Source organism: Equus przewalskii, chromosome 15, assembly GCF_037783145.1.
Source record: "Equus przewalskii isolate Varuska chromosome 15, EquPr2, whole genome shotgun sequence".
In the NCBI taxonomy this organism is placed as follows: domain Eukaryota; kingdom Metazoa; phylum Chordata; class Mammalia; order Perissodactyla; family Equidae; genus Equus; species Equus przewalskii.
In genome coordinates, this window is record NC_091845.1 from 1,573,462 (window position 1) to 1,857,320 (window position 283,859).

Below are 283,859 nucleotides of genomic sequence, written 5' to 3' on the forward strand. Positions count from 1 at the left end.
GCTCAGCCGATCCTGCAGAAAGAGATGTCCTGTTCTCAAGGTCCAGAAACTGCTCAGTGATTCTGATTGGCTTGGCCCAAGGGTCACGTGCATCTCTGAGCCAATCTCCACAGCCTCTCACGGGCGAGGCCTGAGCACGTGCCCGCCTGTGAGCTGAGGGAGGCCCAGTTCTTGAAAGGGCAAGGGTGCAGGTCCCATCGACAGACTGAGCTGGCACAAAAGACCACCACAACACGAGGCTGCACTGTTTCCTCGTCCGCCTTCTGTGTCCAGACGGCCCCACGCAGAGCTGGCCTATGGCTGGCGCTCAGGGAAGCTCTGCAGCATGCCACGAGGAGGAGGCACAAGATGCAGCCTGGAGGTGTCGCTGCCATGCCACAGCTTTAGAATTCCCCGGATGTTTCAGACTCCGAAGGAGGGGCCAGGCAGGAGTCCCAAATCGCTGGTGCGGTTGGCGGGGCGCCTGTTGGCACTCGGGGAAATGCCCAGTCTGGGATTGTTGCCTCTTGTGCATTTCTTTTTTTTTTTTTTTTTTGAGAAGCTGAAAATCTGGAAGTGTATGTAGAATCTAATATTTAAATTTTGACAACTAACTTTCAAAATTTTTTTAAGTACTGTGCACGCCCACGATCCACCTCTGTTTGTGAAAGCAGTGAAACACCAGAGGGCTCCCTGACTACGGCTTTGAGGACCACACGCGAGTGTGGGCACCCACGCCGCTCTGGGAGTACCCTGCGGCAGGCCCACGTCTCGCCCCAGTGTGAGGGTGTGTGCCCAGCCAGCCCCGGGCCCAGCTCCTGCCCAGCAGCCAGGCCCACGGGGAGGGCTGTCTCCTCTCAGTGGCTCTCAAAGTTTCTGCCTTGAATCAGACCCCTTCACCAGAACGCCATTCAGCCCCTGGCAAGCGGAACTGATTTTGCGTCCCGGGGCCTCCCGGAGCCTCCCGGAGCACCTGATGAGATCTGGACCAGAGCTGGCTTTAAAGTCTTCACAGCGGGTGGCGGGGTCTTGATTTGCCAGATGCAGTCAGCTGAGTCACTGTCTCCAAACGATATGAGAAATAAACACCAGCCACGCTCGAGTGGCCAGCAGGCGCCTCCTGATCCACGGAGCCAGCTACGAGGCTGCTCCCTGCAAGAGGCTCCTGCACCCCCGAGAAAGGTCCTGCTTAGAAATGAAGGGTGGACAGCCCCCTAGAAGGAGAAGCTGCTCGGTGCCAGGCCCTGCACAGGATGCGAGGTGGAGGGCTCCATAGAGGACAAGGAGGCATGATCAGTGCCACATGACAAGTGGGGAAACCACGGCACAGAGAGCCAGAGGCCCTGCCCGTGTCACGCATGTGAAAAAGGCAGAGCTGCGACTGGGAAGCCAGCTGTCTGCTCCATGCTCCCACAGTGTGCATTCCGGCCCCAGCTGTGCCGGCAGTGCCCCTGGGCTCTGTGGCCCCTCCCGGGCAATCCTTTGGGAGTTCTCTCTGTACCGCCAGAGCAGCTATGGAGGGGCTGCAGCCTCCCCACCTTGGTCCAGTGGCCCCCGAGACAAGGCGTGGAGCTCTTCCTATGCGGGAGATGTTTCCACAAGTCTTGGCACTGGAGTCAGTGGTTGGAGGCCTGGGGTCAAAGCCCGCCCTCTCTCCTGTTTGGCCATGCGACCTCTCTGTCCCTCAACTTCCTCATCTGTAAAGTGGGGGCCTTAATGTGTGAGACTGTGCAACCCACATGGAGTGTTTAGAAGGCTGCCTGAATGTAGACAGTATTAGGAACCGCCATGGTCACAGCCCCCTGGGTGACAGACAACTGTCATGATCCCCCAGGAGAGCCAGCCCACGTCACGGGCTTCCTGTCTCAGAATTGGGTTTCGGGAGGGGTGAGGGGTCTGAGACTAAGCCCCAGTGAAGAGAGTGGTGTGAGTGGCTGGAGCCTTTGCCACCCCAGACATCAGCCCCTCTGGGATCACACAGGCCTCCTCCCCAGAGCGGAGGTGAGGTTGCTGGAACCTGAAGGGAGAGGCACTGGGTTGGGAGCCTGGCCCCGGTGTCTCTAAGGAAGGGAAGCTATGAAGAGGAGGGGGCAACTTCTGTGTGAAGCTGACAGAAAGATCCACAAAGTCCACAAACGAGGTCCATGGACACAGAAGATGAGGGGATGACCCTGTGGGCCCCAGAGCTGTCAGTTGCCCCCAGTCCAGATCTTGCCTTCCCTGGTTGTTGGAAACCAAATTAACTGAGCATCTCCTATGTACTAAGAGGTCTGTCTCACTTAACCCTGTATCGGTCAGGATGTGCTAGGATGTGCTGCAGTATAAACAACCCCAAAGCTTAGAGGCTGCAAGGACAAGGTTTCTTTCTTGTTCTGGCTACGTGTTCAGTGCAGCTTAGCAGAGGAACTCTTCTCGTGGGGGCCCCTCGGGACAAGGCTGACAGAGGCTCTGTCTTGACACGTGCCTCCGCCATTATAGTGGCAGCACAGAGCAGTGTCCTGGCAGCTAAACGCTTTGACCTGCAAGTGACATGTGCCACTTCTACGCACATGTCATTAGCCAAAGGAGGTCACAGGGCTTTACCTCTCTTCCTAAGGGGCAGGGAAGGCAATCAGCCCGTCTGCGTGTGCAGGAGGAGAAGCAGAATGCGTGGGCGACCCCCAAGAGAGCCCCATTACACAAGAGCTTGACTCCCAGTCCACAAACCCATGAGAGAGCTTCTAGAACGCTGCTCAGTTTCCCACTTGGCCTGTTCTGCTAAGTGGGTGGAAGATCTAACCTCCTCCTTGGGGTTGTCTGCCTGGTCTGTGGATCTAGTCGAGGACCTGCTTGCACAGTGTCAGGATCAGGGGAGTGATTTGTTATGGGCTGAATTGCGTCCCCCCAAATTCTTCTGTTGAAGCACTAACCCAGTACCGCAGAATGTGACTGTATTTGGAGATGGCGCCTTTAAGAAAAGTGATTTAGTTAAAGTGAGGCCATTAGGGTGGCCCTAATCCAATCTCACTGGTGTCCCTACAAGGAGAGGAGATTTGGACACAGAGAGACCCCAGGGATGTGCACGCACAGAAGAAAGACCACGTGAGGACACAGGAAGGCGACGGCCGTCTGCAAGCCGAGGAGAGAGGCCTCGGAAGAAACCAGCCCTGCTGACAGCTTGATCTTAGACTTTTAGCCTCCAAAACTGTGAGAAAATAAATGTCTGTCGTGTAAGCCCGGTCTGTGGTATGTTGTTCTGGCAGCCTGAGCAGACTCACACACCACCAGTCGTGTGTTCACACTATTAGCACTGACAGCCCAGCGCTCCTGGCCACAGGGACCTTCAGGTCTCAGAGCTCCGTGGTGTCGGCACCACACCTGGGCTGGGAGACCCTTTGCAGTGTGAGAACCCTGGACCCAGAGTCTTCCTCCTCAAACTCACAAGAGTGCCATTTTACCTGGAGCCTGGCCTCACGGGTGCCTGGGTCCCCAGTGCTCAAGGCCACACAGACCTCATTCCTAAGGGAACCCCCACTTGTTTCTTTCCACAGCCCTTTCTGTGCTCTGTAGTCTGAGGCATTTGAGAACAAAGGCAGGAAGAGCTCCACCAGCTGCAGGCTGCCCTGGGCAAGGACAGGACGAAACTCCCACTGTCGAGGGAGGGAGGAGAAGGGTGAAGTTTAGGAAGGAAAGGACAAAAATAGGTATCTGGAAATATTGTCCCGTCTCCCTCAAATGACCCCTTCAGGGTATATTATGATCCCTACAATTCAGTTAGGATTGAGTTTGCTGTAAACAAGACGGCTTATCTCTCATGTAAAGGAAGCTGTCGAGAGCAGTCCCACGCTGGTACAGCGGTGCCATCATCATCAGGGACAGCAATTGCTTTGTCTTTATATTTGACCATCATTGCTGAATAGCTTCCCAAACTCACCTCCTCATCCAAGGCTGCTGGGGAGTCAGCTATCACACCTGCATTCCAGGAAGCAGGAAACAGAAAGGCAGGAGGACAGAAGAGCACATCTCCTAGCTGAGTCAGCTCCCTTTCAGCAGCCTCTGCTGAAAAAGTCTCTCCTGTGTCTGCTAACATCCCACTGGCCAGAACTTAGTCACATGAGTGGCTATGCTGGAGACTGGGAAATACCGCCTTTTATCTGGGTGCTTCACTGACCCATGAAACATCAGGGTGCAGTTGCTAAGGGAGGAAAGAGTGGATATCTGCTACCGCATGTCCCCGATGAAGAAACTCAGGGTCAGAGAGGAGGTGACCTTGCCCAAGGTCCACGGCCCACAAGCAGCAGTTGTGGGGAGTTAGACTAGAACCTGGCCACACGCTTCCAGAACGCCCCACATCCCGGCCTCTCTTTTGCATGGCATCTGTTCCCACCCAGCCACAGCACACAGAAGTCATCCTAGCAGAAGAGATGCGAGCAGGGCCTTTCAGGAAGATGCAAACGTGAACAGTACCCCGCGTCGGCGGGGCCGTGCTGCTAGGAGCTAACACAGACACAGCCTCTTTGAAGGGTGCGTTGGTTCAGATTAGCTTCAGCTATAAGAGAAAACGCCAAAGTTGTTCAAACAAGATAGTGTCTCTTTCTTTCCCACATTCAAACAGTCTGAAGGCAGGCAGTCCAGGGCCATTGTGGAGGCACCAGGGTCAGGGATGGGTTCCTGCCAACTTGCTGCACTGCCACGAGAACCTTCCATTCCCAAGATTACCTGTGATTCAAGATTGCTGCTACAACTCCAGCCACTATAACCACATCCAATTAGCAGCACAGAACAGAGCCTACCCTCTCTCTGTAAGGGAGTTGCATGCACGCTTACACCCCATTGGCCAGAACTTAGTCACATGGCCAGAGCCACCTGCAAGAAAGGCTGGGAAGTGTAGCCTTACATTAGCTGTATCCAGCTGAAACCCCGGGATTCTCTGACAATGGAGGGAAAGAGAGCATATATTGGAGGACAGCTATTAGTCTCTGCCCACAGACCAGGGGACTAATTAAGACTAATTAAGACTGTGTGCTCCAGCAATTCCACTTGCGTGAGTTACCAAAAGCATATGTGTAAGGATTTTTGTCGCTGCATTGTTTGTTGCAAAATATATTGAACACAAAAGTCCCTCCCAAGGGGACCAGTTAGATAAGTTGCCACGTATCCATAACGTGTGCAGCTGGCAGGGAGGCGGCTCCCCCACCCAACGTGGACCGTCCCCAGATCACCCGTCACGTGGAGAACACAAGCCATGGAGCGTGCATGCTCCCAAACAGGGATGTGACGCGTGCGCGGGTCCTCACGGTGCTTGTGGCACTGCTGCAGGCCGGGAAACTGCACGTCGAAGTAGCTAAGGCTTGCCTTCCGCTGGACATGCCCTGCACTTCATGAACTTCTTTTTTTGCCATTTACACCTAACACCTGTTTTAAAAACACTTTAAAATCCGAAGAGAAAGCAGCAGGCTCTCACCTCACTCTGCTACCGCCCTGCCCGCCCTGGGTGCGCAGCGACCGCCCGGGCCAGCAGTGGTGCCAAGGTCAGGCTGCACTCGTCCGCCAGCTTGGGGGCAGACATCGAGTCTGGCCCTCTACACTCGCCCTGCGCGATGCCCTGCGGGCTTTCCTTCCATCTAACAGGCGTCTACCAATACCGTGAGTCATGGCAAAGCGCACCACTTGGGAGAAGCTTGCCATGACCCCCAGCATGCTGCAGTCCCCTCGAGCGAGTCCAGCTCGCTGGCAGTGTCTTTGCCCTCGACAGCTGTGCCTGCAGACAGCCCTCTGGGCCCGGGTCCCAGGGAGCCTGGCACGTTGGCCCCACAGCCACAAGCTGTTGGTGCTGGTGCCTTGGTGCCCTCCGAGAAAGAGGGCTGGAGGGGAGGCGGCACCAGCCCTGACCGCGGCACCCCCCTTTCCTTGTCCTTACAGATCCCTGCGAGACAGGCCTTCTCATCCCCACTTGACAGATGGCGACTCTGGAGCTTCGGGAGGGGAAGCGGCTGCCCACGATGACAGGATCAGGAGCGGAGAAGGGAAGGGACCCGCAGGTGAGGAGACCACGCTTCTCCTTCCATGTCCATCTCCTCCACTCCAACAGGGGCCCCGGGGCAGCGATGGCTTCCCCAGCAGCCAGGCAGGGCCTGCGCACTGGCCCACGTCCCTCAGTTGAGCAGTGTAAGTGCCCTGAGCTCCCAGGCTGCAGGCCACAGAGGGACCCACCAGCCCTCTGCATGTCACAGCTCCTCACCCCGGTCCTCGGGCTCCTGAGAGGAACCTGCCCCAGTATTCCTGCAGAACCTCCACACTGACACCTTCTGCTTCTTTTCCTTTTTATTAAAAAATAGATCACGAAAATATACACACTTCAGCCCACCCGCCAGAGAGGGCTTTGCAGAGGCCATTGCACCAAGGGGAGGGGGCAGAAGGCTGAGGAGGGCCAGACCTGTCCTGGGTGGCCAGGTTTTCAAGAAAGGAAGTGGCCTCGGCCAGCCAGGCATGGCCCTGAGCAATCGAGTCTGGGCCATGCCGCTGAGCAGGGCAGAAGGGGTAGGCTGCCCCCAGCCGGGGCAGAGGTGGCAGAGGGCAGCTGGGGGCCTGGAGAGCAGGACAGGCCTGCTGCCCACACAAGTCCTGTCACTCATTCTCCTCCCCTGGGCACTCTGTGTTCCCTGGCCTTCTCTCTGTCTGCCCTCCACAGGGCCGGCAGGCCTTCCAGCCAGGGTGGCCGCACTCAGGCACTGATGGCCTTCCAACGCTTGCTGTCCGTACTGTTGATGCTGCCGGTGTGGCAGGGCATGGAGGCAATGTCGTCCAGGTAGGCCACCCCACTGGCCGAATCGAACTGTGTGCTGGCAGCCCCTGCTGCCTCCAGGCCCTCCCGCCGGGCCACAGCATAGGGCTGGGGCAGGTGCATGTCCGGCTCCTCTGTCTCGTCCACTTGGCATTTGTAGGAGAAGAGGATCTTGGGCTCCGAGCTAGTTGGGAGAACAGAGGGCCAGGGGAGCCGCACTGAGTAAGTCACGAAAGCCTTCCCTCCTGGGCAGCACGTGGTCAGACGCGGGAGGAAACGCGCCAACGGCTGCCTAACACCGCCCGTAAGGTCCCCAGTGCTGGACTCTAGAGCGCCTGCTCTCTCAGAGCACAGCGCAGCGCTCCCAGCTCAGCCGGCTCCCTGAGCAAGGCGAACAGAGGTCACTTCTGAGGCTCAGCGAGGACCTGGCCCAAGGTGCTCAGCAAACGTGGGCCGTGACCTCCGCCCCACTTACTACTACCCGCTGTGTGCCTACCCAGCCCCTGCGTCCTCAGGAGAACTCTCTGAGAGGGAAGCATTGCACCCAGTTGACAAAAAGAAGCCTGAGGCCAGGGAGATAAATCAGATCAGGGCAGGGATCCAATGGAGCCCCTCCCACTCCACCTCTGCCCCTGTCCCAGCTCCCCCTGCAGGAGGCAGATCCCCACCCTCCCTCAGACCTGCAGGTGGGGCAGGAGGGCTGGGGTGGGGCAAAATGCCCGTGCTTCCGCCACGGCTGAGGCCGGGGACCAACCCCAGCCCCACATGTCCTTAGATCCCATCTCCCTGACACGCCTTCAACACACAGTTGCACAAGTGCCCCCCACCCAACGCTCAAATACACACTGGACCTCCCCCAAGCCTGCTCCTGCCCCAGGTACCCCCACCACAATACACACTCCCAATGCAAGGTTTGTGTCTACTCTGTGCCCTTTGGGTCTGTGGCTACACAGTGCCTGGCACACAGTAGGTGCTCAATAAATGCTTGCTGACTGAATGAACTAATCTATCCTTCAATGAAAAACAGAAAGTGCAGAGCAATGTGCACAGCCACTCTCTCTGGTGGGGAAAGCATGTATGTCTCTGTGTTATGTATATAGTGTATATATGTATGCATATGCTAAATGTGTGTGTTACACGTCTGTATATGCATGCATACGTGTAGATATGTGTATGTATATACTGTGCACATGTATGTTGTGTGTCTACAAATATGTATATGCGTGTGTATATGAGTATGATATGTATGCGTAAGCCGTCCCCTCTGTCCTGGCATCCAAGCCGGCACCAGGAGCGCCCAGGCGCCCCGGGGCACGCGAACGCGCATGCGCAGGAAGCAGAGGGCGCGGGGCTAACTGCATCACCGGCACCGAGGCATGAGGGGGGGCGGCCCAGAGCCCAGCTGCGACCCCCCTGCCATAAGTGCCCGGGGTGAGACTCACCCGAAGAAGCCCCGGAGGAAGGCCACGTAGATGAGGGGTGCGAAGAAGCTGAAGTAGAGGAACGTGGTGGCATCGACACAGCTGGAGAAGGGGAGGGAGGGCACGTTGGGGCGCGGTCTCGGCTTGGCCTCCCCCTCCCCGCCCCAACACGCCAGCCCCGCGCCTGCCCAGCAGGCGGCGACACCCAGTGCCCGGCCCGGCCCCACCCCGCGTACCAGAGCCCCTCGATGATGTTGGCGCAGAGCAGCGCGCTCCCCAGCCCCTGCAGCAGGTTGAGCAGCGCCAGGATGCCCGCATACACGTAGAAGCTCCTCCGCGCTGGGGGGTCAGGGGGGCGTGAGGTCCTCCCCGCGCGCCTCCACCCTTCATCCCCAGTGCGTCACCTGGACCCCTCTGGGGGGGCCCCTCCCTCCCACCCAGGGTTCTCCAGTTCCCGGCCACAGCAGCCCCAACAGACCCCACCCTGCACCCAGCCCTGTGCCCGAGCCCCTCACAAGGCAGGGAGATGCGCTCCTTCAGCGGGGTCTTGGGGAGGATGACCACCAGAGAGTAGACCTGCGGAGACAGGGCGGACTGAGGAGGATGCTGAGGAGCGCCGGGCCCAGAGCGAAGCCCGGGGCCAAGGTGCAGGTCCCTGCCTCGGAGGAGGCTCGCCGCCGCCGCCGCCGCCGCCCCCGCCCCCGCCCCCGCCCCCGCCCCCTCCCCCTCCCCCTCCCCCTCCGCCTCCGCCTCCGCCTCCGCCTCCGCCTCACCAGGAAGAAGAAGCAGGAGCTGACCAGCCAGAACTGGCGGCCCCCGTGCCCGTAGATGTTGAAGTCCTCTGCTGAGAGGTGGGCGTCAGGGTACAGGATCTCCAGCGTCCCCTGCAGGCACGGGCAGGGGAGGGTCTCACAGGCTCCTCCCCCCTGGAAAGTCCCCTCCCCAAGCTCTCCACCACACCAAGCCTGCCTCCTCGGTCGGCCCTCAGAGTTCCCTGCCCAGCCTGCTCTCCTGCCATGCCTGGCCCACTGAGCTCCAACACCCAGAAGGGCCCAGCGGAGCGCGGGGCAGAGCCGGGTGAGGGGCAGACCTGTCCATCTGAGAAAGGGGCCTCTGGATGCAGGCTCTGCAGACTGCGGATAGGCTCTCCCATCCTGGGCTGCGTGTGAAACCGCAGCTTCTGGGCCTTCCCCCTTCCCAGCCCCAGCCTATTGCATGAGAATCTGGGGACCCTGGACCCTGCCTTGTTAACAGGCACCCCGGGTGACTCATTAGGTGCATTTAAAATTTGGGAACGCTGCATGTGACAAACATTCAAACCCTAACCCAGGACCAGGAGGCAGAGGATGCCCAACCATCACTGGCCCCTGCCTCCTCCAGGGAGCCCCCAGGGCTGCCCTGCCTCACCCCCTCTTACCTGGGTGACAGAGTAAGCCAAGGACAGCACTGTGGTGATGGCCAGCACCCGCTTGATGCTTGACTTGCTCTCCAGGTGACCTGGAAGAAACGTGCTGGTCAGTCAGTGGGAGCCAGCCAGGTGACTGTGGTGGGGTCGGCCCCCGCCAAGGAGGGGCAGGGAGAGCGTTGGCCCCAGCAGCACACGCACCAAAGGCAAGGCCCAGGATGACCACGCTCAGCTCGATGGCCAACAGGAAGAAGCGGGTAATCTCCCACAGGATCTGGACACAGAGCGGGCACAGCGTCAGCCTAGGGCCCAGGCGCCCGTCTGCCCAGCACCCGGCACCCACCCCCTCGTCGGCTGGCCCAGCCACACCTTATCAGCAACAGTCGCAGCATCCGAGGTGCTGACCGTCATGGACACCACGGCCCGGGCGATGCCCACCAGCGCCACCACGAACACCTGGTGGGTGAGAGAGGGGTCGGGCGGTGGAGCTGGGGACAAGACCTCAGGGAACGGCAGGGACCGCAAACCCACACCCAGCGTTTACGGGAGCCTTTGATTCCTCGAGAATGGAGGGATTCAAACAAAGTGAGTCGGGCGGGATGCAGGGAGGTGGGGAGACCCTCCACTGCTGGTGACCTCGACCTGGCCCTCCCCTCTCGGGCCTCAGCCTCCTGGCTCCACTGACAGGCTCCAGATGGTTAGTAGGGTGACACAGTACAGCCAGACTGCCTGGGTTCGAATCCCAGCTCTGCTACTTCCTGCCTCTGTGACCTCAGGCAAGGAGCTGCACCTCCGTGCCTCAGTTTCCTCATCTGTGAAATGGGGTAAAAACAGCAGTGGATGTTGGGGAGATCAAAGGGGTAAATAAAGGTAGCAGAGCATGCCTGGCGCCTGGTCAGGGCTAGGTACACGTGTGCCCTTAGTGTCGTGTTCATGGTCTTCATCCCGAGACGAGGGGACCGGGAAGAGGCCGCAGGGAAGAGGCGCCGAAGGCCCCAGCACGGCTGCGGCACCGGCAGGTTTGCAAAGGTGCGGTGCTCACGCCTGCGGCTTTGGCAGCCCAGGTCCAGCCCCTTCGCTGGCACAGCCCCACTCCTCGCCCCGCTGTCTCCTCCCTCACGGGATTCAGGGGGCTGACCCACCCCTCCTGGCTTCAGGGGCTGGTCTGTGACCCAGGGCTGGCCATTTGGCGTACACCATTCCCCTGGTTTGGGGAGGGGGTGGGACCCAAAGGAGTCTACTGAAAGTCACACCCAGGACATCAGGTGCTCACGTTTGATGTCTCATTTGGTGCTCAGAGGAGCGCCACAAGCTAAAGCAGACCCAACACACATCACGTCGGAGGGCACTGGGGCACAGAAAGACCAGGCCACTGGCCCCAGGTCATTCAGCACAGCTGGGAAAGGAAGCTGAGGAGATGCAAGCCTGGAGCTGCTGGGGCCGCCTGGCTGCCATGAGGGCAGAGACTGCGAGAGACAGGGCCATCTGAGAGACGCTGATGAGGGAGGCAGAGACAGAGTCCCCATGGCATCACGGAGCCCCTGAATCCAGCTGTGCCTGAAGCCCTGGGACTTGTCAGTTTCTCACTCAGTACCTTCCCTTCAGCTTCTATGAGTGAGTTTCAGTTTGGTTTTCTGACGCATAAAAACAAAAGAGCCCAGATTCATATACACTCCATCCTTAGTGCCATGCAAACCATGTCCAAGCCTTGGGGAGGCTGACACCACTCAGCAGGGCAGGCTGCAGAAGCAGCACTGCCACGTGCCTACTGTATGCCAAGCCCCCACTGGACCAGAGCTATGCACACTGTCTCATTTGGTGCTCACAGGAGCACCACAAGCTAAAGCAGATCCAACACATCACGTAGGAGGGCACTGGGGCACAGAGAGGCCAAGCCACTAGCCCAAGGTCATTCAGCACAGCTGGGGTTCGGAGATGGTCTGCCCGAGTACACTCTTCCCACTGCCTCCTGAGCTCTAGAACAAAGTCTCCAGGAGTCAGAGGGCAACACAGTGCTGTCTCTGCCCTGCCTCCTGCTCTCAGGCATCAGCCCTGGGCCCCTTGTCCCTGCCCACTCCCCCGGAAAGGGCATCTGCCTGACATACAGCAGGTACTTAATATCTACTGAATAAATACACCAACAAGTAAATGGTCAGAGGAGCAGAGAGGGCAGAGAAGAAAGGCGGCCTCGATCCCCACCTCTGCCCATCTCCGCCTCACAGGGGAGCAGGCTCCAGTTGGCCGGCAGCCCCTGGGGCCTCCAATGGTCTCCGGGGTTCCCCATGGCCTCCCTTGCCTCTCTGCCTGCCCACTGCCCACTCCTCTAACAGGGAAGTGCTGAGCCAGGCCACAAGAGGGGGACCAGGGGGCCACTCAGCTCTCAGGTAGTTAAGAAGCAGAGAGGGGAGGACTCCAGTCAGTCAGGCCTGAGCCCTGAAGGAAGGAAGCCAGACAGCGTGCCCCTGGAGCCTGGCCCTGGGGCTGCCTTCTCACCCACAGCCCCACGACCTTTCCCCAGGCAACACCCACCAGGACCACTGCGTGACGAGAATGCAGGGGCTCCCAACAGACAAGAATGCTGCTCCAAAGAGGTCTGGCAGAATGTGTGGAAGGAAGGACAGATGGACAGATGGATGGATGGAGGCTACAGTGGGCACGCTTCCCCACCCAACATCCATTCCCTTTCCCTCTAGTAAAGGTGGCCCAATTTTCTTCCAGGGACCACCACCCTCCTCAGTCCATATAGTCTGGCTGCGCTGACTCCACCTTCCCAGCTCCAAACTGCCCCTTTCCCTGCTAGTCACAGTGACTAGCTCAGGAATGAACACAGGATCCAAGGTGGGCCAATCAGAGGGAATTCCAGGTCTACACTGGCACCATCAGGAAAGAGGGACTCTTTGGCTACAGTTGGCAGGGAGGCAGGATGTTAGCTCAAAGCTCTTCTTGGCTATCTGTGACACCATATGGGGCCACCTCATCTGAGATAAGGCCAGAGGGAACAGAGATGCAAAGAGAGACAGAGTCCTGATGACGCTGGTTAATTCCCTGGATCCAGCCATACCTCAAGCTGGTTTTTTTATTACAGACGTAGTTAATAATTCCCTTTTTTGCTTGGGTTTGGAGTTGGGTTTTCTATCACCAATTGGAGTGAACTCACCAGAATATAGAAGGTGATAAAAATGGGGCTGGAGGTGACACAGATCCTGGCCCGAGCAAATGGAAGTTTCCAGAGCAGGAAGATGAAGAAGAGCACATTGGGGATGAGCAGCAAGAGGTCCCAGTACCGGACCCTAGTAGACAAGTAAAGAAACCAGCTCACTGGTAAGGTTGTGTCTGCACCCCACCCCACCTGTCTCTCATACACACACACACCCACACACCGGGAAAACCTACTCACACACAGCCAGCCTGCCCAACAGGCTGCGGCTGCCTCACCGAGAGGTGCCGATGTCCTCATAGAGCAGCAGCAGACAGCGATGTGGCACGGTGATGTTGGGTGCCAGGGGCGGGGGCAGTGCTGTGCTCCCATTGGCCCAAATCACCTCCTCCAGGGTGTCCATTCCCCCAGCAGCCAGCCCTGGGGGAGAGAGAGCCATGTCAGCAGGGTCTCAGGCTCCCAGGGGAACACAAGAGGGCTGCCTGCTGTGGGCCACTCCCCCACCCGCCAGGCGGGAGGCGAGGGGTTGCCCTGCGACACGCGTTGTGACCCAGTCCCTGGGCAGGGGCCGTGCCTGTCTCAGGCTCTGTCTCATGACCCCCGAACAATAAAAGCCCCTGCACCCTGTGAGTGAGCCTGTCTGCACGCCACACAGCAGTGCAAGTTCCTCGGGGACCTGGGGGAGAGACGGAGCAGAGGGGCTAGGGGCCAGGGCTCACGTCCCAGACTGCCCCTTACTTCCCATTATTCTGTGCCTCAGTTTCCCCTACCCCTGGTATGGGGGTAACAATAGGGTCCACCCCATGAGGTCGTGGGGAGCGCTAAGTAAGTGGCGTCAAGCGCCGCTGACAGCCTGCACACGTAGTGTCCCTGGGAAGTGCGAGCTGTGGTCCATGCAACGTGTGTGGCCACACAGCTGCCAAGTGCCAGAGCTGGGCACCATGCACAACTGGGATGCACCTCAAGCCCTTCCTCCCACTGCTGCCATCCTGGAAAGGGAGACGCAAATGGAGGGGACAGTCCCCTCTGCCGGGAGGATGCTCGGGAGGATGCACAGGAGTTCTCCAAGTGGAGCCGGGCCAGGAAGAGGAGGTGCTGCAGAGGGAGGTAGGGGAGCTCTGTCTACAAGGGCTGGAGGAGCAGGAGTCGAGGGCTGGGGCCCCGCCGAGCGCCCACGTGCCGATCCGAGAACGAGAGGTCAGGAGTCCAGCCTGGAGGCCAGGAGAGCTGGTGGTCTGGGGTCCTGCAGCCACCCTGGACAACCACGGCGGGCTCCCGGTCACAGGACTCTCGGGGACAGCAGCAGGGACTTCTGCTGGGAGCTCAGGGCCCAGGGCAAGTGAGCCAGGTGCGGCCCAGGGAACCAGCATGTAACAGATGCCAGCGTTTAAAACTATGACTTGAACAGACTGGGTGCTGTAACCCATCTCCACTTCCTGGTACATTCATACCAGCCCCAGGCTGGGAGCAGCTCAAATGCCCACCAGCAGCAGAAGGCACACGGAATGGAAGCCTTCAGGTAAACGGTGGAGCCTCGTGCAGTAAGAAGCAGAATGGCCACCGCTACAGCGGCGATGACAGGACCTCATGGTCTGATGCAGACAGAGCCAGGCACCGGAGCGGACATGTGGTCTGACCCCGCAGAGAGATGCAGGCGAGGGTCATCTTTGCGGAGGACGGAGGGCACAGTGGTGGGGGAGGCACACCAGCTCTGGGTGCTTGATCTGGATGCTGGGTCCTAGGCACTCACTGTGTCAAATGCACGGGGCCATGGACCTAGGATTCTTGCACTTTTCCGTCTGCCTTACAGTTCAGTCAATGTACAAAAATTTAAAAGATGTTCTGTCTCCATGTCAGGGCACAGTCTCCCCTCAGCAGGCACAGACCCGGAGGCCCGTGCCCTGCTGGCAAAAGGATTTGCAGCAATGCCACAGGAACCCGCACTGTGCTGTCAGGAGCACCAGCCCTCAACAACAGCAGGCACAAGACGAGGACGGGACACGACGCAGGCACAGTCTCACTATGTGTCTGAGCCACGAAACACAGCCACCTCTGGCTGTAAGACGTCTCCAAAGGGGGTGGGCCAGGACCTGGGGCTCAGGCCGCTCACTGGCTCTGGTTTCTGTCCTCACTGCAACACGAGGACATGCCAACAACCTCCAGGGTGATGGGGAGTATTACAAAGAAACTCTGACACACAGTAGGTCCAAATAAAGAAGCTGGCTCTTCCTCTGTTCCCTTCGATGGGAGAGGCGGCCAGTCCCCCCTCCATTCCCGTGTTCCTCCGCCCGCACAGGCCTGGGAGGGCCCACTGGGAGCCAGGCACAGTCTAGGCACAGGGACACGCCTGTCCTCACAGGGCTGCATCCGAGGAGCGGGGGCCGACAGCCAGCACGAGCCTGGACGCACACAGCCAACCCCTCCTAGAGGTAAGGGCTGAAGCGAAGAAAACAGTGTGGGGCGAAACAACAGAAACGCAGCAGAGGCTGCTGGAGCCCCAACACTCAGCCTGCCCCTTAGCCCTGCAGCCCGTGGACTCTAGCTCGCACATGGCTTCCCAGAACAACGGCTACTTCCCCAGCTCCCCTGTCCCTGGCTGTGGCCATGACTGAGTTTTATTCAGTTGGACATGAACAGTGAGGTTTGCCAATTTCAGGTGGTGCCATCTCTGTTCCCATTGGCTGGAACATGGATGTGGTGGTGGGAGCAAGAGCACCCACCTTAGATCATGAGACAGAAGCCACTCTGTTATTGAGGAGGTCCTGCGATTGAGGATAACAGTAATAAGAAAGGTGTCTGGGTTCCAGGCACGAGGGGGCCCCCATGTGCGTCCCGGACATTTTGCACACTGTCATACAACAGACAGAAATAACCTTCTGTCTTGTTATTTTGGCCTTTGTTGCAACAGCTAAGCCTGAATTCCATGAATATAAAGGGGTGCTGCTTAGGACTGGGTTGTCAGACAAGGTGACATTTGAGCTGAGATCTAAATAACAGCCAGAGCTAGCCTTGGAAAAATCTGGACAGAGCATACCCAGGAAAGAATGGCAAATGCAAAGGCCCTGGGGTAGAGACAGGTTCAAGGGCAAAATGTAGGCAGGTGTGGCTGGAGGTGAGATCAGAAAGGTTGGTGTGCCGGGTCAGACGGGGCTGTATGGCCACATGCAATATGATTTCAGTCTGAATGCAATGAGAAGGTCTTACGAAGGCAGACAACGGGGTCCCATGTCTACGTGCAGAGGATTGCTCTGGCTGCCATGGAGAACAGACTGAAGTGGGGCAAGAGTGGGGCAGGGAGACAGAGGAGCTCCCGAGCCAGTCCAGACGAGAGGACAGCAGCGTGACTAGTGCCGGAGTGGGCTGGGGTGGAGGGATCTGGGGTGACTTTGGGAGGGGGCCAAGAAGACCTGCCGAGACACACGCACAGGGAGGGGAGAGAGCGAGGCAGGCTGACGTCGCGGTTTCTGGCCTGAGCACTGGATATTCCGCAGTGGTGAGGCTGGCACCAGTGGCGGCGTCCCCAGCAGACACTGCCCCCTTCTTCCCCACTAACGAGCTGCTATTTTGTTCCAGGACTCAGGCCCGGCTGTGGCAGGAGCATCCCTGTGGTGAGGGACGCTGCCCTCCGCGCTGCCCTGCCTTCAGGGCGGGCCCCTCCCCAGCGCCAGAAGCCTCGCATAAGCAGCAGTTTGGAGGGTTTGGAGCTGGGGCGGAGCAGGACCAGACCCCTCAGCAGGGCACCTGGTGCTCCACTGTGATAAGGGACTGCGGGGGCAGGTCCAGGGCTGCCAGCTGGCCTGTGACGCGCAGGACAGTTCCCCAATGACTGCTAGTCCTCCCTGTACCAGCAGGGCCCGCAGAGCAGCTCTGTGAGAGTCAGGGAGGGCAGCCCTTTCTCCTCGGGCAGACCTGCTTTAGGCCGGGTGCCCCGCGGCAGGGGCCTTCCCAGGAAAGCTGCCTCCCCGAGAAAGGCAGGAAGGCCCCTGTGGGCACCTGTGGTGGCGCTGAGGTGTGACGTCTGAACTGCGGCCATCCTGCAGCCATGTGGACCAGGCCACCTGCCAAGCACAGGCGAGCTTACGGCCAATGGGTGTGCCCCCTCAAGACTTCGGGGCCCTGAGATAATGACTTGGAAGTGACTGTGAGTTGGAGAGATATTCCACAGCCCCCTCTGCCCCGCTCCCCACTCCCCACGGAGCAAACTTCTGGTCCCAGCAACCCAACCCCAGCTCTGGCCTAGGACAGAGCATCAAGCAGCCCCGGTAGGGGCAGGCCAAGCACCCAGCAGCCACAGGAAGCTGAGAGGCCCCAGCGGCAAAGAGAAACCAATGAGGACGAACAGGGCAGGAGCCAGAGCAGCCGGACAGAGCGCCCAGAGTAGGGGGTGGTCAGAGGGACTTCTCTTGGCTTTCCCTGTCCAGTATCCCATTTTCTTCAGGGGAAACCCCAACTTCCCCAATCTCTGTCCATGAGGTTTAGGTATGGCTGACTTTACCCCTCCACAACGCCAGGTAATGTGCATGTGATCTAAGCCTGGCCAATCAGGATGCTTCGTTGTCCCGGCCAAGGAGAATCAGCCCTGAGCCTTCTGCTATAATTACTTTTACTGCTAAGGGGACTAAGCCAGAACTGTACCACTTTGACTCCACATATGGAGACCCACGTGAGAATAAGGCCAACATGGAGGAACACAGAGCTGGGAGGCAGATGAAAATACATTCTGGAGACAGATCCTCATGTGAGCCCCTGGATCCAGTCATACCTGAAGCCAGACTTACACTCCTGAATTTTTCAGTTATAAAATCTAACAAATTCCCCTTTCTGCTAAGGCATTTTGAGGCTGATTTCTCTAATTTACCACTGAAAAACTTCTGGCAAACATAGGTTATGGAGTTGGGCAGAACTAGGTTGTGCTTCTGGCTCTGCCAGACACTTGCTGTGTGACCTTGGGTGAGTCATTTCTCCTCTCTGCATGTCACAGGGAGAATAACACCCGTCTAACAAGGTTGCTGTCAAGACCAGAGAAGTAAATGTCTACAAAAGGTCACACACACCAAGGGCACTGCTGCTTTTCTTCCCAGAGGAGCTGGGCTGTGAGGGGGAGGGATTTGGTCCACAGGCCCACAGGCCCCTTTCGAAGACCCGCTTGCTATGGAGTCTGAGGGGAGATGGTCAGTTGCTCCCCCTCTCCCAGTTCCCCTGCTCATTCTGTGACCACAGCAGGGGACACTCTGAGCCCTCCTGCCCTGCGAGGGAAGACTTCTGTCCCCACCGTACCGAGCTCAGAGCCGGGCGGCCCCTGCTGAGCCTGTGCCCAGGCTGTGTCTCCAGAGCCCAGGCCCCTAGTCGGGGGCTTGTCAGGTGCCCCCTCTGGGTCTGGGCTCCTCCCTGGCGATGACTTGAGTGTTGTTAACATGAAGATTCCAATCCTGCAGGCCTGGGGAGCTGAGAGTCGCATTTTTAACACACTCCCAGGTGGTGCCACTGCTCTGCTGGTCCCAGAGCCACACTTGAGTTATGAGGCTGTCGACAGGCCAAAATTGCCACCATGTGTCAGAGCTTACAAAATAACTGAAGCAAGACACAGGGCCGAGCGCTTTACCCCATCACACCCGCCTCTCCCCACTGTACAAAGGACGGGAGAGCCACAGAGGGGTTAAGTCACTGGCTGCATGTTCTCCTCCCCGCAAGAATGAGCTCCTGGCCTTGGGGGCCGGAGCCCAGAGAGCAACAGAGAAGACAGGGGTCTTCAGGCTCAGGACACAGGATGGTGGGAAAGCTGGTCGATGGCAGGGGAGGAAGGGGTGGAGCCCAGACCAGAGGGAAGGGGACCCGCAGAGGAGTTCCCAGAAGGTGAGTGCCCTGGGCAACACCAAGCCTCTCGGGACCAGCGAAACTGGGACAGACTGTTTCTTCCACCCGGGAGGGGCTCTCCTGATCTCATTAACATTTCAGAGGCAATTTTCCCACCCACACCTTGGGCCTCCACCACCCACCCTCTCTGCATCTGTGGGACTGACCAACTCCACCCAGGGCTACTGGGCGGGAACCCTGGGAAGACAGCAGCCCTGAGCAGAAGAGAGGCCACACTTCTTCACGGTGCTTCCCAACCCTCGGGGCTGGCTGGGCTTTTAAAGCCTGGGATCACAACAGGAGGCTCCAGAAGACAGAGGCCGCCCGCCTTATCCTTCAGTCTCGGAAATCCCAGAGAGGCCACTCCTAGCAACCTGTCAGCAGCCCAGGTGGAAGCCCCAGGAGGAAGCCCCCTGGCCTTCAAGGCCCAACCTGATCTGACCCCTGCCTAGTGCTCCGCCTGCTGCCTTCCACTCTGCAGCCCCGGCCTTCTCCCTGTCCCGCAAGCTCCCTCAGGGCCTTGGTGCTTGCTCTTCCCCTAGCCTCGTCCTCGCGCCGGCCACCTCGCCGAAGAAGGCACAGCTCGTCCCCCCGGGCTTTCCCGGCAGCCCCGGCCTCCGTCCGCAGCGGCCCCGACCGCGCGTTGGCGTGCTTACTGGCTGTCCACGCACCCGCTCACGACCCAAGCCCCCAGGACAGCGGCCGGCCCACAGGCAGTCCCCCGCGGAACGTCCCGACGTGGGCACGGGGCAGCCAAGCCCTTCTGCGGAGTGGGGCAGGGGTCCGTGCCCGCCGCGGGGCCGGAGGTGCCGGCACTCCCCAGCCTCCGTGCGCTGGGCCCGTGGAAGCAGAGCCCCGGGCCACGGAGATGCGCTCACGCGCCGGGGAACCGGGGCCGCGGCGCCGCAGCCGCAGCACGTGCGCCGCCCCTCCCGCCCCTCCCGGCTGCCCAGGCGCCAGCGGCGGCGCGTCCGCGGTCCGGGGCGAGTGGGGGCCCGCGCCCCGCACAGCCCCGGGCGGCCCGGCCCCGCCTCCCCGCGCCCGGCCCTCCGCCGCCGACGCTTCCCCGGGGCTGCTCTGCGCGGAGGCCGGGGCGGGCCGTCAGCTCGGCGCGGCCCTGGCGCTCCCCTTACCTGAGGCCCGGACCGCCCATCCGCCGCGGCGCGGCCCGGCACAGGCGGCGGGGGCCCGGCACAGGCGGCGGGGAGCGTCGCGCAAGAACCGCGGGCGGCCGGCTCCGCGGAAATGGGGGTAGGAGGGCGGGCGAGACGCGGTCGGCGCGCCGGGCTCACTGCCCCCCAGGACACCCTGCGTCCTTCCTGGCAGCGGCGACCCGGAAGACAGGAGCGTCCTTTTCGTCCAGCAAAACTACAAAAACAGCCACAGTCCCTACTTGCCGCACTCAGGCCCGCCCCCCCAAGCCCCCGGTAGCCTATAGGAATGGAGTTACACCAAAAAGAGGGCTCAAGCAGCGGAAGGAGCCAATCAGGTCCCCAAGAGGCGGGGCGGCCAGCTGACCTCTTAAAGAGACGGCACGCAGGCACTGGGGGATGAGAAGCCGCTGCGGGGAAGGGAAGCAGCTGCGATTCTCACCCGGCAGGCGGCCCGGATCGCGGACCCACGAACTGAGGACGCGGCCACCTCTCGGCCCCCGCGCCTGCCAGCTGTCAGCAGCTGTCAACCGACCAGCTCGCCCCAGCCAGTGCTCCTCCTCCCAGCGGGGCTGCGGCCTGACCGTCCGGGGAGGAGCCTCCGCGGACTGCCGCCTCGCGTGCCGCCGCCTCGGGCGCCCCGCAGCGGCAGGCCGGCCGGGTGACCTCTGGTCACCTGGGTGAGGAAGGCAGGATCGGGACAACCCCTCCCCCGGAACGACGCGTTTCCACCAGCGTGCCGCGCGGCCTGGACGTCCATCATCAAAGCGCACCGTCCGGATGTCAGGCGCTAATTTTATAACAACCCCGCAGGGCGGTTATGATTAGTCGCATTTTACAGAGGAGGAGTCTGAGACTTAGAGAGGTTAGATCACTTGCCCAAAGCCACGCAACTAGGAAGTGACAAAGCCGAGACGGCCAGGGTTTGAATTGCCCCTCGCCAATCTCTAATGTCAACAATTCAGGCAACTTCCTCTGGGAAGCCTTCCCTGATTGCCCCTGTCCTTGCTCCTCCTGACAGCTATGCTGTCTTCACTCCTAGCCTTTCTCACGCTGGCCCTGCACGGTCTGGTCCCTCCTGCCTCTGGGTCCTCATCTCCCACCCACGCCCTCCTCATTCAGCAGGCTCGACCCACACTGGTTTCTGTTTCTCTTCCTTAAATAGACCAAGCTTGTTCTTGCCTGCGGGTCTCTGCGTCTGTCCCCTGCCTGGCTGCTTCTTGTCACATGACTCCTCCTTGACACCCTAGCTGAAGTAGCTGTTCAGTCTCTGTCACATGATGCCCTTTTATTTCCTCAGAGCACCGTCACTCTCTAACATGATCATGTTCATTTGCTTGCTTCCTAGTTGGTCATCAGCCTCGCCCCACTAGAATGTCAGTGTCATGAGGACAGAGCCTTGCTCGTAACATTCCCTGCAATGTCCTGAAGCTGACTCAGTGCCTGGCATAAATTGTAGACACCCCTTTACGGAAGTAACCCCAAGACACACACCCTGTGAGAATACAGTTGCGCCGGAATGAGACTGGACCCTGTTCTTTGCCTAGCTCCGGTTCTAGAAAGGCGAAGGTTAGGAAGCAACCACTTGTGACCAGTGGGTCTTGGTTTATCTGGGACTGTGCCAGCCTGGCCCGGGGTCAGGATGCACAATTTCTGTATTAGCCAGAAAAGGCTGGGTCTACCCCGACGTGTGCCTGCATGGATAGGCTGTGGGGAGTTGGGGTCACCCTAGAGTTTCTGCCGGAAGTTACCCGCATCGCTCCTGCTCACATTCAGTTGGTGAAAACAAGTCATAAGCCACTTCCTACCCTCAGGGGGCAGGAAACGTCCCTCCTACCACGTGCTGAGAAGGAGGAGAAAGGAAATATCTGTGACCAGGCTGAGTGATCACCCTTCATCTTTATTTTCATGTTTTTTGAGACAGTACAGACGTCCTGCAGGGAAGATGTTTGCTTTTCTACATTTTATACTCTCAGTTTGGGGCCGCACATGTAGGTTTTTGTGGGGTTTTGTTTGTGGAGTGACCGAGGGTACCTATTTCAGCCCTCCCTTCAGGGCAGGGCAGTGACTTCTTCACCACAGTATCCCCTGCACACAGGACAGAGTGTGGCATCCGCCAAGTTCAATGCATGGTGGTTGAATAAACACACATCTGACTCCCAAGTTCTGTGCTTCGCCCTACACCAGGCTGGGGGCGGTCATCCTTTCTAGGCCATGGCTGACAGCAGGAGATGCTGCGACAGAACTGGGGATCCAAAAATAATGCAGGTAAGATGATACTGCCCCACTGTGAGAAGCAAAGGGGTACAATCGTTTCCTAACCATCGAGGGCAAACTGGCAGCCAGGAAGGCTGAGCAGGCCACCAGGACAGACACGGTCAGTAGTCGGCAGAGTGCCCACTGTGGTTCCTCGGTCTGTGTGCTGAGAGTTCATAGAGGTGAAGGTGAAGCAGAAGCCCCTGAAACTTCCCACCACCCACCTGCCTCAGCCAAGATAGTAAATAAAAAACATCACATACCAGGGAAAATGGCAGGTTAGTGGCGCCCTCAAAGACCTAAAGCTTAGGGGAAGTGGACCCCACCATATCCCTATTTAATTCCTCAGTCTGCGCTTAAAAAAACACAGAAAATGGGAGTGGATTGCTGCAAACCCAACCAAGCAGGAGCCCAGTTGCAGCCGCTGTGCTGGTGTGACTGCTAGCCCAGATCAACAGGGCTCAGGCACCTGTGGGTGGCCTGCGATCTGACCAGCCCTATCAGGAGCTGGGAGCCTTTGCAGGGAGGGACAGCCGTTTACATTCATGGTCTTGCCCCAGGCTATGGTCACTTTCTCACCTGATGTCACAATATACATAGTCTGAAGGGCCCTGGCCATCTGGACGTTCTGCAGAACAGTGCATTGACTTATTATATTGATGACATCCTGCTAATCTGGCTGGATGAACAAGAAGTAACATGTAAATGAAAACCTTGATGAGACATATGTGCTCCAGAGAGTGGAAGATAAACTATGAAGATTTGGGAGCTTGCCACATCAGTGAAACCTGTGGAGGTCCAGTGGTCTGGGGCATACCAGGACATCCTCTCTAAAGTAAAGGACGAATGACTGTATCTTACACAACCCATCACAGGAAAGGGAGCAAAATGCTGGAATCCACCCTTTGGGTTCTGGAGGCAGCATATTCTACACCTGGAAATGGGGCTCTGACTGATATATCTCTGGGTGACATAAAAGGCTTCCAGCTTTGAGTGAGGCTCAAAGCGGGAAAGAGCTGTCCCAGAGGCGACAGGACCCTCAGACCCTACGATATTAAAAGCCCTCTAATGGTAGAGGGAAAAGATGCTGTATAAAATTTATGGCAAGCCCTAAGGGGAAAACCACAGTGTAGACCCCTAGGGTTCTAGAGAGGGGCCAGGCCTTCTACCGCAGAGAACTATACCCAAATTCAAAAGCAACTCCACCAGCTACCAGACCCTGGTAGAGAGGACCAGGGAGCATCACGTGACCAGGAGGCCAGAGCTGTTCCTCATGAACTGGGTTCTATCAGGCCCACTGAGTGGTAAATTCAGGTGGGCCCAGCAACCATGCATAGTGCGATGGCTGCTGGTCCGTTGCAGACCCATATCATCTACCACTGTCACACTAGTGCCTCTCCCTCATTCACACCAATGGCAGATTGGGAGGTCCCTGTGACCGCTGACAAAGGAGGGGAAAGGCTGAGTTTGCTCAGAGATGAGCTGGCTCATTATGTGGGTCAGATGCAAGGCCTGAGGGGGAGCAGCCACATGGAGACTTCGAGGATGAAAGCCACAGGCTGCCGACGGTGGAACCAGAAGTTCCAAAGCAGACATGTCCTTGATGATGTTCAGTGTTGGATGCCTACTGATGTGAGAAAAATAAAACCCCAAGATGACATGCACCCAGACTGGGTCCAACTTGACTGTTGGCTGGGGTCCTTGGTTCCTCACTCCATGGGCCCGTCACAGGTCTGCCTGCGTGTCCTTAGGACATGGCAGCTGGCTTCCCTCACAGTGAGTGACCTGACAGATCACTTAATCTCTGAAGTGACATCTAATCACTCTGTCATAGGCTATTGGTCACACAGACCAACTCTGTGCAATGGGGAGGAGATTATGCCAAGGTGTGAATGCCAGAAGGCAGAGGTCACTGGGGGCCACATGAGAGGCTGCACCCCACCGTCTTCCACCTTTCTATTTCTCCTACTCTCCCTCTCATTAGCATTTAAACATGCCCAAGTATCTCTCCTCTCAAGAAAAGTCCTTCCTCAGCTCCACATCCCACTCTGTTACTGCCCCATCTCCCACAGCCCAGCTTCGCCACAGAGCTGTCCATGTTCACCCTTTTCACCTCCCAGCAGCCTGCTCCTCAACACACTCCAACATGGTGTCCGACACCAAGCTGGCATAGCCAGGGACACCAATGGCTCCTAGTCCTTACCAAACTTGACCACTTGGCAGGTTGTCACCTACTGACCCCATCTACCCCCGGTAGGCAGACTCTGAGATGGCCCCCAATGATCCCCTCCCCTTGACAGTGGGCTAGACCTAGCAATTTGCTTCTAACAAACAGAATATGGCAACAGGGATGGAATGTCACTTCCAAGACATCACTTCTGCTTGTATGGCCTCTCTCACCCTCTCATTCACTTCCTCTGAGCAAAGCCACGTTTTGAGCTGCCCTATGGAGAGGCCCACATGACGAGGAACAGAGGAGGCCCCAACCAAGAGCCAGTGTGAAACCGTCCTCTCCAGCAGCCTAGGAGGAATTACATCCTGCCACATGAGGGGCCTGGAGGCAGATCCTCCCTTCAGGTGAGCCTGCAGCCCTCACCTGCCCCTTGAGTGCACCACTGTGGGAGACACTGAGGCAGAGGCAACCAGCTAAACCATGCCCAGGTCCTGGACCCACAGACACTGAGACAATACATGGAAATTGTTTTAAACTCTTAGGTTCCAGGATAATTTGTTATGCAGCACTGGCTAATTAATACAGTGCCACCCGCCATCTCTTCTGTGGCTTCTCAGGAGCTCCCTGCATCCCTGCTCCTGTCCAGCATCCTTTGTTGGTGCCACTTAACTGCTGGGGCTCCTGGGTCCCAGGCCTGGGCCTCCTTCTCTTCTCACTGCACTTGCCCTCTGGATTAGCCAACCCCCAGGCGATCTGCGGCTGCAACCCAAACTCCCTCTCAAGCCCCAGACCTGAACATCCAGTGGCCTCCTGGATATCTCCACTCAGGGCCCACGTTCAACACAGCCAGACCAAACTCATCCTCTTTTCCCCCAAACTTTGTCTTCCTCTGCGTTCCCCATCTCAGAGGTGGCGCCATCATACCCTAGTCTCCTAAACCAGAATCCTGGTGTTCTCCTGGATGCCTCCCTTTTGCCATCCTCAAACCCCAAGACCAAAAGACTCCATCCAGCCCTCATCACCGCTCCTGCCCCCATTCGGGGGCCCACCCAGAGACGCCTGTTTAGTACACTAAAGCGCCAGGCCAAGAGGGCGGAGATCCAGCCCCGCCCTGTTCACCGAGGGATCCCAAGCTACCTGTAACTAGGAAGAACCACAGTAATCACCTCCACCGCGGGCGGGCTGAGGGATTCTCCTAAAACCCACACTGGCTCCCCTCTCACCCTGCTCGAAACCTTTCCGTGGCTCTCCACTGTCCTCAGGGTAAAGCTCACACTCCCTAGAAAGACCTGGGAGATCTTTTGTGTCCTGGGCTCTCTGACCTCAAGCCTTGTCCCTTCTTCCGCATCACAAGCTCTTTAACCAGAACTACAGACGACCTTCTTTCTATCCGGAAGATCCTCCCCGCATCTCTGCTCCCCTCGGTGAGGATAACTCCCACTAGAACACCAGATGTGGCCTCCTACAATCCCAGAGCATTTGGGGCTTTAAGTGCCCAGCCTGAGTGCTTTCGGAGCAGTTGAAACGGGCTGTCCGTTCATAACACAGTAACAAGACCTCAGAAAACACGGCTCTGAGCCCCAGTTGCCTCGTCTGTAAGACGCCCATAGCCTGAGCAAGGAGGGGTCGCCAGCAGGCGGGGCTGGTCCTCACCGCCCGCCCCCGCAGCTCCGCCTCCCGCACCCGTGCCGGCCAGCGCAGCGCAGACCCGGGGCAGCCCCCCGCCTGGCACGCTCGGGGCCCGGGCGGCGTGGGCGGGGCCCCCTCTGGCCCGGCCCCCGCGCGCCGGCTTGACGCAAACGGACGCCGACGTCATGACGCCACGTTCCTTAAGATTCTTCCCGGGTTCGGGAGGGTCACGTGGGACAGTTTTCGCGCGAAAACTAGTTGTTGCTGGAGAAGCAGGGAGGCGCTGCGATGGCGGTGAGCGCGCGGGGCCCGCGGGCCTGTCCTGCGGTGGGCGCGGGAGGAGCGTGGGCGCGGCGGCCGGCGGGTGGTCTCTGCCAGGCACCGCCGGGGCGCGGGTGGTCCCCGCGGCCTGGACCTCCGCGCGACGGGGGCGCGGCGGGCGGGCGGTGTAGCGCGCGCGGGAGCAAGGGTGCGGGGGCTACCCGCTAAGAGTTCTCTCGCCCCCGCCCCGTCCGCGATCGGCTCTCCGGAGGAGGTTGGCCCCCTGGGCTCTGGCATGGAGCTGATTCTCTCCTTTCCTGCCGTCTTGCGGGGTCTGCCAAGCCGGCGGGCCCCGCGCGGCTTGAGTCCTCCGGGTGACGCCTCCTCCGCCGCAGTCACCTGGGAGCGCTGGGCTTCCTAAGCCGAGCCCTGCCCGCCCGGGTATTCTCTTTATTCGCTCCGCGCATACTTGTTGGATGCTCTCTTTATGCCCGGCGCTGGGTGAACGCAGGACAGACGAGTCCTGCATCTTCATGCATTTCTTACTGTAACATTTTTTTCGCCTTTGTCTTGTTTACTGTCTGTCCGCTCCACCAGTCTGTAAGTTCCAGACCTCTTACGTTTTGGTCGCTTTTGTATCCCGTGTCCTGTCACAGTGCCTGGCACACTGGGTGCTCAAACGGGTGGGAATGCGTGTTTACAGGGGAGGAATAGACGATAAGCAGGTAAAGAAACAAATGATGTACTCTTAGTGATTTCTCATGGACAAAACTGGGTAATGTGAGTGACAGAGCGTTTGAGGAAGTGTAATTTGGGCTGGTCCCCATGTGCTGAGAAGCCGCTGGCTCAGAGAGCTCAGAGGAGAGCATTCCAGGCAGAGGGGATAGCAAGTGCACTCTTGAGGCTGGAAGGGGTTCAGAGTGTTGGAGGACAGGGTCACTGTGGAGAGGGGGACCTTGTGGGTGGGGAGGGCCACAGGACAGGAAGCGAAGTCAGCCCTCACCTGTTCCATCTCTTGCAGGAATCGTCCGAGTCCTTCACCACGGCGTCCAGCCCGGCCCGCCGGCGGCGTAGCAATGATCCTCTCACCTCCAGCCCTGGGCGAAGCTCCCGCCGCACTGATGCCCTGACCTCCAGTCCTGGCCGTGACCTTCCTCCCTTTGAGGATGAGTCGGAGGGGCTGCTAGGCACAGAGGGGCCCCTGGAGGAAGAGGAAGAGGATGGAGAGGAGCTTATTGGAGATGGCATGGAGAGGTATTTTCGTTCAAGGCCCTGCACTCAACAGATAGTTTGCAGGGAGCCCGCTGTGTGTCTGGCAACGTTGTTTTGGGTGCTGAGGAAGCAAATGAATCAGAACATCCTTGTGTTGAGCATCTTGGTCCAGGTTCTGGGGGGAGACAGGTTCATGGAGCCACAACATAAGTTTGTGTAACTTGCTGTATCTAACTTAGACTAGACCTTGTGGCCTGGGTAAGGCCTAACTGCATGAGATGTGCACCCCAGGGGATAGCACAGGGTCCCTAATCTGGAGGAAAGGGGCACTTCAGAGATGCCAGCTGGAAAGGACAGGAAGCAGACAGCCAAGTGTTTTTCTGTAACTTCAAAGAAACAGTTGGGGGAGGGGTGATTAATCAAGATTTAGATTCAATCCAGCAAACATTTGTTGTGCCTAATCTGTAGCAGGCCCCGCGTTAGATGCTTTCATACGAACACATATTAGAGGTTATCGAGGCTTGATGCTAAGATAGTGGAGTCAGCTCTGCAAGGTAGCAAGGTTAGATTTCTACTGCGGCGTCACCCTGTATTTACTACCGGGATGTGGTAGCTACCTTCCTAGTGGAATTGTGAGAACGCCCAGGAGCATTTCTTTCCTCTGACTCGGGGTTCCAGACTTGGTGTGTATGAGAGGACATACAGGCTATCTTACAGACCAGGGGGTGTGCCCTTTGTGAGCCATCACAAGGACTTTCATCTGGACCCTCTGGGTCTTTGCTTTCAGCACAGCCACCCCAGGTGATGAGACTGGGCGCACAGTGCGTGCCGGACTGGAAGGAAGGAGGAGGCTGGAAAAACCAGCCCTGGCCGCAGGGTCCCCGTTGTGCGCTGTGGAGTTGTTGAGGCAGCGTGCCCCTCCCTGTCAGCCACCGTCTGTCTCCGCTCCTCTCTGCTTCTCTCCCCCCTTCAGAGGAGGAAGGCCCTTTGCAGGGGCCTCTGGACAGACGCGTCTGAGGGCTCGCTGGGCCCAGTTAGGTTTTGTTCTTTTTTTTTTTTTTTTTAAAGATTCGCACCTGAGCTAACAACTGTTGCCAATCTTTTCTTTTTTCTGCTTTATCTCCCCAAACCGTCGCCCCCCCCCCCCCCCCGTACACAGTTGTATGTTGTATATCTTAGTTGCAGGTCCTTCTAGTTGTGGAATATGGGATGCCGCCTCAATGTGGCCTGACGAGCGGTGCCATGTCCGTGCCCAGGATCCGAACCCTGGGCTGCCGCAGCGGAGCGCGCGAACTTAACCACTCGGCCAGGGAGCTGGCCCCGGTTTTGTTCTTTTTTAAGAACAACTTTATTAAGCTGAAATTTGTATATTATAAAACGCACATCGTGTAAGAATACAATTCAGTGCTTTCTAGTAAATTTCCTGAGTTGCACAACCATCATCACAGTCCAGTTTAGACATTTTTATCATCCCAATAAGATTTCTTGTGCTTGTTTGCAGTTGATTTCTATTCCCATCCCAGCCCCTAGGCATCCAATAATCTACTTTCTGTCATTTTAGATTTGCCCGTTCTGGCGATTTCATGTAGATGGAACCTATACAATGTGGCTGTTTTCGACAGGCTCCTTTCACTTAGTGTGGTTTTCACGGTCCTTCCGTGTTGTTACATGTATCATTACTTCGATCCTTTTTGTGGCTCAATAATATTCCATTGTATGGACAGACCATTTTTATCTATTCATAAGTTGGTGGACATTTTGTTCTTTGCACTTTTTGGCTGTTATGAGTGATGTTGCCATGCAGTTTTTGTGTGAACATATGTTTTCACTTCTCATGAACAGATCCCTGGGAATGGAATTGCTGGATCATATGGTAACTCTGTTTAATCTTTTGAGGAACTGCCAGAATGTTTTCCAAATCAGCTGCACCGTTTTACATTCCCACAAGTGGTGCATGAGGATTCCAGTTTCTCCACGTTCTTACCAACACCTGTTACTTTCTGGGTTTTGATAATAGCTGTCCTCACGGGTGTGGGATGGTGTCTCATTGGGTTTGATTTGCATTTCTCTACTGATTAATGGCGTGGAGCATCTTTTCACATGTGTATTGGCCATTTGTGTATCTTTTAGGATATGTCTATTCAGGTCCTTTCCCATTTTATAATTGGGTTGCTGACTTTTTATTATTGAGTTGTAAGAGTTTATTTATTGTAGATACAAGTCCTTTATCAGAGAGGTGATTTGCAAGTATTTTCTCAGTTTGTGGCTCATCTTTGTTTTAGTGGAGTTTCTCTTGAGGCACAGAAGTTTTTAATTTTGATGAAGTCAAATTTATCAATTTTTTTAAATAAACCCATTAGAATTTTGCTGAGGGCATTTCATGTGACTTAAAATTCTTTTCTTCCCCCAGTTTTATTGAAATAGAATTGACATACAGCACCGTATAAGTTTAAGGTGCACAGCAGAATGATTTGACTTACACATATTGTGACAGGATTGCCAGAGTAAGTTTAGTTAACATCCATTATCTCGTATAAATAGAAAAAAAAGAAAAAAATATGTTTTCCTTATGATGAGAACTCAGGATTACTCTCCTAACAGCTTTCTTGTATATCCGACAGCAGTGTTATTTATCTGTAGTCATCACGTACAGTACATCCCGAGTACGTATTTCTCTTATAGCTGGAACTTTGTACCTTTTGACCCCTTCATCCAGTGCCCCCTTCTCCGACCCCCTGCCTCTGGTAACCACAAATCTGATCTCTTTTTCTATGAGTTTGGTTTTTTTGTTCTTTAGATTCCACATATAATTGAGATCATACAGTGTTTGTCTTTCTCTGACTTACCTCACTTAGCATAATGCCCTCGAGGCCCTTCCATGTTGTACCAAATGGCAGGAGTTCCTTATTTTTTTTCGCTGAATAATATTCCATTGGATGTGTATCCACAACTTCTTTATCCATCCATCTGTCCGTCAGTGGAGAGTTAGGTAGTGTCCATGTCTTGGCTGTTGCGAATAATGCTGCTGTGATCGTGGGGTGTGGGTGTCTCTTCAACGTGGTGTTTTCATTTTCTTCAGATATATTCCCAGAAGTGGAATTGCTGGATCTGACTTAAAATTCTTGAACAGTCACATACCTTTTTCCTGAGAACATTGAGAATTCAGAACTGGATCCACCCAGAAATGTATTGCTTTAGGTTCTGTTTCTGGTATCAGCAGTGTAAGATTATTCGTTCTGAGAATATAGTTGGAAAGAGTTTACTGCAAAAAAAAAAAATCATACTAATAGTAGTAGTAGAGTTCCCATCATCACTGCTTACCCTGAACAAAGGGTGAGCTCGGGAGAATGGTCTAGGGAAGGCAGTGCGGCGTCAGGGAAAGGCCGTGTGGTTTGTGGGGGTCCGCACTTTGACACCTGGCTCTTCTGGGTGACCACTGGCAAAAATCCCATCCCCCCAACCCTCGGTTTCCTCGTCCTTCAGTCAGAGCACTGATGTCTGCCTCCCAGTTGCTCTCAGTGGGTCCCTTGTTAAGACGTCATTCCCCTTCAGATATCTGGTAGATGACGTTGTGGAAAAGAGTCCTTGGAGGTCTTGGAGGAGCTGAGAGGGTGGAGCCAGTGGGCGGGCATTTCAGAGAGGCTGTTGGGCTGATGTGTGCAGAGGACCTTCCCAGGGCCTCCGGGGGTTTGAGGCGGCGCTGTCTCCCGGAGAGGCTGCGGGGAGACGTCCTGCCCTGTCGGGGAGCTGGGCTTGGCTCTCTGAAGGCCATCCTGCCTGAAGGTTTCGTGGTTCCTCAATTCCTCCGTCTTCCTGGTTGTTCAGAGCTGTCTGGAGAGCCCCTCCCTGCTTTTTTTATTGTGGAAAAATACACATAATATAAAATTTGCCATCTTAACCATCTTTAAGTCACTTGTATTAAGTGCAGTCACACTGTTGGGTGACGATCCCCACCTTCCAGCTCCAGAACTTTTTGATCTGCCCAAACTGAGTCATGCGGTGTTTGTCCTCTTGTGACCGGTTTATTTAACTGAGCAGTGTCCTCAAGTTTCACCCGTGTTGTAGCATGAGTGAGACCCGCCTTCCTTTTGAGGACTGGGTAATATTCCATTGTCTATTGTGCGAATAGACCACCCTTGATTTATCCATTGGAGATCTATTTTGAGCCTTTTGTATTTCCTGCCTGGACACTGCAGGCCTGCCTAGGCTGGGGCTCCTGAGCCTTCTGGAGCAGGCCCAGTGCCTGGGTAGGGTTTTTTGGGTACTAACAGGGTTTGTTTGGGGGCTCTCTCAGGGACTACCGTGCCATCCCAGAGCTGGACACCTACGAGGCCGAGGGAATGGCCCTGGATGACGAGGACGTAGAGGAGCTGACAGCCAGTCAGAGAGAGGCGGCAGAGCGGGTGATGCGGCAGCGCGACCGGGAGGCTGGCCGGGGCCTAGGCCGCATGCGGCGGGGTCTCCTGTATGGTAGGTTGAGATGTCTGCGTCCTCAAGGCGCTGGTCCTGGCTTCCGGAGCCTTGGGGAGCTGGGAAGGAGGAGGGCTGGGGCAGGCGATAGAAGGTGCTGGCGAGACTTCACTCGAGGGCATCCCTTGACCCCCAGACAGCGATGAAGAGGACGAGGAGCGCCCCGCCCGGAAGCGCCGCCAGGTGGAGCGGGCCACGGAGGAAGGTGAGGAGGACGAGGAGATGATCGAGAGCATCGAGAACCTGGAGGACCTCAAGGGCCACTCTGTGCGTGAGTGGGTGAGCATGGCAGGACCCCGGCTGGAGATCCACCACCGCTTCAAGAACTTCCTGCGCACCCACGTGGACGGCCACGGCCACAACGTCTTCAAGGAGCGCATCAGCGACATGTGCAAAGGTGCAGCCTCTGCAGGCCCCCTGCCCCTCAGCCCACCTTGCATGGCCCCCTGCAGGTTGTTTGTTTTGGCCTTGTAACGGCACATTCAGCAGAAGCATGAGGTGCAGGGAATACCAAGTGAGTTGCCTATAGCCAGACAGGAGCTAGGACCTGAAGCCTGAGATGCCCGTCTTCCAGACAAATGCAAAAAGTATTGAGTGTGCTGGGATGCTTCAGCGCACTGTCCAGGGAGCACCTTGGGACCACAGAAGTGCTTTTTGTCAGATTTTGTATAAGAATCTGGATTACTACTTTGATCAGAAAGTAGCACAATTGCGTGTGACAGGAATGGATTTTAAAGGGGGCATGCAAATTGTGATTTCCTGCAGTCCCCTCCGTTCCCTTTGTCTTAGTTTTGACGCAGTTGACTTGTAGGTTTCCTTCTTGACCCTTGGGGAGTTGGCAGCCCTGCTCCCCAAGGCCCTCTACGTCATGTTCCTGCACTTGATTCCCCCAGTGTGCTTTGTGACATCCCTGTTTTACCGACTGGGAAGTCGAGGGTCGGTATGTCACTTACCTAAATCACGTAGCTAAAGCACATAGACCTAGAAGGGAGAGCTGGGCTTTCCGGCTCAAAGTCAAGGATTTGAGTGGGCAGGCTGCCTCCAACAGGGAGACAGAAATTGCCTCCTTTGGCCCCAGCCGGGCTTAATGCTTAGCGTCCCTGCCCACCTCACCTGCCTCTAGAGAACCGTGAGAGCCTGGTGGTGAACTATGAGGACCTGGCAGCCAGGGAGCACGTCCTGGCCTATTTCCTGCCAGAGGCGCCGGCAGAGCTGCTGCAGATCTTCGATGAGGCTGCCCTGGAGGTTGTGCTGGCCATGTACCCCAAGTATGACCGCATCGCCAGCCGCATCCACGTGCGCATCTCCCACCTGCCTCTGGTGGAGGAGCTGCGCTCGCTGAGGTGAGCTGAGGGCAGGGCAAGGGCCGAGCGTCTGGGTGCACAGCACCTCGTGGCTCAGGTGTCACCCTGGAGAGCTTCGACAGGGCAGTGGTGGTGTGGGGAGGCTGGCTGCAGCCAAGGAGCGCCCTCACCCCGTGAGCTCGGGCTTGCACAAGGCTGCCATGCAATGGATCTGGTTGTGGTTGGGCCGCAGATTTGGGGATCTCATGTTGGAACCCCCTCACGTGTACCCCTGGCCTCTCTGGAGGGCATGGGTTGAGCGTCCGGGCTCCAGGCCTCTGAGAAGCCCTCTTCTCTCCACAGGCAGCTGCACCTGAACCAGTTGATCCGCACCAGCGGGGTGGTGACCAGCTGCACAGGCGTCCTGCCCCAGCTCAGCATGGTCAAGTACAACTGCAACAAGTGTAGCTTTGTGCTGGGGCCTTTCTGTCAGTCCCAGAACCAGGAGGTGAAGCCGGGCTCCTGTCCCGAGTGCCAGTCAGCTGGCCCCTTTGAAGTCAACATGGAAGAGGTGAGAGGGCACGCGGCGCCTGCCGCCGGCTGTCCTTCCTGTCTCAGGGCCTCCCGGGCACACAGGGCCTCGGGCCTCTCAGGCTATTGGAAGACCAGCGTGGGCAGCCACAGGAAGCGTGATGGAGTTGCACGTTGGCCACACTTGGGGGTGACCGGGTCTGTGTGGCCAGCCTGTTTAGTTTGGCACACACCATGTTTTCAAGAATTCAAGCCAATATTTAAAAAATCAGATGATTTTGTTTAAAACATCAAAGTTTATGGCCTCTCTTGAAAAATGGCAAGATCTGGCAAAACTGGGTCTGCTTCTTGCCGAGTGACCCCTCTTTGCAAGGCACCTGCCCTGCAGTCCGTCCCTCCCACGGGTGCCAGCAGCCCCCTCGAGACTCCTGACATGTCTGCTCCCTGCCTCTCTGAGGGCCTTTTGCTGGGGCCCCTGGGTTGTCACCTCCCTAGGCACCGTTGTGCCCCATTCAGGAGACGCCGCCAAAGGCTCTGGGCCTTCAGACCTCAGGCTTGTCGCGTGTGCCTCATCTGTACAGTGCGGGCGTCCTGACCCCTGTGGGGGATGCCCAAACCCTCTTTTCTTTCTTGCTGCCGTGCGTGTCGGCTGCTAGCTTCTCGCTGCTCCGAGCTTCTGGGAAGTGCCTAGCTGTAGCCACCTTCCAGGAAATGCCTGTGAGGGCACGTTTGTAGCGGCCCACGGCCACAGATAGACGTGTTTAAAAGTTCCAGTGTGTCTTGCCTTGGAGAGGGACAGCCACAGGCTGGACGTCGCTGAGCCTGTGCCTTTTGCCCAGAGTCTTCCCTCCCTGCCCAGCGTCCCTCCTTCACAGATTCCGGCTGCACCAAAGTTCTCTTGCACGAGAGCAGAGGAGCAGGCTCTGCTTCTAGGGAACCATCTTCATCATGCCATGTAAGGCAGGTCCTATTATCGACCCCATTTGCCATTGAAGAAACTGGCTGGGTCAGTGAGCCAGGAAGTAGCCCAAATGATTAGAACAAAGGTATCTGACGCAGGGCGTGTGCTTAACTGCTGATTTATGTGGTTTCTTTTCTAGACAGTGAGTGAGATAAGCGACATTAAATTGCACAGCATGATGCTGGCACGTGATGGTTGACGAGAGCTTACACTTATTTTGCATTGCTGTTTTTTGCTCATTGGTTTAAATACTGTGTGTGTGTGGCTTGGTTTAAGCCTCCTGTGAGGTTGCATCTGCAGTATTAGCATCCCCATTCTGCAGAGAAGGCACAGAGGGAGTCACTTGCCTGAGACCACACAGCTTAAGCCACAGAGCCAGGCTTTGAACCCAGGCAGCCTTCCTCCAGCGTCTGTACACATGAGGGCTCAGTTATACGGCTGTCGAGCAGCAAGGAGGCATCCAGAAGGGTGGTGGCAGGAGCAGGGACCACCCACTGATGTGGTGGTCACAGTGGGCTCACTCCTGCTGTCATTGGCTCTCCATTTTCTAGTTAGTAGACAGGAATAATAATAATACTGCCTGCCCTCCTTCCTCACAGAGCCGAGGTCAAGGTCAGGTGGCGTAATAAGTCAGTGCTAGAGGAGAGCAAAGTCTTTGCCACGCAGGGATGGGCCCCTGTGACCGTCTGTTTGTCTCATAGACCATCTATCAGAACTACCAGCGCATCCGCATTCAGGAGAGTCCTGGGAAAGTGGCGGCCGGCCGGCTGCCCCGCTCCAAGGATGCCATCCTCCTTGCCGATCTGGTGGACAGCTGCAAGCCAGGAGATGAGATCGTGAGTGGGTCAGGAGCGGGCCGGGAGGGAGCTGAGCCACTAAGGAAGTGAGGGTGCACATTCGTGGTGGGAGAGGGCTGATGGTAGTGGGGGTCAGCAGAGATGGGTTCTTGAGTCACTGGGCGGAGAGCTTACTCTCCTGTCATGGGTTGGCCAATTGGAATGTTGGGTTTCGGAGCAGTTTTACTCAGTTTCTCATTTTGGTGTCTGTGGCTTGGAGGACTTGGAGGAGAAGAAATTGGCTGAAGTCAGTGTGGAGGTGGCCCCAGCTCCCACTTCTACTCCGAGGGCTGGCCCTTCTGACCACGTGGTCTGTCCACTCTCCCCAGGAGCTGACTGGCATCTATCACAACAACTACGACGGCTCCCTCAACACTGCCAATGGCTTCCCCGTCTTTGCCACTGTCATCTTAGCCAACCATGTGGCCAAGAAGGACAACAAGGTTGCCGTGGGGGAACTGACTGACGAAGACGTGAAGATGATCATCAGCCTTTCCAAGGACCAGCAGATCGGGGAGAAGGCAGGTGGAGCTGTGGGCGGGCTGCCCTGCTCTGTGAGGAGCAGGGGCTCGCTGGGGCTGGGGGCACCCAGGCTCACTGTCGTGCCGCGCCTCCTCCTTGCTGCCCCTGGAACCTCAGTTTTGATTCCTAGGTCTTGGAAACTGTGCTCCTTTCTTATTCTTTTAGTTCCCTGCGTGAGCTCAGTAAACTTGCCTTGATGCTCCAGGGGAAGAAGATAAACGTTGGCGTTGGGGGTCTGCCCCTCTGAGCCTTTGTCCGCACCTGGTCAGGATAGGACTGTGGTGCAGAGGCCTCAGATCACGTCAAGCCCGGGTTCAAAATTGAAAAGGAGGCAGAGCGGTGGGATAAGTGGTCTCTCGTGGGTGTTCCCTGGTGTCAGCCTCCTTCCTACCAAGAGTCATTTCTCCAGGGAGAACACAGCCTCAACGTGGTTTTGTTTTTTGTATGTAGATGTTTTTACTGAAGGTTGGGGAGATGTGGCTTGGCGTTGCAGACACAGAAATAACAACTAGCATGTTAAATTTCTATTATGAAAGTCCTCTGCCGTTTCTACTGCCAGGTACTGCCCAACCCCCAGGTCGCTGAGTGCCCTTCTCAAGGTCGCGGTTCTCCTCCTGTCCTTTTTCTTCCTGTCTCCTCAGCTCTCCCTTCTGTTCGGTTTTCAGTGCAGATCAGCACAGCGCTCTCTTCAGCCTCTGCTCTTCTCATTCGGAAGAGCTCGCCCTGGGCTCAGGTGAATCAGCTCAGGGTCCAGCTGGCCGCTCAGGGGGTGGGATCCTTTCCTTTGTGCTCTGTAAGCTCCCTGAGGGCAGGGCCCAGTCGGATGTGCTCACCTGTCACCTCTGTCACGGCTGTCTGCCTTCATCTGCCAAGATCTGGGGTTCCCACCCGAGAGGCGGGTGCCCCAGCCTCGGGAGGACGAGGACTTCGGTTCCGCCAGCACACGCTCAGTCCTTGAGTATCTTCTAGGGCCGCGTTCTGGGATCCTGGGGGAGTCAGACACAATCCTTCCCATCAGTGGCCTCATATTTTATTGGGGTTCCTGATAATAAGAAACAGGGTCTTCTCATGAAGCTAGTAATGGGAGGAAAGCTTTGATCGGTGACCTTTGCTGCCCCGCTCTTCGGTGCTTACCTCTCCCGGAGGAAAACCAGTGCTGATGTGAGGGACGCGTTTTCAGAATCAGCAGAGTGTTTGAGCCAGTGTCTCGGGACTCAGCTCTGCCTGTGTCCTGTGCTCGCGTCAGCTTGTCTGCACGTGCACCTGATGTACCAAAAGAACAGAGTCCTTCCAGAACTCTCCTAGTGCCCTCTTTCTCCTGCTGTGACTTCTAGCCCCTGACCTCCCACTCTGCCGATTGAGGAGACTAGAAAACCTAGAGGTGAGAGTGTAGTGGACACAGCACGTCTGGACTGTAAACAAGGCATTGGACGAGGCTGTCCTGTGTGTGCCTTGTGCCCCAGACTTCCAGGGCTACTCGTAGTTGCCCAGGCATGGAAGGCTCTGCCTCTCTGCCGTGCCTTGATACCTGCCATTCCTGTCTGCCCCGAGAGCCCTTCTCCCTTCTTGTATGCTAGCTGACTTCCCCAGGCACACGTGCCCATAGCCTGGTCCTGATGCTCACTTCAATTCGCCTTCTGCATGCGTACACAGTGACCCCCCTCGGGTTGGAGAGGATGACTTCTAAGGCAAAGTCCTTTAGAAGGATCTAGAGGAGATCCTTCCAGAGAGGCCGACATCTCTACATGACGCCTCCCTGAGCCCCATGGGGAAAGGGGGCTGGATGAGATCAGGTAGGGAGGGTTGATCTGTACCGCCTCATCTCTTCAGTCCACTGTTAGGGCGGATATTTTTGTCAGTAACTTGGACAGAGACAGAAGGAACACTCGGCAATTCTGGGGACAAACTGAAGGGATGACGGGCAAGATCCAAAAAGGATCAGGCTCACTTGAACTCTCTAGGCCAGGGTTTGCAGACAGGTGGCCCATGACTCCCTCCGGCCTGCTGACGAGTTTTGTTCAGTTGGTACGTGGTTCTGTTTTTTCTTTGTTGTTTCTTTTTATTTTTGTTGGTATTTATTTTTATCATCCTTTAGGAATCAGGAGATTTCACATAAAAACCAGCATGCCTGGGCTTTTGACAACCCAGGTGTCCGTCAGTGCTTGGTCTGTGTATCTGCAGCGACTCCTGACTGGGGCTGAGCGACGGCATCCCCTGCAGCTGGGACACGCTCCCTCCAGTTTGTCCATCTACCCACTGCCCACTGCTGTCTTCTCTCCAGCCTCATTAACTCAAGTTTGTGACCCTGCCTGCCTTTTGTGGGCATTTGATTTTGTGGGCCCGCCACTGACAGGGTGAAATATTCAAGGGATCAATGCCTTGCCTAACAGTTCGGTTTTCAAGAACTAACAGGAGAATCATGCAGTCTGAAGCCAGGCTTCCTGGGTTGAATTTGGGCCTAAATCCCCAATAGGATCAGATGACCTGCCCGCCTGCGAGGATGAGGTGATGATGGATAGTGTTGCTCTTGGAGTTGTCACAGAGGTTGAACACCTGATGCGTGGCGTGCGCGGCAGCCCGCTGTCGTCGTTACAGTTGTTAGAAAAGTCAGTCTGTGGAGAAATTGGGGGCAGGAGCTCCTCCATTGGGCGTTTCCCATCTGTTGTCTGCCTGCAGTAGCCATGCAGCTGGGGGATTGTAACGGGTGGGCGTTCTGAGGGTGGATGGGGTCAGTGCACATAGAAATTTTTTTTTTTTTTTTTGAGGAAGATTAGCCCTGAGCTAACTACTGCCAGTTCTCTTTTTTGCTGAGGAAGCCTGGCCCTGAGCTAACATCTGTGCCCATCTTCCTCTATTTTATGTGTGGGACGCCTACCACAGCATGGCGTGCCAAGCGGTGCCATGTCCGCACCCGGGATCCGAACCGGCGAACCCCCGGCCACCGAGAAGCTGAACGTGCGAACTTAACTGCTGTGCCACCGGACCGGCCCCAAGAGTTTTTTTTTTTATTGCAGTAACATTGGTTTATACTGTTGTCTAAATTTGAGGCGTACATTGTTATGTTTTGAATTCTGTGTAGATTACATCGTGCTGACCACCCAAAGACTAATTACAATCCATCAGCAAGCACACGTGCCTCATCACCCCTTTCGGCCTCCTGCCTCTCCCCTTCCCATCTGGTAACCACCAATCCAGTCTCTGTCTCTCTCTGCTTGTTTGTTCTTGTTTTTATCTTCTCTCTATGAGTGAGACTATACGGTATTTGACTTTCTCCCTCTGACTTATTTCGCTTAGCATAGTAGCCTCAAATTCCATCCATGCTGTCACAAATGGCTGGATTTCATCATTTGCTATGGCTGAGTAGTAGTCCGTTGTGTATATATACCGCATGTTCTTTATCCATTAATCCCTTGATGGGCCCTAGGTTGCTTCCAAGTCTTGGCTACTGTGAATAATGCTGTGATGAACATAGGGGTGCATGTATCTTTACACACTCATGTTTTCATATTCTTCAGATAAATACCCAGCAGTGGAATAGCTGGATCATATTGTAGTTCTGTTCTTAATTTTTTGAGGAATCTCCATACTGCTGTCCATAGTGGCTGCACCAGGTTGCACTCCCACCAGCAGTATATGAGGGTTCCCTTCTTGCCACGTCCTCTCCAACATTTGTTTCCTGTCTTGTTAATTGTAGCCGTTCTGACGGGAGTGAGGTGATACCTCGTAGTTTTGATTTGCATTTCCCTAATAGTGATGTTGAACATCTGTTCATGTGCCTCTTGGCCATCTGTATATCTTCTTTGGAAAAATGTTCAGCTCTTTTGCCCATTTTTTAATTGTGTTGTTAGTTTTGTTGTCGTTGACATCTATGAGTTCTTTGTATATTTTGGATATTAACTCCTTATGAGATACGTGGTTTGCAAATATCTTCTCCCAATTGTTAGGTTGTCTTTTTGTTTTGTTGATGGTTCCCTTTGCTGTGCAGAAGCTTTTTAGTTTGATATAGTCCCATTTGTTTATTTTTTTTCTATTGTTTCCCTTGCCCAGTCAGACATGGTACTTGAAAATATGCTGCTAAGACTGATGTTGAAGTGTGTGCTGCCTATGTTTTCTTCTAGAAGTTTCATGGTCTCAGGTCTTACATTGAATTCCTTGATCCATTTTGAGTTAATTTTTGTGTACAGTGTAAGATCATGGTCAATCTTCATTCTTTTGCATGTGGCTGTCCAGTTTTCCCAGCACCATTTATTGAAGAGACTTTCCTTTCTCCATTGTATGTTCTTAGCTCCTTTGTCACAGATTAGCTTTGCATAAATGTGTGGTTTTATTTCTGCGCTCTCAATTCCATTCAATTGATTTGTGTGTGTGCTTTTTGCCAGTACCGTGCTGTTTTCATCACTATGACTTTGTAGTATATTTTGAAATCAGGTTGTGATGCCTCCAGCTTGGTTCTTTTTTCTCAGGATTCCTTTGGTTATTCGGGGTCTTTTGTTGCTCCATGTGAATTTTAGAATTCTCTGTTCTATTTCTGTGAACAATGTCATTGGGACTTTGCTGGGGGTGGCGTTGAATCTGTAGATTGCTTTAGGGAGTGTGAACATTTTCACATAGAGAGTTAGAGTGTGAGCTTCTGCTTGTGAGGATGAGTGAGATCATTCATGGGAGCCCCGGGTCATGGCCTGACAGGTACCCTTCCTACTGGACGTTAAGCTGGCCATTACTCTTGGACTAACTGGGTCAGCGACAGCACAGTGAGCGCCAGGGCCTCACATGGTTGCTCCCTTGCCCCCCAGTCCCTTGGGGAGGCCGGCCTGGACGTCCTCCTGGACACAGTGCTTGGTTTGCAGGGGAGGAGCTGAGCCTGGGGAAGCTGCCTTACGTAGCAGGCAGGAAGCGGGCCTGCCGCTTTTGGTCCTAGGGAGACATTGCCTCATCCTGTAAGACTGCTCGCTACAAAAGCAGCCCTGAGAAACAGTCTGGGTGAAGAGGCCAGGGCCTGGCCAGCCTGCACACCCACAAGGTGTAGGGAGGGCGGGAGGTCCGTGGACGGTTGTCTCCCAGCACAGACAGGGTTTAATGAAAGAATCATGGGGCTGGCCCTGTGGCCGAGTGGTTAAGTTCTCGCGCTCTGCTCCCTCTCCGCAGTTACCCCAGTGGGGGATGCGTTTGTGAGTTGATTTGGTTGTTGTGAGTCCATGGGGCGCCCTAGCACAAGGCCTGGCCCACGTGTTAATACTTTTTATTACAGAATGTTTCAGACACCCACGTGGAATGGTGTGATGTGCCTACATATACCCTTCCCTGCTCCCACAGTGGCTGGGCTGTGGCCAGTCCAGTGTCCTCTGTGCTTCCACCCACTCCCCTCCACTGCTCTGAAGCACACTCCAGACTTGGTACCTCGTCTGTAACGATATCAGTGTGCATGTCTACAAGGCTCTCTGTACCAGCCTGCCCACAGTACCACAGCCACACTCGAAGTAATTCGCAATTCCTTACCATCAGCTGTTGGGTTTGTGCGCACGTTTCCCTGATCATCTTAGTATTTTTAAACAGTTTCTTGGAGTCAGTATCCAGATAAGGCCTCCACGCTGTGACTGGTTGATCTCTTTTTGTTTTTTTAAAGATTGGCACCTGAGCTAACGTCTGTTGCTAATCTTTTTTTTCTGCTTCCTCTCCTCCTCAAAGCCCCCTAGTACATAGTTGTATATTCTAGTTGTGGGTCCTTCTAGTTGTGGCATGTGGGACGCCACCTCAGCATGGCTTGATGAGCGGTGCCCTGTCCACGCCCAGGATCTGAACCAGCAAAACCCTGGGCCCCCAAAGCAGAGCACGCGAACTTAACCACTCGGCCCTGGGGTCGGCCCATATCTGTCTCTTGAGCCTCGTAATCTTTAGCTTTCCTCTCCTTTCCATCTCTTCTTTGTTGCTTGCAATTTTTTTTTATTGAGTTAAAGATAGGTTACAATCTTGTGAAATTTCAGTTGTACATTATTGTCTGTCAGTCGTGTTGTAGGTGCACCCCTTCACCCTTTGTGCCCACCCCCGACCCCACCTTTCCCCTGGTAGCCACTAATCTGTTCTCTTTGTCCACATGTTTAAATTCCTCATATGAGTGGAGTCATACAGAGATGTCCTTCTCTATCTGGCTTATTTCACTTAACATAATTCCCTCAAGGTCCATCCATGCTGCTTCAAATGGGACGATTTTGTTCTTTTTTTATGGCTGAGTAGTATTCCATTATATATATATATACCACATCTTCTTTATCCATTCGTCTGTTGCTGGGCACTTAGGTTGCTTCCATGTCTTGGCTATTGTAAATAATGCTGCAATGAACATTGGGGTGCATAGGACTTTTGGAATTGCTGACTTCAAGCTCTTTGGATAGATACCCAGTAGTGGAATGGCTGGATCGTATGATAGTTCTATTTTTAATTTTTTGAGGAATCTCCATTCTGTTTTCCAGAGTGGCTGTACCAGTTTGCATTCCCACCAGCAGTGTATGAGGGTTCCTTTTTCTCCACAATCTCTCCAACATTTGTTACTATTAGTTTTAGATATTTTTGTCATTCTAATGGGCGTAAGGTGATATCTTAGTGTAGTTTTGATTTGCATTTCCCTGATGATCAGCGATGATGAGCATCTTTTCATGTGCCTATTGGCCATCTGTATATCTTCTTTGGAGAAATGTCTGTTCATGTCTCCTGCCCATTTTTTCATCGGGTTGTTTGATTTTTTGCTGTTGAGTTGTGAGAGTTCTTTATATATTATGGATATTAAGCCTTTGTCAGATATATGACTTGCAAATATTTTTTCCCAGTTAGTGGGTTGTTTTTTGTTTCAATCCTGTTTTCATTTGCCTTGAAGAAGCTCTTTAGTCTGATAAAGTCCCATTTGTTTATTCTTTCTATTGTTTCCCTTCTCTGAGAAGACATGGTGTGGGAAAAGATCCTTTTAATACTGATGTCAAAGAGTGTACTGCCTACGTTTTCTTCTAGAAGCCTTATGGTTTCAGGTCTCAGCTTTAGGTCTTTGATCCATTTTGAGTTTATTTTGGTGAATGGTGAAAAAGAATGGTCAATTTTCATTCTTTTACATATGGCTTTCCAGTTTTCCCAGCACCACTTGTTGAAGAGACTTTCTTTTCTCCATTGTATGCCCTCAGCTCCTTTGTCGAAGATTAGCTGTCCATAGATATGTGGTTTTATTTCTGGGCTTTCAATTCTGTTCCATTGATCTGTCCACCTGTTTTTGTACCAGTACCATGCTGTTTTCATTACTGTAGCTTTGTAGTATGTTTTGAAGTCAGGGGTTGTGAGGCCTCCCGTTTTGTTCTTTTTTCTCAGGATTGCTTTAGCCATTTGGGGTCTTTTGTTGCCCCATATGAATTTTAGGATTCTTTGTTCTAATTCTGTAAAGAATGTCATTGGCATTCTGATTGGGATGGTGTTGAATCTGTAGATTGCTTAGGTAGAACGGACATTTTAACTATGTTTATTCTTCCAATCCATGTACATGGAATGTCTTTCCATCTCCTTATGTCGTCGTCCAATTCTCTCAGAAAGGCCTTGTAATTTTCATTATATAGGTCCTTCACTTCCTTAGTTAAATTCACCCCGAGGTATTTTATTCTTTTTGTTGCGATTGTGAATGGTATTGTGTTCTTGAGTTCTTTTTCTGTTAGTTCGTTATTAGAATATAGAAATGCTGCTGATTTATGCAAATTGATTTTATACCCTGCAACTTTGCTGTAGTTTGTTTCTTGCAATTTTTTGTGGAACAAACTGTCCTGTTGAGTTTCCCACAGTCTGGATGTTGCTGATTACGTCCTTGTTGAGTGTCTTCCTCTGGCACCTGTTTCTGTAAATTGGCATTCGGATAGGGAGGCTTAGGCAGACTTGGGTTTGATTTTTTTTTCTTTCTTTTTGGTGGGGGTCACGGCAGAGGTGGGCTGTAGCAGGAGACACGCCACGTCGCGTCGCGTCGCCTCTGTGATGTGAGCTGCCATTGACGATCCTGAGCTGAGTCTGTTCATTCACTAGGGGTTGCAAGATGACCATCTGACCATCTTCTAATGCCAAAGCCTTCATTTCTTCGGTGGAACACTGCTTTATAGAGAAGCTTCTCTTTGTTAACTGTTTGAGCACCCCTGAGTAGAGCTCCTATAGGAAATCCATGATAATGCTGCTTGATTATTTTCTTGTATTTACCAGTTTTCAAAATAATGAGCAGCTCACCTTCTGAGGTGACCACTGAATGTCATTACACTCGATGGACTTAGGCATCCCTGAGGTTTCAGCGCTGCGGTTACCATCTGGGTGGCCCCCAGAGTGCCCATTCTTTGCCAATGTGAAGCTGCTCATGTTGGCTCCTCTTCACATGACCAGCCATCTCTGAAAGCTTTCGCGCTGCTTTCTAGTACAAGGCATTGCAGGCTCCTCTTGCACATTTCCTGCCCCAGACCTGGAATTGGCTATTTCTTCAAAAAGCCCCATGGGAACTAGGATTTCCTTTCAGTGGGAGATAGTGTTTGATACATCGGCCTGTAGAGGCCATGGGCCAGGACCGCTGTTAGCCTTTCAGTGCTGCAGTGCCTCTTTTTGCCTGGGTTCGCAGTAAATTTTAGGGCCCAGGAAAGAACCAGCAAATGTGTAATGTGGAAACTGACCTCTGCTCCTAGCATATTACATAAGATAATGCCAGGAGGCATTTCTGGCACGGTGTCCTTGGTACCCGCATCATTTCCAGAAGCACCTGCTCGTCACACTGCCCTCTGGTGGCCGTGGAGAGTGGCCTTGCACAGGATAAACTGCCAGCTCCCAGCCCCCATTCTAAGAATTAGATTCCTCCTGTCTTCACGCTCCCAGGGAACCCAGAGGGAGCAACTCTGTCGCTGGCTGGTGGTGCAGGCAGAACAGCAGATCCAGCCCCATGCAGCTGTGCCTCCCTCATCACTTTCAGTCTTGATTTTCCTGATTCAGTGTCCCCTGCCCGCAGGGGCCTGGTGCTATCCAAGCCGCCTTGGCCAGACCTGTAAGCAGGGAAGTATGTGGGTGCAGAGGGCAGAGAGGCTGTGCAGAGTAGAAGCATGCCTGCCCCTGTGCGCCACGGGTGCGGGCTGCTTCCAGCCAGCAGGACATTCTTTGATGGCCCTGGTTTGATCTTTAAAATTCACGCACATTTTGGGAGATTCTCCCTCTTTCTCTCTCTGTCTCACTCACCCACAGAAACAGAGAAATGTTTCAGTGACTCACCAGTTGAAATGACTTCTTGGTGGACATATCTCCCAGACGATCCATATTTGTCATGCTTCTCTGTCACAGCTGGGCCAGGAGCCAGGCTTGTGTAAGCACCTCCCTTGGAGCTCACGCTCCCCTGAATTAGGTGGTGGTATCTCTCTTTTCCATTGGGGGAAACCAAGGCTCAGGAAGGCTGCAGAGCCCAAGTGAGGCGTCTTCCTGTGTTTGTGTTGTCGAAGCCCACGGTCTACCCACACGTGGCGCTGTCTCCTGGGCCCGCGTCTTGTCTCCTTTCTGCTCTTGGTCTGTGACCTTGGGGGAGTCCTTTGAAATATGACAAAATAAAAGGGTTCAGCGAAGGTTCTGTTAAGCTCTAACATGCTGTGATTCTCAGGAAGAGCCAACCAATTACAAGGCCCAGAGTCAGAGGGCAGGGCCTGTGGAGCTGTGTCAGTGTGGAGCGGGTGCTTTGGGGCTGAGATGTCCTGGGTCCCTGAGTTGGAGCATGTGGGTGACCTGCTGCGTGCACTCAGGTTGGTCCAGACTCGAGAGCAGAGGGCCCTGTTCCCATTGGCTCTTCTGCCTTCTTTCAGATCTTTGCCAGTATTGCTCCTTCCATCTATGGGCACGAAGACATCAAGAGAGGCCTGGCGCTGGCTCTGTTTGGAGGGGAGCCCAAAAACCCAGGTGAGCAGTGCGCCACCCACCTTTCCTCTGCAGCAGCCTCAGCAGGGGCCAGCGTTCCAGGTGTCAGACAAGGCAGGACCCTGCGTTTAAAGCCCAGACGCCTGGGGGGAAGAACGTGTTAGCACAGGGCCGGACTCCGTGTGGCTCGCTCATCGTGGGGAGAGCCCAGCTCACGGCCGTGGCGTCTTGGGTGGTGTTAACTATAAAAATAGTACACGAATATGTATTCATGTTACATTTTCTTCTTAAGTTGTTCAAAGTCACAGAAAGGCTAGAGTCCCCGTTGACCACCCTTTCTAATCCTAGTTGCCTCCCAGTCACCAGGTGATGGGTAGGCTAGCAGACTGTGTGGCCGTTCACAAAGACTTACTTGTGTACTTGTACAGAAAACTCAGGGATTCCTGTACCTCTGTATACGTGACCATACATAAAATGTCCAGCCTGTTTTTTATCACTTGTTAGCATGTCTCGGGCATGTTTTCTCATTGGCGCATACGAACAAGTCTGTTCTTTGAGTCACAGTATCAGGGTCCGTGTGGCGTAGTGTATCTTGCTCTCCTAGTTGGAGAACGTGTACATTGTTCCTAGTTTTTACGTTTACAAAGAACACCTTTATGCACACCACTGTGTATACCCGTCTCTCTGGGTTTAGTGCTCAGAAGTGGGATTGCTGGTCCTAGGGTATCACATCCCTTTCTAGAAAGAATATTCCTTTGCCCTTCGTAATAAGCAGGCTGAGAAATTGGGGATAATCCGGCTGCGTCCTGTATCCCTCACCTCCTTTTTGCCCCACTGCCTCTGCTCCCATCCCTGCCTCCTCCAGGTGGCAAGCACAAGGTGCGAGGTGACATCAACGTCCTCTTGTGTGGAGATCCTGGCACAGCCAAGTCTCAGTTCCTCAAGTATATTGAGAAAGTGTCCAGCCGAGCCATTTTCACCACTGGCCAGGGGGCTTCGGCTGTGGGCCTCACAGCATATGTCCAGCGGCACCCCGTCAGCAGGGAGTGGACCTTAGAGGCTGGAGCCCTGGTCCTGGCTGACCGAGGGGTGTGTCTCATCGATGAATTTGACAAGGTGGGTCCCTGGGCCGCGTAGCTGTTGGGATTCCGGGTGTGAAGGCTTAGCCCTCCGTGGGAGAACGAGTGGTAAGGGGAGCGCAGGGACCTCATCTCAGAGTGCTAGGGGCAGAGTCACGCATTTGAATCTCTTGCAGATGAACGACCAGGACAGAACGAGTATCCACGAGGCCATGGAGCAGCAGAGCATCTCTATCTCAAAGGCCGGCATCGTCACCTCCCTGCAGGCCCGCTGCACCGTCATTGCCGCAGCCAACCCCATAGGTACACTGGGCACGATGGCCAGCGAGGTTTCAGGGCCTGCCAAAAGGAGACAGACCCAGAGAGGCCCTGCCTTCAGGAATCAGGAGCCCACGGCGCCCCTCGCCAGGCACAGATCTGAAGAAGGAATTGAGCAACAGAAAGCGTTCCTGTCTTCTGCATTTCTTGCCAGAGGCGGGAGTGGAAGTGTGACTTGGGACACTTGGGTTTTTCGTTGAGCCGTTTTTGAGAACCACCCTTGGTGCTGTTCTCAGAGACATGGGAGAAGAATCTAGTGCACTAAGTTGAGGTGGCATTGGTGTTGGTCCCCCAGCAAGTGGTTAGAGAGCCCAGGCATTCTCGTCCATCCCATTCTTGGTTTTTCCCTGCTGGCGACAGTTCAGCCTTCTGCCAAAAGGTTGTTTCAGGCAATTCGTCAGAGGAAAGCCCTTGTCTTGTCCAGAATGCCTGACAGCGGGCACTGAGTTTCCGTCTGCTGCGTTCTCTTCCAAAGTCATCTTCCCCTTCTGTCACTGAAGCAACTTGGGGTTAGAAAGCACTTTCCATGGTTAGGAAGAAGAGGGGATCTGGGGGGAGCATGGGCCCTGATGACGAGGTGCCTTTGTGTTACAGGAGGCCGCTATGACCCCTCGCTGACCTTCTCAGAAAACGTAGACCTCACAGAGCCCATCATTTCTCGCTTCGATGTCCTGTGTGTGGTGAGGGACACGGTGGACCCAGTCCAGGTACACAACCCCGTGTCCTTGGTTCTATGTAGTAGGTTCCAGGGACCTTGAGTGAGGCTTGGGCCTGTGGTGTGCCAGGCATGGGGAACAGGGCTCTGCATGCACCATGGTGTGGTTTCCACTGTTCTTCTCTGTCTAGAAGTTGTCCTTGATTTCCTTTTCCTTCACTGGCCCCTCCGCAGCCGTGCACCCAGCATAGTCCACACTGAGTCCACTGCTCCTTGCCACCTGCTCTAACCGAGGTATTGCTGTGTTGGGTCACTGGTCTCCTGGCTTCCACTCTCTCCCGTTTAGACCTTCTCCAGTTAGAAGGCAGACCATCTTGAAGGAGTAAGTCAGGTCGTTCCTCTCCTTAAAAACCTGCTGGCAGCTTTCCACTGTAACTAGCAGAGAATCCACCATCCCAGCCGTGGCTGCCAGCCCCATGAGCTCGGTCCTCAGCCCGCCTCCTTCTTGCTCCCTTCACTCATCCACACTGCCTCTCTCTCAGATGCCAGGCCTCGGGCTTCAGTCGTGCTCTTTCCTTTTCCTGGCACGCTGTTCTCCAAGTTGTCACGTGTCTGAGGCACGCTGGCAGCCTCAGCTGGAAGAGTCTCCTTGGGCCCTCGACCCCACCGCCCTACACCTCTTCTTAGCATGTGTTACTTTTGACATTTCCTTTTAACCGCCGTCCCTCTCCTCTCCCCTCGCTGGGGGGCCTCTGTGAGGGCCGTCAGGATCACCAGTGTCTCTAGGCACACGGCAGGAGTGGGGTGTGTGTTGTTGAGACAAGGTCGACTTCTGGTGTGGACAGCTTTCACTTCCAGTGCGCTGACTTGCTCCCAGCCAGGTCACCAGACCCACCCTGCCCCCTGCCCTCTCCCTTCTTAGGATGAGATGCTGGCCCGTTTTGTGGTCGGCAGCCACGTCAGACACCACCCCAGCAACAAGGAGGAGGAGGGGCTGGGTGGTGGCACCCCGGAGCCTGCCATGCCCAACACATACGGCGTGGAGCCCCTGCCGCAGGAGGTCCTGAAGAAGTACATCATCTACGCCAAGGAGAAGGTGCACCCAAAGCTCAACCAGATGGACCAGGACAAGGTGGCCAAGATGTATAGTGACCTGAGGAAGGAGTCCATGGTGAGGGCGCAGCGTGGCGCACGGAGGGCAGGGCGGGGCGCCGAGGGGGAGGCATCTGCGTAGTCAGTTAATCCAGAAAGTGGGAGAGCAGGAAGGCCTTAGGAAAAATGAAACTCACGCACTGTTTTGTTTTAGATGGAATTGAAATGTGCGCGCACTTGCTTTTCTGGGTCTTGGGTCAGTGTCTTTTGATTGTTGGCCACTGATTAAGTTCCATGTTGACTTTGCATAAGTTTCACCCAAATGAACACGTGGTCTGAACTAGTTTTGGTTCTTTCATAGGAGAGCAAGACTTTAAAGGCAGCTTGCAAGCAGTTGGAATGCAGAATTCTTGTAGATTGGTCCATCTCTCCTGACATGAACACAGCAACTTTTTTTCTTCTACCTTTTAACTTTATCAAGTCTTTTCAGGGCATTCAACTTACTTTTCATAGAAACAGCTTTGTTTTCTCAGTTATGTTGCACTGGATTATGCGATGCTTAGTACTCGACAGTAACAAGCTCAGCTGGCCACAGATATAATGGATTCTGGGGTGCATATGAGTGAGCTGATGGGAGCAGAATGTGCAGGCATGATAGTGGCAGGCATATGCATTGGGCACCGTCACACTTTCAGAAGGAAGGGAAAGCGTGTGTTCGCTGGTGGCTCTGTTGAGCACTTCTGCTGTGGGACTGTTAGATGAGCCCTGGGGACGGGCCGCTGGCAGGGCCGCTTCTCCGTTTTTCTTGCATCTCTCCTGCCTGAGAAGACCTGACACTGTCCTCCTCCTCAGGCCACAGGCAGCATCCCCATCACCGTGCGGCACATCGAGTCCATGATCCGCATGGCAGAGGCCCACGCGCGCATCCACCTGCGGGACTACGTGATAGAAGATGACGTCAACATGGCCATCCGCGTCATGCTGGAGAGCTTCATCGACGCGCAGAAGTTCAGCGTCATGCGCAGCATGCGGAAGGTGGGTGTGAGCCGAGGCGCAGGGACCTGTTGGAGCACAGCCTGAAGGGCCAGCTCGGCACAGGAGGCCAAGGATGGGCATCTCGAGGCTCAGGCCTGGACCCTGGGCTTTGCCTGCTGCAGTGGCTCCCTGGTCGGGGGGAAGGGAGCGTGGTCGGAGTGGGGACTGGTCAGCCTGCACGCACTCTAAGGGGCCTGGTAGGGAGGGGTGTTGACCTTGGCTTTTCTCTCACGCAGACTTTCTCCCGCTACCTTTCATTTCGCCGTGACAACAATGAGCTGTTGCTCTTCATACTGAAGCAGTTAGTGGCAGAGCAGGTGACATATCAACGCAACCGCTTTGGGGCCCAGCAGGACACTATTGAAGTGCCTGAGAAGGACCTGGTGGACAAGGTATGGGCACCGAGGGGAAGGGAGAGCAGGATTTGCTTCCTGGGGGCTGTCAGTCATCTCTGGGGGGAAGAAGTCCTTGCTCTGTCATTAAGTGGATGGGCCTTGGATGAGAGTCACTTATTGGGTGTCTAACATACTGAGCACCGTTCCATGCACCTAAATCTTGGGAGCAGCCAAACAAGATAGTCCTGTTGTTGCCGTTCATACTACAGAGGAGATAGGCACAGGGTCACCCAGTAGCTTGTCCAAGTTCACAGGCAGCTGGCGAAGCGAAGATTTCAAGTCCTACATTTAGCTCCAGACCCTCTCTGAGTCAGCCTCTGACCCTTTACTCTTTCACCCTGTAAGGGAGATGTAACTCTCGCCCTGCCTGCGACGCGCGGCCTCAGGAAGCGCGCTGTGGGCCTGCCGGAGCTCCTTCTCACGGCTCACTCGATGTCCCTCCTCTTAGGCTCGTCAGATCAACATCCACAGCCTCTCCGCTTTCTATGACAGTGAGCTCTTTAGGATGAACAAGTTCAGCCATGACCTGAAACGCAAGATGATCCTGCAGCAGTTCTGAACATCCACAGTAGCGCCCTGGGGTGCTGGCTGGGAAGTCACACCAAGCGCTCGCTTCCCTCTGTGTTTCCTGGACTCGAAGCCGAAGCCCTGAGCAACCCAGGGTGGTGGGGCTGGGGCTTGCTGCTGCCCCGCTGACTTCCCCGCGGCTCTGCCTGGGACTGATGGTGCTGATTTCTTGCGCTTCACTTTCTGCTTCTCTCTCTGTCTGGGGTGGGCATGCTTTGCCAGTGTTTCTTTTTCAACAGCCCAGCAGCCCATCACATCCAGGAGATCTACCTGCACTTAGTTCCTTGGATTAGAGTCACTTGTGTTCAGGACGCCCATGGTCTGTTTCAGGTGACTGAGCACATAAGGGGCTTATAAGGACTGTTGCCCTCTTGGCGTGAGTTCTGTGTCCTGGCCGCTCCTGCCACATTGGCTGAAGAGCGAGTTCAGGTTATTTGTAGTGTTTTTCTGAACTGTGTCATGCACGTTTTCTCTACACTGTCGACAGAAGAGAGCACAGCCTGTCAGCATAGCCCCTTTGCACTCTGTCATGGCACAGCGGGCTTGGCTTCCCCTGGGTGGGAGGGGTCAGAGAGGTTGGTATGGTAATGATGTGGTAATGAGGACTGTCCCCTAGCCAGGACTGTAGCACCAATGCCGTGTTAATCTGTTCTCCTACCTAGCCGTTTCCCCATCCTCATTGTACATTCAATTTTTGTTTCTGTAGTTTTAATTTTTAATAAAATAAATTCTAAATACTGGCATCTGTGGGTCTCCATTCTGTTAATGTCATACTCAGGCTTTGCTGGACTTTCCTTGAAGGCGTCTTGTGTCTCTGCCTTTGGTGTTCTGTAGGAGGTACATCAGGCTAGAAGAGCTGTTTTATTTGTGGCTGTGGAGGAAGCAAAAACAGTGGCTCTCCCTAGGGAATTCAGTTGGCAGTTGCTGCCTGTATGATCCCTGTGTGGAATTCATGGGTACCATAGACAGATTTGTCCACCTGAAGGGACTGGAGGTAATCTGGCCCTGCCTCTCAATGGAGCAACGCTGTTCTCTCCAGCGGTGCCCTCGGCCTCTACCTGGAAATGCCAAGTTCTGATCAGCTGCCTTGGGGATAGGTGGACATCAATTCTTAGTGTTACCTGAGATTTAGTAGAAATGTCTCCTTGCATCTTCTCTCTTGTCCAGGTTTTCCCTTCTGGAACCTTCCAAGTTGAGTCCTTCCTATGAAAGCCTTGCAGATATCTCATGAAACTAGGATGTCTGAGTCCCTCATTCAGTTCCTTCTACAAATCCTTGAGAGTGTGATAAGCCACAGGCCCTGACAAAGGATCAGAAGTGGTCTCCCCCTGGTTGGGGTTGGGGTAGAGTCCAGTCAGCAAAGAGGAGGGCTAAGCGGAAGCAAGCAAGCACTGGGCCTGAACTGGGGCATTAAAGGTGAGCTCTTTACAAGGAGGAATGGGAAGGGGCTGGCCACAAGGAAGAAGTGGCTGTGGCTGAAGGCGGGGCAGCAAGAGTTGAGGGCAGAGGCGGGGGGGCGGGGGGGGGGGCGGAAACCAGACCAGGTAGGTTATGCTGGGAAAACTTACTGCTACACACAGAACACTTCTGCCGTCAGCCGTGTGGGTTTTCCACACCAAGCAGTCCCATTCTTTATGGACAGGAGATGCCCTGCGATCTCACTGAGCTCTGCCATGTTGGTTACCTGGAGTGAGCTCAGACCCTGCAGGTTAGGGGCTCAGTCACAGCACTGATCCTGCTTCAGACACCAGTCACAAGTAGAGGGTCCCCAGGGTCCCCAAACTTCCATCTGACTTGGCTACAAATCAGAGGTTCTTACGACCCCCCCTCAGCTTTGATAATTTGCTATCTGTCTCACACAACCCAGGGAAGCAGTTTACTGACTGTTACCGATTTGTTGCAGACAACATATTAACGGATCCAAAGGAACAGCCAGATAAAGAGAGACATGGGGTGTGGTCCAGAAGGGTCCCCAGCACAGGAGCTTCTGGCCCTAGGGAGTCACGCAGGCATGTGGAAGTGGCCTTGTTCACCAACCCGGAAGCTCTCCAAGCCCCTTTGGTTAGAGTTTTTATGGAGGCTTCGTTAGATGGGCACGATTGATTAAATCATTGACCATTGGTGATTAGCCCGACCTCTGACCCCCCTCCCCTCCCCAGAGGTCAGGGGCCAGGGCTGAAAGTTCCAACCCTCTAATCACATGGTTGGTTCTCCCTGCAAGCAACCCCCATCCTTAGGGGCTTTCCAAAGTCACCTCCTTAACCTCCCTCAAGTGTGGTTGAAAGGGGCTTGTTATGAATAACCATAGATGCTCTTGTCACCTTTGTTACTCCAGAGCTGTTTCAGGAGCTGGCGATAAAACCTAAATATTACAACAAAAGGTGCTCCTATGGCTCTTCCCACTTGGGAAAGTACAACGATTTTAGGATCTCTGGCCAGAAGCCAAGGATGGAGACCAAAGTATGTATTTATTATATCACCATATCACACAGGACAACTAGGGCCTTCACTCTGACTGTAGATGACCCGTGAGGGTCCTGAGCAGGAGAGTAACATGGTCTCCTGTATTTTGCAGGGAGGTCCTGTCTGGCCTCTGTGCTGGAGGGAGAAAGTGGAAGAGTTGAGTCGGAGGCTGTGGTGTGGTCTAGAGATGGTGGGAGTCTGGACGCGGGGGTTGGGGGAAAGTGGACATATTTTAGATGTACTCTGCAGGTAGATTAGACAAGATTTAGTGACAAGAAGTGGGAGAAAAAAGAATCACTGGATGATGACCAGGTTTCTGGCTTGAGAGACAGGTTGGTGTTTAGAGGGGAACCAGGAGCTTCATCTGAGTCATGTTGGCTAGAAATTCCCTTCTGACATCCAAGTAGAAACGGGAACTTTGCAGGCGGGGTTGAGTCTGGACAGCTGAGCAGAGGTTTGGGCGTGAGCGTATCATCTGACAGCTGTCACCGTGGGCTGGGTGTACTCACTCAGCAGAGTACACCGAGAGGAGTGGTGGCTGAAGGAGAAGAGTGCCCATCGTTTGAACCAGCAGAGGACAATTGGGTGTGGGCCAAAGGTGGGAGGAAAATTAGGGGAGGGGGCGTTTATGGAAGCCCCGAGAAGAAAAAGTTTCAGGAAGGTTGAGGACGGTTGGGGCCAATGCAGCTGACAGATCAGGTGAAATGACACACCTGTCCACAGTACCGTCTCTCACTGAATATAAGATGCCATCCATTATTACAATCACCATTATTTTATGTGCTGCTAAGACAAAAATGCTAAGACTTAGGATGACTAGATGCCATCAGCCATAAGACACCCCAGTTTAGAGATGTTGGAAAATTGTTTCAATAGTGCATGTTGAAATATGGTATTTGCGGTAACGGGGAGGTTAGTAGTGACCTTGATGAGCAGTGTCAGCGCAATGTGAGTGCAGTCAAGGGGAGGGAGGTACGGAAATAGACGCTGGGTATGTAGAAAAGTCTTGAGAAGTTTGGTTCTGAGAGAGAGCAGGGAAATGGGACAGCTGGCAAGGTGGGGAGGTTCCAGGGAAGGCTTTTCCTTTGGTATTAGGATTGGACAATTAAAGTTTTTACTCATGCAATAAGAGTTTATTTATGGACTAATCTGGAAGATAATTGTGAATGAAAAAATAAGTTCCCCAAAGATATGATATCATATACATAAAACTTTAAAATATACTGATACTACCTACTGTTTATGTGTATGTATGTTATAAAGATAGTATAAAATGTATGCCTGTATATTCTAGTGTTTTTTAATTTAAAAAGTGTTTATTGAGATATAATTTACATACCATATGATTTTAAATGTACAATTCAATGATTTTAGCATATTCTGAGTTGTGCAACCATCATCACAATCAATCCAGGAACATATTCATCACCCCCCCCAAAAAACCCATACCCCTTAACAGTCACTCCTCTTCCTTCCTCTGCCCTCAGAAACCACAAAGCTTCTCTCTATCTCTATAGATTCACCTAGTCTGGACATTTCAGATAAATGGGCTCGTACAATATGTGGTGTTTTGTGATGGCCTTCTTAGCATATTTTTGAAGCTTCATCTGTATTGTAGCATGTGTCAGTCCCTCGCTTCTTTTTATTGTTTAATAACATTCCATCGTGTGGATATGTAACATTTTATTTATCCACTCATCAGTTGATGAGCATTTAGGCTATTTCCACCTTTTGACTATTATGAATAACGCTGCTGTAAACATTATTGTAATGGGTCTTTGTGTGAACATGTTTTCTGTTCTCTTGGATAGGTACCTAGGAGTGGAATTGCTGGGTCATACGGCAACTTCTGTTGAATCGTTTGAGAAACCACCATTTTCCAAAGCAGCTGCTCCATGTTGCATTCCCCTTACGAGTGCATGAGGGTTCTGATTTCTCCACCTCCTATGGAACACGTTATCTTTCTTTTTTATTTTAACCATCTTAGTGCCTGTGAAGTGGTGTCTCCTTGTAATTTTGATTTGCATTTCCCTGATTGCTAATGAGGTTAAGCATCTTTTCATGTGCTTATTCTCCATTTGTATATCTTCTTTGGAGAAATGTCTATTCAGATTTTTGCCCATTTTTTTAAATTGGGTTGTCTTCTTATTATTGAGTTATAAGAGTTCTGTGTATATTCTAGACATGAGTCCTTTATCAGATTTATGATTTCCAAATATTTTTTCCATTCTGTGGGTTGTCTTCCCTTCCTTGATGGTATCTTCTGAAGCACAAAAGGTTTTAATTTTCTTGATCTCTAATTTATATATCTTTTGTTTTGTTGCTTGTGTTTTTGGTATCATCTCAGAAACCATTGCCTAATCCAAGATCATGAAGATATACTTTTATGTTTTTTTCTAACAGTTTTATAGTTTTAGCTCTTCCATTTAGGTCTTTGATCCATTTGTAGTTAATTTTTGTATATAGTGTGAGGTAGAGGTCCAAATTCCCTCTTTTGCATATGGCTATCTAGTTGTTCCAGCAGCATTTGTTGAAGTCTGTTCTTCCTCTGCTGAATTCCCTTGGCACTCTTGTCAAAAATCAATTGACCATAAATGTGAAGGTTTATTTCTGAACTCTTAATTTTACTCCAAGGATATGTCTATCTTTGTGCCAGTGCCAAATTTGCTTTTCTTTCTCAAGATTGTTTCAGCTATTCTGGATGCCTTGAATTTCCATCTGAATTTTAGAATCAGCTGGTCAGTTTCTGCAAAGAAGCCAGCAGGAATGATGATGAAGATTGTGTTGAATCTGTAGATCAGTTTGGGGACTACTGCTTTAACAATCTTAAGTCTTCTGCTCTGTGGAAATGGAATGTCTTTCCACTTATTGAGCTCTTCCTTAAGGTCTTTCAACAATGTTTGTAGTTTTCACAGTAAGCTTGATACTTTTTTTATTAGATTTATTCCTAAGTATTTTATACTTCTTGATGGTGTTGTAAATGGAATTGTTTTCTTAATTTCATTGCAATTTCTATCAGTTTCCTGTTACTGCCTTAACAAGTTACTACAAATTTAGTGACTTAAAATAACACAGATTTATTCTCTTACAGTTTTGGAGGTCCGAATTCTGAAATGGGTCTCACTGGGCTAAAATCAAGGTGTCATGAGGGCTGCCTTCCTCCTGGAGGCTCCAGGGGAAAGTTTATTGCCTCGCCTTTTCCAGTTTCTAGAGGTCACCTGCATTCCTTGGCTCATGGTTCCCTCCTCCATCTTCAGAGCCAGCAACTGCGTCACTCTGAGCTCTGCTTCCATAGTCACAGCTCCTTGCACTCTGACCCCACTTCCTCCCTCTTTCAGTTGTAAGGACCCTTGTGATCACATTGGGCCCACCTGGATCCAGGAGTCTCTCCCATCTCATATCCTTCACTTAATCACATTTGCAAAGTCCCTTTTGTCACATGAGGTAACGTATTCACAGGTTCTGGAGATTTGGGTAGCCATCTCTTTGGGAGGCCAAGATTCTGTCTACCACAGAAGTGCACAGAAATACATTTGATTTTTGTATATTGATCATGTATCCTGCAACCTTGGTGAACTCATTAATTAGTTCTAAAAGATTTTTAGTGGATGAAGCCTCAGGATTTTCTACATACAAGATCGTGTCATCTATGAATGGAGACAGTTTTACTTTCTCCTTTCCAATCTGAATGCCTTTTATTTCATTTTCTCACCTAATTGGCTAGGACCTCTAGTACAATATTAAATAGAAGTGGCAAGAGTGGACATCCTTATCTTGTTCCTAATCTTGGGAGAAAGCTTTCAGCGTTTCACCATTAAGCATGATGTTAGCTGTGGGGTTTTTGTAGATGCTCTTTATCAGATTGAGGAAGTTTCCCTTCTATTCCTAGAATAGTTTCTTAAGTGTTTTCATCACAAAGAGGTGTTGAATTGTGTCAAATGATTTTCTCTGCAACTATTAGGTGACCATGTGGGTTTTGGCCTTTATTCTATTGATATGAGGTATGACCTTGATTTTCAGATATTAAATTAATGTTACATTCCTGGGATAAATCTCACTTGGTCATGGTGTAAAATTCTGTTTATATGTTGCTGGATTTGGTTTGCTAGTACTTTGTTGAGCACTTTTGCATGTGTATTCACAAGAGATATTGGTCTCTAGTGTTTTTTTTTCCTTACAACATCTGTGTCTGGTTTTGGGATTAGGGTAACGTTGGCCTCATATAATGAGTTGGGAAGTGTTCCCTGCTCTTCTATTTTTTGAAAGAATTTGTGAAGAATTTGCTATTGGTTCTTCTTTAAATGTTTGGTGTTCATTTTTATATAGTTGTATATCTCAATCATTTTCTTTTTGACTTTTGTGTTTGGTTAATATATTTCCTATGTTACTTCCCATTATTTAAAATAGCTTTTTAAAATTATTACATTTAGGGGCCAGCCCCGTGGCCAAGTGGTTAAGTTCGCATACTCCACTTCGGCGGCCCAGGGTTTCGTCGGTTTGGATCCTGGGCACAGACATGGCACCGCTCATTAGGCCACGCTGAGGCACGTCCCACATGCCACAACTAGAAGGACCCACAACTAAAATATACAATTATGTACTGGGGGGCTTTGGGGAGAAAAAGCAGAAAAAATAAAAAGACTGGCAACAGTTGTTAGCTCAGGTGCCAATCTTAAAAAAATAAATAAAATAATTACATTTAGTTCTTCAGTCTAACTGGTATGATGATGTGAAGTATGGATCTCAATGTATATTTTCAAAAATAATTGACACAACACCATTTATTGAGTGAGGCTCCATTCCTAACTACTCTGAAAAGCTTCCTTTATAATCAATTTCATGTACACAGGGGTATGTTTCTGACCTCTCTTTTATTTCATTGATTTATGCATCTATTCCAGGTTCAATACCACATTATTTTAATTTCTACATTTTATAGTGTGTTTTGATAAAAATTTCCTTGGCTCTTCTCGAACATTTTCTCTTCTAGATGAATTTTTAAATCATCTTGTCAAATTCCATAAAACATTCTATTAGGAATTTTTGTTGGCATTGCCTTGAATTTATTGATTCAGTTTGGAAGAATCAACATTTTTACAGTATTGAATCTTTCTATCCAAGGATAAGATATATTTTCCCCCTTATTTTGGCGTCATATGAAACTTTAGAGTTTTCTTCATTTAGATCTTATACGTCTAGTTTGGTTTATTCCTGGCTTTAACAGTTTCTGTTGTGAATGGGATCTTTTCTAATTGGCTATTGATGATACATGGAAAAGTTATTGGTTTCTGTATGTTATCTTTCATCCAGCAATCTTGCTAAACTCAGTTTTTAGTTAGGCTGTCCATTGATTGTCTTGAATTTTCTAGGTACCCTTGCAAATAGTTTTACCAAATTTTCCCCAATATTTTAAATCCATTTCCTTTATCATGCCTCATTGCATTGTCTCTTAAAGAATATTCAACATGTGTGGGGTAATAATTATTCTTTTCATGGTCCTCACTTAGGTGGGAATGCTTCTGACGTTTCTTCATTAAGTACGATGATTGCTGTAGGTTTCTGGGAGATATTCTTTATTGAATGAAGGAAGTTTCCTTCTATTTCTTGTTTGCTTCTAATGTTTTTGTTACTTTTCATAGGAGTAGATGCTAAGTTTCATTGCATACCCTTTTTGGGGAGCATCTACTGAGAAAGATTTTTTTTATTAACTCTCTTAATGAAGAGAACTAAATAGTGGTTTTTTCTAATACTCAACCAATCTTGCATCCCTAGGATAAGCCCTCCTTTGTCACGATCTATTAATATTTTTACTGTATTGCTGCACTCAACCTGCTCAGATTTTCCTTTTTCTTTTTTTTAAATATGTTTTACTTTTCCTTTTTCTCCCCAAAGCCCCCTGGTACACAGCTGTATATTTTCAGTTGTGGATCCTTCTAGTTGTGGCATGTGGGACGCCACCTCAGCATGGCTTGATGCGCGGTGCCGTGTCTGCGCCCAGGATCGGAACCGGCAAAACCCTGGGCCGCCAAAGCGGAGCGTGTGAACTTAACCACTCGGCCACGGGGCGGCCCCTCATGTTTTCTTTGTGAAAGTTGCATCTGTGTTCAGTAAGATTGACTTAGGGTTGTTTCTATTTGTATTGTTCTTAGTCGTTTTGGTCTCAGGGTTATAATAGCTTATATGATGGATTGGGGAGCTTTCTAACGCTGCTCTGGAAGAGTGTTGATTTTGAAGGCTTGATAGAATACACTCCTTCCAAATGGACCTTATGTCTTCTTAAGGGTAGATGTCTGCTGTCTTTTTATTTCCCCCATTATGTGTTTGTTTAGCTGCTTTACTACTTGAATCAATTCCAGTAATTTGTGTTTTCCTTAAAAGTATTCATTTCAATTAGATTTTAATTTTCTTGATAAATTATATGCCAAGTTTTGCTTATAATTTAAAATTTTTCTTATTTGTAGTTTTGTTTCCTTTTTCATTCCTAATGGGATGTACTTAAGTCTTCTCTTTTTTATCTTGATACTAAAGTTCTGACTGCTTTATTCATCTTTTCAAATAACAGGCTTTCAGCAATGAGTTCTACTGGGTTTTGTTGTTAACAACTAGAAATGTATTGATTTGTGTGTGTGTGTGCGCGTTTGTGTGTGGTTTAAAGCTTCTTAAATTGAATGCTTCATTCATTTACTTTTAATCTGTCTTTTTTCCCTGAGAAATGGTTTTGCGGTTATAAAATCTCCTCTGTGCACTGTTGGCTGCGTCCCACAGATTTTGATATGCACTGTTTTCACATTGTCATTAATTTCTGAATAGGCTAAAATTTATATTGTGATTTACTCTTTAACCCAAGTGCTACTTAGAAGGGCATGCATTTGGGGCTGTGGTTTTATCCATCAATTAGATCTCATTTGCCTTTCATCTTTCAAGTGATTCTTCATCATTTTAGGCCCACCAATTGATCCCATCTTGTTTTCCAGGGCTGTTTTGGACTTACGTGTGTGTATGTATCTTTCCTATTATTTCCAGGAGTCAAGAGCAGGAGGGGAAAGCAGGCACATGGGTGCAGTGTACCAGCAGCAAGATCTCATCTCCCTCAGTTGTTTTTTTTTTTAAGGTGAGAGATTCTGGATCATGTTTGTATCTAATGAGAAGGATCCAGAAGAGAGAGAGACTGACACTGTCAGAAAACAGATACCCTAAAATGAAAGTCCTTGAAAAGGAGACAAATAATGCGATGATGAGCCTGAGTGGAGGCAAATGGCCCATGATAAAGAAGGGACGCCTCCTTCATGGTAAGAAAAGAAAGAAGGAAACTGATGGTGGGTCTACATGCACCCTCATTTTCTCTTTTCCAAACCAGACAGTCTCAGCTTTAACAGTTGTTTTTCATAACTTCTTCGTGGATTTTTCCTCTGTTACTTGGGCCTTCCTAAAAAAAAAGGTTACTCTAAAAACATAACGTTGATGAAGTTGAAACAGTTCAGAATAGCAGGACTATTAACTTCCTTGTTCTGGACACTGTGCTCATTTTCAGTCCAAAACTGCTTTACACTTAGTAGCCATTGCCTGTCTGTGGGCTTTGTGTGTGAACTGTTGTGAGCTAGGTCTCCTCTAATTTGTACTTTCACATAGAACAGCACGGGGAAACACAGTCAGCAAGACTCAGTTCAGTTATCCTCCGAGTCCTATTAGTTCTGTCTCTGGAGAGTTTTCTCAAATCAGCTCTGCCAGCCCTCGGTCCGACTTTCATCCCCTGCTGCCAGGGCTGCTGCTGTGACCTCCCTGCTGGCCGCTTTGCTCTTTCTCTCATTTCTGGTCCTTCCTCCCTGTTGCCCTCAGAACTGTCTGTCGACATATACAGACCTAATCATGCCATGATTCCTACACAAGAAATGAATTTCTTGAGGATGAAGTCCAAACTTCTCAACATTCAAGATCCTTTATGACCAGGTCCTCACCTCCATTTCTAGAACCCATCATGTCCATTGAATAAAATGGGCCATGGAGTTTAAATTGACCACAGGCTAAATGAAATGATGTAGTTCCGTGAATTAAATAAGGATATCTTTACCTAAAAAGTCTAATTCTATGGTACTGATTTCATTATGTTCTTAGACTAGTCACTTCTTCCTTGTGTTTCATTTCCTCATTTATAATATAAGGGCTTGTGACTTTGTGCAGATTAACCAATAATTCATTAAGGTATTTAGCTAGTAAGTCATCTCTCTTTCTAAACTTGTCTTCTGCCCCCATCCTAATCATGAAACTCATCATCCCCCTAAACATGCCATGCCATGTACAATCATACTGTGCTACATTTTGCTCATATTCTTTCCTTTGCCTGGGATCCATTTCTGCCCTATCCCCCTCACCCAGCTCCTATTTCTCCTAAGTAATTAGCCCTGGAGAGCCCTTTGAGATCATATACAATGTTTAATACTATACTCCTGGGCAGAGGGGTGAGGATATCATTTGAAAAAGCAGATTCAATATAATAATTCATTTTAAAGACGTGCTTTCCAAATATACTATATATAAAGTAAAATTCCACAAAATTATGACTGCTGGAGATGTTTAAATGGCAGTAATTCCAAAAAGGTCGGGACTTCTCTCTGTTCCTTAAAGAAGCTGAGCTCCTTTCTAATTCAGGGATTACTGTTGTGCCTTTCTCTCTGCAACTGGACGGTCTTTCCCCAATAACCTCCTCCCTAACACCCATTCTTCCTTCTAGATGCCAGGTTAAATGCTGCTTCTTCAGGAAGGCAAGTGTAAAGCTTCCCTTCTCTATGGTCTCATAGCCCCTTACACTTAGCCGACCTCTGACAATCGTAATTACGTGAGTATGTGCACATTGGGTTGGTTTTCTTTGAGTCGTTCTTCACTGGACTAGACTTTGAGGACGGAGGTTGTGCCTGTTTTGTTCACTACCATGGTGCTTGGCACATGGATGAACTTTAGTTGACAAAAGGGACAAACCACTTAACAAGAGTTAAGAACCATGGCCCTAATAACCCAAAGTGCTCGTTTAACTGACGAGGCAACCGGAGCCAAGAGGTGAAAAGACATTCGCTCAAAGTCTCAGAGGCAATCTGAAGTAGAGACGGGCACCGGACTGCCGGCCTCTGAGTCCGCTTCTTTGCTCCCTCATGGCCCAGGCCTTCGCCAAGTCCTCTAACCTTGCCCTTCAGGCTGCGCCGCTCAAGCGCCCCTACGGAGCCTCTCCCGACCCCACTCCTCCCGGAGGCCCGGTTCAGCCCCTTGATGGACGGCTAGCGACGCCCTTTTCGGCGTCCTCTGTCCTGTCATCAGCCTCACAGGATGCAGGTGACCACTCTCTGCCTTTTGGACACGCGGGCAATGCTTCCAGCGCATGGGTGACTGGGTGGCGCCGGCGCTCTCCTCTGTCGCCGTGCCCCGGGCAGGTGGCCACGGTCCGCAGGTGAGAGGTGCGAGGCGCGAGGCGCGACGCGCGAGGTACAAGGCGCGAGGCCCCGACCTGCACTGGTCTCGGCCGCGGCCCCGCCCCCTCCGGGCCCCCGCGGCGCTGATTGGCCGGCGGGGCGCGGGGGCTGTGGCGGAGGGGCGTTTGCCCGCGCGCCCGCCTCGACTCCGCGGGGGCGCGCCCGTGGCACGCGGCCGGGCGGGGCCGGGGCGAGTGACGGCCGCACGGGCCAATGGGGAGGCCGCGCGCCGCCGCCGCCGCCCGCGCGGCCCCTGACGCCGGCCAAGGCGCCGCGCGCTGCGGCTGCGGGCGGCGACGGCTGCACCATGGGCCGGCTGTTGCGGGCCGCCCTGCTGCCGCCGCTGCTGCCGCCGCTGCTGCTGCTGCTGCTGCTGCTGGCCGGGGGTGAGTGCGGCCGCGCGGGCGGCGGGGGGCCGCGGCGGGGGCGGGCCGCGGCGCTGGACAGCTCCCGGCGCCAACAAAGGGGTCGGCGCGCTGCGCGGGAGCGCGGTCGGGCTGGGCGGCCGCGCGCCCCCACGCGCGCGCTCACGGGGCCTGGGGGCGTGGGGCGCCGCTTGTGCCTCGGTGTGAGCGGTCCCCGGCGCGGGGGCGTGCGTGTGAGCGCGACACACACACCCTGGAGAGTGAGCCCGGAGCATGGCCGTGGCGCCTGCACAACGCTCCTGGGGCTCTGCACGGGGGGCATCGGGGAGGGCAGGAGCGCGGGTGGGAGAGGGACCGACCTGCCCGCCAGCCTCCGTGACAGCACGCAGGGCTGGGGACACAGCTTTTAAAGGTCCCGTGGGGCCACTACGTGAGCGTGGGGCGTCTGCGGCTGCCAGGGGCAAACTGCCAGGGAGCGTCTACACACGGCTGCGGCGGCAGTGGGGGTGTGTTTACGTGTGTGGGGTGCTGCTGGACAGGAGGGGGGTGTGTGTCATTGTGAGTGCGTGTACTAGACTGTGCTGGGCAACTTTATTAGGAGCTGACAAAAAAGAGGTTTGATGGCAACCAAAAGGTCTCTGTGACAGTGACACTGCTGGATAGCTCCTGCCCAGCCGACATGCAGGGATGTGTGTGAGAGACCCTCTGAGATGTGGTTTCCATTCTGCAGCGACACAAGGGCATTGCGATGTGTGTGGATGATGACAGGTTGTGGGGTGGGGAGCATTGTGAAATGGATATGCTTGTGAGAAGAAAGAGACAGACCTGCCGAACAGCTGCCGAGTGGCAGACACAGGATTTAGGTGTGTACGTGGGGGCTGGCGCGAGGTCTGTGACAGCCTGTGAGAGAGGCCACCACCGCAGAATGGGGGTAGGGAGAAGGGCCATTTGCAAGGGTCAAATGAGGACATGACTAAACAGCTTCTTCAGGCGGCCGACACAGTGGAGGAGAGAGGAAGACATGAGTACGTGTGTTAAGGTGTGATTAATGTTGGTGGAGAGGAGTACTGGGACGAGTGTGTGTGTGTGCATGTATACATGTGGGCACATCAGATAACCTTAAGTGACTCTATTTCCAGGGGACACCCAGGAGGATGACGTGTGTGCGTGTGTATGTAGGAGTGTGCATGGGACACTGGCTACCAGGCACTTCCCAGGTGGTTAACCCACAAAGACGTGGGCACATGGTATGCATATGTTTGTGAGTGAAGGAGAAACTTGTGAAGGGTCCCTACTTGAGGGGAGGAGCAATCTTTGCTTGATGGTGGCAATGAGATGGGCCGTTGCCATGGGGTGACAGTGACAGAATCCCAGGGAAAATGGCTGGGAGGGAAAAGGGGCCACTCACTTGCATGCATTCCCAAGAAGGCTCAGGTCAGTGAGGGTACGTTTTCTCCACCGTCACCAGGAATGGATAAGGACCTAAGTGGTATGCACAGAAAAAATGTCCCTCAGTGCTTATCTGAGACACTCACACACACCTGCCTCTATCCTTGCACACCTTAAACCATCTTTGGGAGAAGGTGGATTAAATTAAATATTGGTGGGGCTGGCCCCATGGCCCAGTGGTTGAGTTCGCGTGCTCCACTTTGGCGGCCCGGGATTTCGCCAGTTTGGATCCTGGGCACGGACATGGCACCACTCGTCGGGCCACGCTGAGGCGGCGTCCCACATGCCACAGCTAGAAGGACCCACAACTAAAATGTGCAACTATGTACTGGGGGGCTTTGGGGAGAAGAAAAAAAAAATTAAATATTGGTTAGTCTGCTATTTCTTTGTGTGACAGCCACACCAGAACTGGCCAGCAGAATCTGTCAGGACCCGTGCGTGGCTGTAACTGCCTATGCCCTTAGGTGGCTAGCAATGGATTACTGTCGGCAGCTTCGTTCCTTCCACTCTCTCCCCCTCCTCCTTCTCCCCACAGGCTCTTCACGGTGCACGTTATCACCCCTGAGCTTGGGTAACTTGTGTGTGTCTAGCACCGTGTCTCTTTTTCACACATCTTTGTATGGAACCTCTACAAGGACCCTTCAGCATTGTTTCTCAGGCAGGCACACAAGCGTAAGTGTGTGTGTGTGGTAGCATGACAGTGCTAGACAGTTTCTGTTGTATCTGACACTCAAGGGTGTGGGGGCTGTGTGACAGATGCTGCTGGCCAGCTCCCGGATTGGTGTCTGGCAAGGGCTTAGGGAGATCTGGACTTCAAAGCTGCTGATGAGGGGAAGGGTGGGGGTGTGGCTGATGGTGGAAATCAGAAAAAGATGTTTGGATCAGGAGCAGATTGCAGGGGAGATAAAACATGGGGATTACTAGGGCCTTGTTTTTTCCAAACCCCTCCCCTGAGATATAAGCCTGCTTCTTTTGCTTCTTTTTCTGAGTTTGTTTGTGTCAGATTTTCAATTCTTTCAGGCTGATCCCTGAATGCTTTTCACGTGGCTTCTTTTTCTCTCCCCTTCTCTGTTGGGAGTGATGAAGTAAATTAGAGGTGCTGGAGAAAAAAAAAGAAAATCAATCACAAAGAGTGTAATTCTGAAATTTTACATCAGGTGGGGTCTCAATTAAGGCAGATTAATTATTAAGTGCAAGAGTAATTATACACAGAATGGCTATGTCTCAGCTACTATTTTGGTGGGCAAGTTTGAAAATAAGTAACCTCTTGTAATTTCTAAATAATTACCCATTGCCAAGGCTTTTGAAAATATCAAGGTCTATATAAAGAAAAAATAATCATCATAGGGAAAAATAATTTCAATAAAATGGAACCGTTTACTGGAGAAGGAATGAAAACCAGGTTCCTTTTTTCACACACAGCTTTTCAGCAAGGTTATCAGGATCTCTGTTAATTCTTTTCAGACTGTTGGGAAAGGAAGACAAGGAGGGAGAGGAGGAGGAGGGAGAATGTGGCTTCTCCACTTGGCTGGTGGAGGAGAGAGGTTCAGAGGATGGAGGAACTCGCCTGAGTCATGGAAATGGCAGGGAATAGACCCTGCGACCTACTCAGACCATGGCGCTCTGCACAGAGAGCTTCACTGACTAACAGGTGTTTTATCCCCGGACGTGGGGCATCGATGGGACTGCTGGTCAGACTTTTCTCCCGAAGGCGGACGTGGTTTTCCCAAGATCCAGGCTGCTCCAGAGATGCTGGACCAAGGCATGGATGGCAGTGACTGCTCTCCCACTGCGCCACAGTTCAGCTCTGACAGGCAGCTCGCAGGTTTTGAAGAGGCAATGCATGTTTGACCGTCCAGTGTTTTTGTGGAGGGTAAAACTCCAAGAATTCTTAAAGAAAATCAGTTTGTACTTTTCTAACAAGGCTGAAGTAACGTCTTTCCCAGCCTACCTGCTGGACTGGAGTATGGAGATAAAGCGTGTCACCTCATGGCCCTCTCAAGGTCGGCTGCTCAGGTGCCCTGGGAAGCTGTAAAATTTTTGTTATTTAATTATTACAAACATTTCTCATCAATTGACTCTTCTTCTTCCTGGACTGCGAGAGTTTTTCCAGATTAGTTTCTCGTGTTTGGTTCCCCCAACCCTGGGGATGCCACTGCTGCAAAGTAGGGCTCTAGTATCGGCTGGTATCTTATTTAAAACTTAGATTACGTTTCCCGATCAAGGGTCGTTTCCTGGAGGGCAGAAGCTGTCTCCTGTTCGTCTTTGCATCTCCAGAGAGGGCCTGGCACAATACATGGCCCAGAACAGGAGCTCCGGGGGCCGTATTCTTGTGTGTGACTGAAAGCCTAATGCGGATTTTACCTCCACGAGGACGCTGCAGCCTGCCTAAAGCCCAAGCTCGATTCTAATTGGCGGCGTAGCTGCTTGGCAGTGCGTATGATATGATTCTGACTAACTTTTTAAAAATTAGGAAATAACTATTAAATGAGTGCAGTTTATAGGTGAAATATTTCTAAATATGGGGTCCATGCAGAAATATGAATAAAGGGGATTCTTGGTTAAAATGTAGGGAGCCACTTTACTGATTGAGGTCTTTTGCAAGAGGAGGAGTCATTTCTGCACTCGAGCTGCCATGTGGTTTGGGTTTGCCCTGGTGGCCCTGAGCAGGGTGCTAGAAGCGAAGGGGTGTCTCTTAGTCTTCAACTCTAGCTTCTTTCCTTGCTCCTTAAATCCCAGGAAGTATTAGGCTATCTTGGATATTCTCCTCCTTTATGTATCCTTTGGGGGAAGGGTACCCAGCCCAGCAAGTAATAGCTTTCCAGTCTTTCTTCACGAAGCATCTGCAAGACCTTTTCGTGGGGAGAAACCAGCTAATTATAGCTCTTCTATTAACGGTCTCTTTGACTGTCATCTCACGAAGCCTTAGTTATTTCATCTGTAAAACAAGAGGGTTATTTATTTGTTCATTAATTTATTCAAACATTTATTGAGCCCCTGTCATATTTCAGAGACTGTCTAGGCAGTGGAATGACAAGGTGGAATCAGACACACGGGACACACTGGCTTCGTGCTCACTGTCCAGTGAGGGAGGTAGTAAGATGGTCTGTTACAGTTCACCAAGAAGAAGGCAGTAATTTGTTCAGAGGCCACAGTCACAGGAGTGGTACCTCACCCAGACTAAGAGCAGCCTGGGGATACTTCTCAGAGGCTGAGGCTGGAAGCAGGAGTAGGGCTCAGGATGGTGGGTGCAGGTGACCGTGGGCATTACCAGCTTTTGGGTGAGGGCTTTTTGAGGCTCTGATGCCATCCCTTGTTTCCCCCTTTAGGCCTAGTTTTTTCTTTGAAGCCACGTGGAATAACTCTGATCTTTATTATTCATATCAACCTTTTATTTATTTTAATATATTTGAAGATACTGACCATGCTTTCTCTTAAATGTTCTCTTTTCCTGGCTAAGAACGTCCCAGTTCTCTGTTCTTTCTCCAGGACAATGGTACTTACATTTGTAGAACAGTCTGCTCTTCATAGTGTGGTTTACACGCACCACCTGGAGCTTACCTCACCTGATGTCCATGCCTCTGTGAGGGCTGTAGGAAGCATTGTCCTTGCTTAACAGACAAGGAAACCGGGGTCACTGGTGGTGAAGTGGCTTCCCCAGAACCACTCAGCTGCGGAAGCCAGAGCATAAGGCTACTTCCTGGGAGCTGGGTTCTGTCTGTTAGGGCATCCCTCTGGGTCTGATTTCAAGCCTCTTTCTCCCTCTCCTGCACACTTTTTACTTTGTTAGCGCCTTTCGCTCTGCCCCAGGGTACTTTCCTCACAACTAAATCTTTGTACTCATGTCCGACTGGTGCAGTGTGCAGAGACTCCACCACCCTCTGGATGCTCCCTCTGTTTCTGATAGAACTCATTTCTGAGTCTGGAATGCCCCTGTTTTCTTCAGGGGCCGGTCACTGTGCTGGCACTGCCAAGCTGATGGCCTGATACTTCACGAGGTGGTTGTAAGGATTAACATTCATATGATGCTGGCAAAGCATTTAGCACACTGCTCCAATACTGTTAGCTCTTACTTTTATTATAAGCATCACTCAAGGTTTTCATGAACTACTGTCATGCCAGGTCACAGTGCACAGCAGGGTAGAGCAGGAAATAACTCCTGAAATTCCATCTTTCCTGCCTCCCTGAATGTTTGTCTTGGAAAAGAAAATTTGGAGGTCATTTCGTCCACCTTCCTCGTGCTTCAGATGAGGAGACTGAGACCCAGAGGCAACTTTCCAGAGGACATACAGCAAGTTGATAATATTTGTAATTAAGTTAGTAACTAAGTTGTGAAACTGGCAAATAGGGCTGCATTCCTATTCTTAGTGAATGGGAGTGGGAGAGAGGACGAAAAGATGCCCTTTAGTTTATTGTTTTTTTGTTGTTCTTTTGTTTGTTTTGTAAATTAGGAGAGAGGGATCCAAGATTCTAAACAAACATGTTGTTACCAACTCTGGATGAGTTTGACCTGTAACCTCACCTGGTTTTTTAAAGACTGTGTTTAGGATACTGAATTGCTCAAATAGAAAATCACATTCAGCAGTTTGGGGAAATTTTCAGTGTAGGATAGAAGCCTGGGAAACAGTGTCCACACAAGGTCCTTAAAAACAGGGACCTTGTCTTCACTACATTTGTGCCCCCAGCACCTAACATAGTCGTGGGGAAGAAGAGGATACTCAGTAGACGTTACTGAGTGGACAAATGCCCAGCGGATGCTGAGTTAGTCAGTTCCTCCAAAGCTCCCACCCCACCCCTGGGTTCCTTGTTGTAGGAGATGTGTCTTTACTCCGTGCCATTCTGTCCTCTCCAGCTCTCCTAACTGTCTGGCTTTCGTGTCTGTGCAGGAGCATCCCTGGGCACGTGCACAGCTGGGTCTGATGAGCCTGGCCCAGAGGGCCTCACCTCCACCTCCCTGCTGGACCTCCTGCTGCCCACTGGGCTGGAGCCGCTGGACTCAGAGGAGCCCAGTGAGGCCATGGGGCTGGGAGCTGGCCTGGGAGCCCCTGGCTCGGGCTTCCCCAGTGAAGAGAGCGAAGAGTCTCGCATTCTCCAGCCACCACAGTACTTCTGGGAGGAGGAGGAGGAGCTGAATGACTCAAGTCTGGACCTGGGCCCCACTGCAGGTAGCTCTTCTTGCCTGGGAGTAGGTGCTGATCACAGCTGGGTGTCTCGAGTCACGTCTCTCCTCTCTCCCCACTGGCTTTGCCTGTGCCGCTGCCCACGCACAGCAGAGCCAGGTTGCTGGGATTCCCAGTGTCTTATTGGCCAAGGAGGCCCTTTTCTCTTTAGTATTCACTGCTGTTTACTGAGTATTCTGTGCTCATATAGTTCAATATAGTACTAATAGCCTGCGAGATAAATAATATTATCCCCCTCTTAAACATGAGAAAACAGAGCCATGGAAGGTTAAAGGACGCCTAAGGTCCCACAGCTGTTCAGATGTTCAGTCACGATTCAAGCCTGGATCATTCCGAGGCCTAGGGTTTTATTTGGTGGTTTTCCCCGCCTACTGGGCTGTATTGTCTCTGTTGAAGGTTCCCAGAAGTCAGCAGATCCTATGTCCCTCCGTAGGTCTCTCTGACACCCATCAAGGCATTCTAATTACCCTTCCCTCAGTCATACAGCAGAGCTGGTTTCTGGGTTTGCAGAGTGTGGCTCACGAACTTGTGGGGCCCAAAGCCAGCCTGAAGCTGAGGCTCAGCCAGAATGCGGCAGCCACGGGCTGATTACAGATGCGGCAGAGCGCGCTCGCAGCGTTTCTCGCTTCAGCAGCTGTGTCAGTGTTCTTGGCCGGCAGGAGCCCATTTTTAGATGTTGGGCTGTCACATTGTGTGCATGCACATGCACATGGGGAGGGCGTTACAGAATTTAGCCCTAATTTTTCTTTTTAAAATATAGAATGTTTTGTATTTATGTTCTCTGATTATAAAAATAGTACATGAAAATTGTAGAAAATATGAAAAATACAGAAACAATACAAAGAAGAAAATAGAATCCACCCATGATCTCACTACTGAGAGATAATTACTGCTAATAGCTTGGGATACGTCCCTCAGGTCACTTTTATATGCAAAATTGGAATCAGGGGACATAATGTTTTCACTTAAAACATTTCAGAAATATATTTCTGCATCATTAAATGTTCTTTTATAACCTGATTTTTAATGACTACATAGTATCAAACCAGTTCCCTATTGTTGCATATTTAGGTTGTTTCCAGTTTTAATGCTGCTACAAATATCCTTATATATTTTTTGCACTTTTCTGATTGTTTCCTTAGGATAAATTTCTAGAATAAAGTTGCTGGGTCTAAAGATGTGTCTGTCAATATCCCACTCAGAAACAGAAGACAATCAAATTAAGATAATCCAAGGAGGGTTTATTTGTAAAGCTATGGGCGGGGGACAGGCAAACCACAGAGGAATCCAGGGCCAGCGGCAGCAGAGCGTTCAGTGCCCCTACACCCAGAGGGACACAGGGTAGGGTCAGTGAAAGGAGCCTGCAGGGATGGAGTGGTGGAGGGCGGGCGGCCCTGACGAGAGCAGTGACCCCACAGGGAAGAAACCAGGAGCGTAAATCCTCGACCCCCTCTCCTCCCATCTCCTGTGGGAGTCCCTCCCATTCTCCTGCCCCTGCCTCTGCCAAGGAGTCCCGTCAGGAAGCAGGGACGTGACCTCTTGGTGTAATTCACAGGGTTAGTCTCCTGGGGAGGAGGGCAGGGTAGACAAGGGAGAGTGGATCTGGAGGGGTGGAGCATGTCTGAGGCAAAGGGTGTGAATCTTTGCAGAGGCTTTTGTTAAATGTTTCCAAATTAGCACCCGGAAAGGTTGTCCCAGTTTGCATACCCACCACAGGTGGGATAAATGCCAGTTTTTTTGTCACTTCCCACCAGTGAAGTGTGTCATTTAAAAATCTTTCTCGGTTTGATAGGCAAAATTATGATGATCTTTGATTATTAGTAAATTTTAAGTTATATATGTGCATATACGTGTGTATACTGAGTATATAGACTCTGACCGTTACAGTGCTGCTTTTCCATTTGCAGCAGAGTGTGACTGAGAGCAGTTGTATATGTGCATATACGTGTGTATACTGAGTATACAGACTCTGACCGTTACAGTGCTGCTTTTCCATTTGCAGAGTGTGATTAAGAGCAGGCTTTGGAGTTGGGCAGATTCCAAAGTTCCAGCGCTGCCGTTGAACAGCTGTGGGGTTTTTGGCGAGTGACAGGCTCAGTTTTCTCGTGTAGGAAATGGTATCCTAGGGTCGTGAGGTTTAAATGCAATAGTACATTTAAAGTGCTTAGCACGGTGTTGGTGCATCAGAAGGACTCTGTCAATATTAGCTGTTATTATTACTTTTCCATTTTTTTCTATTGAGGCTTTAATTATTTTTACCATTGCACAAGTCTTCATATAAAAAGGATACTAACCTTTTCTCTGCCATATAGAAAACATTTTTCCAGTTTATCAATTACTTTTATTTTTATAGTAATTTTTGACATAAATAAATTTTTTATGGGCTTGGACAGTCTTTCTTTTGAAATGTTTTTAAGTATTTCTATGTGTTTTTCTTGCTTTATATTTAGAAAAGCCTTCCTTCCCTGAGATATAGACATCTTTATTTTTTTCCACTGTTTTCTGCTTAAATTTTTATGTGTAACTGCTTATTCTCGCTTTGATTTATTTTGGTGTGTGGTGTGAGGTCAGGCTCTGATTCCCTTCCCCAATCCAGATAATCTGTTGCTGCAACAGCGTACATTGAGAAATCTGTCTTCTCATCATTGAAAAGAAATCCGTTTCTACCTTGTGCTGGACAGTTTGAAGTCCTGGGATCTGTCTCTGGGCTTTTCCTTTGCTCAGACTCGAGAGAGTCTAGTATGACAAGCGGGCACGCAGGGAGCCTTGGTCAGAAAGCATCAGGGTCACCTGGGACCCCCTCAGGCCCGGGGGGCATCCTTAGGCTTTGAGAAACTCAGATTTGCTCCCTGCCCACGCCAGTTGTTTCGTTTCCCTTCTCTCATTTCATCTCTTCTTTTCCCATTGGCTTCTCTAGGTCTCTTAATAATAAAAATAGCCATCATTTGTTGAATACAAGCTACATAATGGGCACTTGCATATGTTCTTTCTCCTCACCCAGCCCCACAACACGGCTGTTTCCTCATCTCTGCTTTACACACCTGATGGACTGAGGCGGGACCGAGTGTCCTACAAGGGGAATGGCAAGGGGTGCGGAGGGGGAGGTGGAGGGAGAGCTGCTTCTGTCCAGGCTCCCTCGTTGCTCCTCTTCGGACTGATCTGCTCGCCCACAGCCCTTACCTTCCCTCAGGCCAGTCTGTTCTCCAGCACCCCCACGGTGATTTGTGAAAAAGCAGTACCCACAGAATGAAGGCTAAAGGCCTTAGTATTGCAGAAAATGCTCTTGACAGTCTGGCCCCAGTGTCTCCTCTGGCCTCATCTCCTCCTCTTCTCCAACCTATGTCATTTAATTAGCCTGTCATCCTTCCTGCTTGGCACCCATGGAGCTGATGCACAGGGAAGTTAAGTGCTTTGCCCAAGGTCACACCTGGTGTGGGATGGAGCTGGGTGGAGAATCATGTCTTCTTGACAGTGGCATGGGCTGGTTCCCGAAGCTGTGATGCCCACACTTCTGTCCCGTCTGCTTGGGGTGCTCTTCTGCATCCCAACTGCCTACTCACTTGTAGTCATCCTTCAACACCCAGCTCAAAAGACATAGCCTGTGAGAGGCCCTTTCAGCTCTGCTTGGTGAGCAGGACCACTGCAGACGGTTGTGCTGGTGGTGCCCCGTCCAGGGGTGCCTCGCTGAGCGTGTGAGCTGGGGCTGAAGTCCAGCCTGGGCACCACTCACCAGGCAGTGGGCTGGATGGAAGGAGCACCTTTTTCTGATTCATCTGCCCAGAGGGGACGTCTCTGTGTGCTGACAGTGACCCTGAAGTTAAGCTAGTCGTTCCTGCTTCTGTTTTCTCACAGCATCTTGATAATACGCTCTTAGGACATGACAGAGACAGAAGGTGTTCAGGGTGTCAGGCTGATTTGTGTGGGGAGGCAGCCCAGAGAGGACGGTGTGTGCCGTTCCCCACTGCACTCTTCTGCTCCTGACCCTAAAGTCAGAGACCTCCTTCTAGGAGTTCTCTGGAAGGAAGGAGGGCATCGCCTCTTGGGGTTTTCTCCTCATGTCAGAGGGGACCGAAAGAACCTTCAGAGGGCTCGCCTGGGTGAGGAGTCTGTCCAGAGTTCAGGGTGACCATGCTAAGTGCCATGCTAACGTGGCCCTGGGGACCTGGATGACGCCCTGCAGCAGTGCAGTGACTGCTGAGAGCCATGCTGCAGAGGGGCTGGTCTCTGAGCAGGTGCCCTTTTGGTAACCGTGATATCTGCCCATGTATTGGACACTGGTGTATGCCAGGCGCTGTGTTGGGTGTTTTAGTTTACTGTCTCATTGAATCTTCACAGAAACCTTTAAGTATGTATTGTTATTCCCATTTGACCAGCTGACAAACTGAGGCTTAGAGAGTTTGGGTAGCAGCCCAGCTGATAAGTCTAAGAACCAGGATTCGAACCCAAGTTGTCAGCCTCCAAAGCCGGGGCTCTTTCTGTTCTGTTGCCTCTCAGCTCAGTGACTTTACTAGAGACTAGCAGTAGTGTCTAATGTTTTGTATAGTACTTATCACCATTTGTTATAGGATTTTCTCTTTGGTTAGCTCATTTGAGCTTTACAACCACTCTGTGAGGTCATCAAGGCAGCGGGTATTGTCTTTGCTTCACAAATGATGAAACTGAGGCCAAGAGAGGTTAAGAGCTTGACCCAAGGTCACATGGCTTGTGTGCAGAGAGCTGAGTGAGGAATCAGTGTTTCCTGAGCAGTGGTGCCCTGGGCTCTTGCCATGGGAGCACACAGGTGGACGTGTCAGAGAGGAAGCCAATGCGTTTTATTGTTATCAGTGCCTTGTAATACGTCTCATGTCTGGTTTGTTGGGCCCACAAAAACCAGAGCTGGTGCCTTCCTTCTCCTTCTGTAGCTGTGATCCTCAGGGGTCCGCTGGTAAGAACAGCTGGTGGGCTTTCTGCCTGGCCAGTGACAAGTAGTGTGGCTTGAGTAGATTCCTTTTCTAATCATGGCTTCAGTCTCTTCATCTGTAAGTGAGGCCTTGGGGATGATAGATTGAAGTCTTTTCCAGCTTTAAAATAATATGAGGGGCTGGCCCTGTGGCCAGGTGGTTAAGTTCACACACACTGCTTCGGCGGCCCAGGGTTCACCAGTTTAGATCCTGGGTGCAGACCTAGCACCACTCATCAGCCATGCTGTGGCAGTGTCCCACATTAGAAGAACTAGAAGGACCTGCAACTAGGATGTACAACTGTGTGCTGGGGCTTTGAGAAGGAAAAAAAGAAAAGAGGAAGATTCGCAACAGATGTTACCTCAGGGTGAATCTTTCCCAGCAAATGAAGAAAGAAAAATTTACTGAAAAATAAAAATAAAAAATAGTAATATGATTCTCTGACATTTCGGGTGAAAAGAGTGGTCTCAACAAAGTAGGGAGAAAGAAGTGGAATGTAAATCAATACTCCACCAGCTGGCATCAAGCCAACTTAAAGCCCGGTCAGTTAATTCACGCAAAATTGTTCCTGATTGGGGGCCAGCCCAGTGGTGTAGTGGTTAAGTTTGCAGACTCTGCTTTGGCGGCCTGGGGTTCGTGGGTTCAGATCCTGGGCGGGGACCTACGCACTGCTCATCAAAGCATGCTGTAGCGGCCTCCCACATACAAAACAGAGGAAGGTTGGCACAGATGTTAGCTCAGCAACAATCTTCCTCAAGTAAAAAGAGGAAGATTGGCAACAGATGTTAGCTCAGGGCCAGCCTTCCTAACACACAAAAAAATTGTTAATGGATAAGAATAGTTTCCTGGGTTACCTGTTCATCCCAAGACTGTCCCTGCTGTCACCCTCCTTCCCTTTCATTTTCCAATCTCCTTAATAAAAATCTCTGCATGCAGTTTTAATTTTCCTAGTGAACAAGCTAATTAGTGTTCTACAAGAAAAGGGATAAGTTTTGGGGGTTGGCAAATTGTAGAATCCCAACTCATACAGGCTCACAGGCCTGTGAGGAAAGGGGGCATTTATTGGTTGGTAACCGCAGGGTCCAGGGATAGGTTTCTGGCTCCCGGCAGGTGGGTCCAGGTGTTGAAACCGGGCATCAGAGCCTGCCTTGCTCCACTGTGCCTTGCCTTCCCTCGTTGGCTTCACTCCTGGGCAGGCTGTTCCTATGGGTATGCTTAGAGAGACCCCGGTAAGTCCAGTCTCATTCGTCTTTCACTTCACAACCCCAGCAGAGAGAGAACTCTGCTTCCCCAGCACTTCTGGAAAAGTCTCACGTGGTGGCTCATTAGTCTCGTCTGGGTCCTGAGCCCATCTCTGAATGAATCCTAAGGCCACGGGGATGGTATTCTCTGACTGGGCCAGAGTGGGTCTGGAGCCCCCCAAAGCCAGGGGGCAGGGCCCCACACTCCTGCACCAAGAAGAGGGGAGGAGTTCCCCCCAAAGGAGAATTGGGATGCCATTAACAGAAAGAGGGGATGAAATGATGGTTGGGCATTTGTACTTGAGTAAGGAATGTTCCTAAAGTGCTTGTATTTTATAAATTATTTTCACATGATTTTTTTTTTCTCAAAGCATCCAGTGAAATCTATAAAAGCAGGCATGATTAGTATCTCTGTTTTATAGCTAAGGAAGCTCACTTAGAGAGGTTTAGAAGTGGCACTAAATTACATAGGTAGTAAGTGGCAGAGCTGAATCTCGATTCTGAGTCTGCTTCCAGATCTGCTCCTTCCGTAGAGAGGAGATTTCTAATGAAATCATCCATTAGACTACTTTTATTACTGCGGCCTGTAATGAATTTGGAGAAACCACATCTTCAAAGCAGCTGCCTGCCGGGGCCTGACATGGTTTCCATGCAGTGAATCCTTGTGGAGCTTGCATCTGCTAGCATGATTGGACCTTGTGGGTCTGCTCACATGTTAGGCACGTTTCCTAAGAGGAGGGCCAGCTGACGGAAGCACTTTCACCTAGACACCAAGAAAAAAAAGCCCTGTATTTTTATTTTAAGCTAGTAATAAATGTCATCATAGGAAAATTAGAAAATGAAAACAAGTTAAAAGATGAATATAAAAACCATTTATAATCCCATAACCCAGAGTTAGCAAATGTTAACATTTTGGTGTATAATATCTTTCTGGACTTTTTTCCCATACGGGAAATACATAAAATATGCTTTTATAAAAATGTAATTACAGTATACAGATCTTGCTGTTTCACTCACCAACATCTTTCCAAGCCAGCAGATGCACCTCTTCACCCTCCATTAAGGCTGAAATAGCGTCCCAGGTATGGACCAGCTGCCATTCCTTCAGTCCCTGCTGTGTGAAAGCTGGGTCGTTCCCAGTCTTTCGTTATGTGAACTGTGCTGTGATGGGAATGCTTAAAACCAAATCTTTATGAGCATCCTTAATTGCTTCCTTAGGATGCATTTCCAGAAGTGAAATTGTAGATCCAGAACGTTTGTTTTCAAAGCTTTTCATTCATCCCCTCCCCCCACAATGTGGCCCAATTTCCATTCTCATCAGCACAGATTGAGTGCCTGTTTCCTGCACTGATCCAACACCAGGTTTTATCCTTAAATATAAACATATACTGTCAAGTCGGCAGTCCAAAAAATTTATCATTTTCTTTAATTTGCATTTCTTTGATGACTACTGAGGTTGACCATTAAAAAGTTATTTTAGGGGCTGGCCCAGTGGTGTAGTGGTTAAATTCATTACTCTGCTTCTGTGGCCGGGGGTTCACAGGTTTGGATCTCAGGGTCAGGCCACGCTGTGGGGGCATCCCACATAAAATGGAGGAAGATGGGCACAGATGTTAGCTTGGGGACAGTCTTCCTCACACACACACACACATACACATGTCGTTTTAAATTACACCAAAAGCTTGCCTTGCACCTCTGTTTCATACAGATGTATTATGAATTTAGTGAGTGTTTCGTATTCACTCGGCTGAGTAAGTGTCTGTAGGACAGCACTCAGGGGACAGCTTTCAGTGATTTGACATTAACCTAAAGGGACATTTACAGTGATCTTTCAAGGCCACTGGCCCTGATGCCTGTTTTAATTCCATATCTTAACAGAGGAATCAGTTCATTAATATTTCAGCTGAGGGGCTGGCCCCGTGGCCAAGCGGTTAAATTCACGTGTTCTGCTTCGGTGGCCCAGGGTTTTGCTGGTTCGGATCCTGGGCGCGGACACGGCACTGCTCATCAGGCCACGCTGAGGCAGCGTCCCACATAGCAGAACCAGAAGGACCTGCAACTAGAATATACAACTGTGTACTGTGGGGCTTCGGGGAGAAGGAGAATTAAAACGACGACAGCAGCAAAGATCGGCAACAGATGTTAGCTCAGGGCCAAGCTTAAAAAGAAAAGTTCAGCTGATGCTGAAGGTCATCCACGAGATTATGGCTACCTTGGAAGGCAGAAATAAAGTCCAGTGTGACCTTGATAAATTCGGGGAAGAGACCTAGAAAACTGTGATGAAATATAAGAGGGAAAAAAATGCAACATGATCTATTTAGGGAACAGAGGCCAGCACCACAGTGAGATTAAAAGGAAAAAAAAAGCTTGGCGAATCCAAGTTGTCCAGAGACCTGGGACTTCACAGTGACCCCCAGCTGCCTCTGAGCTGCCACCTCAGGTCACAGGGGCAGAACGCAGCTCAGTGCTGTGACCCATTGAAATGATGTGGCGTGAGTCGAGAAACCTGACTTTGCATTTTGCTTCAGTTAGCCTCTAGTTGGTGAATCTTGCTCAGCTTTCAGCAAATATTTATTGTGTACCTACTCTCTTGATTTTGTAACCACTCTTAAAACTGGCGATCTAGAGTTTTTGCAAGAGAAGAAGAAGAATGACAGTGGGGTTGAGAACAAGGAATAATTATGGTCATTTAGCCCAGAAGAAGAGGCTGAATTGGGACACCTAAGAGAACATGTAGGATTGTTTCCTGAGGGAGCTGCTTTCCAGTGTTCCTCATTTAGTAGATAAAGCAGAAACGGGCTTCAGTTGTAACCAAACCATCACAATTGGGTTTAAGGAAATTAGGGAGAAAAAAAGCCAACAACACAGAAATGCCTTTCTAAGGAGGCCAAGACATGCCCCTGAAGAGGATTGCCAGTCCATCTGTCCAAGACTCACCAGTCACCTGCCAGAGTGCAGAGGCCATCAGGTCACCTCCCAGGTCCCTTTGATCTCAGGACCCTCGACTCCTGGAGTCCTGTTACAGTAACACCTGCCCACAGGTGCTCCTGCTGGGAGCCAGGTTGTGTGGAAAGCTCAAAGGAGTGTGAGACATGTGGTGTGACTTTAAGAGGTTGCCCTGGGGAGAAGAGAGTGCCTCCCTTAGGCGACTGTTTTGCATTCATCTTAGTCTCAGTCTCAGAAGAGTGGGTTTGCCCAGCCTATAGGCCAGTGGCCCTTTGCCAAGGCAAGGGGCACCCAGAGTTCCTTCCCCTGCCTGCAGAACTCTGGAGCTTGGCCCTGGCTCTTTAGTGTCCGCCGGTCTGGTGATTCAAGGCCAGCTTTAAAGAGACTGGGCAGATGGATGGGAGAGGCGAAGCGCCTGCTGTCGGGGTGCTCCTCTCCGCGTCTGAAGCCAAGCCCGGGTGCTGGCCTGACACGTGAGCCTGAGTCTGACAGCTTTACAACTAGGACAAGCCTAGCTTCACAGAGCGAGCATCCTTCCCTCTCCAAGCTTTTGTTTCCTCATCTGTGAAAGGAGGGCAGTGGGCCCTTTGATCTCACAGGGCCCCTGTTTACCAATAAAATACCGCGTCTGGGATTTGGAGACTGGATTTTCCCCGAGGCTCTGAGGAAGGTGTAGTTTCCAATGACAGCCACCAGGGGGCACTGCAACTTCACAGCGCTGTTGCTGGGGGTTTCAGGGAGGAGGGTTGATGAGCCTAAGGGGCAAGGTGCTGGCCAAGGGTGGTCCTCTGGTGTCTCCCGGACAGTCAGGGGACAGCACTACCTGTCTTCTGAGTCCCATTGCACTTCAGCCTCTCCTTGACCTTCCATACTTTGAGACCAAGCTGGAGCCTCCCCCAGAGGGCCTGAGCTGTGGGGGACCCTTCTCATCTCTTTGGTGCCCCAGCTGTTGCTACCCTCCTGGGGACAGGGACGGGCCTGGACCGACTTTGATGCATCTCTAACATGTCTCCTGGGCATCTCTGCTGGTTCACACCTGTGTCCAGGTATGGGGCTTGTGGTAAGTGCTCTGTAGGCTCTTCTTTGCCCTAGACAGGCTTTTGGGCTTTGTGGGACTCTACTGTCGCGACTCCGGATGCCTGAAGTAGAGGAATAGGAGGGCAGGAGCTCGGCACTAAGCAGGACGGCTCCCCCTGTGTGGAGTCGCACCTCTCCGTGGCAGCAGCCTGGGAGCGGGCCTGCCTTACCTAGAGAGGCGACCGTCCCTCCTCCTGCCCCTCGTTGGTGCTGTCCTCTCCTCCCTTTCTTTAGTCTCTCATCTCCACCCGACTCCTTCTCCTGCTCTAGCTCACTTCTTATTTTCTCTTCCTCCGTTGCCAATTTACTCCTTTTTCCCCTCCAAAGTGTGCCGAGACTTCTCCTCCACTCTCCATGTCGCAAGTCCCTTGTGGCCTGGTCTTCCCTCCCAGGACCCCAGAGTGGGAGCAGCACTCTCCTCCCCGTCCACCAGGACTGTTCACTGTGTTCTGGAGCTCTTCGTCTGGGACGGCCTGCCCTGTCCCCGCCTCGACTCTCGGCTCTCCTGGTGGCTCAAGCATGTTCCCTAGGCAGCAGTTAAAGTGATTCTCTCTAACTGCTTGTTGAAAAATAATTCCAAATTGATGGAAAGAATAATTCCCATGTACTCTTCACTCAGTTTCCCCTATTGTTAACATTTTGCCACATTTGCTTTATTATTCTGTGTATGTGTTTCTGAACGTTTAGACATATAATTTTTTTCTAAACTATTTGACAGTAAGTTGCAGACATGATGCTCCTTTACCCATAAATACTTCAGTGTGTATTTCTTAAGAACAAAGACATTCTCTTACAAACCATAGTACAATGATCAAAATCAGGAAATTGACATTGATAGCGATACTATTATATAATTAATTTTTTTTTTTTTTGAGGAAGATTAGCCCTGAGCTAACTGCTGCCAATCCTCCTCTTTTTGCTGAGGGAGACTGGCCCTGAGCTAACATCCATGCCCATCTTCCTCTACTTTATGTGTGGGATGCCTGCCACAGCATGGCTTGCCAAGCAGTGCCATGTCTGCACCAGGAATCCGAACTGGTGAATCCCGGGCCGCCGAAGCGGAACGTGGGAGCTTAACTGCTATGCCACCGGGCCGGCCCCTATGATTAAAAATTTTATTCAAGCTTTGCCAGTTTCCCCAGTACTGTCCTCCATAGCAAAAGAGAAAACATTATTTTTTCCAGTCCAGGATCACGTACTGCATTTAGTTGTCATGTCTCTTTTGTCTTTTTTATTCTGGAAAATTCTCCGGTCTTTCTTTGCCTTTGATGACCTTGACATTTTTGAAGCAGGTGGGTCCGTTATTTTGTAGAGTACCTGTCAATTTCAGTTGTCTGGTGTGTCCCCATGATTAGATTCAGGTTCTGTGCTTTGGCAGGAAGCGTCATAGAAGTGCTGTTGTCTGTCTCAGTCCATCATAGCATGGTTCTGCTCTTGGATAAAACTTGGTTTCTTTACTCATTAGTCTACATTCGTATGTGAGTCCAGTCCCACTACCCACTGCCTGGGACCCCCATTTTCATCCCATTGACTCTGTCCCACAGGTGCTCATGGCCGGGTTCCTGTCACACCTCTGGTTCATAGTCTGTGCCCCCATTGGGTCTTGTTTCTGGCGTTTCTGATGTTCGGATCATGTCTAGACTCGTCAGTAGACGATCAGTGCTTTCCCACCCTGCCCTCTCCTGGATTCTCTCTGACTTATCACTCCTGTGCTTATCCTGCCCCTCGTCCTGGGGAGCCGTCTTCCAGAAGAGTGCTGCTTTTCCTCTTATGGTTTTACAATGTAAAAATTCCTTTAATGACAATAATGGGTGGAGGAGTTGGAGGAATATGCTCTGTACCATGGGCTGTGTCCAGGTTTAATCTCATTGCATCCTGACCACAGCCCTGTGTGCCAGGTGCTGTTACTATTTTATGTATAAGGAAAAGGAAACACACAGGGGTTAAGTAACGTGTCCAAGGCCATACGGTTGATAAACTGAGGTCACGCAGAAAAAGGAAAAGGAATAATTTTGGATGCTGAGAGGTGGTAAAGAAGTAGGAAAAACCCTGCTGATTCCAAGCACCAGTGAGCATTGTTTAGTGGCCTGTCCAGTCCCTGGAGATGGGAGGCTGGACAGGGGAGGCTCGGTGGGAGACGGGCGTTCGGGAGCTTTTAGCACGGAGATAGTAGATGGTCTTTGGAATCGGTGAGCTCGTGAAGAAAGAAGTGTCGAAAGGCTGCGTCAAGGGCCTACTCTGGCAGTGATCATACACAGGGGGGCGGGAGAGGCGCTGATGGAGATGATGCAGGAGTCTGCACTGTGATTGGGAGCTTTTCTTTCCCTAGGACAGAAGGAGACAGAAGATGGGAGGCAGGAGCTCAACACCACGCATTGCTCTCCTTTCTGCTCTGGACCAGGCACTGTGTCAGGTGCTGGGAATATAGACATGAAGAAAATCACCTTACTGTCAAAAGGAGCTTGTAATCTAGTGAATTACATTTAATTCCTATTTAGGACAGTAGAGGAATTGCCATTTTTAATGCCATTAGTGTATAAGATATATAAAGCCTTAGAATATCAGTGCTAGAAAGGACCTTAGAAATCATATGTACCAGCATCCTTTTTGTCATATGAAAAACTGAAGCCCAGGGAAGCCCAGGGACTGACCGTTGCTTAGACGAGTCAGAGGGTGACTAAGTCTTCTGGCTCCCAGATCATGTCACCAAGAGCATGGCTGCTGTTATTGGCCATCTTAGAGGAGGACATACACATTTTAGGGAATTCTGTTGGGAGCCAGGCTCTCTCTGGAGGTATAGAGACTCAGACTTGTGAGAAAACAGCATCGAACTGAGTGGAGGAATTGTCTTGGTCAGCTTGCCCTCTTGGGAACTCCCCGACCCCAGCGGGGTTCTGCCCGTGAGTGCATCACCATCCACCATATTGCTGCCACATTCAGGTCTGTTGGCTATTTCAAGTGCTTGTTGTGGGTTTCCGTGCACGTTTCCTCTAGACTTCACCATTTCTGTTACTGGCATGGCTTTTCTCACAGTCGGCCAGAGTGCTAACGTCTTCCTGTCAGCCAGCTAACTGATGCATTCTGTCAGCTCCCCCTCAGGCCGTCTCTTGAGTCTGCTCTTCTCTTATTGTCCCTAATGTCTTCGCCTTCGTTTCTCTCTCTTCCCCTTCAGCAGGCCCCTCACTGTTTTCTCTGCTTTGGTTCATCGTCTCCTTCATCCCATTCTTGCACATTGCTGTCAGGTTAATCTTCTCGTCCTGAAATCTTATGATTGTAAGAGATTTTATATGTTGTAATTCCCAAGCACCCATCTGACATTCTGTTATGTAGTATTCCTGTCAAGTGGTCATTTAGTCCATTTCAATTATGTTTGAATACATTGCATATTAATTTTAAACAGATCTATCTGTTGTAAAGTTCTGTTGAAGTAAAGTATTTTTATTCTTCTATATATTCTATTCTTCTGTACTTGTTTCATGGGTATAATTTCTTCTTGACTCTCTCTGAAGGTGTTAATAGGACTTTTTCTGAGTTCTCTTTTGTTTGCTAGAGGAACTCTTTTCTGAGGTGGCCCTCCCGCCTCCCCCTCGTGCTTCCTCCTGAGGCTGGCTCTCCTCAGATGTCCTGTGAGTCTTGCTCGTTATTTCACGTTTGTGAAGGTGGTGCTGGATTGCTCAGGGTGAGAGGCCGGTGCGGGTTCCTCACCTGTTCTGCGGTCGCTGTCCTGCCAGCAGGCGTCGCCAGAGCTCACAGGGCTGGCCAGCGTGGGGAACGGTGAGCTTCCCGCGGGCAGGCGTGTGCAGGGGCGGGCAGGCAGGAGCATCCGTTACTAAGTCTCTGCCCCTCAGCAGGAGTCTAGTTAACAACAGGGGGGCGGCTAGAATATTCTGATGGTTCATTCAGATATTAGAGTGGACTTTCAATTATCACTAAGATTATTCAGCTTCTAAAAATCATACTTTTTCTCCTAGGGAATCAGTTTTTCTCTTTGTAATAACTCTTCTCAGAGCCCTCTGCATCCTTGTTCTGATTTGAACTGATTGCTCTCGAGGCTGCTGCACAGCTTCCACCGAGATGTATTTTCATGATGTTGCTCTCATGTTTCTTGATTTCCCATGTCTTCTTTTTTTGGATTTCTTGGAGAACTTCTTTGAGTAATTCTCTCAGAATCTGCAGATAGTAAAACCTTTAAGTCCTTGCATATATGAAAATGTCTTTATCTTGTAATCATACTTGAATGATAGTTTAGTTGGATGTAAAATTCCAGGTTCAAAATAATCTTCCCTCAGAATTTTGAATACATTTTCAGTTTCCTCCCTGCAGTGTACTGTTATTGATTAGAAGCTTGGTGATAATTTGATATACTTTGCGGGTAACCTGCTCTTTCTCTGAGAGCTTTTAGGATCTTCTCTTGCTCCATAGCATGCTGAAATGTCACGGCAATGAGGCTGGGTGTGAGTTTTCTATCATCCGCCTCGATTGTGTACCCTTCCGATATGAAGCCTCGTGTTGCCAGGCCTTGGGGGTTTTCTTCTTTGTGCAGCGGTTTCCTCTCTCCATTTTGTTGGTTCTGTCTTTCTGGAAATCATATTAGCTAGATATGAGGCCTCCTCCTGCTTTGGTCATCTGTATCTTTTAACTTTTCTCTCTTGTCTTTTTGCTTTTGCTCTGGAGACTTTTCCTTGACTTTTTCTTCCCGCCGTTCTACTGAATTTTTACATTTCGACAACTGAATTTCAATTCCAAGAACTTTTTCTTTTTTAAAGATTACTTGATTTTCTTATAACCTGTTCTTATTTAGAGATGCAATAACTTTGAGTCTTTCTGAGGACACTAAGTGCAATTTCAAAAATCATCTTCTAACTAGAATGACTTACAACTAGGATATACAACTATGTACTGGGACTTTGGGGAGAAAAAAAATGAGGAAAATTGGCAATGGGTGTTAGCTCAGGGCCAGTCTTCTAAAAAAACAATTATCTTGTTTTCCCTGAATTTTCTGTTCTATGTCTTTGAACCCCATAGTCGCTCTCTCTCCTCCTCTCTCGGTAAGAGGGCGTCCCTCCTCCACTGCTGTCTTTTCCTATGCTTATATTGGCTGAGGGGTTATCTGCTCCTGTGTTCTCGTCTGCTTTCCATATTCCCAGAAATTTTATGTAAACTTTTAAACTTTCATTTGGCGGTTAAAAAGAAATCTGTCCTTTGAATGAGTTTCTAACAAAACAGGTCTATGATTTTCGTATGTCATTATCCTGAAGAGGCCTAGGGTTCACTGAAAAGCCAGAAAACATCCTGGTCTCCAGGAGTTCTCTAGGTTCTCTCCTTTCAAATGTAATTCCTCAGAATAGCAGGGAGAATAAAAATACCCTCTCCCACTGCCAGCAGGGACCTTGGAAATTCTGGAAGGCTCTGGAAACCTCTGGCCCCAGCCCCTGGCCTCTCTCTAGCTCTCCTTGCATCTTTTTCATTTCCCAGACAGGGTCTAAATTATAGCAAAAGAGCACAGTTTAGGAACAATGGTCATAATCTGTGGGTCTCCTCTGTTCCTGTTGTAAGAGGGTTTGCAGACCTCATCTGGGATTTCTGACCCCGTAACAACCCATTAGAAAAGGGACTAAAGGGTCTTCTTGGTCAAATCTCCAGATGAGGAAACACAATAGGGAAGATAGACATCAAACTAACCATGGCTGCCTTTGAGCGGGGCAGTCATACAGACTTTTACTTTCTACTGGGTGCATTCCTGTATTCATGGAATTTTAGTGGCAGACTTGTGTCATTTTTATTATCATGAAGGAAACGAGGACCAGCCTGACCCATGTTTCCCCCCAGTCTGCTCTCCCTTCTCCAGCCTGCTTCCCACTCCTTTCCAGCACGACCGCCTCACTGTCCCGAGGGTCTCCTGCTTCTGTTATATCATCTTCCCAGTGAATCCTGAGCTAGTAACGAATGAGCGGACTAGTGAACGAGCCTTCTGTCTCTGTCCTTAGATTATGTGTTTCCAGACTTGACTGAGAAGGCAGGTCCCGTCGAAGACACCAGCCAGGGTCAAGAGGTGCCTCGCCTCGCCTCTCCCTTGCCCAAGATGAACCTGGTGGAGCCACCCTGGCACATGGCTCCTGGAGAGGAGGAGGAAGAGGAGGAGGAGGAGGAGAGGGAGAAGGAGGAGGTAGAGAAGGAGGAGGAGGAGGAGGAAGAGGAGGAGCTGCTGCCTGTGAATGGATCCCAAGAAGAAGCCCGAACCCAGGTCCATGACTTTTCTCCCACCAGCAGGAGCCAGACCCCAGGGTCTGCCAAACACAGGCATGAAGATTCTGGGGACCAGGCCTCCTCGGATGTGGAGGTGGGGAACAGCATGGAGCCCAGCCTGCCACCACCCTCGGTCACCCCAAGTACAGTGACCCTGGGGGGTCAGGACTTCACCAGCCAGGAGGCAGGGAGCACAGTACTGCCAGCTGCAGGGCGTGGGGTAGAGTTTGAGGCCCCGCAGGAGGCAAGTGAGGAGGCCACTGTGGGAGCAGCTGGGTTGGCTGGCAGGCAAGGAGAGGTGCCGTCCTTGGCTTCATTCCCTCAAACAGAAGCTCCCAGCGGGGCTGAGACTGCAGATGAAGACCCCCTTTACCCTGGAGCCTCAGCCTCTTTCCCACTGGCCCCCCAAGATGTGGAACTGACACCTTCCTCTGCGACCTTGGGGCAGGAAGACCTCAGCCAGCAGCCCCAGGAAGGGCAGGCCCTCGAAGCTCAGTCCAGGATGCCCTGGGATTCGACTCAGGTAAAGTGAAGGTGCTCCATCCAGCCGTCCCCGGGCTGCGCGGCACGGTGCAGGGGTCCACCAGGCTGAAGATGGAGGCCCCTCTGTAGCAGTAGAACCCCAGCAGCACTTTTGGGGATGCAGACCTTGTGGCCCAGTAATGGGGTCCTCACCACACTGACATGCAAAACGAAAGCCTCGGAAAAGCTTGGTGCCCTGGCCTGGTTTCCACTTGTCCAGGTGCTACAGCTGCTGCCCTGGGCCTCCCCACGGCTTATGACACTGGCCCAGAGTGGGGACCTGACCTGTGCTCTCCCTGCGCCATCTCCACGCCCCCCACCATGTGTACAGTCGCCCTCTGCTCCCCTCATAAGCCCCTGCTCAGCACAGACACATACACACACACACGTCCAAGTCAGTGCCACACCCCCGACAGCAGGAGGAAAGGAAAGGGGCACCAGGTTATCAGCCTGTGCGTCTGGCCCACAGGCACGTTTCTGTTTAGCCTACAGAACATCACAGACAAGTTTGCCATTGAAAGCCTCCGGCTGGGGCAAGCCCTGTGCAGTCCCACCCCTTTGATACAAGCCCCCACTAGTCGTGTGTCACGCCTGGCTTCCTCCTCTCCCTGAAGACGTCTTCTGCTTGGCCCCTGAAGACATCTGGGTTTGTGAACCTTGGGCTGGATCATGGGCTGTCGTCTTGCCGAGGCTGTCAGCTCCCACCTAGCTCTCACAACCTACCCCTGGCCCTCACCTCCATCTGCTCAGAGGGTTTCCACCCACCGTCTCTCCCAGTGCCTTTCCCAATGCCTGTGTAACGGCTGCCCTTCTTTTTGTTTCATCCTCCAGGTGATCTGCAAAGACTGGAGCAACCTGGCCGGGAAGAACTACATCGTTCTGAACATGACGGAGAACGTAGACTGTGTGAGTGCCGCGGTAGGCTGGGCCGCGGGGGAGCATGAGGTGGGGGCAGCATGGGCGCCGAGGGAGTGGGTGGGCTGGAAAGCTTAGACGTTGAGTCAGAGGGGCCAGCCTAACCCAGGGCATGAACCAGCACCACCAATGTCCAAGAAAAGAGTGCTTTCGTATTTTTAAATTTCTAAAGGCTCTTTCATTCTTGGCCCCTCTGTTTTTAATTTAAAGGAATGGTTTTGTTCGTGTGTGCAATGTCTTCTCTCTCTGGGCTTTGAAATAGTTTTTATAGTTGTTTTCTCCCTGGATAGGTTGCTTGCCCCATTCGTTAGTTTCTGTCTCAGTTTTCTCACATGTGTACTTGCCTCACATGTCTGGTGGCATTTGTTCAGAGCTATTTAAGGAGAACCATCAAGAAGCTGGTTGGAAGCTTTGAGCTTTGTTAACGGTAGCTTCTTGGGAAGGTGGTCAGGCTGGGCCATTTCATTTGAAAATTTTTTTTTTTTAATTTTTATTTGTTTCGGATGTACATCATATTTCAAATTCTGGATACATTACATCATGTTCACCCCCCGAACACTAATTATAGTGCATCCCCTCACATGTCGTGACCCTAATCACCCCTTTTGCCCTCGCCTGTCCCCCCTTCCCCAGTGGTAACCACCAGTCCAATCTCCAATGCTATGTGTTTTTTTTTTTTTTTTTGTCGTTTTTGTCTTCTACTTATGAGTGAGATCATACGGTATTTGACTTTCTCCCTCTGACTTATTTCACTCAGCATAATACCCTCAAGGTCCAACCATGTTGTCACAAATGGCCGGATTTTGTCATTTCTTATGGCTGAGTAGTAGTCCATCGTGTATAAATACTACATCTTCTTTATCCATTCGTCCCTTGATGGGCACCTAGGTTGCTTCCATGTCTTGGCTATTGTGTATAATGCTGCAATGAACATAGGGGTGCAAGTATCTTTATGCCTTTGTGTTTTCAAGTTCTTTGGATAAATACCCAGTGGGATAGCTGGATCATATGGTAGACCTATCCTTAATTTTCTGAGGATACTCCAAACTGCTTTCCATAGTGGCTGCACCAGTTTGCACTGCCACCAGCAGTGAACAAGGGTTCCCTTCTCTCCACACCCTCTCCAACATTTGTTGTTTCCTGTCTTGTTAATTATAGCCATTCTGACTGGAGTGAGGTGATACCTCATTGTAGTTTTGATTTGCATTTCCCTGATAGCTAATGATGTTGAGCATCTTTTCATATACCTGTTTGGCCATCTGTATTTCTTCTTTGGAGAAATCTCTGTTCAGATCTTCTGCCCATTTTCTAATTGGATTGTTGGTTTTTTTGTTGTTGAGCTGTATGAGTTCTCTGTATATTTTGGATATTAACCCTTATCTGACATGTGGTTTGCAAATATCTTCTCCCAATTGTTAGGTTGTCTTTTCGTTTTGTTGATGGCTTTCTTTGCTGTGCAGAAACTTTTTAGTTTGATGTAGTCCCATTTGTTCATTTTTTCTTTTGTTTCCCTTGCCCGGTCAGACATGGGACTCGAAAATATGCTGCTCAGACCAATGTCATAGAGCGTACTGCCTGTGTTTTCTAGAAGAGACTTCTGGAAGAAAACATCATTTGAAAATTTTTAATGTCAGCATCTTTAGGTCCTTCCTCCTGGGTGATCAGATTCTTTGAAAAAGGAACTTCTGTCCTGCTGGGAGCATAAATGGCTGGTTGCCCCTGTTCTTGGGGCCAAGGTGTGGAGAGGGCTGGGCGTGTCAGTGTCAGAAATATGTGTGCATAGATCCATTCATTTTCACCCTTCCCCAGCTGTGTCTGGTGTCCAGTAGGTCAGAGACCCTCTATTTTACCCTTGTTAAAGAATAACCTTTCAGTCTTCAGCCAGGGACAAGGCACATTTGTCAGCTGTGCAGTGTTGGGGAGAGGAATGAGGGATCCAGCTGCTTCTTAAACAGACTTTCAAACAGTTTTCCTATTTTTAGCATCATTTCCATCCCCGCTTCCAAAGGTAGCCAGTGCTGTTTATTCCGGAGCATCTTGGGAGGTTGACAGCTTGAGTCTGCTTCTTCTCAACTCTCCCCATTTTGGCGTAGGATCTGGCTCTTTGGGGCTTGCTAAATCAGGAAGTTCTAACTCATCCATCTGCTTCCAGGGTCCAGATTTTCTTGCTTTTGTCTCCTCTTCTGTTTTGTTTTGTTTTTGTCTTTGTGGTTTTAGATCTTAAAAAATTCTTTGCTCTTGTTTCGTGTGTTTGAGGGAAAGTGAAAGTACGTGCATGTATTTAATCCAAAAGTGACCAAGGAGATTTTATGTTTCCCAGCATCATTATACACAGGTAGATTTTAACATGATTGATGTGTTTTCCTTTTTTTAATTGATGCTCATATACCCATCTTTGGCTGGTGAAAGCCTCTTGGAGTTGGCTTCTGAGTCCTTTTGGCCGACCTATTAGTGTTTGATGGTTTCCTCGCTTTCTGGTGCAGTGAGATGTTCCAGGCTCATCTTGTATGTTCCCTCCTCCAGAAACGGAATCAACATTTCTCAAATAAAAGGGTACCAGGGACCCCTCCATGTTTGGCGTGCACACTTGAACCATAAATCTAAAGTAATGTCTCTCTTCTCTTTCCAAACAACACATAGACCTTAAAATGCTGTTATTCTTCTCTCCCTGTTTTGTCTTGTATGTTATTCTCATTTAATATTTGATAGCCACCTAATTAATCATTATTATTTTTTATGGTAGATTTTCTTAGTGTGGAAAAAAACATTTGACATAAAATTTACGATCTTAACCTTTTTTTTTTGGTGAGGAAGATTGGCCCTGAGCTAACACCTATTGCCAGTCCTCCTCTATTTTGTATGTGGGATGCTGCCACAGCTTGGCTTGATGAGTAATATAGGTCTGTGCTCAGGATCCGAACCCACAAATCCCAGGCCGCAGAAGTGGAGCACGGGAACTTAACCACTATGCCACTGGGCTGGCCCCCTTAACCATCTTTAAGTGTATGGTTATGTTAAGTACATTTACATTGTTGTGAAATACCGCTTTAGAACTTTTCAACTTGTAAAACTGAAGCCCTGTCCCCATTAGACACTAACTCTCCATTCCCCTATCCTCCAGCCCCTGGCAGCCCCCATTCTGCTTTGTGTCTCTGTGAATTTGACTTCTCTAGGGACCTCATAGAAGTGGAATCATACAGTATTTGTCCTTTTATGCCTGGCTTTTTTCATTTAGCATAATGTTCTCAAAGTTCATCCATGTTGTAGCATATGGCTGAATAATTTCCTTTTAAGGCTGAATAATATTCCATTATATGTATAGACCACATTTTGTTTATCCATTCATCCGTCAGTGGACACTTGAGTTGCTTCCACCTTTTGGCTATTGTGAATAATGCAGCTATTAATGTGGGTGTATAAATATCTCTTTGAAACTCTGCTTTCAGTTCTTTTGGCTCTGTATCCAGAAGTGGAATTGTTGGATCATATGTTAGTTCTATTTTTAATTTTTTGAGGAACTGCCATACTGCTTTCCACAGTGGCTGCCCCATTTTACACTCCCACCAACAGTGGACAAGGGTTCCAGTTTCTGCATATCCTCACCAATGTTTGTTGTTTTCTGGTTTTTCGACAGTGGCCATCCCGATGTGTGTGAGGTGGAATCTCATTATCGATTTGATTTGCATTTCTCTAATGATTAGTGATGGTGAGCACTAGTCATTATTATTCACAGTCAGTGCTTATGTTGTTTTATCAATATTTTTATTAGTTACTTTGCTCACATCCCCACTCCTTTTTCTGCGTTTAACTTCCTCTTCCTGAAATAGATCCTTCAGTAGCTTTTTCTGCAAGGATATCTCAGTCTTTATATATGTAAAAATGTCTTCAATTTTCTCATGTTCTTTTTTGGTAACTTTTTGTTTTGATATAATTTCAAACTTACAGAAAGAATAGTCAAAGAAATCCCATGTATCCTTGATCTAGATTCACGACTTGTTAGCATCTTTTCACACCATTTGAGCGTAAGTTGTAGGCTCCTACCCGTGAATACATTAGTGTGTATCTCCTCAGAACAAGGACATTCTTTTGGATAACCAGAGTACGATGATCGAAATCAGGACATTAACGCTGATGCAAAACTGTAATCTATGGACCTTATTTAGATTTCACCAGTGGTCCAATCATGTCCTTTAGAGCTTTTTTCCTCCTGGTTCAGTATCTAATCCAGGATCATGCATTACATTTAGTTGTCATGTCTCTTTAGTCTCTAAATCTGGAACAGTTCCTCAGTCTTTCTTCGTCTTTAATGACCTTGATATTGTTGAAGAATAATAGGAGTAATGTCTGTAAAAAATGATGGGCTATACAGAGAATGCACCTTCAGAAAAAGGAGAAAGTGCTGACAGCCTCGCAGGGAAAGTCTTGCAAAGTAGATCCAGGAATTCAGTCCTCAAGACCTAGAAAAAGCATTGCAGACTCATTGCTTCTCCTGTTTTGCCCAAGATGTCATGGGTAATACAAGCAGAGGAAATGGGAAATAAGCCAAAGAAGATCCAGGAGAAGAAGCAGAAAGATAAATCAGTGGATCAAAGGTGTTGTCTTTGAGTTCCAGAAGGCAAAAGAAAGTCCTTGTAATAGAGATGCAAGGATCTGATCTCTGCTCGGCACAACAGGGAGAAGCACCACTGCACAAGGACGAGCAGGAGGAACAGGTTGACCTCCTGTAGTGAGGATCCTAGCAGAGTGTTCCAGCACAGAGGGCTGGATCACCAAGATCTAGAAACAGAGACAGAGCTGAACAAGCAGTCAGTCCTTCGTCTGAGCCTGCTGAGTTGTCCAGCGCACGTTACACACATACTTACAAGAAGATGTTCCAGGACATCTTGTGCTCTCCCAGCCCTATCCTGGAATTAGCCCTTTCTCCAAGGAGCCCTGGTTCTTTTCGATGTGGAAAGGTGTTTAGAAACCAAGATCTTGGCTCTGGGTGTGCTTGTGGCTGCTGGGGTGTCATTGCTTCCAGACTCTTTTAGAGGAAGAGCTGAGAGATAGGCATGTGTATTTCTTTCATCTATAGACACAGATATACGTGTATAATACATGTGTACCTGTACATATGTTTATATATGCACACACAATACACGTGCACTATACATATATGTACATACGCGTATAATACATATGCATTTATACACATATGTTTATGTATGTACACACATGTTTAAAATGGGGAGTTCAGTACTGCCAATTCCAGCCCATCACTGTTGGACTCTTCCTAGCCTCCTTCTGTACCATATTTGTGTCTTCCTTCACTGACAGAGACCTGACTCTCAACATCCTCAATATATTTACTCATTTCTTCAGTTCTAGAATATACAAGTAGTTGCAGAATTTTTAACCCATAACATTGCAGAAACAAACCTGTTAAATAAACTTCAGTATTTATTTGCAGTTTCTTTTATCTTCTTATCTTTAAATGACTCTGCAGTTACTTGAGTTAGTTCTCTTTTTCCCTTTTAGTGTAGTTGTACATTTGAATATAGTTTATTTGTTTCTGTCTGTGTTCAATTTTAGGGTCTTTTTCTCATCTGTGTTGATTTAATTATATTTTCTGAATGTGTAAGACATTAATGTGGTTCTAAATATATAAATGATGCAAAAATGTATACTTAGAGAAACACCACTCTCTCCACCATCTCTCTCACTCCATTCCCACCCTACTTCGTCTCGGTAGCCAATCTCATTAATTTCTGGGTATCCTTCCTGGGTTTCCTTTTATAGAAATAAGCAGATAGATGTATAATTTCTTCTTCACAAGTAGTGTGCTATTTGTATTTGTGTAGTTTCCTAGGGCTGTCGTAACAGAGTACCACAGGCCGGGCAGTTAGACGGACATTTACCTTCTCACAGTTCTGGAGGCTGGAAGTCCACAATAAGGGTGTGAGAAGGTTTGGCTTTTCTGAGGCCTCTCGTTGGCTGTGTAGACAGCCGTTTTCTCCCTGAGTCTTCACGTGATCTGCTCTGTGTGTGTGTCTGTGTCCTGATCGCCTCCTCTTGTAAGAACACCAGTCATATTGGAATAGGGCCCACCCTAAGGACCTCATTTTGACTTAATTACCTCTTTAAAAGTTCTGTCTCCAAGTACAGTCACATTCTGAGGTCCTGGGTGTTAGCACTTCAACATAGGAATTTTGGAGGGACATGACTCAGTCCAGAACAATACTTTTTTGCATTTTGCTTTTTTCCCTTAACAGTATATTCTGGAAATCACTTTATATCAGTTTGTGGACATCATTCTCAATCATTTTATTTTTACAACTGAATAATACTCCCTTATGTGTGTGTACCATCGTTATTCATCAGATTTCCTTTGTATGGGCATTTGGGTGGTTTCTCATGTTCTGCGGTTACTTACAGTGCTCCAGTGAAGAATGTTGTGCGTGCGTATTTTTGTGTTGTAGGGATGTACCTTCAGAGTAAGTTGCTACAAGTGGGATTGCATATACAGTTTGTTAGATATTGCCAAATTCCCATTTCTGTCTCATTCTTATCAGAGGTTTTTTGGGCCTTATTTTTCTGTCTACAGTGTCTCTTAACAATGCTTTTATGTTTTCTCTCTCTTTAAGATCTCTCTGACACATTCTGAGTGATTTCCTAGCCCTGTCTTCCAAATTAATAACTCTCTTTAGCTGTGTCTAATCTCCTGTTTGACCCTCTTGAGTCTTTAATATAGAGAATAACTGTTTTATATTTTTAGAATTTCTACTTGGTTACAAATCTCTCCCTTATTTTTTCATTTTGTTCTCTTCTTTCATTATTTCTATTTCTTTATCTTTTCAGTTATTTTAAACATACTTATTTTATGATCTCTTTCATATTGTTTTGGTAACACCACATCTTGGGATGTCAGTTCTTCGATTTGTTGCTTTTGTACCTTAGTTCCTCGTATGGCTTATAATTTATTATTGTGATCTCATCATAACTCCAGGTTGTGAGAGAATTCCACCAGAGTGGTTTCAGGGAGCCTTCAGGAGTTCCGAGTGAGCTAGATCAGCTTGAGTCTTAATTTCCTGGCTTAGATTTCTGTACGACAAAGGATTGCCCATTTGGACTCCACACCCAGGTGAAGTGCAAGCCTGGGTGTTTAGGTGATCTTAGGTAACTTTTGTTTTCTCCTGTCCGTGGACATGGGCAGATGGTGTACTGTACCCTGACAGCTCCTCCAGGGGAGGGGGAAGTTTCCTGAGTCCTCATTTCACTTAAAAGGCTGCTCTTCGAGGTTTCAGGCACTATCTTGGGTGCTGTACTTCAGTGCTCCACCTTGTGTGGGCTAAGAGCACGTTTTCTATCTCCATGTGAGCATTGAAAGCCACGTCTGCAGCTCCTGGATCCTGTATCTGGGTCTTGACCCCCAGGAATTGCTACGGCTTGTGCTTTGTCTTCTGGCTTTAGGTTTCCTCTGTTTCTGTCTCCTTTGAGCTTGAGCTTAGACATGCTTTTAGAACATGTTTATTGTTTTGCTGTATTTTATCCAGTATTTCTATGTGTTTGTAGCAAGGTGGGAACATGGGACTTTCATCAACTCCATCTGCTGTGTTGCCAAAAGTCAGAAGGATCTGCTGGGTAATGACATGTGTCCCTCCCTGTTCACCATAAGGACCACACCCGTAGAGCTGGAGCCCTTGCAGTGGGAGAACCAGGGATGTGCGAGGAGGACCACCTGCCCCGGCCTCAGAGGGGAGACAGTTTATACCCACGAGTGTACTGCACTTGAGGAAAGTCCTACTGACTTACAACATACGTCCAGAAAGGCACACAGATCATAAGTGTACAGCTTGATGGATTGTCACCAGGGACCACACCCACGTAATCAGCACCCACATCAAGATACAGAACATGGTCACGCTCGTTGAGCCCTTCTCATTCTCCCTGCCAGACACTGCTCCCACAAGGGGAACCATTTTGTTGACTTTTAACACCGTAAATTAATGTTGCATGCTTTTGAACATTATATAAGTAGAATCATTCAGTATGTGATATTTTGTGTCTGGCTTTGCACTCAACATTCTGTTTTGAGATTTCATCTATATTGTTAGGTGCAGTCGAAGTTCGTTCATTCTCATTCTGTATAGCATTTCATTTATTTCTCCATTCTACTGTTGGGGGCACTTGAGTAGTGTCCAGTTTCAGGCTGTTGTGAAGATGCTGCTCTGGAGATTCTTGGACATATATTTTGGTGAGCATATGGATGCGTTTCTAATGGGCACATGCCTTAGAGTGGCCTTGCGGGGTCACAGTATATGCAAATGTCCAACCTTAATAAATACTGTCCAACAGCTTTCCGAAGTGGTTGTATAGCAGGTTATACGTCCATCAGCAGTGCCTGAGAGTTCTGATTCTTCTTGTCTTTGCCAACTCTTGGTATTGTCTTTTTCATTTTAGCCATTTTGCCAGATGTATAGTATAGTAGTATTACCTTGTGGTTTTAATGTGCATTTCTCTGGTGATTAATGAAGCTGAGCAACTTCTCAGATGTGTTTTGGCCAATTGGATAGCCTCTTTTTTTGTGAGGGCCCATTTTACTATTGGGTTATCTGCCTTTTTAAATTGATTTCTATCAATTATTTATATATCCTGGATATGAGATCTCTGTCAAGTATATACATTGTAAATATCTTCTATGGAACTTCTTGATTTTTTTTAACTTGATCATAAAATGGTCCCACTTACCCGTTTTTTCCTTCATGGTTAGTGTTTACGGGTCCTACTTAGAAACGTTTGCCTACTCCAAGGTCATGAAGAGAGCCTTCTGTGCTTGCTTCTAAAAGCTTTAGATCTGAAATGCATCTGGAATTGATTTTGGTGTGTGGTGTGAAGTATGAGTCAAGGTATGTTTTTTCTTTTCCATTGGGGTATCCAATTGTCCAGCACCTGTGATTGAATAAGTCCTTTTCTTTTAATCCTCACAGTTAGCCCAGGGTGTTAGGACCAATGCCCACATTTTTAGATGGGGAAACTAAGGCTCAGAGGGGTGCAGTATTTTGCTAAAGATCACAGAGCTGATAAATGTCAGAACCCGGATTGAACCCAGATTTATTTGATTTCAAAGCCAGGGCTTTTCTCCCATGCCACTGACACTCAGTTCCCACCTATAAAATAACTAGTATAAAACATATGGTCATCAGACTCTCCCAGAACTGACATTGTAGGTCTGTGGGCTTAAGCCAGGCAGACATCTGGACCCAGGAAAACGTGGCACGCACACGTGGTGGAGCACAGGGCTGTGGCTTGCAGAGAGGTACTGCCTGAGGCAGGAGGGGTTTCTTTTGCAAGAAGTAGGGCTGCTGGGTCACAGTATATGCACCATGCTTAGGCAGGTGCAGGTGTGCACCCCTTCCCTACACACATGCACACACATACGCACGTGTGTATGCACGCATGCATGTGAAGACGGTAAGAACCATTTCAGGAAGCAGGGCTTTCCTAGCTGCATGTAGCTATCTCCCGGTCCCAGTCTTCCAGATTTAGAACTGAGTTGGCTTTCTGTTAGGCCAGTGAGTGCCAAGGCTTGAGCCTGTGCCTGGCACTTGCCATGGTAACCAGGAACAGAGACTCAGCACTTCAGTCACCCTGGTGGCCTTTAGCTTGGCATGACAACCAGGGAAAGCTCATTAGCTTGGGCTCTAGCAGAAAAGAGACTAGGAGTGTCAGGGATCCCCCTGGGGCAGCCTGGTGATCCTCTGCCTCGCCAGCAGCCCTGGCTTGCAACTCCACAGAGAGAGCTGAGCAGCTGGGAGGGCAGTGTCCAGCTGGGAGCTGTGGAGGCTGGGAGCAGGGCTTTGGTGATTTCCCCGGTACAGGAGGGAGAGGGCTGCTGCAGAGGAGCAGGGGATCAGAGGTGGATGGGATGGGGATCAGCGACAGGGCCAGGGGAGCATCTCTTCCCAGAAGGGGCTAGCTAGGGACAATGGTAGGCTGTGAGCCAGAGGCAGGGTCCTGGCCCCCACCTAGGCTCCTGCCACTCACTGAGCTCCTGTCCAGTGCTAGCTTCTTGTTTTTGTTTTTATATAATTACACATACACAAGGTCACGAAAATCTAACCAGTACAAGAGAGTGTCAGATGAGAAAGACGCCCCCTTCCACCCCTTCTCCTGCTCCCAGCCCTGCTTCCGGGGTCACCATTTTAACCTTCTGTGTTTTAATCTTTCTGGTCACCACTACCACCATTGGAGTATAGGATGTCTTTCTTGCCTCCCCAGCTTTGTGCCGTGTCTCTGCAATGACAGGCAAGAGAGGAGCACGGTTAGACTGCTTCCCACCCCTCCTCCTGGTTTCGCTGGCTATATGGCTGTGTACTTCTTTTGGTCCGTTACCCCCACACACACACGCATTCCTCCCGTGCACTATACACTTGAACACTCAGGCGTGAAGACCAGTCTTCAGTAGTCCTCCACACTCTACATACTCACTTCTTGGACTTGCCATTGTGTATGGGGAGATCCGTCCCCCGGCTCAACTGTGAGGACCCCTGGGCAGGCCCCATGCCCTCCTCATGGTGAGAGGCCAAGCGGGGAGGAGTGCCTGGATGCTCGCAGGGAACAAGTGCGCGTGTATCTTGGCATTCCCACAGCTGCCCAAGGCCACGCTGACAGCCTCTTGAGCGGTCCTCAGAGCTATCAGAGCAGCCCCCCTGGACTAACCAGATGGCCTCGCCCAGCGTTTGGCCGCTGGGCGGAGGTTGAAATGGGGGCTAGGTCTAGAGGCGGGGGTCAGCAGACCTCTCTCCTTCGCTGAGCATGAGGCTCTCTTTCTGCCTTGCAGGAGGTGTTCCGGCAGCACCGGGGGCTGCAGCTGCTAGCCCTGGTGGAGGAGGTGCTGCCCCGCCATGGCAGTGGCCGCCACGGGGACTGGCACATCTCCCTGAGCAAGCCCAGCGAGAAGGAGCAGCACCTTCTCATGACCTTAGTGGGCGAGCAGGGTGAGCAAGGACCACGCACCGGAGGGATAGTGTTGGCGTGTCTGGAGAGAGGGCCCAGGAGGGCAGCAAGTGGGAGGCAGTGCTGAACCAGCAGCTTTCCTGAAGGCCATGGGGAGGCTCCCTCGGAGCCATGGGCAAGGGCACAGACAGGGCTTCGGAACGTGGGGCTCTAGGATGGCAGGGTGAGGTATTGGTCGGAGGCCCTCGTCTAGGGTCAGGGGTTACAGGCAAGCTTGGGTTTTGGAGAAGGGGAGGAGGGTATGAACAGCGGGAACAGGAGGGGGAAGAGGTGTGGTTTCAGCGCAGGTTCACACTGTGTGGTGGGATGATGTGGGGGCATTCAGAATGCAGTGGTGTGGGGCTGAGGGAGTGACCACGGGTGTCACACCTGTCACATAGTGGGCATTCACTAAATCCTTTTTAAATAGTCAGTGGGAAGCAGGTCTAGGAGGGAGTGGGAGTTTTTGTAGCACGAGGTCCGTGTGTGGTCAGGAGATGGGGTGCAAGGCTCTGGAAGCTCAGGCGGAAGCTGTCTGAGGGGCTGGGGCCTGCAGAGGGAGTGCTTCAGTGGCCAAGGCTTTGCTGACATGGTTCTCCCCCCAGGGGTGGTGCCCACTCAAGATGTCCTTTCCATGCTGGGCGACATCCGCAGGAGTCTGGTGGAGGTAAGAGCACCGGGACATGCTCCCCTCCCGTGCCTTCAAGCTTTGGGAGCAGGGCTGCCTTCCCTGAGGGCAGGAGGCAGCCTGTACCCTGGGCTCATGGAGCAAAAGACAGACTGTTACTCTGGGCAGCTCTTCCTTTCGGGTCTCCTAAGACACAGTACCCGTGGGAGAGACCGAGTGTCTGAGCACCAAACTACCAACTGCACGGTGCACACCACGGCCGGGCCAGAAGGCCGCACAGGGGGCGGTGGTCAGGGGAGGACTTCGGGGAGGGATCTCTGAGGGGGATCTCCATGGGTAGGTGGGAATTTTCTGGGCAGATAATGGGAGAAACACCATGTCTGGCCAAGGAATTGTGCAGAAGCCTGGTGGAATGGGAGAGCGCGATGCAGTTCCAGAAGCCAGAGGAGGAAGCACGCGATGCGTGGGCATGCTTTGGGAACCAGCAGCTAGATGCTCCTGATGGGGGTGGGTCAGTGTTTGGCCAGCCAGCTGGGGGCCTGCTGCGGGGTGGAAGATGGGACTCAGGGAACAGGAGATAGCCCTGCCATCTTGAGAGGTACCCCTGACCCCGTGCAGTCAGCTGGCTGCCCCACTGGTCCTGGAGACCTGGGCTGAGGACACAGGCTGGCCAGCCTCTCTTCCTGCACAGCCTGCCGTACCTGTGCCCCTTGGTCCTCCCACTCCTCATTCCACCTTCCTGAAGAGGGGCCCCTAGAGTTCCTCACCTCCCTTCTTGAGGACAGCCACCAAAACCACTTTCACTCACTGTGAAACCCAGTGACCTGTCATCAGTCCTCTTCCCTCTCAAGGGCTCTGCGATATTTGACAGCAGAGATGAGCTGTGCATGACTGTGGGCCCTGCCTCCTTATCTACTACATGCAAGGTGGAGAGGTGGTTTTTGTTTTTGTTTTTTTTGATAAGCACATTGAGGGCCTACTGAGTGCCAGACTGTGCTGGGTTTTCTCCCTGGGCCCTCACTGACACCCGAGGGCTTGTGAGCATAAGAGAAGGCACTCTATTGAGTCCTGTCGGTACCCCATTTAAGATGAGCTGAAGCCTAGAGAAGGGAGGTGACTTGCCTGAGCTTGCACAGCTAGTAGCGGGGGAGCCAGGCTTCAGACTAGGCCTGAGGGGTTCAAGGGCCTGGGCCTTTCACCATGGTGTGGCCGTGACACTGCCCAGATGGCCAGAGGGCCGTTCCACTTGTGGAATTCTGGGTTCATGAACGCGGGGGGACTAGTGGAAACTTGGGCTGGCTATGACCTTTTTTTTAACACATCCTCCTGCCTCTTCTCCTGGCCCTGTGTTCTGATTTTACTGGACACTTCATTCAGACTGACTTGGTGAAAAGGCATGCTGGGCCTTTGGAAGTACATTAGTGGGCAAATTTAGCAAGTTCATTGATGGGTGAACCTAGCAAGAAAAACTGCTCCTTGATAACTTAAAAAGTCAATAGAGAAAGGTATTGGAAACATACAGGCAATATGAAGCCAAGAAGAGCTGTATACCTGGCCTTAGGAAGGGGCCCAAGCCAGGAAGGCGGCTGCCAGGTCTCTGCTCCGGGAGCCAGGAGACAGCACCTTCGCTCTGGCACCTGTCCTCTGATGAGGATGGCACCTCACCTTACTTACTGCCCTCTGCCTGAGATGCTGATTTGTGGGGAGAGCATCTGCCAGGCCCATTAGGGGCACAGCAGCCTCTTGGCCAGAGAAGGCAGACCCACAAGACAGCCTGCAGTGTGGAAGGGTGCTGGGCCGCGAAACACCATTGGTAACCACTCCAGTGGGAAAAGGGAAGAAGCTGGGAGGCTGGGGGTGGCCTATGATGTGGGCTTTCCCCAGCACCCCCTGCACTGTCTCCGGCCCACAATGGCCAGAATGATACCAGAATAATAGCCAGCCCCGGTGGCCTAGTGGTTAAGTTCAGCACACTCCACTTTGGTAGCCTGGGTTTGGATCATGGGCACGGACCTACACCACTACTGGCTGTGATGTGGTGGTGACCCACATACAAAATAGAGGAAGATTGGCAACAGATGTTAGCTCGGGGTGAATCTTCCTCAGCAAAAAAAAAAAAAAAAAAGAAAGGAAAAAAAAAAGAAAGTGATATCACAATAGCACCACCCCTGAAGTGGAAGCTGTGTTTCCAGAGCCTGATTCAGTGTGATGTGTGGGGGAAGATGTGTGGAGAGGGTATCACAGCTGTCCTTGTCTTCTTTTTTTAACGAGTAGGACTCTATATAGTTGGATTGTGACTGACAGCAGGGGGGCCAGCCTCACTGGGGAGTTAGGGCCACAACCAGGTATATTTAGAGCCAGACTTCTGCCCCAGTAGGGGCAGGGGCAGGGCAGAGCCACAGGAGGGATGTGAGGGGAGGCTGGGAATGGAGGCGTTGCGTGGAGAGGCTTGGAACTGCCCTCAGGTGAACAGGATGATGGTAGGGCAGAGAGAGTCCCTGATGAGCATGGGTCCAGGCCTCTGGGAGAGCTTCAGGTGCCAGGAGAGTGCCAGCTCCTTCTCAAAGCCTGTCCTTGTCCTTGAGCCCCAACCCCATAGGCTCTGTTGGGAGCCATGGCACCCCAGGACCTCAGCTGAGGAGCCTGGCCCCTCCCGCCCCCCTAGATCGGCATCCAGAACTACTCCACAACAAGCAGCTGCCAAGCACGAGCAAGCCAGGTGCGCAGCGACTATGGGACGCTCTTTGTGGTGCTAGTGGTCATCGGCGCCATCTGTGTCATCATCATTGTGCTGGGCCTGCTCTATAACTGCTGGCAGCGCCGGCTGCCCAAGCTCAAACACGTGGTGAGTGTGGGGTAGGCCAGGCAAGGGGTCCTGGGCTGGGGTGCTGCCAATGGAAAAGGCAGTGCCTAGCAAGCTTAGTCATCTGGAGACTCTGTCCTCATCTGCAGGTGGGGTGGCAGTAATTGTCCTGGGATGGGGTACTGCACAGGAAGCCACTTGTCCAGGTCTTGCACAGGATTGCCCATCTCTGCGGGGTGCTGGCCCCATGCTAGGTGCTGGAGGTGGGGGAGTGGGATGTGTGCCCCACCCACAGGGGCCCTCCATGACACTAGCTCCTCCTGGGGCAGGGTGGCCCTGCCATGCCTGGACTCATCTGGATGTCTCACCAGACAGGCCCTGGGTCCATGGTCCCCAGGGGTTAAGGAGAGGCTCCAGCAGCCTGGGGGCTCCTCCCGAAGGAGGGGACAGGGCACAACTCCCACTTTTCCTTGGAGTCTCCTGGAGTCTCTTTATAAGGGGCTGTTGGGAGGGGTCAGATGGTGTCAGCAAGGCCACAGGGTGGTTTAGTGCAAAAGAATCAACAGAAATATTTTAAGAAAGGAGTTGAGGTGTGGGACCAGAACAGAAGGGAACTGCCATCTGTCAAGGGTCCCCTGGGGATTCCCTGTGTAGGGTTTTACAGACTAGGGAAGGAACAATGAAGTGACTCGTTCAAGGTAAAGGTCTCAAGCCCGTCAAGCGGGCGCGTGCCTGCCGCTCTTGGGGCTGGCGGGGGCCGGGCCGGCGGCACTCGCCCAGCAGCCCTCTCCCACCGCTGCAGTCGCACGGCGAGGAGCTGCGCTTCGTGGAGAACGGCTGCCACGACAACCCCACGCTGGACGTGGCCAGCGACAGCCAGTCGGAGATGCAGGAGAAGCAGCCCAGCCTGAACGGAGGCGGGGCCGTCAACGGCCCTGGGGGCTGGAGCGCGCTCATGGGAGGCAAGCGGGACCCCGAGGACTCGGACGTGTTCGAGGAGGACACGCACCTGTGAGGGCGCCCGGCCGCCGCTGCGACCCCGCGGCCTCGCCCTGGCCCCCCGGGGCTGCGCCGGGAGGGGCAGGGCTGGCCCGGAGCGGACTGCCGCCTCCTTCCCGCGCGGCCCCGCCCGCTCCCCCGCAGTCCAGCCCTCGGTGCGGGGTACCCCCGCTTCTCACCGACTCACAGAGCAGTCTGGCACAGCCCTCCCCTGTCCCACCCGACGCCCCGAGGGGCCAGTGCTCCCGTGCCCCGGGATCCCCATTAAAGCCGCCCGGAGCCACGCCGGGCCCAGCCGGTCCGCCTGCCCGACTCGTTCTTGCTCCGGGGGCGCGGGGCGTGGGGGGTGGGGCGTTGGCCGGCGGGAGGCTGCGCGGCCGCTCGGTCCTCCGGGCGCCAGGCGCCGCTGCCGAGCGGGGCGGGGCCGCGCGTGTTTACATCCGGCACGGGCGCGCCGCCGCCGCCGCTGCCTGGGTCGTTCGGCCCGGGTCCGAGCTGTCCGCGCCATGGACACCAGCGATCTCTTCGCCAGCTGCAGGAAGGGGGATGTGGGCCGAGTGCGGTGAGGACCCCGCAGCTCCGGGAGGGCGCGGACGGGGGTCCCTGGGAGCGCTGCGGCCCCGGGGCGTGCAGTGGACGGCGGCGGGACGCGCGGGCGCCGCGGCCCCGGTGCAGCCCTCGGCCCGGCGCCCGACCCACCGCAGACGCCCGTCTGCAGGCGTCTGGGCGCCGAAGGGGGCGGCCACGACAGCCTTCCGAACGGGGGCGGCGGGGAAGGGATCCTGGCGATGATTTACTCCTGGGGTCCGGAGGGCTTTCTGGAGGAGAGGGCTGCTACGCGGAGGCCCCCAGGAGAATGGGGCGGAGGGAAGAGAAAGGTCTTCCTGAGGACTGAGTGCTCAGGGCCGAGAGGCCAGACTCGCGACCTGGCCTCTTTGTGATGCGCTCTAGGGCTAGCTTTGGGAACACTTAGAGCCCAGAATCGTCTCTGGTCCCTGGGGAGTCGCAAACTCCTAAATGCAGCTAAAGCAAACCTTGTGCTGAAATCGCCACCTCCGTGGGCCAGACGGGAAGGGAGGGGATGCCCTTTTGGGTTGTGGGGCGCCTTTCTTCCTTGGCCCTTCCTTCCCCATTGCCTGGTCTTGACCCGCCGCTTCGACCTCTCCTGGGCTGGTCCCGGGTTTCCTTACTCCCGCAGCTTCCCTGGTCGTGCCCCACGTCCCACCCCGCCTCCACATCAGGTGCCACCTAGGAGTTAGTTGATAACCGCGGAAGTGGAATGCAACTTAGCACTCCCGGGTCGGACCTGGATGTCTCCCGCAGGCTGCCTCCTCAGTGGTGGCTCCACCGCCATCCATGATGACCGCCCCCCCCCCACCTCGCTCATCAGCTACCGTCTCCTGACTTCCGCTTTCTAGAATCTGTCCACTTCTCTTCATGCTTCCACGCCACCAGGACGTCTGCAGCAGCCTCCTCCTTGGTCTCCCTGCCTCCAGTCTCCCTAGCCAACCTGCTGTCCCAAGCAGCCAGGGGACTCTGGCATAAGCAGAGTCGTTCCCGCCACCCCCCCCCCCCCGCCCCGCCCCAGTGCTGTCAGGCCAGAGTCTCAGCCTCCTCAGCTCAGCTCTGGGCCTGACCTCTGACGCTCACGCCTGCCTTAGGTGCCCCCCCCCCCCCACCACACCCTGTCTGTGCTGTGCCTCTGCGTGGATGCCTTTCCTGCTCTGGGCTGCCTGTCACCTGCCCGCACCTTCTTCAGCCAAAAGGGATGTCTTTTCTCCTTCCCCTTCCACGAGCCTGCTGTCCTAGACCATGACCCTCTCCTGACCCAGGCTCTGACCTCCTCCCTGCTCAGGTACCTGCTGGAGCAGCGAGACGTGGAGGTGAATGTACGGGACAAGTGGGACAGCACCCCCTTGTGAGTGCCAGGTGGGTGGGTGGTCAGGGGGGCTGGGCTGGACCATTCAGTCCTGACCACTGCCTCCCAGTACTCCTTTTCTCCCTCCCTCAGGTACTACGCCTGCCTTTGTGGGCACGAGGAGCTGGTGCTCTACCTTCTGGCCAATGGTGAGAGGAGGGGCGGGGTGTGTACACATGTGTGCAGGCAAAGGCGTGTCCACATTTGCAGATGCCCTTGAGCCCTCTCCTTCCCTCGCCCTGCACCCGATCAGCAGGTGCCGTTAGCTCTGCTTTCAGAACTGGCTCTAGGCTCTGCCCACTGCCCCATCTCCACTGTTGCCCCCCAGCCTAGCTGCAGCGTCTCTCTGGACGCAGTGCCAGGCTCTCCTCTGGGCCCGCAGCTGCCCCTGTGCCCACTGCAGTCTCTTCTCCAATTGCAGCCAGGTGGATCTCACAGCGAGTCTGATCTGCTGAAACTCCTCCACTGACTTCCCACTGCGGGGGGCGTAGAGCTGGAGTGCCTTGCCATGCCTGTGAGCTTCTGCATGACCTGCTCCTCCCCCTCTGGCCTCGCCTCCTTTGGCTGTCCCATGTGCTCAGCCACTCTGGGCTCTTCTCTGGCACTCCAGCACTCCAAGCTTGCTCCTGCCTCAGGGCCTTTGCACTCGCTGTTCTTCCTGCTTAGACTGGCCTCTCCCAGCTCTTTGCTTGGCAGACCCCCTCACTTCATTTAGGTCTTTGCACATTGTCACCGCCACACTGACTTCCTGTGGTCTCCCTGTGTGGCAGCCATGACCATTGTCACTCTGTCTGCTTTGTTCTCCTTCCTACCATCTGACATCATTTGTTAACCTGTTTATTGTTCCTCTGCCTCCCTGGAGTTTCAGTTCAGTGAGGATAGGGGCTTGTCTCTTTGTTTGTGGCTGTGTTCCCAATACACAGAACAGGGCCTGCCTCCGAGCCTGCTGTTTTGTGTAGTCGGGTCTGTGTGAGTGAGTGTGTGCGTGTGTGAGTGTACACAGATGGGCCTAGTCCCCGGCAGTGAGGACACTGGGGTCAGAGTAGGCACAGGGGCATTTGGGAAGGGGTCTCCAGGGCTTATGGGCCCCGTGTGTGGGGAGGGGGAGGGAGATTAGGGTTTCCACCAGGTCCCTCCTGAGCTGCAGCATCCAGCCCTGTGGCCCTGCTGCCCCCAGGAGCCCGCTGCGAAGCCAACACCTTCGATGGCGAGCGCTGCCTCTATGGGGCTCTGAGTGACGCCATCCGCCGGGCCTTGCGAGACTACAAGCAAGTGACAGCCTCCTGCAGGAGGCGGGACTACTATGATGACTTCCTGCAGCGGTGAGACAAAGCACAGGGTGCCAGGGTTGGGACAGCCTGGTGCCCAGTGGGTCTGTGGTGGGTGTGGTCTGCATGGGACCGAGGCTCTCCTGCGGGATGGGATGGGGGACCAGAGTGGTGAGACTGAGGGGAGGCGCTCTGCTGAGCACTCCCTCCACCTGCCCGTCGCCAGGCTTCTGGAGCAGGGCATCCATAGCGACGTGGTCTTCGTGGTGCACGGAAAGCCCTTCCGGGCACATCGCTGCATCCTAGGTGCACGAAGTGCCTACTTTGCTAACATGCTGGACACCAAGTGGAAGGGCAAGAGCGTCGTGGTCCTCAGGCACCCTCTGGTCTGTCGTTGCCTGGGGGTGGGGGTGGAGGAGCAGCAGGGGCTTGTGCTGGGCCTCTGCCTCTGATCTTCCCTCCCTGCTGTCTCTGCCCACAGATAAACCCCGTGGCCTTTGGGGCCTTGCTGCAGTACCTGTACACAGGTGACCCCCCCAGGCCCAGGTGGGGTGGACAGGGAGGGGCCTGCGGGTCTGTCCATCAGAAGACCTTGCTGTAGCCTTGGGCCTTTCACCTCCTGGTACTTTGTCCCCTGGGCGGTTCCAGCTGCCTCCTAGAGCAGGTTGTGAGACAGTGAACTGGTGTGTCTGCTGAGGAAGAGCTTTCCCCACCCACAGACTGAGGCCCTTCTCTTCTATCCTGGGGCCTGTAGAATTCAGGCGGTGGCTCCTGATGGGGAAACCAAGGCAGCAAGCAGGCCCAGGAGTCCCAGCCCTGCAGCCAAGTGGCTGGGTGGGAAGGACCACCTCCTAGGAAACTCAGCTGTAGAGGACAGCTGAGGTCCCCTCTCAGACCCTGGACCTCCCATGCTGTTCCCAGGCCGTCTGGACATTGGCGTGGAGCACGTTAGTGACTGTGAGCGCCTGGCCAAGCAGTGCCAGCTGGGGGACCTGCTCAGTGACTTGGAGGCCAAGTGTGAGAAGGTGTCCGAGTTCGGTGCGTCCAGGCTTCGGGGTTCAGGGCCTTGGATGGGAACTGGCAGGGCCCACCTGACTCCCTGAAGCTACGTTCTCTCGTTTGCAGTGGCGTCCAAGCCAGGCACATGTGTGAAGGTGCTGACCATCGAGCCCCTGCCGGCAGACCCTCGGCTCCGGGAGGACATGGCCCTGCTGGCCGACTGTGCCCTGCCCCCTGAGCTCCGTGTAAGTGCCCGGCTGCCTGGGGCTGGGCCAGGTGGGCAGGAGGGGTGTCTGGGGATGGACTGTGGTAGGCAAGCCCTGTGCACTTGCATTCAGTTCTTCGTGTGACCTTGAGCCCGTCACCTCTGTTTCCTGAGCTTGGTGGCTTTTGTTGTCTGTCTCGTATTGAAATCTGTAAATGGGGCAGTAGTCCATCCTCCAGGATCAAGCTAGAACTGACTTTTGGTGGGGCCAGCCCCTGTTCCTCTGCTTCCTGCCCTCATGGCCCCTCCTCTCCCATCCCCCAGGGTGACCTCGGGGAGCTGCCCTTCCCTTGCCCCGATGGCTTCAACAGCTGTCCTGACGTCTGCTTCCGGGTGGATGGCTGCAGCTTTCTCTGCCACAAGGTGCCGTCCCCTCCCCTGGTCCCCAGCTCCTCCCGTAAGTCCCAGGCCGGCTCCTCCAGGCACAAGCCCTGGACCTTGCCCTTCCTGAGCCCAGCCTCCCCCAGGCCTTCTTCTGCGGCCGCAGCGACTACTTCCGGGCCCTGCTGGATGACCACTTCCGGGAGAACGAGCAGCTGGAGGCCTCAGGTGGCCTCCCAGCCATCACCCTGCACGGCATCTCGCCCGATGTCTTCACCCACGTGCTCTACTACATATACAGTGACCACACGGAGGTGCGGGACTCAGGCGGGCTGCGTGCACTTGGGGGCGGTGTGGGCACGGCAGTCAGCACAGGTGCGCATGGGTGCTCCTGGAGGTTTAGGGGTGCCAGGTCATGATTGGCTCCGTACACAGGCTTTCCATGAGGCTGAGAGGGAGTATGGCACTCATCTGGATTTTTCTTTCAGGCAGAGGGGGCCTTGGTAGGTTCCAGAGCAGGAATGAGTGACTGATGTCATGAGCACATGACACAGGGACATAGTGTCAGCCACCCTAAGTTCTCCAGCCAGAGGGTGGTTGGGGACAGTAACCCTGAATCCCCACAACAGCGAAGAGCCCTGAGCCTCCCCTCTGGATTGCTGCGGATCGCTGGGGTTCTGGATTCTCTTGTCCCTGTCCTCCCTTTGCCTCCCTCTGTCTCCAGCTGCCCCGAGGCATCCCTAACACGGGGCGCTATGGGCAGCAGCAGGTAGGGCCAAAGGTGCGCTCTGTCGGCGGTGTGTGTGTGCGTAAAGGCCACACTGCTGTAATAGACCCCCAAAATGCAGGGGCTTGAAGAGAGAAGTTAGCTTCTCCTTTGTGTCTGAGGTGAGTGCCCAGGGCAGGTGGCTAGCTGGCACCCAGGTTCTCCTCTCTGTCTTGTCACCCTGGCATGCGCTAGGGTGGGGGTCGGCAAACCTGTTCTCTGAAGGGCTAGGTGGTAAACATTGCATGCCACAGGTTCTCTGTCACAGCTGCTCAGCTCTGCCATTGTGCAAAAGCAGCCATAGATAGTACAGAGATGATGGGTGTGGCTGTGTTCCAGTAAAACTTCATTTACGAAAACAGAGGCCAGATATGGGTCACAGCCCCAAGCTTACCCACCCTCCTTGGGCATTGTTCTCCTCTGCACAGGGAGGTTGGGGTACAGGCTGACTCATGCTTCAGGAGGAAGAGGAAGACAGGGCAAGCAGCTTCCTTTGCATTAGGCCAGGTGGAAATTGCACACACCAGTTCTCAGGTCACGCTGGAGAGAACTTAACGGCCATACTTGCCTAAAAGGCAGGCTGGGAACCATGGTTTCTGATTGGGCCCCTCTTCCTGTGAGAGAAGGCATGGGAGACAAGGGGGCTGGGACATCAGCTCCTTGCTTGCCTCCTGTAGCCCCCGTTCCTAGCAGTCTCCACTGGCCTGCCAGCCGCTCTGCGTGGGCTCCCTCCCCAGGCCTCGCCGCCTGCGGGCTCCTCAGGCCGCCATCCCTCCCGCCTCCTTTCTTCATTTCTCCTGCGACCAGTCCGGCTCTCTGGCCCCTGCCACCTAGTGTCCCCCTTGGCCCATCCTTACCCCTCAGGAAGGAGCTTTGCCACCCTAAGGGCTGTTTCTTAAGGCTCAGAGCGTGGACTTTGGCTCCAAACCTGGTTTTAGACTAGGTTAGCCCCTCTGTGTGATCTTGGGTTAGTTACACAATTGCTCCATGCCTCAGTTTCCTGCTCGAGAAAATGGGATCCATAGTCATTTCCTCGTAAGGTCTCGGGCCGATGACTGTGTGTCGCAGGTGGAGCGCCTGCTGCAAGTCAGTGTGGTGGGTGAACTGTGATGTGCTCCAAAGGTCCTGCCCACTCTGCCTCCAGCCTGTGCCCTGGGGCTGTCCCGAGTCTGGACGCGGCTGCTCATGTGGTCTCTCCCAGCACAGGCGACAGTGTGGGTGTGCCCTGGATCCCACAGCCTCTGTGGGCGGGGAGCAGTAAATAGTGAACTCCCCCTTTGTGGGGTCCCGGCCTTGGTTTTGGATGGCAACTTCAATTCTACTTTCCTGACAGCCTTTCAAGGCAGGTGTGGTTGTGTGCGCCTCACAGAGGGAGCTGGGCCCAGAGGTGGAGTGGCTGGGCAGAGTCCCCCAGCTGGAATTTCAAAGCCCAGGGCTGTGTGCTTAGAGCTCAGGCTCTTTCCTCTGCTGAGGCCCTGCCTGAGGCATGCGAACCCCAGTTTCCCCAGCCCCTCCCGGTCCCATGGACGCCTGCAGGGGCAGGGAGTTCCGCCTGGAGCCTCCACCCTCTCCCAGTGGATCCCAGCCTTGCTGCCAGGTCCCTGAGAGGCCTTGGTGACACACCCTCCCTCACCCCTTCTTTCACTGCAGCTGCCTCCTGAGGCGGCCTACGATGTGCTGAGTGTGGCTGACATGTACCTGCTGCCAGGCCTGAAACGGCTGTGCGGCCGCAGCCTGGCCCAGCTGCTGGACGAGGATAGCGTGGTGGGAGTGTGGCGTGTGGCCAAGCTGTTCCGCCTGGCGCGCCTCGAGGACCAGTGCACTGAGTACATGGCCAAGGTCATTGAGAAGGTGGGCGAGGGGAGCCTCGGTGGGCGGGGGCGAGCTGAGGGCCGGTGACAGGCATGCCCTGAGCCGGCCCGTCCACAGCTGGTGGAGCGAGAGGATTTCGCGGAGGCGGTGAAGGAGGAGGCAGCAGCCGTGGCGGCCCGACAGGAGACAGACTCCATCCCCCTGGTGGATGACATCCGCTTCCACGTGGCCAGCACGGTGCAGACCTACAGTGCCATCGAGGAGGCACAGCAGCGGCTCCGGGCCCTCGAGGACCTGCTGGTGTCCATCGGCCTGGACTGCTGACCACCGCCAGGCCAGGGGCTCCCTGTGGATGGCACATGTGGTCGACTGTGTGCCCAGCTGTTCTCTTTGCTCCTTGTACCCATGAGGAGGGGCTCATGGGGCTCCCCTCCCCTGGTGTGCCTGGGGGCCCTGGGGAGGGTTACCTTGGGGTGAGCCACCTTCCCCAGGGCACAAACCAGCCCCCAAGGCTCTGGGGCTGGGCACCACTCAGGGAAACCTGGGGCAGGGGTCTCTTAGGGCCTCCCTCCCCCAGCACCCCTCCCCACCCTGTCTCCTGGCCCCAGCTTGCCTTGCCTCCCGGAGCTGAGCCGACCAGGAGGGAGCAGGAGGGTCTGCATGTGGCAATAAAGCTTGAGTTTACTGTGGAGCCTGAGCCTGTGTCGGCACAGGAGCAGGAGCTGGGGAGGGGCGGGCAGGGCCTCTGGCCTGGGGCCCCTCGTCCAGGGCGGGGTTGGGTGCCCAGCAGGGCCTCCTTCGGGGTTGGGGAGCCCTGTGACTGTGGGTCTGAGTAGGCAGCTGCTCTCTGTAGGAGCCCTGAAACCTCCCAGCTGGGCTCAGCCCCTCTGATGGCGGTGGTGGGCCTCCCCTTGGGCACAGCTCCCTTCACGGGCTCCTCTGGGTGAAGCCAGACTAACCCACCTGCCCCCTTGGTGGCCCTGGGGGTGTCAGTGGGGTAGGGCTGACTGAGCAACCACAGAAGCTGCTCCCCTCTCACACCAGGGAAGGACTGGCTTCTGAGTCATAAATACTTCTGGCGCGCACTCACTGAGCACCCGCTGTATACCAAAGGCTGTTCATACAGTCGTGGTGTCTAATTCCACCGTCCTGCATTTTGCAGGTGCCAGGACAGGCTGGGCCGTGGGCAGCCTGGCAGCAGCTTGCCCTGCAGCCTCAGGACCAGGACCAGGCCCAGGGAGGAGTGGGTGCAGAGAAGTGGAAGGGCTGGAAAGGGGCCCAGTGACCCCAGCCCCACCCTGGCTCCCTCCACTCCCCACGCCACTGGCTGCTGGCTGTGGTGGGCCTCGTTCCAGGAGGGGACTGACAACTGAACCTCCATCTCCTCTCAGCCCAGGGTCAGCCTCCTCCTGGCCTCTCCTGCAGGGGCTGCGACATTATTAGGGGAGGTCAGAGGTGGCTTTCTCAGGATGCTCTTTAGGCCTGCCGCCACCCTTCTTGGGCACCGAGGCCCTCTTGGCTGCCCTCTGCCCTGGGAGCAGCACTGTTGCAATCAGAGGTGCACACAGCACCGGGGAGGGGGGCTCACTGCCCTTCACAGGCTTTCCTATGGGGGGCTGGGTCTCCCTGCAGCTGTTCCACAGCCCTCCATGCCTTTTTGCTCTTGTCATTTTCCAGAACTTTGGGGACCTACCCCCCACCCCTGTGTGTTTCATCTGCATTGGGCTAGCATGTTGGCCAGGACGGGTGATCTGTTGAGCAGTGGTCCTGCTCAGTGTTGGTCAGGACGAGTGGTCTGTTGAACAAGTTGGTGGCATGCAGGGAGGAGGGGTGGTCGGCATGGGGAGGGGCACAGGGAGAGCCTGCTGGGTGGGGAGCAGGGTCTGTGCAAGGGCCTGGGAGCCTGAAACAGCCTGAGATGAGACTGAAGGGGTCAGCACGCCCAGGGCCCAGGTCTGGGACCAGAGGCCACGGTTCCCACCCTGGCTCTGTGCCCCACTTTGCCCATCTGTAAATTGGGGATGGCTATGGCAGTTCCTCCCCGCCTGAGGTATTGAGGTGGCTCCTGCCTGTGAAGTGTTTTGCCCAGCACCTGTTGGAGGGAGCCTGGTGTCTTTGTGGCATGCTGGGCTCCACCGAGGGAGGGCAGCAGGGAGTGACAGCTGACAGCATCCTCAAGTTCACTCTGGTGGCCCTGGGACCCACAGGCGGGAAGGGCGGGGCTGTTCAGCGGCCTGAGAGCCCAGGTCCCACCTCAGACCTCACACTAAGCCTGCACGTGCTGACGTTTGCAGTGAGGTTTGAACGTTAAAAGAAAGTTTTCATTACCATGCGTTTCTTTTAGTAGGTATTAGGAAAAAATGAGCTGGTACATCAAACCCATCTTTTTACAGGTATTATTTGAAACCATATAAAGTTTGTTTTATATGTTTAACAGATTTTAAGTAAAAACATAGGGAGTTTAGGGAAAATACTCGGACGGATTTCTTAGTGGTCACTGATAGAGCACGCAGGTGAAGTGCGGCCTAGGAGGTGTGGGAGCCAGGAGAGTCACGGCCCCCAGGACAGTGGTTCCCCTGCTGCCAGGCCCTGGGGGCCCTTGTTTCCATGCTGCTTCCAGCCTGAGGTGGGGAAGCCTTGTGTGCAGAGGTGTTCAGTGCAGAGTTGCAGATGAACGGGAAACAGCACAGGCGGCGCAGAGGGTAGTTGGCGTGAAGGAAATTGTAGTAACTGGATGCAGCAGAGCTGCCTGTGGCCGTGAAGAGGGTCACTCAGCTTCTGTCTGCACAGGGGGATGCCGGGTCACTCAGGCTGCCTGCGCCACCCCGCAGGCTCGGCGTGCTCCCTGATGGCACAGAAGAGGGCTGCTGAGTGAGAGTTGGGGTCATCTGACTGTGTTTAGTTTTTGTAGTGTGGTTGTACTACTTTTAGAATTAAGAAAGCATCTCTCTGTCACTTACCAACTTTAATTCATTCCTGCCTTCAAGTGAGAAACCGTTGAATGAAAAAATATTTCCAGGGCCGGCACGGTGGCATAGTGGTTAAGTTCATGCACTCAGCTTCGGTGGCCTGGGATTTGCAGGTTCAGATCCCAGGTGGGGACCTACACGCCACTCGTCAAGCCGTGCTGTGGTGGCGACACAAGGACAAAACAGAGGAAGATTGGCACAGATGTTAGCTCAGAGCTAATCTCCCTCACCAAATATATATATAGAGAGAGTACATTAAAATATTGCTTATCTTGATTACTTAGATTTTTGGTGCCCTCTTAAAGTTTGCATCCTCACTTTCCTCACGCTAGTCCTGGCCACTGAGCCAGTCGTTACATGAAGTAAGTCTATAATGGAAAATACTTTTTCACCCATCCTATGCTATCCTCCCCACCTGCAAAAAAAAAAAAAAATGCCTTCACATCTGCTCTCTCCTCTACCTGAGGAGCTCCTGCGTGGCCTTCAGTGCCCTGTCTCACTGCAGCAGACTGAGTTGCCCAAGGGGGTGAGGCTGCCATCTGGCCACTGGCCTCACAGAGTTTGGAGAGCTCTCACCAGGGCTGGGAGTCCTGCTCTTAGTCCCTGGAGCAGACATTCTGAAGGCGGAACTTAAGCCAGGACGCTGCCCTCAGGTGACACTTGTCCCTTGCATTGGCACTCTGCCCCTGCTGCTTTGTCATCTGCCTTCCTTCTGTGGGAGGCAGCGGGTGTCCTGTGCCTGGGTCCCAGAGACCTGGGCTGGAGCTCAGCATGTCCTGCTGGCTTTGAGCAAATCACTGAGTCCCTCAGAGCCTCAGTTTACTTATCAGTCTAAATGGGAGGAACAATACCAACCCCCCCAAAGCTGGTGTGAAAATGAAATGGGGTGCCTATGAGGAAGCTGCCAGTGGGAGTAGGGACTCAACTAATGTGGATTTCAATTGCCTTTCCATTCTTTCCCTGGAAGGTGTAACTTGAGCAATTTTGGGCACACTTGGTAACTTTTCCTTATCTATGGAGTTTTGGAGATGCCCATGTGTTCATTCTGTTCTCTTCTGATTCCTTGGCCCTCAAACGTAGTTGGTCACCAAACCTCGTTGATTTTGCCTCTTCATTAGCTGCTGGTTCAGTCTCCCCTTGTTGGGCAGGGCCTGCTTACCTCTAGCTCATTCTCACCTGCTTCTTGGCATCTCCCAGGCAGATCCTGAGCCTGTGTCGCCCCTCCTTGCAAGCCTTGGCGTGCACACTTGGCTCCTGGGTGCAGCCTGGTATCTGAGCCACCCTCTAATGCGGGCACCTGGCGCGTTTCCCAGCCTCCCTTGCATTTAGCTTGGCCCAGTGGCCAGGTTCTAGATGTGAGCTGGAACACTAGCTGTGCTCTTTGGTTTATTCCTTGAAAGGTGCACGCCCGCCCCTTTCCTTTCTTTCTTCCCCTCCTGTGGGCTGGAACCAGGATGACACAGTGGCAAGAGCTGGAGCAGCCACCTTGGACCGGGCCCTAAAGACTGCAGGGCAGTGGCAGGGAGGTGGGAGGAGAAAGGGCCGTGGCTGTCCCTCCCTGCTAGCCCCCTTCTGGGTTGGTGTCCTGTGTCCTCTACCTGATGCCACAGCCTGCCAGGCAGCCCCTCCCACAAGGGCAGCTCTGCTCCCCTGACAGCCCTCCAGTCAGGGCTGTCAGCTCCCCCCTGTGGCTGGTCCTGGTGTGGCACCTACCATATGGGCTCCCTTTGTCACACTATCCTTGGACGGATGCACTGAGGGTGCCCTCGGTTTCCTCCAGCTGTCCTGAAAGTCCAAGTTCTGGAACCAACCTGAGCTCTCTTCACCCCCAAGTCTAGCCTGGAGCCCCCTTGGCTGCAGGCCTGTGCACTCCACTCCTGCTCAAATGACCACTCTCCTGCAGGGCTGCGTCTGGAGAGCCTGCGGGCCCACTGCATGCCCCCATTGTCTCTCTTCCCACCCCACCACTGTTAGGCACTGGTGTGGCAAGTCTGTCTTCCTTCTAGGGGGCAGCCCCAAGGTCAGCATGGCACCTGGCACATTGTGGGCACTCAGTAGGGAGCTTCTGATGGTCTGTGAATGCTCGCAGGAGGCAGGAAAGGCCAGCGAAGGCAGGACGCTGCCCAGGTTTGACTCAGTTAGGCTCAGGTAGACTTGGGTCAGGTACGCAGAACGTAGACCTGGGGGGAGTGGACTGGCCTTCAGGGTCCACGTGATCTGAGGGCAGGGCCAGGGCAAGGCCAGCTCCACTCCATGTGTGTGGGGCCCAGTGCAGAATGGATATGTGGGGCCTTGTCCAAAAATGATTGAGAATTTCAAGACAGCAACAGCAGAGCACTAAACCAAATGGGGGCCCTCCTAACACGGGCCCCTGGGTGACTGCATGGGTTACACGCCCATGAGGTTGACCCAGGGCCAAGCTCGGGGCCTGGCTCAGAGAAGGCGTTCACCCCCCCACCTCCCTCTTTCTCCAACAGGTTCTGTCTGTCTCCCCTCCCTCCCTCCCTCCCTCCCTCAAAGGACAGATATTTACCAGGGACTCTCCCCAGAAACCAGACAGGGGTCTAATGCAAGGACACAGCCTCCTGCAGCTGAGTTCCAGTGGGAGGACAGACAGCTGCCTAGTGGTCAAGCAGAACACGGGTCGTGTCAGACGGCAATGAATGTGCTGGAGGAAGGGAAGGCAGCAAAGGGGCAGGGTGGGTGTGGTGACTGAGGAGGGGTGAAGGCAGGGGGCACGCACTTCTCTGAGGAAGAGGGCAGCCACAGGCGGCTCTTGAGAGAAGGATTACAAGGGAAGAAAGGGGACATCCCAGGCTGCTGTCACCAGCCCGGCAGGAGGAGATGTGACAACCTGGGGCCAGAGGGAAATGGTCTGCGTGGCCGCTCTTGGGAGGCAGAGCCCTTAGGACCGCTGCTAGGTCAGGTGCGTTGTTCGGGGGGTGGAGGAGGTTGTCTAGAACTTTGGCCTGAGCAGCAGGAAAGCTGCGACCCCCTAAGCTGAGAGGGGTGAGGCCAAGGCGTTGGCGACGCGTGGGTGCAGCTCAGAGCTTGTTTCAGCACGTGTCAGGCATCCATGTGGGACCATGGGGGAAGTGGGTAGCCATGGGGTCTGGAGCTGGGGTGGCCAGGCTCCACTGGTACCCAGTGGTGGCTGAGTCTGTAAGAGGATGCGGGCGTGGAGTCTGCTCCCTGGGGTAGCAGTCCCCAGGAGAGAAAATCAAATCCACACACATTGGTTTGTGTCAGATGACTGGCTCAGCCCAGACTCTCAAAACTGCCTTGCAAAAGGGCCTGCTGTTCTCTCTGCAGGGAACGTGGTCGTCTCTGGCCAGACAGACAGACAGCACCATTCAGAAAACATCTGGTTTATTAAGATTAGCTGTGGCATACATTGGTTCCTTTAATGGTTCTAAACTGATACATGTGTCCCCACTCACAGTATACATGTAAAGATGTGGCTGAGCTGCAGCGACAATAACAAACTGGTAAATTGCTCAGAAAATCATTGTGATCCTAATGGGTTTGTTAGCAATCGGCAAGAGAAAGAAAAGGCAGTGTGGGGCCTTGCCGCAGGATGCTGAGCAGCGCCAGCATCCTTTACTGCTCTTACCACGAGCCCCAGTGTCCCCCAGAACCTGAGGGGGACACTGGGGTCGCCGCTGGACAGGAGGGAGGCTGCCCACCCCTGCAAAGGAACGGAGCCTGGTGGGGTTGGGAGTCCCATTAGCTGCAGGTGGTATCTTTTCCTAGAAAGATTTTCAGGCATGAAACCCCTTCCTGTGTGGCCCGGCATGATCCGAGTCATGGGGGAAGGCACTGTGTCCGCATCAGTGCTGGGGCCTAGTGTCCCAATAGTGTGTGGGCCCCCAGGGGTTTGGATCAGCAGCATCTCCACGGGTCCTCCCGGGCCTTTGCCCTCCTCTCACTTCTCCAGGCCAGACCGCGTGTGACCCAGCTTCCCTTCCAAATCCAACTCTTCTGCGCTGAGGCGATGGCACTTGTTTGAAGCTCCGAATCTCAGCACAGAGCTGTCAACACTGAGGGTGAACTCAAGCCAACACTCGCACAGCCTCCCCAGGACAGGAAGGGCACGAAGCCCTGGGGCGGCCGCGTGTGGGACTCCAGACACAGGTCAGGTCTGGCTCCTGCACCCGGTCCTGATTCAGCAGGTGGGCACGACATGGAGATGTCCCCTGTCCCCTCTCCCAGGAGACAGTCCTGGTTTCAAATAACTACTTTTTTCTCTTTAATATAGGTGATTCTTTAACCAGATGCGTAAATGCAGAATGTGTCCCTGTAAGACATTCATATAAACAATTTCATGCATCTGAAAGATTCCTGGTCAAACCACGCACCTGGTATTTAATTTGGGAAATGGCATTGCTGTCACATGCTTCTGGGAGAGGCGCGGGGGCGGGAGGGGGGGACTTGGTGTGACCTGTGCTATCACAGCTCCAGGCTCCAGCTTCCAGATCTGGGCCTGCGGCTGGTGGTTTTGAGGAATTGGGGTGGGGTTTCTGCAGCCCCAGCTGAGGAGCAGAAACGCCCACACGGCTGCCCAGCTGAGCAGGCAGGGCTGGCCTTCTTTCTCAGTGCATATTTTACATTTCTCTCCTCCAAAGAGAAGCCAGAGAAACAAGATGGGGTGATGGGAGCCACTCTCCGTGGGGATCTGGGCCCTGTCGCCCTGAGGCGGACGCCTGAGCACTTCGCCCCTCCCGAGGGGCAGGGGCAGGAGAACACAAACCTCAGTGCTGCAAGAGTAACCTTTGGCCGGGCCCAGGCCACCCGCTGGCAGTGACCAGCTCTGGCTCCCCCATGGTGTGGTCAGGGTTCCCAGAGGGAGGGCAGAGGGGCTCCCCTTCCCGGGGACCCAGGACAAGCCCCAGGAGTGCCCACTGCCAGAGGAGGAGGGGTGGGAGCCCCAACTCCCAGCCCCGGGCCAGGGGGCTGGCAGGAGGAGCCGTCGCCTTGGCCTGGGCCCCTCACTGCACCTTCCATGGGGTTCTGGGCGCCCGGCGGCCCCCAGGGGCTCCACCCCCGCCACGGCTATATCTGCACTAAGGGGCCTCATGAGGCCACAGTGAGTCCACTTGAAGTGCAAGTACTCCCACGGTGGGTGGTGATCCCCATTTATTGCTGCCGCTAAGTGAGGGCCCAGGGTGGGCAGGGGTGGCACCGAGAGAGGCAGGTCCAGTGGCGGGGACCTTGCTGGGAAAGGGTGGTCCCTCTGGCTTTGGCTTCCAGGGGCTCACAGCTCTGGGCAGGGCCACCGCACTGGGACTCTCTTCTGCCACCAGAGGTAGCTGTGCTGCCAGCACCCAGGCTCCTAGGACGGCTGTGGCCCAGCGGGCGGGGCCCAGGGACAGGCCTGCTGCTGCCCCTGCTGACGCCTGCCCTGCCTCCCAGGGGCTCCTGCGCCTTCAGGCCCCCTTGTCCCACCCACCTACCCACCCACGCAGATAGTCTCTGTTTCAGAATATACATTATATATTAGACATTTCATCTTTAGTACAATTGTCCTCTCGCTGTGGCAGGCAGAATGAGTCAGGGGTGGAAAGGCAGCCCCTGACTACACACGGCATTCGGGGCGGCCTCGGGCTGCCCTGGAGGAGGGAGGGGAGGAAGGCTCTCCCGCCTAGTCCTCCTCTGGGCCAAGCCTCCTGCCGACAGGAACTGCCTTGGGTCAGGGTGGCTACTCATTTTGAGGACATACGGAATTTTCTGGGTCTCAGAGGGCACGGGAGTGTGCCTGGGGGAGCTGAGGCTGGCCACCCCATCCCACGGCCAGAGAAGAGCCACTGGGCAAGGCCCAGAGGAGAGGGGCGCTGGGGTGGGGGCCGGAGGGTGGGCAGGAGGGGAGTATCCCCCAGTTATTGCAGTCAGGCATCCCGGGACCACCAGGAGCTCCTGGGAACCTCCTGGGAGCCGGGAGAGGCGGGCAGAGGCTTCGCTGTGTTCTTGGGACACTCCGCACCTTCCCCCCTCTCTGGAAGACTGCCTGGGACCCTTTCCTGTGTTTGCAGACAGCATCTACCTCTTAAGGTAGACCTGGTGGCAGACAGCCTAACGCCACAAGAAATTTTTTTTTTTTAAGTAAATTATGCTAGGGATTCCTCCAATTATGATTTTTTTTTTTTTTTGCAAGCCACATCTGAGAAGCCAGCTTCTGCCCTTCCTCTGCCCGCTTCTCTGACCGTGGATGGCCTGGGGCCAGGGCACTCAGGGCGGGGACCCCCTCTCTGTCGCCGCAGTCCTTTGAGAGACCCACATGTTGATTTCACGGAAGACGGAGTTGGTTACTTCAGGAAGCTCTTTGTGGAGAACGTGGTAGGCACCTTCGTAAATCTGCAACGAGGAGACAAGAAGTCAGGGCTTCAGGAAGTGACCGGTGAAGGGAGGGAGGCCATGGGCGGCAGAGGGGGCCCTCCAGACTCTCCCCATGCCCCAGGACTCCCATCTTCCTGGCGCCAACACCTGTTGATCAGATGATGGTTCAAATAAATTAAAGTGTGCCCCATGTCCCAGCGCTGCTTTTCTCACGTCCAGTGCACACCTAGCCTGGGTTCCTCTTCTCCCTGCAGCTGTGGAGGCCGGGCCTCCACCTCACTGGTGACTTCCATTTCCTGTCTCCGTCTCTTTGCCTTCCATCTGGACCTCAGCTTATCCCACTCTGACTTTCACCCCCACCAACCCTGGCGACTGTCTTTGGCACAGGCTCCAACGACCTTCAAGTCACCACAGCCAGGGGACACTTTTGTTCTTGTATGGTTTGGCTTCTCAGCATCACTCAAAAGTTGACCAGTGTTAACCTTCTAGAAATACTTTCCTCTAGTGGTTTCCGAGGCTTTCTACCCTCCTGGTCTTCTTTCTGCTCGCTAGCAGCAGCTTCTCAGTCCAGGCTGGACCTGGAGGCTGACTTCTGCAGGCAGGTGTGGCCTGAGCCTGTGGGCGTGGCCCTCTCCCCCGAGTTATCTTTGAAAACCAGGTGCTGGGGACTTGAAATTTTTGCCTCCAGCCAGACCTCTCTCTGGATGCTAGATGTGTATATCCAACTGTCTATTTGCCATTCCCAGTTGATTTCTATTGGGATCTCCAATTTCTATTTTTTTAAACTGTTGTAAAAAACCACATAAAATTTACCATCTTAACCATTTTTAAGTGTATAGTTCAGTAGTGTTAAGTAGATTCACATGGTTGTCCAACAAACCTCTAGAACTTTATCTCGTAGAACTGAAACTCCACGCCCATTAAATTCTCCCTTCTCCTCCTCCTGGTCCTTGGGAACCACCATTCTACTTTCTACCGCTATGATTTTTGACTGCTTTAGAGATTTCATATGAGTGAAATCATACAGTATTTGCTTTTTTGTATCATTTAGCATAATGCCCTCCAGCTTCATCCGTGTTGTAGCAGGTGTCAGGATTTCCTTCCTTTTCAAGGCTGAGTAACATGGCCTTGTCCGTACAGACCACATTTTGTCTGTCCATTCACCTGTCGATGGGCACTTGGGCTGCTTCCACCTCTTGGCTACTGTGAATGATGCTGCCACAAATGCTGCTGTGCACGTGGGTGTTCGAGACCCTGCTTTCAATGATTTTCCCAAATTTCTTTTTTCTTTTTTTAAGATTTAAAAAAATTTTTTTTCCCTTTTCTCCCCAAAGCCCCCTGGTACATAGTTGTATATTCTTCATTGTGGGTCCTTCTAGTTGTGGCATGTGGGACGCTGCCTCAGCATGGTTTGATGAGCAGTGCCATGTCCGCGCCCAGGATTCGAACCAACGAAACACTGGGCCGCCTGCAGTGGAGTGCGCGAACTTAACCACTCGGCCACGGGGCCAGCCCCCCAAATTTCTACTGGGACTTTCTAATAGGTGTCTCAAAATGGAACTCCTGATGCTCCCCACATCTGCTTCTCCCCCACAGTCACCCATCTCAGAATAGGGTGTCACGGTCTCCTCGTTAGCACAAGCCCCAACCCCAGGGTCCATTGCAATCACTTCCATCTCACGCTGTCCCCTGGGCCACCAGGCCTGCCCTGCCTCTGTTGCCCCCCCAGGCCAAGCCCGTCCTCTTGGCCTGGGTGACGGCACAGCCTCCCCCGTCCCCACACGGCAGCTGGAGGATGCTGGAGAACCGAAATCAGCACAAGTCACTCTTGGGCTCAGATGCTCCTGTGGCTTCTTCATCGCTGTAAGATAGAAAGTCGAGGCCTCTTCTGCTGCCAGGCCCTCCCCGCCTCCACGCACTCCCACGCAGTCTTCCGTTGCCTGCACACATGAGAACTATCCTGCCTCAGGCCTTCACATTTGCTCTTCCCTCTGTCTGGAATGTTCTTCCACCACTCTCGCACTGTCAGCTCTCAAGCTGGCTTGCCCCCATCTGAAGTAGGCGCCTCGCCCTTCCTCTGGCCCCTATCCCAACCCCCTGCTCACTGTCCTTCCGGCACTGACCCCGCCACCGTCACCCTGTTCAGCTATGTGTGCCGCTCATCCCAGCAGGACGCAGGCTGTAGGCGAGGCCAGGACCGGGCCTGTCCTGTTCTCAGGGCCCAGCACAAAGCAGGCACCCATTGAATACTGGGATTGAAGAACGAATGAATGGTGAGCAAATGAGTGAATGAGTGCCCTTTGTGGACTCCCTTCGTAGGGCCAACAAGCTTCCACACCGGTGAAGGGCATGACCTGTCTGATGCCTTCACCCAGATTGCAGAGTGTCCCCTTGTGTTCACAGTCTCCAGCATTACTGAGATCCAGCTTTCCTTTTCCCTTTTTCTCCTTCTTTCCGTTCATCCACGAGTCCATATGTGGTAGCTGATGTGGGCCAGGGTCTGCAATTCCTAATGGTGCGAGGGAAGCACTTGACAGTTTGCAAAGAAATGGGAGTCTTTGTCAGTGCAGTGTGGAGGGAGCAGGACAGTGGGCTTGGGTCAGAGGATCTGAGCTCAGATCCCGACCTCACCACTCAGTAGATGAGACCTGCAGCGACTGCCTGGGTAAGAAGGGGCCCTGGGCCCAGAGCCTCTGTATGGCCATGGCACAGGGCAGGTGGCACAGCCCTGAGACAGGTACGCTCAGGACTGTGCCCTGGGGCTGTGGTCTGCCCGACTGACCACGGAGAGCCACCTTCAGGGTCAGCTGTTGCTGGACGGGTTCGCAGCAGGTACCCGCTCCCTCTCATCCTCTCCCCATCTGGGGCTCTTTCCGGTTCAATCAGACAAACAGGAACTTCTTGACCCCAGAACAACATTTTCCACCTCAAAAGTCACTCTGAGTTAGTCCATTGCGGTCTGTTGTGTCTGACATGCCACGTGGCTAAGCCACAGGTCCTGTCCCCTCTGAGGGACCCGCTCTTATAGATTCCCTTACAGACAAGGCCCAGCAGTGCCTGTGCGCCCAGAGCCCCTGACAGGGCGGCTGCTGGTGCAGGATGCCGACTGAGGGAGGCCGGGTGCCACACATGCCCCTGGACCCTGAGCACGACAAAGCAGAAGACATTCTCCTGGAAAACGTTTTGCTCAATGCCCAGTTCTTTTCTTGACCGTGACATCTTCTGAGCGTTCTCCCTTTCTTCCTTCAAGCTCATTCATGCGAACAATCAGCTAATTACTTGTGTGCTCTCTCAGAATTAATAGATGCCTCATGTTCCCGGTACTTATCCCCAGCGGGGCCAGGCTGGCCCCTAACCCGAGACGCCCCACTGGGGATGGCCTGTGGGGCTTTGCGCAGTTGTGCCCAAAGGGACGCCACCTCCCTCCGGCCTGGGGAAGCGGGGCGGGGTGGGCGGGGGGGGCAGCTGCTCACCTTAAGTGTCTTGTCCTGGCTCTTGGAGGACTCCATGAGCAAGTAGGCTCCTTTGCTGTCGCACAGGCGGTCAGCAGAGCCCTGGAGCAGCAGGAAGGGCAACGTCAGCTTGGGGAGGGCCCGCTCTACCCGCGAGACGGCATTGAGAAGCTGGATGCCGAAGCATACCTTCAGCCCTGCCCGGCAGATGAGGGGGTCCGCGTTATAAAGGTCGACCTGGAAGAAAAAAGAGAGAGGGCTCCATCAGTTCATGGGCGGGGGCTCCCCTCCAGAGGCCCAGATCTATCTCCCATTGGCTATTCCTTCTGTTCTGGCCTGAAAAGCTGACTCCGTTCACGGCAGCTGGGTCTGGGGAGTGGGGGCTGCGAGCCAGCAGCATGGTGGCCAGCCCTTCAGCAAAGCCGACCGTGCTACTTTCTCTCCTTCGAGGCTTTGTTCTCGCACTCCACACTCACATGTGTGCTCTGGACAGGTTCAAGTGCCAACTCATGTTTTCTTAAATGCAAGCTCATAGAGTTGTTGGCTCTGACCACTCCACTCAGGGGTGGCTCTGGAGACGTACTGGTGTTAGTCCAAGTGTATTTTGTCTGCTCTATGTCTGTCGCCCCTGACTTAATGTCCACCTTGTTCGCGTGGGTGAGGGGCACACACCCCCACAGGAACAATGAGGGCCACACTGGAATGTGGGGCCAGGATGAGGAGGTCCTGAAGGTGCTTCGGCCAGGGCACTGCCCCGTGGGCTTCAGGGAGAGCAAAGCCCAGGGCAGGTCTGGGCCAGTGGGCTCCAGCTTCCATGCCCTCTGGGCCGCAGAAGGCCGCCTGCCCATCTGACAGGGAGGCCTGCCCCCTGCCATCTGTCTCGTCCCTCCTCTGCCAACAGGCTGGCAGGGACCTAACTCTGACATACTCCCTGCTGTGGCTCAGGACCCACCCCAGCCTTTTGCGGGGCTTTCTGGCACTGTCCTTGGTTTCCAGCTTCATTCCTCTTGCCTTTAAGGAGACAGTGAGTTGCCTGCTTACCATGGCCCGAGATGGGGCATCTGCCCCACAGAATCGGGGTGAGAAGTTTCTATAACTCTCTCAGGCCCAGATGGGTGGGTGTGAGGCCCTGATGCATCTTCACTCACTTCCCTCATCCTTGCCAGTGAGCTCTCGGCTGTTTGGAGATGTGCCACGTGGTGTCGGGACTGGGTAAGGTGTCAGGAGGGGCACCGGGGACAAGGAGCGCAGAGACAGCTGCCATATGAGGCTGCCAGAGAGTCCGCTGTGTTCTGACTCTGAGTCTCCAAGGGTGGGGGCTACATCTCCCCTTCTCCTGCCACCCCTCCAGGGCCTCGGCCAGAATTCTGGATGCATGCTGAGAGGGGACAGGCTGTCCTTGGTCACCCCTGCCAGCCCCGATTCCTCCCATGCTGGGGACCACGCACAGCAAACCAGACCATTTGTGAGAAGCCACACGAGACGGATTAAGCACTTCCTGCAGCTGAGCTGGCGTGAATCCTGCAGGGCCAGGCCATCTGTTTGGGGGGCTGAGAGGACAAGGCGCTGGCAGGGGCAGTGCATGGCTGCAGCAGGGGCTCACTCAGGGTCCACCAGGAGCCCTGTTTGGGAAGAGAGCTGTGGGGCCCCCGAGAGCCCTGAGCCTGGAGTCAGGGGAGAGCTGACGCTAACAAGAGCAATGGCAACTGCAGCACCCCTGAATGGCACAGACCTTGTGCCAGCATGGTGCCACGGCATGACATGCAGGATCTCAGTTAGTAAAGGAAATAAGAATAGCTAATATTTCTGAGCTCTTCCAACACGCTTGGCACTGTGTTCAACATGTTTAGCCTTCATAAGCACCCGGCATGAGGAATGGCTCTCACCATCCCCGTTTTACAGGAAGAAACCTGGCTGTGATTAGTTAGCCAGCTCCTGTTCTCCCCAATAGAACCCTGGGTGTCTCCTTTGGAATACAATCACCTGAAGAAAGACTACATCTCCCAGCCTCCCTTGCAGCTAGATGTGGTCACTTGACTGAGCTCTGACCAATAGGAAGTAAACAGCAGTGCTCTGTGTACCTTCTTGTCGAGGTTTTGTCCTGCCCTCACCCCTTTCCCTATTCCCATTGGCCAGAACACAGGCGCAGTAGGGAGAGTTGACGCCACCAGGAGGGGGCTGCACCCCAGAACCAGAGAGCAACAAGATGGGTGTTGTTGTTGCTGACACGTCACCATACAGAGAAATAAGGTTCTCTCCTGTTGAAGCCACCGTTGTCTGGGGTCTCCATCTCAGACAGACCCTGGCTCCGGCAGCCCCGTTTGATGCTCCTTGCAGGGGACGTGCCTGGATGAGTGCACGGGGCCAGAGCCCATCAGACCACCTCCTGCCTGAAGCGGCCTCCACTTTGCCCTGCTGACCCATGTGTCCTGCACGTGAGGCCCCTGGGGGAGTCTGCTCCCAGGTTTAATTGCTCTGATGGCCCATGTGGCTTCCTGCTCTTGGCTTCCTTTTCCATGTCTTGATCACGTAGGCCCTGTTTACACAATGGCCTATTTTGGGCCTGGGGAAGGAGCTGCCAGATATGTCGGGGAAAGGGCAGGCCCCTGGTGCAAGCCACCACCAGGGCAGGGGGTGAGCAGCAGAGGGAAATGGACCAGGAGGGAAGAGGAGGGCCATACCATGTGGGGAAATTGAGGCTCAGAGGGTGCAAACCGTCCTCTCAAGAAACCCTTTTGGCCCAATCATGGTGGCCTTTGTTTTTTGAGAGCTTAAGATCTAAGTCCACCAGAAGTCCTCCTTGAAGGAAGGACCCAGACAGGGCTCTCCCTGTTAGACCAGGCCCAAGGCCAGAGCACTGGGCAGCAGGACGAGCCCATTCAAAACCAAAGACCACTCAGTCAGTCCCAAAAGATGACTTACTGTATGACTCCATTTCTACGACATTCTTGAAATGACAGACTTAGAGAAATGGAGACTAGGTTAGTGGTTGTCAGGGCTAAGGAGACGTGAGGGCGGGAGGAAAGTGGGGGTGGCTATAACAGGGCAAGAGGAAGGGTCTTTGTGTGATGGGATAGACTATATCCGTCCTAGCGTTTTGCAAGATGTCACCCACCATTGGGAGGAACAGGATAAAGGGTACATGGGACCCCTCTGGATTATTTCCCATGACAGCATGTGAGTCACAGTTTTCTCCGAATACAAAGTTTAATTAAAAACACATAACAAAGACCCAGTCTTTGGCACTCTCTCTCACACATCCCTCCCCCCATTTTTTGGACCACAACTCTTCCTGCCCGCTGAGAACAGTGTCTGCTGGGGACATCAGCTGGAGGCTGCGGACCTGAGTCCAAGTGGCTGCACCTTTGCTCCAGATTACTGACCTCTGGGGGTGCCTCCACTGGCTGAGACTCGAAGTCTTTTTCTTGGGGGGTTGACTGAATGATGTGGGGAAGACTGGGGGTGTGAGGACCACGCAGCCCTGACGTTTCCCAGCTGTGTGATCCAGGCGAGGCTCTTCTCTCCTAGGCTCAGTCTGCTCATCTGTGGGATGGGGTGATGGTGGGGACGCCTCTGAGGACGTGGGGAGATTCAGTGATGATGCAGCCGCAGTGGTGTCGAGCAGTGTGGGCTGCATCTGATCAGACCCCAGGAGGCAGGGGAGGAGAGCCACTCTGCTGGAGGCCTTTCTGCCCAGACAGGCCAAGCCACGTGACCTTGGGGGAGCCCCACTCCTTCCTGGGCCTCAGTTTCCCCATTGAGGGGACCTCGAAAGTTCCTCTTGGGTGTGAAGTTTCACAAGCTGCTGGCCTCCTGAGGGGTGTTAGTGGTCCTCTGCTACCTTCCCTGTTTTCTGAGGCTCCGAGAGCTTCAGCAAGGGTGACCTTGACAGCCAGGAACATGCCACCTGGGCCTTCTGACTTCTGAACTCTGTCTCCCTTGGGGAGAAACTCTGCCCTGAAGCACGATAAACAAAGCTGCAATCCACAGCCGGGAGCTTGCTTAACCTTTTGGTTGAGCAAAATCTGGGCCCCACCCCTACTGTCAAACCTCTTGACCTGTTTTTAAAAAATCTGTTCCATGATGGATTGCAAAATTACATTTTTAATTAGAACAATATTAAAAACAAATAACACAGCAAGCCCTTCACTCTGTTCCAGGTGCTGTGTTGAGCACTCGCACTTGGTCACAAAGTCTTCGCAGGAACCCTAAGCAGGGATTATTATTGTCATCGCCATCTGACACATGAGGAGATGGAGGCCCAGAGAGGCTACATGACTCACCCAAGGTTACGCAGCAGGTAAGGGGCAGAGCCAAGATGAGAACCTGGGCAGTCAGGCTCCACCAGCAGCACTGTCACCCACCTGCTGTGCTATGCCACCTGCCCAGAGAAGAGAAAGCAAAGCTGGGTCCTCCGGACTCACAGGACAGCCAAGGTGGGGAGGTGGCGTTCCTCAGAAGAGAACGGTGGGGGGTCCCTGGTGAGGACCATAAACCCCTGGGCCTGACAGAGAGTGAAGTGACTTGGTGGGTTCTAGAGGGTGCCACCCTTCACAGACTGCCAGAGGGGATGGGGTGCCCTCTGGGCACAGACAGACATGTGTCCTCCCCACATGACACTGCTTCCCACTTCACAGAGAAGTACAGCCCAGCAGGTCTAATCTCCTGCAGTTCCCCTCAGGGGCCTACAGATATGTCTACAGCTGGGTTTCTTTACCCTCCTTCCCTACAGCCCCCTCCCTTTTCCTGTGGAAGCTTCATACTTCCACCTGTGCTTTAGAGCTTATCCTGGAATTCCCACCTCCTTCCCCTATTGTTTAGATCTCTCTTAATCCATCCATTTTCACAAGGAAATCAGATAGCCTTCTGTGGCATATTGGAGAGAGGGTGCACAGCAACTCAACCCAAGCAATCTCTGTGAAATCTAGAAACCTGTGGGAACCCTAAAATGAACTGGCAGGTTTTTGCAGAGATAATGTCTTCATTTTCCCCTTGCCTTGAATGGCAGGAGATGCAATTTGTTATAGAAAGAGTTGCATGAAAGAAACTCCTCTCCTGAGCCCAGTGACTTCCCTCGCCCACCTCGAGCAGCTTGTCCAGCCCACCGCTCTCGGGCTAATCCTCATTCAGGCCTCCTTCCAGCTTCAGCCCAGACTTCACCCCTTTGGGGAGGCCTTCGGGCCGTGGGCCCTCGTGGCTGGCAGCCCTGCCGCAGCGCTGCGCTCGCTCGAGCACCCTGCTCCTTGCCTGGGGTTTGTGCATCTGCCCCCTTGGGTGGGGCTCGGCCTGGCCTGCTGGGCGCAGGGGTGAAGGAGCCAGCCTTTCTCCAAGCCGCCCGGCGGCAGCGGCCAAGGGGCTGCCTCGCCGGAAGGACGCCCAGGAGCCGCAGCGGGAAGGCCCCGTATCCCTGCACGACAGAGGTGAGCACTGACAGAGGCAGCGCCCCGAAGCCAGCTCCCCGGGAGCCACTTGGCGCTGCTTTCCCTGAGACTCGCGGGGCTGTGCGCTCCTGCACGCCAGGCTTCTGGAACATTCTAAATGCAGATAGGAATTTACCACTGAAACCGGTCTGAAGACGGATGTACTGAACAGGGTGTGTTCGCGCCCAGCACACACTCCCTCTCTCCACACTGCCCTCCTCTAGGGCCGGACCAGCTTGCCCCCAGCTGTCTACAGCATGGCCCCTGCAGGCTGCACCCAGCTTCCCCTGGTCCCCCTGCCCCTGAGAACCCTCCACACTCTCACGGCCGAGCGCCAAGTCCAAACTCCTCCCGTGGCCGGAGAGGGCACGAGTGACGGGGCTCTGGCCAGCCCTCTGCCCTCCCTGCCCTGTGCACCTCTGGGCCCTTGCACAGTCGTCCCCTCAGCCTTGGCTGCCTATAGATAGAGTTCTCTTCCCTTTGACACTCAGTTCAGCTGCCCCTTCCTCCAGGAAGCCCCAGACCCTCCCTGGGACACGTGCGTGCCCATCCCAGCTCCACTCCTTTCTCCATGTGCTCGTCTTCTGCACCTGAGACTGAGGGCTGCCCCTGACGGTTCCTGTTTCCAGACTGCCCCTTTCCCATGCCCTTCCTGTCTGCCGGGAAATCCTTGTCCCCCCTTCCAGGCCCCATTCAAGTGTTTCCTTCATTACCGGGTGCCCACACACCATTGGTACTGGCACTTCTCTCCCCTGGGCCCCTGTATCTTCACCAGCACTTCTTTAAAAACAGCCGTGATAACAACAGCTCTCATCTACCTGGTGTCCATGCTGTGCCAGGCCACTGTGTGGATCCCTCAAGGGACCTGAAGATCAGCGACACTGAGTGTGGTTTCCAAGGTCACCCTGCGGCACAGAGACAGAGCCGCAGGACTGAGTCCAGACTCAGGCCTTTCCGCGGGGAAGCTCAGGCTCATCCCATCAAGCCCTCTGTCGGCCGCTCTGTCCTCTGTGACAGAGCCGCCAGTGTGCCCTCCCCCGAACACTGGGACCCATCCAGAGTCCCCATCCCCCACCGAGGGCCTGGCCTGAAGCGGGAGCTGCACCAAAGTTAGTTAACTTGGCGTGCCGCCTGCGGGAGGGCAGAGTTTGGGCACTGCCGGACTGAGCAGGAGGGCTCCCCAGCCCGCTGGACCAACAGAGCCCTTCTGCCCAGGGGGCCTGAGAGCCTGAGGGGCTGCCGGAGCAGGCGCCCAGCGCGGTGCTGAAATTGCTGGGCCATGAGGACACCACAGCTCCATTTGGAAGGAAAGAGGATTAATCAGGATTAGCCTACGTGTATGAATTGCCACTTAACCAAGGATATGTCAAGTACCAAATATTTTTTCCCAAGAATTCCTTTTTGCAATTAAAGCTTGAACTCCTGGACAACCTGGTATCTGCTCTTTTGAGTGATGAGCTGGGCCGGCAGGCCATGGCCCTGGGCACATGCGAGCAGGCAGCTTGCACCCACCACAGGGCAACGGGGCCTCCTTCTGGAGGGCCAGGGGTCTTCACAGCCAGAAGTGCTGCAAAAAGTCAACCTCACTTGCTCCTTTGGAGTGGAGGTCCCTGAAGCGTGGCCTTGGGCCCTGACAGAGGTCCTGAGTGGCCCCCCAGGGAAGGGAAAGAGCAGCCACCATGTTCTCCACGCTATGACACTGGCCACGGCCACCTCTTCACAGGTCCAGGGACTGAACAAACCGTAAGAGAAACACGAAGGAATTCCCGGGATCCTGCAGGACCACTTTCACAACTGCCAGCCACAAAGCAGCAAGACCATGTAGTGTCAAGTCTTAAAATCAAAAGTTGGTGGCAACTAAGGAATCAGAATCTGGACCAGAGAGAGAATGACGACAGGGAGCTAATGTTACTTTCCAAAGTGTGATAATGTATAGGATTATGCGTTAATGTCCTTATTCTGGATCTTTCCTCTTGGGCAACACACGCTGAAGTAATCAGGAGTTAGAATTGTGGTGTCTGCAACTTACTTTCAAAAAGTTCAGCCAAGGGGCCGGCCCCGTGGCCGAGTGGTTAAGTTCGCGCGCTCCACTTTGGCGGCCCAGGGTTTCACCAGTTCGGATCCTGGGCGCAGACACGGCACTGCTCATCAGCATGCTGAGATGTCATCCCACATGCCACAACTAGAAGGACCCACAACTAAAATATACAACTATGTACCAGGGGGCTTTGGGGAGGAGAAAAAAAAAGAAGATTGACAACAGATGTTAGCTCTGGGCCAATCTTAACAAAAAACACAAAAGTTCAGTCAAAACAACGTATCCACTTCATGACAATGGATTCAGCAATGATTTCTTGAATATGACACCAAAAGCACAGATGACAAATGAAAAAAATAGATAAACCGGATTACATCAAAATGAAAACTTTTTGTGCATCAAAGAACTAGCGTGGCAACCCACAGAATGGGAGAAAATGTTTGCAAATCATATATCTGATAAGGGTTTAATATCCCAAATATATGAAGAGCTCCTACAACTCAACAACAAAAAACCAAACCACCTAACAAATGGACAAAGTACTTGAAGAGACAGTTCTCCAAAGAAGATACACAAATGGCTAGTAAGCACGTGAAAAAATGCTCACCATCACTAATTAGGGAAATGCAAATCCAAACAATGTGGCAATCCCACTTCTGGGTATACACCCAAAAGGATCGAAAGCAGGGTCCTTCAGAGCTGTCTGCAGCCCTGCGTTCACAGCAGCACTAGTCACGACAGGCAAGAGGAGGACGAACCCCAGCATCCAGTGACAGACGAACGGATGAGCAAAGTGTGGGCTGTACACACAATGGACTGTGATTCAGCCTTGAAAAGGAAGGAGAGTCCGACTCCTGCTACGACATGGATGAACTTTGAGGACACTGTACGCAGTGAAATAAGCCAGTCACAAAAGGACAAATACTGTATGCTGCCACTCGTGTGAGGTCCCTAGAGCAGGAATCTGAATGCCTAGAGACAGAAAGTGGAATGGGGGTGCCTGGGCCTGGGGAAGGGGGTGGGGAGTTGGTGTTTCACGGGGACAGAGCTGCAGTTTGGGAAGATGGAAGTTCTGTAGATGGTGATGGCTGCGCACAGTGTGAGTGTACTTAATGCCGCTGAGCGGGGCACTTCAAAATTACTAAGATGGCAAATCTTATGTTCTGTATATCTTACCACAATCAATTTAAAAAGGTTTACTATATATCTCCATATTGATAATTTCATATTTAAGCATAGAGAAAGAGTATGGCAGAGTATTTCCAGTTGGTGACTCTTGGGGAGGTGGATGTGGGTGTGCATTGTACTATCATGTCAACTTTTCCGTAGGCTTGAAAACTTCCGTAACTAAAACTGGAGAGAAAGCCTGGTAACTGCCTTTGACTTCTCCTTTCCCCACAATCTCGGTTTTCACGTTCTTTATCTTGGTTCCTTTTGCCAGCAGGAGCCAATCGTGCCTTAGGCAGGCTCGGGGCAGAGTCCCCTGTTTGGGCTGGTATCTGGCTCAGCCACTTATCCCAAACCTCGGCAAGTCCAATCCTCGAGGTTCAGGCCCCAGCTCCCGGGCTGCTGCCGGGTGGCTGGTGGTGTCCTCGAGAGAGCTCTGCCCGGGCCGTGCTCCTGTGTGAGCCGGGCCGAGCGAGCAACTTCTTTCTGTGCCAACCCCTCAAAGGCGCTGGAAGAGCTGGCCTGGGGGCAAGGGGCACCTCATTTTGTCTTAGGGCTGGCTGGCAGCTGAGCCTACCCCCGACAGTCTCCACAGAGTCACTGGCTTTTCTGCTGCCATTACAGCCGCCGACTCCAGGGACCTGCCTCTCGAGTGCTCAGGGCTGCTTCCCCCAGAGTCAGGAGCTGGGGGAGGGCTGGGAGCAGGAAACATCCGGGGGGCAGGTGGAGCAACAGACCCCACGTGTGCAGGGCACGAGAGCAGGTGGGTCCACTGACATGTCCCCCCGCCAGCTGCCCCCATCTGGAGCTATACACGCCAAGAGACATGCGAATGGCTCATCCTTTCCTTTAAGGCATTGCTAAATTATTAGCTGCCTCAAAAAGATGAGTCTTTTGTGGGGACTATAAGATAAGAATGCTGGAGAGTTACAAAATAAAATCAGCTACCTAAACTGGAAAGTTAATAACCGGTGCTCGGAGGGGCCTTCCGTGGGAGGCTGTGTCCTGGGGACAGAGTGGGAGGCCGCGGCCTATCTTTAGCTGTGGTTCCACTCAGTCAAAAGCCTCAGTACGGCCGGGCTTTCCAAGACCTGGCAGGAACCTTCTGAGGGCAATGGGCAGATGTGGCCTCCTGGCAGTGTGGGTCAAAGACATACAGGCAACAGGGGGGCGGGGGGCCTACTTCTTGATGCTGGGCACATCTGAAATACTGGGAGGGGGTCTGGAGCGGTACCCACCCATAGAAATGAAAGGAAGGCGAGCTGGCCACTCCTCACAGCTCTCCGGGTGCCCAGAACCCACCATATGGCCTGCTGGCGTGACTATAAACTAGCCAGGATGTGCTTGGAGGCATCCCAGCGTATTTATAGAGAACAGACACTTGGTTCTAGAAGACAGATTGCCTCAGTATATAAACAGTGGATGTCCCTAATAGAAGGAGCTCTCAGAACGCGGCATGGCTCCCTCCCGGCTTCTGCCCAGACCACAGGGCCGAAGGAGGGGGCCGAGAGCACGTTCTGTCTGTGAGTAATGGGGGTTATCGCTGGGGGAGGTCCTCAGCAACCTCCTCCTCATCTCTTCCCCCTGCATCCTTGGCCGGAGAGCTATTTGGAATATTCAAGACTTTTCTAAGTGGGAGGGCTTCATCACATTCCATTCCGAAAATCCCATTGTTGAGGGTGGAGTGATGAAATGTCAGTGCTCCAGTGTTCTCAGCAGGGCTCTAAATGTGTGGACAAACATTAAAAACCTAAGTAGCATCTTCTTTATCCCCAGGATTTTGGTGCTAAGAGCACTTGGCTCGGAGTAGATAGAGCTGGGCTCAAATCCTTACTCAGGAGCTGTGTGTCCTTGGGTGGGTAACTAGTCTGGGGCCAAGCTTCCATAACTGCAAATACAGGTAGCAAGACGGCCTTCCCGGAGCTGTGGCAAGATGGAAGGGCAAGCGTGTCTGAGACAGAATAAGGGCAAGACAATGGTGCACCGGATGGTGTTGACACAATAGGGGCCACAGTGCACCTCCACGCCTGGGGGCTCCACACGTGCCGGGAGAACGTGCCTCTACAGCTGGCAGCTGTGAAGGGTGTCGTGCATACGGTCCTGGGTGGGTTGTACAAACACTTGCCACAGCAAACCCCCAAACATACATCCTGCTTTTGTCACTGGAACGACAAAGCCAGCCTGCTGCCCTAGAGACAGACTTCCCACCCTTCACACAGAGCCTGCGCTCCCGCCCCGCCCTCCCCACTTTAGGAAGCCAGTTAGCAAACGCTTCTTTCTGAGGCTTTTATAGCTGCGGAGGTCTATGGGAAATAGCTTAGCTAGAGACAGGCCTTCAGACACCCTGAAGTGCCATCAGGCGGGGCCTTTCCTGAGCACAGTTCGCCCTGGGCAATGCTATTTTTAAAGCTCGGCAGAATGTTAAAAGGGAGCAAACGCGACAGGTGAGGGGCTAGCTCTCTCTGCTGAGGGCTGGGAACTCTTGCTCCTTATTCATTGCCACAGGGGTCCAGCCTTCAGGCTGACCAGCCGCCTCCCTTCCTCCGAGTCTTCTCAGCAGGGAAATTCACCAGCGTTTCTAAAGAACCGCCCCCTTTACCTGACCAGCCAGAAACCCGGTACAGGACAGGTGCAGCTATGGGGAGCGGGCGAGGCGCAGCAGAGAAGGGTGGGGGGGGGGGGCGCTGCACGCTGGATGTCCACGCCAGACTCTGCCATTTTCTATGAAGCCTTCAATGGAATTCTCCATTTTTCCAAAAATGAGAATAAAGCTCTCAATTTTGCAACTTTTAAACAAGGAAGGTTTGGAATCATTTCATTCTCTCTTTTTCTCTTCCTCTTTGCCCACGTATTTTCAGGTGGTAAGATAAACAACTCAGATTTACCCCTGGGTCTTTCGTCTCAAGGATCTCGAAGGGAAGGGAAGTTTCTCTCTCAGCCCATCGCTGTCCTAGCACAGCCGCCGTGAAGATAGCTGGTCTCACTACAGACGGCACATTTAAGCCAGAGCCACTACTGGGGACCGGCCCCTGCCCCACAGTGAGGTCCCCTCGCACAGTGAACCCGCACACAGAGCAGCGGCCGCGCCACGGGCTGCGTGGGCCAGTCACCATGCAGCAGGACAAAGAGCCTACTGATGATAAGTACCAGCTGGCACGTGACACCCAAGCATGGATATTCGAATGCAGTGGGTTCAGATCCCAGCTCTGCCCGTGACCGGTTGTGCAGCCTTGGACCAGTTATTGAACTTCTGAGCCTCCATTCCCTCATCTGTGAACCGGGGTTGATGTCGATCGCACTCACGTCAGGATTAAACCAGACGGCACGCTTGGTCTTTCCGGGTCCTCAAGTTGTGATTTCACCGGACAGGTCTGCCTTTAGGGGGTCAAATTGGGCTCCAAGATGTGGGTTTGGGAGGCACTATGGGTTTTAAAAATTAAATTAAAAGATTTTAATTGAATGTGATGATTTGGGTGGACCGGATACCCTTGGGCTCCCTCAGGCCCCACCATTCCCCAGTCTCTCGCCAGCCTGGTCACAAATAGCTGGCTCTGGGGAGCCGAGGAGTTTTGGTCCCTGATCAAGGATGTCTTCTTCCTACACGTTAGGGATGACTCCTGTTTAGCTGCCCACTCTCTAAGTGACTCAGAGGCCAGGAGGTCACAGTTTATAAAGAAGCTAGAGACCACTGCTCAAGTCCCCAAGAAATCCAGGAAAGCCACTAGAATGCCAGAGCACCCCTCTCCATTTTCCAGGTCCTCTGGGAGCCAACAATTCCGTGATTTCAAATTCCTAAGGCAAGAGGGGAAACTGAGGCAGAAGAGTGGCAAAATGATTTGCTTGATCCTGACGATAATCCAGCATCTTCCAAATACCCAGGGTTGCCTCTCATCCACTGGTCGCAAGCCTGCAGGGGTTCGTCACCCCCACAGACAGGGCAGGGCTGGGGCCACGCCTGCCTGAGCTCTCAGGTTAGCCCCACCAGTGGGTGACCCCAGGCAAGTCCTCTCACCCTGCAGAGCCTCAGTTTGCTTGTCCACAGTATGGGGCTGCTGCCAATGGAGGAGCATACAGCGCCTGGCCCAATCAAAGGGAGGGACAATGCTGGCCTTTCAATGAATGGGAAGTGGGTGGGTTCACTGAGCGGGCTCTGGGGTTTTGGACTCTGCTCAGTCCCAGCGTCCCAGGCACATGAATTCACCTTGACCTTTTTGTCCACACTGATCTTGGTGTCCGGTCCCAAAGGCGGTGATGTCAACTGGATGGCACAACCCCCCAGCTTCTCTCTCCCAAAGCCACCTTGCCTCTTCCTTGTGAGCTTCTTCCAGCCAGTTTGGCTTTTACAGAAGGCAGCAGAGCTCTCCCGGTGGGGCTGCACTGTCTCCCTGGCAGGGCAGTGGGCCCGGGGTCGGGGTTCATGGGGTACCTTATGAAATGACCTCAGATTACCCCTTTACACTCACCTGCTGCCCTCTATGTTGTGGTCAAACCAAACTATTGGCTGTTCTGCAAATCGGCTGTCCTCTGCATGCCAGGTCTTTAGCAGCACTGTTCCCCGGCCAGGAACCCTCTCCCTCTGAGCCCTCTCCGGCTCTGCACCGGCCCCCACCAACCCATGGACATATGACTTTTGTCCTGGCCCCAATCCATTCTTCTATTCTCTGCTACCACTATCCCAATTCCCACCCCTCTTCCCGGGAATTGCTCTTTGCTACTCTCAGTCTATGAGGATGGGTGGGGTTGACACTGCCCGTTTTCCTGTAAATCAGCCAATAAGATTCAGCCCTGAGGCTTTTGCTGGAAAGCGGCCCTGTCTTTCCACTGGGGTTGCTCAGGGAAAGCAGCTGGCAGCCAGCTTTGTCACCACTTGGGGAGAGTTTGGCTGGGAATGAAGCTAAACCAGGGGATATGAGGGCTGGCGAGAGTAGATGGTGAAGAAGACTTCTGAGCCCCTGTATCCAACCATGCCTGAAACCCTTAGTTACATTCATCAATAAATCCCTCTTTTTGCTTAAATCACTTTGAGTTGGGTTTCTGTCACTCGGAACCAAGAGACTCAGCTGATATATACACAGCTTCATCTGGTTAGCTCCTTTGCACATTTAGGACACAGCTCAGGCATCACAACCACCCATCCCTTCCCACCCAGTTCTGAAGCCAGATGACGTCTCACACATCTTCTTGTCCCCGTCACTTGCACAGGGCCTTGGTGAAGGGGCGGCACAATGCCACGGACAGAGCTAAAACTTGGACGGTCCCCTAGGGCTGCTGCCTTTACCCTCTCACAGCCCCCAGAGACCTCCAGGTTTTCAGAAAGATTCTTACCTCCGTCTTATTCCGAGAGAGCATGCTGGCGTCAATCGGGCCCAGGGACATGTTTGGCAGGACAAGGTTGAGAACTTTTGCAGCAAGGACCTACCCGGGGAGGGAAAACAAAGGGTGTGAGTGCAGTGGGCCCCGCGCCCAGCTCTGCCCACGGGGCAGTTTACAGTAAATTAAGGAAAGTGATACTCAAGCTGAACATCAGCCAGGCTTGTTTCCAAGGCTGAACACCCAAGAACCCTGCCTGCTCTGATTCAGACAGCCTCTAGCTAGTCTGGCTCGGGTCTGCCGTGGGTGAGCCGGGGCAGGGGTAGGCCTCTGAGGCTGACAGCGGGAAAGCCATGCCTAGGTTTCACCTGCTCCAGATTCTGTGCGGTCGCCCTTCCCGAAGTCACTCATCGGTTATAATTTTGAATTATTTGCAAGAGCTGCCCAGCTGACCTTTTGTGAAATTCACAGCAGGAGCAGAATCACCCGGGTCAGCAGAGTGTGAAGCAGGATAGCTCAGCAGGCCCCGAAGGAGTTGCTCTGATCAGAAACAGTCTGTTGATTGTCTTGGTTTCTCTCGGAGGGAAACAGAGACAGTCACCAGCCCGATTAGGAGAGGCGCGGCAGAGGGAAAGACACCGCTTTCATTCTCAGCTCCGCTGCCCCGTGCGCTGAGACAGGAGATCCGAGCCGCACATCACCTCTGATTCCTTAGCCGCCGACGGGGACCTCGGCACCCCCAGGGGACCACGGTGTGCAAAAGTTCCAGACACACAGTAAGTGCTTTGTCCATGCTCCTTGAACTTGAACCTGATGCAGGTACAAGCCTTCCTACTCGACCCCATCTCTCCTGCTGGGCCTGGTCTTCACCCAGGAAAAGCATGAACCTGGACCTCACACTTCTGCCCGCAGAGGGGGCTGGTCTCACTTCTGCCTGTGCACAGACACTTGGGGATGAAAGATGCTATTTCGAAAGTAAGCTGTGAAATGCTGAAATTAGAATCACATGGAAGGTAGCGAGCAGTGAATTCTTAGTCCCTGTTGAGGCCACACATCACAGAGCTAAGAAGCGATGCCCCTCGGTCCCACTGGTGGGGGTCGAGGGCACGCGCATCTGCCAGGTAGCAATCTTTCGGTGTGTCGGGCACACTCCTAGGTGCCCAGTCTGGAATCTGGACACAGATGCCGTGAGCTGGGGGTTTATCCTGACTTAACAGACGAGAGAACAGAGGAGAGTGCCACCCTGCACAGTCAGCTGGAAGGGGTGCGGGCCTCGCTGAGGCTGTGCCCTCCCTTCAGGCCGCAGCCTTCAGAGTCTCTCTCTTACTAATCACCTGAGCAGCCTGGCCGCTGCTGGGGATGATCACAACAGCAGCCGCCGGTACTCGCCATGGGGCGCTACTGCTGTCCTTCCCCCAGCCTCCTGCCCGCTCGGAGCTAGAAAACTCCCTATTTCCCCAGGCCGCACAAGCTTGATGTAACCTCACACAGTTTCTCAGACCGCCAGCGATCAGGCAGAGAACAGAAAAGGGCCTTGCTTCTAAAAAGCACACACGTGCAGGAACTTATCCTGAGAACCGCACGGTCACCTCTCCATCTCTCAGGGCCAGGACGGCACCCTCTGCCTCTAAGATGGTCACAGCTCATCACACCCTAAGCTTGGTGTCCGGACAAGCAAACCCCATTCGTGCTGACTCACTGCCATCGATGGGCCGAGGGCTACGCCGAGCCCTGGGCTGGCCTGTGACAGTCTAGCGCAGAAATAAAAAGAAACCCAACTTGGAGCACTACTTTAGAGGCTGGAGTCAGGCCACACAATCTGGAGCCTCACGGGATGGACATGATCTGGGGGGCAGGTTCAAGAGTTAAGGAGGGCTTGTGGGCCAGCTCCATGGACAAGCACAGGACGGGAAGGGCTCAGAATTCTGGGAGATCTACAAAAGGAAAGGATTGGGGTGTTTCCAAACACAGATCAAATGTCTGTGAACTCCAGGAACTGGGGGCTCCTCTGGTAACTTCAGGAGCGGGGACCTGTGCTTTCAAAGGTTAACATTTTAAATGAAGAGAAAGTACAGCAGACAGGAGGCGCACAGCCGGCGCGCAGAGACGTACCGGGCATCGGCCCTGTGGCCTTCCCTGGGCTCCAACTGCATAAGGAGGGCGGACTTTCAGGGACTGCCCTCCTCCAGAAATAGTGGCCTGAGGACAACATTAGGAAACAACAACGTGCACCCCAAAGTCTGTAGAACTGACTTCTAGATATTCTGCTGTTCTCGGTGACTCTTGCCACGGCTCCCTGAATGGACACAGGGGCTGAGATTTGCCTCCGCACATGACCTGCCACACCTAGGAATCACCACGAGGCTGTGTGTGATAGGACCTTGCACAAATGCCAGTCTCTAGACACCACTGCCCCATGTGGCCTGTCTGCCTGCCTGGTCTGGCACAGCCTCCTCAGGGACATGGCTGTTTTTCTGCAAGCCAGCTTCCTTTTCATTCCCAGATCAGATGGCTGGGAGCCAGGAAAGGGCCCAGGGACATCCTGTCTCGGTACCTGCCCTGCAAGCGAAGGAGAGAGACTACGCGGCGTCCATTCCATTTCTCCTGAGTCCACCACCAGATTTATCATTTGCCAACAATTTATGTTTTGTTGCCCATCACCTGATTCCATGTGGACCTGCACACACCAGTGCTGGCAATTTGTGAAGAAACAACTTACCTTGGTCTTCGAATCTAGGCTTCTGCCATTGGCATTTCTTTTTTCTTTTTTTTTTTTTTGAGGAAGATTAGCCCTGAGTCCTCTTTTTTGCTGAGGAAGCCTGGCCCTGAGCTAACATCGTGCCCATCTTCCTCTACTTTATATGTGGGACGCCTACCACAGCATGGTGTGCCAAGTGGTACCACGTCCACACCCGGGATCCGAACCGGCGAACCCTGGGCCGCCGAGAAGCGGAACGTGTGCACTTAACTGCTGCGCCATCGGGCAGGCCCTCTGCCATTGGCATTTCTTAAACTAAAACATTTATACCCCAAAGTGCCAAGGCCTCTGCTTCCAGGAGAACATGCTGACAGTTTAGGCTCAACAAGGATCAGAGAAGGCCATACTGTGGCCTGAGCCATCCTTGCTCTAGGTTCACAGCGGGGAGCGGAGGGGGACTAGAGAGCCAGGAAGAACTCCATCTCCAGGAGAGAATTACAGAAAAACTTGTTCTGTCCTCTCTGTGAGTGAATGGTCTTCTCTTTCTCCTACCAGGGGAACCTTCTGCAGCTAGAGGAAGCTTTTAGGAAAAGAGTTTCACAGGAAAAATAAAAGAGCAGGGCTACTTCTGGAGAAGTATTTGCTTCACCTCCTAGGTCTGATGGCTAATGGAAGAGGAAAGGGTGGGACGGGGGAGGAAAGAACTGGGCAGGTTGATTGGAGCCACGGAGGAAAACAAAAGGGCTGAGAAGGGGGTCCTAAAGTCATGTGATAAGGAAGCAGAGGGGGACAGAGAGAGCCCGGCAGACCTCACACCTGGAAAGATCAATTTTGTCCAGATGCCCAAGTGGCCGCTGCTGTCTCCCATCACGACCTCCCTTGGCCTCCAGCAGCAACCAGATGAGCCCGGCTGCCTGTTTCCAAGGGAAGACCCAGGAAGCCGGCAGAGGCGTGAGGGGAGGGGGCGGCTCACCCAAGCAGGAACTGGAATCCAAGAGAATACAGTTCTTGTCATGTCCACCAAACTCTTCGGGTAATCCTGCGGGAGTGTGGAGAGAGCCTCGGATCCAACTCAGGAGGGGGCGACCTCAGACGGGCCTCCCTCAAGGGGAGACCCAACCCTTCATCATGACCCCAACAGGCAAAGTCAGGTTTGTGCAACCACAGAGCTCTCAATGATGCCAACTCAACGGGACCCTGGGTCTCGTCATCTGAGGATAACCTAGGGGGCTGAGACTCATGACGAATGGACTTGTGGTTGCTGGACCCCAACTTGGGAAGAGGCAGACAGCGAAGCGGAGGAATCGGACCCAGAGACTCAGAACCAGGCAAGTGTGGATCCAACTCTGGTTCTGAATCCCCGAGAAAGGCTATGATCCTCAGTTCCTTCATCTCTAAAGTGGGGACGATAAAATGACACTTGAAGGGCAGCTGTGAAGGTCAGAGGAGACCCGATTCCTACAGAGCTCCTCCCTACCTGCCTGTTTGTTGAGGCGACGCTCAGCAAATACGGATTGGTTGACTGAATGAGCGAGCACATGCTGACGTCATTCAGAGTGGGGGCTTCAGAAAGGGTGTGACCTACAGCTTTGCAACAAATGTCATGGTCACAGCCAGAACTCCCAATTATTTCACTCACAAAAGAGGACAACTCTCCACCTCAGGAAGAGCAAGAGACCAGAATGTGTCCCACGTCCTTGACATGCCCTTGGGGCATTCCTGGATACTGCAGGGCCCATCGCTTTAAATACTAGTGGCTTGCACAAATGCCTTTATTGATCCAAAAGGTTTTAATGGCTCCCTAAGATCATTTTCAAGCTTCTGCCAGTGAAAGACTTGACACGAAGGAGGTAATTACACTTGCTATCTTCTAAAGTGGCTCCAGCAAGGTGGCCTGTCAGAGGGAGGCTAGAACACCACACCCTCTGTAGGGGCCTCAGCACAAGGGTCACAGGACGGCCTCAGCTTTCTCTTGGGAGGGAAGGGCACCCTCGGACAGACACAGAAGCGAAAGCGCCCCGTGCCTTCTCTGGTCAGCAGGCCGGGAAGGACAGGACACCGGTGCACCCATGGCCTCCAGAGCCTGTTCGACTGACCCCTTCTGATCAACAGTGATGAAGAATCACCTCTCAGAAAATGCGCAGAGTTACGTGGCCAGAGCACGCACACAAGAAATCTTTGCCTGAAATGACTGTGGAACCAAGATCGTCTTCCCCATGGAAGGGAAGACCCGGGACAGTACCGGGGCTGAAAGTCGGGCTCTTATCAGGAGTTAGGGGTCCCACAGTCAGGGAGATCCAGTGTCAGACTTCCTTCCCCACCTCATTGTGACTGTTCAGAGCCCTCATGATGCTTCACACCTCACCACAAATGCTTGAAGCCCCCAAGCAAAGCCTGGCCCACCAGCGTTTCTGCGCGCCAGCCTGTTCTCCCTAATGTCTTAAATTTTGCCAGAAATCCTGAATCAGGGAGACAGATCTGAGGGCACACGCCCTGCAGATGGATCTTGCAGAATAAAGCTGATTTCTCCCCGAAAAGCAGATGCCATAATTAATTGGCTGTTTATGCACACTGGGCAAGAGAACCCCAAATGTGTGCAGTAGTGCTTGCTGTTGCATGCCTAGTGCCTGACACATAGCACAGGATCCCCAAAGACGTGTTGGGGAGACGACTCGTTCTTCGAATCCTGAGCGTCTAGAAGTCTGACCCAGCTATTAGAGAGCAGGTGCCTGCAGGACAGGGGCACCTACTCCTAGGGTGCACGGCTGCTGCCAAACAGGCCAGTTCACCATCACAGCTCAGGCCTGCGCTCCTGGGTCTACCTTCATGTGAAGTTTAAGAGTGGCAACTCTCCACGCCCCCACCCATCTCCCCTCCACCCCCATCCCACCCCTACCACCCCAAGGGCCTTCTGATTCTAGTGACTAAAAACAGAGAAGTAATATTCAGAGGAGAAATAGGCTCAAGTCAAAGGAAGGGGACCTTGGGCACATTTCAGGGTGAAGGGATATCCTGCCACGCTCTTCGGCCCGAGCTGTGGCTCAGGCTGACCTTGAGTGAGATAATTGGCCTCATTTCCTTGTTTGTAAATTGGGAATGATTTTCCCTCCTTACAGGGTGTTGACCGAGAGGAAATGAGACAACGTGTGTCACGCCCGCAGTGCTAGGTTCACAGTGGCCACTTGCTTCTCCCGACTTGACAAGTGCCCTCCCTGGTTGACGGGGAGTGGAAGCACCTGGAAGCACTGGGCTGGCTTCTGCATCTCTGACCCCGGACCCCAGGGGACAATCTCCAGGCAACAGGCAGAGAAGGCCATTTAGGAGATTACCCTCCCAGCAGGCTGAGTACCCACCTTGACCACAGGCTCTGCCCACGGGGATTTCCGGTTTTGCCCCCATCCGGCAGCATGTTCCGCATGCTGGCAAGTCCAGGGGAGGAGACCCGGCTTTAGCGCAGACCTACTACCTGGGCAGCTGAGGGGTCCCCTCTGTACCCAGGAATTACTCCAGCCCCGCCTTCCCCAGGGCATGGGACTTTGAGAAAATCTCCATGAAATGACCTCACAGGCAGCTGAAACTTGTTCTGACGCACTGGATTTTTGTTTCTAAATTTCTCCTGTTGTCACTTCCCTTGTGCAGCCACATTCTCAGCACAGACAGTGTTTGGGGGCCAGAAGCCCCTCTCCAACTTGTCTCTTCTCCAGGCTTGTTGAAAATGGAGCATCAAGGTAAGAACCAGATGTAGGCGAGGTGTTGGGGGGATCTGGCCTTCTCACATTTCAGGGAGGGGCTGTCATCTTCCACTCGCCTGTACCTGAAGGCTTCGGTAGCTGCTTGCTCTGATGATTTCAGGAATCTCTCTAGCAGGAAGTTGGTGCCATGAAACAAAGTTGATGGTCGATGAGCTGAGCTCTGGGCGAGGAGTCATGAGGCCAGAACTCGGCTCTCTACGCTCTGCGGCCCCTGACAGTGCGACTCGACCCGGGGGAGGCCCCCCAGCTCAGCCTCAGCTTTCTCAGCTAGCAGTGGACGCTAGGAATCTGTCCATCCTTGGGGTCCGTAAGAGCAACTCACTGGAAACGACCCAAAAGTTGGCCGGCAGGACCTCATCTAATCCAGAACCCATCCCTACGGTGGGACCCTTGGTAGTTCTGATGGGGAAGGATGCCAGGAGGTGTTGCTCAGCAAATGATCAAATGAAATCCCACAAACACAAACAAGCTACCCAGAACAAAACAAACAGAACATGCAGAGAACACGTCCCCGTTGTGTCAAATGCAGGCACAAAGGGAGTGTGTGGGCAGAACCTCTCTGCTGACTGGCCGCCCACCTCCAGCCGGGAGGGGGACTTGCCACCGCATGCCCTCTTTTTATCTTTCGGATTCTGCACCGGATAAATGTATTATTCTACAAACGTTTACATTCAATGGTAAACAAAGGTTCTGTGCGACTCTTCAGGAAGATTTTCAGACGAGATGAGATGCACAGAGGCTAATCAAGTCATCAGGGGGCGGGTAGACAATGAATCATAGACTCAGTCCAAATTGCCCAAGACCCAGGGCCAGCAACAGATTTCATGGTGGGGAGGACGTGTCCTCAGGTCTGGGGGCAACGGGAAATCTAATTTGTCTTGGTTAACAGGAGGAGACCCGCACCCCCAGGGACAGCTGGCTCCTGATTTGACAAGGTGATCTATTAGCGCAAAGCTCTGAAAGGTCATGTTGATGACCTTGTCCAGAAGTTCCACCTCTACCAGAGACTCTGGGAGGGAACCTTCCTGGCTCCACCTCTGGGACCAGCTGCCCTGAACCCTCCCCACCGTGCACTTTATTTGAAAAGCCGCATGGTCGCTGGCTTTTCTCTAAGGGAAAGCATCCACTTTCTTCCATGGGAAACAGCCCACGTTCACATCCATCACACGAGCTGTGTGACCCTTGGGAGTCACTAGCCTGCGGGAGCCTCAGTGTTCCTATCTGTAGAATGCAGGTTGTGACCTCTGCCTAGGGTGGTGACATGAGCCAGGCAGGATAATGCACGTGAACGCACAATGCGTGCTTGGCACTCACCGACCGGAAGAAATCATGAGCCCAAGCAGGCGGAGCGCAGTGGCAAGTTGCCTCCTCTCTGTGATCCTGGTCTTGAGGATTCTACTTGGACAAGAACCTTGACTGACTTGACCTCACGTGATATAGTCACAGTGACAGTGGGAGCTGCCCAGGAGGTCGTGCCTCCTCTTGCACATTGACCAAGGAGTAGCCGGCCTGCGCATTACCTGGCCCTGTGAACATCTGCGATTATCTTTCCGATGTGGAGGCAGGGCGGCGCCCACCTCCCTGTTGTCCATACAGCACTGAAATTTACTGAGGACCGTCGACTTCAATGAGTCAGTGGTCATGTCCTCAAAACGGAGTAAAATTCAAAGGAGCCAGCCATCTCTCTTCTTCAGCAGATTAAATCAATCGCTATTCTCTGATTAACCCATCGGAGAGTTCCAGGTTTCCCTTTTGCTCAGCCTGTCCTCACTTAAAATTGGTGATGTTTTCTGTATCTAACTGGAAGCCCAGACACAGGACCTGCTGCCCATCTCTTAGGGCCAGGATTAAGTCTGCTGCTGTGAGCTAGAAGAAACATTTTGAGGACACTTTTACAAGGTTTTGTCCCCCGTACTGCGTTCCATTGTTTGGGTCCTCAGGAGAACACCCCAGGCATCAGCGCTAAGTCAATTACTTAAACGTGCCCACTGTCATTTGATGGTGAGGCCAGGGAAAGCCGAGTAAGCTGGCGGGCTGGTGGCTGCCCTCTTCCCCGTGGCCCCGTGACCCACCACCTCGCCCCTCACGCTCCTCTGAGAGGCCTGGGAACTAGCTCAGGAGGCAGCAGCTCCCACCCAGCACTGGGGAGGGACCCAACCTCCCTCGGCGAAACACAAGGCTGGGATTTTCCGCTTCCACTGGGTTAATGTGTCTCTCAAACCTCACGCCCCTCGAGGACAGGTCCATAACACATCAACAGCCCACGTCCACAACTAAGCAGCCCGCTGGTCTCCTCTCCTTTCTCAGGGAGAGAAGGCACCTATTCTACTTCTGGGTAGGATTTGTTGGCTCATTTGCCTTGTCGCTGTCGCTCAAAGTACCCCCCCATCTCGCCCCACCCGCAGCATGTGCCATTCAGTGTGCCATTGTTTAACATTATAATGGAAAACAAAACAACGCATCAGTCAGAATCCGGAATGGAGGAGAGCTACTGTGAATGCCACTCTATGTTGCAGTTACAAATTGCCTGCAAGTCCATTCACTATGCTCTTCTGCTGAAGTTGGCAAACAGTCAACGACAATCAGCTCAAGCCTTGCAGGAGACTTGTTAACAAAGGTTACTTTGCTGGATTCCTAATTAGTGCAACCTTTTCTCCTTTTAACATTCACCAACAAAACATGCACAAACAGGAAGTCATTTTTGTTTTGTCTTGGGAAAAACGCACCTGGCTTTAGAAATTATGGAACCCCCGTGGCAACAATGTTTGATATTTGTCCAACCTTAACACAACACCGCATGAACGGATGTTGACCCCTTTGTCCAGACTCTAGCTATAAATGGATGCTCCGAGGCCTGGGGAAGCTATAGGAGTTTCACAGAACTGGAAGTCCATTTACCTTGAAAGTGGTGGCCGACTCAGGATTGGCAAGAACCAAAGGTGAAATGAGAACCATGCCAGAGAAGTGGCCTGGCCTCTCTGCGGCTGTGAGGATGACGATGGCACCTCCCTGCAATGCAAAACAGGCAGAGTTGCTGCATGCGGCTCCCACCAGGGCATGTATTCCTCATGAGCAGCAGCAGTGAACTCTCCCAGGCTGCAGGCCTGGCCAGGAGCCCTGAGGAGGTCCACCTCGCCACAGACACCATGGAATGCTAGATAAACTGAACCTACAATTATCTTATGACACCTGGTTTTTCTCTGGGTTTTTCCAAGAGCAAACATTTCAGAAAGATATAAATAAGTTTCCTGCTTGTGGGCTGCAAGTGAAACAGTAGCTGGCAGACCTCCAACTCACCCATTCCGTCAGGCTTAATAAGGGACTTTGTTTTTCTTCTCATAACCTGATAATAATAAGAGATTGCTACACTTTTTCCCCTGGCTTAGTAAAGGTCCCAGAAATTTAGGTTCCAAGAAAAATAAGGTGGATGGTGCTGAAGGCAGGAGGTGTCAGCTGCTGGAGCTGAGGGTAATTTGAACCCTGCGTTGAAATCACAAATGCTTGAGGGCCAGGCAGGTAAGGGAAGTGTAGGAACAGAGGCGGGCTGTGGTAAAGGGGGCCGAAGGCCCGGCACCGCGTGGAAAGGCCCTGGGTGCTCAAATCCAAGCCATTTGAAGTCCTCAGCAGCCACCCCAGCAGTCTGCCTGTAGGGAGAGTGGGCCTGGGCACTGCCAGTTTGAAGACTCCGATTTAAAGATGATATCTGGTTGATTCTTAAAGGATTTTATAAATGTAAAAGGTGAGAAGGGTTTTGAATGCCCTTGAAGGAGCTGGTTCCACGCGCTTCTCCCCGACCGAGGAGCCCCAGGCTCCGGGCAGTGGCTCTGCAGGGAGCAGAAGCGCCCTTGGGAGCCTCACTATGAGACAGCACTGAAGGGCCAGCGGGCTCTGAAGAAAAGATCCCATTCCCAAAAGGCCCCATCCCTGAGCTCCTCAGTGAGGGCTGGCGGGTGCCTCGGGCCCTGGCGTGCGCTCCCTCGGGGGCTGCCTCCGGGACTCTGAACCTGGCTTGTTTGCTAAGCACGAAACTGCCTGGGATCCCCAAGTGCAGGGCGTGCAGAGGGCAACGTGTCAGCCGGGAGAAAGCAGGTGGCCGGGGGGCAGGGCGGCCCCTGCTCCATCGCAGCTTCTCACCCCTCCCACCCCCCGAGAGGTGGGGGACCGGGCTGATCCGGACCCCGTCTTCTGAGGTTGACTTACCATGGAGTGGCCCAGAAGGAAGACAGGGATCCCGGGATAGTCTTTCTGCATGATATCCACGTGCTGGAGCACATCCCTGACGAAAACGTGGAAGTCAGACACGACCATCCTCTCCCCTTCGCTCTGTCCGTGGCCAACTGGAAGGGAACGGGAGACCGAGTGCTGCCGTTACCAGGAGGGTGACTCCTGCTCAAGCTCAGCGGTTTCTTCACCGCAATCACCAGCTACTCTTTCTGTTTTTTTTTAAAGATTGGCACCTGAGCTAACATCTGTTGCCAATCTTCTTTCCTCCTTCTTCTGCCCAAAGCCCCCCAGCACATAGTTGTATATTCTGGTTGTGAGTGCCTCTGGTTGTGCTTTGTGGGATGCTGTCTCAGCGTGGCCTGATAAGCAGTGCCATGTCCTTGCCCAGCATCGGAAACGGCAAAACCCTGGGCCGCTGAAGCTGAGCACGTGAACTTAACCACTCAGCCACGGGGCTGGCCCCCACCAGCTACTCTTTATTGAGGACCTGAATGTATCATCTCATTAAACCCTTTCCAACCTTGAACTCTTGAACGTGGGAGTTCTTCTCCCCCCATTTCACAGATTAGGAAATTGAAGCACAGAGTGGTTAAGGAACTTGCCCAAGATCACACAGCCAGAAAGTGGTGAACCGGGATGTAAATATGGCAAAGCCTGTCCACACAGTCAGGATGCCTTCCTTGTGGCCATTTCAAGGAAGAAAGAAAGGACAGGTACATGGAAAGTGTCCGCCAGCCTGGTTTTCTGCCCAGTGGGCAGGAGTAAGACAAGAGTGGACTCCTCCTGGGTTTTCCCAGTTCCCTGACCCTCATGGTTATGTTTCAGTGTTAGCCTTTCACCAGGTAAAGTGATGCATCCTGCCGCCTCACTTTACAGCCTTCAGTGACAATAATATGACAAACATCAAATAAAATAGTCAAGTGTGCTTGCCAGAAATCTCAATGGAGCAGCAATAAAGCTAGGTCACAGGCTGCCCTTTCTGGATTTTATTGTCTCTCTGATATCCGTGCTGTTCACTTCCCTTGTTCTTTTCTTGGGGTCTCTGCATGTCCTCTCTCTCTGAAGGACGTCGGTCGCTATAGAAACAACATGCTGGCTTCCTTATTGAGGCCGAGAGCAGCGGGTAGTTTGACAATCGCAAAAGGAAAGAGCTCCCAGAGAGCAGGGCCCACCCAGAGTGTCCGCCCAGACCCTGCCGCCGCCGCTGTGGGAAGCCGGGATGCTGATAACCACGGTGACTCACTTCACAGATGGGAGGGGCGAGGACCCGTCAGCGCCTGGAATGGACCGGCTGCCCAGACTTCAAACTTCGACACCCTCGTCGTGGTCACACCACAAGCTCCTGTTTCCTCCTGTCCTGTCCGCCATGCATCCCCACCCTCCCTGTGCCCGCTCCCACCCGCCTCTCTGGCTATTACACGCAGCCGCCTGCAGCCCACAAGCCTGGCACCCCTCGGTGGCACCCTCGTTTCCGTTCTCCTCTGAGGAGTTTTTCCCTTCTTAAATTTATTTTTATTTTTTACTGTGGTAAAATATAGGTAACACAAAATTGACCATCTTAACCATTTTTTAGTGTGCAGTTCAGAATTATTAGGTACATTCACACTGTTATACACCCATCACCACCATCTGTGTCCAGAACTTTTTCATCTTTCTAAACTGAAACTCCGTCCTCATTGTTTGGGGCTGAACTGAGGCCCACCTTCCTGCAACATCATGGGGTCGACGTCCTAAGCCCCATACCTCAGAACGTGACTGTATGTGGAGACAGGGTCTTTAAAGAGATAACTTAGTAAAAATGAGGTCATGTGGGTAGGCCCCAGCCAATCTGACTGGCGTCCTTATAAGAATAAGACAGACACTCACAGAGGGAAGCCCGTGTGAGGACACGGAGGGAAGACGGCCGCCTGTGAGCCGAGGAGAGAGGCCACGAAGACACCAACCCTGCCGACGCCTTGATCTTGGACTTCTGGCCTCCAGAACTGGGAGACAATCAACTTCTGCTGTTTAAGCCCCCAGCCTGTGGCTCTTTGTGTGGCGGCCCGAGCAGACTCACGTACCCATTAACCAATCACGTGCCAGGCCCTCTCCCCCAGTCCCAGAATACAGTTCACGAAGGATATGGCCAGAGTACTGTGTTCATAGGTCAAATTACTACAAACATGGAAAAATTATTTTCTCCATATCCCTATCTTACTAATTTAATATACAATCAGTTTCATTAATTTAAAATGAAATTCGTTTTCAATTATAGGTTTAGCTTTTTTGCTTTTTAATTTTCTTTTCTGAAAATGGAAACACTCACCTGGTACGACAGTCCGAAATCTGTAGAAGATTCATCCAGAGAAGTCTTGCTCCTCCTCCGAGCTCCCCACCCCTCTCCTCTTGTTCCCTATAGTTAACCGTTTTAATTATTTTCTGGCTTTTTCTTTGAAGCATTTTAGTTCCCAAAAATGAGAAAATTACCTCCCTCTCTAGCTATCCACCCATTTATCATCTATCTCTCTATCATCTATCTATTCTTATTTTGCCTCGTTTCTTACGTAAAAGGTCGCATGACACATATCCATCCTGCTCTCCATCAGGTTTTCTACACTTTTAACATATTCTGGAGAAGGGTCACTTTGTATCACAAACAGGACACAGCGCCTCTCCGTTCTGTTGCCTACCGCATAGCGCTCCTTTGTGTGGGTGAACTATAGTTATTCAAGCGGTCTCTTACTGAAAAACGTTTGTTTTCTATCCAATCTCTTGTTTCTTAAACATTTGGCTACAATGAATAAGCAGGGGATACTTTATTTCATCTTTGTGAAGGTGTATCTTCAGGATACATGCCTAGATGCAGGGTCACTTGCTTGAAAGGTGTGTGCATATACCATTCCGGCAGATGGTGCTCACTCTCCTTCATGTGGGATATACAGCTTCTATCTGCCAGGCCTGGGAGAGGACCTGTTTCTCTCAGCCTTATCAGTAGCATGTGCTGGTTGATGTTTGGATTTTTGCCCAGATAACAGAAGAGAAAGCGTAGGTTGAGCATCTTCTCCTATTTTAAGAGCCATTTGCATTTCTTTTTTTGTAAACTAAGAATTCATATCTTTGCTTATTTTTTCTATCAGGGTTTTATGTTTCTTCTTGATATTTAAGAACTCTTTGTACATTAGTTGGTCATTTGCTTCTTGACTTTATATTGTCTTTAGCTATGCAGATTTTTATTTTAAAATTGTCAAATATCAATCTTTCTTTTTATGTCCTCTGAATTTTGATTCTTAGTTACAAAGGCCTTCTCCACTCCAGGGTTGTAAAGAAAGTCAGCCATGTTTTCTGTGAGGTCTTTTATGGTTTCATTTCTTTTTCTGAGGTAACATACATATAACATAAAATTTACCTTCGCAACCATTTTTAAGGTACAGCTCAGCGGCATTGAGCACATTCACATTGCCGTGCAGCCATCACCACCATCCATCTGCAGATAAGGTTTCATTTTTACCTGTTAATCTTGATCCGTTTGGAGTTTATCTTGGTATATGGTGTGAGATAGGGATCTCTTTCTCGATGGTTCTCCCTTTTTTGTTTTTAATTTGAAGTGAAATTCATGTAACAAAATTAACCATTGTAAAGTATACCAATTCAGCTGCATTTAGTGTATTCACAATTTTGTTCAATTCCCTCCTCCATCAAGTTCCAAAATGCAGACGAGCCTTAATTCTCTTAACAGAAGAGAAGTCTCTTAACCTAATTGTGATGCCACCCTTATCATACCTTAAAGTTCCTTTTTCGCTGGAGCCTAGTCTATTTCTGGATTTCCGCCCAGCCCTGCTGGTCTGCTTACTCATGAGTCAGCCCCCATTACTAAGGCACCACAGCGTCTGTCTCTCCTGTCTGCATGTTGTGTGCAGGAGGCCCCTGGTCACTCTGCAAGCTCTCTCGAATTCAGGTCCATCACTCCCAAGTGATGACTCTCCTCTTGATGTAGACATCTCCTAACTATGCTTCCTCTGGCTCTGGGCTCTTTCCAGAGCTGCGGATCCACCCTGCCAGCCCCCATCAGAAAGACTCCCCTGGTTGTCGCACGGCTCCTCCAGCTGCTTCCAAACTGGCTCTCCTCCTGGGTTGCACGTGGTGGTTTCTATCCTTCCAAATCATTCAGGCTCAAAACAGGGCTGTCGTCTTTGACTTTAATTGTATTCCTACATCCAGCTGGTGCCCAAATCCTTCTGGATTTCTAGATCCACAGCCTCCTGAATCGTCTCCTCCTTTGCACTCCTGTGTCGCTCACGGGGGTGAGACGCTTGTCGCCGTTTAACTGGCGATAGCTTCCTAACCAGTCTCCCTGCCCGCCCCAAGCCCTCCCTGCTCTGACCCACTCCGCACTGTCCTGCCGCCTCTTCCGGAAGCTGCTCTGATTTTGTGGCGGTCAGACTCCCCCCACTGTTTCAGAACGCGGTCACATGTGCCAGCCCAGCACGGGTCCCCACGAAAGGCTCCTCTTGGTCCCGCCACCTCGCAGAGAGCACACGCACACCCATCTGCCCACTGTTCCTCCAGGCACATCCACACTTCCTGCCTGTGCCTCTCATGGAACAGCCCCTCTGCTGCGGTGCCCTCACCCCTGCACCAGCCTGGGAGTCAAGGCCCTTAAGGCCCGTCTCAAATCCTGTCACTTCATGGAGTCGATGCCCTCCGCACAGGTGTGACTGTTGCCCTCCACACCCACAAGGACAGCACCTCTGTCTCTCACACTCGAGGTGATGGGAGCTCCCCTCTTTCTTTCCTCCAGCACCACCCCTCCCATGGGGACTGGGGGTCCCTAGAGTCAGGGTGACAAACAGCTCTGATTTGCAGCTGGAGGTCCCCACTGCCCTGTGCTGTGGAGGATTCTACAGTGAGTCTGGCTGGACTGGGCAGAAAAGAGTGCTGTGAGCGATCAGTGGTGTCTGCCGTGTGGCCAGTGATGTCTGCCATGCGATTAGTGATGTCTGCCGTGGACTTGGGGAGGAGGGTGGGCATGTACGTGCCCCATATTTGCCAGGGCTTCCCTTGAGAGCAAGGATTGTACTTTATTCACCTGTGGTTCCTCAGGCCCTTGCACAGGCCTGGCAGAGGGAAGATGCTTGACAGACATCTGTTGAAATGAATCGTAGGTGGTATTTCCATAATGGCCACTCACCAAAGAGATTCAGCTTGGTTACTCCAACTATGGCTGACGTGATACATTTCTTTTCCCACCAGAGAAACTGAGTCTACTGAGCAGCAGTTCTGCGTAGGAAATTAAAATTCTTCTTTGCCTTATATTTTTTTAAAAGAAAGAATCCCGTGCCACAGATCTTAATCCAACATATTTTTAGTTTTGTTTACCCTGATTCTGCCATGTACTAACAGCAGTTTTGATTTTCTGTACTTTGATGCTTCAACATCTGGGTAGAGCCGACCCTAGAGGGTTAGCTAATTTCTGGAGATAGGAAAGGACTCACCTGTGAGCTAGCCTTTCAGATGCAACCCAACCAATCCAGTGTCCACACCCTCACCCACCTCCTCTACTGAGCTCTCACACTCTGGGCCACTACCCAGATCACCCAGGGCCGGGTACCAGACAACTCGGGACAGCCCTACTTTCCAGAGTCCTGAAATTATTCAGACCAGCCAGTCCTAAGCCCGTCCTTCCTTCCCACAGAAACCACAGTAAAGGCTCCTGCCCACATTTTCCCCTCACTCCACCTCCTGACCACCTGGTGCTTCCCCGTGAGGCCCTGCATGTGGCCATGTTTCCTGTTCCTAGGGATTCATGAATATAATAAAGTCTTCCTTCATGACAGTCATTTCTGTGTCTTTTTCTTACCATACCCGATTAAAACAAGCCCCAGGCACCCTTACAACCCTCCAGCACTATATTTGATGCAAATAAGCCCTCAATAGTTCTTTGCTGAATGATTAAACAAGGCCAGTCTCTGTCTCATACAAATGTTTCTACCTGGAAATAGCCTTCCATGCTGTTACTGTGCACAAGGAGAGAGGCCACAGGGAAGTACCCAGGAGGCTGACGATCCCATTAACGCTAGAACAGGAAGAAATGAACATCCCACTTCCCTTTCCCTAGGGAACCGGTCCTACTTAGTATTCATTTTCTTACAGAAGAAAAAGCTGGTCAGACACAGCCCTGAGTAAGGAAAGAGAGATTAAGCATTCAAAAAGCAGGAAAAACAACCCCTCATATTTGCGTGGCCGTTTGTAATTTACAAAGCCCTGTTCCCAGAGTTTATTTCATTTGATCCTCACAACTCTGTGAGTTAAGGATTCTCTCGCCCATTTTCTAGCTGAGAAAACGGACCCTCAGATAAACTGGATGGAGCTCAGCCTCGCAGTGAATTAGAGGCTGGGCAAGGGGTCAAGTGCAGGTTTCAGACTCCAGATCCAGGGCTTCTACTGTCACAGCTCAGTGCAAAACATGAGCAGGAAGCAGGAGGCTCAGAGACGGATGGAATGAAAAGAAAAGCCCTTTCTAATAGGCTACAGAACCTGCTGTGCAAACACACGGCTGGCGCATTCCCTCCGAGCTGGTGTCGGGAGCCGCTCACACCGGAGGCGATCCTATGCATGATCGGGCGGCCGTCTCATGCAGAGATGGGTCACGCTCGCCACGTGGCTGTGCTCTCTAGCATCTACAGATGTGCAAACACGGAGGCCACCGGGAAGCTACTGGAGCCGTCATAAATATTTGAGAGCGGGGTATGGTGGGAGCACAGGGGCTGGGCAGAGACTGACACTATAATAACCACAGCAAATAGCAACAGATGTTCACAGAAGACCTCTCGTCTACAAGCTCCCCGTGTTCAAAGATGTTCCCCACGGCACGTTCCATGGGCACACGTGCGAGATTTATGGACAAGAAAACCGGTCCCTGGGAGATTCGGCAGCTTCCCAGGCCCGGAGCGTCCTTGAGGAAGTGCTGTCTGAGCCCAGCTGGGAAGAGTGGCCAGGTCCACAGAGGGGCAGGGTGAGCATGTCTCAGACCTGGGGACACAGTGGACGAAGATCCTGGGTGGGAGAAAGTGTGGTACCCTGGGGCCAGGGCTACAGTTGGGGTGTTGGCCTCTACTCAGAAAGATGGGGGTCCGGGGAGGGTTTTAGGCACAAGAGTGACATTTGCATTTTTAAAAAATTGGCCTCATTTTATCACTTTCACCACAAGACCATCACGGAAAGTCTTGTCCAAAGCTTTGTCCATCAACTATATCCACAGCTCCCTGGGTATAAGGGCCCCAAAGCGGCCTCTGCTCTGGCTACTAGGAGCTGGGAGGGGAAAGCGTGGCCTCTGAGTGGAGGGAGGGAGTTCGGGAGCATGGAGGTGCCACCTGGGGTGAGGCTGGGTGAACACACAGCAAGTCACAGAAGATGTGAAACGAAGAAGGACGTGGCGGCCGAGGAAACCCTCTCTCGTCTTGCCTCCAATGAGAGAGCACCCACACAGAGGGTTACGGCCGTCAACTCAATGGTGGACCCGCAGCATCACACAAGTGGCCCTGTAGGATTTGCTCAGCCTGCCAAAGAAACCAACTCTCTTAAAAGATGAAAGAACTAATCTAGAAAAAGGGCGCTGGTCTTGGCTTTGTCCCAATTCCATGACACCTGGGTAGAGAGATGCACGGGCAATTAGCTCATTAGCAGGCTCCTGTATTTATTCACAGCAGCCCAGCTAGTTTCTCCTTGATTTTCCAGGGGATGTTTCCTCCCGGGAGGAGGGCAGCCATGGGAGGTGCACAGGGCTGAGCAGAGCCGAGCTCTGGAGAGCGGGCTTTGGTTTCCCCAGGGCCATCTGATAGGTAAGAGGACACTCTCCTTCTGCCAGTTAGGGTATCAGCCCTGCACTCCTGGCCAGCCCACGGGAGGTCAGCCAGCTCCAGGAGGGGCACTCCTGCAGCGTATGTGATTCAGCCCTACGAGACAGGCGGTCACTGTGGAGCCTCTGGCTTCCAGGACCACATGACTGGACCAGCAGGAGCCAGACGTGGGAGTCACAGCTACTCAAACCCAAAGGGAAAATGAGAGCCACTTGTGGATGAGTGCCAGAGCAGAACACAGCACCGCTGGGAGCAGGGAGGGGGACCTGATTAAGCCCTCACTTCTCAGCTTACAGGAAGCCACAACCCATCTATGTTGCAGGAGAGAGAAACTGGTACAACCACTTTGGAAAACAATTTGGCCTCTTGTAAGGTTGATCTGCCCTACTTTACAACCCAGCAGATCCACCCCCGGTGTACCTGCAACCAAGAGAGACCCTGTGCACGCACGGGCACCAGGAGAAAGGCAGGAGTGCTCCCGGCGGCCTGTGGTCACAGCTGGAGAACAGATACATTGTAGCAAAAGAGATTATTCTACGGTAGTGAGAAATGAATAAAGCTGCCTGCAGCACCATGGATGAAGCTCAGAAACAAAATATACACTGACCGCATAAGTATGCAGTTTAGCCATTTTATATAAAGATAAAAAACAAGCAAAAGCAAACAATATATTTTTTAAAAAGCCATACCTATGTGATAAAAGCATAAAATAAAAAAGCTGGGGAACGAAACACGATTTGAAGATGGCAGTTACTGCTGCTCATTGACCGTCTGTGACATCTACTCATAAAGTTGGCAGCGGGGTAAATGGAATCCTGTAACACACCCAGCAGGTCGTGGGTCCTCAGCCAAGACTAACTCGCGCCCCTTCCCCTACATGCAGTTTCAGAGGAGAAAGTCATTAGTCACCCAATTAGTTCAGCCTTCTTTCCTGTCAGAGATTCTTCTATGTGTCTAACCTGCATTTCTCGCACTTAAAGGGCTTTCCTCGTATTCAGCTCTCCAAAGAGATGACAGACAGCTGCCCTGCATCCTCGGTACAGTCATGGCTTTCTTTTACATGAAGCACTAGCTTGTCTTTCCCGTCAGTTTCCTTCAAACTAAAAATTCCCAGGTTTCACATGTAACAGACCTTTTGTTCCCCTTCAAAAACATTAAGTTAGATCTGCTCTGTCGTCCGCAGGTTATAGGAGTTCTCAGGTGGCTGTTACGGTTGTTTGGAACTTAGGCTCGGTAAAACAGGATAAAAACATAGAAACCCTGCAACCCAAGTTTAACTTCTGTTGAAACTATAACAAATGCTACTTTTAAAAAAACAAAGGAGACTGCACATGGTAAACTGAATTGCTGCAAAAAGAAGTGCGGAATCATTTCTCCAGGATTTGAACTGCTGTATTTTTAATATTTACGAAGTGGAACTTTCTGAAAGCCTTGGTGATACGAGCAACTAAAACCAGCTGGAGTCAGGACCCCAGAGATTTCAGGAAGGGTGGGAGACAGGCCAGCATTTTCTGGACCACAGAGTGTAAATGGATGTGACAGCAGCGCGAACCCGGCCTGAGAACGCTCCTCTGCCTTGGAGAGCTCAGACTCCCTCCAAGCAAGGCCCCAGCTCCCCGCATCTGTGCCCAGGCAGGGCCGGCAGGGTGAGCGCCCTTACACATTCACTCACTGAACCGCGAATGAATAAACACTGTTGCAAGTTCAAATTCAGCTAAGATGCGATGAAGGTGGAGGAACAGACTCACTTGCCGAGCCCTCACTCCGAGGGCCAGCCCCTGGGCCTGGGCGTCCCCTGGTTTGATAACAGCAACCCAAACCTGGAGGGAGGAGTCACCGCTCAATGTGAAGGCGGGAGCCGGAAGCCAGAGAACGAGGGGAAAGGGAGGCCAGGGCCTAGGGTGGGTCTACAGTCTCAGCTCCTCCTGCAAGTGACCTTGCCTTCCGAAGGCTGAGCTTCCTCACAGGCAGGAAGGAGCACTGGCGAGGGCCACTCAGCAGGTGCTGCGAGGACTCAGTGAGGGTGTGAGTGTGAGTTGGTTAGCGGCACGCGTGCGTGGCTCACAGTCAGCGCTCGTGGAGTGAGAACCTGCCGTTCCAGGTTCTTACGGGAGCAGAGCGGCCCTGTCTGCTATGCACTGGAACATCTGCTGGGTCATTTCAATTCCAGGATATCGCCGACGACCTCCAGGAGACAGTGCAATCATCACTGCTCCTTGCAAGTGGCATCATTGCTCACTAACATGGTTAGTACATGAGAGTCATGTCAGAAGTGCTCTTGACTCCTGCAAGTTTGGAAATGGTGGTCTAGACTTTCCTGTTGATTCCTCAAGCGAATGCAGAAGCAAGCCATGCCCCAGGAGGCCTTGTTTCTGAATCAAGTGTCCACTTCATGAGGAGCTGAGTGGGCGTCTGGCATGATGACGGCGGAGAGGTGGAGGCTGGGGGCCTGGAATGTGGCCTCAGGCATTCTCTACCCCTCAGTCTTGTCAGAATAACAGACAAGGCAAACAGAGGCCTTTGGCAGAAACCATGTGCCAGGGCCGTAGGCGTCCTGCTGGCTGGAGCCCTGACCCCTCCAGCCCCGCCTGAGAAGAGGTTAGAGATGGGCCACCGGGCTCCCTGCTCCTCTCCCAGCTCAGAGGGATGGAGCATGGTCCTGTGGCTGCCAGCCCAGCCCCCTGAGGGAGGGAGCACTCCCAAGGAGACCAAGCAGGCCGGGTGGTGCCTGGCTCCTGCCAGCGGGGCACCGAGTCCTTTATCCATCAGGCAGTGTGGCCCAGGAAGGTGCGACAGCAAACTGCACTGTCCAAGACGGCAGCCACCAGCCACGCGGGTCAGTTAGGTTTAAATTAAGTTAAAATTAATTAAATTACGTTTAAATTAATTAAACACAAGTTTAAATTAAGTAAAAGGAAGACTATTAGAAACTCAATTGCTCAGTCTCACCAGCCACATTTCAAGGGCTCCACAGCCTCACACGCGGGGCGGCTGCCGCACTGGGCAGGGCAGGCGTAGAGGATGCCCACCATCGCAGAACATTCTACTAGCAGCACTGAAAACACCTTCTATTCGGGGGACACCATGCGGACTGAAGATAAACCCTCTATCCACTTGCCGCCATTGTAAATAATACACCCTGCATTGTTGCTCCGGTTATAGAAGTGACACACGTTCAAGGGAGATACCTGGGAAAAACGCAAAGCATGGAGGCAGCCACTGGGTGCGGGTTAGGCGGGACTCTGGAATTCGACCTCCCCACACAGTCTGGCTCCACCTGGTGAGGCCCCAGGCAAGCTTCTCCCCTCCTTTGGGCCCCAGTCTCCTCATCTGCAAAGTGAGGACAACGGTAGTCGCTCCTGGGACACGGTCACTAGAGCATCGCAGAAGCCGAGACCCACACAGGGAGAAGGGAATGGGTGTAAGTCAAAAGGCAACAGTTGCTCTAAATGGGAGAGGAGCAGCAGGGAAGGTGGAGAGAGGGCAGGAAGATTCCGTAGAGAAGCCAGCCTGGGGCAGCGGAGTCGCAGGTGAAGCACCCTGGAAAGACACAGCCCCTCCTTTCCTGGACTGTTCGTAAGATTAGCAGACAATCTAAGCCAAGTGCTCCATCAGGGCTGGGCACAGAGGACGGGCTCAGTAAATAGCTGTAGAAATGAAAAATTAAAAAACAAGAACAAACCACTCCTGCCCTCGCCAACCAGAAATAAGTATTACTAAAGTTTGGTCTCATTTCAGTGGTTTGCCTATGTGAACTATATGACCTGGGAAGGCCTCAAGGACACATGGCCGAGAGAAAAACTCAAATTGCGGAATGATGCCTGCACAGCTCACCACTTAGGTTTTTAACACCACAAAATCAGACTGTCCATTTCCGGTGGCCCCGGGAGCCGTCTGCCCGCACCGGGCTCTGGATGCCATGTTAGCGGGCTGGGCAGGCTGGCCAGGGTCTCAGGCTCCTCTCGGCCAGTGAGTGTGCGCTTACTCTGCCGGTGCTGGGACGCCATGCCACGGGGCGGTCACGGAGGGGCGGAAGGGTTAGGTGGAGGTGGCCATGGATGTGCCTGCCAGCGAGAACAGCCAGGGGATGTAATTTGACTCCTTGCTCCATCAAAATCTGTTTTCTCAGGGTGGTCCCTCCCGAGGGGCACGTGCTAGGGGTGGGCTGGGGAGAAAGTCAGTCCTCCAATTGGACAAGGCCTCTGTCTCAGGGCTGCTGCCGCAGGAAGATGGCGAAAGCAGCTCCTTTTCAATGGAACAAACTTTCTCTCATACCTGTTGTGTGTCAGGTCTTGGCTAGGTACTGGAGACCCAGAGTTGATTTTGAACTTGACATGTATAGTATATGAACACTTCTCCACATCGGTACATAACTTGCACTTGTGGTTTATAGGACTGCGTGCTGTCCCACCAGGGGGTAACTCAAGACTCGCTTCACTTTTAACAGAGGGACGCTGAGACTCCCTTCAACCTTTGTTATTCTAAATAACACTGGGATGAACATCTTTTTACAGATGTTTATAGAATTGTTAGGATAAACTTGCCAAAATGGGATTTCTAGATCAAAAGATAGGAATATTTTTGTAAGTCTTAATTCATTGAACCAAAAATGGTTTCCACCTTGACAACTTTCGCTGTCCCCAGCAAAGTATGGAAATTGAGTTCCATCATATCCTGGTCAGCACAGGGAGTTAGCGCTCTGTTTATTATTAGGAGGTGGCAGAACCACCTGCTTTCCATTACAGTGTTTGGCTTCCAGATGAAAACCCAGTGGGAAGCTATTGTTTTGGCCTGAAGACACGTAGCTCGAGTCCTATGTTCTTCTCTCCTCTTTTTAAGGCAACCCCCTCCTCTACCTTTGGTAGGGAGAGAGCCATAGAGCCTACATATGTGACCCAAACAACGGGTCCTAAAACAATCCAGGCTTTGGGCTGGCTGATTTGGAAGTCCCCATTGCAGGGAGAGCCTGTGTGACTGCTTGAGCCATGTCAAATGCACTCAAAAGTGATATGACAGCAAACCAGCAGAGTGGCCGCCGGCACATCAAACCCAGGTCTCCCAGTTCCAGCAGACCTGCCCGTGATTGCTTTGCATTTTCTGCTTCCAGCCTTTAACTGCAATGCTTTATTGGAACAAGGATGCCAGCAGCCCCATATTTCCTTCCTGCTTTAGGCTGCAACGTGATTATGCTGTTTAAAATTTAGATATCATGCTTTCTAACGAAGGTCTGGTTAGTTTTCTGTGCTTCTGTGACAACTAATAGCAGAAATCTCATTAGCAAAGGCAGTCTATACCAAAGTGTAAGGACATAAGACCGATGACAAATTAAAAGTAAAGGAAGTGCATCCTTAAGATAAAAGGTCATACATCCATTTGCTGCCACCAAAAAAATATATTGGGCCATCAGCCGACATATTTCACTAATGCTAAAAATGTCCTTGTGGAGAGTGTGGGAACAAAGGGAGACTGACAGTCACGGGGCAAAGGGACCTGATCCAGGTGGACAGGCCTGCATGTGACCACGTGCGGGCAGGGACTGTCACAGGACCAGGGAGGCTCTGCTGCTGTATCTCTCGTTCTCTTAAAAAAACATGCATATGGCAAAAAGTCCAAGATCACAGCTTGTTGGCCTGGAAAACAGTTTGTTTCCCTCAACAAAAGCCATTTCCTCCTCTTCTGTTTGCTGATGGTCCAAATCTCCATCCGTGGACACTTGGAACAACATGTTTTCGTCTCCCCAACTACCACTGCACTGAGTAACCCTCACTGAGAGCGCCTCCCTTCGCAGCTCTCCGCCGCATCCAGGCAGGGGCCCGATTTTACAAAGGACATAAAGACAGAGATTAATTTCTTTACTAATTGACAACAGCTTGAAAAAGGTATAAAGATGCCAGAAATCAGCATATGGGCTATGGAAACACATTTCGGCTCAGATTTTTTTTTTAAGCTGTTACAACATGCTTTATAATGTAACCAGCTAAAAGGCTGTTAAGGGTGCGGCGTTTTAGAAATAATGCATTCTCAGGATTTCATATTTAGAGGGTTTATTTGAAAACATCCTACTCACCACTGTATAAATAAAAGGAAACAGCATGACAGAAAGTGTCATAACTACGGTTCTTGGCGTCTTGCAGGCCGATCTTCCTTTTGTATCGTGCTGCAGGAGGGCGATTTGCTTTGGGAGGATGGAGGGAAGCTGGTGCCCCTGTGGGATTAGCGATCATCTTCCCACGTGTCATGCCTGTGGGGACCATTCTGTCTCATGAACTGGTCACACCTGTTCATTTTCTGGCTCATGAACTGGGGGGACTCAGGGTGATTCTGAGTTAGCCAGAATCATCCAGAAATGCCAGACCTTTCATCCAGATCTTTCCAATAAAAGTTGAATATACAGACAGTGCCTCTGGCTGATAAACAGGCAACAGCTGTGGGGTGGGGCGAGGCATTCACCACCAGAAACTTCCAGGATGCGACGAAATCAAGGAATAAAAAGTCTGTGACAAAAATAACAGGATGCTCTGCAAATTCAAAATAATGCCTAGGGCAAATTATAGAACACCATGAGATCAGCAATCCCCAGGGTTTGAAACTTCAGAAAAATATTTAATATAAAAAAAAATCCTCATGTACTTAGAACCAAATAAAGGGGAAACGTCAAAGGGATGGAAATATACGTGAAACTAGGCAAATTCCCGACCTGACCCGGATTTTACAGAATATTTTTTTAAACCACTGTCTCCTGTCCTTTAGGTCATCTTCATTTTTACTAGAAAATAGCCTATGTCTTGGCATATATTTGCCTCCACACCACAAACCCACTGACTGGCAGAGTTTCTGGAAGACGGAACACGGACTTCGGCACCAGATCTGGGTTCAGATGCTGACTGCTGCTTTTCGGCTCCCTGAGCTTGGGGAGGCTGCCTCCGTGCTATGATCCTGGTTTTCCCATCGGTTAAAATCGCCATCGGTGGCAACGGTATCTAGCTTGCAGGTTGACGAAAGGCTTAAATGAGAAAGCAGGTGAAGGCAGCTGTCACACAGCCGACGCCCCACAAACGAGCATCTTCTTCAGCCGGCCTTCGCCCTGTGGGCAGCACTCCAGGAAGGGGTCCTGCTCCAGGACGCTGCAGTGCACAGCGAGGCGTCTGCCCTCCTCCCCTCCCCGCAGGCCAACAAGGCTCTGCCGTGGGTGGCTGCCCAGAGCAAGTGCCCCTCCGACTGTCGTCCTGAGCTGTCCCTGTGTGTTGGGGGGGGGCAAATGGCCACGAGGACAGGAGAAGGCTGACTGGCCACCAACCCCTTATGGACCGGTGGTGAAATGTCCTTTTCTGCCCACAGTGTTAACAAAAGTGATTTTGATCTTTCTGAAGCAAACCAAGGAAGAGAGTTTGAGTGGAACAGAGACCCAGCGTCCAGAAGGCTTGGAGAGGTGGTGGCCTGACGGGGACACCTCAGGGGAAGGTCTCGAGGGCTCTGTCGCGGAGCTGCCAGCGGAGTCATCTGGCTCGCCTTCAGGGCAAAGGTACCAACACGCTGCAACCACGTGGCCGTTCCCGCATTTCTCTGGGCCTCACCAGGCCGCTCACGTCCCTGTGCAGCGGCGTCAGCACCACCGCCTCCGCTCACGAAACACTATCCCCAGCCCCCTCCCCGCCCTGGGGTCCTCACTCAGACCGGGCACCTGAGTTGCGATGGGGTGATGACCCGGCTGTTTTCCCGTCGTTTGGCTCCCAGGTCCCATCCCCATGTTTCCCACCTGCTTAAAACTAGTTCCCTTGTGTCCCCTCCCAGCCTGGTCCTCACACTGCTGCATTTCCTTATCTTTGCTGGTGGTGGAACCACAGGGTCATTCTCCACTCTCCCTCGCCCTCCTGTGCGCTCGGCTCCCCTAGAGCAGGTCCCCCTCGCGCTCACACGCTGCCACCCTTCTTCCACCTCGCGCTGGCCAGCCCAGCGGTCTCCACACCCTGCAGGCCTGGACACGCTCCTGCCCCTCCCTCCTCATCTTCCCCAGGGAGGGGGGGTCTGCTAATCTGATTGCCCTGTGCTCGATGGCTGGTGGGGCCGCCCTTGCTAGGCAGTAGAATGGCTGTGTGTTGGAAAGTTGTCTGTCCCTCCTGCTCAGCAGGAGTGGGAAGCTCCTTGGCTCCTGCCCTACGATGGCCTGGGGCTCGGAGGAAGGGACAGCACCAAGGCCACCCTCCCAGCCTCCACCGTCTGTCCTCCCCAGGCGCCAGGCATGGCACACTGAACCGCCGCACATCCTGCATGTCCCTGGGCCTTGCACACGCTCTTGCTCCATCGGGAACACTCCCCTCACTCCTTGCGGAGCTCCACTCAGCTTGTCTCTCCCCTAGGAGTCTCCCGTCACTTCTCCCTGTGCACCCGGGGTCCCCAGCTCTGGTGCTGGCACACAGTGGTGTAGTCACGCTCTGCACCATGAGGGCTTCCTTGAGACTGTGCTCCTTGGGACAGGGGCCTTATCTTAGCGTTGTAGCTCCAGCATCCAGGAAGTGCCAGGCCCACAGCAAATTCTCAAGAATGAGAAAACCAATGAGAACCAGAGATTGCCGTTTATTGGGTCACAAACAAAGGTTTGCTCCAGGTCAACTAATAGGCTCACCTGGAATTGGCTGCAGGGCCTCAGGTCCAGCCAGCCCTGACTGGGGAGGGGCCCTGGAGTGTCCAGCAAGATGTGGCTGTCCAGACACTCTGGAATAGGTCTCAGGCTGCCCTGGGATGCAGGCTTCCACCGTAACGCCTATCTGAGCAACTCAAAGACTGTCTTGAAGGAACCACTCAGAAACCGTGATGGGAGCTGGAGCTCAGTCCACACTGGCCCCTGGGGCGGGCTCACAGACTCCTGAGCTTGCCCAACCGAGTGACAGTCCCATCACGGGAAGGGAGGCTCTCCCCACAGGAGCAGGATTTGGCCGCAGCCCTGGTGTTCCAGGACCTGAGGTCGAAAACCGGCCAGGCAGGACCAGATGCCATCTCCTTTCGAGTTGACTTAGGATTTCAGGAGGGACGGGGCCCCAGAGGTGTTATATAGAGTAAAAAATAGTTAGCAAGAAGATTCTGAGTATTCTCCAAAATGATAAGTATTAAAAGTAATTATAAACATCAAACAACTTTCAGCACTACTTTGTGGATCTCACCAGGACAGTATATGGAGGGCGGTTTTAGGTTCCTCCATAAAAGTGAGTCCACCTTCTTGCGTGGCCTCAGAGTGGCATCCCTCTGTACCACGAAGGAGCATCCGGCATTCAAAGCAACATCCAAGTTAAATCTGAGTTCTTCTGAACTCAGAGTTGTACATCGTACTGTCCACTCCTTCCTCCATAACTCGTGGTCGTAGCGCCCAGGGCCTTCCACAGCTCACCTGACTCATTTCCTGACGTGGTGCTAGGGGTGAGTCGTGCCCCCTAAGTTCACATGTTGAAGCCTCACCCCCAGCACCTCAGAACGCAACTATATTCGGAGACAGCGCCTTTCAAGAGCAAGTTAAGTGAAAATGAGGTCCTGTGGGTGGGCCCTAGTCCAACAGGTCTAGTGTCCTTATAAACGAGGAGACGAGGACACAGACACACACAGAGAGAAGACCACGTGAGGACACAGGGAGAAAGCGGCCTCTGGGAGCCTCGGAGACAGGCCTCAGAGAACCAACCCTGCTGACACCTTGATCTTAGACTTGCAGCCTCGGGAACTGTGAGGAGTAAACGTCTGCTGTGTGAGCCGCCAGCCTGTGGTCTCTGCCATGGCCGCCCATGCTGACCGACACGCGTGGCAACCTTTCCCTTATGCTCCAAACGCAAGAGGCCTGCGGTTCCCGCCACACACCTCACCGCCATGGGACTCTGTTCTTGTGCAGATGTAATTCTCTTTGCTAGGAATGCCACCCTTCTCTGCCCACCTCCCAGACTTCTACTCAGCCACTAAAGCTCCCTCTCGACGTCACCTCCTCCATGCACCTCGCCTCGCCCTCCACCCCTTCAGGGAGCTGCTCCCTCGTCTCTGTCTACAGCCCCGATGGTGCTTTGCCACCTGCGAATGGCAGCTTGATGAGATGCCTGTGATGGGGTGCAAAGTCTGAGCCCCCGCCACGGGCTCACAGCCACTCCCTGACTGAACAGGACCCGAGCAAACCTTCTAAGAGCTTTCCTGCCAGGACACCTTCAGAACACATCACTTCAGACAACATCCATCTTAAAAGGAAAAGTGCACACTGCCTCCTCCATTCCCTGATTTCCAGCCCTCCTTCATTTCAAAGTCTACTCACTTTTTATTCAACCAGGTGTTTACTGAGCCCCTCCTCCCCCGCAAACAGACCTTTATCACTCCAGTGGAATCAGATAAGAAACACAAAAAGAGGAGAGCCGGTCTGCTGGTGGTCTGCAGAAAATAGAGCACGGGGCGGTGGAGGGAGTTCACATGTGCGTGTGTGAGTATGCATGTGTGCATGTGTGAGTGCACGTGCGGGGGATCGCAGTTTTAGAGAAGGCCTCATGAGAAGGTGATGTTTCAGTAAAGAGGAGAAGGAAGGGACAGAGGAAGCCGTTCAGCCGTCTGGGGACACATGTTCCCATGGCAGACGGAACAGTAAGTGTGGAGGCTCCAGATGGGGGACTGGTGGGCGGGGAGCAGAAAGGAGGCCTGTGATCTGGAGCCAGGGGTCAGGGAGGGGCAGGGCCTGATCATGCAGGGGGGGATCCGTGTGGGGAACACACTGTGGGAAGGGGGGGCGGGGCTGAGGCTCCCTGCTGAGGAGCCACCACCATGGCCAGTTTGCTTCCTGGTAGAATTCAGGGCCCTTTTTACTTCTGGGTTTCCCGTAGGAAAGGCATATGAGTGACAAGGAGGCCACATAAAGTGGCCTGGGACAATGGGCTAGGAATCAAGAGTCCCCATTTTGCCCCCAACCCACTGGGTGGCGCTGAGCAAGACAGTTGCCCTCTCTGGGCCGTCACTGCTTCATCTGTGCAGTTAAGTAGATGGTCTCCATATCTGGTCCCATCAAGCTTCCAAGTGCTGTGCTCCCATTTTCCAGGTTCAGAAGCAACTTCCAAAAAAGTGGAGGAGGGCACAGAAAATGAGAAAGACCAATACCACCACGAAGGAAACAAGGATGCCCCAAGCAGCAAGAGGAGGCTGGACCCCATGTGACTCAGAAGGGAACATCTGTGGATTCTGTTGGTAAAGCCACTGGTCTCAGTCATTTCCACACCTACACAAACCCACATATGACAGACACACACACATATACACACACAAACACATATACACACAAAGACCACACACACAGACACACACACAGCTGAAAGGCTATACCACAAAACATGTACTAGTTGTCTTTAGGTAACTGGATTAAGGTTATTTTAACTTTTTTGTCCTTTTTTTTTGGTATTTTCCAAAATTTCTACAGTGAATTGGTATTTTGTCATAAGGGTTTTAAGGGTTTGTCATAGAGGTTTTTAGCTTTTTAATCACACATGTACACGTACATGAAGCATGAAAATAAATCCACCCAGCTCTGCAGTCGGCCCACCGTCTGCTCCTGAGAACAACTGTGATGGGGATCAGGGCATTCATACGTCAAACCAATGGGCCCGCGACTCGGCCAGGCGCCGAGAATATGAAAGTGAGTGAGCTGAGCATGGGGGTGGGTGGGAACAGGGACAGTGGAACTGAAGAGCCCTTTGATAGGGCAGTGATGGTTCTGCCAGCCTGGATCAGAGCCATCCAGACAATCCCCTAACCGCCACCATGACATCCTGGGACAGGAAACAGCAATTACCAGAAATAGCCCCAAGAAACACTTCTCACTCTCTTCTCCCATCTTTGCCTTCTTGGAAACACACCTGGGAGCTTATGTGGTCACTTGGTAGGCCGACCGTAAGGTGGCTGCAGTCCTCGCTTCCCACGAGCCCCTGTAGCTCCTCCAGCCAGGCCTGCACCTGGGCTCCGGACTCGTGCTGGTGGAAGCTGTGCAGAGAAGGTGAGGTTTGGCCAGGTCTGAGCCTAGGCTCGAAAGGTCTTGCAGTTTCTGGAAACCCTGCCAACCTGCCGGATGACAGAGACCAGTCCAGTCACCTCCATGGCCTCCGTTACCCCAGCCAACGGCCAGCTGATCCCAGACCAGGGCTGCCTCACCGACCTGCAGCTGAGCCCAGGCGACCTTGCTGGCTCTCAGGATCGTGAGCTACACAAACAGCTGTGTCCTAAGTTGCTCCATTTGGGGCAGTTTGTCGCACAGCAATAACTAACTGATTAACTGACCACTGTCGCCGAGGTCCCTGAGTGAGAAAACCTTGGCTCAGTGTAAACTGGCCCTCAGAGAATTCTGTTTTAGAACAGAAGCCTCTGGCCAAGAGACCCCTTCTCCTGTGGTGGACATCTGGGGCCTCCGGGTCCACAGGGGCCCTTCCAGAGGCCAAGTGCTACGGCAGGGGAAGGGCCACAAATGACACCTTGGTCAACAAGCATTGCATCTACTGATTTTAAAGCTGTCATTTACTTTAAATTACAAAATGCATGACTGTAATCTCCGACTCGCCCGGCCGGCACTTTGGCATGTCTCCTTCTAGACCTTTCTCTACACACTCACTCACGCGTCTGTGCCGCCCTAGAATTTCGTGTTATGATCTTTTTCATTCCATAAACAGCACTCTATTTTTTCCCTTCACAATATGTCTTGGAGACCTTTCCAGAGCCGCGATCATAGCTCTCTCCCTCTTGTAACCACAAGTACGAGCGAGCGGGCCTGCCCTCGTCTGCGTAACTGCTCCTCTGCTGGCGTGCACGTGGGCTGCTCCCGACTTTTCACTGGAACAAAGTTGGTTTCTGCACACACATGCCAGGTCCCTCGAGGGTGGAAACCGACGTGTGGGCTCACTGGTCAAATGAGGATTTTAAAGGGAAGACAGTGGCAGATGGAGGCTTTCCAAAATCCACAGCCCAACGAACCGACCCTTCCTGCCAAACCAGCCAGCGTCCTCTGCCCTGCACTCTCCGGTTTCTGTCACCCCCTCCTCTCTCAGGCTCCCTCCCTTTCCTCTCCTCCTACAGCCTTAAGCTACAGAGCATGGGACTCTCCTCAAATAGAGTTTTCTCTGTCCTGCCTTCATGTAAAAAGCATGTGCGCTGTATTTTTCTAAGAGGGAAAAAAATCGCCCTCCATTTACTCGCTCTGTGCCCTTGATTGATTTTTTTCTGAGTCAACGGTCTTGCATTAAAAAAAAAAAAAATTTTCTCCTGTTGCATTATAAAATAAACACGAGATTCTTATGGAAAGATGACTATAAAAGGAGTCACTATGAAAATGGGAGACAATGTTCACAGGAGAAAGTATAAAAGAAACTTAGAAAAGCAGAAGAGAAGTAACAGCAGTGAGGAGGTGCAGAGCTTCCCGGCCCTGCGTCTCCAGGAGCCTGGACCACAACAGCTCCTGCTGCCAGGCAGGCGAGGGGTCTGAAGCTGATGATGTTGCTGTGCCCTTTCCCTGGCGATTCTGAGAACCCAGTGACATTCTCCGGGGTTAGGTGTGCAGCTGTTTGCCCCCACCCAAAATGGCCCTAGACCACAGGTTTTCCAGGTTGGCATGGCTCTTTCCTCCCCACAGTCACATTCCATTGATGATCCTGGCATCCACTGAGAATGGAACACGCGCGGCTGCGGAGCCGGGCGCGTCCGCAGCGCTGCTTCCCTGAATCAGCCTCGGACATCCCAGGGCCCGAGTTTTGGCTCTGCCATCGGAGAGCTGTGCACAAACGCTGTAACCTCTCTGACCTTCACTTGCCCCATTGAAAGGTGACAATAATGAAAGCAGCAGAGAGTCTGCGAGGAGGAAAGTTCCTTCTCCAAATAAGAGGGGGCTCAGAAGCAGCCCGATGACTTAGTCAAGGCCACATGTCACAAGATGGCAAAGGCACCTGGTCCAGGGGACATGTAGGTCTCACCACCCCCAGTAGGGCCCCCTGACACCTTGTCCTTGGTGATGGGCTTCCATTTCCACCCCTCATACGTCTCTGCCTCTGACTTGGCATGCTAAGGTGGACCAGCCTGGACCAGCCTGGACCAGCCAGTATCCTGTGAGCCCTGTCGTCCCTTGGTGGCACTTCCTGCCACCAGCCAGATCACAGCCTTCAGGAATCTGGGCACCCCAGCACTTCTCAGCTACGGTCCTTGTTTCTGGAGGCCCCGCCACCCACATGCACATTGTTCTGTTTTGGTCACTTCTGGTCAGTGGCTGTTTGAGCGCGTGGGGCTGACAGTGCACCGTGGAGAGCAGGCCACACTCTCCCGCCTCTCAGGCCCTGGTTTCACTGTGCTTTTCTGAACTTCCTTCTCCTGCTCGTGCTTCCTTCTGTGAACTCAGTCCACAGCCTGCGAGAGGCCCCCAGGGCTGACCTCTGATCCCCATGACCCGCAGGCCGGGCTGCCCACATTCTCACCATGCTCACTGCGAGCTCCTCAGAGCCCCGTGAGAGAAGGAGGTACCTCGACTAAGAGAGAAAATCTCTCCCTTTTAGGGAATCAGTTCACCTGTCACCTCACAACCATAAAAGGCAAAATAAGAAAGAAAAATACGTATAAAAAGCTTCGTACCAATATGTTCCAAGATTGCGAGAAATACTTCACTCCCGCTCCGGTTTCCTCAGCCGTCAGAGAGCCCCTCAACCTCCTGCTGAGGGCTCTTGGGAGACTTAGAAACACTGCCCGTCCATCCGGTGCCTCAAGCTCTTGAGTTTATTAAGGGGCCTGCTCCTCAGCACAGCCCCGCCAGGGGGGCATACTACTGCTCTCCATTCACCGCCGAGGAAACCCAGCCTCAGAGGGGCAGTGTGACCCGAGCGCCCAGTCCACAGCTGGCCCGCTCTGCTCTGACCTCCTTAGGCTGTTAGGCCCGGTAGGTGCCTAGCACGGTCAGCCTCCAGGCCGGGGAAGCAAGGAGCCCTGGAGGCCTGGGATGGGAGGCACGGCCGTTCTCGGAGGGCTGGGGCCCAGGCCCGGCCGTGGCCTAGGAGGCCAGGGAAGGCCGTGCTTTGTCGCCCAGCCTGTCCCCTGAGGCTCCCAGCCACCTCCCCACACTCCCTCCCACTCAGCAGCTGAGGAAACCAACCACGGAGAGAGAGGGAATGTCAAAACGCTAGGGGGTTTGGGTGGGCATCTTGTAAGATGCAGTTTGAAATGTGTGTGCTCCTGTTCTCACAGCCCACGCCCTCTGGACAGCAACGTTCCCTCCACCGTCTGCGCTTTCTGATTTAAAAATTCACCTTGAGCCCAAGTGAGCGGACGGTGCAGGAGGATCGCAACGATGGGCAAGACATGGGGTGTTTGTGTTTGTTTTTATAAGTATTTTCTGGCATCCTCAGACTTTTGGGCAATGGCACCTGGTTTGGGTCATCACCCAGCTGTGGTGTCTGGGAGGCCCCTCAGACAGTGGGGCTGCTCTTCCAGCCTACACAGAATCATCCGTGTGGGACTGCCCCAGATGTTGCTCAACTTCGGAAAGAAAAGCAGAACATAAAACCTTAATTCAAACAATTTCACTTCTCACGAGCCACTCTGACCTAGGAACAAGGAGAAAATCGAAGTTAAACTGTGTTCACGTCAGCTATACTCTGTTCTTGTGAAAGAGGGAAGAGGTGGTTTAAAAAAATTCAAAAGGTTCCAATATTTGCTCGCAGCTTTGCAGAGGACAAGGTGCCTCTCGCACTCGGCCCGTCTTCCTGCATCTCAGTCCCCTCCCACCACCCCCACGACGGTCTCCCACACATGGGAGTGACACGGAATGCCAGGCGTACGTCAAAGGACATTTAACGACAAGCGCAAAGAAGGGAAGCGTGGTTCTGAGGGCGTGTGGGTGGGGAGGCACACTGACGCCATGCACGCATGCCTCCTGGGCAGCCACCAGCCAGCAGTGTGACTCAGTGCAGCTGGACACTGGTGGATTTGAATGGACATGTGTCACTGGTGCTCTGAACCCAGAGTGAAGGGTACCCACCGTGGGCCCCAGAAAAGGCATCAAACCTTCTATGGCCCCGAACTTTTTCCATAGGAATCAGAGTCACCAAGTCTTCATCCCAGGGCACCACCTTCACAATTTCGTCCTGGCCACACACTGTCCGTATTATTATCTACCTATTATACTTCTCTATTACCTGGATTCATTTTGTTTCTTACATCAATGCCTTTGTCAAAGACACTTCCTCTCATTCCTGTTAATGGGGAACCAGCGTCCCCGACCCCTAGACGGGGAGTACTCAGCTGAGACAGCCATTTGGCCAACCAGTATCTATTCTCTCCCTTCTCAGAAACTTCAACCTGATTTTATTCAGATTGGCCATGCTCCCAGCAATCAGGTGTGGCCATGTGACTATAAGTTCTAGTTATTAAGATATAAAAGGAAGCTGATAGCTGGAACTTCCAGAAAGCCTTCTTAATAAAAAGGTGGGCATCATTCCTGATGTCTGGAATATAAATGGGATATGCTGGCTGCCATCTTGGACTAAGAGGAAACTTGAGGCTGGATGCTCTAAGGGTGGCAGAGCAGGTGGAAGAAAGCTGTTTTTTTGTTTTTTTGTGAGGAAGATTGGCCCTGAGCTTTCACCTGTTGACAGTCTTCCTCTTTTCCTTGAGGAAGATTGTTGCTGAGCTAACACCTGTGCCAATCTTCCTCCATATTATGTGGCATGCTGCCACAGCATGGCTTGATGAGCAGTGCGTAGGGCCATGCCCAGGATCCGAACCTCGAACCCCAGGCTGCCGAAGCGGAACGTGTGCACTTAACCACTATGCCACTGGCCTGGCCCCAGAAAGCTGGTTTTTTGATAATTCAATGGAGCCATCATCCCAGGGTGTATTCAGTATGTCTTTTTATTCTGGTATTTTGCTCTCTGGGGCCTTACTGACCCTGGGGGAACTGCCCCTCCTGGGGCTAACCGGGTCCTAGAGAAATCACACATCTTGCCTTGGAGGGCACCTTTCACATACAAGCTAACCCACCCAGGGCCCACTCGTGCCCCATCTTCTCCATCAGGCTCTCACACTCAGGCCAATGTCACCCTGCCCGAATCACCCCAGGGTCAGGTGCCAGACAGTCAGGGAGAGTCCCTATGCCCCAGAGCCCGCGAAATTATTCAAACTGGCCAATCCTAACCCTGCTCACCCTGCCTCACCACCCCCCTTCCCATGGGAACCACGATAGAGGCTCCCGTCCACGTTCCCCTCTGCCCCTCACTGACCCCAGGCGGTGGCCATGTGGCCCTGCGTGGTGGGGTGTACTATCTTTTCAATGGCAGGGATCTCCTGATCTCTTGGCCTCACCACATCCGAATAATAATAAACCCTACACTTTAAAACACAGGCCCAGAGTATCTCCAGACTTCTTTTCAGTGTGAGAGAAGCTAACTTTTCTTGTTTAATCTACTGTTATGACCAATGTCTATTCCAGCAGCCAAACTTAATTCCTAACTGATAGAGAAATCATAAAATAAATATACATCTTTTAAAACAAAAAGTGATTGTCTATGTACTATTTAGAATCACCTCGGGTCCCACCCTTGATGGCCAAGGCCTAGGTCAATAGCGGGATGGGCTCTAGGTCTTTTCTGGGGAGATCTCCATCCATGCTCTTTACCACATGTCATTATGGGTCCTCCCACCATGTGAGGAATGCATGTCCCCAACCTGTGAATGTCGGGCTTGGCCATGTGACTTGCTTTTGCCAGTGGAATATGGGCAGAAGTGATGACCGGGCAGTCTGAGCTTAGACTTAAAAAGCATCACAAGATTCCACTATCCTCTTGTGGTCCTGACATCACCCTGGAAATAATATGACTCAGCTAGCTTAACTGGCCCGAGGAGGATGAGAGACCCATGGAGAGAACTGGCGCCAGCCTGAGGCTTGCAGCTAAGGCCAGCCAAGCCCAGCCTAAGTCAGCTGACCTATAGCTACACAAGAAAGACATAGCTAGGGTTGTCTTAGGTCAATGAGTTTTGGTGATGTTGTTATGCACTATTATCGTGGCAAAAAGCAGCAACCTACAAATATTTATTGAGTTCTTACTGTTTGTTAGAAATGGTACTGAGCATATCCCAATGCATAATATATAAAATGTATATAAAATACACAATATTCACACACACACACACACATAAAATTAGTGACATGATTCCTGGCCTCCAGGATTTTATGTCTTAGCTTTGGAACTCTCGACTTTCAAAGACGGTTGAGCCTAGCTCGATGCCACTTGAAGCTCCCGCAGGGACCGCATCATCAGTCCCCAGATGAACTGACTTCTCCAGATAAAGAAACTCTTCACTTACCTCCCTAAAGGAAAAAGCCGCTGAGGAGCCTTGGGACAACTAAGAAGCTGTGACGGTGCCGTAAAGCTGGGGGGACCTGCTAGCGAGAGAGCACTCCTTGATGCCCACCGGGGTGGGTCTGACCCCAGGCCCATCCTGGCGCAGCTGCGTTTAGCCACGTGTCACTGACACCTTGAGAGTAAAGAGCCGACTGACCGCACGTTGGAAGTAGGAACCGCGCGCACACGTGGCTCACCATCACTGGGCGCTTGCTGGGTGTGTAGGTACTTCCGGTACACGTTAATCCCATCAAATCTGCATGATGGCCATGTGAGGTCATTTATTACTAGTTTACAGTGAGAAAACCGGGGTTCACTGTGCCCCCGAGGGCCTGCTCCTTGTCATGTCTGTCTCATCCGCCACTCTCTCCACTCCCTGCACCCGGGTCCCCTGGTCTCCTGACTGCTGGGCTCCTGAGCCAGGCATTCTCCCACTCAGGACCTTTGCACTGGCTTTCCCTCTTCCTCCAACTGCTGCCTGGCTCCTCCCCTCCTTCGGGTCTTTGTCCCACTGCCACTTTCTCAGAGGGGCCCGCCTATGTAGAATGGCACCCCACCCCCCCGTCCTGCCCTCTGCCCTGCCTTTTCCTCTGCAACACCTATCTCCAACTTATGCTCTCTAAAGTCATTCACTTCTGCTTATGGTCTGCCTAGGGCAGGGATTTTTGTCTGCCACGTTCACAGCTGTATTTCCTGTGCTGAGGACCAGGCCTGGCCCATGGCAGGTGCTCAGTAAATTACAGAGTGAAGAATGAATGGATGAAGGACTGAGCGAGGCTCAGAGATGTGAAGGAACTTGCAAAATGTCAATAGGAAGAAGTCTTCTGAGCAAACCGAACCCGGGGCTGCACAGCCCCCTCACACAGCCCAGGCTGCTGTGTATAATGAAAGCCGCAGCCACGCTTCCCTCTGTGGCACATGCCATTGTTGGCTCTGAGAGACAAGGTGTCAATCTCTCAACAGTTCTGTCACGTGGAGCACGGAGCACGGGGAAGTCACTTACAATTTTCTTTCCTCTCTTGCTCTTTAAAAAGCCCTTTAAAAATCAGATCTATTTTATGGGAAAGCCAGTCGATTTATCATGTCAATGACAAGCTACCGCTAAAGGGGAAATGTCCCTCCTGAAGACATGCTGAGATGCATTAGCCCTAAGTTGCAGGTGAGGACAACGCAGGAGGTTCTGGACAGCTGGTTCAAACAGCCGCCGGCGTGGTAAACCAGCTCCCCTACTTTGTGACTGCAGCAGCTGAAACGCGGGCTCAGGCAGGGCTCCCCCACCCATGTCTCAGACCTCTCCAGACCTGTCCTCACCCCTCTCTCCGTCCCTACGCTCTCAGCATGGTGCCTGGCACCCCGTGGGTGTTCAGTGGAGGTCAGTTCACCTCCCTCTTGGGTGTCTTATCCACTGTGACTGCAGAAAGCTTAGCCGCGTGTTCTCATTTCTCACTGCACCTTCTCCCGCTTGGACAGGCTTTAGTTCACAGACACGGTGCCACTTTATCGAGACGCTTCGAGCCCAGGGAGCCCGATGGCCTCAGGGGCTCTCGGTTGGAGGGCCAGCTGGGAGGAAGGACAGCCCGACTCGCCTCAGGTCAGCCCAGCCCCTCCCGCCTGATTCCGCCCGGGCCTTGGAGGCCGGCCCTCTCGCCCTCAGATGAAATACTGCAGATGGTTCCTCTCCTGTTTCGGTAAAAGAGAAATTTTCCACTGAATAAACCCTCTAAGCGATTTTTCCAATCTGGTGACATCTGCACAACAACCCTGGAAAGGAATCATTATTATTGTGGTGCCCAAATGACCCAGCGCTGCTCCCCGGCTTGCACACTGACAGCCTGCTGGCAGGCCCGGCCTGGCTGGCTTGGTTTTCTGCGTTGGAGAAAGGAAGCTCGAGGCGCAGTGGGGAAGCCTGTGCGATGTGAGTGCAGCCTCTCAGACAAAAGCAGAGAGGAGGGAAGGCAGAGAATTCCACGGGAGCCCACAGTTATTGTGTACGAAGTTTGTGCTGGGCTCCATGAGTCACGGTTTCTAGGGGAAGCCTCAGACCCCATTACACAGGTGGGAAAGCTGAGGCTCAGAGAGGTACACTGACTAGTCCCAGGCACACAGTGGGACAGGCCCTGTGCCCCAGTCCCTGGGGCTCCATCCAGGAGAGTCACATAAGAGAGTGTGCTGGGCTGAGCTCAAGCTGCAAACAGGGAGCCGAGCCCTGTGAGATACTCACAGAATGCAGTCAGCACGGGACACGCGGTGCTGTCTCTGCTGGTGTGGGAGCCAAGGAATCGGGGCGAAAGCATTGTGCTTCCACTCCTGAATTCGGCCCCTGACTCTGTGTCCGTCCCTTGGCTGGGCCTGGGTGCCACCTTTGGGAGTCAGAGCATCTCTGAGCAGAGCCTTGGCAGAAGGTGCGTGGTGGGGAGCTGGCACGGCACCCCTGACAGACTGCACGTCACGAGCTATTCCTGGAGTCACTCTGTCACTTCTGTCGGATGGTGCAGAAACCCCAGGGCCACTTGCGGGGGGACCGCACTCCCAGCCAGGTTCCTCAGAGGCACAGCACCGAGAGAGGCATCACTGGTTGGACAGACGCTACGGCCCCCACCCCACAGCAGCTTTCTAAAAGTTAAAATCCTAGTGAGGTGAAAGAGTGTGGGGATTTGAATCCAGCTTTGCCACCCAATGGCTGTGTAGCCTTGGGCAAGTTACTCTACATCTCTGAGCTTGCTTCCTCAACGGGCACATCGCCTGCCTCGCCACATTGCTGCAAGGATTAAATGGGCTGGCCCACAGAAAAAATCCCTAGCACAGAGACGATGAATCTTCCCAGGTGGGAAAGCGCTATTGAATTATCTCTAAACAAGGCCCATCCTCCAGTCCAAATTCATACACATTCATGAGTCTGAACTTGGGCAAACCCAGAAAAACCATCCTTTTTAATCAAATGCCTTGTAATTCAGCAGACGTTCATTGAGCAGCTATCAAGTGCTGGGTACCAGGTGGAAGGTAAAGATCAGCAAGGCCTGTTCACTGTTCTCAGAGCACTTACAGCTGGGGGGTGTGTTTCGTGGCTGACCGTGCTGAGAGAGTGCCCTGCCGTGTGGGAGGGAGCCCCGGGGAGGCCGACGACCAGACCGCCCTGCTCCCGGAGCTCTCCAGGCACACCGGCTCTTCCACGTGCTGCGTCTCACTAACGCCTCTGCGTTGGAGCTGCTGGTTTGGTTCAGGGTAGGGGTGAGATGCTGTGTGTGGGGTGGTGTCTTTGCAGGGCTCCTCCTTCTCCAGCAGCCAGTGTCACCTGCTGCCCAATCACTGTTTCCAGAATCGGACATCCAGAGGAAGCCGCTTCTGCAGCCACACCTACAGGAGTGGCCTGGAGCCGAGACTGCATGCTGCTTTTCCAGCTCCATCCAAGTGCTTTCGCATGTACAAGGGTTCTGATAAGGCACTCGGCCACCACGGTTCATGTCGCAGGTGGTGTTGGTCTCATCTTTTGCAGAGGAGGAATCAGAGGCCCAGGGAGGTCAGCCCACAGCTTGTCTCAGGCAGAGCCTGGCTCAGCTCCAGAACTCACAACACAGCCACTCAGGCCGCCTCGGTTCCCACACGTCCTGCCCACTCACTTCACTGGCCTGGCCCTCAGGAGCCCAGCTCTCCAGGCTCCGACTGGCCCAGCCCTCACATGTGAGCTCTTCCTTCTCGAATGTCCAGGCGAGCACCGAATATGCACAGCACCCCCACGGCGCTTGCCAACTAGATCCAACTGTGTCTCAGTACCCCAGGCAAGGCGGGGCGGGGGGGCCTGCAGTTTTTCCTTTTACCACCAGTAGGAGAAGAATCAAGGCGCTCGAGTGCAGCCTCACAGAGTCTGAGCGGGAATTGTGATCCTGGCCCTCCCGCTCCTGGCTTGTTCCCTCACCTGGAAAACGAAGGCGACGATCCCTCCAGTTGCCATGGAGGCGGCTTGTAGAAATGAAAGGAAGCAAAGTCGATGAGACCTCAGGAAAGGCGTCATGGACGTGCAGCCAGTTACTACGTCCAAGTGGGTAACGCACATTTAAGAACTGCCACCAGAAGCTTATGAAGCACCTCACCTGCCATAACGAGGTTCTTTTTCTGGCTTGAGGGGGACCCTGGGCTGCTCCCCTAGCTGGGTTCTGCCGACGTGCCCTGGCACAGAGCCTCCCAGGTGGCAGCCAGTCCTGCTCGCTGAGCTAACAGAATAGTGCCACCCTGCCCAGGCTGGTTGTCCTCCTCTCCCCTCCCAGAGGCAGGACCCTGGCTCTGACACGATGGAGGGGGGACAGGGAGAGCAACTGGCCACACAGCAGACTCCTCGGACTCTGCGAAGGCGGAGGAGGAAGCAGCTGTGTTGCGCTTGCAGGGGAAGCCGCCCGTGCGGGCCGGAGGAGAGGGCTCTGGGCGGCAGACCTGGAGCAGGAGGAGCGCCTGCCGGCCTCCTGCCACCTGTGTGCCCGTCCTCTGCTGCGCTGTCTGGAGAACGGGCAGACCACGTCCATGCGCTACATCCGCCGTGCGGAACAAATGAGGTGAAGGGTGGGGATGCCCAGGAGAGGCCTGGCCCACAGCGAGTGTGCAGAATGGTCGGTAACTCCCGCTGGGGAAGGGCAGGCACGCATGGAGGGTGCACGCGAGCTCTCCTGTAACAATAACTGCACCGACTTCAAGGCTGTCAGAGGGGCAAACAAGGCAACGTTCGAAAAGCTTTTTGCATGGACAGTCAGGGGTACAATTTTGTTGTCAGCACCGTGGAGTGGAAGCCGACCCCTAGCGGCCCTGGGTGCAGCTGAGTGAACCTGCCCGGTCCTTCCGCGCCGTCCTCTCACCTTCCAGGGCTGTATCAGACAGTGCTGCCCTGCTATTCACAGTTTTTTGGAAGTGAGTGGCCAGGTCCTTCTTCCTAGTCTGAGCCTGGAAGCTCCGCTGAAACCTGTCCACCATGGGTGACCCTGCTGGTATTTGAAATATTGATGGCACAGCTTTCAGTATCGCAGCAACACGCACCCATCATGTATGACAACCAACAGACAGGTGGTGTGGTCCCTGACCTGGAAAGGAACCCAGGCCACGGGGCTGAGAGTGCCAGATCTTAACCACTAGACCACCAGGCCTGGCCCAGGAGTACGATAAATATTAATAAATATTAATTAAATATAAATATCATCTCCCCCTGTGAGGACTCACAAATACTCCATGAGATAAGTAATATTAACAACTACTTTCAAATTTGGAAACCACACTAGGATGAAGCTGCAATTGGTGTCAAACTCAGGTTTTTCTAAGACCAGTAAGTAGTCACCCATCAGAGCCAATATTTATGGAGTATTTACTGTGAGCCAGGCAGTCCGCATGGATTACCTCATTTAATCCTTCCACTGACCCTATGGGATAGGTAGAGATTTTAATTTTTCTCTTGCTATAGATGAGAAAACTGAGGTTCAGCGAGGTTAGGTAACTTACCCAGGGTCACATAGTAAGTAAGTGGTTGAACTGACTCAAACTGGGTCTTTCAGATGCCAAAGTTAACGTTTTTGCTCTACTTTCAAACCTAGCCTATGAGTATGTTATGATTAGGTACATGTTTTATCAGTTCCTGAAGCACGGCAAAGAGCATCCACGGCACTGAGAAGAATTTCCTTCCTTAGAATTCCTTGGTCTTTCTTTTTAATACAGCCTCACATGTAAGTAATTTGACTTTTTTCCTCCTCCAACAAGTGACTCATTTGAACACTTCAGAAACTGCTCCTTCCAGAAACCCAGAGTGATATCTGTTTTCTCCTTACCAGAAAACCTCAAATATTTCCACCTCGGGGACCATATGAATAATTTCGAATACACAAACCCTCCCTTGGGGTACATTCCTTTTGAAAAATAACCAGGTGGCAAATTATCGGGCAACTCAAGCACGAGAAAAGATGGCGCTGGATTTCCAGAAACATCTACTTGGCTTTCAAAGCCCCTCACACTAACTGGGGATTCAGGATTCAGACCACAAACTCGCCAAGGGCCCTGGAAAGGACTACGCGCTTCATGGCGCCAACAGGGTGCCTGGCTCACGCATGCATGAGTCAGTGCTCTGCGAGCATCTTCCACAGCAATCACTTTCTAAATTTTTCTTAAATGAAATCACCAGTGGGTGAAAGCCCAGCGATGACTACACCAGACGTCACCAGGGGAAACCCCAGATGCTGATAAAGAGGCTGCTTCTGCGACAGTGACGCCGTGCAAGGGCAGTCCCATGGTGGCTAGACTGCTTTCGGATTGAAAAAAAGAGAAGTGTGAGCAACTGGCTGCAGAAAGGATGGAAACTCCATTTAATCCGAGGGAACTGAACAAAAAGTTTCTCTTCTTAAAGGTACTGTCTAACGCGCGGTGGAGAGCAAGCAGTCTGCCGGGGAGGGCGGCACAGCAGTTACCGAGCATCTCTGACGCACCCAGCAGCTCCCACATTCATGTGGTCCTCACCAGGTGAGGACTATGACTCAGTCACAGCTGGGGAAACAGAGGTTCAGTGACTTGTCCGAGGGCCAAAGTGTCACGGCCTTGGGAGACTTTCCCCATGATCACTCCCCAGGGTAGCCTCGGCGCCACCCCCCCGCCATCTGCCCCAGGCTCACTTCCACCAGAGCCCGTAACAGCCCTCCACTCTGCGTTCTTCTAAAGCATGTCTGTCTCCTTTGTTGCACTGGGGTTCGTGGAGGCAGTAACTGGGTCCGTGCCTTTCCACGTTGCCACACCCGGCTCAGACCCAGCACGCAGGAGGTCCTCATACAAGTTCTATGAGACACTGAATCTGTTTATTGCAAATAGGGTGTTTCCAATTTAACCACATCTACACTGCACCTTATTTACACTGCACCTTATTTAAAGTAAACTCGACACAAGAGACAGCTGTGGGGGCCCTGGCTCCCCACTTCTTGGAATTTTCCCAGTTGAATCTGAAAATCGGGGGGGTGCCTAGCCACCCGGGTATCCACAAGCCTTCTGGGACATGGATGCGTCTGGGGTTTGAGAACCCTGCTTTCTCTCATCTTATCCATAACCACAACATAACCCTGTTGTTATTATACCCATCCTCATTTCACAGATGAGCAAACCGAGGCTCCTGGAAGTCTTTGTTTTATTTAAGAAAGAGGCAAGCCACCGAATAAATCCATGCCAGAGATTTACATCCAAGACGGAAGGTTTGTGTCCGCTCAATTATGGGAGTAAAGAAGGACGAGGAGGAAGGGACTGCCAGGCCTCAAAGGCCACGGAGAGCGGCACTTGGACACCTGGGGCCCTCGCGGTGAGCCCGAGACCCGCTGCACGTCAGCCACAGGGGACCCGTGACCTCTCAAAGCCTCAAAGGGCAACCCGCTCTATTATTTTCACCCTCAGTTTTACCAAGGCAAGAAAAATTAACACATTTTTCAAACATTTCAAACAAAGATATATTTCTGTAACTGATGGCAATCTGTTTTAGAGTAGATCCAGCAAGAGACCTTGACTCAAATCTGTCTTCCTGTGTGGAAAACATACACTTCTCATCTTTTTTCCCCTGAATTTCCTAAATACTCCTCTTCTGACTGCGCAGGCCCTGCCCCCACGAGAACCAGCATAACTGCCGCCCACAAACCTTCCTCAGCTTCCTCTTCGCACAAACCCCAGCTGAGCTAAAAAAAAAAACTCCCTTTAACACCTTCCCTCAAATATTTGCAGATAATTAATTCCCTGTTAATCAGTCTCTTGTACTCTGTAAACAAAGAGGGAGCATCTCCGGCCCCAGCAAATATATTTTCAAACGTGTCAGGAAGCAGAGTTAGGAGGCTGCTGCGGGACGGGCCACCTTGCCGCCAGCCTTGTGCCTGGAGCCAGCGATGCCCACAGCCAGGATGGAGCGGGCTTCAGCTCCCACAGCCACTGCCTCCAGCACCTCCAGCCCACCCCCTGCCTCCCACCCCACCCCCACGGCCACACCACTGCTTCTGCCTGCGGAGAAGGCCGAGGGGTTTCCAGTGAGTCACTGCCAGCAGCCGGTGACCGAGGGACCCTCGAGCAGGAGCCCGGTTTTCTCTGTGCTATATTCAGAACAGCACAGAAAGTCCGTCCTCTGGTGTCCCCACCTGCTCGGACGTCCCGGCAGCTCCTCCACTTCTGCCGGCCCGCACCTCCCCTCCCTGCCCCTGCCGTGGACCCTGTCTTCTGACAGCTCCTGGTGACCCTCTCTGCTTCCAACTGCCATCCTGCCACTCCCTGCTCAAAGTCTTCCACGAGCTCCAAGTGTCCGCAGGGACTCATTACAGGGTCCCGAGCCTTGCAAGCCAGAGGCTCACTCTCCTTCTATTCCTGCCGCTAAGCTCCAGGGCCCAGCTAAATCCTTGGGCCAGGATTTCTACCTGAACAGGACATGAGCGTGTGACATCGTGTGTGTGTTTTTTGCCTGTAAGGTCTCCTCTGTCTGGAACGGTGTTTATCACCCCTGGCCACACATTAGAACCACTCAGGGTGATTTTAGAAGTCTCAATGCCCCGGCCACACCCAGGACCAAAGAACCAGAGCCTCTATGAGAGAGGACCCAGGCATCAGTACTTTTCAAGGCTCCTCAGTAATTTCAATGGGCAGCCAAGGTGAGAACCTCAGCTCTCAATGATCAGTGCCTCTCTCTACACCCTTTCTTCTCCTGGCAAGCTCCTACTCACCCGACAAGACCCAGCCACCTTGCCAGCCCTCCAGACATTGGGGAAGCCTGTGTATGTCTGAGCACACCTTGGCACACCTGAGTCATAAGCCCTGTGGTTCCTCTGCTTCAGCCTAAATCCACATCACGTTCAAGGTGCACCTGACAGCTGCCCCGGCCGCGACCTTGGCTACCAGCCTCAGAGTTCACGGCCACTGTGCTGGGTCTCTCCATGAGGAGGAGATTCAGCAGCGCCCTGCCAGCGTGGATACGTTCATGTGGCTGCTCTGCTGTGGATATTTAAGACATTTCTGGTCTGATCTATTCTGGATCACAACTCCTTCATTCATTCAACAAACACTAGTGACGCCGCTACTCTCTGCTCAGTCCTGGGCTCTGCACAGCAGATGAGAAGGTTGTGGGGGCAGAGGGAAGAGCTACCCCAGGACACAATAAGACACAGTCTCTGTTTGCCAGGAGCTGACTGCCTCCATCACAGAGGAACAGCTGCCAACAGGAGAATAAACACCATCGTGAGGCTGAGCACAAGGAGGGGCTGCTTAACTTTTCTGGGGGAGAGAGGTTACTGTGCCACTAGGATGACAGTGGCTGTGTCCGCGTTTCTCCCCATAAGACACCTAACGCAGGGCTGGCAGACAATCAGGAACTTTAACCACTACTTACTCATGATGCCAGTCATAGCCTTCACATCAAAAATTATGAAAGAATATAGGGATGGCGGGACAGAAAGGCGACACGGTTATACCCAGAGACTCTATACAGTAGAAACGGTTGCGAAATGCTCTCTCAAATAATAACCCTGGAAGTACGGTGCGGCAGAGGATGAGATGGCCACTAGCACCGTCCATCCTCTGCTTCTTTCTTACGCACAGAACCCTGTTTTGTTGGGATCAGAAAATATGCTGTCAGCAAATCATCTTCCCTGCCTCCCTTGCAGCTGAGGGAGCCACGTGATGCAGTGCTGGCCAACGGGACGCAGCCGGCATCTGCCAGGGAGCTCCAAGAAAGGTCTGCTTTCCTAATAGGAGCCCAGCCCCGTAGTCTGCGCTGCTTCCTGCATCTCCTTCCTGCCTCTGCGTGCAGTCCAACGGCCCCCCCCTGGCACATGCGCTTTGGTGCAATGAGAACGGACTCCCTTGACTGTACACCCTCGGAATCCTTCCCTCTAAAATGGGGAGGTAACGTTAACTGTTATGAGGAATTAGAGATGGTGCACAGAAAGTGCCTACTGCAGGGCCTGGAATGCAGTCAGCGCTCAACAAACGGCAGGAATCATAATTCTCCTTGCTGGCAAGCTGTTCATACCCATGAGGTCATCCTGTAAAATTCTAAGGTTAAAATAGAAAACAAAGTTAAATGAAATACTGAACTGCCCTGTGCACAGTCCCCAGGTGTGCTGAGAGACACAGGCAGGCTGCCACCACTGCACGTGGAGATTCCTGTGTAAACAATGCAACACTGTAAGACAGCTGAGCAACGAGATCAACTTCAAATCAAGTTAGCAGCAGATTTGTAGAAAGCCGTGTTTCTATCAACCGTATTCATGAAACCAGGTCGGGAGGCCTGGTCCTTTGTTAAAGCACTTTCGCATCTATGGCTTCATTCTGTCCTCGCAGCAGCCCTCCAGGCCTGACCAACGACCCGCCTGGGCAGCAACACCCACTTGAGAGCCCAGAGCCCCTGACTCCCGGCCTACTCCTACTCAGAGCCTTGGGGTCCCTGGATCAGGTACCAGCACGCCAGCTGGTCTGCACTGTGGCGGGAGGGGGTCTGGGAGGGGCCAACTGAAGGTAAAGAAGGCCCCCACTCTGTTGGGCCCTCCATGTGCCCCATCTCCCCACAATGCTCACTGCAGCCCAGCCTTTGGAGACGACAGCCCATGTGCAGACGAGAGGACTAGGGCTTGGAGTGAACCGTTACACCAGGTCCCCGAGACCACACAGCTGGGAAGCGCAGTCCCCTGGGGCCTTGGACCCTGGTGTGTTTGAGTCTGAGCGCTTTTGCTGTTGGAGCCGAAGGTCCCAGCAGCAGGCCTCTGACAACACACAAGAGCGCAGGATGACAACATGACTACGACATGGAAGATTTGGGCCAGGAGTGCACTGAGGCCATGGGCCCTTGAGCAGGTTTTTTAGCCCTGTGCTTTTAATCCTTCATGTACCTCCAGGTGGCACGACAAACGCCCTGACAGTCTCCTGTATATGCTTTATTTAAATTTGAAGCCATGTTGGAAAGGATGACGTCTGCATACGTCTCTGTGTGTATTCTTGCCTGGTGTGAACAGAGTGGCAGGCAATAAAGGAGGGCCGGCCGTAGAACCAGCAGGCCGGGTTCAGATCCCTCCTCTCACTCACGCGTTTTTCAGCAAGAAGGAAGCGAAGCACAGATCGCCCCGTGACCGCTTCTGCAGCCCGCACCAGACCCCGCGGGGACAGCCACTCACCCGCTGTGTCCTACTAAGTAAGGTGCGGTCGGCTCCATCTGTGGACAACAAAAGTCACACACGTTCACCTGGGTTCATTGTGGGAATGAAACATGCCCCTCAGACACTTGCCAGAGAGATTTCCAGTGAGTCGCTGGAAGAAACCCACAGACAAAGTAACTTAAAGCAGGTGAACGTGGACAACGGGCTTCAAGTTACACTGAGAACGTCGCGGGGCTGTGCCTCAGCTTTAGCGCGATTCCGGAAACATCAAAGGGGGCTGCTGCTTTTCTCCCTTTACTCTAGAAAAGAAGCCTTTTAAAATTGTTTTTCAAATCTCCACAGTCAGACAAAATGAATAAGGCACAACAGTCACCTGCGCCCACAGATTTGGCCAAGGACATCTGATAAGAAGGGAATCGACGCCAAGATTCAAACCAGAGACTTTTTTCAGGATGTCCCTATTCGTTCAGTTTGAAGATAATGACGAGGATTGCAATGAATTTTAATGGAGACGAATGCAATAGGAGAAAAATAATTCCTATCCTGGGCCTGCAAAGCAAAAAGTGCCCAACTCAATGATGACACAGCCCCCACAGGGAAAATCAGGACAATCCTCGAATGTTATTTCTCAGTCTCACAAATATTACTGGCACCATTCGCAAAGCACTAAACAACATTACAACCATAATAAGAAAGAATTTAGTCAATATTCTCAATTACGAGGATGCTTGCACATATCTGCTTAAAAAGGGCTTTCCGCATGAAAGGCCCCAGCAAGCTGTTTATGCCCACATCAGCAGCTCTCTGTACCCAGACAGCTTTCCCTCCTGGTTACAAGGCCTCCTGGTCCCATCACTGCTCCCCTCTCCCTCTTTCCAGCAACGTCACTTAATTATCTATTTTAAAATCAGATAAAACAGAAGCAACATTTCTGGATCCAGGCCAGGATGCTAGATTTCTGCACTGAAGCTGTGGGTACCCACCAGGCTGGGTCACAGGGAACTCTTCCTTCTAAAGACTCTTAGGCAAAAAACGGTCTAAGTTGGGAGCCTTCCTAGCCATGGAGAATGTCCCAGAAACAAGGAACCTCGTACTGACTTAGGCAAGGACCACTGCATTTTGATGGTTATTGTGGATCTTGTTATATGACAAAGAATCAAAGACTTGGCCTGTGGTCGTGTATGTACGTGTGTGTGCATATGTGTACATGTGTGCGTGTGCATATTCGAGGTGTGTGTGTTCGGGGCTTTCTTGGGACCAGTATGGCCTCCTGAGGCATGTTCCGTTCTCCTGGTCTGAAATGCTTTGTAAACCCCTCGGGGTCGTGCTGAGGTTTCAACCGCACTTGCACTGAGGACACGCTTCCATCTGGAGTCCCCTGGGAGAAAACCAGGGCCCATTTTGTACAGAAAGCGCTTTGTAAATGGAAGAGAGGATTACTTGGCCTGGGGCAAGTTATTCTGTAAACACATTCCAACTGGTTTTTCAGTTGAGCTTTCTAATCAGCCTGTATTCAACCCCAGACTCAACAGAAACTGCTGCTCAGACATATTTTTTGTTTACATAACCACATTTTTTTTTACTTAGAAACATCCCATGGAGAAAGTCTTTTCCCAGTTCCACTGCAGCAATCAGAAGAGAATAACAGGAGGAAGAAGGATGGAGGTGAAATGGACTAGAAAGGAGGATCCCCAAATTGCCAGGCATCAGCCAGCAGCCCGGGCCCTGCCCGCAGCGGCCCTGGGGGTACTCACCGTGGTCGTGGGCAAACACCAGCAGCCCCAGCCCCACCAGCATCTGAGCCAGCTCATCATAGCGGCCGCAGTGTTCCCCAGCGCCATGGGACACAAAGATGAGGGCCCTGCGGACGAGAGGGCAGCTGGGTTAGGAAGGCAGGAGACCACGAGGCTGCAGCTTAAGCAGTATGGAGCTTTGCGACATCAGCCACGAGTCAGAGACTGAATCACAAACTAATGTGTTAGCGAGAGGGAGCTGGGCTTCAGGGTCACACAAGATGGAGCCCAAATCCTGGCTCTGCTGGGAGCTCTCAGGCAAAGGACCCAGTCCACGAAGCTTCATTTCTTCGCCTGTCAAATAGTAACCATAACAGCATCTCCCTCCAGGGGAGCTGGAGGGTCCCAGCAGCTAATTTATGCTGAGCACCAGGCACAGTGCTGGCAGGTCCTCCATGGGTGATGGTTTCTGCCAAACCAGGCCACCTAGGTGGCCCAGACCTTGCCAATCAGGGCACTCTGTGGCCGAGGCCACAGTGATTGGCTCAGGGACAGGCAAGTGACTCAAGCTAAGCCAACCAGGTCCAATTAGAGCTGACCCGAGTTTTGGTTGGAGTAGCCAGCAGACATTTTCATTTCCCACAAGACTGGAGCCACGGAGGCCGTACGGCTACAGTTGCCCCAACATCTGGCCAAGACTCAGGGTGAGGTGACCCAACAGAAGAGAGCCACGTGAAGGAGGGACACCAAGTCCTAATGGTGTTGTTGAACCCTGAATCCAGCTGGACCTGAAGCCAGCCTTTCCCCCAAAACCTCACCTTTTGTTGTGTTGTTGAGGTCATTGGGTTTTCTGTTACCTGAGAAGAATCCTGACTGACACGCAGCTCTTTGCATCTTTAAGTGCAATAATTTTACTCCTATACTCATTCTTCCACAGGCTACTGGAAATTGTGTTATGTGTGCGCCTTTTATTCTCTTCCCCTCTTTCTCCACCTGGCAAACTCCTCCCCTTCCTTCAAGACCCAGCCTTAAGGTTCCTCTCCTCTGAGAAAGATTTTGTGTGTGTGTGAGGAAGACTGTCACTGAGCTGACATCTGTGTCAATCTTCCTCTATTTTACGTGGGATGCTGCCACAGCATGGCTTGACTAGCAGTGCCACGTCTGCAACCCGAGATCAGAACCTGCGAATCCCGGGCCGCTGAAGGGGAGCACATGAACTCAGCCACTACACCACTGGGCCGGCCCCTAAGAGAGATTTTACAACTTCCGGAAGGTTCTGTGAAGTCTCCTCTCTCCTCTGGGCTTCCGTAGCCCTCTTTAATCCCTCTGCTGCTGCAGGGCTGACAGCTGCTTTCTGCCTACCGCCACCAGGGGCTATAACCTTCCTGAGAACATGACGAGACTGCTCCCTCACTGCGGCTTTAGTGGCCAGTACCATTTTGAACTCATGGTCGGCACTCTGCAAATGCTGTTTGAATGAATGAATGATGCAGGTTGTAAGATTTTAACATAAACAGCTATAATTCACACCCAAGATCTGTGTGGAAGAAGCCTCAGGAGCTGGAAGCAGAGCGTGCTGGGTGCTCGGTCCCAGGAAAGCCTTCCATGGGGCATGCCGCTCTGGGACGCAGACAGGAGTGGCCATCGCGCTGTGCCGCAGCCCAGCTTCTATGCTAGCCAGCAGCCCAGCAGTGGCGGGGCTAATGCGAGGGCACGGGGATTCTTAAATATACAATTGTCAAGACTTGTATTCTTAGCATAAGACCCTGGGGAGCTCCGCTCCCCTTCAGGCAAGGAGTGACTGCTGTGAGCCACACCCATCCACCCTCTGCCAATATGAGGAGGAGGACGACGACACAGCTGCTACTCCCTGAGCATTTGGTATGTGACAGTCCTGTTAAATCCACATCCAAGATTTCTAACCCACATAATCGTTGCATGTTTCATCTTCGTTAGAGCTGAGAGTGAAGATCAGAGCAGTTAACTGCCCATCACAGAGCAGGTTGGCAAAGTGTAGATAAGAGCACATCCCCACCAGCCGTCAGGTCTCCAGCGGGCCACCAGTGGGCTCAGAATACAAGCCATGCTGTCGGGTGCCTGTCTTGCCGCTCCTGGCTATCCTGCTGCTCACCTCCCTGTCCTCACAAGGGGCCTCCAGCACCGCCCTTCCCACCTCGGGCTGTGGGCCTTGTGAGACCCTCTCCTCCGAGCGCTGGCCCCCAGATATCCCACGCTGCTCCTCATGCTCAGGGCTCAGGACAGACAGCACAGCTACCACCAGCCACACTGCGACTCTGTGTTGAGGCACAATTGCGGTGTCAGAAGCCTGTGTTCTCTCTGCAGCTCGTCCCCGGCGGCTGTCAGGACAGCACGGCCCTGGTTTGCTTCACCATGACACGTTCTGTATTCTTTGAGAAGAAAAGCACCAAGTACCAGCATTAACCTCATTTCCCTGTGGCATCTGTCTTCCCTGCCTTCTCCTAAAAATACAGGAGAAGCATTTCCCTTTCCTCACTGCTCCGTGGAATGCCCGGCCACCTCTGCTTGACCGGACATGGGTCTGGGCAGATCATGCCTGCCCACCTGACGCTGCTGGCATCGGCTGCTGGCATCTCTCAGCTACTGGGGAGCGTGGCTGGAACTGCCACATGGTCATCGTCTCCCATCTGCAGAGGGGGCTGCCCTTCCAGATGGGCGGCTCAAGCACTTTAACATCCTTGGGGAATGTGGCAGCTGCTGGATTAATTCAGCCCACAGTAAATGCAGACAGACAAGTGATCAGGCCGACTCATGCAACAGTCAGCCTCTCACTGCCGGCAGGGGCCAACTCGGCAAAGGAGGAGGGCTTCAGGGATTCACTTAGCATCCAAACGAGTGGCACAGGCGTTGTCATCGTGCCTGGAATTGCCAGCACAAGTCCTCGAGGCCACCCCCGAGGCAGTATGTGGAAAAATACTTGGCCTCCTACTCTACAGAAATTTCTTCTAATCCAGTTCTGCCACACCCTGAACTCACCTGGAGAGCTTTCAAAAATGCTGAGGATGGCCCCACTCCCAGAGGAACATCTGGGTTTAACTGGTCTGGGGTGGGAAAAGCTCCCCAGTTGTTCTGGTGTGTAGCAAGGTGGAGAAGCACCTGCTCTCATCACAGTGTGTGGCTCGGGTGACGATGCTGCTCAGATGCCACACGGAACTCACCAGCGGCGAGAAGGCAGCCATTCTGGAGTGGAGGCTTACAGCCACTCTGAGCCGCTTATCCCTGAGCAGCACCCCATGTAAACCGCGGGTGCGTCTGTAGAGATGCAGCAGCTCCTGGAGCTTGCAGCTGCCCTCCATTTGGGAACGAAGCAGACGGGTGTGGCCATCCCATCGCAGGGAGCAGAGGCTCCTGCAGCTCTTCTCTGCTCAGGTGGGGCCCACCTGTAGGCTCAGTCCCCTCCCCCCAGACCCAGGTCGGACATCTCAGCAGACACACCTCTCACAACTGGCCTCACTCTGGTCTTAAGCTGATGCCGCCATCAGTGGCGTTCTCCTGAGTTCCTGGATTCAGGTATTGCCTGGACCCCAATTCTGATCATCCATCCACCTCCTCTTCCCTACACTTACTTGTTCCCTGGACCTGAGTCTGTTTCGTAGAAACTTCATCTGGCAAACTGAAAATCAAATCATGTTACCTCTGCTCTAAACCCTTCGGACACTTCCCGCTGCAACAGAACAAGGCCTGCCCCCGCGGTGGCCTCCAGCCCCTTGCCTGTGCCATAGCCTGGTCCCTGGTGCCCAGATATGCCCATTGGGGCATGCCGGTAAATGTTTAACCCCGGGGGGGAGGTGATCCTGACTTTCACTGTTGCCAGTTTCCACCGTGCAGATATGCTCTCAGCATGGCTGATCCCAAGTTATTAACGCTCAGGTCGCGGGGCACAGACTTGAGAAGAGGTGCGACGATCGCCGGCTCGGCACACGACTGGCCAGCCCGTTCCCACCTTGGCGCCTCTGCACCTACTGAGGCTTCTGCCGGCAACCCTCCCTTCGCATGCTGGCTTTGGCGACCTGCGGCTCTCAGGCCTTTTCTGCCCACTTCAGCTGAAGCGTGTCTTTGGCACTCTCATCATCTGAAATTCGTATCCCTCCGCCATGTTTTCTTTCCTCCCCTCGAAGGTGTTCCACAAGGCAGAGCTCTCATCTGCCCTGCTTACTGCTATACTCTCCACTGAAAAGAATGCTGGTGCATAGTAGGAGCTTTGTAAGGATGTGTGGATGGACTGGATGGCTCCTGGGGCCTGGATCCCTCTGGCCGCTACAGGCCCCACGTTCGGAGCTCAGGCCCAGGAGCAGGGGCCTCGGGAAGCCGCTGGCACTGGGGTTTTCCATTGCTTTATCCTCCCACCTGTCAGGACACCCCACCTCCCCTTGTCAGAGCTCCCTCCCTCCCCCACCACACACTTGCTGTAGGTGAAGCCACCGTCTAAACCCAAGCCGGGCTGTCCCCAGCTCCCAATGCTCCTCAGCACCCGGCCCACCCCCAGCTCCCCCACCCTTTGCCATGAACACACAAGGCAAGTCCTGAGCTGTGTAGTTTATGTCGGCTCTGTCTGGGGAAGGGGAAATCCCCCAGCACGAGGCTTCCTGATGCAACTTCCACAGTCACCCGGGCACCGCCTGGAACTTCTCTTTGGGGTTTCACAGGACACCATGATTCTATTTCTGCTCTGAAAACATGCAGCACTAAGGAACCATGATGTTGAGAACATTGCGTAAACAGCGCCATTGCTGGGAGGCCATGCACAGAGAGCGAGCCCTGAAGCCAGGACCACTTGGTTTGATTCCCAGCACAGCCATGCGTGACCCTGGGCAAGTGGCCTGGCTGCTCTGAGCCTGCACACACAGGATGGCGGCAACAGTGATCCCTCGACTGAGCTCGTCCAGAAATACTGACTCCAGGCTTACCACGTGCCAGGCTCCGGGCACACAGAGAGGGACGAACAACACTGTCCCTCCCCTCACATGTAAGCGTGTACCGTGAGAAGTGCCATGACACAAAGAGAGGGGACCACAGGGAGCTGTGCTTGGACGGAAGGGAGTGGCCGGGGAAGGCTTCTCAGTGTGTTTAAGCTGAGAACTCCAGGCTGAGAGAGACACAATATCATGGGTGCAGATGACAGCCGTCCGGGTGCAGGGTCCCACCCGGGCCAGCACAGGTGTGCCTCTCCCAGGCACAGAAGGCAGGCCTGCGAGGTGAGGCGGCAGGGCCCGTGCTCTCTCTGTACAGAGGGCAGTACGGAGCATGGCAGTGACCTGCGCTGACTTACTGAAGCTTGCCTGGCTGCTGCGCACAACAGAGCAGGGAGACAGGAGATGATGTTTGTCAAGGAACCTGCAGAGACAGGCGCTTAGCAGGTGCCAGGGAAAGCGTTCCCTCCCTCCCTTGGCCTTCTGCCACCTCGACGAGGAACAGCAGCAGAAAATTAGCAGGGCCACTTATGCAGACAGGGCAATCCCCACAGGGCCAGAAATTAGGTTGCAGAAGAGGCTGGCAGAGATCTTTGTCCTGGAACTTCTTTAACGGCTGCAGTCAGTTGGGAGCCAGTCATTCCGGGAGAAGGCCTGGCTGTCAGGGGGAGGCCCAGCCCGGGAGCAGATGGCCTGCCTGGCATCCAGCCCCGGGAGGCGGGGCAGCTCCCAATAAAGCATATGCAGCCCTTGAGATGAACACGCTGCAGAACTTCTCAGAATTTATAAGCCATGTCCATGCCCAGGTTTGATGAAGTGGAATTTCTCCTCCATCAAAAAATTAATTCTCCCTTTATATCCTTTGCTTATTCATTGGGGAAGTGGCTAGCCCCTCTGGGTCTCAGTTTGCTCACCTGTAAAATGGGGATAATCCTAACACCCACGACCTCCGAGGGCATTGTGCGTGACTGAGAAAATGCACGTGGAGCACCGTGGGTCTTGCCGGCACAGAGAAAGCACTCTGTAACTGTCCACTGCGGAGCGGTTCTCTCTGATGCACAGATGGTCCAATGTAGTCTGGGGGCCTGGGCTTACGCTCCAAGCTCCCCATGAGCTAGCTCCTGGATCTGAACAGTCCCAGTGTCCCTGAGACACTGGCACGTCTTCCACGGGGCATTGAGATGAAGTGAGAGAAGGCACATGAAAGTGCTCTGAAGGGCTCTGCAACTCAAGATTGGGGCCTCTGCCTTTCCAGCCATCCACCGCCTCGCTCACCACCTGGATGGCAAGGCCCATTCGTGGACCCACCTTGTGCAGGGACCCCTGGAAGGATGCGCAGGAAACAGGCCAGCAGCCACCACTGTCTTGAAAGACAGACACCAGCGCTGGGATGAAAAGACTTCACTCCACCAAAGAGGCCCTCACTGGTTCCTACAGGACTCTGGGCTCGGCCAGGACCTGCTCCCATCTCCATCTGCACCTCTGTAGAGCGGGGCCCGCGACGCCTCCCTCACAAGGCCTTCGGGAGAATTAAATGAGCTGATATGGCGAAAGCCCTCAGCGCAGCCTGGCACCCAGCAGAAAGCAGTGGCCTCCTTCCTGTGTGCCTCTCCCAGCAGGGCCAGCCTTCATCAGAAGAGAAGCTGAAGGCCCACCTGAAGAATGGCCTGCTCACTTGATTAGGAGACAGTCAGAAAGCTAAGGCTGTGTTGGAGGAAACTACTAGTCAGAGGGATACGGTGGATGTTCCTCCCCGTGGGCAGCAGCTACGGTGGTGAGGGGTGGTGAGGCGGGGTCCTCTGATCCAGACTGGGGAAGGAGCCTGACGACGTCCTCAAATGAAGGGGCGGGAGGGCGCCGCCCACCTCTTCCGGGGCAGTCTGTACTGTTACTTCTCGCTTATTTCCAAGGCATCCCACTCAGGCAGCTGGATGGCTTGCTTCCTCATCCACTTCCACCAGGCTCCTTACTGCCAAATTTTATGACTTGAAAAAATTCACCCGGCACGTCTGTCATCAGGCCTGTGAGTGGGACCATGGGGTTGAGTTGGACCCCTTTCCCATAACTAAAACAGGAGCGTGACGGGCTCTGTTGGAATCCAAATTTAACTGTTTCCCCTCCTCTTTCAGAGTTCCAGGAGGACCTTGCTCCTCTCTCCCTGGCAGGGCTCCGGCAGCACGAATAGCGTGCAGGGGGACGGAAATAGAACGTAAACCTGTGAAGGGGTCTAAAATTTCATAGAAGGAACTAGAAATAGACTTCTCATTTGTACAACAGATCAATAATGCCTATTTCCCAGGGTCTTTGTGAGGACTGATTGAGGGAATTTATGGAAAATAACCCAGCAGGATGCTTGGTGCAGAGTCAGGCAGGCATTACATAATAGCCACCGCTAACAGCCGGTATTTACCGAGGCCAGAGACTGGTCTAAGCGTGTTCTGTGCTAACTCATTCAACCCTCACAACAACCTCACCAGGCGAGGATAGCTATTTTCTCCATTTTACACATGAGAAAAGTGAGAGGCTAACCAGCTTGCCTGAGGTCACACAGCAAAAGGTTTGAACCCAGCAGAATTTGAACCCAGTCAGGCTGGCTCAAAGATGTCTGCACTCCTGACCACGGTGTGATTACATAAGAAGAGGAAGATTCCACGGAATCATGTCACGGTGTGTGGTCAAGTGGTGTCCCAAAGCCCCCTTGCCCTGACCAGCTTATTCCTGTGGTCTCCCGCCCAGCCCACCCCTTCTCCAACCCTGGACCCCAATCCAAGAAGGACATCAACACACCACCTCTGGTTCCTCCACACAGCACCTCTGCCCGTGTCCCGTGATTTGGCACATGTTCCACTCATGCCCTCCATGAGGTCCTTCCCAGCTTCCAGGCTGAGGGAGCTGTTCCCTCCTGGGCCCTGTGACACTGCCTTCACATCTCTTTATCCAGCGCTCATCGTAATCTATTGTAAGTAGATCACGTGTCCTTTGAGGACAAGGACCATGTTTTATTTATTCATCCTGGTGTCCCGTGCCTAGCAGCTAGCCCGGCCTCTGTTCCATAAATGCTGAATGAACGAATGAATGAATGAATGAAGTGTCTCAGAGAAGGCAGAGACACCCGTGGGCTGGAACAGTCAAGGGAGCATCCTGGAGGCCTAGAGACCACTCCTGCAGCCCCTCCCACTCTTTTGAAAGCCGCTGATCCCCCTCTTAAACCCGCTTCCACTCTGCCTGGCGACGAGGCTTCTGCCGTCTGCAGCCCAGCAGATACCAACCCCTCAACAGAGGCGGGGACTGCTCTGGGCCCGAGGAAGGGCAGAGTGCAGACAGCTGAGGAGGATCTGAAAGGAGCCACAGGAGGCGGGCGGGGAGCTGTGGCCGACTCAGGAGGCTCCAGGAGAGGAGGAGAGGAATCAGGTGGTTGAGAAGAGGGCGGGGACACACGACAGGAGGGGGAGGGAAGCTCTGCTGAGTGGGCACAGGGAGCGAGAGCACAGAGGACCCAGACTGGGGGGCAGAACCGCTGACTGCATCCCCCAGGCTCGGAGGAGGCGACAAGGCAGAGGGACACAAACTCAAGGTTCAGGAACACGATGGGAATTAGACTAATCGTCTCTAAACCCAACCCAATCTTAGTCTTTTTAAAAGGTGGAGCTTCAATGGAGGCATTTTCCGAGGAGAAAAAATAAAAAATAATTTTTAAAAGGTCACAGTGGAAGTTTCCTCATGCATTCTTTCATTTAACATACCTTTCAAAATGTGCGCAACCCAAAACCCAGAACAACCTTTTTTTTTTAAAGATTGGCACCTGAGCTAACAACTGTTGCCAATCTTCTTTTTGTTTTTTTTCTGCTTTATCTCCCCAAATCCCCCCCATACATAGTTGTATATCTTAGTTGCAGGTCCTTCTAGTTGTGGCATGTGGGACGCCGCCTCAACGCGGCCTGACGAGCGGTGCCATGTCCGCGCCCAGGATCCGAACAAGCAAAACCCTGGGCCACCGCAATGGAGCATGTGAACTTAACCACTCGGCCACGGGGCCTGGCCCCCAGAACAGCTTTGCATCCAGCATGTTTTACCTCAAATGCTGCTGTCCACCCTCAAATTATTTTTTTTTTATTATTATCATAAAGAACACTATAAAACAGAAGACCTTGGCTAGGCCAAGATAAGACGTTTGGTACAGATCATTAAAAGCAGATAAACCGACCGTGACCCTGATTAGCAACTACCGTGCTAACCGCCGTGGGGCACAGCAGCGCCCTGGGGGCCAGGCTGCACCCACTCTCTGGGCTGGAATCCGGGTCTGCCCCTCACTGGCCACAGGCCTCAGACCAGTGTCTCAGTTTCCTTATCTGTAAAATGGGCACCAGTAACAGCCCCTCCCTCCCCAGTCACGAGGACTGAGTCAGTGATGTGGAGCACTGAGCCTGGCGCCCAGCAGCTAGTGAGCACTCAGTCCACATGAGCTCATGTTATCTCGCCAGGCATGACCTAAGTGTCACCGTTTCATGCCATTTTGAGAATTAAGGACACGGGCACAGAGATGTTAAATATTCAGCCAAAATCACACACATGCCAAACACTGAAGGAGGGAAATTTGATTCAAGGACCCTGTTTTTTAATCAGTAGATTAAATGGGGATGATCTCATGGGAGGGAAATTGGGGGGAGCTTTTCGTGTTCCCGAGGGGCAAGAAGGAGGAGTGATGGATTGTGAATAGCTTCTGTGCAGGATGGGTCTTCACGGAGGGCAGCAGTCACCTCATCAGCTGGAGGTTCCCTATGGAACACCTGATTCTACTCTGCAATCCTGAAATGAAGGCACTGCCTCTTTCACTCATTCATCACTGATTGACTAGACTCAGCACATGTCAAGGCATCTAAGGAGCCCACGAATAACCCACAGCACTGCCTCCCCACCCCACCCCTTCCCGCAGCCTCTTGCCATCCCCCGGATTGAATGCCTGGCCTTCTAGTTAGTGTCCCTAACTCAGCCCTGCACCCGTCTGCCTGCCGGCTTCCTGCAGCACCCCGGTCTAGGAGCCTGGACTCCTCCCATACATGTTGCCCCACTGCCCATTACCCCTGGACCCACCATGGGGACCAGAGCAGCTGCCTCCACTCTGATGTGACCCAGGGCTTATACAGGCTGGCTGGGCGAGGCCCTGGTCCTCCGCGACTCACGCCCACTTCTCTCTTCCCCACTGGAGAGCACGGTTGGGTCCCCAAAGTGCAGGCTTAGGGTGTGGCCAGCCGAATCCCTGGTGAGCCCTTCCCCCAGAGCACAGTGCTCCTAGAAACAGAAGACGCAGAAGACAGGTGCAAATGGAGGTCCCCGAGCTCCTGCCCACATTCCCGTGTTCTGAGATTTGCCTGTCATCACGAGTGCTTCTGGATCACTTGAGAGCTCATCCTGCACACCCTCCTGCCCCAGGCATTAGAGAGCCCTTTCTCTTTTTCTTGTTTGTCTGTGAGCCCCCTATTTTAAAGTACTCTGAGAAGAATCTGCAGCCCCCAGGGTAGCCACGGCCCAGCCACAGTTCAGACTTCATATCCTGATTATTCTGCACACTTGCCGTGGGTTCTTTTTGTGTCTATGTTGGAAGTGTCTGTGCATCTCTTAGCTACCCCACTATGCAAAAAAGGAGACATTCTTATTTGCTGAGGTAGGTGCTTTACATATGCTATGCTGTCGAATGAGCTGCTTGATTACCCCACCCCCAGCCTCCTCCCAGGACCAGGAGCAGGAGACTCAGTGCCAGCATGGGCCATTTATCCCAATACTGAGCTCTTGAGGCCGGGCGTTTCTTCCTCACCTTTTATGGAAATTCTCCGTGATGCAGCCGGCTCCCTTTGCATTTGTTCTGTCCTCATGGGAAGGGGAAGTATGGGTCCCTCTTCTGGAACATGCCCCATGCCAGCCCCTGGAAGCCACTCACTAGGCCAAACCTATGCATCTAGATCTCTCTCCGTGCAGACCTATACCCAGCGATCTGGCTTTCAGATACTTGGTTTAATCAACTCATTCACTTTATTTTTATCTCACAGACCAATGATACAACAGAAAAACATGGCCACTGCCCATAAACGTGTGTCTACAAGATTTGATGGAACGAGATTAGAGAAAACGTAGAGTAATGGAAAGGGGAAGCTTTAAAAACCAGCTCTCCCTGGTTTGAACCCTACCTTTGGTGTGAGAAAGTCGCTCACAGCCTCAGGTGCCTTACCTAATAAAAGAGGAATAAGAACCCCTGGCCTGCAGACGTGTTGGGAAGATTAAACGACAACGTGTTGGGAAGATTAAATGACAACGTTCTCACAAGGCTCAGCATCACACCTGCCCCGTAGTGCGTGGCTTCCTTTTCTCCTTACGTGCCGGACTGTATAAGCCAAGTCATGTGAGAACATGCGAAGGATGCTTGCACTTTGAAAGAATGCTCCAGACAACCATTTAGTTACATGGCAGGTCACCCCCTGGTTTTCTGGTCTGTGCATTTGGGTTTTCAAATACACAGGCCCGGGGTGCCTTCATTTGCACCTGTCTTCTACGTCTTCTGTTTCTGGGAGCATTGTGGCCTGGGGGAGGGGCTGCGTATCTGACTCACAAATGTTGTGTATCTGACTCACAAAAAGCAGGCCCACGTGCCAAAAATGGGTGAGCCTAATTCCACCTGGCGGTCATGACTTGAAATATTTTACCTTGGGAGCAGTGATGATGGTTGTCAGCCTACCTAAATCTGAAGGAATTCTCCATTCGTCTGGCTGCGAGCCAGATGGAACTCTTCGCAGCTCCAACATGCTGACGATGGCTCCTGCCAGAGGAGCAAAGCAACCAGAGTGGAACCAGGTGTTCGGCAGGATGACAGCCACCCTGGACCTCAGCTGGCTCAGCAGCTCTCCGTGCCACACTCGAGTCTCCGTCTGCAGCCCGTGTATGTCCACGGGGAGGGAGAGAAGAAGCTGGCTGGCAGATTTGCACAAACTGCATGGTTTCGAGAACCCCACTTAGCATAACTCCTGATAAACCCAAGTTATCAAAACATTAGAAAAATAGGTAATGTGTGTGTAGCTTATAACACAAATATGATTTTATTTTAAAAATTACAACCACCACCCATTTTGAGCGCCTCTGTGGCACAGGCCAGGCTACGTGGTCTGTAGGCACAGTCTCACCCCCACAACTGGAAGAGCTGCAGACCCCATGGAATCTTCTCAGATGTCAGTCTGGTCCCTCTTCCTAAGTGCCCGTTCTTACTTCACAGAAACCACGTCTGCCTGGATCGTGGTGGAAGTTATCAGAAAGTTTCTAACTTTCTCATAGCAAGACTACCGCATACGAAGATGTTGCTGCGGCTCCTGAGAAGGCTCCTCGGCGGGCCGCGAGGCATCCGCTTGCCCTTGCCGACCAACGTCCAGCGTTAGAATTTGGGAGGTGATTGCGAGGGTGCCTGCCCAGATATTTCAGTCCAGAGGAAGCAAAAGGTTTAGCACTATTTTAAGTAGCTACTAAGAATTATATTAAGAGGGAATAATTAATGTTCCTGGTGAACTTATGAAGTGAAAAAAGCTTGCCATCAAATCTCCATTTTTTACAATATGAAAAAAATGCACAGGCCCGTGACCACATACAGTTTATCTACGTTTGAAAAAGGAATGCCAGTCATTCTGAAAAATGGAAAAATACAGACAAGCATAAAGAAAAAATAAAATCCATCTACAATCTCACCACCCAGCGATAATCATTATGAACATTATGGTAGATTTCCTTCCAGGTTCTTCCTTTCCATATATATTTAAATTTGTTTAGAATAATTATAATTTAACTGTAATCACACTACACGTTGCATTTTGGATCGTGCTTTCGATTCCTTAGCATCTTTCCATGAGCAAGCTCCCCCGGGCAGAGCACCGTCCACTTCGGAGCTGCCATGAGACCGAATGGGGAGATCATCCGAAAAAGCCCCCAGCACCGGGGAGGTGGCTGGGAAATGGTTAGATGACAAACAGGTGGCACTTGAGCCACTACCCCCACTCCTGAACTCAGCAGACATTACTAACCAATCACGGCTCCCTGTTCTGCCGAATCCCAGGAAGCCTCTGAGCCTTTTTTGGCGCCACAGTCTGGACGGCACGTATGATATTCCTGCGCTGGGCCCTGGTTTTGAAAAGGCAGATCTGAGCAGCTTCATTTCCCAGCGTCCGCCTGGGAGGATTTCTCCACTACCTGAGCGTCGAGCCTCCTGCCTTCGATGAATCTGCGGTTGGACCTTTTACAGTTAGCTTGAACAGTCACTAAATAGCATGTGGAGCTAATGCATGTGGGCTGCCATTCTCAGGGTCTGGCTTCACACCTCTGGCCAGGCGTCCAGCAGATGGGCGGCCTCCCTGATGTGTAACTAGTGACAGGGCAGAATTTAGTTCCAGACCAGGCCATCTTCATTCCCAGGCCGTCAAAAGAGTGTTATGACACAAGCCTCAGAACAGCAACATACTGAAGCCAAAGTGCCCCAGGACAAGTGTCACCCGTGTCTGGAGTTGTCCAGTCTTCTGAGCACTGAACCAGGGTAAAGCCCTCCCAGGATAAGGATAATTAAATTCCAATGTGGGCCTGCCCTGAAGTTATTCAACTAGAAAGTTACAAGCCACAGCAAAGGTGCATTTCCACCGAAATGTGCAAAAGCAAATCCAGCATCAAGCAGCCTGAAACGGAGGGGAACAGACAGTTTGACACATTTTAACACCTAATTTATCACACCGCTAACATCTCTCTTTGGGCACTGATTGTATCCCCCTGGGCCACCAGCATGCCTGCCTTATCTAGCCTGCTAAGCCAAGAGGTTCTGGAAGGCGATGGCTTACCCACTCTGCAGAACCTCGTGGGAGCCTGCGATCGAGCGGTGTGTCTGCAGGCGGGGCTGGCAGAATAGAAGCATGCGATACCACGCTGTCACCAGGCACAGGAGGACATGTTGTACCACCCACATGCCTGTCACTGTGGGCTTCGTGACCATGTCAACATTCGCCCTCCCCCCCCCCACACTGTCCTTGTTTCTCTGCAGAGGACATGTCCAGGACTGCTCTCCACTCAGCGCTGGCACGTTCATTCCTCGGTCTCTGCCAGCCTCTCCTTGGCTGGCTCCTCTCACTCCTCCATTCCATGTGGCTGTCCCCAAGAAGACCTGGGCACAGCAAAGCAAGGCCAAGCCCCTCCTCCACCCACAGCCTTGCTTTCTGCAGGCAAAGAAAAATGTTTCCAAGATGCACAAGACAGCACATCTTCTCAACACTGCTCCCCCCGACCCTCCCAGGCTCACTCTAGGCCTGCTCTGCACATCGCCTCTGTGCTGAGCTACGAGACCTCTGCAAGCAGAAACCCAGGGCCAAAACATGGAGATCTAGCATAATCCTTTCACTGCGGTTGCCCATAACTCCTTATTTATATGCCTAAGCTTGTATATAGTCTCAATATCACTAATATCCTAAACTATTCCAGATTAGAAAGACAACATAAAATCAAAAACAACATAAAATCAAAATTCTTGCTATAGCACAGGAGAGCATTCCCAATGGGCTCCTAACCCTCATCTCCAGCCTCATCTCAGCATCAACACCAACTACACAAAGGTCAGTGTTGCCAGGTTGGCAAGGTGTGTGTGTTAGCTCACTGTGAATTTGCGCCAGCTAAATAATCATGATAAAGTGAACACCCACGTCAGCACTGTAGAAGCACGTGTGGATCTCCTTCTCCTCCCGAGAAGTCCTGCCTCCTGTGAAAATCATTTCCTGGCTTCTCTTCATAGTTTAACCACCTGCGTATATAGGTCAACAATGATCTGTCTAGTTTAGCCTGTGTTTGAATGTTTATGTAAATAGACTTATCTTAATGGTGTTTCTGAGTCTTATTTCTTTTGTTCAATATGCTTTGGGGACTCATCCACATGGATACGTGTAGCAGGAGTATATTTTTCACTACTGTATAGTATTCCACCGTGAGAATATTCTATAACGTATTTATCCATTCTCCTACAGATGGACATTTGGATTGTTTCCAGTTTGAGTTTGTTACAAGTCATGCTGCTGTGGACATACTTGGGTATGTCTCCTGGTGCTCCTGGGCAAAAGTGTCTCTATGACGTACATCTGGTAGTAGAGTCACTGGATAGGGCATGAAGACAGGCAGCTCTACCAGGTGATGACAAATTGTCTTCCAAAGAGCTTCGTCCAATTCACACTCCTGCCTGTGGCAGATGGGTACTCCTTTGTCCACATCCTCATCAACACTTGGTGATGTGACACTGTGTATTTGCCAGTCAAATGGGTGTGAAATGGAGTCTCACTGTGGTTTTCATTCCCGTTTCCCAGGTTATCAATGAGGTTGCATGCCTCCTGGTACATGAGGAGCCTTTGGGCTGCACTGTCCCATGCTGCCATGACCATATACCCTCTGGAGTACTCTTTCCTCTTTGCCTGGTGAGCTCCTGCTCATTCTGCAACACCCAGTTCAAATGGAACCTTCTAGGGAACAGTGTCCTTCCAGTTTTCCCAGCTAGAATGAGTCATGCTTCCCTCTGGGTTCTCACGCCCCTAGTTCATGACACAGGACTTGTGTCACACTTCTTGCTGTCCCTAGGCTGGAATAATCTGTTTCCTTGCTGGCTCTGCCAGTAAATGACAGTCTCCCTTATTCTCTCTTATTTCTATAACTCAGAACGACGCCTGGCACAGAGCGGCTGCTCGTTATGTTTGTTGACGGATTTCATCAAGTTTAGAGAAAAACCTTTCTAGCAGAGAGTAGTTTGGGTTTAGGTAGAGAAGAAGTTTGGATTTAGACAGACAGACAGACAGACGTGGACTCTTCACAACCCTCTGTGCGTCAGCCCAGCACCTGGGGCTCTGGGGGCGCCGGCCTCTGCCGTTCCGCCTCCACTTTGCCCTGAGCCCTCAGCCCCGGGTCTCCTCCAGCTCCTACATGCCCGGTTTGGACTCCTGTCTTGTTCTTGGCCCTGTGACCACACCTGGGCTCCTGCAGACGGCCTCTGGACACTGAGCGTGGACTGACCTCTCCCCACAGGCCTTCAATGAGGGCTCACCTCTCTCACATTTGTTCTCTCCATTCTCTCTGCCACCACCCTCGACCCTTACTACCTCAGACCTGATGATTATGACAGCCTCCCAACTCGACACCCTGCGCCAGCCTCTCCCATGCAAATCTGTGCTGACACAAAACCCAGCTTTCTATTGTGTTGACAACTAAAAGTTGTCCACGCTCTCCTCCGACATCAGACTCATTCTCAGCCCCAGACCTTTCCTCTGCCCTCTCCCTGCCTGGGGGCGCTGGCCATCCTATCGCCTCCGTGGAAGTTTCCCATCCTAAGAGGCTCTGCTCCAGGGCCTTCCCAGAGTGCTCTGGCCAGTGGGACCCTGGTGAGACTGTGGATAGTCAGGGATCCACAATGAAGTGAGGCCACAGATGCCATGGCCAAGCCAGGGAGCCCCTGAGAGAAATCACGGGTGGAGCAGGCAGGAGGCGGGAGCGGAAGGAGCCCACCGGGGGGGCACAAATAACGAGGGTCAGGATGAGAGAGCAGCGGAATTTCCACAAGGAAGCGAAGACGTGAAGGGATAGGCAAGGCCATGTCCAACATCATCAAACATGCAGGATAAATTGTCAGGGACCAAGAGCTCCGAAGAAGCTGGAGGGAAGGACACACATACTGAGGGAGCGTCCACTCACCCAAAGCCTAATCCATTCTCCCAGGAGATTCTTCCTAGGAGCCCTTTGATGTAAGTAACCTTAGCACAATCTTACAGATGAGGAAACTGAGGGTGAAAGAGGTGAGGTTGTTCGCTGGTCATCAGAAGAGCTGGAACTAGAATTTGGATCCACCTGACTCTGAATCTATGCTTTGCCCATTCCACTACAACCCCGAGGGATCTCGCTCCTCACCCTGGCTCCATCCCTCACCAGTGGTTTCTGGTGCTTATGTAACTTCTCTGAATCTACCCTGCTTCTCAGGGTGGGCAAGAAGATGAACGAGATTATGTGTGTGAACAGCATTTTGTCAACTGTATATTATTACAATTTCACGACCTCAAGTTCTTTCTTAGAATGAGACGTGTAAATAAATGAGTGAACAAATGAATGAAATCATGAATCGACTCTCTCTACTCTTTCCTGTTTCATGGCCAATGTCTCATCTCCCAGCTATGTCACAGGCAGAGACATGAATAGGGTTTCCTGGGGGCCCCCAAACTGCTCACCACAGAGCTCCCTGACAAAGAAAGCCTGAATATCATTTATTAAATGAGTAAATGACCACATGCCTGCATGATAATAATGAATACGTATAGCACTTTACTCGTGAGAGACCAGCATTAAACATTCATGAAAGAGGAGGTGGTCTTCACAGCAGACTGCCAATTGACTGCCCCAAACTCCATTCTCCCTTCTTCCACAGTAATAGAATTTTACCTGGACATGGCTGCCCAGAGAGAGACCACATTCCCCAGCCTTCCTTGTAGCTAGGTGTAACCACATGACTAATTTATGCCAATGCAACATGAAAAGAAGTGAGTTATGCAATTTCCACAACACCCTCTTGAAAACAATTTGCTTGCTTTGCTCTCTTTCTCCACGGTTTGGAACACAGAAATGGCAATGACCCAGCTTTGCTCACTGGACCAACCCTAGGGGGAGGCAGGGCAGAAAGATGGCAGGAACCTGGGCCCCTGAATGACTGTGTGGAGCTGAGCGGCCATGCCAAGCTTGACTCACTCTGGACTGGTAAGGGAGAGAGAAATAGACTTCTGTCTTATATAAGCAACTAAATTTGGGGGTTTCTTTTTTACAGTGCTCAGCCTGAACCTTAACAAATGTAGATTTGTATTAATAAGATTGCCCACATGTGGAGGGACAAGTTGACCTGGGTTCAATCCAGGCTCTGTTACTTCCTAACCTGTGACTTTGGGTAAGTTGCTCAACTTCTGTTTCCTCATCTGTGAAATGGGGATGACAATAGGACCTGGAGTGAGGATTAAATGACACAGAATACACACAGCAAAGCTGGCTATTGTTATTATCATCCTATCAAATGTTTTCCTGCTCGGAGAGCCCCAGCCAGGCCACCCTGTGTCAGTCATCCTGTGCCAGAGGAAGTAGCTTTTATGTTGGTCCCCTGTGTGGTTAGCTGTTGTCTTCGTGCTACAAATGATTTTGCTGTCCTCATACCCATTTTAATGCAAGATCCCTAACAAGCATGGTACTAAGAAGGGCAGAGTAAAGTTCAGATGCATTCAAGGTTTGGGAATATTTTCCAAAGCATCTATTGCCTTTAAATATATACACATATATTTTCATATTTATAGTTATATACATATAAATAAATAATAAACTTTTTATGTTTCAAGAAAAGATGAAGCCCCATGAGAGAGGCCAGAAGGCTGCTATGATGACACCCATAACATGACACCAAGGAGGAGCACAACTGCCTGTCACCAGCCGGATGCCCATGCTGCTCTCAGACCTTCATTTCTTCATCGACAGTCATTGAGTGCTTTGTCTGTGCCAGGCACTGGTTTAGGCTCTGGGGACACATCTGAATTAGATAAAGTGCCCACCCTTACAACGCTTCCGGTGTAGTGCCGGAGGCAGAACGATTAGCAATACACGTATGCCAGGTCGTGTTAAGCACTATGGAGAAAACAGTCAGGGTCAGGGGACAGAAGGATATTCTGCTTGGTCCTTTACAACACAGAACGACTTCCCACAGTCTAGACATACTAGAGCTACAAGGTGCAAGACTTTGGCCAGACAATCTCCAAAGAAGATACATGAATCGCCAACGGGAACGTGAAAAAGTGCTCAACATCACAATCATCAGGGAAACGCAAATCAAACCCACAGTGAGCTAACGCCTCACTCCTGTTAGAACAGCCATCATCAAGACAAGAGATGACAAATGCTGGTGAGGACGCAGAGAAAAGGGAACCCTTGTGCACTGTTGGGGGGATTGCAAACTGGTACAGCCATTATGGAAAACAGCATGGAGGTTCCTCAAAAGATTAAAAATAGAAGCACCACGTGATCCAGCAATTCCACTTCTGGGAACATATCCAAAGGAAGCGAAAACACTACCTTGAAGAGATGTCTGCAGCCCTCTGTTCATCGCAGCATTATTCACAATAGCCAAGACACGGGAACACCCTAAGTGTTCACCGACAGATAAAGAAGTTGTGGGGTATGTATACAATGGAATACTATTCAGCCATAAAAAGGAAGGAAATTCTGCCATTTGCGACAACATGGATGGACTTTGAGGGCATCATGCTAAGTGCAACCTCAGGCAGAGAAAGACAAATACTGTACGATTTGATTTGTATGTGGAATCTGAAAAAAGAGAAAAAAACAAACTCATAGAAAAAGAGATCAGATTTGTGGTTACCAGAGGTGCAGGGTTGAGGGAGGGGGAACTGGAGGAAAGTGGTCAAAAGGAACAAACCTCCAGTTACAAGATAAACAAGTACTAGGGACGTAATGCACAACACGATGACTATAGCTAACGATCCGTGTGATATGTACGAAAGTTGTTAGGAGACTAATGCTGAGTTCTCATCACAAGGAAAAAAAACGTTTTTCTTTTTTTTTCTAACTGTATGAGATGATAGATGTTAACTAAACTTATCTGGGTAATCATTTCACCATATATGTAAGTCAAATCATTATGTTGGACACCTCACACTTACACAAGGCTGTGTGGCAATTAGATCTCAAAACTGAAAATAACAACGACAAGAGTTGGGTCAGAGAGGGCTTCATTAACTTAAGTGCATGCCTTACTGCTGCCAATAAAATGCCAAAACAACCAAATGTGGGGTCCCACCCAGGCACTTAGCAGCCCGGCAGTTCGAGTACCCAAAATGCGGTAATGGACAGCACAGATTCCCTAAGGACACGCCATTAGCCTCTCCCACATATCCTCCTTCCTGCAATCTCCAGGAGGTGCTGGAACTTTGTCAGTTCCAGCGAAGGGAGGTGGCTAATTGCCTCACACAAGCCGAGCTGAAACTTAGATGGAAATTACGATCCCTCCAACATCAGATATGCCCTGCCTCAAAATAATTTCCTATATTTTGTGGGACGCAGCCTCCAGGAATGATTTATTTTTAATTGCAAAGCAGTTTTGTACCGAAAGAGGCGGAGAGATTAAGACCCTTCATGAACACGTGGCCTCTCTTCAGAGGCCTCTTCTGGCAGCGTGGCCTTGGCTAGCTCTGGAAAGGTTTCTTGTGCCAAAGGGCTCTTCAGAGGCCCCATCCAGATCAATATTCGGAAGTGCCTTCTGGGAAATCACCAATGGCCTGTGGAAGGCACATGGCATGACTCTCAGGACGGTCCATTAACGAAGAGCTTCACAGCTGTCCCAAGGTTCCGGAAACCGAAGGCTGAGGGGCCCGATGTTGGACGGGCTGACTTGGCCTCTGTGTGAAAGAGCTCTGGGCTCTGTTTTCCCAGCCGGAGCCTCTTCTTTACTGAGTAGAAGAAGGTCTCTGTTTGCTCTTGTTCCCAACAGTGGGGCGTCCACCTGCGGGCCACCTGAAGTGCTCTGGCCTCTAGCTGTTCCCCTGAATCCTTCCAGCTGCCAACAGGCTCGCAGCAACAGCCGACGCAGACAAGCTCATGCCATCTGGGCTGCTTGTGCTGTGCAGGCAAATTCCAGAGGAAGAGAACAGCACACTCATTTCCAGGGTGACCTTCAAATGCAGATGTGTGTATACACCAGGAGGGGAGAAAATGGAAGAGAGCGAGACCATCAGTCTCTCGGAGGGATGGTACAAATGCTCAACACTGACCATTTGGTAGGATGAATCTTGGGGGTACAGAACTCCCATCTTACAGGCTCTCAGCCTGTAAGATTCCCACAGTGGTGGCTCTCAGGATGAATTACGGAGGTTCTGGGACACAGCATTAGATAACATTACAATGCAAAAGGAGACTGTTATTTTTCTCCCTAAGCCGCCTCATTCCGATCTCTGAGCATGTTAAGGGAGGATCTCAGTAAGGTGCTGATCTGTCTTAAAGACCTCTTGAACACTAGCCAATTTGCATTTTCAGGACACGGAGGGAAGCCCCAGGTTCAGGGCTCTCAGCGCAGTGCTGGAATTTAGCAACTTTAGCACTGTGGTTTTGTTTGCTCCTGTGGTCACCTTCTATTGATGGCATCTAACATTGGTTTCCCATTTCCTGAGTTAGAATAACGCTTCCTCTTCAAATAGATGTCAAGTGAACAAGAAAGTGAGTTGAGTCCAAGAAGAGTATGAAGAAATAATACTCAATGCAAACAACTGCAGTAAAAATCACACAGGCGGCATGGGAGCCACGGAGGTGTGGGGACAACAGACCCGATGAGGGCGCACAGTGTCTCCCCCCCGGGAACGGCCAAGAAACTCTGACCTGTGCAGGGTCACCAGGCCCCTCTCCCCGCGGGGTGCTCCCTGTGGCCTTTGGGAATCATTTGAAGACTCACTCGGAAGTAGAGACGGAAGAGCGAGCCATGAGACAGAAATGACCTGAATGAGAGCCAGGCGGTTAGGAGGTGAACCTCCAAAAAGGCCCCGGGGGAACCGGAAAGCCCTGTTGCCAGTAAGACAAGTAGCAGAGCGAGCTGAGCAGCAGAGCGCTGGACGGCAGGCGGACACGGAGCTCAGGCCTGCCTCTGTTGCCGGCCAGCAGGTCCCCGTCCAAACATCACCTGGGCTCAAAGCAGTCCCGACTGCCCTGGCGGAGGCAGCCACCGCCTCTGCTCACTTGTCACCGGTCCCACATGCCCCCACTTGTCACCTATCCCTCAACTATTTTCTTGCTGGCCTGAGGACTTCTGGCTTCCTGGGGATGCGACCCTCAGCTCACGCGGCTCTGACTCCCTGGCTCCTGCCGCTGCTGCTAGATCTCTACCAGGGAAGGAAGGACCCCAACTCCTCTATGCCTCAGTTTCCACATCTGTAGAGATAAGAGAGAAATGGTCAGGCCAGGCCAGCAATCCCAGAGAGGCTCTAGGAGGAAGTGGGCAAGTGTCCACGGGACCCTCAGTCCCCAGAGATGACCCCCGTCCCAAAGGACAAGGAGACCAGCACCGACTGCTGGGAGGAAGGCCACTTGAGTTCTCAGGAGAAACCTCTCCTCACAGAGCCCACAGGAGACTCTGGAGAGAGGGCAGCTCCACGCGGATGTGGCCATAACACTTAGCTTCTTCTTAAAGGCTTTGCAAGGGAAATGTTTACCAGGGTAGCTGCAACGCGATTTTGGACCTGGACGAAACAGGAAACCACCGGCAGAGATGACAGGAAGTTTCTTTAGTCAGAGAAGCAGCTCCCAACATTCCTATAAGAATGTGCCGGGTTCCATCTTATGTAACATTACATTTTTTTTTCCTGGAAGGAGAACAGCCTGAACTTTCCAAGTCTGCAGATGGCTCTGAGTTCTTCTGGGTGGGGAAATGCCAAGCGGATGGCAATAAACCATCAAGAATTTATTGAGAAGGCAGGAGAGGTGAGATGCGCGTAGAGCGATGAATTTAAGGGAAATGGTCACAGTTTTATGGGCACAATGGGGGCTCTGAGCTCTGCTGTGACTCTAACGGGCAGCTGCAGCCAGGCTGGCATAATCAGAGCAGACGCTGGACCTGGACACCTGCGGCGGGTGGACCAGGGGCTCACACCACAGACCTGTCATTCCACCACGGGACCTCAACCAGGCCACTGTGCCTTTCTGAGCCTCAGCCTTCGGGTCTTTAAAATGGAGTTATCATCCCTACCTCCACAGGTTGTCGTGAGCATTAACTAGCACCTGTGCACACAGCTGGGTTATATGACTGACTGTGTGAGCCTTTCATGAGGCAGGGCTGGGAGTTGGGAAGAGAATAGTGCTTTTAAAGCAAACAGACGTGAGTTCAAATCCTGTCATTGCCATTTATCAGACTATGGTTCTCTGAGACTCAGTGTCTATGTCAACAAAATAGCAAGAATGACGCTAACCACGTGATGGCATTGTGAGACTCAGGGAGGTAAAGCCAAAGAAGTATCTAGCAAGGTATCACACTCAGGCTCGGGCCTTGCTGAAGATTTATTCCCTTCCCCTTTCCAAAGATGATACAGGCACGTATTCAAGGAAGCCTGGCTTCTCTGCTGCCCTTTGAGGTTCAGCCACGGAGACCAGCCAGGCTCTCTCCCCAACTCTTGGCTGGTGCCTCAGTGGAGACGGAGTCTGACAATGCTCATCTTTGGTCTGGTGTATGGAATTCTGAATGTACTGAATGGTCAGGCAGGATGGGGAGGGGACAGTCAGTGAAGCTCTCTAGTCTCTCCAGACAACACACCTGGTCTAGACCCCAGGCCCCACTGGACCCTGGCATATGCACAAGTGGCTTGGCCGCCTGCCTTTCTCTCTGCACTGTGAGCCCTCAAAAGGCAGATACCATTTGGTCTCAATGATTTCTCTACCTCCCAAGGCCCAGCACAAGGCCTAGCATAGAGTTGGTGCTCAGTAAATATTCGTTTAATGAAACTAACGGAGGGATGGGATGGGTGGGTGAATGGGTAGATGGATGGATGGATGGATGGACAGATGGGTAGGTAGATTGATGGGTGGGTGGGTGGATGGATGGATAAATGGATGGGTGGATGTGTGCATGGATGGATGGATGGGTAGGTGGATGGATGGGTGGGTGGATAGATGGATGGGTGGATGGATGGATGGATAGATGGGTGGATGGGTAGGTAGATGCATGGATGGGTGGTTATAACTACACATTTGTCTCTTCCCTTGCAGATGCTACAGGACATTCAGGCCCACTCTTCTTGGGGCCTAGAAGCTGGGTCCTGTTGACATCTAACACCCTGCTCTCTTCAGGGGATCCCTAAATTGTTTTGAGAATAACTATATGAAGGAGTGCTGTGATGGAGTCATCCTCTCAGCAATCTCCTACTTTGTAGCTGAGCTCACCCAAGTCAGGGACGGGAGACTCCCAGGCCGGCTGCTTGTCCATAGGAGCTGGCTCTGACAGCCCCACTGCTCCTTCTGTGACCATGTTCTCTTCTGGTGCTCCCTCTGCCCTACCTACTATTTTTGGTCACTCCTTTCCATACTTCCTGATGCTGGACCTGCTGTTGATCTGAGCAATAGGGTCTCTGGTCTTCTCCCTGTACTAACCTGCACAAACTCCCAGCAAAGGAGTCTTGGAGGCCTCCTCACTGGCCACAGGTTAAAGTCCAAACAAGTTACACAAGGCCCTTTCCAGACAGACACCCACCTGGCTGCCCAGCCTCATACCCCAGCGCTGGGGTCATTGGCTCTGTCTCTGCCATGCCTTCTGATGCTATCAAGTCCTTCTGCCCGGAAGGCACGTCCCTTTTTGTTCACATCCCATCATCCTTCAGACCTGGCTCAGGTATAAAATCCTCCAAAGCCTTCCCCCAAACTGGTTCTTTTTAGGAAATGTGGGAAAAACTGAAAAATCTAAAGAATAAAATGAAAGTTACTCATCACAATTACACAATCTGGAATCTTGTATTTCTGGTCTTTTTTCCATCCTTCTACTTTTAATATGATTGAGATGACAGTTTTACATTGCTTTTTCTATGTATCATTATATCCTAAACAACTTTCTGTGTCGTTAGACATTTTTTTGTAAAAAAATTCATTTAAAATGTTTGAATAATATTTCTCAACTCATTTCCCTAGGTATTTGCATTTTTTGGTAACAGCTTCATTGAGATATAATTCACAGACCAGACAATTCTCCCTTTTAAAGTGTCCAATTCAGTGGATTTTAGTATATTCACAGAGTAGAGCAACCATCACCATCATCAGTTTTAGAACACTTTCATCATCCCAAAAAGAAACCCCATACCCTTTAGCTATCACCCCCTAACTTCCCCAACCTCCACCTGGCCCTAGGCAATCACTAATCGACTTTCTATCGCAATAGATTTGCCTATGCTGGACACTTCATGTAAATGGAACCATATAAATATGCAGTCTTCTGTATCTGGCTTCCGTCACTTAGCATAATGGTTTCAGGTTCATCAATGTTGTAGCATCTATCAGTATTTCATTCTTTTGTATGCCCAAATAATATTCCATTGTACAGATATGCCACATTTTATTTATCCATTCATCACCACTGATCACTCATTCATCATCACTGATAGACATCCTCACCAATACTTATTGTCTATCTTTGTGATTAGAGTCATTATAGAGGGTGTGAAGTAGTATCTCATTGTGGTTTTGATTTGTATTTCCCTTATGACAACTGATGTTGAGCATATTCTCATGTGCTCATTGGCCATTTGTGTATCTTCTTTGGAGAAAGGTTATTCAGGTCTTTTGCCATTTTTGGATTGGGCTGTCCTTTTTTCATTGAGCTGTAAGCATCCTTTTTATATGCTAGATACAGTTTACTTATCAGAGAGAGGATTTGCAAATGTTTTCTCCCACTCTATGAATTGTATTTTCACTTTGTTGGTAGTGTACTTTGAAGCATAAAAGTTTTTAATTCTGATGAAGTCCAATTTCTCAACATTTTCGTTTGTTACTTGTGCTTCTGGTGTCATGTCTAAGAAATCATTGTCAAATCCAAGGTCGTGAAGATTTAATCCTAAGTTTTCTTCTAAGAGTGTTATAGTTTTTGCTCTTACATTTAGGATTTTGAGTTTATTTTTGTATATGGTGTGAGGAAGAGGTCCAACCACACTCTTTTGCATGTAGATATCCAATTGTCCCAGCACCATTTGTTGAAAAGACTATTCTTTTCCTATTAAATTATCTTGGCATTCTTGTCAAAAATCAATTGATCATAGATATTTGGGTTTTTCTGGAGTCTCGATTCTTTTCCATCTTTATGCCAGTAGCACACTGTCTTGATTTTTGTTGTTTTGTAGCACATTTTGAAATCAGAACATGTGAGTCCTCAAACTTTGTTCTTCCTTTTTAAGATTGTTTGGCTTTTCTGGGCCCCTTGAGTTTCCACATGAATTTTAGCAACAGCTTGTCTATTTCTAGAAAGAAGCCATCTGCGATTCCGATGGGGATTGCATTAAATCTGTAGATCAACGTGGGGAGTATTGCCATCTTAACAATATTGTCTTCCAATTCATGAATATGAGATGTCTTTCCACTCGTTTGGATTTTCCTTAATTTCTTTCAGCAATGTTTTGCAGTTTTCAGAGTATAAGTTTTGCATTTCTTTTGTTAAATTTATTCCTAAGTATTTCTCTTCTCTTTGATGCTTTTGTAAATGGAATTGCTTCCTTAATTTCATTTCCCGATTGTTCACTGCAAGTATATAGAAATATAATTATTTTTGTATATTCATCTTGTATCTGGCAATCTTCTTGAATTCATTTATCAGTTCTAATAGTTTTTAGTGGGTTCTGTAGGATTTTCTATATGCAAGATTATGTCACGTGCAAATAGAGGTAGTTTTACTTCTTCCTTTCCACTCTGGATGACTTTGATTTCTTTTTATTGTCCAGTTGCCCTGACTAGAACCTCCAGTACAATGTTGAAGAGCAGCGGTGAGATGGACATCCTTGTCTTGTTCCTAATCTTAGGAGAAAAGCATCCAGTTCTTTATCATTAAGTATGACGTCAGCTTGAGTTTTTTGTCATTGCCCTTTCTAAAGTTGAGGAAGATCCCTTCCATTTCTAGTTTGCTGAGTGTTTTTATCATGAAAGTGTGTTGGATTTTGTCAACTCCTTTTTCTGCATATGGATCACTGAGATGATCATGTGTTTGTTTTTTATTCCACCAATATCGTGTGTCGCAGTAATTGATTTTCAGATATTAAACCACCCTTGCATTCCTAGGACAAATCTCACTTGGTGACGATGTATAACTCTTCTCTATCTTGCTGGATTCGGTTTGCTAGTATTTTATTGAGGACTTCGCATCAATGGTTACAGGAAGTATTTGTCTGCAGTTTTCTTTACTCGCATGTCTTTGTTTGAGTTTGGGATCCAGGTAACACTGGTCACTTAGAATGAGTTGGGAAATGTTCCTACTTCTCTTTTTTAGAAAGATTTGTGAAGAATTGGTATTAATTCTTCTTTCCATGTCTGGTAGATTTCAACAGTGAAGCTGCCTGGGCCTGAGCTTTTCTTTGTGGCTTAGTTTTTTCTTACTAATTCAATCTCTTTATTTGTTATAAGTTTATTCAGATTTTTTATTTCTTCTCAAGTCAGTTTTGGTAGTTTGCATCTTTCTAGAAATTTGTCCATTTCATCTAAGTTAGTACTTTATTGGCATACAATTGTTCATAGTATTCCTTTATAATTCTGTTTATTTATGAAATACTGGTAATAATGTTCACTCTTTCATTTACAATTCTAGTAATTTGAGTCTTCTCTCTTTTTTTCTTGATCAATCTAGATTTGTCAATTTTGTTGTTCTTTTTGAACAAGCAACTTTTGGATTCGTTTATTTTCTCTATTGTTTTTCTATTCTCTATTTCATTAATTTCGCCCTAATCTTTATTATTTCATTCCTTATGTTTGCTTTAGGTTTGATTTGCTCTTCTTCTACTGCCTTAAGGTGGAAGACTGGTCCTATAGCCAGACCTAGCTGCAAATGACACTGGGACATGGAATGGAATAGTCACAGCTGATTAAAACCAATCAGGAGTCATAGCCATAAGGACGAAAATCAGTAAGAAAGAAGGGGGAATAGCTACAGAGAAGGCAACTACTAGGCCTGCACAGTGCCCTGAGTGCAAAGACAGAACTTATCCCTGGCGTGCTCCCACTCTTGTGTCTGATGCTTCCCCTGGGCCAGCTGGCCCATGGGATTTGCTGAGACTAGATGGTCTTAGACACAAGGCATCAAGGCAATGATAAATCCACAGCTACTTCAGACAGGCTGGGGCATCCACCATGAAACCCCAAAGAAGCACAAACGTGAGCAGTCAGGATCCTCCTCCAAGTTCAGCCGTGGAAGACTTTCCCAGTTGCTTCGAATATACTAGACCGTAAACAGTCACCTATCCCACCCGACCCTGACTCTGTAAAGGTTCCCACACAGGCCACACAGTAAGGCCCAAATTCCTCAGTGTGTCCCATACGGCTGTGACAAGCTCAACTGTGTCCCCCCAATCCACATCTTTTTTTTTTTTTTTTTTAAAGATTTTTTATTTTTTCCTTTTTCTCCCCAAAGCCCCCTGGTACATAGTTGTGTATTCTTCGTTGTGGGTTCTTTTATTTGTGGCATGTGGGACGCTGCCTCAGCGTGGTCTGATGAGCAGTGCCATGTCCGCGCCCAGGATTCGAACTAACGAAACACTGGGCCGCCTGCTGCGGAGCGCGTGAACTTAACCACTCGGCCACGGGGCCAGCCCCCCCCCAATCCACATCTTGAAGGCTGACACCCCATGTGACTGCATTTAGAAACGAGGCCTTTAGGAGGCAATTCAGGCTAAGTGGGATCACAAGGATGGGGCCCTGATCCAGAGGACTAGTGACCTTACCAAAAGGGGAAGAGACACGAGGAGTGTGCACATGCAGAGGGAAGGCCAAGTGAGGACCCGGGGAGAAGGCGCCGTCTTCAAGCCAGGAAGAGGCTCTCAGCAGAAATCAACGCTGCTGGCACCCTGGTCCTAGACCTCCAGCCTCCAGGATGGTGAGAAAATAAATTTCTGTCGTTTAAGCCACTAGGTCTGTGGTATTTTCTTATGGAAGCCCTTGCAGACTAACACAATGGCCATTCAAATCCAGGCTCCTGACGCAGCCATTCCCAAACCCAACTTCTGCATGTACTTTAGACTACAGTTTCCGAAAGCGTCTGTCATTTGCAGAACACTCCCCCACGTCTGTGTGAAAGTTCCTCCTGCCTAGAATGACCCTGTTCACCTTCAAGACCCAGCTTAAAGATATCTAAACTTTTCTCTGAAACTCCAACACATGCATTGCCCTCACAAGCCGACGCCCACCATGCTGGGAACTGCCTCCCCCTAAATGTGCGGAGACGTCTTCAAAGGCAGAGACAGAGCCGCCTCATTTCTGTAGCTCCAAACTAGAATGAGGTGTGGTGCACAGAGGCCGTGTAGAAAGAATGTGTGTGGTTGGAGGGCTGCGCTCAATCAGCCCCTGAGTCTCCGGCCGCTCTGTGGACCCTCCACTGCCGTCTCACATGGTGCTGAGTTGACATCTGGAGCTCAGTCAACACCTGTTGCATTATCCCCCAGCATCAAAAAGGAAGCAGACCTCATCTCCAGATTCTTGCGTCTACGCTGACTTCTGTGCTAAAGGGGACGACGCTCTCTGCTGTCCAGCAGTTCCCACTCATAGATGCATTTTCACATATAGAATTTCACTTCAAAGTTAAACTGCCACACAGCCACCCAGTAGCTCCAGGGACTACCTGCGGGGACTGTTCTTATCCCAAGGGTTACCAACGGCTTCAGCGAGACTTCTGGACATGGGTGCTCCAGTTCCTGCATAGACAGTCAGCCCCTTTGACGCACACTCAACGGAAACGCTTCTTTTCTCTCCCTAGGAGACCGTGCCAGAAGGCACTCTGGGGAATCGTCCAGCCCAATCACCTCACTCTAGCGGAAGTTCATTCCCCCATTCCACAAACACGTTCACATCCCTCATTCTGTGCCAGGCACAGAAGTCTACTAGAAGCAAGCAATGGAGTAGAAAGAATAAAACTGAACACGAATTCTGCCCTGGAGAAGCTCACAGGTCGTTCTACCACCACGAGATGCAAATCACTCCAGAGTTACATAAAATGCAAACACCTCTGGGAACTTGTTGGAAGGCCAAAGAGACGACACTTTGTCTGAACTTACTCAGAAGTGGAGGCAGAAACAAAACTTCAACACTAGTTTCCCAACTCTTAGCACAAAGATCTTTTCCCCGTGGGGTAGATTTCAAAGTGGCCACAACATCTCGTCTCCCTTCACCCTTGCTCCTCGGGGCGCCCTCACACCGCCTCTGGCTGACTTGCTTTGACAGTGGGACATTGGTAAACTTGACACAAGCAGAGGCTTGAAAAGTACTTGCACATCGGGCTTTGCTCTCTTGTTGCTCTTGAAACGTTGCCACCTAAGAACAAATCTGCGTAGCCTGATAAAGGATGAGAGACTGTGTGGAGGAACTGAGGAACTGGTTCCTGCCAACAGGCCGCCAACGCCAGACAGGTGAGGGAAGCCATCCGAGACCAGCAAGCCCCAAGCTGGCCGGCCAGTGCCTGCAGGGCAGCAGCGGACTGCAGACACGGAGGGAGCCCGCCAAGATCAGCAGAACTGCCCAGCTGAGCCCTGGACGGATTGCTAACCCACAGAACTGTGAGCTAAAGAAATACTGTTACACAACAATATAGTTGCCTGATGCAGCCCAGACTACCTGCCCACTGCAGAGGAAGTAAATGGCAGGTGGCACTTGTCACAATAATCTCATCCTTGCAACACAAACATTTCCACACAACCCTGACACACAGTCAGGATCCAAGGAGAAACGCATGCCAAAGACTGAAATAACTTAAGATACAGACCACTGAAAATGGACCGGCTGCTCTCACCAAGGTTTGTCTGCACGAACGGCCAGCCTCGCTCAGGCGACGGCTGTTTGAGTCTTCTGCCAGTCAAGAGCCAGACTTCAAACAGCCACCACAGAAGTTTTACATGAGATGAAAGAAAAGATCCTATCATACTAACTGTGTGTTATCTCAAAAAGAATTTCATCACCAACCGCTTCCTCACAGCTTTCTTGTTTCCTTTACTTTAACTAAGCACTGCAGAAGTTTATCAGGGAGTTTGAAATTTCATTGAAATGCAACTGAGTTTTAACTGTTAAGAAAAAAAAAAGGCACTGACCCTGACACTTACCTCTCACTCGCACAACCACGGGGGGTGGGGGGGGGGGGTAAGGTGCTATTTCTCTCAGTTTTAAAGTGAGAAACCAACGCAAGACTGGTCAAGTGACAGATCCACAGCCCCACACCTTGTCCTCAGGGACCTGCCTGGTCCTGGTCTGGCGCCAGGCCCCAGTGTTCTCCACCGCGCCATCCTGCTTTGCACCCCAGAGAGAGCAGTTTTCCCCAAAACATGTCTCTTCAAGATCAGCTGAACATGAAAAATGGAGTGGAAGTTCTAAAATGTCAAAAGACAGCAATTTCACCCGGGAGCCTTTCAGCTCTAATCCAGTGGGCTGACAATGACCTGGGGAAACTGACCTGTTTTCACAAGAGCCTACGGCCAGCCAGGCGTGCAATTTTCTCCTGCCTTCAAGCTCCTTCTCTTTCGGTTCTTTTTTCCCTCCTTCCCCCTCTTTATTCGGGGCCCCTTATCTCCTCCGCCACATTCTTCTCTTACTTTCCTAGAGGCCTCCTGGGTTTCTCTTCCTCCTACAATGTGTATCACCTTCCTCCCACCCCATCTCTGGGGTCTTCTTAGTCAGTCTCCTGCCGTCTTTCTGAAGTTCATCCACCCCTCTTACTCAGCCTCCTTGGGCATCACCTGGTGGAAAACGTCTAACCACTGAAAACAGAACCATCAAAATGGAGATGTGGTCAAACAGCTTCTGGGAGGGACCTCTACAAGCCCCGCCCCCAAGTGGACATTTGTGTAAACCCTACCAGCAAAGGCCGACCTGTGGTTTAAACCCTTCTCTCCTTCCTCACTTCCACAATATTGATAGAGCTGTGGCGTCACGACCAGCGGCGCGCTCGAACACATTGGAGGAAGGTGAGGCATGTCCTTTCATCGCCACACACAGGACGGTTTGTTGGATGCCAAGAGCAGAAACGCAGGGTCAGCACCGCGGCGGGGAGAGGCCTGCTAGGAGGTGGCCACGCATGTTAAACCAGGGCCTCTGCGAATGAGTGCTCCTCTCACGGCCTCCTGGCTGCACTGTCCTCTGCCGGAGCCGGCCAGGCCCGCAGAGACAGAGGAGCAACGTCAGCCCCAGTCCCACTCAGTGACCACCGTGAGCATCCCCACCCCCACCCCCAAGGAACCAGGCCGTGTGAAAGGAAAAGAACCTCCTACCCACAAGAACCTTGGATGACCCTAAAATATGGGACAAGGGTCGTCTTGTAATCTCAGCTGTAAAAATTCACACCACTACAGACCACTTCCTCCACACATACAATAACCCATAGTTTGGTTTGCCTTCGTGGACCAAGTGCATCTGGGATTAAGCTCGGAACCTCAAAGCTGCCCATAAATAGACAGTGGTGGACAACGGTCGCTATTCAGGAAGCAGCTTATTTTGCTATTTTTTTCTAAGACTCCACTGCAAAACAAAGCCAGATTTGTATCTGCAGAACATTCTTGTAGCAACTGGAGGAAATTATCCCCTAACGAAGCTGTTGGAAAAATCAGAGGCAGGAATAGCAGCCGGCCTCTCCTCTTGCCATCAAAGGATCTTTGCTATTCGGAGAGTCTTTAAAAAAAAACCCAGAAGAGATGCCCTATTTAAAAATAAGGCAGTTTGCTACGTTATAACAAAGGCAGAAGCATCAAGAGGAGAAATAACAGCTTCATACAAAAGAGAAACTTTTGGTAATTCTTAAAATAGGCAAAAGAGAATTGAGGTGCTGCTAAGAGGCAATAATCTGATTAAAAATAATGTCATTGCTATAAATGCATAGTAAGGTCCATTTTCTCAGAGTTTAAGTATAAATTTCATCAAACAGACATGAGTCAAAGGTGCCTGCTTTTTGATTGCTCATTGTGGGGAGACAATGCAAGGCATGATTCCTCTCTTACCTTCACGAAAATGAACCTGTCCCTGTCATTAATATTGGACTGGCAATTCGGTTTGCTTGGCCATGCTTTCTCTCCTCCATTTCTCCTACTGGTTTGTTCCAAGGCTGCTCCAATGGCCCCACCTGTCCCCGCTGTCAGAGAGCAGCTTGGGCAGCTTTGGAGTGCTGGCAAGGAGCCCCCCGAGCTCCCTGGAAGCCTGTCGCTCAGGGAGACGCCCAGGAGCCTCCTCCTTCTCCCTTCCCTGCCGGTCATCATCAGGCCCCGTTGACTTTAGGCTCTGTTTGCTACTACCACGTGGTGCCACTGCTACGCCACGACTCAGCCCTCTTCCCCTGTCACCTGGATCACTGCCAACACCTCCAACCACTGGCTGTCCAAGTTACAAGTCTGACTTTACCGCGTCCTGGCTTAGAACCCGTTCACGCCTCCCCAACTCGGGCAGGTTCAAGCCCGCCTGTAGTGTGGCCTGCAGGGCTCCCCAGGGCCTGGCCACCTCCTGCCTCTCTAGTTTCACTTGGCTCCTGCCACTTTGCCTTGGGCTTTGTACCCCAGTATAGCACGCTGCTGCAGCTCTGAAACCCGCGCTGCTCGTGCTTGTCTGTCTCAGCTCCCTCCCCTCGCATGCCCTGCCTGCAGGTGCAATACCATTTAAGGGCACTGACTGAAAGGGTGCGTGGGAGTTGAAACCCAGCCCACGCTCTGCTCATCAAGCCACGCACCTGAGAGGCTATGTCTACCTGGTTGGTCTCCTTTTTCTAATTTGCACAAAGGCTCTTCGTGGTTTAGTGGCAGTCCTACCTCTAGGTACTTGTCACATAAAATTACCCATGTGTTCATCTATTCCCACCTCCTCATCAACCAAAGTGGTCTTTGCCACTCCCTCCCCACCCTGGTGCCCAACACAACGTCTGGAACACGCAGACGCCAATAAGCGTCTGCTGCACTGACGCACTGAACGGGAGCAGGACGAGGCCCAGCAGCAAGAGCAGGGGTGCGGCACATGTGAGTCCCGGGGCCTGTCCTGCTGCAGAGGCTCTGGGGAGCCCAAGACCTACCCCAGCTCCTCAACATCCGGGGAGGGTACAGCGGGCGGGCTTGAGGGCAGTTCAGCTATCCTCATAGCCATGGAGACGACAGACTGCAGTTCAAAATGGCTACTCTCGGGGACAAATAAGGGATGCAATTCTGTCGACCCTGGGGATGTAGCAACCAAAGGCAAAGACGGGGGAACACCTAGTCACATAGGTGGCAGGAGATCAGAGGGGAAGAGGTCATGAGGGCTGCAGGAGTCAGCAGGGACCACACGGTGGGGCAGAAACACTCAAAGACGTGAGCAGGACCTGCAGAACATGGCCCAGAACGCTGAGCCAACACCCCAGGCTGGGAAAGCAAGGCACCAGATAGCCACCTTCCAGCCTGACAGAAAGACTCCGGGGAGGGGAGAACAGGGAAAGGCCTGTCCGACTATGAGCACAAAACTTCCGGAAGGCAGTGGGGATTGAAATTACGTTCAGGCAGAGGGTGAAGGTTCTGGATCGAGTTGGCTGGAGGGGCCCCTATCTTCTGGAGCCACAGGTGCCACACCCAAGTGGCTGGTGGCTGATGGGAGGAGGACGCAATGAGGGTGGCAGCAGGGGAGGATGTTTGGTGGCATTTAAATATATCCCAGCTTTGGGGAATCGCTTCTTCTCCAGGTAAATTTGCATAGGTGGGAGGAAGTATCCTAAGACAGCATTGCCCAGAACTGCAGACTGGGAAGGCTTCGTGCAGAAAGCGATCAACGTGACCCAGGAAAGGGCAGGACAGAGGGAGGAGATGTCAGCTGAGCCCCAATCGGGGAATAAGGAAGAAGGAGAGGAGGGGCGGAGGGTCTTGGTTATTGATTCTAGAGCCAATGACAACAGCTCGGCCCTCAGAACTTGGGGAGGCTCCAGAAATTATGCCACATCACCCTTGTTAGTCCATCCCCTGCCATGTGCCCAGCTCCCAGCCCAGACTCCTTGTCTCCAAGAGGAAAATCCTGAAAACCACATGGCCACAGATACCTCAGGGCAGCTTAGACTGCTGGACCTGAGCCTGAGAGGAGGAATCCGCGGTGAGGATGTTGCTGCAGGGTTACTGGAGAGAGAAACCAGGTGACTGAAGCCCGAGGCAAGAAAGGAAAGGAGGGCAAAGTCAGCAAAATCTGGAGAAGGAACTCCAGAGGTTCACGTTCCGAAAGGTCTCTGCAAATGTAGGGGAATTGGAACAAAATGCTAAATGGAACTTTCAAAGATGAGTCACTTGTGAATCCCAGCGATTCTCCAGGCAGGGTGGGAGGGCGCCTCGCAGGGCTCGCACCAGGGCATCTGCCAGTGGAGGGACACCTGCATGTTGAAACGGCTCCCTCAATACACCAGTTGTTATCCAACAGAAGCTACAAAAAGGAAAGCTTGTCAGCTCTTCCAAGCTGAAGGGGCTACCCACAGACCAAGCGCACACAGCACGAGGGAAGCATCAGCTCTAAAGAAAGATGACGAGGCAAAGTATTCATTCCACACGTATCTACTTCATGTCGGCCCTGGCTGATAGAGGAACGTATTCTGGTCCACGCCTGAACTAACCCTCCGGTGGGGCTAGCAGCTGTGTAAACACATAATTACAGTATGCTCTCCAGCCTGCCTGGTCACACGGAATCAAAGGACGACTTTTTTTAGAGTCTAAGCCACCAAACTGAGTATTGTTTCAGACCACCCCCAGCCTCCCCACACAACGCTATGCGGTCAGTCATTCATCACGTGGGGCAGGAGCACCTTCACTGCTCTGAGGAAGGCTAAGTAATAGTCAGAAGCTAATTTAAAGTGGACTTCAAGTGGACTGAGAGCCACTTGGTGGGCTTACTTCAAAGGTGCTAAATATTGCTCCGGGGCACAAGAGCCCACAGGCAACTCAACTCCCATCTAGGGGCCAGTCTCTCTTACTCTGCCAAACCAAGGGTGGAAATCTGCTGAAGAACCAGTATTTTAAAATTCCAAGATACTGCATCTGGATAAGGCAGCCTCCCCCAGGGCATCAGAAGATTTTTTCTTTCAGAATGGATACATATCTTTAATCTATTTCCCACTTTTAATATATTATGGGCATTAGGAAAATTAATTATTCCATTACTCCTTACCAACAAAACCCAAAAATTTAGCAGGAAGACACTCCTACCTATAAAGACAAAAATCTGTCTTTCTTGGCAGTATGTCAACAAGAGCAATTGACTTGGAGGCAGAGGAATCTTAAATAAACCCAGCAACTTCGGGCTGGGTCATCATGGGCCTCTTTTCCCATCTGTAAAATGGGAATAATAATGATAATATTTGTCTCACAGTTGATGTGAAGATAACATGAGCATGTCTGTACAGAGTCTAGTCCAGACGGCAAAACATACCTGATACTCAATTAACATGAGATATTTCTGCTATACCGTAAGCACAACGTTCGTTATTACCGTAAATACTACTAGATGAGCATGAACTTGCCTTGGTACCGCCAAATGTCAGTTTAAAGTTTGTGGTTCATAATGATTAAAGACGGAGCCTCTGGTCTGCTATATTAAAAACAGCACTGTGTTTGGAATGTATTTATTGAAAGGACCCTGCCGAGAAATGCCTTTTTCCTTCTCAGGGTCCAGTCCAAGGAAGATGGCATTGATAGACATAATCTGCCTCCATAAGCAGGTTAAGCCGGTTTCCCAGCTATGGCTGACCCGTGCGACCCAGTGTTGCTCTGAGCCACTGCAGAGCTGGTGTGAGAACCCAACAAATCTTCTGAGGGCAAAACGTTCAGCAGGTGCTCTGGGACGGCCCTAGGAGCTGGACGCAACTTGTTGATCAGAAAACCGACAGTGCCAACTAACAGAGGTAGGCATGGACTCCTCTGGGTAAGACGGCCCCACTGGGTGGTATCTGGGGTCCCAAGGGCCTCTTGAGAAAGATTTAAAAAAAAAATGGAGCAGAGTGGAGAGAAGGAGCCATTTGCTGGTACTTTCCCACAGCTGGTACAGTAAGCAAGACTCCAAACTAAATTAGGCAAAAGGGCCTGGAGGACACTCCCTGGAGGGGACAGACTGAAACTGAGGGTGATCTGAGTTCTTCTCCCCCTTCCTAAAAGCAGCAGGCAGCAGTGCTGAAACACGACAACGGAGATGTCTCAGACCAGGCGAGAAGGCAGGCCCGCCCCTCAGGGAACAGAGCGGATGGTCTCAGTTATGAAGATATGGATATGCTTCTGGACCAGCTGGCATAAACCTCTTCTGCCCTGAAGCCCCCACTGCCTCCCCACCCCTCTGGCTGCTATGATTCCTCCTCCAGGACCCTTTAGGCCTTCGTAAGATGCAGCAACCACCGTGGTAACATCTGTCACTGCAGGGGCCCTCCAGGACTTTCCCATTGGGCAAGGCGGGTTGTGAACTGTCTTAAAGATGGTCCCTGACAGAGGGGGGAGCTCCAACCCCAAGAGGGAATTTATTGATCTGTATCACCTCCAGGGGCTGGAGGCAGAGTGGGTAGGCGGGTGGCCTCCCCACCACATTTCTCTTCCAAAGCCCAGGGCCCTGCCGCCACAGCCATCCACCCTTATTCTGATCCCCGTCAGTACGCACAGCATCAACACTGACTTCCGAGAGAGGCCAGTTTCAGCTCCCGGGGTTGTCATCTCTAACTGGAGCAAACGCAAAGGAGCAGAGAGCTCCCCGCAACACAACGTGAGCAGGGAGACTCTGAAAACTGTCACAGCCCAAGGAGGGGCAGCCGATTCGGCGGCTCGCCCACCGCCCTGCCCCCACGGGAGGACTGCAGGCCCTCTACTTCACCGACCTGGCACCAGGACAACCTCCTCGCTCAGCTCAGCAAGCCCCCGAAGTCCGAGACTCGCACATTCAAACTTCTACTTTGATTTCTTTGTCCTCTTTTTGTATTTTGATCAAATAACACACCATATACCACAAAGTTCTTAGAAATTAAACCAAGAATCTGTAATTCTATGGCCAGTGAAGTCAGAGTGCAGAATAAGTCAGAAGGAGAACTCACGACAATGCTTAACAACACTCTCTCCCCCTGCTCGCTCCATCTGACACAGATGCACAGACAGACAGACACACTCTTCTCTGGAGGAAATCTCTAAGAAAGAGATTGCCAGAACGGTTAGGAACTATTAACAGCTCCTTAAGATAGCCAGTTTGTGTAGCTGCCCTGAAGCTATGATTTTAAGCCAGCTCTTTAAAAGTCTGTATCTCTATTTTTTTTTAATATGCAGCTACCTGGGTTATATGCACCTTGTTGAAAATACAAGAGAAATTTTATCACTGTGCCAGGGTTGGGTGATTACTGAAACACAAAGGCAGCCATAATCCATGCCACACCACATCCCCAGAGATGAGAGGCCTGAGAGACAGGTGAAATGTCCCCAGAACAGAAAACGTCCACTCCTCACCAGGCCAACTGGTCACCACAAATTATTTCTTTCCCTCAATAACACAAGCAAGCAGGGTTTTCCATGTTTCCGACAAGAGGAGGGGCGCAGCAGGAGGCCAGCTGTCTCATTGTGTCCAACGCCTCTTTCTAATAGCAAGACAGATCCTTGATGGAAAAGGTATAAAGTAATTGAGCTGGCAAGAAATCAGAAGGAAATACCCAGACCTCTCTCCTCCTTGTTACACACGTACAACACCTTCTGAAGCTCATCATCAAACAGGAAAAGAGAACAAAGGTTGCTATACATATATACCATTTTGATTTCCTTATCTGAGTAGGTGGTTTTCTGTAATTGTTGGGTGTGATTTTAAAGGAATGCCTGTACAACAGCAAATCAACTCCAGGACGAAACATAAGGTCATGCGGAATTTTTGAAAACTGCCACACAGTAAACTCTGTATCCTAGTTGTCATAATGAAAATAGAACTCCTGCTTCTTAGTTTTAAAAAAAATGATGAAGTGTAATCTCAGCTTTGTTAGCACTGCTGTGCCTAACGTTAAAAGAGCATGTGAAGTAGGTCACAGAGAAAGTGGCCCTGCAGGAGATGCCCCACGAAGCAGGAGAAAGGCGGGTGGGATGCTCCCGCATCTGGGGCAGCCCTGGGGGGGAGACTTACTTGGGTGTGCCAGTCGGCTTCCAGTACTTGCAGAAGAGGTACAGCCCGTCAGCGTTGACCAGGTGAGGGAGGTCCCGGTACGGAATCTTCTGCGGGGTCTGCCTGAGACAACTTTCCTCCGGCATCGTGAGAGGATCCTCAAGCCCTTGGAAGAAAGGAGGACATATTCCGAAGTCAGAAATATGGCAAAAACACATCGAGATAGGAGAGGACAAGCCTTGTTCAGAGTCAGTAACATTTTTTTTTAAAAGCAGTTAAAAAAAAAAAAAACCCTCCATTTCAAAGATTTTAAAAAACATATTTCTTGCAATCTCTCCAAGACTGAAAAATCCCATTTGTTCTTAAGAAAATGCTCACTTCATTTTTTAAGTATTTCATTACAGCTTTCCCCCCCTTCCCATCTGTGTTTATTTTAAATCATTTCAGGAAACTTCATCTTAAAGACTATTTTAGCTGTAATCAAGTGCAAATTATAGTCAGCTTTGTGGGCATAAAGAGCCAGCTGCAACAAGACCCATCTCGCTTAAAATCCCCAAGGGAGTTTCAAAGGGGCACAGTAATGAGGTGGTTGATGCTCCGAGTAATGCCTCCTGTCTGAAATTCCAAAGATGCCGTGACAAACCTGGTTCCATCATGTCCTGGCTTTTGCATTCCACAGCCACGACAGCCTCGAGAATCAGGGCCAGGCAAATAACGGCTGCTCCCTCATCTCGGCGGTCACAGGGCGGCATCCACGCAGCTCCCGAGCCCCTGTGCCCGGACCGGCGCGCTGCCCCCGGATCCCGCCTTGCGGGCTTTAACGGTGCTGAGCCCGGGAGCCTGCTTCTGGCTCTCACTGACAAGCTCTCCGGGGCTCCCCCCCTCTCCAGGGCGGGGAACAGGCGCCTGCAATTCTCCGCTACTAGTTCATGTCATCACTTTCCTAACAAATCACCGGAGGGGCTCGGGCGCCTGGCACCCACTGCCCGGGAAACTGGAAACTAGCTCCGCGCACACCGAGGCACAAAAGGGGTCCCCGAGGCAAAGTCACCCCGAGGCTCCCGACAAACTTTGCTTCCTGCCTTTCTCCGACAGTGCAGGGAACGGAGCCCCGCAGCTGTCACTGGAAATGCCACAGGAAAAAACAAGACTTTGCCTGATGTCTCTGCACGGGGACGGGGGGGACTGGGAAGATGGAGTTGATGGGGACAAGTTGGTTTGGGGGCTGGTGCGAGGGAGCAGGGGAGGGCGCGCGCGCACACACACAGCCACGCGCGCGCACAGACTAGTGCACACACACGCGCACAAGGGGGCGCGGGAGCCCACGCCGAGCGCGGCAGGGACCCCCGAGGCTGCTACCCACCCCTGGTGACGGCACTTGCAGGCTGGGGCGGGGACCAGGAGGCAGTTACCGGGGCCACGAGCGCCGCTGTCGCGTTCCCCGAGAGCCGCGGGTCCTCGTCTGCGGCGGGCCAGGGCCGGGCCGAGCTGCGCGCCGCCGGCTCCGCAGCGACAGGGCGCGGCGTCTGCGCCGCCACTTTATCCCCGGGCCGGCTCGGCGGCGGGGGCGGCCCGAGGTGGGTGGGGACGCTCGGGACCGGCGGGCGGGCGGCGCGGGGAGGCGGCGCCCGGGCCCCACGTGTACCCGGCCCGCGGGGAGGAGCAGGGGCGCAGCCCGCGGACCGGCCCCGCGCTCCTCCCTGCCCGGCCTCACGCGGCCTCGCCCCGGGGGTGGCCGCCGGGGACTGTCACCGGGGCCCTGAACAGAGCTGGGCTCTCAGGAGTCTCAGCGGCAGGAGGACACGCCACACCCACGCACGCACGCACACCATGCGCGCACACCGACCCCCACACAGACACACATAGGGACACCCATGCACACAACGCACAAACGGTACACGCACACAGATAACACATGCACTCACACACAGATACCACAGGTACAGACGTAGTCAACACATAGGGACACACGTATACGCACACACTACGTGTACACAGGGACATAGGCACACACAGATATCAAACGCGTGCACACACACACATGCCATTCGGGTATGCACACGGACCTCCCCACAGATACACACACGTGGGCGCTACACACAGACACACAGACACCACACTATATACACAGACACAGACACATACACACTCACACAAAAATAGACACATGACATCCATAGAGCCAGTAAGCCCATGTAGACACACAGAGAAAGGAACACAGACACGCAGACATGCAGACCCAGACACCCCGCACACATACACAGAGACACGTGGACTTATCTAGGCATACGTACCTGACACACATGTGGGCAGACACACTCATATCACACACACACACATACAGACACACTCAAACCCACACAGAGACACAGACATACACATGAAAAGCTGGGGGACAGAGGGCACCTCTGTCTCAGTGTCACTCTGTGTGTGTACAGGGAGGCTTGGGCTTAGCAGAGCCTGTGATCTAACTTAAGAAATAAAACAATAGCCTCTGAGAAGCAGCTGCCCAGCCTGCTCTCTGGCCGCGGCAGGTCCCCAGGCCTGTGACAGAGAATGGGGCTGGCTGACTCCCTGCGGGCAGAGGCAGCTCTGCCATGTCCCTGCAGGCGGCGTCTAGAGGCAGTGGCTCCAGGGCAGGGAGCTGGGGCATGGCCTTCTAGCTGGCCCTGCTGGGCACGCTGGGTTTACTTGCATTGTAATTCATTCGAGGGGGGCTCTTGGGGGTCTGGTGGGTGTTTGGGGGCCCCAAAGCCTACCAAGCCACCTTTTTATACGGCAGTTGTTTCAAATTTTCCCAGCTCCAACATTTCAAATACACGGTGTGAAAGTTTTCGCTGGAGTTGGCAGCGGAACCCTGTGGAAGTGGCAGTTGAGAGCTTGAAAATGTCCCTCGTGTCGTTACCAGTGTAAAGGAGGACGTGGTGGCTGTCAGCAGCCTGGGGACCTGGGAGCTAAGAGACGGGGGTCCTGCTATTCTGTGTCTGACTTTTTTTAAATTAAACTTTTTATTGTGAGATAATTGTGGATTCACACGCAGCTGTCAGAAATAATACAGAGATGGAGTGTACCCTTTACCCCAATGGTAACTTCTTGCAAAGCTGTAGGATGACATCACAGCCGGGATATTGACACTGATCTAGTCAAGATGCAGAGCATTCCATTGCCACAAAGACCCCTCACCTTGCCCTTTTCGGGCCACGTCCACTTCCCTCCCATCCCTATTCACCCCGTAGCCCCTAACAACCACTAATTTGTTCTCCATTCCTACAATTTTGTCATTTCAAGAGTGCTCTATAAAGTGAATCATAGGGTATGTAACATTTTCGGATTCGCTTGTTTCATTCAGCGTGTCCCGGTTGTTGTGTGTTGCACTCCAGGGTATGGCTGGACCACAGTTTGTTTAGTGACTCATCAGGTGAAGGACTTCTGGGTTGTTTCCAGTTCGGGGATATTATGAATCAAACTGCTGTAAACAGTTATGCACAGGTTTCGGTGTGAACGTAAGTCTTCATTTCTTTAGGATATATGCCCGGGAGCGCAATTGCTGGGCCATGTGCAAACTGCATATTTGCATTGTAAGAGACTGCTAAAATGTATTCCAGAGTGGTTGGACTGTTTTACATCCCACCAGAAATGTATGAGAGATCCAGTTTCTTGGCATCCTTGTCAGCATTTAGTGTTGTCACTATTTTTTTTTTTTTTTTGAGGAAGATTAGCCCTGAGCTAACTGCTGCCAATCCTCCGTTTGCTGAGGAAGACTGGCCCTGAGCTAACATCCGTGCCCATCTTCCTCTATATGTGGGACACCACCTCAGCATGGCTTGCCAAGTGGTGCCATGTCTGCACTGGGGATCCGAACCGGCAAACGCCGGGCCGCCAAAGCAGAACGTGTGCACTTAACTGCTGCGCCAGTGGGCTGGCCCCAACTTTTTTTTTTTTTTTAGCTATTCTGTTAGGTATGTAGTGATATCTCTTTGTGGTTTAATTTGCCTAATGACTAATGGTGTTGAATATCTTTTATGTACTTATTTGCCATCTGTACATCCTGTTTGGTGAAATGTCTCTTCATATCTTTTGACCATTTTCTAACTGGATTGTTTGGAGTTTTTTTACTAAGTTCTGAGAGTCCTTTGTTGGAGGTGTGATTTGAAAATATTTTCTCCCATTCTGTAGCTTGTCTTTTCATCCTCTTAATGTGGTTTGTTGCAAAAGAAAAGTTTTTAATTTTGATGAGATACAACTGATCGATTTTTTCCTTTATGGGTTGTGCTTTTGGAGTCAAGTCTAAGAACTCTTTGCCTAGTTCTACATCTAACAATTTTCTCCTCTGTTTTTCTCTTTAGAAGTTATCCAGTTTGTAATTTACATTTAAGTCTGTGATTTATTCCGAGTTAACTTACGTACAAGGTGTGAGATTTAGATCAGGATTCGTTTTGTTTGTCTATAGATGTCCAATTGCTCCAGCACCGTGTGATGAAAAGGCTCCATTGAACTGCTTTTGCCCCTTTGGCAAACTTCAGTTTGTGAAACTTGTTTGATCTATTTCTGAATTCTCTCTTCTGTTCCGTTGATCCGTGTATCTATTTCTTCATCCATACTACACAGTCTCGATTATTGTTACTTCTAATAAATATTGAAATTAGATAGTCTGGTTCCTCCCACTTTATGCTTATTTTACAAAATTCTTTTAGCTCTTCTAGCTCCTGCACCTTTCAATATAAATTTTAGAATAATGTTGTCTATGTCTACAAAAAATCTTACTGGGATTTTTATAGGAATTGTGTTAAACATGTATATCAACTTGCTGAGGGCGGATATTTTTACTTTGTTGAGTCTTCTAATCTAGGAACATGGTATGCCACTTCATTTATTTAGATCTTCTTTGATTTCTTGTACCAGTCTTGTATAGTTTTCAGCATACAAGTTCTGTATGTGTTTTGTCAGATTTACAACTTTCTTTTTTTTAATAATTGTAAATGTTACATATTTGTAATTTCAGCTTGCGTGTGTTCACTTCTAGTGTATGGGAACACAACTGATTTTTGTATGTTGATCTTCCACCCTTTGACCTTGCTGAACTCACTTATTAGATATAGGAGGGTGTTTTGTTGTTGTTGTTGTTTGGGTTTTGGTTCTTGGTTTTGTAGCTTCCTTGAGATTTTCTATATAGACTTCGTTATACTTGAAGTGAGTTTCTTGTAGACAATATATAGTTGGATTATTTAAAAAAATCCATTCTGCCAATCTCTGTCTTTTAATTGGTGTATTTAACCCATTTGCATTTATTGTAATGATTGGTACGTTAGGGCTTAAGTTCAGCACTTTATTTTTGTTTTCTTTTATGTCTGTTTTTCCTTTTTGTGTTTTCTTTCTCCTGCCTTCCTATGGGTTACTTGAACATGACTTTTTTAGCATTCCATTTTTATTTATCTATACCATGTTTGAGTGTATCTCTTTGTATAGACTTTTTAGTGGTTGCTCTAGGTATTGAATTTTATATATCATAGCTTACTGACCTCATTTTACCAGTTCTAGTGGATTATGGAAACCTAAGATGCCTTTATACCCCTTCACCATACTCCCTTTACACTATAATTGTCTTAAATATTTCCTCTACATACATTGAGAATCACATTAGACTGTGTTGTAATTTTTGCTTTGACTATCAAATATAATTTAGAAAACTCAAGAGGAGAAGGAAAGCCTATTTTATTTGCCCATATTTTTTGCTCACTGTGTTCTTTCTCTTTTCCTGATATTCCATTTTCCTTTTATCATTTCCTTTCTATTTAGATAATGTCCTTTAGCCATTTTTTGAGAATTAGACTGTTTGCAAAAATTCTCTTGATTTTCCTTCATCTGAGAATGTCTTGATTTCCCCTTCCTTCCTGAAGGATATCTTCACTGGATGTGGAATTCTGGTTAGCAGTTCTTTTCTTTCAGCACTTGAAACATTATTTTGCCACTTCCTTCTGGCTTCATGGTATTTGATGAGATATCCACTGTCATTTGACTTATTTTTCTCTTATAGGTGACATGTCATTTCTCTCTCGCTACTTTCAAAATTTTTCCTGGTCTTTAGTTTTCAGAAGTTTGACTGTGATGTGTCTTGGCATGGATTTCTTTGAGTTTACACCATTTGAGGTTTATTCAGCTTCTTGGATCTGCAGATTTATGTCTCTTGCCAAATCTAGGACATTTTCAGCCATTATTTCCTCAAGTACTTTTTCAGCTCAACTATCTTCTTTCCTCTCCCTTTGGGACTCTGATGATACAAATATTAGATCTTCCATTATAGTCCCATAGGTCCTTGAGCTCTGTTCATTTGTTTTCCAGTCTATTTTCTCTCTGTTGTCCAGATTGTGTAATTCTAGTGTCCTATCTTCTACTTCACTGATTCTTTGCTCTTTCCCCTCCATTCTGCCTTTGAACCCATCCACTGAGCTTTTTCTTTCTATTATTGTATTTTTTAGTTCTAAAGTTTCTATTTGGTTCTTCTTTACATCTTCTATTTCTCTGCTAAGACTTTCTATTTTTCATTAGTTTGAGGCGTGTTCATAAGTGCTTGTTGAAGCATTTTTATCATGGCTGTTTTAAAATCTCTTCATTCTGTTGGCATCTATTAATTGTCTTTTTCATTCAATTTTAATTCTCTCTGGTTCTTAGTAGGATGTGTCATTTTCTTTTGAAACTTGGCCGTTTTTGTACTATGTTGTGATACTCTGGATCTTATTTAAGCCTTCTGTTTTAGCTGGCTTTCTCTGAAACTGCTCCAGGTTGGGAGCTGATGGTGGGGAGGTGCTACCTTATTACTTCCCAGTGGAGGTAGAAGCCCAAGTTTCCCGCTCGGCTTTGTGGATGGAGGTGTGAGTGGGGGCCACGTTTTCTTTCTGGGATGTTTGACTGGTGTAGAGAGGTTAATGTCTGAAAGTTTTCTGTCTTGCTCAGCTTTCTGTCTCCTGGTCTTTTGGCTAGAAAGAGCAAGCTTTTGTTGAATATTGTCTGGTCTGTGCCCATGCCATTTCTGGGTTGCTGGCTTCCTCAGCTCCAAGTCTGGAATATTCAAGGCAAAACAAAAACCCAGGGAACTCGCCACCATGTCATTCCTTGGGTCCCGAGGTCCCTAGCCAATCTGCCCTTTGTCTTCACCTTTCCGAGCCTCCTTATGTTGTTTTATGTATAATATCCAGGGGTTCTAGTTGTACTAGTGGGAGGCGTAGGGAAAAGTACATCTCTGCTTTGCAGATGCAGAAGTCCTGTATGTGAATGTTTGCTTCGGTGGTGAAGTCGCCACGTCTCTGCCTGCCTCTATGCCCACAGAGACCTCGGGGCCCCACTTTCTCTGGACAGGATCACTCTAGATACAGTGATCTCCCATAAAAGTGCTAGTTGGCAGGGTCTGCCCCTACAGCCTAGGATGAAAAGACAGGGTAGCAATTCAAGTAAAAGTGGCACCTTTCTGCCCCCACAAGTGTTCTTGTGTGGCCTTCCAGAGATGCTCTGAGGCTTGAGGAGAGTGGAACATGCTGAAATAGCTGTGAGGAGGAACGGAGAATTAGCAATTTTTGGTATGTGTGAAGCAATATCTACAGCGTTTTGCAATCATAAGAATTTTGGTTTTGTAAACTTCAATTATAAATCACTCCTAGTGGGAGAGAAATAGAGGTTGGGAAGAGAAATGACAGGGAAGTAAGACTTTATACAGTCAATCTTAGGGGAAAAGAAAATTGAGCAAAAGTAAGCCTCAGAAATACGCTCCACTGACTAGCTGTGTAACTTCCCAGCAAGCTGCTTCACCTGGCCCACCCACCTCCTCCCCTGGAATGGGGGAATTTGAACACCCCCTCTGGGCCTGGGGCAGGGTCCATTGAGATGGTGTCTATGGAGCAGTCAGCACAGTGCCTGGGGGGCAGCCAGCTTACACTAAATCAGGTGTGACAGCCTGGTGGCCCTGATGTCGAATGTGACCCAAGAAAAAGTACTTTTTCATCTGAAACTTTTAAATAGGAATTTTAGAAATTGGTGATTTTGCATACAAATCCCGATTCCCAGTTTCACATGAATTGCAGGGGAGGATGGTCATTTGGTGCCATGGTGATGGACGTGTTGAGCTCGAGGTGCCTGTAGGGCAGCTGGATATGTGGGCCTGGAACCAAAGAAAGAGGCCAGGCTGGAGATGTAGGAATGGCCTAGAAACAGTGCCTGCGTCCGTGGGAGGAGTGTGCTCACCCAGGAGAGTGAGCAGGCAGAGCTGTGAGTTAGCCCGTGCGCTGCGCCCAGCCAGCAGCAGATTTAGCTTGGCCTACGCAAATATATTTCAAAATATTTGAATTAGTACCCAATATTTAAAAATGAGGACATTTCACATGTTTTCACAGGGTTGTTAAATCCCCTTTGAAAAGCCAAAGCCCTGGTGCCGTGGTGGAAGCTGCCCCGTCAAGCGGTGCGAGCGTCTGCCCTGCCCTATGCTGTGCTGCCTCCGAAAAGCTGGCCCCGAGCTGTCTGATTCGTTTCACTGGGTTGGAATGTGAAGGGGGGATGGGTGTTGATGGTGGTAAGCAAGGTATGACATGTAATTCTAGACTTTTTGAGTTCTCGGGGACATCCAAGTTGAGGCCTGATGGGCATAGCAGGTGCAGTGTGAGACTCAGGATGGAGGCGAAGATTTAGAAGTAATTGGTAATTGATGTCATGGGAATGGATTAGATTGCCCAGAAATTTGGACTAGAGGGAGGAGCAGGCATAGGAGAGATCCTTGTGAGGAGGCAAAGGAGAAGGAGAAGGGAAAAGAGGAGAGGAGGAGGAGGAGGAGGAGAATTTGCAAAGGTGATGGAGACAGAGGGGGATGACGCAGAAGGTGTGATTTCACAGAATCCAAAGGTACAGCATGTTGTAAGAAGAAAGGACCAATGGAGCCTAACACCGTCCAGAAGTCAATCAGGAGGACTGAAAGGTGTCCAGTAGGTTTGATGAGAAGAAGGTCATTTGTGAGGCAGGAGAGTGCAGTGGCGAAATCTGTGGATTTTGGAGCCAGACAGCCTGGACTCAAATCCCAGCTCTGCTGTCTGACTGTACAGTCTTGGGCAGGCGATTTACCCTCTTGATGCCTCTACAAAATGAAGATAATTAAGATTACTGTCTATAGTTCATGGGACTGGCATTTGCTCAATGCCTAACACATGGTAGGTAGGGCACAATAACATTTCACCATTTTTTTTTTTTAAAGATTGGCACCTGAGCGGACAACTGTTGCCAATCTTCCTCTTTTTTTTCCCCCTGCTTTTTCTCCCCCAATCCCCCGAGTACATAGTTGTATATTTTTAGCTGTGGGTCCTTCCAGTTGTGGCGTGTGGGATGCTGCCTCAACATATCCTGATGAGCCGTGCCATGTCCACGCCCAGGATCTGAACCCGTGAAACCCTGGGCCGCTGAAGGCGGAGCACGCGAACTTAACCACTAGGGCACGGGGCTGGCCCCTCACCATTATTAAGTTAAGGTAATATATGCATGTGTTAAAAATTCCAGTGAGAAATAAAAATTAAGAGTGAACTATAAGTCTCCTTGCCACTCCTGTGCCCTGGTCCCTGTCCCCAGAGGCAACTACCTCTGCAGGTTCTGGTGTAACCTTCCAGAGATGCTCTAAGGTTTGAGGAGAGTGGGACATGCTGGAAACACCTGTGAGGAGGAAGGGAGACAGTGAGATGCAAGGGCATCAAAGAGGAGTGGGAACAACTGAATTTCTGGTGGCTCCGCCTCACTTTCCTCTGCTGTATCAGCCAGCCTGGCTAGCTTGACGGAGAAGGGCCAAGGTGCATGGAGGGAGCCAAAGCTCTCCGGTGGACAAGCAGCCAGTCCCCAGAAGCAGATGTGCCCTGCTGACCCTCAGCTGCCCGCAGACGCACCAGGGAACCCAGCTGAGACTGAAAGAACCACCCAGCTGAGCCCAGCCCCAAACTGCAGACCCACAGAATTATGAGCTCAATAAATGGTGGTTGTTTTAAGACACTAAGTTTTGGGGCGGCTTGTTACGCAGCAATAGCTAACTGATGGAGCAGGTCAGCTGTTACATTTGCCATCTTACGCATTCAAGTTATCCTTACTCTACAATCGTTGTGGGACCCAGGAGATGGGATTCAACAGTTTTAGTCAAAAAAATTGAAAAATCACTGAAAGTTTGGATGGAGGAAAAATGTGAGATAATAGAAAAAATATATATCTTGGTCTCTAATCCCAGTTCCTGGCACAGAGCTCCTGAAACTCTTGTAAATTCCTCAGTGATAAGAAGACCAGGAGCATCCTTTGTTCTACTGAGGCGAAGCTGAGCTGGCTCCCAGATGGCTCCTGGATGGGGGCAGGTCAGCAAAGGACGACGCCACCATTAGCAGCTTAGAACTTTCAGCCTCCCAGCGACTTCTCCAGAGAGGGGAGAGGGGCTGGAAATGGAGTTAATAATTGATCGTGCCTACATGAGGACGCCTCCACGAAACCCCAATAGTATGGGGTTCGGAGAGCTTCCGGGCAGGTGAACACATCCATGTGCTGGGAGAGTGGCGCACCCCAGCTCCGCGGGGACAGAAGCTCCTGCGCTCGGGGCCCTCCCAGACCTCACCCAATGTGTCTCCTCATCCGGCTGTTCATCTGTGTCCTTATCATATCCTTTAACAAACTGGTGAATGGAAGTGTGTGTTTCCCTGAGTTCTGGGGGCTGTTCTAGCAAATTAACTGAATCCAAGGGTCAGTAGATCATGGGAACCTCCGATCTGTAGTCATGTCGGGCAGAGTTGTGGGTCCCCTGGGGCCCTACCACTTGTGTTGGCATCTGAAGTGGGGGCGGCCTGTGGGACGGAGCCCTGCGCCTGCCGCCCCCGGGAGACAGTGTCAGAGTGGAGTTAAATGGTAGGACATCCAGCTGGTGTCACAGAATTGTTTGGTGTGGGGAAGACCCGCACACACTTGGTGACAGAAGTGTCAGAAGTGAAGTGTTCTGAGCAAAGGTAAAGGAGACACAACAGGAGGGAAGAACTGGGTTTTTCCCTACTCGGCAAGACTACTCAGTTTTCCTAAAACAGAGAGAAAGGAAACAAGAAATACTTTGTACTATATACAATATCTACAAAAGAGAATTTATAAATGGCAGATAGAACAAACAAATCATTAGGATGTACCCAATGCCGTAACTAAGATTTCATAAATATTCTTATGACAGGGTGTATTGATTCTGTTGTTGTATCTTATTGAAGTGCGTATAAAAATTTTCCCAAAATTATTTCTGCCTTGCCCCTTTACCCTGTTTTCCCCATAAAGTCTTAAATTCCCTCTTGATAAATTCTTCTTGCATAAGAGATTTGGGGCCAGTAATGCCCATGGTTGAGAAAGAACTGCTGGGTATGAAATGTAAACAGAAGTTCTTAAATGTGTGTGGGTGCAGAGTAGTTTCTGAGAGTGGCCTCGGACCACCACGCTCCTGTTCCATGAGGAGACAGTTGTAAACGTCACTGGAAGCAATCATACCAGAAGGGCAGGCATGGCGGTCAAAGGCACTTGCCTTGACCACTAAGAGTCATGCAGGAAAGACAAACCAGTGAATTATAAATCCTTTTAGTGTGATTCTTAAGAAGTTGCATCAATTGGAATCAAAATGAGGGAAATTAATAGGTGCCAATGCCAAGGCTGCTACTGTCATCACAGCTGACACCGTGTGTGGTCTCTAAGGCGGAATTTACAGCGGAGGAAACTGCACCTGTCTTTTACTTGCCCAGGGCCGTCCGTGGGGAAGTGGCAGAACCAACCTGGGAACCTGACCTGCTGCCGACGCCTTTCCTTTAGACGGGCGTGTGGACCAAGGCTGCCGGGGAAGACGGATGCACCTGCTCGACATCCAGGGAATTCAGTAACACTTGGCTTCCTTGTGGGAAAGTCCCTCTACAGTTCTCTTATCTTTCTGGTTGGTAAAAAGCAAAGCCTTCCTTAGACTTTTATGTGTCTGTGACACTCTCCAACAGCAGCAGTCAAGCTTGCTGTCTTCCTTCCTAATAAAGACAACCACGTGGCCCTAGAGGTGAACCACTTGGCCTTGTTTTCCTTCATTTTATTTGTAAGGTTACCTTAAACGTGTGGCAAGCATTCATTTTCCATTGGAAGATAACTTTTCAAATAAATGAAGTTTAGAACATGGGTTGATTTAAAGAATGATATTAAGTAAATAACAGGGCATGTGCAACACAGATACGGCAAAGGCATAATGTCAGTGGTGTGGCCATAACTGAGGTTGGGGACACCCAGGGAGGAGACCCAGTGGGAGAGGTAGGTGTCGAGGTGGCCCCTTCCCTCCCCTGCTCGGCCTCTGCCCTGCCCACAACACGTCCCGGTTCAGGCTCGTTCCACACCAGCCTGATGCTTCACTTGGGGCTTCAGCTTCTTGGGATTGGCCCAGGAGAAGGATTGGCCCAGATGGTCTCCAAGGCCATTTCCAGCTCTCAGAAACAGTCATTCTGTGGATGGCTATTTTTGCCTTGCATTTAAGCACCAGGGCCAGGCCTATTGGGAAAGGCCATTAAGTACAATCAAATCTACAAAGATGAAATTACAGGTTCCCCCCCACCCCCACACACACACACGCCACCTTCTTTAAATGCATTTGGCAAGTCCAGAATGTCAGCAATTAGTAACCGGCCCAATCACTGTAATGAGATTTGCACTCAGCGGTAAAGGAGAAATTGTCCTACTGACTAATGTGGTTAATGGAGCAGTTAAAAGTTATACACGCTGAAAAATATTCCACTGAGGTCATTATAAGCGCAAATAAAATGGACTCCGCCAGCAAGTAACAGTGGTGGGTCACACGTGTATCTTTCTACTTTGTGTTTTGAAGAAAATTTTTTTTGACTTCTTTTGAAAAAGATGCCACTGACCTGATGCTCTGTTTCGGCCTTTGAAGGCAAATGAGGCAGAGCTTTGTTTAGGAGGGAAAGTCCAATGACTGGTTGAGTAACTATGCGGAAACTACTACGTGTGGACAGGTATTTCCAGATGTCTAGGCAAGGTTACGAGTGGCGAAAGCACACTACACAGCTTTTCGAAACAATAGCATTCTTTTCCTAGTCTGTTTTTAGTTGGCTGGTTTTTGTCAGAGAGGTTATGTGGCATGGTTGTTAAGGGCACAGATCCTGGGATCTGAATCGGCTCTTTAACTTAGAAGCTGTGTGACCTTGAGCAAGTGACTTAGCCTCTCTGCACCTCGGTTTCCTCCTCAGTAAAATGGAGGTGATAATAGTACCTGCTTGATAGAATTGTTGTGAAGATTCGATGAATTAACACATTAGAGTGCTTAGAACAATGCTTAGCATATAGCAATCGCTTTTTGTGGGAGCTATATTATTATTATTATTATTCGTAAAACAGCATCAACTCTCCCCTCCAAATTGCCTCTGTAAGTACCACGCACCTGAGAAGCTGCGTCTCCTGAAACCATGTCACCTTATGCAGCGTTAACTGTACGTTTCCTGTATAGTAAGCAAGACTGGCAAGCTTTTGGGAGGGTTCTACAGCTGGAAGGTCCTAGATGTCATCTAATCTAAAGCCATCATTTTGTAGATGAAGCAACTGAGACCAGAAAGGTGACGTGAGGTGACTTGCCCAAGGTTGCACAGCAAGTTGGTGATCAAATCTGAATTAGGAAAAGAGTCTGGGCCCCTCCTTTTGCATCTCAGCCACTATTTACATCACCTCCCTTCATTCCCAGTGGATTCTTAGTGTAGCCAGGATGAAAAGCAATTGGAAACCAGGAATGAGGATCCTTGGGGGTCTCTCACGTACACCTGGCCACAGCCTTGTATCAGATTTCCCCTCCTTTCCTTCAAATCCTTCAAATGGACATTCATTTTCTTTGATTTGTTTGTTTGTTTTTTGACCACCAGGCAACACTTGCTCTCTTCTCACAACAGCTCTATTTCCTTTTAAGGAACCCTCCACCACTGTATGGAATCTTGGGGCAACTTTCAATCAAAGTGCCTACATCACTGCAGCCACGGGGTGGGCCCAGGGCCTCAGGAAGGCCCCTGGACTCTAACGAATTCTTGAGCAGAGCGACACAGGATGGCAGGCAGGTGGAGCTCCCTCATGCTCAGGCCCTCTGGACAAGGTGGTGGGGTGCTCCTGCTGCGGGAGGCCTGCTGCACGTCCTGGCTCCTAATGTGTTGTTTCCAAGCGTGGGCTTCCAGTCTCTAGCATGTTCTATGAGCTACCCAACAGACCTCCAGTAAAGTCCCTTTGGGCTTAAGTCAGCCAGATTTGATTTCTGTTGCTTGCCATCAAAGCACCTTGACAGATACAACTTAACTTAGCCTATCAGCACTATTGGGAAAATTCCTAACAGGCAGAGAGACGGTTGGAGACACGGGGAATAGGAAGTGAGGAGCAGGCTCTAGAGGGTCCAGGGAAAAGAGAAAAGAAGAGCTGTGAGCTCAGTAAAAACTAAAGCATCTCTTCAGACCAGCGTTGGGAAGGCTCAGCAGCAGGAAGACAGGAAACAGGAGTTACGTGAAGCTGAGAAGTTGGCATATTTAAGTCCCCAGGAGTGTAGGGGGTGGGGGCACACTGTAGCTGATGACTCAGAAACAGCAAAATGAGAAACCAAGAGAGGAAAACTTCTAAGGGCTCATTCCTTTCTCGGTCAAGTCCACCAACGGCCACAGCAAAACAGTGCTTTGCAGGGAGCTCTTAAAAGTGAAACAGAAAAAGTTATTTTAAGGACAGTCTTGAGATTAGAAGTCAGTCGTCATTTGTTCTTTCATTCACTCCACTTGTGTTTACTAGCAGCTGCTACAGGCCAGACATTGGGCTAGAGGCTGGGGTATGGAGCTAACCACCTTTGTCCCGCCGCTCATGTGATTTACAGCCCAACAAGGAAGCGGAACAAGGAAGCAGATAATCACAGCCAGGAGGTGAGCACTCTGAGGAAGGTGCGTGTGTGACAGGAGCAGGCCACCAAGGGTCAAGTCAAGGTTCCTACAAGAAGCCATGTGAAGGGAGCAGCCATCCTCAACAGTCGGAGGAGGACCTGTGCAGACTCGGGGAGAGTTCCAAGGTGTATCTGCAGCTATGTTTCCCTTAACTCAGTCCCTTGTCCCCTTCTGGGCTTTAGCATGGCAGAAATAGCATAGAGAGGCCAAGTCGGGCGTTGCTCTAGTACCCAAAGCCCTGACAGTTTAGTGCCCAGACCGCCTAAGGACTTGCACAAGACCCCCTACTTCCTTACAACAAAAGTATGGTCCACAGACCAGCAGCATCCGCCTCTCCTAGGAGCTTGTTCGAAATAGAGAATTCCAGGTCACATCCCAGAGCCCTGAAGCACAGTCTGCATTTTAACGAGGTTCCCAGTGATTCTTGAGTGTGTTTCCATTGAGAAGCGTTCGTCTAGTTAAACCCTCAGGTGAAGTACCGAGAGATTCATTTAAGGGCGTTTGGAAGGACTCAGGTCAGGAACTGAGCCATGTCAGCCAGGAATAGCGCGTAACAATGTCCTTGTCACTAGTGGGAACAATGGCAGAGCGGTGGGGGAGGGAGCAAAAAGACTCACTCAGGACAAGTCCCTGTGGGCTGGAATTACCACAGAGTTGCCAAATCAGAAGCAGGGTGCCCAGTTACATTTGAATTTCAGATAAATAATGAATAAATTTTCAGCAACAGTATGTTTCATGCAATATTTCTCCCCACAAAAGAGTAAGAACCTGAGGTGACTGAGGGTTTAGTAAATGGTGCTGGAAAAATAAAGTGGAACCTAACACCACATGGATTACAGACCCCAAAGGTGAAAGATAGATTTAAAAAGTTAATAGAAGAAAATGCAGGAGAATATCTTTGTTACCCACGTGAAGGGAAGAATGTCTTAAATTAAAATTTAAAAGCACAAACCATGCAAAATAAAAAAGAATTGATTACATCAAAATCAAAGATTTCCTTTCAACAAAGGACAGCAAGGACAAATAGAGGAAGACAAAGAAAAAAGAAGGCAAATCTATAAAAGGTGCAAGGAATTCTTGAAAATCAACGAGAAGAAGACAACTATCTTAGTAGGAAAAAAAGGGTGAATGGGTAAAAAATATGAACAGGGAATTTATAGAAACCGAATCTCAATGAGCTAATAAAAGTTTTGACGAGATGCTCAAGATCTTCGGGAATGAGAGAAATTCACAATTAATTAACTTCAACACATCACTTTGTACTAGACCCTGTTAGCCTGGCAACCAGGGAGAGCGGAGCTGTGGGAAGCGGTGGCAGGCACGGATGGGGCCGGGGGAAGCTCTGGCCTCGCTGTGGGAGCGGACAGCCAGTGTCAGTCAGGTGCACGCACCCCCACGGCCAGCACCTCACACCCACACTCTCACACAGGTCCAGAGCAGGCAGCAGAAGCCTTGGCAGAGGACTGTCCAGGCGTCCTGAGCAGCCATCACTGTCGTGGCAAGCCATGCAGAATTCGAAGCAGTGATCGGACGCACCCAAATAGGATGGATCTTACAGAACACTTAATGGACAAAGTGAAAAACAGAATGAAATCTATAACACACTTCCATTTATGTGTATTTAAAAACGTAGGTGCCCCAAACAAAACCTGTTATAAAAACATGAACTATAAACAAAATAGAAAGGTTGCATTGTCTTGGAAGGAGAATTGGGAGAGGGATGCAGAGATACAGAAAATGATAAATGAAAAATAAATAAATAAATAAATTGCAAACAATAAAATAAAAAGTAAAGAAGAAAAATGTAAATAAAAGAAGAAAGAACCAATCACGATAAAGTGGCGTGAAACAAGAGGGATGATGGGCTCAGCCCTCTGCACCTGAAGTTCAAAAAATAAACATGTAAATATATAAACAAGTAGCTACAGGTGTCTGCAGTCACTGTCCTGGTCCCCTGTGGGGCTCACCCTGAGGATCTCACTCCTCCCCATACTTAGGAGTGCCAGCCTCCGGTCCTCATGCTCAGCTCTGCTCAGCCTCCAGGTCTGTTGCCCAAGGTTATTCCCCTTTTCAGTCCTGTCTCTGCAGTTTGCACTTTCGTGCCCTGCTTCCCATGCTGAGATGGGGGTCTTCCCCGGGTCTCATGGGGAAATGCCTTCATGCACAGCGGGGTGGACCCATTGCTCAGCCCAGCTCCACTCTCTCTCACTGGTGGATCTGAGCTGCTCACGTGCAGGTCTTCATCAGTGGGTTCTGACCAGAGAAGCGGAACGCCACCAAATCTCTTCTCCTTCCTAGACATTCTCCTGTGACCTTGGATGGGGGAGGGAGTCTGAGAATCTCTATTTGAAAATATTCCTTGAGTGCTCTTAGGGACTTTGCAGATTGAAAAATACTGATGTTAAAAAAAAAAAAAGGAAAAGTCCATAAGATAGCAAATTATAAAATTAGCACATAGGGACCGGCCCCGTGGCCGAGTGGTTAAGTCTGCACGTTCCGCTTCAGTGGCCCAGGGTTTTGCCAGCTGCAATCCTGGGCACGGACATGGCACCGCTCATCAGGCCATGCTGAGGCAGCGTCCCACCTACCACTACTAGAAGGACCCACAACTAAAAATGCACAACTATGTACTGGGGGGCTTTGGGGAGAAAAAGGAAAAATAAAATCTTTAAAAAAAAAATTAGCACATAGAAATCAATAGCCTTTAAATATATATATATATAATAATCAGATGATATTAAGGAAAGTCCCTTTTACAATAACAACAAAAAAGATAAAATATTTATAGGCATAAACTTAACAAAAAATATGCAAAACCCATAAAAAACACCTCTGAAAGACACAGGAAAAAGATGTCAATAAATGGAAAGACATTCCTCATTCTTAGACAGAAGGACAACATCATAAAGATGCCAGTCTTCCTTAAATTAATTTATAAAGTTTAAACAATCCCAACAAAAATATCAACCAGCTTCTTTGTGGAGTTAGACAATTGATACTAAAGCTCTTAATTTTAAAAGTGCAAGAATGGCCTTTACTGTCTGAGAGGCAAGGACGCCTTACCTGACATTGAAGGGTACCTTTCGAGACAGAGTGCTACTGGCATGTAGTTAGACCCACAGACCCGTGGAAAAGAACAGACAGTCCAAAAATAGACCCAGGCTCATCTAAGAATTTGGTATTTGATAAAGATGGCATCTCATATCACTGGGCAAAGACAGACTTTTTAACAAATAGCCCTGGCCAAGTGGTTAGTTGTTTGGGAAAAGATACCCTTAAATCCGTAGCTCGTAGCTTACCCAAGAACAAATTCCAAAGGGATCAGGAAGCTCTATGTAAAAAAGGAAACCACACAACTGCTGGAAAGCCATTGGTAGGAAGGAGTTCTCAGATGCTTGCATTTTAGCAATGCTCTGGTGCAGCAGCTTACGGCAGAGTGTGCCCCTGAGAACAAATACATTCTCTATGGATTTCAACCCACCACTGGCTCACCTACCGATGCAGCGTGGGACAAGACTGGGATGTACGTGATGTATTAAAGCCATTTTTGTGGCAGAGGCTCCCAGCACTCCTCCTCCTCCTGGGCATACACTTACACTACATTTCCCAGACGCCCTTGCAGCTCACGGGGCTCACGCAGCTGCATTCTGGCCAAGAGAATGTGGAGGAAAGTGGTTTGTACCACGGCCAGGCCTGATCTATAAAACCTCTCTCCCCCTGTGTGCCAGCCAGGTAAAAAGTGGGGGATTCCTGGAAGACGGTGTGGAGGCACGCAACGGAAGGAGCCTGGGCTCCTGAATCACTGCCCGGAGCAGAAAAATCCCAACACCAACTTGGACTGGGCTGTGAGACAAATGAGAAATAGCCTCTCATTGTGTTAGGCCACTGAGACTGGGTCTTGTACAGCAGCTAACATTGCTTGTTCTGACTAATATGATACTTGAACTGTTGCTATCCCGGTAGGAAACCCTTTTAGCCCTCTAGAATCTTTTAGTTCTTTCCTGCCCCAGCATATATGTGATATGTCAACACAGGGACATGCAAATCTACAGATGAATAGATAGATGTGTACCAACCCACACCTAGGCTACCGCCTCTCTGGGCTCAGGAGACACAAGAAAACAGGGAGGACCTGGGCGTGGGACAAAGGACAACCAAATGCTGGAAGAGACCAAATTCTTTACATTCTGGCCCCTGAAGCAGAGCACGAAGACCCAGTTCGAAATGTTGGAATTAAAGTGTGGTTCTACCTCTAAGCTAAAACTCTCCTACGTTTACTTAGAAATTAACCCAGAACAGTGGGGAGCACGGCTGCCCTCCTGGGATGGGGCAGCCACGTGAGGTCACGAGGAGATGGCAGCCTGGGTAGGAAGGGGGCCGCTAGTCACGAAAAGCTATAATGAGGTAGTAACATTTGGAATCTCCTTTTTTGAGGTTAAAAGAAGTTGTTTTCCTATAGCCCAGCAGCCCCACGCCTGTTGTAATAGGAATCTTGGATCTCCCCTCAGGTAGGGGAGCACAGGGCCCCGTCACATCTTAAACCACCAGAAGAAAAGACACATTTAACCAACGTTTATGAAGCTCCTGTCATTCCCAGCACCGGGCTTGGAACCCTCCAACACTCTCTCACTTCATGAGCGTGATGAGCATGACTTGGCTGATGGCTAGAGGACGGATCAGAAGTTGCTTGGCAGCAGAAAGTGGACATGGTCACACCACACTGACCTCCCAACCCCAGGAGGCCAGAGAGCAAACTTACGGGCTGATGGGGACAGGCACTGCAAGGGAAGGGGCTGGGAAAGGGGAAGGAGGGAGAAGGGATGACAGAGACGCATCTGTAACATATTGAGGCAGTCTGTAGAAAGAAGCAGAAGGGCGTGCTGGTGACTTGTGACCCCCTGCAGGGAGAAATGCCTTTAAGTGGCGTGCGTTGGCCTGTGATGCTCTCCAAGCCCCAGACATGGTATCCACGTGTCTGGAGCACAGTGGATCCACGGCAGTCGCTGTAATGTAGACACTGTTAGGGACACAAAAGAGGTGACATGCTAACAAACCACATTTAAAGTGTGGAGACCCTAAGACGGCGTCAGGGGAAGGCTTTTAGACTTTTTACCCCTCAGCATGGAGAAACTGAAACATCTAGGAAACAGGAGCATGGACTCATGTCCTCTGACGACAGGATACAGGCACAGTAGGCCAAACCCCTTACCTGGCCTGTGAGGTTTCACAGGGCCCGCCCTAGCCCAGATGGCTCCCCCGTTCTCGCCCTTCCATTGCTCCAGCCACGTGCACCATCTTGCCGTGGCTTGACCACTCCACGCTGGGCCCTGACTCAGGGTATTTGCTCTTGCTGGGCCCTTCACCTAGGAAGCGCTTTCTCCAGCCTCAGCATGGCTCCCTCCCCAACTCGCTCCAGCCTCCTGCTCAGGTGTCAGCTTCAGGGGACAGGCCCGGACAGGCCCTATCTGACCACCCTGGCCACATAGCTCCCTTCTCCTCCTTGTCCTGTTTCAGTTTTCTTCATAATGCCCCTACTGTTATGTATGTATCATAATGCATCACAATGCTCAACACTAAAACTATACTTATAAACATATTTATCATATACTACATCTTTGTTTATTTACTTGCTTGTTGTCTAGAAGGCCACTGTCCAACTTGGTGGCCACTAGCACTTGGAGCGTGGCTAGTTTGAATTGAGGTGTGCTGTAAGTGTAAAATACACACCTGATTTTGAAGACTTAGCTTACTTTTTAATAAAAGAATGTGAAGTATCTCATTAATAATTTTTATACTGATTACATGTTGAAACAATAATATTTTGGATCAATCCCATATATTGAGTTAGCCACAATTTATTATTGAAATTATTTTCGTTTGCTTCCTTTTATTTTTTCAATGCGTCTACTAGAAAATTTAAAGTCCCACATGCAGCTTGCATTTGCGATTTCCCTTCTCCTTCCACTGGACAGTGGTGATCTGGGAGGAACGTTCCACGAGAACAGAGGCTTGTCTGCCTTGTCCCAGCGTCTGGGAAAGCACCTGGCGCACGGTACAGGCTGAGTGACCATCTGTTGAATGGGACATTGTGTTTGGTTGGAAACAGAGCAAGGTGCAGTCTCTCCCTCCGCCCTCGACCTCCTCCCCCTGCTTCCCTCCCTCGTCTTTGTCTTTTCTCTCACAATTCCTTGCCCCATTATCATCGATACCATCGTTACATAGAAACTGACAGCATTCCTCATCTGTTTCCTTAAGCCCCTGTCCTGATTTAGCCTAACCCCTTCCTCGTTAGATTTTAAAACATGTTTTTAAAACACTATCTTCTGAAAATAACCTTAATTCTTTCCCAAAATAGTTATTGCATTTCGAATGGCCCACCTATGGACAAATTAGCTGATCTAATTAACCTGAGAGAACACCTGGAGGAAATTGAAAGGAAAAAAACAAACAAGCATGCATCACACATAGCAGCTGAGAGCAAAGGCCTGGGGCTCAGAAGGATGCCACGTGCCTGATAAGGAAAGGACAGGAGTGAAGAGAGCCGGGGACAAGCCCTGACAACAAGTCTCTACTTCCCAGGTTAGTCCAGGTGTGCCCCACTCGGAGCAACCGGCTATGCAACAAACACGTCTACAGAGGAAGAGAGACAATCCACGCAGTGACTCCGCAGGCTGGGTGAGCGCCTCCACGGTGCCAGGTGCTGGGGAGACGGCCAGAGGAAGGCAGACAAGCTGCATCTCATTGGAGCAACTGTTCTGTCTGGGGGAGACAGAAAAGGAGCAGATCAGCATTTAAACATATATGTTTTCCTTTATTATTGCGTGCTCAGAGAAGGGAATCCACGCTCTCAATTTTTAAAATCTACAGCTTGGGGGATGAAGTTGGGCAGTGGAATTATTTTGGGAGAATAATTTAAGGTTTTTACAAATTAGGGGTATTTAAGATAAATGTCTACAAAAATAAAACCCAGGCTAGATATGAGACCACAGAGGCCACCACCTAAAGGAGCATTCAGAATGGGGGTGGATTCAGCCCCAGCAGAGTGCCATCGACGTGGGACAGCTTCACGACTTGTCAGACGTGTTGCAAGTCGAAACGCAGAAAATGCTAAAATTATATTTCTAGAGAGGAAAAAAATAATTTTTAATACCAGTATTAACATTGGCACAAAAGCAGTTCAAAATGCACCTGCGGAGTTGCCAGGGTTGGTATGATATTTGGCACAGAATGAAAGGAAAGCAAACCCTGACAGCCCTGGAAGGGAACGCGCCAGCCTGGAAAGCCCTGGCTCTGCAGCGTTCCAGGCCGGGGAAGCGCGCCCGTCCCTTTGTTAGCTCTGAACCCGCCTGAGCATTTCTGGAAACTGCTGGTACTGCAGCCCAGACCGCCGGCTCTGAGCTCAAAGGGAACGGAAACAGACGGAGCAGAGGCATTGATTTACAAGATTTATAATTCTGCAGTTGCTGCAGTCCCACGGCGGGGGCCATCGACAGAGCTGTTGAGCTTAGGAGGCCTGACAAATCTAGAATGCAAGTGTTCAGGCAACGTGTAATCAGTCCCTGGCTGACAAATTATAGAAGAGCCAACTTGTGCTCATTGAGTTTCTGTAGGAGGAATGGGTGTGCTATTCACAAGTGGTGTCTCAGTAAAGAAGGAAACACTTTCTTAAAGAATGAGGATTTGTATGGGTATACATGTAATTATATCATCTGTGTTCATTCACCCATTCACCAAAGATCTATTAGTGCCTTTTACAAATTCAGTGTTGGGGATGCAAAAATGAGCAAAATAGGGTCCCTGACTTTAAGAAAACTACAGTCTAGTTTGAGAGATCAACCTGTGAGCAAAGAATTGTGGTCCCACATATTGGTAAGTGCTAATAGAGGTTTGGACGCATTATTGTGGGCCCAAAGGAGAGAAAAGAGAGGGAGGGGAGTCAAGGAAGGCTCCTGGAGGAGGCGATATTTGAGTGGAGTGTCAGAGGGTGAGGAGGAGTTTACCAGGCAGAGGAGGGGAGAGGGTACTCAGGCAGAGGAAGCAGCAGACAGAAAACTCACATGCAAAAGCGAGCATTGGGAAGTGCAGGGTATCCTCAGAGTGCTGCCACAGGAAGGGAGGAAGGGAAGCAGAGGTGGAGACGAAGTGGATTGGGGCCCTGAGTGTTAGTTTGGATGTGGGTTCAGCTGTCCTCAAAAAAAGGAAGACCCAAATAAAAGTGGCTTTAAAAATAAAGATGTTTATTTTCCTTTCACATAATAGTGTGGGCATGAGAGGCACAGGCCTGGAGGGAAGGCTTCCCAGCGTCGGAGAACCAGGCACCTTCTAGCTTGGTGCCCCACCATGCCCCAGGCTTGGCCCTTGGTCCAACAAGGCTTAGCCTGCACATCTCCATTATACCCTTACACCTCTGAAGTCTACCCTCAACATGGCTACAGTCACGGCACGCTCTCCATCCACCCTCCAGCTTCCACAGTCACGGCACACTCTCCATCCACCCTCCAGCTTCCACAGTCACAGGACGCTCTCCATCCACCCTCCAGCTTCCACAGTCACGGCACGCTCTCCATCCACCCTCCAGCTTCCACAGTCACAGGACGCTCTCCATCCACCCTCCAGCTTCCACAGTCACAGGACGCTCTCCATCCACCCTCCAGCTTCCACAGTCACAGGACACTCTCCATCCACCCTCCAGCTTCCACAGTCACAGGACGCTCTCCATCCACCCTCCAGCTTCCACAGTCACGGCACGCTCTCCATCCACCCTCCAGCTTCCACAGTCACAGGACGCTCTCCATCCACCCTCTAGCTTCCACAGTCACAGGACGCTCTCCATCCACCCTCCAGCTTCCACAGTCACGGCACGCTCTCCATCCACCCTCCAGCTTCCACAGTCACGGCACGCTCTCCATCCACCCTCCAGCTTCCACAGTCACAGGACACTCTCCATCCACCCTCCAGCTTCCACAGTCACGGCACGCTCTCCATCCACCCTCCAGCTTCCACAGTCACGGTGCGTTCTCCATTCATCCCCACTTTTACATACTCATACTCTGTATTCTGGCTGGAAGGGTGAAGCGGAGGACCAATCTCTTCCCTCTAAGGGTACAACTTGGAATTTGTACCTATTACTCATGTGGCATTCTGAAATCACAGAACTTAGGTACAATGAAGCCTGGGAACTGTAGTTATTGTTCTGGGCAGCTATATGGCCAGCCATCTGCCAAGTCTAAACCTTGAGGTCCTACTTCCATGAGAAAGAAGGGGAGAGTGGAGACTGGGAGCCCTTGGCAGCCTCTGCCTTTGCAGGCTGTACAGCGATCTCTCGAATGCCATTGGGAAGAAGTGATGTAACAGGCTTGCATTTTCTGCTTGATTTATTCTGACATGCTGACTTGATAGTGAGTGTCTGACTTCTCAAAATTAGAATTGTCAGGATGTGAGAGGTTCCTCATTGCCAGCAAATAGTAACAAGTGCTGACTCCATCACATGTGCTTGTAAGGACAAATTCACAGTGCCTTCCAGGACTCTTCTAACATCTCTAGCCTGCAGAAGTTTTAAGAGCTCCACTGCCTCTGTTGCCCAAGTTTACAGAAGTAAGTCATGAGCACACTTCTACTGCCCCCACTAAGGAGACAGAACAGACTTCTAGGCAGTGGGGTTGGAGGAAGGGAAATGAGGCAGATGTCAACTTTACACCTTCTTGAGTCTTAATCCCAGTATATTGCTTAGGGTGCTACTTGGAACATATCACTTATCTTTTTTTTTTTTTTTTTCCTGAGGAAGATTAGCCCTGAGCTAACATCTGTGCCAATCTTGCTCCACTTTATATGTGGGTCACCGCCACAGTATGGCTGACAAGGGGTGTAGGTCTGTGCCAGGGATCCAAACCTGCAAACCTGGGCCACCAAACCAGAGCATGACGAACTTAACCACTATGCCACAGGGCCAGCCCCACACTTATCTTTCTTAGTTTAACTATCTCTTCTGTAAAACAGGGATAAAGATGATTCTTGTTGGTGGAATTAAATGAGATACTATATTTGACCTACAGAAGGAGCTCAGCACATGTTTGCTTTCCTTCTAATTCAGGACATCGACTGTCAGTTACTGTGCGCACAGCACTTGGATAGAAATAACACCTCAAGAAGGGATTTAAAAACCTGGGTTCTTGTAAAGAGATGAGAGCATCTTTACAGTGGTACCTTAACCAAGTGATCAATTCTAACACGAGTAATAAAGGGACAAAGTGACATCATGTGCCACCTATTGTGTGGCACTGGGGACAGACCGTTACGTCTATGATATTCCTTCCAAAAAACGCAAGACCTGAATTTAGTCACAAAGAAACATCAGAGAAACTCAAATCAAGAAACATTCTGGAAAACAACTGGCCTGGAGTTTAGAAATGTCAGTGTCATGAAATACACACACACACACACACACACACACATGCACATGCACATGCGCACACAAAGGAGGAGGAACTAATCTGTCACAAAGGAGATGAAGAAGCATAAGAAATGAATGAAAATATTTGATTAAATATTCTAGCAAAGAAACCTGTAAAGGGTAGCACAAGATGTTATGAAGGGTGAGAATTTGAGTTATATATAAAAGGATTATCTGAAGGCAATATATTCAAGAGAGCTTCTGGATCCTGCTGACCTGTTGTTTTTTCCCAGTAACAATGTAGAAAATAAATAAAAATATTTACAGGAAAAAAAGAAAAAAGCAAGGTGTCTTGGTCCATTTGGGTATAACAAAGTACCATAAGCTGGGTGGCTTTTAAACAACAGAAATTTATTTCTCACAGTTCTGGAGGCCGGAAGTCCAAGATCAGGGTGCCAGCACGGTTGGGTTCTGGTGAGGGCCCTCTTTGGGTTGCAGATGGCTAACTTCTCATTGTGTCCTCACATGGAAAGAGAGAGTGAGCTCACTCTCTGGGATCCTTTTATAAGGGCTCTAATCTCATTCAAGGGGCTCCACCCTCATCACCTAACCATCTCCCAAAGACCCACCTCCTAAAACCATCACGTTGGAAATTAGATTTCAGTATATGAATTTTGGGCACACAGACATTCAGTCGGTAATGCAAAGGTCCCTTGCTCACAGTGGACCCAGCACTGTCAGTGGGCAATGGATGGAGCAGGACGAAAAGAAGGGATGTCAGTTTCCGCCCTCCCTCAGGGATACTGTCAGGTTTGTCACTGATAACAGCACCTAAGACAGAGTTCAGAAGCAGAGGCAGAAAAGTAACAGGACAGCTGTCTTAGAAAATATTTTCACATAAACATGAATTTCCACCAGTGAGATCAAAAGCCATCAAGAGGCTGATGACAAGGCTGAGCCTGAGGACAGAGGCTCATGATTAACAAGTGGGCATTCTGGCTGCTGGAGAGGGGAGGCATTGGGAGAACCAACGAATGCAAGGCTTCTAGGGGGATTGGAAATCCTCCCTCTATTCTTCCACTTGTTTGAAGAAATCGTTTACTCTCATGCAGCTGGATGATGGAGTAACCCACAATTCAACTTCACTAGAGAGGATTTTCCATTTTGGGGATTAACTGCAGGCACAGGTGACATGGAATTGCTTAATCTAGTAGCCGTGAACATTGATTGCCAAAATTATCCAAAGAAGACTCAAATAAAATATATATATATATTAGGAAAACACAGATGAAAGCTCTCAGCTTTCCAACCAGCAATATCTGGAGTATAGTAGGTAGCCAACAAATTTCACATTAAAAATAATTTAAGAAACTTCTAGAATGTGATGTATGTCAATGCAGACGCTATATATATTTCTTTCTTTCTTTTTTTCCTATATAGAAGTTAATTTGGAGAACTTCCTGTTACACAGTTGTCCCCAACACAGGCGGGTCCAGCTGCATTCGTTCACTGAAGCTCGGAATCATTGACACTGTCTTTAGGCTTCTGTCTGCAGCCCGTCTGTGGCATGGGTACCACATGCCCCCGCTTTTAAACAGTAGATTCAAAATAAACAATGCTGGCGCAGCGATTTCACAGAAGAAGAAAGGGAACTTGAGTGACTTCAGTTCTGTTATCCTTTTATGTGATGACTTGGAGTTTTATTTCTGTTTAAAATTTAAAACCCTGAAATTGAGTGTGACTGCAGTACAAATTCCCCCTTTAAAATTAAAGTAATTAAAAATAGTCACCATTGCTCTTGCTGTTTTCGTATGTCTATGTGTTGACATGATTGTATATACAAAGGTAATAAAAGAAAATTTCCACTGTCTGCAGCATTTCTCTTCAGATCTTCTTCTTCTTCGTTATTATTATTCTTTCACGATTACTGTTGAGAAGCATTTTGTCGTATAAAGAGAGAGATGTTAGACAAGGTATTCTCTGGAAGGCCACAGCTGTGAGGTACACTGAGCAGAGGCGGCAGACTGAGCACAGGCGTCTCCTTTCTTCCTTCCAAAACCCCTTTTAGATGGCAATAAAAGGGTTGCTTTAAAGTCTCAGATTGCAGGGAGAGGAGACAGAAAAGGGGACAACTGAAACATGACTTTGGAAGCTGGGGCACAGACGGTAGAAATTAACCAGATTTACCCTGCAGAACCCCGGACTGCCCAGGACGGAGAGGCACCCGACACCTCTGGAAGTAGTGGTGATGATGATGGTGACGAGAAAGGTTTGAGGGAAGTGAGATGCTCAGACCGCCTCCCTACTCTGTGTGGTGATTGCCCTTCTCCTCACCCAGCAGAGACTTATTTGTAGGGGAGGATAAAAAAGCGAGTCTTCTGGACTTGGGGACAGCAGGCACAGTTGAGATCACTGTTGTCATACCAAAAAAATGAAAAGATTGTGTGTCTTGTGGACGCTGAAATACCCAGCCTCCCTCCAGACTCAGTTTCCAGAAGTCTTCCCCTGGAGGCAGGAGAGTGGAGGATCTTTCTGGATGACATGTGAGGGAGACACTGAGACGACCCTGACTAAACGAGCCAGCCGTACTGCCTGCAGTGAAGCTCAAAGGCCAGAAACCCTGCCACACCCATGGCTTCCAAACAGCAGTTTAGTGCTTCATTCCTGAATATGAAGAGAACAGCATCAGAGGAAAAGCTCTAACACGAAAGACTGAGACGAAAATGCAGATGGAGGTGGACCGAGATGGAGAGAAACAGAGAATGGCCATTTGGAGAAAACAGAGATTTTTATAAGGAGAAGAATGCTTAAAAAATAAAGATCAGGGGCTGGCCTGGTGGTGTAGAGGTTAAGTTCGCACACTCTGCTTCAGCAGCCCAGGGTTCGTAGGTTTGGATCCTGGGTTCGGACCTACATACCACTCACCAAGCCATGCTGTGGTGGTGTGCCACATACAAGATAGAGGAAGATCAGCACAGATGTTAGCTCAGGGACAATCTTCCTCAAGCAAAAGGAGGAAGATTGTCAACAGATGTTAGCTCAGGGCCAATCTTCCTCACCAAAAAAAATAAATAAATAAAATAAAGGTCAGTAATATCCTCAGAAAGATAAAAGAAGATATCGCAACTGTGAAACAGACAGGATGTAATAAAAAAACATTCACAGAACAAAAAAGAATTCTTGGAAATTAAAATCATGATTGCTGGAATGAAAAGCTCAGTAGAAGGGTTAGAAGATAAAAATAAGAACAGAAAGACAAAAAGGCACTTGGAAAATAAAGGAGAAAAGTTAAGAAAATTATAGTACTGGTCCATGAGGCTAAGTATTCAAATAATAGGAGTTCGGGAAAAAGAGAGCAGAGGAAGCAGAGGGTGGCTAGGGACAGATGGGGGAGGGGTCTAAGAAACTCTCCAGAAGATGAGTTTTCACATTAAAAGGACGCACCAAGTGCCCACCAAGCCACACCATCCTGAAACCTTAGGATGCTGGAGACAGAAAAGATCCTACAATCTTCTAGAGACAGAGGAAGACTGAGAAGAAAAGATCAAGAATCAGACTGAGAGAATGGCATTTGTATTAGTTTCCCATCGCTGCTATAAAAAATAACCTCAAATTTAATGACTTACAACAACACACATTTCCTATGTTACAGTGCCGGAGGTCAGAAATCCCCAATGGATCTTATTGGGCTGAAGTCAAGGCATAGGCTGGGCTGCATTCCTTCTGGAGACTCTGAGGGGAGAATCTGTTTCTCTGCCTTTTCCAGCTTCTAGAGGTCACCTGCATTCCTTGGCTTGTGGCCCCTCCATCTTCAAAGCCCGCAGTGTAGCATTTTCAAGTCTCTCTCTCTGCCTCTCTTCCACCTTCACATCTCCTTCTCTAACCCTGACTCTCCTGCCTCCCTCTTATAAGAACCTTTGTGATTACATTGAACCCACCAGGATAATCGCCTTATTTCAAAATCCTCAATTTAATCAAGCCTGCAAAGTCTCCTTTGTCATGTAAAGTAACAGGTTCACAGTTTCCAGGGAGTATGGCCTGGGTGTCTATGGCCCAGGGCCGTTATTCTGCCCCCACAGCGCTGGACGTCTAGAGGGCCACACTGGATCCCAGCGTGGGGAGCAGCCCTTTCCATCCTGCATGAAACCATTTCCTGCCTGGAAGATTTCTCTCCTCAGACAAACTACCAATCATGTGCAAGGGTAAAGTAAAGACATTTTCAGATGTGAGTTCTCAAAAAATTTACCTCCCACACATCCTCTCTCAAGAAGCTCCTGGAGGATGTTCTCAAAGAAACGACCCGACTGAGAAAGAGAAGGCATTGAGGACACAGGAAATAGCAGATCCAATCTGAGGACAAAGGAAGGGTATCAGCAGGATGATGTAGAGACATTCCAGAAGGCCGGATGTGAAGTAGTCTAGATAGCAGCAGTTCAGAAGATTCCAGAAAAGACGTCCTTGGGAAGGTGAACTGACAGGATGTCTGACGCATGTGACCTTATTGTGAGGATATACAGACAATAGGTAACGAGTTTGAGATGGAATTAACCATAAGTTCATGGAAAATCAGGCACATGAAAATAGAAGATAATTATTAACTACAAGGAAAACAAAAATTGTGCAGGAAAAGAAAAGTTAATCATAGTTTACCATGTTTGGCAGTTTCACAGCTGCAAATGGTATTCCCACGGCCATGATAATGTGAACACTGATTACCGGCTTAACCAAAATCAAGCTAAAACAACAATGGGACAGAGAGGGAGGGGCCAGAGTAGGAAGCAGGGCCAACCTCAAGTTTCAGAGTGGGGATCCCTAGATATGGAGAAAAACTGAAAAAACAAGAAAGAGCAATATGAGAATGTTATTTAGGGACCTGGAGGCACACACCAAAATAATCATCCAGAAGAGGGGAAGGCGAGGGGAAATCTGGATGGAGAAAGAGAAATGGGGGCTTTTTTAGCATGAGGTCAGCAAACTTTTTCTGCAAAGAGCCAGATAGTAAATATCTATAATACAAAACATATCTGGATTCATTTTCTAGGCCGCAAAACAAATGATCACAAATGTAGTGACTTGAAACAACAGCTGTTTATCAGTTCTCAGCTCTGTAGGTCAGAAGACTGGCACAGCGTGGCTGGACTCTCTGTTCACAGCTCACGCACCCAAAATCAAGGTGTGGGCTGGCCGGCCTCTAATCTGGAGTCTCTGGGGAAGAACCTGCTTCCATTCGTCTGGGATGCTGGCAGAATCCAGTTCCTTAAGGTCGTAGGACTGAAGGCCCCATTTCCTGCCACATGTCCCCCTCTGTCTTCAAGCCCTTTGGTGCTTCCAATCTCTCTACTGCTTTTAAGGCCCATGTGCTTACACTGGGCCCACCCAGATAATCCAGGACAACTTCCTTATTTTAAGGTCAACTGATTAGTAACTTTAATTACACCTGCAAAGCCCCTTTGCCAAACAAAGTAGTATATTCACAGGCGTTACTCTAGGTGGTGAAGATCATATGGCTTTGGGTGCTATACTGTCTCTGTCCCACGTACTCAATTCTGCCTCTCTAGTGCAAAGCAGCCATCAACAATATGTAGAAATATGTACATACCTATATAAAGGCTTGGGGAGGGAACTGAAAGAAATTCAGCTCTTAAAATCCCTAACTGTCATCACCTCTGAGGAAGGGGCGGGGCTGAGGCGGGGCGTTTGGGGGCTATTCACGGTCTATTCCGCATACGCACCTCTCTTCTGATCACTTCATGACGTACTAAGTAATAAAAATTAAAAATTGTGTGTGTATAAAAATATACAAGTATTAATATATGTATAAAAAATTCAACCAATGATGATTACAGCTGAGGAAATGATGTGAGGAACTTTCTCTTTCCAAATTACGTATTCCCGTCATCTTTAATTTTTTTGTTACAGTGAGCTTCCATTGCTGTGGTGAGCAGGAAAATAGGTATACTTTTAATTTTACTGATGTTTATGAAGAGTTTGAGTAAAGAGTTAGATAGTAAATATCTACAATATTTATGCATAAAGGACAAATGCTTATGTTTCGACTTTAAGTTCAAAGTGCAAGATAAAAGAGTGTGCCCAGAAAATGGATGCAGCTATATAAATATTCATAGAAAATGACTGAAAGAAAATCCACTAAAATGTTAACTGTAGGTGTTCTATGCAGTGAAATCATGGATAATTATTTCTTCCTTTCCAGTTTTTAATGCTTCCCAATTTTCTATTATAAGCATGTATTATTTTTATAATTGAAAAAATAAGCACTATTTTTTTTAAACTAATGGTAATTGCCAAGTATACTGCAGTATTCATGTCAGTGGGTTGTCAAATTTTCTTCCCAGCAGAGAAGCTTGCTTGGAAAACAGTAGAAATCAGAGGAGATCTCGGTGAATCTGGTTCTAAAGAAAAGGAGGCTGAGGATGCTTGGGCGAGAAGGCAGAGATCCTGCCTTTTCACAGTTGTGGGTGGAGGGACGGCTGCCAGTGACCAGAACCCTTGGGGTATTGAAAAGCTCACCCCTCCCCCAGTCCACACTTCACACATGCTAATGAGCTGCTATCTTCCATATGGGCCAGATTTCTGATTCCCATATTCCTAACAACACCTACCTTTTCAACACCCCCGTTCCCTGTGATATTCTCAGCAGGTGGCTTTCTGCATGTTCCTGAGGTGGCTTCCTCTGTAGGTTGACGATATGCTTCATTAGTGGATGTGCTTACAGCTCAGAACAGGCGTGTGCCTGAAATGCAGCTCTCACCAGCTCTACTGATCAGGACCTTCCCCAGAGACACACACTTGTGACCCCTCCGCCTTCCCGCATGTACCTTCACCCCTGCCCTGACACCTTGCAGCTCCTGCCTCCTGCAAGGTGCTGTGGGAGAGCAGGGGATGCAAAGTGTAGGGCACCTGCCCTCGCAGGAGCTCTGGACACAAAACGTGTCCAGAAAAGGAGACCACACGAGGAGAATGGAAAGTGCCTGAGAAAGGTCAGGATGGAGTGCCTTGTGTGCGGGGAGAAATCAAGTCAGTTTTAATGGACAGAGTGACAGCTGAGCTATGCCGTAAAGGTTGTGGAGGGTTTGTTCATGGTGAGATGGGAAGAAAAAGCAAAAGTATTCCAGTCCACTCCCACAGAGGCAGCAGAGAAAAACCATAATCTTCTATGATTCTCCAGGATCCAAAATGTTCAAGTATTACTCCCCTGGAGGCTGGACGGCAGAGCCCCACCTGCAAGCCATTAGGCCAAGCTGCCACCCTGTTGGAGTAAAGAAAAATTCCTATCTGCATATCTAAAGTGCTCCAAAAATAAGGTTCCGAGATCTCAACCTTGCTATATGATATGAGAGGTGCAAATTAAAACCACATTGGAAAACGAATGTATTCCGTAGGTGAGGCTGTGGGGAGACAGGCTTTCTCATATATTGCTGGTGTGAGTGCAAAATGCTACTACCCCATGGAGGGAATCTGGCAATAGCTAGGAAAATCATATCGCTTTGACCAGTGTTACCACTTCTCGGAGTCTCTACTGAAGACGCATTGCATCCAATGAGGCATGTGCACAGGCTGCCCTTGGCAGCTCTATTTGTAATACAAAAACCGGAAACAACCCAAAAGCTCATGAACCGGAACTGGTTGAACAAACGAGGTTAGACCCACACAATTGGGTGCTATGCAACTGTAAACAGGAATGACAATCATCTCTGCTTCTGCAACAGAGCCATCTCTAGGATATTATGTTAACTGAAAAGAATAAGAAACAGAACACTACACACAGCAGATCAGATGCCCTTTATCTGAGAAAGGGGGAAAATAAATACGTACTTGTATTACATGTATTTTAAAAAAACAATGGGAGGATAACCCAAAAGCTAATAGGCTGCCTATGAAGTAGAGACAGCATGAGTTGCAGGGGACAGGAAGGGAAATTATACATCTGCTTTTGAAATTTGACTTTGGTGAAACAGTAATTTGCACCCCCAGTGGGAGGTGCTCTAAGGACAAAACAAGTGCAAAGAGATCTTAAAAGTGTTTTCAATAACCACATAGTTGGTAATAATATTGGTAGTGTAATTCTGAAACACATACACACATATATATATACTATATGTACAGATATAGTAAATAAGTGTGCAATAAACATAACTAGAAACCCAGCCTTTTTGTTAAAAAATACAACATCTAACAATTTAAGGAAAAACTCCATAATCCTTAACTTGAATGGAAAATATCATTATAAACTCATAGCATATTTACTCTTATAAAAAATAAAGTAGGGGCCGGTGAAGTTCACGCACTCCACTTCGGCGGCCCAGGGTTTCGCCGGTTTGAATCCTGGGTGCGGACATGTCAGCGCTCATCAGGCCACGCTGAGGCGGTGTCCCACATGCCACAACTAGAAGGACCCACAACTAAAATATGCAACTGTGTACTGGGGGGATTTGGGGAGAAAAAGCAGAAAAAAAAGGAAAGAAAAAAGAAGATTGGCAACAATTGTTAGCTCAGGTGACAATCTTAAAAAAAATTTTTTTAATTAATAAAAATATAAAGTAATTCCTAGCAACATCTAGAAAGAATGATCAGGCTTGTAACTATGAATAATACCCCTAGTACCCACGCTGAGGTTTCTACATGCCATTTCCTACTAGGAGGTGACCAAGGATTTTGGGAAATCAGCCAATTTCAGATCTGTGACAGGAAATATACAAGATGAACCTGCAACATCTTGTCATACTTAAGGTCATGTCAAAAGGACTCAGGATCCAGCCTGAAGAGGCTCACACTAGTCAAAAATGGGGCAATTTGATCATCAGAAAGAAATAGGAGAAATCATCAGAAAGAATGAGTGGATGGAGCTAATCAAACATGTTTTAAAATCTATGGGTTAAAAATGAAACTGATATAAAAATTCTCTTTTGTCATCTTTGGAGAATATTTGGGAATTAATGCATTATTTTGAAAACTGGTAAATAGAAAAAACATCAGACATGGTGAACTCTGCCTTGGGATAATCATGTAGCTAATAAAAATCTTGTGGAAAAATTCCAGCACATAAATAAAGAAGGAAGGAGAGAATTAGAACCTCACCGTCTTGCCACTCCTTATCACATGACGGATCCGGGGAAAGATCATCGTGGCTACTAAGACGAGAAGGCCACACAACAGTGGTGAACTTCATGGCTCAGGCTGACAATCTGAATCCTCTTGATTGAACTACCAGCTGACCAGAAATGAAGGCGATAGAAGAAGTCAGGTGTGCGTAATCAACAAAATACGGGACGTGAGAAACTATGGGACAAGAGATCTGATTTCTTCCATTGCAAAAAATTGCAATAAGATCATAATCTGGCCTCTGTTCTCCAACCCTTCTCCTCATCCACCCCTCCCCCACCTCCCAAACTTCCTGTTTTGGCCATTAAGGCAACCCCTAAGGACCATTTCTTAATGTCCTCTGGATCCCCATTGCAACAAATCAATTGCAAGAAAAAAACGAAAAAGGCAGAGGCAGAATCCATAAATTAAAAGACATCTAAGAGGCATATCAACCAAATGCACTGTGTGAATATATGGATCCTGATTCACATAAACTAAATGTAAAAAATATTTATTAGCCCATGAGGGTAATATGAACATGAGATATCTGATGATGTTGATGGGCTAAATGATAGAATATTTGAGACTTAGTTTAAAATAATCTATCCCAAGATGGGGGGGAGGTACAGGTAAATTGCAATAGATCATTAATTTATAATTGGTGAAGATATTAATTATTTATTCTCTCTTCTTTTACATATGTTCAAAAATTTCCAAAATAAAAGTTTCTAAAACATTTGAAGGTTTTCTAGTCACAGCACTCCGCCTGGATTCAGGAGGAGCTATTGAAACAAACTACATAAAGATGACATGTTTTTGGACATCTGCTTTAGATGACAAGAATCAACTTTTGAGCAAAAAAGATGCTAATGTCAAAGATGCATATGGAAAGTTTGAATAAAGTTGTTTTCATAAAATGAGAGAGTAGAAAAATACAACTATTTCAAAATTAATATATCATATATGTGATTTTTAAATGTGGGTGTAACTGAATTAACAAATTACATAAGTAGGCTGTTGACTAAGTAATATCTCTAAAAGCTTATATTTTCAAATTAGCAAAAATGAACCTTCTTATTTTTATCCTGTCACTGGGAAAATAGAGGATTGCCTGATTCTTGGGTTGTCTGTTGGTAAGTCAAGTCCATGCCAACTGGCAAATTTAAGGTAAAAAATTGTAAATCAGGTCCTTTCTCCCATGAAATCAACAGTATACTTCTTAGTCTTTGCTTCTAATAAAATTTTAAGAGAGTCCAGATTTGCAACTTGAATGAAATATGAAGCCCTGGTACCCAAAATTTACATTAAATAGTATTTCCATTGAATATTTTGGTCAGATTAAAACTCGATCTACCCGGGGCACTCTCAAACTCCCCATGAAGTCTGGGCCAGGGACTTTGGAGTGCATTCTCCCCAGGAGCTCCTCACTCAGGAAGCCTGTACCCCACAACCACTGAGTTCTTCTGGTTACGGGATAACTATTCAATTTAAAAGCAGATGAGAACCTTGGAAATCATCTATTTCCACGTCTTCACATGTCAGAAAGGACAACTGGGGTTCAACCACAGGAAAGTCTCAAGGTCACACCCCAAGTTAGTGAAAGGGCAAGGATAGAAATCTGTGGTTGTTCAGCTCCAGACAGAGCCGATGTTTAGCTGGGATGAGGTCCACCCGTATGATCATTTCATGGTTGTGAGAAGATCCACTCCTTCTGTGTTAGGTAGTAAATAGCTGTTCTCCCTGAGGCCTCCAAGGGCCCACCTCCTATCCAAGCTGCCCTGTCTCCTCTTCTAGAACTTTCCAGACATTGTCAAGACCCAATGTCTACAGGCCTATCCACAGAAATGGCTGAAATTTAAAAGACCGACAGCACCTAATGCTAGTCAGGGTATAGGATGACTGGAATTCTCACACATTGTTGGTCAGAGTGTAAAATGGCACAACTAGTTTGAAAACATGTCTGACAATGTTTTATAAACAATGTCTTATAGCCCAAACACCTGGGCGTTTGCCCAAGAGAAATGAAAACATATGTCCACACAAAGACTTGTGCAACAATGTTCGTAGCAGCTCTATTCATAATAGCTCCAAACCAGAAACAACCCAGTGTCCCTCAATGGTGCCTGGATACACCAGCTGTGGCGCACCCGTACAACAGAACTCTGCCGGCAGAAAAAAGGAACAGACTACATGCAGCAGCGTGGATGACTCTCACACGATTATGCTGAAGGAAACAAGCCTTAGACAAAAGTACAGACCACACAATTCCCAGAACAGGCAAAACTAATTGAAGGTGGAAAAATTAGGACAGTTGTTGCCTCTGGAAGGTGAAGGTGAGGGTAAAGCTTGACTGGGAACAGCAAGGAGGAATTTCCAGGGTGACAGTATCTTGATAAGGGTCTTGGTTACATAGGTATGTACGTCTGTCAGAACTCCTCAATCTTATGCCTGGAATTGAGGTGTTTCATTGTATGTTAACTTACCTCAAAAGAAAAAGGTACACAAATATGGAACTCGAGCTAATGACGTTCCTGCTGAAGTGCTTAGGGGTGAAGCCCTGATTTCTGCAACCTACTCTCAAATGCATCATCGTAAGCTGGATTTGACGATGTTTGGAGGTATGGATAGATGGATAGATCAGTGATAAAACAAGTGTAGAGTAAAGATTGAAGAATACAGGCGATAGATATATGGGAGTTCACTGTAAAATTCTTTGAACTTTCCTGTATATTTAAACATTTTCCTAATAAAATGCTGGGGGAAAATCTATAGGTTAACACCCAAAGGAGATGTGAACAGGGGCTCCCAGGACCCTGCTCAAGTGTCCCTGCTGTGCCAGTTGTGGACGAGGTGTTAAATACTTGTGCAATGACAGCTGTTCCCAATCCGATGCGCTTTCTTCTGCCCAATAGGTAAGGCTGCCGCCTCCTCCTCGGAGCCTGGAGCACCTGGAGGGTAACAAATACATTGTACCCTGAAGAATTCTTATCCTTTAAAGTTACCTGCCAGTCCTGGCAATAATACGTCTCCAGAAGCCCTCTTGCCTGTGAACTCACCAATGTCTTTGGAACATGGATTTATCTTTTGAATTTAGGTGGAAGCAAAATTGAGATGTCCAACTAACAAACATTGGTCAAGCGTTTGCTATGTGCTAGACAACAGGGATCCAGAGGATACTAAGAAACGGTCCTTAGGGGTTGCTTTAATGGCCGGAATGGGAAGATTTGGAAGTGGGGGAGGGGTGGATGAGGAGAAGGGATGGAGAACAGGCCAGATCACGACCTTATGTTTTGTGTTATGCTAAGACGTGTGAATTCTATTCTCCAAGCGGCAGAGCTCTCTCAGCCCTCCTGAAAAACGGCGTGTGAATCATTCCATGTTTCAAACACTTTGCAAAAATTTCCAGGAGATTTTGAAATTTAAAAAGACATATGGGAGATCTTTTTGGAAATAAAACATTATTTTATATTGGAAATCATTCATTTTTACTTTTTTTCATTTCAAATTTGAAGATATATCCTGCACTTTGCCCTTTTAAAGTAAAGCGTACTACTTACGAAATTAGCCCTGTTCACAGACAGTTCTCAGCAGCTGAGCCTCTCAGGTCAGGAGAAGATGTGGCACACAGCACAGGGGACGACTAGCCGGTAACATTTGTGCTGTTAGTGACTTTGAGACTCCAATCAAGACCCCTTGCCCTCAAATGGTCTTTATTTCCTCGGTAGGCAACTTGATTACACATATGTATGGGCTTGTATCTCTTGGTTGAATCAATTAGATCTCAACGTATAATCGTCCAACAATCTCAACCTAACAGTGCTGGGAGAGCTGTAGGAACCACCTGGTCCAAGTCGCCCCTCACTTTACGGTGAAAGAAGATAAAACTAGGCAACACTTAAGCGACTTAAAGTTACACAGCCAGAAAAGGCAAGCCGGAGACAGATCCAAGTTTTCTAAAACCTTTCTCTTTTTCTTAATCCATAGTATTTTGCAATTCTTAAGAGAAGGAGATAGGTAAAAATTAATTTTAAATTTTTTAACATTTCTATTATTTTAAGAGTTTTTGTCAGAAAAAATGTTTGAGCAAGAATAATTCTCAAAACGGTTAAAGCCCAAGGTCTATGGTCTAATTCAGTCAGACACGTCACATCTCTTGGCTCTCTGTTCAGAGAAACTTCCCAGGAGGTTATGGATTTGGACAATATGAGCTACTTCACTGAAGGGTATTAAAATATCCTTCTATAAAATCAAATTCCACCAAATGAGCAAAGAAAGATTTTTAAATTGGATCACGTCTCTGAATGCCCTATTGTCCACAAAGCAACCAAAAGAATGAATGTTCCAGGCACTGTTCTAAGGACCACACATGCGTTAACTCATTTATCCTTACAACCACCCTATGATTGTTGCTCTTATCACTGCTCAGGGGAAACTGAGGCACAGTGATCCCTGCGCTGCTAAGAGGCAGAGATTGAACCAGGCAGTGCAACTTCTGAGCTGTTTGCTAAACCCCCAATGAAATCCGCTCAATAATGTCTTGTTATCAATTCCACATGCAACTTAGTCTGTCCTTTTTCGTTTTTCAACTTGATCCTTTCTTTTTCTCCCTTACACTGTAGGGGTGGAAGCAAGAAACCCAGTGTCCAGATGTCCCTGACGGCAGGGGTTCAGCTGTATCTTTCCAGTAGGAGACGCTCATGCAACTCAGACACCAAAGGCAGGTGCCAGCCATTTGTAGCAGCAAAAGGAGCCTCCGCTCCTACAGAGGCAACCAGCAGGCACCCGCAGACACCATAGTGACCTCACGATGGACATCGACAGGGGCGGCAGCATCTTCATTCACTCCCTGGTCTCTGGGTACCAACAGATACTCCCTTTATGCCCCTCCAGCCCTTCCTTAGTTGAAAACCAATTTCCTTCATTCAGTCCTTCTCTGCTTGCAATACATAGGTCAATTTTTTTTCCTTGAATACTGATAGATTCTGACACCTTACTTAAATATATTACATTTCCCTGTCTTTTCAAATGAATATAATGGACGTCTCTCCTTGACAAGTGAAATAATCATGTTGCTGTGACAGTGATGTCCTCGGGACCTATTTAAGGAGCACAGACATCTGTCATCCCTGCTTCTCAGGATCACTTCGTAATGATGGGAGAAAAAAATATTTTTTAATTTATGAGCTATAATAGCGTTAGAAAGCAACAAAGGGTGCCCCCTGCAGACCAGAAATGTAGAGGAATTCTAGGAAGAGAGAAAGCAGTTGGAGTCCAATGGATAGAAAAATCTGGACAGAGGTTTAAAGGTATTCTTCCCAAGGGAGCCCGAGAGAACCCCTTGGATGTATATCAGCAGGTGCAGACGGCAGGACTGAGCCACTCGTGGGCATCTGAGCTGCATCCAGAACTGGAGGGAAGATCAGAGTCCCTGCCTCTCCCCTCTGTAAACACAGTTGGGGCAGTATGGGAGCTCCAAAGAAAGGCAAAGGGCTTCAGGTGAGGCCCTGAGAGAGAGAAGAGCAGAACATAGACAGACACAGGGGAAGGATGCAGGAAGGAAAAAGGGAGTCAGTTCAGCCAAGGACTGGGATACACCAGAACACAGCCCTTCTTGCCGTGGCACCTGTAGGGGTCTCCAGTCAGCCAGCAGCGCCAGGACCTGTACCATGCCGAGGGCCTCTGCCTGCCCTGCGCTCCCGCTCCTTGTTCACACAAGACATGCTTTCAACGGATCTGGCACTGGGGGAAAGAGGCCCACAGCAGAGGAAGCAACGCTGACCGGGATCGTCCTTGCTTAATAAACACACATGGCAACTAATGGTCACCAGACCTTTGAGGAAAACCACCAAGTAAGAGAAAGATGGAGAGAAACTTGAAACAAATAACTGACGCTGAGGAATCAGAGATGATTCAGGATGCTAAAGAAAAACATAATATAAAGCTTAAATTTATTTTAATTTTTAATTTTTACAATATATTTTAATTTTTAAAAAATCTATACTATACTTGCATGATTCAAAAATCAGAGAAAAATAAAAAGAGATATCTGTTCGTCCAGGCATCTAACCTTTTTTTTTTTCCCTTCGTTCATGAAAAATATTGTACATTCCTTCCTTCAATGGAAGTACTAAAATCATTAAAAATACTGAAGATATCAAACACATAAAAAAATAAAAATAAAAAGAGATATATTGAGAAGTATTCCTCCCCACCCCATAGGTAGTCACTTTTATTAGTTTCTTGTGCAAATGCAAGCAAATATGAAAACATGTACTGATTTTCCTTCCTGGTTTACACAAAACATAGCATACTATCTGCATTAGTTTGCTAGGGCTGTGTAACAAAGTACCACAAACTGAGTGGCATAAACAACAGAAATCTATTGTCTAGCAGTTCTGGGGGCTCGAAGTCCCAGAGTAGAGTTGGCAGGGTTGGCTCCTTCTAAGGGCCGTGAGGGAGGGATCTCTTCCAGCCTCTCTCCTTGACTTGCAAATGGCTGTCTTCATGTTCACGTGGCGTTCTCCCTGTGTGCAACTCTGTCTCCAAATTTCCCCTTTTTATAAGGATACCAGTTACAGTGGATTAGGGGCCACCCTAATGACCTCATTTTCACTTGGTTACCCCTTTAAAGATTCTATTTCCAAATAAGATCACATATGCAGTAGCAGGGGTTAGGCCTTCAACATGTGAATTTCGAGAGGACACGATTCAACCTGTTTCACTATAATACCGTTCTCCTGTTTTGTGCTTAGTAATATACCCCTGGAGCTCTTCCCATCGATACACAGAGAGTTTTTCATTCTTTTATGGCTGTACACCACTTCATTCAGAGGATGTGCTGTGGTGTATTTGAGCATCCTCTATAAATGAACACTTGGGTTGCTTTTTCAATCTATTGCTATTATAAACAAGCTTCATTTCATAGGTGTGTCAGGCATATCAGTTAGATATGGGATACATATGGGATTGCCTGGTCAAACGGTAAATGCATTTGTAATTCTGATAGATATTGCCAGATTGCTCTTCTTGCGGGCTGTGCCATTTTGCACTTCCCCTAGCATTGTATGCGAGAGCTTGTTCCCCCACAGACCCCACAGTTCCCCCACAACAATGGAGTATATTGTTAATATTTTGGATTTTTGCCAGTCTGATAGGTGAGAAAGGCTTTCTTCCTACAGTTTAATGTTCATTTCTCTTATGTGAGGTCAAACATAGTTCATATATTTTAGGGCCATTTGTATTTCTTTTTCTGTTAACTGGCAATTTTTAAAATCGAGTTGTTACCTCTTTTTGTTCTAGATTTCTAGGTACTACATACATTAACCAGGTTAGCCCTTTGTCTATGATATGCAATGCAAGTATTTTCCCAGATTGATCAATTGTCTTTTGATTTTGCTTTCTAACTTTTCATTTTGGAAAATTTCAAACATTGACGTAAGTAGAGAGATTATATAATGAACTCATATACCCATCACTCAACTTCAACAGTTAGTAACACATGGCCAATCTTACTCTCTCAATAATCCCACTCACTCCCACCCCAGATTATTTTAAAGCACATGCCAGTCATCATAGCTTTCATCCATAAGTAGTCCAGTAGGATCTGTAAAAGATTCTGTTTGTGTCTCTCTTTTAAAAAAACTGAATCACAATACCATTATCACATATGCAAAATTAACAATACTTCCTTAATTTCACCAAATAATCAGTGTTCAAATTTTCCTGAACACCCATTGTGATTAGTTATGTCTCTTAAATCCCTTTTAATCTATAGGTTCAGCCTCTGTCACTCTTTCTTCTTTCCCTTTAAATTATTATTATTTTTAAAAATTTTGGTGAGGAGAGATTGGCCCTGAGCTAACATCTGTTGCCAATCTTCCTCTCTTTTTTTTTTTGTCCCCTAAGCCCCAGTCCATTGTTGTGTATCCTAACTGTGAGTCATTCTAGTTCTTCTATGTGGGATGCCACCATAGCATGGCTTGATGAGCAGTGCACCGGTCTGCACCCAGGATCCAAACCAGCAAACCTCGGGCTGCAGAAGTGGAGCACATCAACTTAACCACTCGGCCATGGGGCTGGCCCCTGAAATTAACTTCTGAAGAATTAATTGGGTTGTTGGTTTGGCAGAATTTCCCACAGTCTTGATTTTCTGAGTGCATCCCCATGGTGTCTTTTAACATGTTCCTCTGTCCTCTGTATTTTTTGTAAATTGGTAACTAGATTTAGAGGCATTATCAGATCTGGATTTGATTTGGGGTGGGGGCAACATGACTTCATAGGGAGTGTTGTGTATGTCCTTCAATAGGCACATCATGTCTTGTTTCTCTCTTTTTGTGATGTTGGCAGCTATGATGATCATTGATTAAGTCCATTGATATGTTAGATGTTGCAAAATGATGCCTTTCAAATTCTGTCATCCTTCTTCATTTATTTGCTGGAATATATCTATAATGGGAAACTTCCCCTGATCACTATTCAGTTAACTGGAAGTGCAGTTTGTATAGCAAAGGTAAGGTAAATGTTTGGTTCTTTCCCTCTACTGACACTTTAAAAATAATGATTAGGGGGCCTGCCCAGTGGCATAGTGGTTAAGTTGGCTGGTTTGGATCCTGGGCACTGACCTACACATCGCTCATCAAGCCGTGCTGTGGTGGCATCCCACGTACCAAATGGAGGAAGACTGGCACAACTGTTAGCTCAGCAACAATCTTCCTCATCAAAAATAAAGATAAAAATAATGATTGGTTCCCTAGGATACTGCAAAGGGACATGTTATATTCTTACTACTATGAACTCATTTCTTTTAGCATATTTTGTGTTTCAGTCCACCCTAGTTATCATCCCTCTTCATGCTCCAATATTCCCATCTTTGGTCAGCGAGAGCTCTCTAGGTTGGCTCCTGAGCCCTTTGGATGTAACCTCCGTCATCATTGTAACTGTCCTTGCTGTTTGGTCTGATGAGCTGTTGTAGGTTCATCTTGTATATTTCCTGCTCCAGACCTGGAATCAGCCTTTCCTCCAAGGAGCCTTGCTTCCCTTTTGTGTGAAATGGAATTTAGAGACCACAATATGGACATACTTGTGATATAATCCATTCTAATTAGCGTGTACAACATTATTTACTGCTGTGTAAAAGGAATAATCCAAACCCAAAAGTTCTTAGCAATTAGAACATGTTTACTGAAATAAGACATTCAGTGGGCACAGAGAACATAAAGGGCATGGAGGAAGACCAAGTTAGTGATCTGGAAAATATAATCAAATAAATCTCCCTAGATGTAGAGCAAAAAGAGACAGAAAAGATGAAAGAAAAAATTAAGAGGCATAGAAGATAGATTCAAGGTTAAATATTCAACAGTTAGGATTTCCAGAAGTAAGAGAAAGGAACAATGACATACAGAAAATAATTTTCAAAATAATAAACGTATATACTGTTTAGCCCATGGGTACCATCTTGGAAATGGGAGTGCTGAGTCAACTTCATCACTAAAATATAGACTCTGTAGAAATGTGTTTCCGATATAGTAATTTATTAGGTAGGATCAGCAGACAGTTAGATCTTTATCTTCTTCTGTTCATTATAATTGTTTGTCTAATTCTGTAAAATGGGAGTGTGTAGGCCTACCTGGGTTCGATCCATATTCATTAAAGCTCCTCCCTTGGAGTTACCAAAATAACCCATATGCAATCTCAACCTTCGTTATCCTTTGAAAGACAATCTATTTTCTGAGAACTGAAGGACCTCTGGTTAGGAAAGAGGATGTTAATGGCAGAAAAAAGGACGTGCAAAACAAATACATCGAAGAGAGCCTCTCAAACTGGGAAAAATGCTATATTGTGCTTTCTCTGTTGGCCTAGAGCAGGAGCGACAAAATAAGGTCTGTGGACCTAATCCTACTCTGCCTGGAATCCTACTCTCTGCCTTGTACAGCCTGCAAGCAATGAATGGCTCTTTCGTGGTTGGAAAAAATCAAAATAATATTGTGACATGAAAATATACTAAATTCACATTTCAGTGCCCATAGGTAACGTTTTCTCGGGACACAGCGATGCTCCTTCATTTCCCTTCTACATGGGCGCTTTCATGCTACAACAGGAGGGTTGAATGGCTGCAGCAGAGATCCTCTAGCCAGCAACGTGGCTGGCAAAGCCTAAAATGCTCACTATCAAAAATATTCACCTTTTCAGAAAAAGTTTGCCAGCCTTTGGTCCAGAGGGTGTGATCCAAGACAGCTTTCCCTTTGGCCCTGCACTCTAATGCGGAAGGTCTTCAAACTAAGGAGAGCAGAGGGCCAAGCAGGATTGTGTGTGTGTGTGTGTGTGTGTGTGGAAACTCACATGCAGACATACGCTGGTGAAACTTTAGAACCAAAAGATAAACAGAAGATCTTAAAAACCTCAGAGAGATAGAACAGGCTTTCTAGAAGGTAATGGAATTATATTTTCCCACCAACTTTTCACAGGCAATAATAGACACAAGACAACAATGGAGCCTTGTTTCAAAGTTCTTGAGTGAAGAATTTGTAACCTAGAATTCTAGTCTCACCTACACCTTATATCAATGTGAAAGTAAGAGAAAGACATCTAAAAAGACAAGAACTCAGAGTTTATTCCCCATATGAAAGAAAAATCTGCTTGAGGTAGTCTAGCAAAACAAACAAAAATACTCTTTAAAAAGACCACATAAGGGGCCGGCCTGGTGGCGTCATCGTTAAGTTCGTGTGCTCCACTTAGGTGGCGTGGGGTTCGCGGGTTCGGATCCCCAGCGTGGACATGACATGGCTCATTGGGCCACGCTGTGGAGGCATCCCACATAAAAGAGAGGAAGACTGACACAGATGTCAGCTCAGCGACAATCCTCCTCACACACACACGAAGACCACATGGAATATAACAAAGTGTGGCAGCTGCATGCAACCCAGAAGACATGAATGAGGCCAGAATGAAAATAAAAGGATCCAGCAGAATGATGCTGCTCAATCTTTAACGTGTGGGAGAATCACAGAGCAGGTTAAAAATGCAAATTCCCGTTTTCTGGTGCAGAGCCTCTGGTGGAGCAGTCCAGGGAGGAAGCACACTTTACACGAGCTTCAGGTCATTCTCTAACTTCACTTAGAGGGACCTCACTAGATTCTGACAACTCTCCAGGAGCAATTTTTTTTTTAACTTTTTATTGAGATTATGATAGTTTACAACCTTGTGAAATTTCAGTTGTACATTATTGTTTGTCAGTCATGCTGTTGGTGCACCACTTCACCCTTTGTGCCCACCCCCACCCCACCTTTCTCCTGGTAGCCATTAATCTGTTCTCTTTGTTTACATGTTTAACTTCCATATATGAGTGGAGTCATGCAGAGATTGTCTTTCTCTATCTGGCTTATTTCACTTAACATAATTCCCTCAAGGTCCATCCATGTTGTTGTGAATGGGACGATTTTATCCTTTTTTATGGCTGAGTAGTATTCCATTGTATATCTATACCACATCTTCTTTATCCAGTCATCAGTTGATGGGCACTAGGTTGCTTCCACGTCTTGGCTATTGTACACAATGCTGCAATGAATATAGGGGTGCATGGGACTTTGGAAATTGCTGATTTCAAGTTCTTTGGCTAGATACCCAATAGTGGGATGGCTGGGTCATATGGTATTTCTATTTTTAATTTTTTGAGAACTCTTCTAAGAACAATTTTGATGACAAAGAATTACATTTTCTTTTCTATGAGTCCAACGATACCACTTAGTTTTTCTTTTTTCTTTTTTTACCTAATAAATCATTTCAAGAAATTACTGATTTTTTTCTTTATTGTAGTAACATTAGTTTATAACACTACAAATTTCAGGTGTACATCGTTATTTATTTTGATTTCTGTGTAGATTACATCATGTTCACCACTCAATGACAATTACCATCCATCACCACACACATGTGCCCAGTCACCCGTTTTGCCCTCCTCCCTCCCCCTTTCCCCTCTGGTAACCACCAACCCAATCTCTGTCTCTATGTGATTGTTTGTCATCGTTTTTATCTGCTACTTATGAGTGAGATCATACCGTTATTTGACTTTCTCCCTCTGACTTATTTCATTTAGCATAATACCCTCAAGGTCCACCCATGTTGTCACAAATGGCCGGATTTCATCATTTCTTAAGGCTGAGTAGTATTCCATTGTGTATATATACCACATCTTCTTATACATTCATCCCTTCATGGGCACCTGTGTTGCTTCCAAGTCTTGGCTATAGTGAATAATGCTGCAGTGAATAGAGGTGCATGTATCTGTATGCATTTGTGTTTTCAAGTTCTTTGGATAAATAACCAGCAATGGAATAGCTAGATCTATAAGAATATGGTAGATCTATTCTTAATTTTTTGAGGAATCTCCATACTGTTTTCCATAGTGACTGCACCAGTTTGCACTCCCACCAGCAGTATATGACGGTTCCCTTCTCTCCACATCCTCTCCAACACATTGTTTCCTGTCTTTTTAATTATAGCCATTCTGACAGGAGTGAGGTGATATCTCATTGTAGTTTTGATCTGCATTTCCCTGATAGTTAATGACGTTAAACATCTTTTCATGTGCCTGTTGGCCATCCATATATCTTCTTTGGAAAAATGTCTGTTCAGATCTTTTGCCCATTTTTTAATTGGGTTGTTAGTTTTTTTGTTGTTGAGATGTATGGGTTCTTTGTATATTTGGGCTATTAACCCCTTATCTGATATGTGGATTGCAAATATCTTCTCCCAATTGTTAGGTTGCCTTTTTTGTTTTGTTGATGGTTGTCTTTGCTGTGCAGAAGCTTTTTAGTTTGATGTAGTCCCATTTGTTTCTTTTTTGTTTTGTTTCCCTTGCCCAGTCAGACATGGGACTTGAAAATACGCTGCTAAGACCCATGTCAAAGAGCGTACTGCCCATATTTTCTTCTAAAAGTTGAATGGTTTCAGGTCTTATATTAAAGGCTTTAATCCATTTTGAGTCAATTTTTGTGTATGGTATAAGATAATGGTCTAATTTCATCCTTTTGCATGTGGCTGTCCAGTTTTCCTAACACCATTTGTTGAAGAAATTTTCCTTTCTCCATTGTATGCTCTGGGCTCCCTTGTCAAAAATTAGCTGTCCATAGATGTGTGGGTTTATTTCTGGGCTCTCGATTCTGTTGCATTGATCTGTGTGTCTGTTTTTGTGTCAGTACCATGCTGTTTTGGTTACTATAGCTTTGTAGTATATTTTGAAATAAGTGAGTGTGATATCTCCAGCTTTGTTCTTTTTTTCTCAGGATTCTTTTGGCTATTGGGGTCTTTTGTTGTTTCATACACATTTTAGGATTCTTTGCTCTATTTCTGTGAAAAATTGTTGTTGGAACTTTGATAGGGGTTGCATTGAATCTGTAGTTTGCTTTAGGCAGTATGGACATTTTAACTATGTTAATTCTTCCAACCCAAGAGCACAGAATATCTTTCCATTTCTTTGTGTCTTCTTCCATTTCTTTCAACAATGTTTTATAGTTTTCAGTGTACAGATCTTTCACCTCTTTGGTTAAGTTTGTTCCTAGATATTTTGCTCTTTTTGTTGCAATTGTAAACAGGATTGTATTTCTTTTTCTGTTACTTGATTGTTAGTGTATAAAAACGCAACTGATTTTTGTATGTTGATTTTGTATCCTGCAACTTGACCATACTCATTTATTATTTCTAAAAGTTTTTTGGTGGATTCTTTAGGGTTTTCTAAGCATAAAATCATGTCATCTGAAAATGGTGACAGTCCCACTTCTTCCTTTCCAATTTGAATCCCTTTTATTTCTTTTTCCTGCCTGATTGCTCGGGCTAAGACTTCCCATGCTATGTTAAACAAGAGTGGTGACAGTGGGCATCCTTGTCTGGTTCCTGTTCTTAGAGGGATAGCTTTCAGTTTTTCTCCACTGAGAATGATTTTAGCTGTGGGTTTGTCATATATGGCCTTTATTATGTTGAGGTACTTTCCTTCTATACCCATTGTATTCACGGTTTTTATCATAATGGATGCTGTCTCTTGTCAAATGCTTTCTTGGCCCCATTGAGATGATCATGTGATTTTTATTCTTCATGTTCTTAATGTGGTGTATCATGTTGATGGATTTGCAGATGTTGAACCATTGCTGCATCTCTGGAATGAATCCCACTTGATCACGGTGTATGATCTTTTTAATGTATTGTGGCATTCGATTTGATAGTATTTTGTTGAGGATTTTTACATCAATGTTCATCAGTGATATTGGCCTGTAATTTTCTTTTTTTGTGTTGTCCTTGTCTGGTTTTGGTATCAGGATAATGTTGGCTTCATAGAATGAGTTAGGAAGCTTTCCCTCCTCTTCAATTTTTTGGAAGAGTTTGAGAAGGATAGGTATTAAGTCTTGTTTGAATGTTTGGTAGAATTCACCAGGGAAGCCATCTGGTCCTGGACTTTTATTTTCTGGGAGGTTTTTGATTACTGTTTTGATCTCCTTACTGGTGATTGGTCTATTCAAATTCTCTATTTCTTCTTGATTCAGTTTTGGAAGGTTGTGTGTTTCAAAGAATTTATCCATTTCTTCTAGATTATCCAATTTGTTGGCATTTAGCTTTTCGTAGTATTCTATTATAATCTTTTGTATTTCTGAGGTGTCCATTGTAGTTTCTCCTGTTTCATTTGTGATTTTTTTATTTGAGCCTTCTCTCTTCTTTTCTTGGTGAGTCTAGCTAAAGGTTTGTCAATTTTGTTTATCTTTTCAAAGAACCAGCCCATGGTTACATTGATTTTTTCCTATTTTTTTCAGTCTCAATTTCATTTATTTCTGCTCTGATTTTTATTATTTCCTTCCTTCAGTAGAAGGAAGATTTTGGGCTTTGTTTGTTCTTCTTTTTACAGTTCCTTTTGGTGCACTTTTAGATTCTTTATTTTGGCTTTTTCTTGTTTGTTGAGGTAGGCCTGTATTGTTATAAACTTCTCTCTTAGAACCCCGTTTGCTATATCCCATAGATTGTGGCATGTCATATTTTCATTTTCATTTGTCTCCAGGTAATTTTTGACTTTTCCATTGACCCAATTGCCGTTCAGTAGTATTTTATTTAATCTCCACATATTTGTGGCTTTTCTGATTTTCTTCCTGTAGTTGATTTCTAGTTTCATAACTTTGGGGTCAGAAAAGACAGTTGGTATTATTTCAATCTTCTTAAATTTGTTGAGACTTGTTTTGTGGCCTAATATGTGATTAATCCTGGAGAATGTTCCATGGGCATTGGAAAAGGACGTGCATTCTGCAGTTTTTGGATGGAATGTTCTACCTATCCAGTAAGTCCATCTGGTCTAATGTGTTGTTTAAGGCCAATACTTCCTTATTGATCTTCTGTTTGGATGGTCTATCCATTGGTGTAAGTGGAGTGTTAAAGTCCCCTACTATTATTGTGTTACTATTTCTCCTTTCATGTCTGTTAATAATTGCTTTACATATTTAGGTGCTCCTATGTTGGGTGCATAGATGTTTACAAGTGTTATAGCCTCTTGTTGCATTGTTCCCTTCATTATTATGTAGTGCCCTTCGTTGTCTCTTGTTACAGTTTTTGCTTTAAAGTCTATTTTTCCTGATATAAGTATTGCTACCCCAGCTTTCTTTTCTTTGCCATTTGCATGGTGCATCTTTTTCCATCCCTTTACTTCCAGTTTGTGAGTCTAAAGTTAGGTCTAAAGTGTGTCTCTTGTAGGCAGCATATATGTGGGTCTTGTTTTTTTTTTTTATCTAATCAGCCACTGTATGTCTTTTGAATGGAACATTTAGTCCATAGATATTTAAAGTAGCTATTGATAAATATGTACTTATTGCCATTTTGTTACTTTCTTTCTGGGTGTTTTAGTAGTTCTTCTCTGTTCTTTTCTTCTCTTGCTCTCTTCCCTTGTAGTTTGATGGCATTCTTTAGTATTATGTTTGGGTGTCTTTCTCTTAATTATTTGTGTGTTTATTATAGGTTTCTGGATTGTGATTACCATAAGGTCGATATATAATAATCTACGTATATGGCAATCTATATTGAATTGATGATATCTTTAGTTTGACCTCTTTCTTAAAGCTCTACTCTTTTGCTCCCCTCCTCCCACATTTTATGTTTTTGATATCATATCTAACCTCGTTTTGTGTGTGTACATCCATTACCTTCTTATCATTGAAATAGATAATTTTAGTACTTTTGTCTTTTGACCTCCATATTTTCTTCATGGGTGGTTGATCTGCTACCTTTACTATATTTTTGCCTTTACTAGTGATATTACTGCCCCTTTTTTTGGATAATTTTCTTATTCTTGTTTAAGTATGCTCTTTCCCACTTAAATAAGTCCCTTTAGCATTTCCTGTAAAACTGGTTTCTTGTTGAGCAACACCATTAATTTTTGCTTGTTTGGGAAACTCTTTATCTCTCCTTCCATTCTGAATGATAACCTTGCTGGGTAGAGTATTCTTGGCTGTAGGTTTTTTCCTTTCAGCTCTTTAAATATATCGTGCCACTCCTTTCTAGCCTGTAAGGTTTTGGCTGAGAAGTCAGCTGATAGCCTTATGGGGTTTCCTTTGTATGTTACTTGTTGCCTTTCTCTTGCAGCTTTTAGGAGTCTCTCTTTATCTTTAATTTTGGACATTTTAATTACAGTGTGTCTTTGTGTGGGCCTCTTTGGGTTTATCTTGTTTGGTGCTCTCTCTATGCTTCCTGTACTTGGATGTCTGTTTCCTTCCTTAGGTTAGGTAAGTTTTCAGCTATTATTTCTTCAAATAGGTTCTCTGTGCCTTTATCTTTCTATTCTCCTTCTGGGACACCTATAATATGAATGTTAGTGCGCTTGATGTTGTCCCAGAGTTCCCTGAGACAATTCTTGTTCTTTTTAGTTCTTTTTTCTTTTATCTGTTCAGCTTGGGTGATTTCTCTAGTCTTTCATCCAGCTGGTGGATGTGCTCTGTTCTTCTGTGTCATCTACTCTGCTATTGAGTCCCTCTAGTGAATTTTTCATTTCCAGTACTGTGTTCTTCATTGCTGCTGGTTCTTTTTTATATTTTCCAACTCTTTGTTGAGGTTCTCACTGAGTTCATCCAGTCTTCTCCCAAGATCACTGAGCATCCTTATGACTTTTTGTTTAAACTCTTTGTCAGGTAGATTGTTTATTTCTGTTTCACTTAGTTCTTTTTCTGGGGTTTTGTCCTGTTTTCTTGCTTGGAATGTATACCTCTGCCTCCTCCTTTTGCCTCTTTCTCTGTGCTTATATCTACGTATTAGGTGGGTCAACTATTTCTCTGGATCTTGGAGAAGTGACCTTACGTAAGAGGTGCCTTTTGAGGCCCAGCAATGTGCTTCCCTCTCGTCACTAGTTCCAAATGTTCTAGGAATGTCCCCTGTGTGAGCTACGTGTGCCCGTCTGTTGTGGCAGAGTTGTTCTGGCTGCAGGTGTCCTGGGAGTCTAGGCTGTCCCTCTGGCTGGCAGGTTGTAATTCCCAGCTGTGTGTGGCTGCTATGGACTACTCAGCCACTTTTTGGGTTTGGGGAGCCCCAGCACAGTTGGCTGCAAGGTCTAATAGCACATTCCTGGTGCAGTTTTTCTGTTAAGTGAGTAGCCCTGAAGATCTCGTCAAGATGGTGCTGTGAGCAGACGTTGAACTCGCCTCCTCCCACGAACACAACCAGGTTACGACAATTTTGGGAAGAATCACCCTGGATTGAAAACTGAAAACTGGATAAAAAGAACCCCCAAGACAAGGGACAGTCCTGACGAAAGCAGAAGAGGCAGTAACTCCAGCAGGAGAGGAAAAAAGCCACCTTTGGGAGCAGCAGAGCTTCTCAGCTGGCCAGGCGGGAGCCACCCTAAGGTATGCAGCCCTCCCTGGAGGAGTGAGGTCCGGAGTAGGGGCAATACTGCTATAACCATCCTTCAGACTCAGCCCAACTGAGAGGGTGGTCTTACTGTCTGACTTTGCTGGCTATTAACTGCAGCAAGGACACCCCAGAAAAGCTATCAGGCGAAAGCTGAAAAGATCCGGGTCTTAAAGGGCCCACGCACAAACCCACTCATTGCAGCAACCTAAAATCACCAGAGAGAAGGCTGACTGTCCTTTGGTGAAACAAGACTCACCTGGTGGGCTCTGGGGGCATCTTGGTGAGAGGAGGATCCTCTCCAGAGACTGAGACATTGGTGGGGGCCATTGAGGTGCATCCCTTGGCCTGTTAGCCCAGGGGTCTGGCACACCCACTAGAGCACAGATTTAATCCAGTTCAGCCAGGGTAGGCAACCCACCCTAAGGACTGGCCCCACCTAACAGCAAGCCCTCAGGCTACTTTTCAGCCTGCATTGACTGAGCACCTTGATCCTCTACAGGCAGGCAAGGGTGTCTGCCTCTGTGGGGCAGGGCTTGTGTGAGGACCAGGGGAACTGTGGGGGGCATTGGGGCAGAGGTGGGGGCCTCTGCAGTGTGGCACTGGGGTACGCTCCAGGGGGTTGAGAAGTGTGCATGGACCAGAACTGTGTTGACAGTGTACGTGGTCCAGTGGGGGGGGGGGGGTGAGGCTTATCAGCGGCAGAAGACTTGTGCTTCACAAATAGCCATAAAAAGGATCAGCCCCACCTTCAAAAGCCTGAAACACCTGAGTGCCTCCATGCCAAGGGCTAGCCCCACTCAGCTGCACTCCTAAGAGAACTGACAACAGCCTTGCTGGCCTCAGGCCTATCACAACTGTATGCCCCTGAGCCTAGCAACCAGCTACACTGGGTACCAACCCAATTAAGAGGACAATTGCAATAAGAGTATGCTAATAGACTTTGTAGCCAACAGTGCTGAGGCCCCTCCAAACCGGACTTACAAACAGCTGGCCAGGGAAGGAAAGATCAGACTCCCTGGGTACCTGCAGTGGGAGCAACCCTGCCACAGCAGAAGGACACAAGTAGCCCACAAAGGGGTCACTCCTGGTTCTTATGGTCTGGTGACAAGAGGCAAGCACACTGCTGGGCCTCATAAGGCATCTCATACACAAGGCCACTTCTCCAAGATCAGGAGACATAGCCGACTCACCTAGTACAAAGAAAATAGCACAGAGAAAGAGGCATAATGAGGAGGCAAAGGAATACTTTCCAAGCAAGGGAACATTACAAAACACCAGAAAAATAACTAAGTGAAACAGAAACTAGCGACCTCCTTGACAAAGAATTCAAACAAAATATAATGAGGATGCTCACAGATATGCGGAGAAGAACGGATGAACACAGTGAGCACATCAGCAAAGAACTGGAAAAAGAACCAATCAGAAATGAAGAATACAATACTCGAAATGAGAAATTCACTAGAGGGTCTCAATAGCAGAGTAGAGGAAGCAGAAGAACAGATCAGTGAGCTAGACGAAAGATTAGAGAAAATCACCCAAGCAGAAAAGAAAAGAGAAAAAAGAATTATACAGAATGAGAACAGTGTAAGGGAACTCTGGGGCAATATCAAGTGTGCTAACATTCGGATTATAGGGGTCCCAGAAGGAGAAGAGAGAGACAAAGGGGCAGAAAATTTGTCAAAATAATAGAGGAAAATTTTCCTCACCTGAGGAAGGAAACAGACATCCAAGTTCAAGAGAGCTCCAAACAAGAGAAGCCCAAAGAGGCCCACACCAAGACATATTATAATCCAAATGTCTAAAATTAAAGACAAAGAGAGAATCCTAAAAGCAGCAAGAGAAAGGCCACAAGTGACATATAAAGGGAAGCCCATCAGGCTGTCAGCAGACTTCTCACTTGAGACCCTACAGGCGAGAAGAGAATGGCACAACATATTTGAAATGCTAAAAGGAAAAAATCTACAACCAAGAATACTCTATCCATTAAGACTGTCATTCAGAATGGAAGGAGAGATAAAGAGCTTCCCAGACAAGCAAAAATTAAAGGAGTTTATCACCAAGAAACCAGTTCTACAAGAAATGCTGAAGGGACTTATTTAAGTGGGAAAGCAATGACCACAAATAGAGATAAAAGAAAAAAATTATCAAAAAACCCCAAAACAACAACAAGAAAAAACAGGTAATAAAATCACTTGTAAGGTAAAAGTATAGTAAAGGCAGCAGATCAACTACCTATGAAGACAATATGAAGGTTAAAAGACAAATGTACTAAAATTACCTATCTCAATGATAAGAGGGTAATGGATAGACACACACTAAACAAAAGACTATATATGATGTGAAAAACATATAATGTGGGGGGAGGGAAGTGAAAAAGTAGAGCTTTTAGAAAGAGGTCAAGCTAAAGAGTCTATCTACTCAATATAGACTGTTATATGCATAGTATATTAAATAGGATCCTCATGGTAACCACAAACCAGAAACCTATAACAAGCAGGAAAAAAAGTAAGACAAAAGAAATCAAACATATTGCTAAAGAGAACCATCAAACCACAAGGGAAGAGAGCAAGAGAAAAAGAAAGGAACTGAGAAGAACTACTAAAACACCCCCCCAAAAAAGAAAAAGTGACAAAATGGCAATAAACACATATTTATCAATAGCTACTTTAAATGTCAATGGACTAAATACGCCAATCAAATGCCATAGGGTGGCCAATTGGATAAAAAAACAAGATCCATGTATATGCTGCATACAAGAGACACACTTCAGACCTACAGACACTCACAAACTGAAAGTGAAAGGATGGAAAAAGATATTCCATGCAAACGGCAAAGAAAAGAAAGCGGGGGTAGCAATACTTACATCAGACAAAATAGACTTTAAATCAAAAACTGTAATAAGAGACAAAGACGGGCACTACATAATGATAAAGGGAACAATCCAACAAGAAAATATAACACTTGTAAATATCTACGCACCCAACATAGGAGCACCTAAATATATAAAGCAATTATTAACAGACATAAGAGGAGAAATAGACAGTAACACAGTAATAGCACTCCACTTACACCAATGGATAGATTATCCAAACAGAAGATGAATAAGGAAACACTTGCCTTAAAGGACACATTAGACCAGATGGACTTAGTAGATATACACAGAACATTCCATTCAAAAACCACAGAATACACATTCTTTTCAAATGCCCATGGAACATTCTCCAGGATTGATCACATATTAGGCCACAAAACAAGTCTCAATAAATTTAAGAAGATCGAAATAATACCATGCACCTTTTCTGACCACAAAGGTATGAAACTGGAAATCAACTTCAGAAAGAATACCAGAAAAGCCACAAAAATGTGGAGATTGAACAAAATGCTACTGAACAATGATTGGGTCAATGAAGAAATCAAAGAAGAAATAAAAAAATTCCTGGAGAGAAACGAAAATGAAAACACAACATGCCAAAATCTGTGGGATACAGCAAAAGCGGTTCTATGAGGGAAGTTTATAGCAATTCAGGCCTACCTCAACAAAGAAGAAAAATCGCAAATAGACAATCTAAAAGTGCACCTAAAGGTACTGGAAAAAGAACAACAAACAAAGCCCCAAATCAGCAGAAGGAAAGAAGTAATAAAAATCAGAGCAGAAATAAATGAAATAGAGACTAAAAAACAATAGAAAAAATTAGTGAAACCAAGAGCTGGTTCTTCGAAAAGATAAACAAAATTGACAAACCTTTAGCTAGACTCACCAAGAAAAAAAGAGAGAAGCCTCAAATAAATAAAATCAGAAATGAAAGAGGAGAGATTACAACGGACACCTCAGAAATACAAAAGATAATAAGAGAATACTATGAAAAGCTATAAGCCAACAAATTGGATAATCTAGAAGAAATGGATAAATTCTTAGAAACATACAACCTTCCAAAACTGGACCAAGAAGATGTAGAAAATTTGAATAGACCGATCACCAGTAAGGACATCGAAACAGCAATTAAAAACCTCCCCAAAAATAAAAGTCCAGGACTAGATGGCTTCCTTGGTGAATTCTACCAAACATTCAAACAAGACTTAATACCTATCCTTCTCAAACTCTTCCAAAAAACTGAAGAGGAGGGGAGGCTTCCTAACTCCTTCTACGAAGCCAACATTATCCTGATACCAAAACCAGACAAGGACAGCACAAAAAAAGAAAATTACAAGCCAATATCACTGATGAACATCGATGCAAAAATCCTCAACAAAATACTAGCAAATCGAATACAACAATACATTTAAAAAGATCATACATCATGATCAACTGGGTTTCATTCCGGGGATGTAGGGATGGTTCAACATCCGCAAATCTATCAACGTGATACACCACATTAAGAAAATGAAGAATAAAAATCACATGATCATCTCAACAGATGCAGAGAAAGCATTTGACAAGATACAGCATGCATTTATGATAAAAAAAGAACTCTAAATAAAATGGGTATAGAAGGAAAATACCTCAACATAATAAAGGCCATATATGACAAACCCACAGCAAATATCATTCTCAATGGAGAAAAACTGAAAGCTATCCCTCTAAGAACAGGAACCAGACAAGGATGCCCGCTGTCACCACTCTTATTTAACATAGTATTGGAAGTCCTAGCCAGAGCAATCAGGCAAGAAAAAGAAATAAAAGGGATCCACATTGGAAAAGAAGAAGTGAAACTGTCACTCTTTGCAGACGACATGATTTTATATCTAGAAAACCCTAAAGAGTCCACTAAAAAACTTTTAGAAATAATAAAGGAATACAGTCAAGTTGCGGGATACAAAACCAATGTACAAAAATCGGTTGCATTTCTATACACTAACAACGAAGTAGCAGAAAGAGAAATTAAGAATACAATCCTATTTACAATTACAACAAAAAGAATAAAATACCTAGGAATAAACGTAACGAAAGAGGTGAAAGATCTGTACACCGAAAACTATAAAACATTGTTGAAAGAAATTGAAGAAGACACAAAGAAATGGAAAGATATTCCGTGCTCTTGGATTGGAAGAATTAACGTAGTTAAAATGTCCATACTTCCTAAAGCAATCTATAGATTCAATGCAATCCCTATCAAAGTTCCAACAACATTTTTCACAGAAATAGAACAAAGAATCCTAAAATTTATATGGAACAACAAAAGATCCCGAATAGCCAAAGGATTCCTGAGAAAAAAGAACAAAGCTGGAGGTATCACACTCCCCGATTTCAAATTATACTACAAAGCCATAGTAACCAGAACAGCATGGTATTGGCACAAAAACAGACACACAGATCAATGGAACAAAACTGAGAGCCCAGAAGTAAACCCACACGTTTATGGACAGCTAATATTCGACAAGGGAGCCAAGAGCATATGATGGAGAAAGGAGAGTCTCTTCAATAAATGGTGTTGGGAAAACTGGACAGCCACATGCAAAAGAATGAAAGTAGACCATTCCCTTATACCATGCATAAAAATCAACTCAAAATGGATTAAAGACTTGAATGTAAGACCGGAAACCATGAGACTTCTAGAAGAAAACATAGGCAGTATGCTCTATGACATTGGTCTGAGCAGCATATTTTCAAGTCCCATGTCTGACTGGGCAAGGGAAACAAAAGAAAAAATGAACAAATGGGACTACATCAAACTAAAAAGTTTCTGCACAGCAAAGGAAGCCATCAACAAAACGAAAAGACAACCTAACAATTTGAAGAAGATCTTTGCAAACCACATATCAGATAAGGGGTTAATATCCAAAATATACAAAGAACTCATACAGCCCAACAACAAAAAACCCAACAATCCAATTAGAAAATGGGCAAAAGATCTGAACAGAGATTTCTCCAAAGAAG

At 50.3% G+C, this 283,859-nt stretch overlaps 5 protein-coding genes and 1 long non-coding RNA gene across 25 annotated transcripts; 4 read left to right on the forward strand and 2 right to left on the reverse strand.

The window, feature by feature from the left end:
- Positions 1 to 6,264: 6,264 nt before the first annotated feature.
- On the reverse strand, positions 6,265 to 20,863 carry TPRA1 (transmembrane protein adipocyte associated 1). 4 transcript variants are annotated; one of them, XM_070576450.1, is made up of 12 exons: positions 19,712 to 19,894; positions 13,686 to 13,820; positions 13,004 to 13,145; positions 12,726 to 12,858; positions 9,938 to 10,024; positions 9,770 to 9,842; positions 9,581 to 9,660; positions 8,937 to 9,047; positions 8,679 to 8,739; positions 8,400 to 8,502; positions 8,185 to 8,265; positions 6,265 to 6,926 (listed from the first exon to the last, which is right to left on the reverse strand). In XM_070576450.1, the coding sequence occupies exons 3-12, from the start codon at positions 13,126 to 13,128 to the stop codon at positions 6,683 to 6,685; spliced, it is 1,098 nt and encodes a 365-aa protein (XP_070432551.1). In that variant the 5' UTR covers positions 13,129 to 13,145; positions 13,686 to 13,820; positions 19,712 to 19,894; the 3' UTR covers positions 6,265 to 6,682. The 4 variants fall into 4 exon arrangements, with proteins under 4 accessions (XP_070432551.1, XP_070432549.1, XP_070432550.1 ...); XM_070576448.1 differs by lacking the exons at positions 13,686 to 13,820; positions 19,712 to 19,894 and adding an exon at positions 20,172 to 20,863; XM_070576449.1 differs by lacking the exons at positions 13,686 to 13,820; positions 19,712 to 19,894 and adding an exon at positions 20,097 to 20,420.
- A 5,077-nt stretch (positions 20,864 to 25,940) lies between these two features.
- On the forward strand, positions 25,941 to 51,632 carry MCM2 (minichromosome maintenance complex component 2). Its single transcript, XM_070576446.1, has 16 exons — positions 25,941 to 26,081; positions 27,070 to 27,302; positions 31,555 to 31,730; positions 31,867 to 32,127; positions 32,854 to 33,073; positions 33,377 to 33,584; positions 35,207 to 35,341; positions 35,671 to 35,862; positions 45,697 to 45,790; positions 46,614 to 46,864; positions 47,004 to 47,130; positions 47,740 to 47,852; positions 48,723 to 48,971; positions 49,745 to 49,927; positions 50,164 to 50,319; positions 50,771 to 51,632. Exons 1-16 carry the CDS (start codon positions 26,076 to 26,078, stop codon positions 50,879 to 50,881), a joined length of 2,715 nt encoding a protein of 904 aa, XP_070432547.1. The 5' UTR covers positions 25,941 to 26,075; the 3' UTR covers positions 50,882 to 51,632.
- Positions 51,633 to 63,031: 11,399 nt separating this feature from the next.
- On the forward strand, positions 63,032 to 103,396 carry PODXL2 (podocalyxin like 2). 3 transcript variants are annotated; one of them, XM_070574549.1, is made up of 8 exons: positions 63,032 to 63,196; positions 69,511 to 69,789; positions 85,996 to 86,777; positions 87,608 to 87,694; positions 98,511 to 98,667; positions 99,271 to 99,332; positions 101,959 to 102,138; positions 102,899 to 103,396. In XM_070574549.1, exons 1-8 carry the CDS (start codon positions 63,118 to 63,120, stop codon positions 103,109 to 103,111), a joined length of 1,839 nt encoding a protein of 612 aa, XP_070430650.1. In that variant the 5' UTR covers positions 63,032 to 63,117; the 3' UTR covers positions 103,112 to 103,396. The 3 variants fall into 3 exon arrangements, with proteins under 3 accessions (XP_070430650.1, XP_070430651.1, XP_070430653.1); XM_070574550.1 differs by having other exon boundaries at positions 87,608 to 87,682; XM_070574552.1 differs by lacking the exon at positions 63,032 to 63,196 and adding an exon at positions 66,047 to 67,057.
- Positions 103,397 to 103,491: 95 nt separating this feature from the next.
- Positions 103,492 to 111,135, forward strand: ABTB1 (ankyrin repeat and BTB domain containing 1). Of its 5 annotated transcripts, none has more exons than XM_070574554.1 (12): positions 103,492 to 103,657; positions 104,951 to 105,013; positions 105,107 to 105,162; positions 106,191 to 106,335; positions 106,508 to 106,667; positions 106,763 to 106,808; positions 107,203 to 107,319; positions 107,407 to 107,525; positions 107,810 to 107,908; positions 108,013 to 108,180; positions 110,283 to 110,483; positions 110,562 to 111,135. In XM_070574554.1, exons 1-12 carry the CDS (start codon positions 103,602 to 103,604, stop codon positions 110,766 to 110,768), a joined length of 1,437 nt encoding a protein of 478 aa, XP_070430655.1. In that variant the 5' UTR covers positions 103,492 to 103,601; the 3' UTR covers positions 110,769 to 111,135. The 5 variants fall into 5 exon arrangements, with proteins under 5 accessions (XP_070430655.1, XP_070430656.1, XP_070430654.1 ...); XM_070574553.1 differs by having other exon boundaries at positions 103,509 to 103,657; positions 104,951 to 104,978; XM_070574558.1 differs by having other exon boundaries at positions 103,517 to 103,657; positions 104,951 to 105,024.
- Positions 111,136 to 116,765: 5,630 nt separating this feature from the next.
- MGLL (monoglyceride lipase) lies at positions 116,766 to 227,301 on the reverse strand. 11 transcript variants are annotated; one of them, XM_070574566.1, is made up of 9 exons: positions 227,077 to 227,227; positions 225,686 to 225,830; positions 186,882 to 186,988; positions 147,784 to 147,920; positions 146,482 to 146,592; positions 137,149 to 137,238; positions 123,388 to 123,435; positions 123,220 to 123,300; positions 116,766 to 119,764 (listed from the first exon to the last, which is right to left on the reverse strand). In XM_070574566.1, exons 2-9 carry the CDS (start codon positions 225,808 to 225,810, stop codon positions 119,639 to 119,641), a joined length of 825 nt encoding a protein of 274 aa, XP_070430667.1. In that variant the 5' UTR covers positions 225,811 to 225,830; positions 227,077 to 227,227; the 3' UTR covers positions 116,766 to 119,638. The 11 variants fall into 11 exon arrangements, with proteins under 11 accessions (XP_070430667.1, XP_070430662.1, XP_070430669.1 ...); XM_070574561.1 differs by having other exon boundaries at positions 226,308 to 227,227; XM_070574568.1 differs by having other exon boundaries at positions 227,028 to 227,224.
- On the forward strand, positions 127,359 to 135,280 carry LOC139075889 (uncharacterized). The gene is made up of 2 exons (XR_011526796.1): positions 127,359 to 127,498; positions 134,682 to 135,280. It is a non-coding gene; the product is annotated as an uncharacterized lncRNA (long non-coding RNA).
- Positions 227,302 to 283,859: the final 56,558 nt, after the last annotated feature.

Excerpts from the sequence above, each read along its gene's own strand:
- TPRA1 (XM_070576448.1), bottom strand. The coding sequence starts at position 13,128 with ATGGACACCCTGGAGGAGGTGATTTGGGCCAATGGGAGCACAGCACTG. Across the intron at positions 8,503-8,678 it reads GGAGCGCATCTCCCTGCCTT|CGCGGAGGAGCTTCTACGTG; the intron begins GTGAGGGGCTCG and ends CTGACCCCCCAG. Across the intron at positions 6,927-8,184 it reads TTCCTCCGGGGCTTCTTCGG|CTCGGAGCCCAAGATCCTCT; the intron begins GTGAGTCTCACC and ends TCTCCCAACTAG.
- MCM2 (XM_070576446.1), top strand. Across the intron at positions 31,731-31,866 it reads GCGGCGGGGTCTCCTGTATG|ACAGCGATGAAGAGGACGAG; the intron begins GTAGGTTGAGAT and ends CTTGACCCCCAG. Across the intron at positions 46,865-47,003 it reads TCATCGATGAATTTGACAAG|ATGAACGACCAGGACAGAAC; the intron begins GTGGGTCCCTGG and ends AATCTCTTGCAG.
- PODXL2 (XM_070574549.1), top strand. The coding sequence starts at position 63,118 with ATGGGCCGGCTGTTGCGGGCCGCCCTGCTGCCGCCGCTGCTGCCGCCG. Across the intron at positions 63,197-69,510 it reads GCTGCTGCTGCTGGCCGGGG|GAGCATCCCTGGGCACGTGC; the intron begins GTGAGTGCGGCC and ends GTGTCTGTGCAG. Across the intron at positions 99,333-101,958 it reads TCCGCAGGAGTCTGGTGGAG|ATCGGCATCCAGAACTACTC; the intron begins GTAAGAGCACCG and ends CCGCCCCCCTAG.
- ABTB1 (XM_070574554.1), top strand. The coding sequence starts at position 103,602 with ATGGACACCAGCGATCTCTTCGCCAGCTGCAGGAAGGGGGATGTGGGC. Across the intron at positions 106,668-106,762 it reads TGGTCCTCAGGCACCCTCTG|ATAAACCCCGTGGCCTTTGG; the intron begins GTCTGTCGTTGC and ends CTCTGCCCACAG. Across the intron at positions 107,320-107,406 it reads TGAGAAGGTGTCCGAGTTCG|TGGCGTCCAAGCCAGGCACA; the intron begins GTGCGTCCAGGC and ends TCTCGTTTGCAG.
- MGLL (XM_070574559.1), bottom strand. The coding sequence starts at position 198,817 with ATGCTAAGTGGGGTTCTCGAAACCATGCAGTTTGTGCAAATCTGCCAG. Across the intron at positions 147,921-186,881 it reads GGTGTTTGCCCACGACCACG|TTGGCCACGGACAGAGCGAA; the intron begins GTGAGTACCCCC and ends GTTCCCTTCCAG. Across the intron at positions 146,593-147,783 it reads TCCTTCTGGGCCACTCCATG|GGAGGTGCCATCGTCATCCT; the intron begins GTAAGTCAACCT and ends TTTGCATTGCAG.